Source organism: Coregonus lavaretus (assembly GCF_964263955.1).
Source record: "Coregonus lavaretus genome assembly, chromosome: 10".
NCBI lineage: Eukaryota > Metazoa > Chordata > Actinopteri > Salmoniformes > Salmonidae > Coregonus > Coregonus lavaretus.
Window position 1 is genome coordinate 11,195,893 of NC_139997.1, and position 273,154 is coordinate 11,469,046.

The following is a 273,154-nucleotide window of genomic DNA, read 5'->3' on the forward strand; positions in this document are numbered from 1 at the left end:
AGTTTACATACACTAAATTGACTGTGCCTTTAAACAGCTTGGAAAATTCCAGAAAATGATGTCATGGCTTTAGAAGCTTCTGGTAGGCTTATTGACATCATTTGAGTCAATTGGAGGTGTACCTGTGGATGTATTTCAAGGCCTACCTTCAAACTTAGTGCCTCTTTGCTTGACATCATGGGAAAATCAAAAGAAATCAGCCAAGACCTCAGAAAAATAATTGTAGACCTCCACAAGTCTGGTTCATCCTTGGGAGCAATTTCCAAACACCTGAAGGTACCACATTCATCTGTACAAACAATAGTACACAAGTATAAACACCATGGGACCACGCAGCCGTCATATCGCTCAGGAAGGAGACGCGTTCTGTCTCCTAGAGATGAAAGTACTTTGGTAAGAAAAGTGCAAATCAATCCCAGAACAACAGCAAAGGACCTTGTGAAGATGCTGGAGGAAACAGATACAAAAGTATCTATATCCACAGTAAAACAAGTCCTATATCGACATAACCTGAAAGGCCGCTCAGCAAGGAAGAAGCCACTGCTCCAAAACCGCCATAAAAAAGCCAGGCTACAGTTTGCAACTGCACATGGGGACAAAGATCGTACTTTTTGGAGAAATGTCCTCTGGTCTGATGAAACAAAAATAAAACTGTTTGGCCATAATGACCATCGTTATGTTTGGAGGAAAAAGGGGGTTGCTTGCAAGCCGAAGAACACCATCCCAACCGTGAAGCACGGGGGTGGCAGCATCATGCTGTGGGGGTGCTTTGCTGCAGGAGGGACTGGTGCATTTCACAAAATAGATGGCATCATGAGGAAGGAAAATTATGTGGATATATTGAAGCAACATCTCAAGACATCAGTCAGGAAGTTAAAGCTTGGTCATAAAAGGGTCTTCCAAATGGACAATGACCCCAAGCAAACTTCCAAAGTTGTGGCAAAATGGCTTAAGGACAACAAAGTCAAGGTATTGGAGTGGCCATCACAAAGCCCTGACCTCAATCCTATAGAACATTTGTGGGCAGAACTGAAAAAACGTGTGCGAGCAAGGAGGCCTACAAACCTGATTCAGTTACACCAGCTCTGTCAGGAGGATTGGGCCAAAATGTACCCAACTTATTGTGGGAAGCTTGTGGAAGGCTACCCGAAACGTTTGACCCAAGTTAAACAATTTAAAGGCAATGCTACCAAATACTAATTGAGTGTGTGTAAACTTCTGACCCACTGGGAATGCGATGAAAGAAATAAAAGCTGAAAGAAATCATTTTCTCTACTATTATTCTGACATTTCACATTCTTAAAATAATTGGTGATCCTAACTGACCTAAGACAGGGAATTTTTACTAGGATTAAATGTCAGAAATTATGAAAAACTGAGTTGAAATGTATTTGGCTAAGGTGTATGTAAAGTTCCGACTTCAACTGTACGTCTTACTCCTGTACATTGACTCGGTACCGGTACTCCTTGTATATAGCCTCGTTATTGTTATTTTATTGTGTTACTATTTCCTTTTTTGCAAATGTTTATTTTATTTTTAACTATGCATTGTTGGGGAAGGGCTCATAACTAAGCATTTCACAGTAAAGTCTACGCCTGTTGTATTCGGCGCATGTGAAAAATAACATTTGATTTGATTTTAAATTGTTGTGGTCTGAGGGGCATTGTCCATTCTAGTCTTCCTATTTCTATGCTCCTACATTGTTTAGGAGGGAAGTAACACAGGGACGATACAAGGGAGCTCTAAACTTTAGCCCACCCAATAATCATATTTTGACAGTCATCACATACACACAGCAGGAGATAACTCTGAAAAGTCTGAAACTAAAAATGTAATCTATCAACAAGAGACTGTTCTGATTAGTTTCATTTTCATATGTCAGAACAATCTTTATTCAGTTACACAGTGACAACTTTTCTATCATCATATTGGTGCAATTCAAGGTTAATTTTGGGACTTCTTCTCATTGCTCTCTAGCATGTGGCTATCTGGCGACTCAGAAAACCACCACAAATATAATTTCTCAACTTCTATACCAACCAGCAGCAGTTGATATTTAGATTGGTTCGTTTTTTTAAATGACAGATACAGTATTACAAGAAGGCATAAGATGTGCTGGTATTTCTGGTATGTCTGGATCAGAGTAATCTACAGTTGTGGTACTTCCTTCCTCCACACTCACTAGGCCTATAATTACACACTGATAAGAAGAACACAAATCTCGAAAGCAATGCAAGCAACATTACAATCAGGCATGGACCACACACTTGTTACTTGAAAAAATGCACTAAATGTTTCATACCAACCAGCTCATTCTCATTTAGTGACTCCACAAGTAACAATGTTTTGTTAAAGTACCAGCGAAGTAATTGTTTTATCATTAAGATAAAGAAAAAAAAAGGTTATTGAGTGGTTTCCTGCTACGCCACCAGGTCTGTGGGCATGACCAAGATTGCCCACAGATTTAATGGGAAAAAAATACATTTATGCACTTTGCTAAAACACTTGACATAAAGTATAATGCTTTAGGGATTTGAACTTGCAACCTTTTGGTCAGAAGTGCATTATTGTTTCAGCAGCGCCACCAGGTACATACAGTATATGGCCAAAAGTATGTGGGGACCACTTCAAATTAGTGGATTCAGCTATTTCAGCCACACCCGTTGCTGACAGGTGTATAAAATTGAGAACACAGCCATGCAATCTCCATAGACAAACCTTGGCAGTAGAATGGCCCGTACTGTGACTTTCAACGTGGCACCGTCATAGGATGTCACCTTTCCAATAAATCAGTTTGTCAAATTTCTGCCCTGCTAGAGCTGCCCTGGTCAACTGTAAGTGCTGTTATTGTGAAGTGGCAACATCTAGGAGCAACAACGGCTAAGCCGTGAAGTGGTAGGCCACACAAGCTCACAGAACGGGACCGCTGCGTGTTGAAGCGCGTAGTGCGTAAAAATAATCTGTTTCAACACTCACTACTGAGTTCTAAACTGCCTCTGGAAGTAACTTCAGCACAATAACATTTTGTCGGGAGCGTCATGAAATGGGTTTCCATGGCCGAGCAGCCGCACACAATCCTAAAATCACCATGTGCAATGCCAAGAGTCGGATGGAGTGGTGTAAAGCTCGCCGCCATTGGCCTCTGGAGCAGTGGAAACGCGTTCAATGGAGTGATGAATCACGCTTCACCATCTAGCAGTCCGACGGACAAATCTCAGTTTGACAGATGCCAGGAGAACGCTACCTGCCTGAATTCAACTGTGGAGGAGGAATAATGGTCTGGGGCTGTTTTTCACGGTTCGGGCTAGGCCCCTTAGTTCCAGTGAAGGGAAATCTTAATGCTACAGCATACAATGACATTCTAGATGATGCAAATAGTCGGGGTAGCCATGATTAGCTGTTCAGGAGTCTTATGGCTTGGGGGTAGAAGCTGTTAAGAAGCCTTTTGGACCTAGACTTGGCGCTCCGGTACCGCTTTCCGTGTGGTAGCAGAGAGAACAGTCTATGACAAAGGTGGCTGGAGTCTTTGATAATTTTTAGGGCCTTCCTCTGACAGCGCCTGGTTTAGAGGTCCTGGATGGCAGGAAGCTTGGCCCCAGTGATGTACTGGGCTATGCGCACTACCCTTTGCAGTGCCTTGCGGTCGGAGGCCGAGCAGTTGCCAAACCTGGCGGTGATGCAACCAGTCAGGATTCTCTCGATGGTGCAGCTGTAGAACTTTTTGAGGATCTGAGGACCCATGCCAAATCTTTTCAGTCTCCTGAGGGGAAATAGGCTTTGTCGTGCCCTCTTCATTACAATTGGAATGCCGACTGCGAGCCAGGCCTAATCGCCCAACATCAGTGCCCGACCTCACTAATGCTCTTGTGGCTGAATGGAAGCAAGTCCCAGCAGCAATGCTCCAACCTCTAGTGGAAAGCCTTCCCAGAAGAGTGGAGGCTGTTATAGCAGCAAAGGGGGATCAACTCCATATTAATGCCCATGATTTTGGAATGAGATGTTCGACAAGCAGGTGTAGCGTATGATGTTTGCATCAGAGTTAGCTAAACACAGCTAATTTCCATTCACAGTCCCTAACTAAACATAACTATACTGAACAAAAATATAAACGCAACATGTAAAGTGTTGGTCCAATGTTTCATGAGCTGAACTAAAATATCCCAGAAATGTTTGTTAGAAATTGCGTAATTCAAATCTGGTATTGGAATAAGAATCAAGAGATCTTCAATCCAAGCTTAATTTATTATATGCAAAATGTATGTATGATAAGTATGAAGGTTCGTATATACGGGTCCACTGAAATACCACGCAGGGCACTCAGAGAACTAAACTATTGTTTACAGGTTCTTTCTCAAATACTCTGACAGAGAGTTCCCACCTCTTCTGTTGGCCAATCAGAGTAAAGGACTGAGTGTGGTTTAGACTTTACTCAGCCAATCCGTTGGCGCACGGGTTAGTCCCACCCCTTGGCGCTCCACCGTTCCCAGGCATAAGTTTATCATAACAACCTGTAGAGTCAGCACCCAAAAGACTGTACGTTCCTACATCCAAGGACGGTTCACAGACAACGGTTCACAGACAACAAAGAGGCAGTGTTCGTATCTGTAAGAAATACAAGTCTTATCTGTCCTTCCCCTAACGTTCCACACATGAATCACAGCCTGTTATGTGAAACAATTTATATCAGTATAGTACAAACCTATGCTCCTCATTAATGCATTCCTTCTAAGCTATTCATCACTTCAATCCAATTATTAGAAAACAAATCCCAACATGTTCCATACACACAAAAAGCTTATTTATCTCACATTTTGTGCACACATTTGTTTACATCCCTGTCAGTCAGCATTTCTCATTTGCCAAGATAATCCATCCACCTGAATAGGTGTGGCTTATCAAGAAGCTGATTAAACAGCATTATCATTACACAGGTGCACCTTGTGCTGGGGACAATAAAAGGCCATTCTAAAATGTACAGTTTTGTCACACAACACAATGCCACAGATGTCTCAAGTTTTGAGGGAGAGTGCAATTGGCATGCTGACTGCAGGAATGTCCACCAGAGCTGTTGCCAGAGAATTGAATGTTAATTTCTCTACCAACGTCATTTATAGAGAATTTGGCAGTACGTCCAACCGGCCTCACAACCGCAGACCACGTATAACCACGCCAGCCCAGGACCTCCACATCTGGCTTCTTTACCTATGTAATGATCATGCTGTTTAATCAGCTTCTTGATATGCCACACCTGTCAAGTGGATGGATTATCTTGACAAAGGCTGAAAGGCAGGGTATTGGGTGGAGGCTGGCTAGTGATGGCTATTTAACAGTCTGATGGCCTTGAGATAGAAGCTGTTTTTCAGTCTCTCGGTCACAACTTTGATGCACCTGTACTGACCTCACCTTCTGGATGATAGCAGGGTGAACAGGCCGTGGCTCGGGTGGTTGATGTCCTTGATTCTTTTTTTGGCCTTCCTGTGACATCGGGTGCTGTAGATGTCCTGGAGGGCAGGCACTGTCTCGTCATTGCTGGTAATCAGGCATACTACTGTTGTGTCGTCTGCAAACTTGATGATTGAGTTGGAGGCGTGCGTGGCCATGCAGTCATGGGTGAACAGGGAGCACAGGAGCAGGCTGAGCACGCACCCTTGTGGGGGCCCTGTGTTGAGGATCAGCACAAGTGGATGTGTTGTTTCCTACCTTCACCACATGGGGCGGCATGTCAGGAAGTCCAGGACCCAGTTGCACAGGGCGGGGTTCAGACCCAGGGCCCTGAGCTTAATGATGAGCTTGGAGAGTACTATGGTTTTGTTGACCAGCTGGTGATACAATAGGACAGGTGAGAGAAGATCATTACATTTAAATACATCTTGGCTGCCTGTATAGAGAGTGAGTTCAAAACATTTCAGAGAATATGTCTGATTCTGTGGACATCTTTTTAATGTGTTTTTTAAAGTTCAAAGTCTAGGATAATGACCAGATATTTAAACTCTGTGTCTGTTTTGATTTTTTTGTCTGTGGATGAGTATTTCCGGGTAAGCCTATTTGTTTAGTTTTGTGGAGAAGTACATGCTTTTTTATCAAAGCACTTGATGAGATGTTGAAGTTGGATAGCTTGGAGAGGACGTTGTGGTTAACAGTGTCAAATACTTTTCTGAGGTCGAGGAGAACTGCACCTACAACACCCCGTTTGTCCAGCTTGGCCTTGATCATCTCTAGGAGATAGGAACATACTGTTTCTGTAAAGTGGTTGACCTAAACCCAAACTGCATGGGGTGAAGGGGAAAGCTACCCACATTGGGCTGTTAGCTGTTCCATGACCACTTTCTCTGCAACCTTTGAGATGATAGGGTGGTCTGTAGTTGCTCACATCATATTGGTCTCGTGATTCATATATTGGTGTTATAATAGATGATTTCCATGCCTTAGGAAATGTGTTTTGCCGTATTGAAAGGTTCATTATTTTCGTGATTGGGTGTATCAGGATTTTTTGGTACTGTTTTAGGAGTGTGCTTTGAAATACCACAATATCAATGGATTTAGGGTGCTTTTTACTCCATTAATGTGGGAAGTATGCTATGCATGGGATTCATGCTGTTTTCTTCCTTTCAGTTAGATGTAAGGGAAAAAATGACTGAATTAGAATAACATCATCTCTGGTACACAGCAGTGAAATCATACATTATCAATGACCAAGGACACAGCTACTGATCAAAATATAATTGATTTATTTGATAAAATATGCAACAGATTGTTGGATGGTATAACATTTAAGTGTAATTATTGTCCAAATCAATACACTACAGCATTGACCGGCCAAAGATAGTCATACAGGACATACAAGGCAGATTCCAGGTCTAAGGATAGAAATGGAATTACTAGAACGGACATTCACTTGAGTGTACTGTCACATTGTTCTGGTCTGAGGAGATTTGTCCATTCTAGTCATCCTATTTCTATGGCTCCTACATCCTTTAGGAGGAAAGTAACACAGGGAAGATAAAAGGGAACTCGGGGTCAAACGTACGTTTCAGTTTCCCAGCAGAGGATTAGCTAATAGTTGACTTTACATGAAGGCATAAGATGGGTGGGTGACTAACACTTTTTTCATTTGGTATTTCTGGTATGTCTTTATCAGAGTAATCTACAGTGGTGGTACTTCCTTCCTCCACACCCCATTATAATTACACCGATAAGTACAACATAAGTGTAACAGATTAGTTTTTAGGACACAAGTTTCAAACAAAAACCCAACAGCTTTACACAAAAATCCATGCATGCAACATTTCAATCAGGCATGGACTGAACTTTAAACCATCGTTTGTTTTTGTCAATGTCTAATTTCTTAATTGCTTGTAAAATGTTTTATATATCAGATCATACTCATTTAGTACCTTAGTCAGGAAAGATCAACACATCTACATTTATTGTGTAACTGACACAGGAGCGTTTTCAGACATTTCTGACTCAGACCTGAGCCTCAGATGAGTGAGTGGCCCGTGAGAGCTGTGACTGTCCCTTCGAGTACACAGAGGAACGCAGAGTCACATCCTCGCTGAAGACGTTCTCAAATATTTTACGTAGAGAAATCCTGACCCTCTCCTTGAAGTCCTGACCCATGAACACATACAGGACAGGGTTGAGACAGCTGTTGACGTAAGCCAGAGAGATGGCCAGGGGGTCTAGAGTCCCGGCCATGACCGCCGAGGCTTCCCGGCCATACTCCATCACCAGCCCTATGATGTGATATGGCAGCCAACACACAAAGAACGCCGTCACCACAACCAAAATGATCTGGAAGGCCCTCTGGGATTTAAAGCGGCCGCTGCTCACCCTCCTACCGATCAGCAGGTAGCAGACAGCGATGACCAACAGGGGGATGAGGAAGCCGAGTATAAGCCTGGTGACGTTGGTGGCTTTGATAGCTCTGATGGCCAACTGGTTGCCCTCAGTTTTGTTGTGTAGGTGGTCATAGGTGCACAGTATTATGTTATTATCATCATGGACTACTATTTCTCTGTAGATCATAGAGGGGAGGCTGAGGAGCAGGGCCAGGACCCAGACCAGACCACAGAGCAGCCAGGCCAGGCTGATGCGCCGGTGGTTCTGGGCCCAGACAGGCAGGATGACCAGGGCAAAGCGGTCCAGGCTGATGAGAACCAGTGTGAAGACACTGGCGAACATGTTGAGGACGACCATGGACGGAAGAATCTTACACATAGCCTCTCCATAGGGCCAGTGTCGGTTCAGTATAATGTCAGCTATGGAGAAGGGTATGGAGAAACAGCAGAGGAGGTCTGCTACAGCCAGGTTTACAAACCAGACGGTGTTGACTGTTCTCTTCATCTTTACTCCAGCTATCCAGATGACAAAGGCGTTGCCTGGGATACCGAGGACACAGGCAATGCTGCAGAGAACCATGGACACCACCTGTATGGATGTATGCCCTTGTTCTGACACAAAGGTTTCATTGAACGGGTAATACAAGTCATACTCCCCATAGTCTTCTGTGACATATTTCTCAAGGAAATTCCCATTATCCTCTGAGAAATTCCCATAATAATCTGAGTTATCCATGTTGTCCCTATGGAGAAATTGACACAGAATGTCACTCATATTCTGTCTTAATCATTAAAATGCAATCTATGTTCTAATTTAATGTTTCATGGCATTGAGGATTGTCATTGATGTCAAATAACCATTCATGATTGATGGAAGCTGTCTATATACCATGTGCAACTACAACCTGGTCTCAGAGCATTTTGCATTATTCTATGTGTAAATCTAGACACTATTTAGTAATGTGGATATCCATCACCCATTTCATATGATATGTTACGAATTACAATTTGTATTATATGTTACGAATTTGCAAAATGTGTGATATGTTACGAATTCTAGCTAGGTAGCTAACTTTAGCTAGGTAGCGAACTTTAGCTAGCTTGCTAACGTTAGCTAGGCTAGGGATTAGGGGTTAGGGTTAAGTTTAGGAGTTAGGTTAAAGGGTTAAGGTTAGGCTTAGGGGAAGGATTTGCTAAAATGGTTAGATTTAGGGTTAGGTGAAGGGTTAGCTAAAAGGGTTTTAGCTAAACTCCTTCTTCGCCCGCTTTGAGGATAACACAGTGCCGACGCAGCCAGCTCCCAAGGACTTTGGGCTCTCGTTCTCCGTGGTCGATGTGAGTAAGACATTTAAGCGTGTTAACCCTCGCAAGGCTGCCGGCCCAGACGGCATCCCTAGCAGCGTCCTCAGAGCATGCACAGACCAGCTGGCAGGAGTGTTGACGGACATATTCAATCTCTCCCTATCCCAGTCTGCTGTCCCCACTTGCTTCCAGATGTCCACCATTGTTCCTGTACCCAAGAAAGCAAAGGTAACTGAACTAAATGACTACCGCCCTGTAGCACTCACTTCTGTCATCATGAAGTGCTTTGAGAGGCTAGTTAAGGATCATATCACCTCTACCTTACCTGACACCCTAGACCCACTTCAATTTGCTTACCGCCCCAATAGATCCACAGACGATGCAATCGCCATCGCACTGCACACTGCCCTATCCCATCTGGACAAGAGGAATACCTACAAAAGAATGCTGTTCATTGACTATAGCTCAGCCTTCAACACCATAGTATCCTTCAAGCTCATCATTAAGGTCAGGGCCCTGGGTCTAGGAGCCAATACAGCTCAGCCGCGAAGTGGACAGCCACACAAGCTCACAGAACGGGACCGGTGAGTGCTGAAGCGTGTAAAAACCGTCTGTCCTCGGTTGCAACACCACTACCGAGTTTCAAACTGCCTCTGGAAGCAACGTCAGCACAAGAACTGTTCGTCGGGAGCTTCATGAAATGGGTTTCCATGGCCACGCAGCCGCACACAAGCCTAAGATCACCATGCGCAATGCCAAGCATCGGCTGGAGTGTTGGGAAGCTTGTCGCCATTGGAGCAGTGGAAATGCGTTCTCTGGAGTGATGAATCACGCTTCACCATCTGGTAGTCCGACGGACCAATCTGGGTTTGGTGGATGCCAGGAGAACGCTACCTACCCCAATGCATAGTGCCAACTGTAAAGTTTGGTGGAGGAGGAAAAATGGTCTGGGGCTGTTTTTCATGGTTCGGACTAAGCCCCTTAGTTCCAGTGAAGGGACTCTACAGCAAACAATCACATTCTAGCCGCTTCTGTGCTTCCAATTTTGTGGTAACAGTTTGGGGAAGGTCCTTTCCTGTTTCAGCATGACAAAAATGATGCACTCACTAACTGTAAGTCGCTCTGGATAAGAGCGTCTGCTAAATGACTAAAATGTAAAAATGTAACCATACCAAACGTAACATATCATACTAAAGGAGTGTCTCGGATTTACTTTCAGAATAATACGAAATGCTCTGAGACCAGTCTGGTGACTAAATCAAGCGAATAAAAATTCAAACATAAGTACAATCTGCAATACATTCAGAATGTTGTTTGTTAGTTTGTATATTTAGGAACTGAGGTATAAATTCCTTCTCACAAAGCCACAAAACTTTGCAAAACCTGTGCTGGATAAGGCCTTTACAATTTACTGCTAAGCTATTTTCTAGGAACTAAACTATTGTCTATCACAGTATCTTCCACCCAGAAGTAGATAACCTCCCCTACAATTCTACTGAAAATACAAATCAAACTTACCCCATCTTTGAGCTTTCGTTTTTAAACGTTGTTTCCAGTATTTAACCACAGTAGAGAACTGAGGCAAACCCACAGGAAACTACATCAACAGCTGTTGATACCATCTATCCAACAACATCCGATATCTACAGTAGGCAAATCCTTACTAAAGAAATTCCCCCCAAATCTAACCACAGAGACATCTCTTAGCACATTGGAAACCACAGAGACATCTCTTAGCACATTGGAATTAACTCTGCTGTCATCAAATGAAAACAGAAATAATGGATAGGCTTAGACCTATAGACCTTCATCCCAAGAGTTTGACACGGTTGATCATGAAATAGTACTTTCTAAATTGCATTATTAAGGTTTTCATGATTATACATGTAACTGGTTATATAGTTATGTTAATGATAGAGAACAATTTGTTTATGCAAACGGCTGTGCATCTACCAGGGCCAAGATATCTTGTGGTGTGCCAAAGGGTTTGATAATTGGAACTTCGTTATTCCTAATCTATATCAATGTCCTTGCTGCTGTGTCTACTGCACTTCCCATTCTCTTTGCTGATGATACCAATTTGATTTTAATCACACAATAATTTTGATTCACTAATTAATGAAGACAACTAATTAATGAAGCCAAATGTTCTGAATGGTTCCAGATAAACAAATTATTTTTAAATGTTAAAAAATCCAACTTTGTATTCACTAGTGAGAATAAGAAATATTATTTAAAAATATATATATTTTAAAAAGTGCCATAATCTCAATTGGTGGGAATGAAATGGAACAAGTCACATCCACTAGATTCCTCTGAGTTCTAATTGATGAAAAGTTATCCTGGAAAGATCATATTCAATTTGTCTGTAGCAAAGTGATGAAATCTGTTGATATCATCAGAAAGATGAGTGGTTTGGTTCATCAAGCTTGCTTCTTAACTCTATACTATAGCTAAATTTACCCATATCTCATTTACTGTAATATTGTCTGGGCCAGTACATATGCCTCCTACCTACACAAATTACTCATCATACAAAATACATTTGCAAGACTAGCCACCTCCTCTAATTACCTGGCTCCATCTGCACATTTGTTTAAGAAACTTAATATCTTGTCTATTTATGACATTAAATGTACACCAATTATGTATTTTCATCTACAAATACTCCTACCTCCCAGACAGTTTACCTAAACTTTTTAATTTTACCTTTATTAACTAGGCAAGTCAGTTAAGAACAAATTCTTATTCACAATGACAGCCTACACCGGCCAAACCCGGACGACGCTGGGCCAATTGTGCACCGCCCTATGGGACTCCCAATCACGGCCGGTTGTGATACAGCCTGGAATCGAACCAGGGGGTCTGTAGTGACGCCTCAAGCACTGAGATGCAGTGCCTTAGACCACTGCACCACTCGGGGTAATTCTTCCAGGTTAATTCTGAAATCCATCTCTATATTGTTTTTGGTACTTATATTTGTGGTGTGGTTTTCATATACCCCTTTTGGGCTTCCAACTCACCTGCACACCCTTTTTACCAGTTTTTTTTTTATCTGCACTGTTTTGTCTTTCACTTATTTTCTCAATCTAATCTCCCGAGTGGCGCAGTGGTCTAAGGCACTGCATCACAGTTCTAGCTGTGCCACTAGAGATCCTGGTTCAAATCCAGGCTCTGTCATAGCTGGCCGTGACCGGGAGACCCATGGGGCGGCGCACAATTGGCCCAGGGTAGGGGAGGGAATGGCCGGCAGGGATGTAGCTCAGTTGGTAGAGCATGGCGTTTGCAACGCCAGGGTTGTGGGTTCGATTCCCACAGGGGGCCAGTATGAAAAAAATAATGTATGCACTCACTAACTGTAAGAGCGTCTGCTGTAAATGTAAACAAAATACCCCATAATGACAAAGCAAAAACAGGTTTTTAGACTGTGGTCCCAGCTCTCTTCAGGTCATTGACCAGGTCCTGCCGTGTAGTTCTGGGCTGATCCCTCACCTTCCTCATGATCATTGATGCCCCACGAGGTGAGATAATAATAAATAATAATAATATGCCATTTAGCAGACGCTTTTATCCAAAGCGACTTACAGTCATGCGTGCATAATTTTTTTTTTTTTGTGTGTATGGGTGGTCCCGGGGATCGAACCCACTACCTTTGCGTTACAAGCGCCGTGCTCTACCAGCTGAGCTACAGAGGACCACAGATCTTGCATGGAGCCCCAGACCGAGGGTGATTGACCGTCATCTTGAACTTCTTCCATTTTCTAATAATTGCGCCAACAGTTGTTGCCTTCTCACCAAACTGCTTGCCTATTGTCCTGTAGCCCATCCCAGCCTTGTGCAGGTCTACAATTTTATCCCTGATGTCCTTACACAGCTCTCTGGTCTTGGCCATTGTGGAGAGGTTGGAGTCTGTTTGATTGAGTGTGTGGACAGGTGTCTTTTATACAGGTAACGAGTTCAAACAGGTGCAGTTAATATAGGTAATGAGTGGAGAACAGGAGGGCTTCTTAAAGAAAAACTAACAGGTCTGTGAGAGACGGAATTCTTACTGGTTGGTAGGTGATCAAATACTTATGACATGCAATAAAATGCAAATGAATTACTTAAAAATCATACAATGTGATTTTCTGGATTTTTGTTTTAGATTCCGTCTCTCACAGTTGAAGTGTACCTATGATAAAACATTACAGACCTCTACATGCTTTGTAAGTAGGAAAACCTGCAAAATCGGCAGTGTATCAAAAACTTTATTCTCCCCACTGTATGTAGGCCTATTCAAAATAATGAGCTCACATAAATGTAGTCTTCTCTCTTTCTTTCTGCCACTGTACCAGTTCCTTGCGAGAGACTTCCTTCCTTTGTTGGTTTTGCACAGCAAAAATAATAACAGTAACATGGGGGACTTTGTGTGGCTGAACAGGGCCTCTACTTCCTCTTTTTCGTCCTTTTCCTGCTACCCTCCCCTTGCTGGGAGCCGGAGTCTGCCCCTTCTGGGTTCGGGTCTTCAGTTTGGGGATCATCTCAGCACAGTAGATCATCACGTCTTTACTTTCGGAGACATTCAGACAGGATAATAAAGCCGTAGTAATAAAGTGTGTTATACACAACTGTGTTGCATCCACAAACTGGAATGTGTAACATGTAGGACGAGGGCATTGTTAGAGAAGGACCGTAGTGCAGAAAATTCAAACATGGATCAGAGAGGAGAATCATTCCACATTTTAAATAACCCAAGGCAGTTGATGGTAAAAATGAACTGCATTGCTTCCCGTTTGGCTAACTTCAGCCACAGGTCATTGCTCCTCCCCTTCATAAACAAGCACTCACGTGATGCAAATTTGTCTGAGCAGAGAGTTCCATCCTCCTGCTTGAACTGTACACACACTCTTTCTCTGAACGTCACATCCCACTCTCTAGAGTACATCTTGTTCTGTGGTAGACAAGTAAAATAACAATTAGAGAGACTTATAAATTGGGCAACGCCATACCCTAACCTACTATGATTACATTTGGTCCTGTGTAGCTCAGTTGGTAGAGCATGGGCGCTTGCAACACCAGGGTTGTGGGTTCGATTCCCACGGGGGACCAGTACGAAAATGTATTCACTCACTACTGTAATTCGCTCTGGATAAGAGTGTCTGCTAAATGACTAAAAATATAAAAAAATGTGTTTGACAATGGAAAATGGCTGTTCTGGATTCACCTAGGTGGGAGCTACTGCTACACAATGGTAGTGAATGAGGCGAGTTCCCCTCTTATGTAAAGCATGAAAAAGCACTAGATGTATGCAATCCATTACCTTCATAAGAACATTTGGCCCCCCTGCTGTCAACACATCACGGATCTCAGCACAAGTAGGGTTCTCCACTGCCTGGTTGGAGACACAGAGAGGAAAACCAAGATGTCAGACATGTCCCTCAATACACTCGTGTTGACATAGACCACAAAATAAAATCTGTTTCAGAACCAGTGGTGTGTGTGTGTACATTCACCAGGATAGATCTGCAAAAGCAAGTGGTCCACCATTTATTGACGTGATCAAGACAAGGGAGATGATTGTGGACTACAGGGAAAAAAAGAGGACTGACCACGCCCCCATTCTCATCAACGGGGCTGTAGTGGAACAGGTTGAGAGCTTCAAGTTCCTTGGTGTCCACATCACCAACAAACTATCATGGTCCAAACACATCAAGACAGTCATGAAGAGGGCATGACAAAGCCTATTCCCCCTCAAGAGACTGAAAAGATTTGGCATGGGTCCTCAGATCCTCAAAAAGTTATACAGCTGCACCATCGAGAGAATCCTGACTGGTTGCATCACCGCCTGGTGTGGCAACTGCTTGGCCTCCGACCGCAAGGCACTACAGAGGGTAGTGTGTACGGCCCAGTACATCACTGGGGCCAAGCTTCCTGCCATCCAGGACCTCTATACCAGGCGGTGTCAGAAGAAGGCCCTCAAAATTGTCAAAGACTCCAGCCACCCTAGTCATAGACTGTTCTCTCTACTACCGCACGGCAAGCGGTACCGGAGCGCCAAGTCTAGATCCAAAAGGCTTCTTAACAGCTTCTACCCCCAAGCCATAAGACTCCTGAACAGATAATCATGGCTACCCGGACTATTTGCATTGTCCCCCCCACCCCACCCCCTCTTTTATGCTGCTGCTACTCTTGTTTATTATCTATGCATAGTCACTTTAACTCTACCCACATGTACATATTACCTCAATTACCTCGACTAACCGGTGCCCCCGCACATCGACTCTGTACCGGTACCCCCTGTATATAGCCTCCCTCCTGTTATTTTATTTTACTGCTGCTCTTTAATTATTTGCCATTTTTATATTTTACTTATCTATTTTTCACTTAACACCTTTTTAATTTTATCGTTAATTTTTTATGATTTCATTTGTCTTTTCTTTTTTCTTAAAACTGCATTATTGGTTAAGGGCGCATGTGGCAAATAACATTTGATTTGATTTTAACCAAACAAATTAAAATAATCCTGCAGGTTTGGTTTACCTTTTCAGCGGGTATCAGTCTCCCCTCTGCAAGGGTCTTCTTACTGTTTACATAGGAAGGGTATATGCAGATAAACCTGCAAAAGAGTGATGATTACCTTTCTCATAACAGCAGGATATTATGCTGGCAGCATGATCGCAGATTTCTTTCCTCCAAAATAAGAGTCCCCCTGCAAAGACATGTTAACTTTGGGAATATCCTTTTTTTTTGGCACTCTAGTGCAGTACAACTGTCTTTCACAGCATTGCAACCACCTCTGAAAAAAAAAAAGATAGTTGTACGTATTATTATTATTTTTATCTTGTATTATTTGTACCAGCATTTATTTTGAAAGTTTATCCAAATACTGGTATGTTGAAAGCTATTGTGTAGGCTATATTTAAAGACATATAATTTTAATAAAATACAAATATGTTATTGGAATTACTCAGTCTGCAAAACTTAAATGGGTATCTTGTGCTGGGCAACGGGTTTAATACAGAGTACTGGTGACTCCTTACACCACCTACGCTTTTCACTGCAACACAATACACGGTGTATGGGATACTTATTGGCTTGAAGAGAGAGAAGTTTTCTACTTGTCTCCGCTAAAGTGGGTTGGGAAATACTCAGTAGGGTCTCTACTAACCAAATATGTGTAGTTTTGGAGAGGGACTGTGTTATAGACACATTTAGTCCTGCATGTTATAAATTAGTAATTCCCAAACAAATGAATGTACTGTTGTGTTGAACATCCGTCGTAAAGACAAAACACTAAGACTTTTTGTTGCTTGCCCTGTTTGCTTCCTGTGTGAAATAAAATGTAAACAAAGACAAAATGTAAACAATGATGGACCTGGCATACCTGTTAACAACCCAGATTAACCTAATGGTGATGGTAATGAGTGCTCCTTTAGACGTTTAAAATCAGCCCAAGGCCAGCCTTGACGTGCCAAAAACAATGCAGCAGGTCAATCGCTTGGCCTGACAAATAACATATTTTTGGAGGTAGTATCCTAGTAAAATCATGTTGCTATAGGTTTATATCACCCCAATTATACATAGCCTTACAACACTTTTCTTAAACCCACCTTGGTTGTAATCAATCCAAAAGGTTTGCCTTTTGGACATGGGTTCTGGACCGATTCAAGGATCATAGCCCATCTCTCCAAAATGTAATTTGTGAGATCTATCTACCCATCTATATATTGTATGGACATAATTTCCAAAACAAAACAAAATTGAATTAGTGTTACAAAAACGTTATTTCCTTAGGTTTGTCCTGGTGGTGGGTGATTCAAATCTTCGTGCCTTAGTAGATGATATTGTGCCCATGTCAAACCGAGCTGGTCTCACACGTCATGCTGCCCTCCCTGGCTTTTGGTTTCATGTCCCCTCCTGGAGCCAGAGATTCAATGCTGGAGGCAGATGTTTGTGGACTGTGTTACAACAAGGCCTTGTCCCGGACATGGTCTATTAGCTCCTGGTAACAACCTTATAGACAGTCCATCCATCAACCAGGCCTACTTCTGCTGGGATCCAAAGTGTAAGATATCTTATTTTTAAAATGTTAAACTAGGCCTACTTCTGCTGGGATCCAAAGTGTAAGATATCTTATTTTTTAAATGTTAAACTAGGCCTACTTCTGCTGGGATCCAAAGTGTAAGATATCTTCTTTTTAAAATGTTAAACTAGGCCTACTTCTGCTGGGATCCAAAGTGTAAGATATCTTCTTTTTTAAATGTTAAACTTGTAATTTTTTTCTACTTAGTTTCTCTGCATTTATGCAAAGTCCAGTCCACAAATAAGTGTAAGAATTAAGGCCACCAGTTCTAGCGGATCCCCAGCAAAACCCCTGCCTGCAGCCTCACCTGCTGGCCCACCCTCACCTGCTGGCCCACCCTCACCTGCTGGCCCACCTGCTCCTCAATTGTACGCTTCGGTGTTCCTCAAGGTTCCGTTTTAGGACCAATATTGTATTCACTATATATTTTACCTCTTGGTGATGTCATTCGGAAAAACAATGTTAACTTTCATTGCTATGCGGACAACACACAGCTGTACATTTCGATGAAACATGGTGAAGCCCCAAAATTGCCTACCCTGGAAGCCTGTGTTTCAGACATAAGGAAGTGGACGGCGGCAAATGTTTTATTTTTCAACTCGGACAAAACAGAGATGCTAGCTCTAGGTCCCAAGAAACAAAGATCTTCTGTTGGATCTGACAATTAATCTTGACGGTTGTACAATCATCAAAAAAACTAAAGAGTGAAGGACCTCGGGGTTACTCTGGACCCTGATCTCTCTTTTGATGAACATATCAAGAATATTTCAAGGACTGCTTTTTTTCCATCTTCGTAACATTGCAAAAAAGTTTTGTCCAAAAATGATGCAGAAAAGCTAATCCATGCTTTAGTCACTTCTAGATTAGACTACTGCAATGCTCTACTCTCCGGCTACCCGGATAAAGCACTAAATACATTTCAGTTAGTGCTAAACACGGCTGATAGAATCTTGACTAGAACCAACAAATGTGATAATATTACTCCAGTTCTAGCCTCTGGCTTCCTGTTAAGGCTAGGGCTGATTTCAAGGTTTTACTGCTAACCTTCAAAGCATTACATGGGCTTGCTCCTACCTATTTCTCCGATTTGGTCCTGCCGTACATACCTACACGTACGCTATAGTCACAAGACACAGGCCTCCTTATTGTCCGTAGAATTTCTAAACAAACAGCTGGAGGCAGGGCTTTCTCCTATAGAGCTACATTTTTATGGAATGGTCTGCCTATCCATGTGAGAGACGCAGACTCGGTCTCGACCTTTAGGTCTTTACTGAAGACTCATCTCTTCAGTAGGTCCTATGATTGAGTGTAGTCTGGGCCAGGGGTGTGAAGGTGAACGGAAAGGCACTGGAGCGACAAACCGCACTTGTTGTCTCTGCTTGGCCGGTTCCCATCTCCATTCTCTGCCTCTGACCCTATTACAGGGGCTGAGTCACTGGCTTACTGGTGCTTTCCATGCCGTCCCTAGGAGGGGTGCGTCACTTGAGTGGGTTGAGTCACTGACGTGATCTTCCTGTCCGGTTTGTCGCCCCCTCAGGCTTGTGCAGTGGAGGAGATCTTTGTGGGTTATACTCAGCCTTGTCTCAGGGTAGTAGGTTGGTGGTCTGTTGATATCCCTCTGGTGGCGTGGGGGCTGTGCTTTGGCAAAGTGGGTGGGGTTATATCCTGCCTGGTTGGCCCTGTCCGGGGGTATCGTCGGACGGGGCCACAGTCTCTCGACCCCCCATGTCTCAGCCTCCAGTATCTATGCTGCAATAGTCTATGTGCCGGGAGGCTAGGGTCAGTCTGTTATATCTGGTGTTATTCTCCTGTCTTATCCGGTGTCTTGTGTGAATTTAAGTATGCTCCCTCTAATTCACTCTCTCTCCCTCCCATCCCGGAGGACCTGAGCCCTAGGACCATGCCTCAGGACTACCTGGCCTGATGACTCTTTGCTGTTCCCAGTCCACCTGTTCGTGCTGCTGCTCCAGTTTCAACTCATCTGCCTGTGGCTTTGGAACCCTGACCTGTTCACCGGACGTGCTACCTTGTCCCAGACCTACTGTTTTCAACTCTCTCTCTCTACCGCACCTGCCATTTCAACCTCTAAATGCCCGGCTATGAAAAGCCAAGTGACATTTACTCCTGATGTACTGACCTGTTGCAACCTCTACAACCACTGTGATTATTATTTGACCCTGCTGGTCATCTATGAACATTTGAACATCTTGGAGAAAAATCTGGCCATAATGGCCATGTACTGTTATAATCTCCACCCGGCACAGCCAGAAGAGGACTGGCCACCCCTCAGAGCCTGGTTCCCCTCTAGGTTTCTGCCTTTCTAGGGAGTTTTTCCTAGCCACCGTGCTTCTCCTTCTGCATTGCTTGCTGTTTGGGGTTTTAGGCTGGGTTTCTGTATAGCACTTGTAAAGCTGATGTAAAAAGGGCTTATAAATAAATGTGATTAATTGATTGATTGATACTCGTTGCTTCTCCATCATTTTAGCCATATTCCTATACAAAAGGTGCAGAGAGATTCATTCTATAAGCTGTATCTGTGATATGGGTTATACTTCCTCCCGGGGAAGGACTGCCCGTTCCATGATCTCGCCATCACGGTTGACAACTCCGTTGTGTCCTCCTCCCAGAGTGCGAAGAGCCTTGGCGTGACCCTGGACAACACCCTGTCGTTCTCCGCTAACATCAAGGCGGTGACCCGATCCTGCAGGTTCATGCTCTGCAACATTCGGAGAGTACGACCCTGCCTTACACAGGAAGCGGCACAGGTCCTAATCCAGGCACTTGTCATCTCCCGTCTGGATTACTGCAACTCGCTGTTGGCTGGGCTCCCTGCCTGTGCCATTAAACCCCTACAACTCATCCAGAATGCCGCAGCCCGTCTGGTGTTCAACCTTCCCAAGTTCTCTCACGTCACCCCGCTCCTCCGCACACTCCACTGGCTTCCAGTTGAAGCTCGCATCTGTTACAAGACCATGGTGCTTGCCTATGGAGCTGTGAGGGGAACGGCACCTCCGTACCTTCAGGCTCTGATCAGTCCCTACACCCAAACGAGGGCATTGCGTTCATCCACCTCTGGCCTGCTGGCTCCCCTTCCTCTGCGGAAGCATAGTTCCCGCTCAACCCAGTCAAAACTGTTTGCTGCTCTGGCACCCCAATGGTGGAACAAGCTCCCTCACGACGCCAGGACAGCGGAATCACTCACCACCTTCCGGAGACATTTGAAACCCCACCTCTTTAAGGAATACCTGGGATAGGATAAAGTAATCCTTCTACCCCCCCCCCCCCCCCCCCCTAAAAAAAATAAAAATAAAAATAAAAAAAATTGTGAAGTGGTTATCCCACTGGCTATAGGGTGAATGCACCAATTTGTAAGTCGCTCTGGATAAGAGCGTCTGCTAAATGACGTAAATGTAAATGTAATATGGTAAGAACTGTATGTGCTCTCCTCTCACCTGTGCTCACCCTTCCTGGTCACCTGTGCTAACCCTTCCTGGTCACCTGTGCTAACCCTTCCTGGTCACCTGTGCTAACCCTTCCTGGTCACCTGTGCTAACCCTTCCTGGTCACCTGTGCTAACCCTTCCTGGTCACCTGTGCTAAACCTTCCTGGTCACCTGTGCTAACCCTTCCTGGTCACCTGTGCTACCTACACTACCAGTCAAAGGTTTGGACACACCTACACAATTCTTTACATTGTAGAATAATAGTGAAGACATTAAAACTATGAAATAACACATATGGAATCATGTAGTAATCAAAAAGTGTTAAACAAATCAAAATATATTTTTCAATATATATACTTCAATATATATAGTTCAAATAGCCACCCTTTGCCTTTGCACACTCTTGGCATTCTCTCAACCAGCAAATAATTTTATTATTATTTCCATATCTATAAATTTCTTAAATGTTCTGCGAATATCTTCAGTAATCATTTTATCAGAGTAGTTGTTCTGGGATTGAACGTTGTTCTCCACATCCTTTACAATCCATCTTCAACTCACGCAGCCCATTCACCAGAATGTTTATTCAATGACATGACGTCACTCTTTGCCTTTTCACCAATTGAAATAAATTCATTAGGCCTGGATTTTACATGACTGAGCAGGGGCGCAGCCATGGGTGAGCCAGGCCCAGGAGCCAGGCCCAGCCAAACTGGGGGAGCCAGGCCCAGCCAAATCAGAATGGGTTTCTCCACAAAGGGGCTTTTATTACAGACAGAAATACTCCTCAGTTTCATCAGCTGTCCGGGTGGCTGGTCTCAGACCATCCTGCAGGTGAAGAAGCCGGATGTGGAGGTCCTGGGCTGGCGTGGATACACGTGGTCTGTGGTTGTGAGGCCGGTTGGACGTACTGCCAAATTCTCTAAAACAACATTCGAGGCGGCGTATGGTGGAGAAATTAACATTCAATTCTCTGGCAACAGCTCTGGTGGACATTCCTGAAGTCAGCATGCCAATTGCACACACCCACAAAACTGTGTCATCTGTGGCAGTGTTGTGTGACAAAACTGCCCATTTTAGAGTGTCCTTTTATTGTCCCCAACACAAAGCAAATATACATGCCCGTCTGAAGTGGACATAGTTTATCCTTTATCCGAGCGGCCAGCTCTAGGAGCGGCAGCATTCCTCCTCCTTCAAACACGGCGAGTTGAGTTGATGCCAAAGAGCTCCATTCTGACCACAACACTTTCACCCAGTTCTCGTCTGAATCATTCAGATGTTCATTGGCAAACTTCAGACGGGTTTATCCTTCCTAGAGCTGGCCGCCCGGACAAACTGAGCAAACTGAGCAATCGGGGGAGAAGGGCCTTGGTCAAAGAGGTGATCAAGAACCCGATGGTCACTCTGACAGAGCTCCAGAGTTCCTCTGTGGAGATGGGAGAACCTTCCAGAAGGACAACCATCTCTGCAGCACTCCACCAATCAGGCCTTTATGGTAGAGCGGCCAGACGGATGCCACTCCTCAGTAAAAGGCACATGAAAGCCCGCTTGGAGTTTGCCAAAAGGCACCTAAAGGACTCTCAGACCATGAGAAACAAGATTCTCTGATTAAGCCAAGATGGAACTCTTTGGCCTGACTGCCAAGCGTCACCATCCCTACGGTGAAGCATGGTGGTGGCAAAATCATGCTGTGGGGATGTTTTTCAGCGGCAGGGACTGGGAGACTAGTCAGGATTGAGGCAAAGATGAACAGAACAAAGTACAGGTTCCCCGGGACCACCCATACACAAAAATGTATGCACGCATGACTGTAAGTCGCTTTGGATAAAAGCGTCTGCTAAATGGCATATTATTATATTATTATTATTAAAACCTGCTCCAGAGCTATCAGGACCTCAGACTGGGGTGAAGGTCCACCTTCCAACAGGACAACGACCCTAAGCACACAGCCAAGACAACGCAGGAGTGGCTTCGGGAGGAGTCTCTGAATGTGTGCCAAGCTTGTAGCGTCCCACCCAAGAAGACTCAAGGCTGTAATCGCTGCCAAAGGTGCTTCAATAAAGTACTGAGTAAAGGGTCTGAATACTTATGTAAATGTAATATTTCCGGTTTTTATTTTTTATGAATTAGCAAACATTTCTAAAAACCTGTTTTTGCTTTGTCATTATGGGGTATTGTGTGTAGATTGATGAGGGGGGGAAAGCATTTAAATAAATTTTAGAATAAGGCTGTAACCTAACGAAATGTGGAAAAAGTCAAGGGGTCTGAATACTTTCCGAAGGCACTGTATATGCCCCCTTTATTTATCCTACGGTTCTGACTTGGTGTAGAGGGAGAATACTGTAAGAACGGCCCATGTTCTGAATTCTGTCGCTGTACATTTCAAAAGTGCTTAACAAATAGTTACATTGACTACGTGCATCCTAGCTCACCCATTCATGTCTTAATCGAAATTATGGATTGCCTCTTATCCGCTCGTCGTCCCCTTATGCCGTAGTTTGTACCCACTTGGGCGGCAGGTAGCTTAGTGAGTGAGAGCGTTGTGCCAGTAACCGAAAGGTCGCTGGTTCTAATCCCCGAGCCGACTAGGTGAAAAATCTGTCGATGTGTCCTTAAGCAAGGCACTTAACCCTAATTGCTCCTGTAAGTCGCTCTGGATAAGAGCGTCTGCTAAATGACTAAAATGTAATGTAAATGTACATCTCAATTGTCAGTAGAAACCACATTTTTTAAAAGTAAGTCAGCCATATCAGCTACAGTACCAGTCAAGTTTGGACACACCTACTCATTCAAGGGTTTATTTTTATTTTTACTATTTTCTACATTGTAGAATAATAGTGAAGACATCAGAACTCTGAAATAACACATATGGAATCATGTAGTAACCAAAAGTGTTAAACAAATCAAAATGTATTTTATATTTGAGATTCTTCAAAATCTCCACCCTTTGCGTTGATGACAGCTTTGTACACTCTTGGCATTCTCTCAACCAGCTTCACCTGGAATGCTTTTACATTTACATTTCAGTCATTTAGCAGACGCTCTTATCCAGAGCGACTTACAGTTAGCACATACATTATTTTTATCGAACCCACAACCCTGGCGTTGCAAACGCCATGCTCTACCAACTGAGCTACATCCCCTGCCGGCCATTCCCTCCCCTACCCTGGACGACGCTGGGCCAATTGTGCGCCGCCCCATGGGTCTCCCGGTCGCGTCCGGCTACGACAGAGCCTGGATTCGAACCAGGATCTCTAGTGGCACAGCTAGCACTGCGATGCAGTGCCTTAGACCACTGCGCCACTTTTCCAACAGTCTTGAAGGAGTTCCCACATACAGTGAGGGAAACAAGTATTTGATCCCCTGCTGATTTTGTACGTTTGCCCACTGACAAAGAAATGATCAGTCTATAATTTTAATGGTAGGTTTATTTGAAGAGTGAGAGACAGAATAACAACAAAAAAATCCAGAAGAACGCATGTCAAAAATGTTATAAATTAATTTGCATTTTAATGAGGGAAATAAGTATTTGACCCCTCTGCAAAACATGAAAAAGTACTTGGTGGCAAAACCCTTGTTGGCAATCACAGAGGTCAGACATTTCTTGTAGTTGGCCACCAGGTTTGCACACATCTCAGGAGGGATTTTGTCCCACTCCTCTTTGCAGATCTTCTCCAAGTCATTAAGGTTTCGAGGCTGACGTTTGGCAACTCGAACCTTCAGCTCCCTCCACAGATTTTCTATGGGATTAAGGTCTGGAGACTGGCTAGGCCACTCCAGGACCTTCATGTGCTTCTTCTTGAGCCACTACTTTGTTGCCTTGGCCATGTGTTTTGGGTCATGTCATGCTGGAATACCCATCCACAACCCATTTTCAATGCCCTGGCTGAGGGAAGGATGTTCTCACCCAAGATTTGACGGTACATGGCCCCGTCCATCGTCTCTTTGATGCGGTGAAGTTGTCCTGTCCCCTTAGCAGAAAAACACCCCCAAAGCATAATGTTTCCACCTCCATGTTTGACAGTGGGGATGGTGTTCTTGGGGTCATAGGCAGCATTCCTCCTCCTTCAAACACGGCGAGTTGAGTTGATGCCAAAGAGCTCCATTTTGGTCTCATCTGACCACAACACTTTCACCCAGTTCTCGTCTGAATCATTCAGATGTTCATTGGCAAACTTCAGACGGGCATGTATATGTGCTTTCTTGAGCAGGGGGACCTTGCGGGCGCTGCAGGATTTCAGTCCTTCACGGCGTAGTGTGTTACCAATTGTTTTCTTGGTGACTATGGTCCCAGCTGCCTTGAGATCATTGACAAGATCCTCCCGTGTAGTTCTGGGCTGATTCCTCACCGTTCTCATGATCATTGCAACTCCACGAGGTGAGATCTTGCATGGAGCCCCAGGCCGAGGGAGATTGACAGTTATTTTGTGTTTCTTCCAATTGCGAATAATCGCACCAACTGTTGTCACCTTCTCATCAAGCTGCTTGGCGATGGTCTTGTAGCCCATTCCAGCCTTGTGTAGGTCTACAATCTTGTCCCTGACATCCTTGGAGAGCTCTTTGGTCTTGGCCATGGTGGAGAGTTTGGAATCTGATTGATTGATTGCTTCTGTGGACAGGTGTCTTTTATACAGGTAACAAGCTGAGATTAGGAGCACTCCCTTTAAGAGTGTGCTCCTAATCTCAGCTCGTTACCTGTATAAAAGACACCTGGGAGCCAGAAATCTTTCTGATTGAGAGGTGGTCAAATACTTATTTCCCTCATTAAAATGCAAATCAATTTATAACATTTTTGACATGCGTTTTTCTGGATTTTTTTGTTGTTATTCTGTCTCTCACTGTTCAAATAAACCTACCATTAAAATTATAGACTGATCATTTCTTTGTCAGTGGGCAAACGTACAAAATCAGCAGGGGATCAAATACTTTTTTCCCTCACTGTATGCTGAGCACTTGTTGGATGCTTTTCCTTCACTCTGCGGTCCGACTCATCCCAAACCATCTCAATTGGGTCTTATCCAGTGTCCTGTGTGAATTTAAGTATGCTCTCTCTAATTCTCTCGTTCTCTCTTTCTCTCTGAGAACCTGAGCCCTAGGACCATACGTCAGGACTACCGGGCATGATGACACCTTGCTGTCCCCAGTCCGCCTGGCCTTGCTGCTATTCCAGTTTCAACTGTTCTGCCTGCGGCTACGAAACCCCTACCTGTCCCAGACCTGCTGTTTTCAACTCTTAATGATCGGCTATGAAAAGCCAACTGAGAGACCTGAGCCCTAGGACCATACGTCGGGACTACCGGCCGTGGTGACTCCTTGCTGTCCCCAGTCCGCCTGGCCTTGCTGCTATTCCAGTTTCAACTGTTCTGCCTGCGGTTATGGAACCCCTACCTGTCCCAGACCTGCTGTTTTCAACTCTTAATGATCGGCTATGAAAAGCCAACTGAGATTTATTCCTGATTATTATTTGACCATGCTTGTCACTTATGAACATTTTTGAACATCTTGGCATGGTTCTGTTATAATCTCCACCCGGCACAGCCAGAAGAGGACTGGCCACCCCTCATAGCCTGGTTCCTCTCTAGGTTTCTTCCTAGGTTTTCGCCTTTCTAGGGAGTTTTTCCTAGCCACCGTGCTTCTACACCTGCATTACTAGCTGTTTGGGGTTTTAGGCTGGGTTTCTGTACAGCACTTCGAGATATTAGCTGATGTAAGAAGGGCTATATAAAATAAAATTGATTGATTGATTGAGATAGGGGGATTGTGGAGGCCAGGTCATCTGATGCAGCACTCCATCACTCTCCTCTTGGTAAAATAGCCCTTACACAGCCTGGAGGTGTGTTGGGTCATTGTCCTGTTGAAAAACAAATTATAGTCCCACTAAGCCCAAACCAGATGGGATGGCGTATCGCTGCAGAATGCTGTGGTAGCCATGCTGGTTAAGTGTGCCTTGAATTCTAAATAAATCAGTGTCACCAGCAAAGAACACCCACACCATAACACCTCCTACTCCATGCTTTACGGTGGGAAATACACATGCGGAGATCATTCGTTTACCCACACCGTGTCTCACAACCAAAAAATGTCAATAAGTTAAAGAAGAGTATTATGGCAGAAGGGTTCAATTAACCTCTCATTCTTCATACCAGACCTGAGCAACATTGCCATGGTAGCATGCTACCAACCATACGTCAATTCTTTAATTGAAATCAGAACTGTTGGCTAAATTCAACACTACAATCTTTGCTGCATCTTCAGGTTGTTAAAAATACTTTCGGAAATATAGACCCACACTCCATCACAAAGTGTACTCGCAGAATAGATATCCTTGCTAATTTATTACAGACAGCAGTGCTGCATCCAGGGAGCACTTTCCTTCCCGAAGATTTGAATTGTGTTTTAGGTGAGATACACAAATAATTTCCGTCTTTGTATCCAAATAAACAAAATGATCCACTTGGTTTCATCGACCCCCTTGTCTCTTGATTATATATGCTAGGGATAAAATCTGTGGCTAATGCTAACCATGAAGATAGCTGTGAAACTTGTCAAACCAACAGTATCCACAATGACCCAAACTTCACTTTAGCATTCCACTTTCAAACATAAAAGGCGCGCTTGATATTACAAAGGGAGAAGTACCACGCACATGCAGTAAATGTGCAGCAGTACTCAGTAGACAAACAATTTGGACCAGCATATTCTTGTACTTTGTTTCTCATGTAAGGTCAAAAGTCACCACTGTAATGTGAAACCCTGTATCCCCATCTCGCTTGATTGATCTTCCAGCAGTTGGCAATGAGAGGTTGACCTACCGATTGAGCTCAGTAATCTGTCATTCAGGGATAAACAGCAAAAAAGGACCCTACCAGGCACAGCTTATATTTGACTCTCTTAAGATTAAGGCTGATGACCATCTTATCTCTATAGACTCTACAAACATTGAGGACACAGCAGGATATATATATTTTTATGAATAATGTAATGAGGGCCTTTACAGAATCTCTGATATCAGTGAACAAGTACAGTCCTGTGAGTCAGATTCAGATATTGATGTTATTCAAACATTTCCCCAATCTTGAGGGTAACGCTCTTCCTGTTTTGACATTTCTGAAGAAAATGTCAGCTTTCAAAGAATGTCACAAAAGATTACTTAAAGCAAACAGTATGTGTCCAAATCAGCAACCCTAGACCCACTCCAATTTGCATACCGCTCCAACAGATCCACAGATGATGCAATCTCTATTGCACTCCACACTGCCCTTTCCCACCTGGACAAGAGGAACACCTACGTGAGAATGCTATTCATTGACTACAGCTCAGCATTCAACACCATAGTGCCCTCAAAGCTCATCACTAACCTAAGGATCCTGGGACTAAACACCTCCCTCTGCAACTGGATCCTGGACTTCCTGACGGGCCGCCCCAAGGTGGTAAGGGTAGGTAACAACACATCTGCCACACTGATCCTCAACACGGGGGCCCCTCAGGGGTGCGTGCTCAGTCCCCTCCTGTACTCCCTGTTCACCCATGACTGCATGGCCAGGCACGACTCCAACACCATCATTAAGTTTGCCGACGACACAACAGTGGTAGGCCTGATCACCGACAACGATGAGACAGCCTATAGGGAGGAGGTCAGAGACCTGGCCGTGTGGTGCCAGGATAACAACCTCTCCCTCAACGTGACCAAGGCAAAGGAGATGATTGTGGACTACAGGAAAAAAAAGAGGACTGAGCACGCCCCCATTCTCATCGACGGGGCTGTAGTGGAACAGGTTGAGAGCTTCAAGTTCCTTGGTGTCCACATCACCAACGAACTATCATGGTCCAAACACACCAAGACAGTCGTGAAGAGAGCACGACAAAGCCTATTCCCCCTCAGGAGACTGAAAAGATTTGGCATGGGTCCTCAGATCCTCAAAAAATTCTACAGCTGCACCATCGAGAGCATCCTGACTGGTTGCATCACCGCCTGGTGTGGCAACTGCTTGGCCTCCGACCGCAAGGCACTACAGAGGGTAGTGCGTACGGCCCAGTACATCACTGGGGCCAAGCTTCCTGCCATCCAGGACCTCTATACCAGGCGGTGTCAGAGGAAGGCCCTCAAAATTGTCAAAGACTCCAGCCACCCTAGTCATAGACTGTTCTCTCTGCTACCGCACGGCAAGCGGTACCGGAGTGCCAAGTCTAGGTCCAAAAGACTTCTCAACAGCTTCTACCCCCAAGCCATAAGACTCCTGAACAGCTAATCATGGCTACCCGGACTATTTGCACTGCCCCCCCACCCCATCTTTTTACGCTGCTGCTACTCTGTTAATTATTTATGCATAGTCACTTTAACTCTACCCACATGTACATATTACTTCAACTACCTCAACTAGCCGGTGCCCCCGCACATTGACTCTGCACCGGTACCCCCCTGTATATATAGCCTCCCTACTGTTATTTTATTTTACTTCTGCTCTTTTTTTTCTTTTTATTAAAAATAAATGCACTGTTGGTTAAGGGCTGTAAGTAAGCATTTCACTGTAATGTCTGCACCTGTTGTATTCGGCGCATGTGGCCAATAAAATTTTATTTTATTTTATTTTATTTGAATTCAGCAAAGTAATTTCACAGTTGGATGCAGTGAAAACAGGACAGACTACACAACCATTGCTTCAACAGAGGCTTCAAAACAGCGATGTGTGACATTGTAGAATCTTCTGCGAAGGAAACGCTACCTGCAGATTTTCTTAGCCAATGATCTTCTCCACATTCACAGTTTATGCTCTCAAAATTGCAGTCAGTGCAAGAAAGCCACGTATAGCCAGGGTAAAAAAACGAAATAGTTGAACCATGTCATATTTCATAAAGAGGCATCAAAGAATTCCTTTCACTGCAAGCATCCCAAGAAAACAAGATTTGTAAAACATGAAATACTGCTAACAACTTTCAGCAGTCAAGCTCTAATGTCATCCATGCTCCAAAGACATTACTTGTGAAGGTAGACAGGCTAGCAGAGAGCTGTTTACCCAAGAGCTTGAATCTATCCTGCTGCATATATACAGTGGCAAGAAAAAGTATGTGAACCCTTTGGAATTACCTGGATTTCTGCATAAATTGGTAATGAAATTAGAGCTGATCTAAGTCAATTTTCGCCTAAAATGACATACCCAAATCTAACTGCCTGTAGCTCAGGACCTGAAGCAAGGATATGCATATTCTTGATACCATTTGAAAGAAAACACTTTGAAGTTTGTGGAAATGTGAAATTAATGTAGGAGAATATAACACATTAACTCTGGTAAAAGATAATAGAAACAAAAAAACATGGACTATTTAGTTTCAAGTCTGCCAAAATGTGCTGAAAATGTGCTGAAACATTTTCAAGTACATAACTATAGAGAACATACAAAATTGATATGATAATACAAAATGTAAGTTTACACAATCCCAGGAATGTCATACATGATGGATCATTAGCTTATACACTAACTTTCACACATCTAGATGGCCGAGCGGGGTGGGTTTGGAGCCAGAGACAGCAGGGGTTCAAACTGTAGAACCCAGTTCCTACATTTGAATATAAAAATTGATTTTATTAAACAAAACTATGCTACATTTTATCTCTGGGACCCTTAAGATGGCAAATCAGAGCAAGATTACTGAATGTAAGTACATTATTTACCTTCAGAGGTGAATGTATCAAACCAGTTGCTGTGATAAGTTTGTTGTTGTGCACTCTCCTCAAACAATAGCATGGTATTTCACTGTAATAGCTACTGTAAACTGGACAGTGCAGTTAGATTAACAAGAATTTAAGCTTTCTGCCCATAAGACATGTCTATGTCCTGGAAAGTTTGCTGTTACTTACAACAGTCATGCAAATCACTTTAGCGCACGTTAGCTCAACCGTCCCGTATAATAATAATATAATATGCCATTTAGCAGACGCTTTTATCCAAAGCGACTTACAGTCATGCGTGCATACATTTTTTGTGTATGGGTGGTCCCGGGGTTCGAACCCACTACCCTGGCGTTACAAGCGCCGTGCTCTACCAGTTGAGCTACAGAGAACCCGTATACGGGACACCGATCCCGTAGAGGTTAAACTAATAACACACAAACAATTATACGTTTTCATGTCTTTATTGAACACACCGTGTAAACACTCACAGTGCAGGGTGGGAAAGGTATGTGAACCCTTGGATTTAAAAACTGGTTGACCCTCCTTTGGCAGCAATAACCTCAACCAAACGTTTTCTGTAGTTGCAGATCAGACCTGCACAACGGTCAGAAGGAATTTTGGACCATTCCTCTTTACAAAACTGTTTCAGTTCAGCAATATTCTTGGGATGTCTGGTGTGAACCGCTCAAGGTCATGCCACAGCATCTCAATCAGGTTGAGGTCAGGACTCTGACTGGGCCACTCCAGAAGACATATTTTCTTCTGTTGAAGCCATTCTGTTGTTGATTTACTTCTGTATTTTGGGTCATTGTCCTGTTGCATCACCCAACTTCTGTTGAGCTTCAATTGGCGGACAGATAGCCTTACATTCTCCTGCAAAGCAGCCCCAAACCATGATGCTCCCTCCACCATACTTTACAGTTGGGATGAGGGTTTGATATTGGTGTGCTGTGCCTTTTTTTTCTCCACACAACTCAACTTTAGTTTAATTTGTCAACAGAATATTTGCCAGTAGTGCTGTGGAACATCCAGGTGCTCTTTTGCGAACTTCAGACGTGCAGCAATGTATTTTTTTGGACAGCAGTGGCTTCTTCCGTGGTGTCCTCCCATGAAAACCATTCTTGTTTAGTGTTTTACGTATCGTAGACTCGTCAACAGAGATGTTAGCATGTTCCAGAGATTTCTGTAAGTCTTTAGCTGACACTCTAGGATTCTTCTTAATCTCATTGAGCATTCTGCGCTGTGCTCTTGTTGTAGTCATCTTTGCAGGACGGCCACTCCTCCTAGGGAGAGTAGCAACAGTGCTGAACTTTGACCATTTATTGACAATTCGTCTTACCATGGACTGATGAACATCAAGGCTTTTAGAGATATTTTTGTAACCCTTTCCAGCTTTATGCAAGTCAACAATTCTTATTCTTAAGTCTTCTGAGCTCTCTTTTGTTCGAGGCATGGTTCACCTCAGACAATGCTTCTTGTGAATAGCAAACTCACATTTTGTGAGTGTTTTTTATAGGGCAGGGTAGCTCTAACCAACATCTCCAATCTCGTCTCATTGATTGGAATCCAGGTTAGCTGACTCCAATTAGCTTTTGGAGAAATCATTAGCCTAGGCCATACTTTTCCCAACCCACACTGAATATTTAAATTATGTATTAAATATAGAAAAGAAAAATACAATAATTTGTGTGTTATTAGTTTAAGCACACTGTGTTTGTCTATTGTTGTGACGTAGATGAAGATCAGATCAAATTTTATGACCAGTTTATGCAGAAATCCAGGTAATTCCAAAGGGTTCACATACTTTTTCTTGCCACTGTAACATACACCTCTTTGAATTATGTAGTATTACAGCATTTTCAGATAATTACCCATTTTTGAAATCGTACACACTACATGGCAAGCTCTGGTATATCGACTGCACTCAAGTATGGGCTTTACCTTAGAGAAGGTCCAAGAATTCCTGAAGCAAGCTGTGTTCTATCTGGTATCATACGAAAATAAACAGTGAAAAAGTACTACAATTTCTTCAGAAAGACAAAAGTAATCTGTGCTCTGACAAATGCACAAAGAATGATTCATCTGAGTCTAAACTTCAAATTCCAAAGACAACCAAAACTCTTCCATCTCCACTTACTAAAGAGGAGTATAACATATTAAGCAATGACAACAATGGTTCAATAATTGACGTAACAATAATCTTTTGAATTAACATCTGAAGCAACAAATGTGTCCATGTCCCCTGCGTCTTCTTGCAAGTCAGGAATTACAGAGTCGGTTTTGTGACAGCGAAGAGGTTATGCCAAATGTGCCAAATCAACCCCATAGAAAATCTTTGGAGGGAGTTGAAAGTCCGTGTTGCCCAGCGACAGCCCCAAAACATCACTGCTCTAGAGGAGATCTGCATGGAGGAATGGGCCAAAATACCAGCAACAGTGTGTGAAAACCTTGTGAAGACTTACAGAAAACGTTTTTTCCTGTGTCATTGCCAACAAAGGGTATATAACAAAGTATTGAGAAACTTTTGTTATTGACCAAATACTTATTTTCGACCATAATTTGCAAATAAATTCATTAAAAATCCTACAATGTGATTTTCTGGATTTTTTTTTCTCAATTTGTCTGTCATAGTTGACGTGTACCTATGATGAAAATTACAGGCCTCTCTCATCTTTTTAAGTGGGAGAACTTGCACAATTGGTGGCTGACTAAATACTTTTTTTCCCCACTGTAGTTAGTAGCAGTAATTGCATTACATTAAATCTTACAATGATGGATTCCTTAAACCAGTATGAAAGACAATTAAAGGATAAACTATGTCCACTTCAGAAATACCTGGCATTACAGTATCTGGCAATGCATGGGTTTTTTGTAGATCTGACACTAAACTATGAATTTCCTCATCGGTGCCCCCATTTTAGAAAACAGTCAGATGGTAGTAGTTGTGGTGTTGATATGTGCTGGTCTTGATAATCACCACATCTCTGTATTATCTTTCAATCTTGTCTCTGTTATTGGTTTAGAAAACTAGGTTAATACTGTATACTGGTACCCACGACTGCGTGACTAAGCACGACTCCAACACCATCATTAAGTTTGCTGACGATTCAACAGTGGTAGGCCTGATCACCGATAATGATGAGACAGCCTATAGGGAGGAGGTCAGAGACCTGGCAGTGTGGTGCCATGACAACAACCTCTCCCTCAATGTGAGAAAGAAAAAGGAGATGATCGTGGACTACAGGAAAAGGAGGGCCGAAACAGGCCCCCATTAACATTGACGGGGCTGTAGTGGAGCGGGTCGAGAGTTTCAAGTTCGTTGGTGATGTGACAAACTCTCATGGTCCAAACATACCAAGAAGGTCGTGAAGAGGGCACGACAACACCTTTTCCCCCTCAGGAGACTGAAAAGATTTGGCATGGGTCCCCAGATCCTCAAAAAGTTCTACAGCTGCAACCATCGAGAGCATCCTGACCGGTTGCATCACCGCCTGCTATGGCAACTGCTCGGCATCTGACCGTAAGGCGCTACAGAGTGTAGTGCGTACGGCCCAATACATCACTGGGGCCAAGCTTCCTGCCATCCAGGACCTATATACTAGGCAGTGTCAGAGGAAGGCCCAAAAAATTGTCAAAGACTCCAGTCACCCAAGTCATAGACTGGTCTTACTATGACTGGTAAGCGGTACCGGAACGCCAAGTCTAGGTCCAAAAGGCTCCTTAACAGCTTCTACCAACAAGCCATAAGACTGCTGAACAATTAATCAAATGGCCACCCGGACTGTTTACATTGAATTCCCCCCCCCCCCCCCTTTGTTTTTACACTGCTGCTACACGCTGTTTATTATCTACGCATAGTCACTTTACCCCTACCTACATGTACAAATTACCTCGACTAACCTGTACCCCCGCACATTGACTCGGTATTGGTACCCCCTGTATATAGCCTCGTTATTGTTATGTAATCTTATTGTGTTACTTTTTATTACAATTTTTACTTTATTTAGCAAATATTTTCTTAACTCTATTTCTTGACCTGCATTGTTGGTTAAGAGCTTGTAAGTAAGCATTTCACAGTAAGGTCTACAGTCTACACCTGTTGTATTCAGCACATGTGACAAATAAAATTTGATTTGATACAATACATACACTGATTGTACAAAACATTATGAACACCTGCTCTTTTCATGACAGACTGACCAGGTGAAAGCTATGATTCCCTATTAATGTCACTTGTTAAATCCACTTCAATCAGTGTAGATGAAGGGGAGGAGACAGGTTAAAGAAGGATGTTTAAGCCTTGAAACAATTGAAACAATGGGCAAGACAAAATATTTACAGTACCTTCAGAAAGTATTTACACCCCATGACGTTATACGCATTTAGTTGTGTTACAGCCTGAATAAAAAAAGGATCACATTGAGATTTTTTGTCACTGGCCTACAAACCTATTTTTTTTTATTTTTTTTTTTTTACAAATTACAAAGTCAATAAATAGTCAACCCCTTTGTTATGCCAAGCCTAAATAAATTCAGGATTTTAAAATGTGCTAAACAAGTTGCATGGACTCACTGTGTGCAATAAAAGTGTGTAACATGATTTTTGAATGACTACCTCATCTCTGTACTCCACACATACAGACAATTGTAAGGTCCTTCAGTCAAGCAGTGAATTTCAAACACAGATTCAACCACAAAGACAATAGAGGTTTTCCAATGCCTCACAAAGAAGGGCACCTATTGGTGGATGGGTAAAAAATAAAAAATTAAGCAGACATTGAATATCCCTTTGAGCATGTTGAAGTTATTAATTACACTTGGATGGTGTATCAATACACCCAGTCACTACAAAGATGCAGGCGTCCTTCCTAACTCAGTTGCCGGAGAGGAAGGAAACCGGTCAGGGATTTCACCATGAGGCCAATGGTGACATTAAAACAGTTACAGAGTTTAATGGCTGTGATGGGAGAAAACTGAGGATGGATCAACAACATTGTGGTGGCTGCAACATGTTATGGGTATGCTTGTAATCGTTAAGGACTGGGGAGTTTTTCCAGGATAAAATATTAACAGAATGGAGCTAAGCACAGGCAAAATCCTAGAGGAAAACCTGGTTCAGTCTGCTTTCCACCAGACACTGGGAGATTAATTCACCTTTCAGCAGGAAAATAACCTAAAACACACAGCCAAATCTACACTGGAGTTGCTTACCAAGAAGACAGGGAATGAGTGACAGAGTTACAGTTTTGACTAAAATTGGCTTGAAAATCTATGGCAAGACTTGAAAATGGCTGTTTAGCAAACATCAACAACCAATTTGACAAAGCTTGAAGAATTCTGAAAAAAATAAAATGGGCAAATTTTGCACAATCCAGGTGTGGAAAGCTCTTAAGAGATTTACCCAGACTCACAGCTGTAATCGCTGCCAAAGGTGCTCCTACAAAGTATTGACTCAGGGGTGGGAATACTTATGTAAATGAGACACAGTATTTCATTTTCAATAGATCTGCAGAAATGTCTAAAAACATGTTTTCATTTTGTCATTATGGGGGTATTGTGTGTAGATGGGTGAGGGAAAATCTATTTAATCCATTTTGAATTCAGGCTGTAACACAACAAAATGTGTACTAAGTCAAGGGGTATGAATACTTTCTGAAGACACTGTAAGTGCCTTTGTACAGGGTGTGGTAGTAGGTGCCAGGCACACCGGTTTGAGTGTGTCAAGAACTGCAACGCTGCTGTTTTTTTCCACGCTCAAAAGTTTACTGTGTGTATCAAGAATGGTCCACCACCCAAAGGACATCCAGCCAACTTGACACAACCGTGGGAAGCATTGGAGTCAACATGGGCCAGCATCCCTGTAGAACGTGTTCGACACCTTGTAGAGTCCATGCCCCGACGAATTGAGGCTGTTCTGAGGGCAAAATGGGGTGCACAATAAATCCATTATTTATTTTAGCCAGGTCGAATGAAACATTATGAGATTAAGAAAAATGTATTTCAGAAGAAGAGAATATGAGCTGGCCTACTGTATGTTATCTGGCTACGCAATAGGCTGTAGGCTTCTTATTTAGCTGACAAGATATGCTTATAAGTCCCTTGCCATTATTTCATATTATATGATTTTATAGTAAGAAGAATATAATTGAATTTAGCTGAATAAAATAGAAATGATATTTTTTCCATTACGGAGCAGGTGCGCATATGAAGTGGCTATGTTGAGCGTAAAAGTCATAATTTTTACACTCAACATTTAATACGCTAGATTTAGAGTTATTTGGCAACTTTATTTGAGAATGATACAAACCTTAGAACGTCTGAGAAAGCAATACATATATGGGCCGCATGGTGCGACTATAGGCTATTGATGATTTGAGAAAGTCGCAAAAAAAGCTTGCGCTTTGTTCTTTGCCTCAGGCTGCACAGCTGTTTTCTCATCAAGTGATCATATTTTCACCCGACTATTCTCAATTTAATCTTGTCTTTACTAATATTTAAAATTAGTTTAACTGCCATAAATGTTATTCATGTCATTATTAATGTTATTCATGTCATTATTAATAGGTTTTACATAATATCATTATTATTTGTACAACTTGTATTTTGAATATTGATTTTGCTTGTATTTATGTGATAGGAACTATCTGTACATTATATGTTGTGTTGGGACGCTTTTAGTGGTGACAAGTTCCAGACATCGCGGTAAAGTAGCGGCGGTAAAGTTTAGTACTCTGAAAGATAAGTTAAATTAACGACGTGTTTATTTACAAGTATTCTTGTTTCTAAGTGGACCCATTTCCCTCTCAGTTGTGTGCAGCCAGCGAGTTCGATGGTGGATTGATGACAGTGGAGAATTTAGTAGAAGAATAAATCCATCAGTAACCAGAACAGCGGCGTCGTGTATTTCCTGGAGGGAGTGATAGTCGAACTCGAGTCTGCGTGATCGTTTCCTGACCTGCTCTGCAAGACGGCTCGTCAAGACGGACTCACAGATAAGCCACTGTTCAGTGTTAAAGGACTCACACAAGTTCATCCGGTTTTTTTTTCATGAAGACGTCCGTAAGTCAGACACTTAAGTTTGTGTTCTGAAAAGGTGACACAAGGATTGGAAAATATAAAGGACTTCAAATGGCTGTGTGTAGCCAAGTAACATAAGTGTGTAACAAGATATTAAGAGACATTAATGTACCGTATTTTCCGCAATATAAGGCGCACTTAAAAGCCTTTAATTTTCTCAAAAAACGACAGTGCGCCTTATAATCCGGAGCGCCTTATATATGGATCAATTGGTTAATTGGTTGATCCATACTGGTTGTACACGGCGCTCAAGGTGCTCTGTCAAAATGTTTCAGTATGAAAAACCAATAAAAACAATTTAATAATAATGAAATGTTTCAGTACGACTGGTAAACTACAAAGCCGCACCACTTGCAGCATTACGGTAGCCAGTACACACCGGTACTGTGCTTACTCACAGTCCCACACCACTTGTGTGTGTATAAAGACCCCAAAATGGCACCTTTCAAGAGACACGCTTACGACGCAGAGTTCAAGCTCAAGGCTGTCGGTCATGCAGTAGAATATGGGAATAGAGCAGCAGCGAGAGAATTCAACATGAATGAATCAATGGTACGGAAGTGGAGGAAGCAAGAAGATTGACCTGCGCCAAGTAAAGAAGACTAAACAGAGTTTCCGAGGGAACAAAGCGAGATGGCCACAGTTAGAGGACAAACTCGAACAGTGGGTTGTTGAACAGAGAGCAGCAAGTAGAAGCGTCTCTACAGTCACTATTCGAATGAAGGCAACAGCGCTAGCACGGGACATGACAATCGATGAATTTCGAGGCGGTCCTTCTTGGTGCTTTCGTTTTATGAAAAGACGTAATCTCTCCATCCGCACACGAACTACCGTCTCGCAGCAACTGCCAAAAGATTACCAAGAAAAGCTGGTCACTTTCCGCGCATACTGCAAAAAGAAGATCACTGAAAAGAAGATCCGGCCAGAGCACATCACCAACATGGACGAGGTTCCACTCACCTTTGATATTCCCGTGAACCGCACTGTGGAGAAAACGGGGACCAGTACGGTGTCTGTACGCACCACAGGGAATGAGAAGTCATCCTTCACTGTAGTTCTCGCCTGCCAGGCTAATGGCCAGAAACTTCCACCCATGATTATTTTCAAGAGGAAGACCTTGCCAAAAGAGAACTTTCCAGCCGGCGTCGTCATCAAAGCTAGCCCGAAGGGATGGATGGATGAGGAAAAGATGAGTGAGTGGCTGAGAGAAATTTACGTCAAGAGACCGGGTGGCTTTTTCCACACAGCTCCGTCCCTATTGATCTACGACTCAATGCGCGCCCATATCACCGATGCTGTCAAAAAACAAGTGAAGCAAACTAATTCGGAGCTTGCCGTCATTCCGGGTGGATTAACTAAAGAACTCCAGCCGCTAGATATTGGTGTCAACAGGGCGTTCAAAGCTAGACTGCGAGCTGCGTGGGAGCAGTGGATGACAGAAGGCGAACACACGTTCACCAAGACGGGGAGACAGCGCCGGGCGACTTACGCCACTATCTGCCAATGGATCGTGGATGCCTGGGCTGATATATCGGTCTCAACTGTGGTCAAAGCTTTCACGAAGGCAGGAATAATCTCTGAACTGCCAGGCAACAGCAGCGACACTGACTCGGATAATGACGAGAGGGAGCCGGGCAGGTTGGATGCCGTAGTCGCCCAACTGTTCAATTCGGACACTGAAGAAGAAGAATTCGAGGGGTTCGTGGATGGGGAATGAACTGAAAAAGTGAGCTTTACGTGTTATATGTAACTGAACAATGTTGAGTTATGCACTAACGTTTGATTTAGTGGTATCAGACTGTTTCTTTTACTACGTGTTTACTGAATCAGGGAAAGGTTCCCCTCCACGTTTGGGAGAAGAGTGAGCAAGGCTGGGAGATATTGTTAATATGCACATTAACGTTTGAACAACATTACCATGGGAGTGAACGGAGTTGTCAGAACGCTTAATAAAGTTCGACTTTATCTGAATGTTTTGTTGACATTCCTTTTAGCACAGCTCCATCTAGTGGATGCATAACGCAACCCCAGTCAATTCGTTTGACTACAGTATCTTCTATTCTATGCGCCTTATAATCCGGTGCGCCCTATATATGAAAACAGTTCTAAAATAGGCCATTCATTGAAGGTGCGCCTTATAATCCGGTGCGCCTTATAGTGCGGAAAATACGGTAAGTGATTTAGCGATATTGATAATTCTTTATTTCATTGAATATAAGTCATTGATTTACTTAAGAAGAGGATTTATGTTTGTGCATTTAAGAAAGCTGTTATTTTGAGTGATTCTGCAACATTTCAAAATCTTTATAATGCCTGCCTTTATTCTGAAGGGTTAATTTCAAAGACAATAACTTAACTTGGCATATTCTATTCTCTTGAGTATTTCTTTTTGTAAAATGTTTGTTGTAAACTCTACTGTTTATTTAAGACAACTGTCTTGTGTACAGGTTACTTTCAAATAAGTTAATATGTCACATAGAAGTAAAGAGAGTCAGTGTAAAGGATCACTCGTAGAGCCAGTAGAAGAGACAGAGCAGACAGATGAGTCTAGCGTTGTACAAGAAGCAGTACAGTCTGAAGAGCCTCGACGAAGTGGAAGAGCCCGTACATTAACGGAAAAGGGAAAAGAATTTCAGAAAGAAAAAACAAAAGAACTACTAATTCGCTTTGACAGCATTTATGAACACTGGAAAGTTTAAACTAAGGTGGCTAAGAAATCAGTTACAAAACAAGATCCAAGTAACATCCTACACGAACACAGCAGCACTATTCAAAGAGAGTTATCTGAACTGAATAATGTTTATGAAGAATATCGCAGGATTGACAGCCCAGCTCACGAGATGCGCCGCAAGCTGGATAAATGTATATCAGTCACCAAGATTGTTGTACACAACGCGCAATCTCAAATTCAAGGAACAAAGGAGGAACTGATTTGGCCGGATGCAAGCTCCGTATTCGCATCTACGATTTCCAGTGTGTCATCTCCAGACTTTAAGTCTTCTAAGGCCACTTCCATTCGCTCTAATGTATCCTCAGTTAAACGACAAGAAGCCACTGCTGAGTATGCAGCCACAAAGGCTGTGTTGAAGATTATGGCTGAGCAAGAGTGCCACCAAGAGAAACTCCAAAGACTTGAAGTTGAGGACAAGAAGATAGTTGCAGAGCAAGAAGTAGCTGCAGTAACTCGTCGTCTTCAAGGCGAAAGAGAAGAGACTGAACGTAAGATAGAAAAGGAGAGACAATAAGCTTTGCTCTTAAAGAAACAGCAAGAAGAGAATGCTGCAAGGAAAAGATCTGTAGAAGACTTAAAAAGAGAGCTTGGACGTTTAGAGGAGATAAAAAGACTGAACGCGGCCAGAGCAAGGCTTCAAGTCTATGACGAAAATGAGTTGTATCCAGACCAAAGGCTTACTCCACATAAGTCTGAGCTGCCTACATTTGAGCAACCAATTGATCAGGTGAATCCTGTGTATCAGCACCCACAACCACTAAGGGATGTGGCTCCAAGAAGTGTGCTTCAAAATGACACAAGAGAGCTTGCGAAAGTCCTGGCTGAGGCTATATCAGCAAATAGGCTTCCAATTCCAGAGCCTACAATTTTTAGTGGGGATCCACTCAAGTTTAACCATTGGAAATCTTCCTTTCAGACACTGATTGAGAGAAAAAATATTCCAGCTGCAGAGAAAATCTTCTTCCTTCAGAAATATGTGGGAGGAGCAGCTAAAGAAGCAGTAGAAGGTTATTTTCTGATCGATTCAGAAGATTCATATCATGCAGCATGGGACCTGCTCAAGGAACGTTATGGTGAGCCGTTTGTGATTGCCAAGGCCTTCCGAGACAAATTACATGCTTGGCCAAAACTAGCTCCTAAGGAGAGTGCAGACTTAAGAAAATTTGTAGACTTTCTACGTAGTTGTGAATTCGCTATTGCTCACAATGAGAGTCTAAAGGTTCTTAATGATGATATTGAGAATCAAAAACTAGCTGCCAAACTACCCGACTGGTTAAGTAGCAGATGGAACCGAAGGGCCACACAATACCAACTGGAACACAGAAGGTTCCCAAGCTTTAACTATTTTGTGACATTCCTGTCGATGGAAGCTAGTATTGCGTGCAACCCTATAACATCCTACAACGCATTGCGACAAAGTGAACCTGATAAAGCAAAGATCAAGAACCAAACTGTAGGTGCCAAGATCTTCACAACTAACATCAGTGAGAGAAACATAGTCACATGTGTGTTATGTAAGAAATTAGGACACAGTTTACACAAGTGCTTCAAATTCATTGAAAGGACAGTCGCCGAACGAGTCAAGTTCATTCAGAATGAAAGACTGTGCTTCGGATGTTTAAGTCCTGGCCATCAATCCAAGAGCTGCAGTAGCCGGATGGTCTGTGACACCTGCTCAAAACGTCATCCCACATGCCTACACGAAGATCGCTCAAAACAAGAACCAAAAGGGGAAACATCTAAAGACATAAGTTATGGCAAGGAAAGAAAGCTACTGTCAACACAAGAGGTTATCAAGGAAACCACATCCAACAGAGTTGTGCAAGATGGCAATACTACACAGACTTCAGCGATAGTACCTGTCTATGTGTCAACGCAAAGTGATTCAAGTAAGGAAGTTCTTGTCTATGCTCTGCTAGATTCACAAAGTGATTCTTCCTTCATTCTTGAGGAAGTAGCAAACATTCTAGATACGAACACGGAACAAGTGAAGCTGAAACTATCTACAATGTCGTCAAAAAGGACAATTGTACCCTGTAAAAGACTCAAATACCTACAAATAAGAGGTCTATTCTCCTCTAAGAAGATCACAGTGCCAACAACGTACACTCGTGAATTTATCCCTGCCAATCGGACACACATTCCAACTTCAGAGACCGCTAAAGCATGGCCTCATTTGGAGCATCTTGCAGAACACATTGCACCGCCAAAGGAATGTGAAATTGGTCTGCTAATCGGATACAATTGCCCACAAGCGCTAATGCCCAGAGAAGTCGTATGTGGAGAAGAAAACGAACCCTTTGCTCAGAGAACTGATCTAGGTTGGAGCATAGTGAGTTATGGTGACCCACAAGACCACTACAGTGATGCAATTGGAGTAAGTCACCGCATCATTGTAAGGAAAGTGACACCTGAACCCAAACCAACAATCAAGCTCAAAGGTGAAGTTCACTATGTTTGCAAGACTCAGATCAAGGAAATGATCAGTCCAAATGATGTAATTAAGGTACTAGAATCTGATTTCAGTGAAAGAGTTGAAGAAGATGCAACCGTCTCTCAGGAAGATCTCCACTTCTTGACTAAGCTGAGAGATGAAATCAAACACAAACAAGATGGTCATTATGAAATGCCCTTACCTTTCAAACAAGACAGACCAAATCTACCCAATAATAAGTCATGTTCTGTTCAGCGTCTAAGAGGCTTGGAACGAAGGCTCAAGAGAGACCAGAAATACTGCTCAGACTACATGAACTTCATGAAAGATATCATTGCTCCTGGTGATGCTGAGAAGGTTCCCGAAAAGGAACTCAACAATCATCCAGCCTGGTATATTCCCCACCACGGGGTATACCACCCTCAAAAGCCTGGGAAGATACGCGTCGTCTTCGATTGCTCAGCAAGATTCCAAGACACGTCATTGAATGACCACCTTCTTACTGGGCCAGAGCTCACAAATACCTTGGTGGGAGTTCTCTGCAGGTTTCGCAAGGGCCCAATTGCTATTATGTGTGATTTGGAGCGAATGTTCCATCAGTTCCATGTAAGACCGGAAGACCAAGACTACCTGAGGTTCTTATGGTGGGAGAATGGTGACCTGATGTCTCCGCCATCAACTTTCCGGATGAAAGTCCATCTGTTTAGGGCAGCCTCCTCACCCGGCTGTGCCAATTTTGGTCTCAAACATCTAGCCGCTAAAGGTCAGGATCAATTTAACCAAAACGCTGTTAAATTCATCCAAAGGAATTTTTATGTTGACGATGGACTGGTGAGTGTAACGTCTGATGCTGAGGCAATTCAACATTTAAATTTTTACATTTTTGTCATTTAGCAGACGCTCTTATCCAGAGCGACTTACAGTTAGTGAATACATATCTTTTTATACTGGCCCCCCGTGGGAAACGAACCCACAACCCTGGCGTTGCAAACGCCATGCTCTATCAACTGAGCTACATCCCTGCCGGCCATTCCCTCCCCTACCCTGGACGACGCTGGGCCAATTGTGCAACTCATCAAGGAAGCAAGAGGTCTTTGCAGCACAGGCAAGCTAAGACTACATAAGTTCGTCTCCAACAGCAAGCATGTATTGAAATCAATACCAAAGGAAGAGTGCGCTGAAAGTGTCAAAAACCTTGATATGGCTTTGGGAGAGCCACTCATGGAAAGAGCTCTCGGAGTGCAATGGTGCGTGTCCTCTGATGACTTTCAGCTCAGAGTTACAGTCAAGGAACACCCGTTGACCAGAAGAGGAGTGCTATCAACAGTAGCTTCCATCTACGACCCATTGGGGTTCGTAGCCCCATTCATTCTCCTAGGAAAGCAGATATTGCAACAACTGTGTCGAGACAAGGCCGGTTGGGATGAACCACTCTCAGAGGAGCTCAAGACACAGTGGGAATCTTGGCTACAAGATCTACAAAACTTGTCTAATGTAAGGATCAGAAGGTGCTATATTCCAGCAAACTTCATAGATGTCAAACAGTACGAGCTTCACCACTTCTCAGATGCCAGCGTCACAGGCTATGGGGAGTGTACTTATCTCAGAACAATCAACACCAATGGGGATGTCCATTGTTCGTTAGTCATGGGGAAAGCACGTGTTGCCCCCACCAAAGTGACCACAATACCACGCCTTGAGTTATCTGCAGCTGTGGTAGCAGCAAGGACAAGTGTTGTGCTCAGAAAGGAGCTCGAAATAGATGGTCTTCAAGAACATTTTTGGACAGACTCAAAGGTTGTCCTTGGATATATAAACAATGATGCAAGACGATTCCACGTCTTTGTGGCTAACAGAATCCAAAGAATCAAGTCCACTACAGATTCAAAGCAATGGCGATTTGTACGTTCTGAAGATAATCCTGCGGATCATGCTTCAAGAGGCCTAAAGGCAGATCAGCTTGTAGCTTCAACTTGGTTTAATGGGCCAGATTTTCTGTGGAAAAGAGAGCTGCCCATAGAAGACGTCAAAGTAAGTGAGGTCATTGACAATGATCCAGAACTTCGAAAGGCCCAGGTGCTCAACACAAAAGCAAAAGAGGACAGGACATTGTTAGACCGCCTGACAAGGTTTTCTGACTGGAAAAGAGCCGTCAATGCTATTGCTCGTCTTAAGCGCCATGCTAAGCAAATCAAGGGTCTCAAACTTAAAACAAATGAAGCCACAAGTGTTGAGGAAAGACAGGAAGCAGAGCTTTTCATCATCAAATTGGTTCAAACGGAAGTATTCAGCACTGAAATCAAAGGTATAAAGCAATGCAAGGAAGTAAAACCCAAAGACAAAACAAACAAGCTACACAAACTAAGTCCCTTTGTCGATGAGTACGGTGTGCTCAGGGTTGGAGGACGTTTGACAAGATCTGCCCTTCATCCACATGTAAAGCATCCTGCCATTGTACCTAAGGCAAGTCATGTGTCTTCTTTACTCATCAAGCACTACCATGAAAAGGTGCATCATCAAGGAAGAGGAATAACTGTCAATGAATTGCGATCCAATGGTATATGGGTTACAGGTTGCAGCAGCGCAGTTGCCTCGCACATCTACAAATGCACAACATGCAGAAAGTATAGAAGGAACACACAGGAACCAAAGATGGCAGACTTGCCAGACGAGAGACTGGAAATGACCCCTCCATTCACATATTGTGGTATAGATTGCTTCGGACCATTCTATGTGAAAGAAGCGAGAAAGGAACTGAAAAGATATGGTCTTCTTTTCACTTGTATGTGTTCTAGAGCCATACATGTTGAAATGCTTGATGATCTCACTACAGATGCTTTCATCAATGCACTGCGTGCATTCATTGCAATACGTGGAAATGTAAGACAGTTGAGATGTGATCAAGGCACCAACTTTGTTGGCGCTAAAGGAGAGTTCATGAATGCAATGAAGGACCTGGATCATGAACAGGTAAAGGAACATGGATGTGAGTTTGTTATGAACTTCCCAGCATCAAGTCACATGGGAGGTGTATGGGAGAGACAAATTAGGACCATCAGAAGCGTTCTATTTTTTATTTTATTTTATTTTATTTCACCTTTATTTAACCAGGTAAACCAGTTGAGAACAAGTTCTCATTTACAACTGCGACCTGGCCAAGATAAAGCAAAGCAGTGCGATAAAAACAACAACACAGAATTACATATGGGGTAAAACAAAACAAAGTCAAAAAAAAAATACAACAGAAATACATATATATACAGTGTGTGCAAATTTAGCAAGTTATGGAGGTTCTAACAGCGATCCTTGACCAATCTGCTAAAAGACTTGACAGTGCATCACTTAGAACCTTCCTGTATGAAGTGATGGCTATCGTAAATAGCAGACCTCTGACAACAGAGCACTTAAATGATCCAACAAGTCTTGAACCTCTCACTCCCAACCATATCCTCATGATGAAGTCAAAGATAACAACTCCCCCTCCTGGTCAGTTTGTGAGTCAGGATCTCTACCTCCGCAAGAGATGGCGACAGGTACAGTTATTGGCAAACGAATTCTGGACACGGTGGAAGAAGGAGTACCTCCTTAATCTTCAGCAAAGACAAATATGGCAAAAGGATAAGAGAAATACGAAGGTTAATGACATTGTCATCCTACAAGAGGACTGCTCTCCACGAAATCAATGGAGATTAGCAAGAGTAGCACAGGTGTACCCTAGCACTGATGGAAGAGTCAGAAAGGTAAAACTGTTAATTAGTGACTCAACCTTAGATAACCAGGGAAAACGCACTACAAAGCCAGTCTATCTTGACAGGCCTGTATACAAGACAGTTTTACTGCTTGAAGCATAATGAATGTTATGGTTATTTTGTGAGGTGAAATCCCAAAGGATGTGATTTGGTGGGAGTTTAACTGCCATAAATGTTATTCATGTCATTATTAATAGGTTTTACATAATATCATTATTATTTGTACAACTTGTATTTTGAATATTGATTTTGCTTGTATTTATGTGATAGGAACTATCTGTACATTATATGTTGTGTTGGGACGCTTTTAGTGGTGACAAGTTCCAGACATCGCGGTAAAGTAGCGGCGGTAAAGTTTAGTACTCTGAAAGATAAGTTAAATTAACGACGTGTTTATTTACAAGTATTCTTGTTTCTAAGTGGACCCATTTCCCTCTCAGTTGTGTGCAGCCAGCGAGTTCGATGGTGGATTGATGACGGTGGAGAATTTAGTAGAAGAATAAATCCATCAGTAACCAGAACAGCGGCGTCGTGTATTTCCTGGAGGGAGTGAGAATTAGTTTCGATTTAGAATGGCCCCTTATCAAATGGCTGGAACAGGAGCAGGGGGAAAAAACATGTCATCTGTATGCACTCGAATAGCGAATGGAGGCTGCTCGCTTCCCGCCAGTCTGTTATTTAATGATGCCGGATAGGCTACTTCGGTTTTATAGCAGAGCATGTGCTTAATATATGAGCAGCTGATAAATACATATAAGAACACTTATTTCACTCCACGCATCAACCACTGTTTGAGGAGCATGCTCTCGCTGTGCGACAGGTGATATGCCGCTCAAACTCTGTATGCCATGGGCTCTCCAAAACTGTTCCTGCAGTTACCAGTGCTTAATTTGGGAAAACAAGTGAAATCTGTTCGGGAACTTCGATAGTAAAAGAATTTTACTGCGGTCATAACTCACGGTGTGGCGGTAATATGGTCACCGCAACAGCCCTAGTCCTATGCCTTTACTGTATACTGCAAACCTTGATAGAAGAAGCACATATCAGCCTACAACATGGAAATAATTTTCTCCATTGCTGTTCAGAATGTGGGATTATACTGTGTCTTAATAGCCTGGTTAATATGCATTACATTTATCTTGTAAATAAATTAGATTTCGTTTTGGCAAAAAAGTTTAGCTTTTGTGTTTCTTTTTGTTTGTTGAGTGTGTACTGATTTCAGGACCATGGTCATTTAAAGCTGTGTTACTGGATATGTCCAAAACTAACCATATTTCCCAACCTACTTTAGCTGAGACAGGTAGAAAAGTTCTCTCTTCAAGACAATATGTATCCCATGTACAGTCTATTACAGTATATTGCATTGGGCGCTATAGAGGGGGCAGAGAACAAAGTGCTGCTGGGTATGTATGACACCACCCCCCTCCAAAACGACACATATTTGGTTAGTAGAGACCCTACTGATTATTTCCCACCCCACTTTAGCTGAAAACAGGTAGAACAGTTCTCTCTACAGCCCAATATTCTCAACATACCAGTGTCAACATGGTCTTTTTCATTATTGGTATGAAAATGTATATATATATATATATATATTATTATTATTTTATTTTATTTTTTTTCATAATTTACTCATTGCATTTTCTTGTTGTCACAATAGAAGTGACCACTGATTAAAATGCAATATCTCTTGAATGAGTTATCCACATTGCAATGTTTTGAAATGCGGGCTTTTATTTTGAAGGTTTCCTCATTACCATACAAAAGTGGCGTCATCGTTTGTGCTAGCTATTCATTGTCAACATTGCCTGTCTAGCTTGATGGCTAGCTAACTGGCCAGCTGTTAAACCAACTCATTCAATTTAGATTCAGTGCACTGACACAGTGTTGCACACCGAATCCATCTAGCTAGCAAACTGACAATACCGCGATATCATTTCAACTTTTATTTTTATTTTTATTTCACCTTTATTTAACCAGGTAAGCCAGTTGAGAACAAGTTCTTATTTACAACTGCGACCTGGCCAAGATAAAGCAAAGCAGTGCAATAAAAACAACAACAACAACACAGAGTTACATATGGGATAAACAAAACGTACAGTCAATAACACAATAGAAAATCTATATACAGTGTGTGCAAATGTAGTAAGTTATGAAGGTAAGGCAATAAATAGGCCATAGTGCAAAATAATTACAATTTAGAATGAACACTGGAATGATAGATGTGCAGAAGATGTACTTAACATGTATATGCTTTTATATGCAACAACGAAGAAAGTATCGCTAGCCAAAAATTGTCAAAGACTCCAGACACCCTAGTCATAGACTGTTCTCTCTGCTACTGCAAGCGGTACCGGAGCGCCAAGTCTAGGTCCAAAAGGCTTCTTAACAGCTTCTACCCCCAAGCCCAAGACTCCTGAACAGCTAATCAAATGGCTACCCGGACTATTTACATTGTCTGTCCCCTCCCCTCTCCTCTCCCTCTTTTACGCTGCTGCTACTCTCTGTTTATTATCTATGCATTGTCACTTTAACTATACCTACATATTACCTCGACTAACCGGTGTCCCTGCACATTGACTCTGTACCGGTACCCCCTGTATATAGCCTCCCTACTTATTTTTACTGCTTTTATTTTTTACTTATCTATTGTTTACTTAACACTTATTTTTCTTAAAATTGCATTGTTGGTTAAGGGCTTGTAAGTAAGCATTTCACTGTAAGGTGACCTGTTGTATTCGGCGCATGTGACAAATAAAATTAGATTTGATTACCCAACTGACTTTCATGTTGCCTAGCCATTTTCGCTGGCACGCTAACTTAGCAAACTAGCTAACACAAATATAACTGTCTTCTCTAAGCTTGTTTTTCTGTTCACATGTAGGACTTCTACTCACAAACATTTCATGGGACAACAAGAGATATGCATCTTATATTACCTACCTTTCTTTTTCAGATGGATTATCACTTAGCGGAGACATTTTCTCAGAAAGGCTGGTCATGGCTCACATCAACACCATTATCCCAGAAACCCTAGACCCACTCAAATTTGCATAACGCCCCAACAGATTTACAGATGATGCAATCTCTATTGCACACCACACTGCCCTTTTCCACCTGGACAAGAGGAACACCTACGTGAGAATGCTATTCATTGACTACAGCTCAGCGTTCAACACCATAGTGCCCTCAAAGCTCATCACTAAACTAAGGATCCTGGGATTAAACACCTCCCTCTGCAACTGGATCCTTGACTTCCTGACGGGCCGCCCCCAGGTGGTAAGGGTAGGTAACAACACATCTGCCACGCTGATCCTCAACACGGGGGCCCCTCAGGGGCGGGTGCTCAGTCCCATCCTGTACTCCCTGTTCACCCATGACTGCATGGCCAGGCACGACTCCAACACCATAATTAAATTTGCTGACGACACAACAGTGGTAGGCCTGATCACCGACAACGATGACACAGCCTATAGGGAGGAGGTCAGAGACCTGGCCGTGTGGTGCCAGGATAACAACCTCTCCCTCAACGTGACCAAGACAAAGGAGATGATTGTGGACTACAGGAAAAAAAAGAGCACTGAGCACGCCCCCATTCTCATCGACAGGGCTGTAGTGGAACAGGTTGAGAGCTTCAAGTTCCTTGGTGTCCACATCACCAACAAACTATCATGGTCCAAACACACCAAGACAGTCGTGAAGAAGGCACGACAAAGCCTATTCCCCCTCAGGAGACTGAAAAGATTTGGCATGGGTCCTCAGATCCTCAAAAAGTTATACAGCTGCACCATTGAGAGCATCCTGACTGGTTGCATCAAATCAAATCAAATTTTATTGGCCACATGCACCGAATACAACAGGTGCAGACATTACAGTGAAATGCTTACTTACAGCCCTTAACCAACAGTGCATTTATTTTTAATAAAAAAGTAGATTAAAACAACAAAAAAGTTGAGGAAAAAAAGAGCAGAAGTAAAATAAAATAACAGTAGGGAGGCCATATATATTCACCGCCTGGTATGGCAACTGCTCGACCGCAAGGCACTACAGAGGGTAGTGCGTACGGCCCAATACATCACTGGGGCCAAGCTTCCTGCCATCCAGGACCTCTATACCAGGCAGTGTGAGAGGAAGGCCCTCAAAATTGTCAAAGACTCCAGCCACCCTAGTCATAGACTGTTCTTTCTGCTACCGCACGGCAAGCGGTACCGGAGCGCCAAGTCTAGGTCCAAAAGGCTTCTCAACAGCTTCTATCCCCAAGCCATAAGACTCCTGAATAGCTAATCATGGCTACCCGGACTATTTGCACTGCCCCCACACCCCCACCCCATCTTTTTACGCATTTCACGGTAATGTCTACACCTGTTGTATTCGGCGCATGTGGTAAATAACATTTGATTTGAGAAGGCACCAGGCTCCCTTTGCATTAGCTTCCTAGTTAGCTAGCTGGAGACAGCTTCCTGTTTACAATGGGGTGGGATTTAATTTGCTGATCCATAGTTTTGTGATTGGTCGGCACACCAGAAGTTAGTTTATCCTTGCTGTAATTGGACAATTCCGTTTAAAGAGACAATAGTGATGTATTTCAGATATCCTCAATGAGAATGCTAGTGGCCAGAGTCATATCTGGTAGTGGCCAAAGATTGCAATAACAGATTATAATGATCAAACTAGTAATGCCCTGCTAAACATGAACCAATAACTGAGGTCTCAAAAAAGTGCTTCCTTCTAGGTGACACCTTTATGGGTGATGCAGTGTCCTTCACTTGGTCCTTCATCACAACCTACACATCAATTCATAATTTCTGCAGGGAGAACCTTCCCAAGTTCTCCCATGTCACCCTGCTCCTCCGTACACTCCACTGGCTTACAGTCGAAGCTCACATCTACTACAAGAGCATGGTAGCCTACAGAGCAGCAAGAGGAACTGCCCCTCCCTACCTTCAGGCTATGCTCAAGCCCTACACCCCAATCCGAGTACTCCGTTCAGGCACCTCTGGTCTCTTGGCCCACCCACCCCGCTCAGCCCAGTGAACTCCCCCCCCCAAATACCTTTCGTGAACTAACGCAACTTTTTTTCCTCCTTACTAGCTCAGACGTTGCTGATAGCTACCTTTAGGAAAATGTTACTTATGACTGAGATATGTAGTTGTCCCACCTAGCTATCTAAAATGTAATATGTAATGCCTGCAGAATGTCAACAGAAATAATACTGATGGAAAGTGCTTTGATGGTTGTGATATGATTGAGCTGATTAAAGGGGGATTCGCCAGTTTCTACATCCATTTTTTAATTAATGATATCCCATTGATTCTTGATGAATATAACTTATAAATGCCTCATCAGCTTAGTTCAACTGTCGTACACCATCAGAACCCGAAATAAGCTTTTTCTCCAGTGTTTGTAAACAACATGCATGTAAACAAACACTGTATAGCCTCAAAACTTGGTCAGACCTTGCATCCATTTAAGTGGTTACATTTCTCCAGCTCCATTCCCCAGCTTTTTACCAAAACAGTGGTGAGGTGACCACTACATCGTTTCAACTGCGGATTGCCCCTTTATGTTATTGCACTTGTACAACACTCAATAAATGTGTATGTAGTTGTGTTATGAATTAATGCCTATAGTTATATTCCCTTGGCTTGTATATCAAAACATAGCTGCACTAAGGACACTTGAGTTCATCATTCACTGTAAGCAGATCTTAAGTTCCATTCACTACCAAAATCTCTTCAAGATGATAAATCAAACAAATATTGACACACAGCACTTCCATTGTTCAGTAACACTGGACACCAGTTTTGCACTCCAACATTTTAACGTTTATTATGTTGATTTATTTGGAATTTGACTTTTTTTCTTTGAATATCCAACCACAAATGTAGTATTGCATGAGAAGAAAAAGAACATCAACAGTCTTTCAAACAGTGTAATTTTTGGCCAGAACAAAATAGTACATAATCTCCTCTGATTATGTGCTTTAGCATTACAGTGATTACAGGGGAAACTAAAATTAGCTTTAAAAAAATTTATAAACCAACACCAAAACCCTACAGTAATATTTTTAGAGATAGTCTCTTCGTTAAAAAGCAACCAACTCACCTGATAACAATTAACCAACAAACAGCAGAGCCATGTATCGGTCTACTCTCATATAATCTATTTTCTCATTTGAAAAAGTTGTCAAGGTTAACTTGCGGTTAATTCCTTTACTTTCAGAGCACACATGAAATAGTGTAAAACTTCACACTACAGCTACCAACATGTCATGTGACCACATAAATGTTCATCTTTACCGTCGGGGCATTTTACATGCAAGGGAGGGAAGCTTATAATACATTTGCATTAGTAAAAATGAGAATTACTTTTCTTTCTGACCTAAGTACAGGCATATAATACAAAAAAAAAATCTAATGTAGTATTAAAGTCCATCTTTAAGTGTTTTAACATCCCAAATATGCAACTTTAAGTGATTATCTTTGTCAAGTCAGACAAGATTCAGGATCTTGACAGGGGTTTAAATTAAATACATAATTAAAATCTGTACAGTACAAACTCACATACATTATCCTTCAGAGGTCTCCCCCTCTCCCTGATAACCAGTGTCCCAGCCACATTCCTACCAGCAAAGAAGCAGGGTCCATCAATTAGGCATCAACTACAATAACAGTCTAGTGACTCACTACTATTTACATGTTTGTTTTTTTACACCAAAAATTGTGATGAACCTGTTATCTTTGCTTTGATTGTTTGTTTTAATAATTATTTACAACAGAGGTCACTAGGTATGTTCAATACATTTCCCCTAGATCCTGTGTGTGTGTAATCTAGCCTCAAGTGATTTAAACTGAGGTTACAATGTAGGACCCACTTTCTCCAGCACTTTCTCCTTTAGAGTCTCTCTTTTTTGCACTGTTGGTGACACTGACAGGCGTGGGTATCTGTGATGGTCGTGGTGGTGTGGCATTGTCAGCACTGCTCTTCCTGGAACTAGGGGTGTAGTTGAAAGGGCTGACCCTGGCAGCCACAGCCCCACTCGGTGAGCTGTGTTTGCTAGAGTTGGAGGAGCTAAAAGGGGTGCGTTCAGCAACAGACAGTTCATGGGCCTCTGGGACGATGCTTGGGTTACTCTGAGGAGGGTTGAGGTCTGGCCCTTTCTTATCAATACTCTCACTGCTCCTAAACAAGTTTAAATTAGTCTCTGAGCCTAGCCTAAGAGCATTTACACTTTCATTTGTGGACTGTTTGGGATGGGTTTCACTTGTCAAGAGATCAACAGAGGGCATTTTGACTAGAACACTGTCAATTACCGGAGGTGTGTTTGCTGTTGGGGATTTTCCAGACCTCGGGTTGTTAATGGGACAGTCCTCAATCCTCACCCACACATCCTCAGTCTTGGACACTGCAGGGCTCATTTGGTGCCCCATGGCCATGGTGTCCATTGAGTCCATGGAGGAAGAATCATGGCCTTCTGACTGAGACATTTCACTGTCCTTTATCTTCCTCCATGTTCCTTTTAAAGGGTTTCCATCTTTGCCGTGTGGAGACCTTTGGGATGGACTCAGTGGCTGTCGTTCATCCTCACTTTTGCCCTTTTCACTTGACTCAGAGGAGGCAGAGAGGATGGAAGAGGAGCTGCCGGTTCTCTTCCAGGTGCCAACCCTTGGGAGAGAGGATGAGTGTTTGCTGTTTTCCCTCTTCCATGTCCCTTTCCTGTTAAGATTAGGGAGCCTGGAGGGGCTTTCTGAATGTGACCTGGAGATGTCATGCTTCCCTCCTCTTTGAGGCTTCCCATCCCCATTTTCGGAGGAGTTTGGATTCTGAGGGGACTTTTTCCAGTTGCTTCCTTGACTCCCTTGATAGGGCAGAGTCAACGACATATCTGGCAAAGACGGGCTCGACACAGGCGTTTGAGACTGGCTGGTAGAGGAGGGGGACAGAGACTCGAACGAGGCAGACTCTTCCAATTTCCTCTTCAGTGTTGGACTAGGGGCTTCTTTGATGAACGTTGATTGGCGAACTAGGGCAGGTTTCTCCGACCGGTCTGATTCACTTCCACTAGACTTTGTGGACGACATCCTGGACAAATCCTGCTTCTTAGAAGTGCCAGCAACTCCACACTGGTTCAGACTCTTTGAGGCAGATTCACTCCTAGGGATTCCGCTAGTGCTTCTCGTCAAGCCAGTCTGCTTGGGTGGCGTTTGCTGACCCATCTGTCTCCCAGGGGAGGTGTAGGCCATCCTGCCAGAACCAGAAGACTTAGTTGACAATGTGCTTGGAGAAGCAGTGCGAGGCACTTGGGATAATTTGTTTGAGGGGCTGAGACCATTTCTTCCAGGTGACACAGAGGTGCGACCAGGTGACTGCATGGGTCTGGTGGTCAAGGACTGCTGAGCTGGTCTGGATGGTGTGGAGTCTCTGGATCCTGATCGTGATGAAGCTTTACTTGATCCCGATTGAGATCCAGGCTGATCCCTGGTGGGACTAGGGTCAGATTTAGCAGGTGGTTTGATGCTTCTGGGTGAGTTACTGGAGTTCTGCCCTTGAGTGGGGGGAGTTTTTGAGACAGAGGCTGGACCACGGGCTGGAGGCTTCTTTTGGACTGGGCTAGTGCTTGGAGAACTGCTTCTAACACCAGGGACATGGATCATTGTCCTCCCACGAGAGATTATGGGAACACTAGGGGCCGTCGGCCTCTGCTGTAATGAGGCTGGGGTCTCAGCGCTGGCACGTGGTTTTCCTGTTATGAGACTTTTGTAGACTTTCTTGCCCCCTTTAAGAGCTTTTGCTGCCTCCTCTTCCTTTTCTTTCTTTTTTGCTTCTAAAGTGCTCTTTTCACCAGGTTTCAATATCCGTGGGCGTCCTCCTTTGTCGGATGCAGATTTATTATCCTCTGAATTTAAGGGTAAGTGAAAGGGGGAGCCAAGGGATATTCCAGATTTGAGGGAGAGGATTGAGTCAGAGTCAGATGAGCCTTGTCTAGAGAGGCTAGCAGCTGCCTGGTGCAAACTGCTGACGATGGAATTGGCACCCTCTTGGATGGCCTTCCAATCAAAAGATTCAGAGTCTGGAGATAAGGCTTGTTCAGAAACTGGACTATGTGTATCAGTGAGATCCAATGTGAGATCAGGCTCCTCAGCTAAAATTCCATCCATACTTTTCTCCTCAGTGGCATCTCCTTGGTCATTCCCCCCCTTATTTCTGGCTGTCTGTTTCTTCTTTTTTGGCATGGCTGAACTGATGCACTCTTGTAGAAGGTCATCTTCTGAATCAATGCTTAGTGAGCTGAGTGAACTGTTTCTTGAGAAACACACAGGGGTGTCTTCTACATGAAAGGCTTTTGGTGCGTAACCAGAGGCTTGGGGTTTAGAAGGAGCTTCCACCTGAGTTACATCCTCCTCTTCTTTTGGCTGGAGATCTTTGTTGTTGTTCTCTTGGTCAATGTCACTTAACGAGCTGAGAGATGAGTTTCTAGAGAAACACATCGGTGTGTCCTCAATGGAAAACTTCTGCTTCTCATCTGGCACTGGCCCCATGTTTTCTTTGGATGCTTGTGGAAAGACTGCCTGCTTCTGCTGCAGAGGTTTTGTTGGAGCAGTCGGTGGTACATTTGCCCTGTTTGTCCTTGCGGATAGCTCTCCACGGTTTTTCGTCGACACTTTTCTCTGGTCTTTGTCTTTTCTAAGTTGGGCCTTTTCCTTTGAGAGATCAGGTTCATCATCCTCAAAGTCCAAGGAACTCAGGGAGTCATTGCGTGAAAAGCAATAGGGTGTACCCTCTATTGGTGTGTAATTCTGTGGCGAGTCAAAAGCAAACCCTGGCCGTGGCCTCTCATCTGCATTTGGTGGCTTATCTGTGAAATTTCTGGAGGCCATTTTTGGCTCAAGCATTTTGGTTTCTTTGTTTTTATCAGGGTATGAAGCAAAGTGGAAAGGGGGCTGGGGTTTCTTAATCATCCTAGCTCTGTACTCACTACTCTGTGGCATTGGTTTAACAGGGGATGTGGGCTTCTTCTTTTCAACCTCCTGTTGGACTAGACTAACAGGAGAAGCTGATGATGGGTGCTGTGGTTGATCATTCATTTTCTGTACTCTAAAGGGCTTGTGGATTTTACCTTTTGGCATGGCTGAACTGATACACTCTGCTAAGATGTCATCCCCTTCATTTTCTGCAGCAGCAGCTTGTGTGAAGGAAGAAGTAACACCTGCATCTTTTTCCTCTGTACTTTCCCCTTCTGGAATAGTATCCCTTATTTGGCTGGAGGATACTTCTGCACAAGGAGGAGCACAGCTTTCAGCATTGGTCAGCTCATTTGGGGGTGAATCAATGGTGAGGTCGCTGAGAGATGTGGCCGTTGAGAAATTTATAGGGGTTCCCTCTATGCAGTAAATCCTAGGCATGTCCTCTCCATGGGTGAAGCTTACAGTCTTCTGTTGTCCTCGGGTTTGTGAAGGGAGTAACTTGTACACAGGAAGTTGGCTTGGTTTATGGGCAGTAGGTGGTGGTATTCTAGAATTAGTGTTGGAAGGCGATTGCTTTTTGGGTTTTCTTGATGACTTTGTTGGCATGGCGGAGTTTATGCAAGCCTCCAGTATTTCTATATCGTCATCATCTGAATCATCCAAAATGTATTTTTCTGCCTCACCAGGTGAATGCTTCTCTTGGCTTGGGGGTTCTGTAGTGTCATCATGCTCATGCTCAGCCTCATTTCCCTGGTCGTCTTCGTGAACAGGAGACATTATCTTGAGCTCATTATCTTTCTGAATGTAAGGTTCATCTAAGCTTAAAGCACTGAGGCTGGACGCACAAGAGAATCCATCTGGGGTACTCTCTGTCGCAAAGTGTAGCAGGGTGTCGTTATCCGGAAGCACCTGGACTCTCTGGACAGCAGCGTGTACAGCAGCATGCCTTGGAGCCATATCCGCCCTCGGAGGCGGCGGAGGCGGCAGCTTTTTGTGTTTCATTGGGGGTGGATGTTGATGTTGTGGGGGAGGTGGCGTTTTGCTTCGGCTCGGAGGCATGGTCTGACCAGGGCTGTCGGGCAGATCGCTTGGGCTGATGATTCCACTGGGCATCCCGCTGCACAATTCACTCTGTATAGAGCTAGCGATGGAGTTGCTCTCAAAGCTGTCCAGGGAGCTTACAGACGTGCATCTGCTGAACATGAGGGGTGTCTCCTGCACATAGTGCTCTGGGGGGCTTTTGGGAGTCTGGGCACCACTTTTGGATGGTGATTTGGCTCCTGATGAAAACTCAACGGCTTTGTGATGTCTGGATCCGTCTCCATGAACTTGACTAGTCCTTGGAGGCTTCATTCGGACATACTGCACAGACGACTGGCCCTCGGTTGTGCCTTGTTCTTGGGCGTGACTGCCAGTTGACTCTTTCTCAGAGATGGGAAGAGTTGGGTAGTTCCTAGCAGCATTCACATTCCTCTTGCAGCCTTCCATTTCGTCCTCGTCTGAGGACAAGGATGACAGAGAGCTACCCCTTGAGAAACAGATGGGTGTGTCCTCAACGCAGTACGTCTGTAGGGTCTCTTGATTGACGTTAGGAGGTTTGCATGCTGTGTTCTTCTGGCCTGGTCGAGTTGGCCCTGACCTCGTTTGAGCCGAGGATGGATGTAGCTGCATTTGTCTCCCTGCATTCTTTATGGATGTCACGGATGATGTGGAACCATCTTGGCTCAGATGGTCTTTCACTGAGCTCTGAGTGGAGGATGACTTTGAATGACTAAACATGGATTTTTGGGAGGAGGAGTCGGAGTACTTCAGACTGTAATCAATTGGTTGTTCAGTATGATGCTCCTTGTTGTACTTCATACTGTAATTGGTCGGCTGGTCATCCTGTTGTTCTTCCTCTGAGTATCGCTCACTGTAATTGGTTGGTTTGTCATCACCGTAATCATCCACAGACTGGCACATAGTCTGATTGTTCATCTTTTTGTTCATTCCTTGAGTGGGACCAGCATTGCTTTGATCTTGTAGGTGTTGGTTGGAGTTCCTTGATCTGAATCCTTGTTGCATTTCTGTTTGCACGAACCTGGGCTTGTACTTCAATTTCTCCTCCCCCTCACTGTTGCCCTCTGTGTACATGGGGTAGCCTGGGCTTTGAGATCGCACAGACCTCTGATCTGTCTGTTTCATCTCCTCCTCCATGTGCTTAGACCTCGCCCATCTCTCGTTTTGGCTTGGACTTTGCCGACCAGAGTTCAGTTGCTCGTCAGAATACTTTAGGCTGTAGTTGATAGGTGTGTCAACTTCTCCGTCATCATCTTCCATGTGGTTTGCATTGTGGATCTTATGAGCGAGGTCTGCAGGATATTTTCTATAGACGCAACACTTCCCCTCATCATCCTCAGAGTATGAGTCCACAGACGGCTTCATCTGTCCTCTTTTTCCATAGCCGTCAGTGCTGTTAACGCTGTTGAGACTGTCGTTGGACGCCTTGTATTCCAACTTGGGCATTGGACATGGTCTGCCCGAGTGATCGGGTTTAGTGTAGGGATATACATTTGAATGACCATGTGCTGCAGTTTTACAGTGAGGGTCTTGATTAGGGGTCTCTGGTGACCGGTCATCCAGGCCAGTCAGTAAGTGAATGCTGTTCACTTCCTCCATCACCATGGCGATCTGAGCTGCTGTTGTGGCGGGCATCTGCATTCTCTTAGAGTCATGATCTGGGTGGAAACCACTGGGTGCACCCCTCTGTCTGTCTCTGTCCTGGCTACGATCCCTCTCGGCCCTAACACTGTCTATGTTCCCCCTTGGGTTGTCTCTGGGTGACGGACTCGAAAGAACTGGTGTGTTCACGTAAGGGGAGCGCACAGGCACACTGTTAGGGCTAAACCCGTCTGATCTAGAGACACCATCGTAATCACTGTAGACATTCTGCTTGTGCCTGCTTGGTTTACCCCTGTGGGACGCCTTGGGGCTTAAATTGTCAATATTGTCAAACGTCTCCGAGAGGTGCTGAGAGTCCAGTTCCTCGATCAGGGCTTTCTGTTTCCTGACGTGAAGAGAGGGCAGGCTGGAACCAGGTGACATGATGTTGGCGTCCTTGTATTTGGCGGGCCTGTTGGCCATGAGGTTCCTCAGTGCTGCAGCGCTGCCCATGGCGATCATCTTGTGCTTGGAGTGGATGAGGTTCTTCAGCATGCTCACAGCACCCATTTCCCACAAGGCCTCCTGGTCCTTTGCATTGCGGGCCGAGAGGTTCCACAGAGTGCCACACGCGTTGCTCACAATAGTCAGGCTGTGAGACTTCAGGTGCTGCAGGAGTGTCTGAAGACAGCTGTTCTCTCTCAGGATTTGCCTACAGACAGAGAAAGAAAACCACACATGGTCTTGTAAGCTTTCAAGTGTAAGAATTACTAGAGGGGAGTCAGTATAATAATATCAAACCATTATAAGATTTAACAGCATAATACTATAATGAATTATTTTTTATTTGAATAGACATACCTGTGATCTTCATTTGTAGCGATGAGACTAGACACATTGCGCAAGATGCCTCCTCCACTTTCAATGATGGCGAGGGTGTTTGTTTGGCTTCGGTACATCAAAGTGCTAACCAGGAAGGCCAAAGCCCCCTCTACAGCACAGATATCAGCTTTGTTTTCAGTGCAGTGAGCTGACAGGTTCCACAGGGCACTGAGGACACTCTTCAGAGTAGACTCCTTTGAAGGGAGAAGAGGACATACTTTATCAGCATACATATTTCGGCAAATATTCGGGTAAATCTTTATCGAATTCCTATTGTACATTTCATTCACATACTTATACATGATGTTCTCCTTATCATGTAGTTGTATCAAAGTGAGAGTTGTGGATGTCTCACCTTCTGTACCTCCAAGGCACACTCCATCAGAGCCCTGACGCTGCCCACCTCGCGGAGGGTCTTCTTACTGTTCACATCCGCGCGCCAGGACAGGTTCCTCAACACACTGGCAATCACCTGCTGTAGATCCTCACTCTCAGACTTCAGCTGAGCCACCATGGCCCTCATGCATCCCTTCATGGAACATAGTGTGGCCTGAGGATGGAAGACACAGAAAGATGCTTATTATTAATTTGAAGCCAGACTTTATGAACAAGCACAGAGATTCAGATTATCCTCGAAGACACTACTGCCTTTACTTTCAGGTGTGTGTACACATATTGGCAGGTTTCCCAGACCCAGAATGAACCTACTCCTGGACTACAAAGCGTGCTTAATTGAGATTTAAAGTGTTTTTAAATCCAGGAATAGGCAGAACATTTGCAAAATATTAGGTCAGAATTCCACACACATCAACTACATCTAAGGATAAATCGTCTGGAACCAGAGGCTCACCTTATTGGCCACGTCCCCGAAGGTGAGGTTGGTGAGGGCCATGCCAGCGTATCTCCTCAGAGTGACGCTGTAGTGGTCGCTGGTGAGGCCGTAGATTTCACAGTCCACTTGGAGGAGCTCCCCTATAGCCTGCAGACCCCCTGGGAACACACAGCACAGCAGGAGAAATGTCAATCCATCATTGAATGAGTCTGCCCCATGAATGTTCTACTATATTATGTCCAATGCAAGACATTGCATAAGAGCCTACATCTTTATAGGGATGAATACATCAATTATTTATCTGTAACGTGATGCATTAACCTAGCTCTGTTCTGTTTTGGTTTCTCGGGTGATGACAACGATATGAAACATTAAACCGATCAAATAAAGATTTAGTTTCATGAGTTGTTTTTAGATAACTGCCTGGAAATCAGTGGAAAGTGTCACCAAGTGGACTATCCTGGTTAAATAGCCTAAATAAATAAAAAGGTGCATTTGGTCAGAACAACAGTTTTGGAATGAATGCTTACCGAGCTCATTCATAGCGTGCCTGTGCTCTTCATCAAAGGACAGCTTCATTAGAACACATACCGCTGGGCAGATCTGATGCTCCACGGGAGAGGGCACTGACACACACACACACAATCCATTAGAATAAAAACACATTACCCATCCAAATGTCCATACCCTAACTAAAACACAGTTCATCCATCTGAAAGTTTTTGTCCTGCATTACCCATCCAATTATCCATTTAATACATTAAACAAATCAAGCACAAGTGATCTGAGCAGGACCTACTGGGGGTTTATCCTTCCAAATACACAATGAAAAACCAAACCAACACAATTCATTACAACTGTCGCTGTAGTCCTTACTGGGTTTTTGTCCTGCATTACTCATCCAAATAACAATGCCCTAACCAAAGCATGAAATACATCTGAGCAGGCCTTACTGGGGTTTTTATCCTGGTCCACTCCCCTCTCATGGTTCTCCTGCCACTCCCAGCAGGTCTCACAGTAAACCCTGATCTGCTCCAGGAGGTGCAGTACTCTGATCTCCCTGCGCCCTCTCTTATCGTCAGGCTGGGAGTGGATAATGTTATGGAGGGCGGCGCTGGCCCTCGCCCTCGCCTCCTTGCTGCCTCGGGAGTTCCCCAGCAGCACTGAGTCCTTGAATTGAATAGAATTTTACAAAATAATAAATTAAAAACAGGATATCACTTGAAAGCATTCATTAAAATACTTATTTCCAAAGTGGTCCTCGACTGAATAAATAACATCTAGCCGAATGATAAAGAATAAGACAAAGTTACCAAACAAAAACATTACAAACCTTGTCGTTGCCATGGAGGAGTTGGATGAGTAAGGGAAGACAGCCTGACTGGCGCATGGCGATGCAGCTGTCCTGGGAACTGGACATGGCCAGCAGAGTGCGAGACATGTCATCTTTATCATGGGTCCCCAGCATGGAGAGAAGGGAGTACACCATCTCCACCTATAGGGTTAGAGGGCGACCGTGAGAACAACTACTTTGTTGAAGACACGCCCTGATGATACATAGGTCAATTATTAATATCGAAATGGATCAAATTGTCCCACTTGGGATGCAATCTAATTTATGTGAGCTACCTTCCGTTTAAAAAAGCAATTTCTATTACATTTCTAAACTAGATAACATTTCACATTTCCGGTTTGGGCATGCAGGCAGATCTCATGTGGTTTATTATTAAGGGGGATCGTTTGATGAGAACAGTAGAACTACATCAACCCGAGTGTTGGTAGAATATCTGGTTACCTTGGTGCCCAAGTGACTGGTCAGTCTGCGGGGCACAGAGTAACTACCCCCACCCAAACTCATTTCACTGGCAGAGTCCTGATCCAGGCGAGAGCTCGAACCCTAGATTACAAAATAAATAATTTTGTTAAACAACTTTTTAAAGCATTTTTTAAATTAAAATGTATTAATATTGATGTGTTGCTTGTTAGCAATTTCCTACAGTATAACATTACATTTTAGTCATTTAGCAGACGCTCTTCTCCAGAGCGACTTATAGTTAGTGAGTGCATACATTTTCATACTGGCCACCCGTGGGAAACGAACCCACAACCCTGGCGTTGTAAGCACCATGCTCTACCAACTGAGCTACATCTTTGCCTTTCTCATCAAAGCCATTAGTGTGTCACAGTGTGTGACTGTTTTTTTCCACAGAACATTCCCAGCAACCTCATTCATTCTGCTAAGAATCGAGGGAAGTCAGACTACATTACATTTTAAAAGTCGTCGTTAAAATAAAAATCCAACCATTAACGGTTTAACCGCAAGCCTCAGGGATAAAACCTACTCTGAAGTAAGACACATCATTAGCATTAAATGGAAAGTCAAGGCTCTAAGCACGGCAAAAAAGGCAGCGCACGACAGCTCAGCCAAACTCCCCTAACCAACATCACCAGTCAGTCCAATGGCGGAAGTTATTTTCTGGAGCATTATAGGACCAAAGGAAGCAAAAATGAATCCGTCAAACGTTAACTACAAATCTCTGGGGGTGCAAGCACTGTGTTTGTTTCAGATGGACTACATTGCAGTCAAACTACGTAGAATCACAGTCTACAAATCACATTGCATTCCAATATGCTACTCATAATGATCTAATAATGATCCCCTCAAACATGCTGATTGTCTTGGATCAGGTACGGAAAGAAGGTGAGTCTCACCTGAGAACACCCAGCATTAGGCCCACCACTGTGCCCTGAAGCCTGGGCTCCCTGATCCTGAGCAGCCTGGTCATGCATGCTCTGCACGGGGAAAGAAAGAGGGAAATAAGGTTCAGACCTCCAGAGGAGCGAACCATTCATGTAGCAGGCTAAATGAGGGATGAGAGGAACTAGACAACAGAGAGAGAGAGAGGAAACAGAACCAGTCACCTGGAAGCAGAGGCAGAATCCGTTCAAAAAATAGGAAACAGAAAACAGTCCCCGTAGGGCAGGCGGAGAGACTGAAAGGAAGGAAAGGGAGAGAGCGAGAGCAAGACAGAATGAGGAGGAGTGAGAGAGGAGGAAGACAGGAGATTGAGAGAGAGTGGACGTGTGAGACAGGGAGTGATAGCAATAGAGAGAGATTGAGAGTGGGTGTGAGAGACTACGAGACAAACAGAGTGATGGCGATAGAGGATATAGCTTTCAGTCACTAGGCTAGCTAGAGCAGCAGCATCAGGCTTCCTTATCCCTGACCTACATAAGCTGTAGCTCAGCCTGCAGGATGACAGTCAAAGAGGGGGGAATTAAATGTGTCCAATGATTTATCCACTCATGTAGAGTAAGAGATTGTAGTAGTGTACACACACAATTACCAAACAGCCAAACACACGAGCACCCATACTGTATGGGCCACCAAATAAACACAATCTCACATGATGCAGGCATGAGTGCACTGGCTTGAATACGGTATTCATGCACAGTGACACATGAACACCCACCAAGGCCTTATGGCTTCTTGGCTGTGCATCCAACAGGAGCAGAAGGTAGGTCACCGGTTGATTGACTGCACACATTCTCAGTCACTAGGTCAGCTAATGTGTCTAGTGCTGCAGTCTAACATGTCCTCCTTCATTCAATTAGAATTGGATGGAAGACTAGTATAAACACTACCAGTCAAAAGTTTGGACACACCCACTCAATCAAGGGTTTTTCTTTATTTTCACTATTTTTTACATTGCAGAAGAATAGTGAAGACATCAAAACTATGAAATAAAACATATGGAATCATGTAGTAACCAAATAAAGTGTTTAACAAGTCAAAACATATTTTATATTTGAGATTCTTCAAATAGCCACCCTTTGCCTTGATGACAGCTTTGCACAATCTGAAAAACATCCCCACAGCATGATGCTGCCACCACCATGCTTCACCGTAGGGATGGTGCCAGGTTTCCTCCAGACATGACGTTTGGTATTCAGGCCAAAGAGTTCAATCTTGTTTCTTATTGTCTGAGAGTCTTTAGGTGTCTTTTGGCAAACTCCAAGCGGTGTGTCATGTGCCTTTTACTGAGGAGTGGCTTTCGTCTGGCCACTCTACCATAAAGGCCTGATTGGTGGAGTGCTGCAGAGATGGTTGTCCTTCTCAAAGGTTCTCCCATCTCCACAGAGGAACTCTGGAGCTCTGTCAGAGTGACCATCGGGTTCTTGGTCACCTCCCTGACCAAGGCCCTTCTCCACCGATTGCTGAGTTTGGCCGGGCGGCCAGCTCTAGGAAGAGTCTTGGTGGTTCCAAACTTCTTCCATTTAAGAATGGAGGGCACTGTGTTCTTGGGGACCTTCCATGCTGCAGAAATGTTTTGGTACACTTCCCCAGATCTGTGCCTCGACACAATCCTGTCTCGGAGCTCTACGGACAATTCCGTCGACATCATGGCTTGGTTTTTGCTCTGACATGCACTGTGAACTGTGGGACCTTATATAGACAGGTGTGTGCCTTTCCAAATCATGTCCAATCAATTGAATTTACCACATGTGGACTCCAATCAAGTTGTAGAAACATATCAAGGATGATCAATGCCTGAGCTCAATTTCAAGCCTCATAGCAAAGGGTCTGAATACTTATGTAAATAAGGTATTTCTGTTTTTTATTTTTCATAAATTTGCTAACATTTCTAAAAACCTGTTTTCGCTTTCTCATTATGGGGCATTGTGTGTAGATTGCTGAGGATTTTTATTTATTTAATCCATTTTAGAATAAGGCTGTAATGTAACAAAATGTGGAAAAAGTCTAGGGGTCTGAATACTTTCCAAAGGCACTGTATGTATGTATGCATGTATATTTTTACTGCTCTAAGGATATAATTCTTCTTTGGATTATCTTATTTACTATTATGTATTGATTTTTTCCCCCACTCTGTATGCGATATGCACTGCAGAGAACACCGGAAGAAATTTTATTTATTTATTTATTATAACACCGGAAGAAGAATGATCACTGAATTATGACAGTGAACTATAGTAATGTTTGTGTGTGTGTCAATTAATCCCATAAGGGATGGGTTGCCAACTGGTAATTTGACACGAAAATAAAATGTCATTCATTCACTAGCTCTCTTTTTAATATTTAACACAAGGAGAGAGAACAGGAGAAAGCCTATGGTTCATTTCACCCCCCAGAATCAGGGTCAGAAGTTAGATACAGTGGAATGCTGGAAGGAACTCCGTATTCTAGAGTTGCTTCTAGCATTCTAGTGTCCTTAGGAGCCACTGTAAATAAATGCTGCTCTTGTTTAGATGAGCAGAACACTGCAAAATGATTGGATGAGAGAGGACAGTGTGTGTTCAGTTCAGATAAATCACCATATCGGATCAGTAACAAAGCATTATTGTACACTAGTCAATGTCCATGAGACATTTCTCTGTAAAGCAGGGATGGAGGCTACACATCATTCCCCATTGCATAGAAAGGGGAACGGTACGGTTAGCGCAACCAGTACAACATGGAGGATTAAATGGATATCAGAAAATGGGATGGCTGACTGACATGGTACGACACTCAGATGGAAGCAGCTTCAGGTTCTTTACATGACTAAAAGCCAACAACCTGTGACCACGGAATGTCTGCTGAGACGGAGATGTCCACACAGGCCAGGCATTAGCCAGAATACAGAGACAGGCCAGGCATTAGCCAGAATACAGAGACAGGCCAGGCATTAGCCAGAATACAGAGACAGGCCAGGCATTAGCCAGAATACAGAGACAGGCCAGGCATTAGCCAGAATACAGAGACAGGCCAGGCATTAGCCAGAATACAGAGACAGGCCAGGCATTAGCCAGAATACAGAGACAGGCCAGGCATTAGCCATAATACAGAGACAGGCCAGGCATTAGCCATAATACAGAGACAGGCCAGGCATTAGCCAGAATACAGAGACAGGCCAGGCATTAGCCAGAATACAGAGAAAGTGTTGCCAGAAACAACAGAGGGTCAAAATATCTCAATGTAAATACATTTAGGGCTGGTTTCCCAGACACAGATTATGCTTAGTCCCGGACCCTCTGTATTGTCGAAGGGCATTTTAGTCATTTTGGACAGGAATAATGTGTGTCCGCTAAATGTATTTACAGTGAGATATTCTGTACCTTTATTGTCCTGGCTAGAACAAGGCCTAGATGTACAGTCTAGAGGCTGGGGTGAGTATCACATACCTCTGGTTCTGCAGGTGGAGACTGGACACGCTGTTGGATCTTCAGTATGTCCTTCTCTATCTGCTGAATACGAGTCACCCTCACCTGAAACACGGCAGGACATTTACAGGAAGCAATCACTCAGAGGATGATAACCGGATATTACAATTATGTAACACTTACTGAATAAAAGCATTCGTAGAAGCAGACAGACGTTGTTGAATTATGTCAATTTAAGTCCATTTACTAAATGTCCTACCCCCCAACTGCCTACATAATCTCATCCCACTTAATCAGTATCCTTACTGACCATTCTGTTCTTCCTGTGTGTGTGTGTGTGTTTCCTAATCAATGACTCATTCCATACATTTCTCTACCTCCTCTCTCCTTTTTCACTGTCTCCATTTATCTCATCCATCTTTCCTCACCTGTGCCCTCTTCTCCATATCCTGGCAGGTTCCCAGCTGTTTCTCCATGGCGGCTCTGATCTGCCTCGCCTCGTACTCCAGTTGCCTACGGGTCATATCCGTCTGCAGGGAGAATTGCTGCAACCGCAAACATGATCAACAACACATCAGGCATGACGAAATGTTGAATATTTAATACTGCAGAGAGGATAACTGCGTACTGTCAGTTATGGTACTTTGAGAGCATCTATAAGTCATTATACCCCATCCCAACACACTTACATTCTCAGTCAGCGGTAGGCTGTCGATCCTCTTGGTGAGGTTCTGCAGCTGTGCGTAATACTGGTCCTTCTTCTTCTCCTCTTTCTCCAGCTCCGCCATCAATAAGGACCTGACAGGACAGAGACAATCGCACCAATCAGAGACCCAAGATATAAAAAATGCAATAAACAATTCACCAATCAGAGACCAAAGATACAAAACACTGACCGAAGTCAGACCATATAAACTCCAATCAAGGACCTAAGAGAAAGACACATATACAGCATTGATATGCCAGAATAAAACAGGGTAGGTGTCCTGAATACGACCGCCTAATGCATCCGGTCTGTGACTAATGCCCGGGAATACACTTTGCAACCTAACAATGTTAGCATGACGCACTATGTGATGGAAGCCCTCAGACTGCACCATTGCATTCATAATGTGATTTGGCAGGGAGAGAGGCAAATGTAGGGAATAGGGTGCCGTTTGGGATGGAGACTAAGTATAGCCTTCAACAAAGACAAACTAATGTGAAAATACATCATAATGCAAGCAGGAGCTCACCTCTCCTTCTCCAGCTCCTCCAGGTAGCCAGCGGTGTCTCTGCCGCCATTGGACACCCCTCTCTTTTGGAGGGAGCCCAAGGAACCCATGGGGCTGGGGCTGCTGTCCCCTGAATGCCCAGAGCCTGAACCCTGCATGGAAGATGGCTTAGGTCTCAGCTTTACCCCTGGGTAAGTGTTAGGATCCAGGCTAATTTCTACCGGAGGAAGGAACATCAAATTGAGGTTATTTAATAGAACATGCGTTTCAGTCAGCTAATTCTGTCACCTCATGTGGGATGCATACCTTTCAGTCTTTCTAGGAGATCGATTTGTCCAGATGAATCGGTTGAGTCTTCTTCAATGCTTCCCTGTATGTGTTTCAGCACCTCCTGAAAGACAGGAAAAGCAATCACTTTTAATGTATTGTTTGTAAACACACAACCGCGAATAAGAACACTGAACAACATCTAGTTGATATGTATACGCACAGAGGGACACACTCACACACATTTCAAAAGCAGGAAAGAACAGCAATGTTCTTTTAGTTTAGAAACAGAAAAAAGTAAGGGGGGGGGGGGGGACTCCGGTAATGTTTGCCGGACGGTAGCAGAGTGAACAGTCTATGGCTTGGTTGGCTGGAGTCTTTGGCAATTTTTCGGGCCTTCCTCTGACGCTGTCTGATATAGAGGTCCTGGATGGCAGGGAGATCGGCCCCGGTGTACTGGGCTATCCGCACCATCCTCTGTAGTGCTTTACGGTTCAAGGGCGGTGCATTCGCCATGCCAAGCAGTGACGCAGCCAGTCAAGATGCTCTCGATGGTGCAGCTGTAGATCTTTTTCAGGATCTGAGGGCACATGCAAAATCTTTTCAGCCTCTTGAGGGGGTATGTGTGGAACATGTTAAGTCCTTCGTGATGTGGACGCCAAGGAACTTGCTTCCCACCTCTCCCTCTTTCAGTCTCTCCCTCCCCTTAACTATCCCTCGCTCTTCCTCCCCCCCCCCAACGTCACAACCAGGAGGTTCACAGTCAGAGAGACAGACATCTAATAGGGCTTTGAAGAAGACCTTTCCTCTTTAGAAGAACAAAAGTGCAACAGAAAAGTAGCAGCAAAGAACGGGCTGATTCATTACAGTGGTCGCTAATCAGAAACAAAAAGAAGTCTTCTTGAATAAGGCTAGGTCTAATGAATTGGTCAGGTGCCTTTCTTGGATACAGACAGTATAGTAGGTTGGACCCTAACTAAGTCTCTCTGTTCCTAAAGAGCATGCCACTAATGGCTTTTTAAGAAATGGCCCTTTGATTTCATCAGTGACTTTGCCCTGAAGGGAGGGATGCTATTCTTTAGACTTGATATTGTTCTCAGTGTACTCTACTCTTCAGTCAACCAATGACATCTGCCATCCTCTAGGTCAGCTAGAGCAGTTTTTCTCCTCCTATGGACATTATCTCCCATCCTTTCCGATAAGGTATCTGATGCATCTTCATCTTTAGCCTTTTCACAGGCCAACCAACCCAAAGACATACAGTAGCAATGCATTGTTTGCTGTAGGCCTATATCCACAAATGAAAAAAACTAAATTTAGCCAAAACCCTTGTTAAAGTGGGAAAAGCAGCCTAGTTAATACTTATAAAACCATTAAATGACACATTTCAAAATGGAACTCTGAACCCACTTGACCTAATATACACCACATTATGAAGATCTTACAGATCTTGATCCCGCTACGGGTTTGTTTGACTACGTGTCCTGTCCATAATCAGTTAAACGCTCGGCTCTATAACATCACTGGAAAAAGATCATGAACATAATTAGCCTATTGAAGCTGCCTTGTTACAGGAGGACTAAGACTTACCACAATGAACTTACAACAGTGACAAACTGAAGGGTGGAAAGGCATACTTCCAGAGGAGAATAATAAATCCAGCGTTAAAACAACTAGGCCTACAATCAGAATGATACAGCATAGCGAACGAGAGGCTGGATACGATCATGTCCATATAGCTCAGGAACCCCAGAGTTCAGTACTACAGCTGTAGCAGCAGTGGTAGTCTCCACAGCAGGCAGAATCCTCCAACCAATCTGGACTTTATATTGTATTAACTGCAAATTTGTACTGCAGGTCAATAAATCAAAAGTTAGTAAAAAGGTATTTCCAGATTGAATGGTTCGTTAGCTTATGTAATTTTTCAAGTGGACTAGAAAGAATAGTCTCCCGTCCTCCAGTGAGTCCGAGGGGAGAGGGAAGCATCAGAGCAGAGAAGTGATGTCCGACGACACAATGTCCGGCGACAACACGGCTCCCACTCAGGAAACAGAACAGGGTTTTTCTTCTACCCTGCCTGTCCCAGTCTCAGTCAAAGACCAGGGGCCATCAAGAGGCTATGTCCATACAGCTGCTTCCCATTAGATTGAAGGGTTACTCCCAACGTAACCAAACGCATGACCCGGAGGGTCACAGTGTCCGCTGACCTCCACCCTATGACCTCTGATCCTGGCCCATGCATCGATGAGCGGGCTGAAAGGGGGTCAGACCAGAGGGCTGGATAGCAGGAAACAACACACACACAGCCCTGACTGTGTGATGCGCCCTCTCCCGCTCCCTCTAAAGCATGTGTGACGTCTAGACACACTGCACAACGGCTGCATTATCAGGCTGGGATCATATGATAAAAGAGCCCCTCATTCTATTCACAGCAGCTCCTAGCAGAACCACTCCTCTATTCAACCATCGGGGGTGACGGACATGTTGTTGCTAACATGTGACTAGAATACAGGTCATTTAGAACGCTGATTACTAGCTGACCGTAAATTCAAGACCAAGAGGAGAATCCATATAGATTGATCTGGCCTATAAAAAGACCCATAAAAACAAATAACCATTGGGTCCTTGAGAGTAAATGAAATTTGAGGACAGGCAAGCCACTACTGTAGGAAAGTACAAAAAACACTAATCAAGTCCGACCTTACTTCAATTAGTAGGATAATCAAATACTAGCTGCTAAACCAAATAAAAAAGGAAAGCAAACCTTGAAGCAGCCACATCGATACCAAGTCCAGTTGTCAACTCTTTAAATTATATTTTTAGTCCACTGCTGTCCGAGTCTCAGCATTCTGGATCTGTTTGCTCAATCCGAGACGGGAAAATGGACGCACTCTTCCCCAATAAACAAATCCAACAGAGAGACCGGCTAGAATACCAGGGCATCCCTGCAGTGTTTGAGTGTCCTGCATGCCCTCCACACACACACACACACACACTACAGACAGCCAGGCTTTTAAAAAGGTAATCCAATACTCCTAGTAACTCAAATCAATGCTGTAAAAGTACCCATCTGCAGAGCCAAAACCCACCCAGCACGCCAGGGTCTCATTCTCATCAGACTCTCGTTTCATCTGAACTGGGCTCCCATGAGGCCCTGGGGTTTGGTTGTTGGTTGGCCTGTGAGTCCGGTTGGAGGGACGGGTCCTGTGTGTGAGTGGGGGGGGGCAAAGCAGAACAAGGGGAGAGGGGAAGGGACCACGCCATGTCCGGCTATTGTACTGCACTCTGACTGGAAAAAGGTAGACTGTCATTGAGAATGCTATTTTATTTTATTTTTTATGCATGTGGTGTGTAATAAGGAAAAAACAAGCATTGATGTTGTCATGGGAAGGCAGGCCTGGAGGGTTTAGATTAGGACACTAATGTGTGAAGTAACCTTACTGGCTAGGCTTTACTTAACGAGAGACCCAGAACACCACAGATTCCTGTTAGGTAATTTTAGGATTATAGTACACCAGAAATAAGACTTCTCAAAATAGAAAAAGGCATGGATTTTTTTGGGGGGGAAACGGGAGTTCTGTTTTGTTCAAAAGCTATTCATTGATGATCGGAAAACCTTAATTTCTATGTCTGAAACTCCTTGATTTAACTTTTCTGCTAAACAAAGTGGATTCCTAAAAAGCTTAGGAGATTCAGGGCCCCGTTAAGTAGAAAGCTTAAATCATAAAAACCTGTCTGTTCTGAGAACTAAGCCCATTTCAACTCCCCCAGTAGCAGTATTAGACTATTATGTTGTGGACCCACCCACTGGGAATGAGCCACTAGTATTGATCCCCCCAAAAGGTGATTTCAATTTCACCAGTAACTTCTGAAGAAACTTTCTGCCAGAAACTTAAGAGATATCACATGCAAAATGTCACTTTATATCATCGCTTTCCACATACAGGATGGAATGACTGAGGATTTATAGAGGTTTAGTGCTCATCTAAAGCTGTAGGGTTTATGTTAAAACTGGGTTACATAAGATACAAGTACAATTCGATGTGTGTGTGTCCGTGTGCGCGCGTGTGCGCACGTGCTCGTAAACATAATTATTGAACTAAAATGGAGCTCTTGTTGCGCTGTGTGTCATGGCTTGGTGTGTAGGAAAGAGAGGAAGCCTGCTCAGTGCTCATTGATGGAGATGCCGTTGTTCGTGCTCTCCTCTGGTCTCCCTGCAGCTGTGAGCCTGTGACAGCCTGGATGCGTCCCAAATGGCACCCCATTCCCTATATAGTGCACCCTATGGGCCCTGGTCAAATGTAGTGCACTATAAAAGGGGAAAATGGTGCCATTTGGGATGCAGACCCTGAGCCCCGAGGAGAGAGGAAATGGCTGGATGTCGTAACTGAGAGAGGCGCATTCATCAGATACAATGAGAGGAAGGGAGAGAGACGCTAAAAAAAGACCCTGCCTTCCCCGAGGTGCGGAGGGAAGAGAGCGTCTCAGAATGAGCAGTGTGTGTGTGTGTGTGTCTTTGAAAGAGCAGCTTACATCGATCTAAACGTGCCAGAGGGAGATATGGTTTCTGATTAATACAAGACTGATTACCACAAAGGGAAAAGGCGGACTGTCTTTAATCTCTTCCATTAGTCATTAACAATACCATTATTCACCCCCTGAATAATCTAATTATTTATGATCCATCTTTTATGATCTCACCAGGGGTTCTCCCCAGTAAGAAATACTAACAGGCCATATTTCTACAAGATAGGCCTGATAATTCTCACTTGGTTGGAAATGATAACCCTTCCCCCTAATTAGCCTACATAGAAACATTGCACTACAGTGCTTTAGAGTTTATACTACTTAGGCTACCATTAACCTACAAAACACTCAACTTACGATAAGCATTAAGCTAAACCCTATTTAGTAAGCATTGCAGGATGCAGTAACCTAACCTCCAACACTATAGCTTACAGTCCAGGAAGGATTTCTGAACAATACAGGTCAACACAATGGATGGCGTCGTTGCACCAAGGACAAAAATTATACTTGAATGTATTTTAATTTTTTTACACATTACATCTCCTTAAAAAGAGTTAAGCTAGTGCCAGAGATTGAGAAATCCCTAAGCCAAACCCAGGCTGGTTCTGTATCTGCAGCAGCACAAAGGGGTGTGCCACAGCCACCTCCCTCCAGCGTGAAATAGACTGCAGAGTAGCAGGTAGCCTATCCCTAGGCTTACTAAACTGACTGAGTTGGCAGGTTTTCCATTTGAGCCAAAGCAGACGGAGAGGCAGAGCAGAGCTGATGGGGCGCATTGTTAATAGATAGACTGGCACATTCAGCACTGCTGCTAAGCTAAGGGTAGAGCCGGTAGACCCCGACCAGCCCCCCCCCCCCCCCCCCCCCCAAAGTGAGACTGAGGCAAACCTCAAACCCAGCTCCAAACCTACTGGAAAGTGAACACAGTCTCACATAAAGTATGTGTCATCAGTGTTATTCACATTAAGACTCACCCAGCGTCGACTAATAGCTAATACTGACTAAGCTTGCACCAAACATATACCTCAGCAAGTCCCTACATGCTGTGAGTCCTTCCACGATGTCACTCATTCCCAGGAAATGAATATGTCACAACACACAAAAGCAACTAAGCATTTTAATAGATCAGAGAGAATCAACCCCTAGTTGATTTGTGATTCAGGGAAAGATCTGCGGTCTCTTGTCCTTAGCTCCTGGGCTAATGAGTCGTCCACAAAATGTACTGCCACATGTAAGAAAGTAGTGCTCCCTAATGTGAGGTGGCACCACTCACTACCCAGGGGTGCATTGTGGGGTAGAAGACATTGACAGAGATTGTTGAGAACCCAAATACTCCTGTGAGAACAGAAAAGCCCTAGGAGTTTAAAATCACCTCCTGAAGTCTCAGCCTGCCAGGTCACATCATCCAATTAAAGCAACGGCACCTAGCAGGCTGGTACATCCAACCCCAGTGTGTATGTGTCCAGTGTGTGCGTGTCCAGTGTGTATGTGTGTGTGTGTGTGTGTGACACATTCAGCAGCCAAGCCCAGGATGGCAGCTCTTCTCATGAACAGTCCAAGGCTGTGTCTGAAAATGTTACTAACCTCCAAATCTTTCCATCCTCAGTCTCAATTCCTCTGAAATTGCATTGGAGGAGAGGATCCAAGGGGCCTCCCTCGAAACCCCATCTTCCAATAAGCTTCGAGAGGAATTGAGGAAACAAGGACAGCAGAAACGAGGATGACAGCTAGTAACGTTTTCAGACACAGCCCAACTCTGGGCTGCAGATAGGGAGGGGATAATTCAAGAGAGTGACAATACAGTGGGATGTGTCGAGAGCGAGAGGCCTGTGAAGGGGTGTTGTGAGAATGTGGACAGGATGAGGAGAAAAGGAGGATATATTTATTTCTGTCTCGGATACTAGCTAACATTTTCTGTCCGTGCTACATCATGGTGTCTTCCTCGGTAGCTAGGCCTATATTGAGAGGGGGTGGATTACAGAGTCTATAAATTACTTTCAGCGGAGCACTCAACACTAACATCTTATTTCAGGCATATTGGGTGTTCAAAGCTGGAAGACAGGCTATGTTCTAAGATCTTGCCTAGGGAAATATCCCACTGTTGTGCTTGATGAAGCCTACTGAGTGAAGCAATAACTGGGACAAACACATCAACGACGGTAACGTGAGGCAGCTTGATGTACAAGTACACCCCATGGACAGGACGCCTTACCCCACGATCTATCTCCTTAATGCTGAGTGCCAAGCTGAGTGCCCATTTTTACAGTCTTTGGTATGACTCGGCCAGGGATTGAACTTACACCCTTCCAATCTCAGGGCGGACACTAACCACAAGGCCACTGAGTTGGTACACGCATTTGAGGGAAGAGGAAAAGCTTGGTTGTGTTCAGTAGGCATGAAACAGAAGGAACCGCTTTGAAATTGAGTGTAACGGGGTGAGCGACTGCCATCTGTACTTTGCATTTTATGTAGGAAAATGTTTTGCTACAGTATGCCATAATGAACACGACTGTCGACCCAGTGTGCAATAATGAACACGACCTTCGACACAGGGTTCTTAGTGTATCATAGACGAGGTCTGATTACCTTCATATTGGAGGCTTCCGTCTCCAGTTTGGTCAAGTGGTTGGAGTTGTCCTCAAGCTCTTGTCGAAGGTTGGAGTTCTCCATCTTCAGTGCCTCCACTTGTTTCAGCAGCTGATCATAAGATGCTGCAGCCATCTTGGACTACCTCTTGACCTAAGGACGAGGACAAATTAACAACTGTTAATAAGGTTGGTTCAACTCCTACTACCAGTGGAACATTGCCCATAAAAGACAGACAGACATCGCCTAAATCACAATTAATCTGGAGGCCTACATTTGATTCATGGATTAAATTAAGCTAGGCTACATTACGGTCAGTGGGGACAGTGCCCATGACATGCAATGTCAATCAATATCCAGCTCTTCAAAGACAATAGGCTTTAAAAAGCCTTGACACTAGGGCTGAACGATTAATTGCATTCGCGATAATATCGCGATTTGACTGAACGCGATTTTCTAATCGCAACGTGCGCGATTTGAGGTGGTCACGTGACGCGACTTTTCATGCTGTCCAGCGCAATGGCCTCTTGCTCGACGGAACAGTCAGAAACTGACACAGCTGATACTTTAATATCGAAGAGGAACAGCACGTCGGTGGTGTGGAACTATTTTGGTTTTAAAAAAGAAGATGCTGAGCAGCGTCAGGTGTTGTGCAGAGCATGCCGTGCTCCGATTGCTACTTCACGGGGTAACACTACAAACCTGTTTCAGCACTTAAAAAAATACCACAAATCAATGCATGACAGTTGTATGACCAAAATGCCGAGCATCAGTGCGCGAGACAAGCCAAATACCTCAAGACAGGGATCACTGACAGAAATGTTCGAAAGTGTCACTCCGTATGAACGTAATTCAAAACGGCACGGAGAAATCACTCGGACAATAACCGAGTTCATAGCCAAAGATATGATGCCTCTCAGTCGCAGAGGCAGAGATAAACAATTACCTGATGACTCCTACCATTGATGGAGAAGATGATCCATTGGCTTGGTGGAGGGTGCACAAGATCAGCTACCCACAGTTGTGCACCATGGCACGCAAGTATCTGTGTACCTGCTACAAGCGCTCCCTCAGAGCGTCTTTTTAGCACAGGAGGGAATATTGTGACTTGCACTCGCTCATCCTTGAAGCCAGAAAAAGTCAATATTCTGGTTTTCTTAGCAAAAAACCTGTGAGCCACTGAGAACAGAACTGTTGGATAAGTATGGCTGGCAGTGCCATACTCGTAGTGAACTTTAGTCTGTGTGGTGTGTTATTGTTGTGTACTTGAGATAAGTGAGGCTCATCTATTTTATATTATAATATTCAAATCGTTTATAAAAAATAGTTTGTCTAAATTAAAAGTGCATTTCTCATTTTTTATTTATAACTTTATTTACTTTGATTTTACAAAATATTTTCAAAGCAAATTCCTTGTTTCAGTTGTGTGAAATGTTACTGACTTGGGAGCAGTAAGATACATACAATTTAAAATTATTTTTTTCTTAAGACTGTACCTTTTGCACACAGTGTTTACAAAGTTCATGCCTTTGTTTAAATTATTTAAATGCACAGTGGCAAAGCCACAGATGTTTCTGTAATGAGCAGTTCAATAAAAATGTCATTTATTTCAAGTCATACATGTTTGAATTTAATTCTAACAAATAGACCCAGCCTATGGGAAAGAACATTTCACACTAAATGTATATACTATTGTGTTGGTCATATTTAAATCATTCATTATGTTTTGTAGGGGAAAAAGGATAAATAAATTAAATCGCATATTAAATCGCAATCGCAATATTGGGGGCAAAAAATCGCAATTAGATTATTTTCCAAAATCGTTCAGCCTTACTTGACACATTCATAGCACCATTTCCTCTACCATTACATTGATGTCGCAATGGCAAATTACAGTTCAGCGATGGTTATAAGAATTGAAACCTTTTTCTATCAACTGAGGGATGTAGCTCAGTTGGTAGAGCATGGCGTTTGCAACGCCAGGGTTGTGGGTTCGTTTCCCACGGGGGGCCAGTATGAAAAATAAATAAATAAATAAATAAAGTAAGTCGCTCTGGATAAGAGCGTCTGCTAAATGACTAAAATTTAAATGTATCAGAGAGGCAGGACTTAAGACGAGGCCAGTCGCTCGAGGGCCAAAGCAAGTCACATATTAAAACAAAAAGCAGCACACAAGATTTTATGAAAGATTGTTGAGAAAGTAGGGTAAGATCTAGAGAATAAGAGCCGTAAATGCCTTATATGGCTTTGGGATGAGGGCAATTATCACACACACACAGGTTTTAAAAACATTAGGTTTGTGAATAATTCACGCCCGGGCAGATTTTGCAAGCCGTGTCAGTGGTTGGACTAGCTTTCCTGCATTGAATTTTTGATCAGACTGAAACGGTTGTTGGAAGAAGTGGAAAAAATGTGGATCACCGTAATTACGATAACAGTTCGATAATAGCGTAGTTATTAGGCTACATTTTAGCTAAAAAAATGTTTAGATGCAAGATAAAAAAGACAGAATAAAATAGGATTAAATGCAAGGTCAAAGTCTCCAGCTGACATAGAAGGCCAGTCCAGCACTGTGAAGCTACAGGCGGAGCAGAACGGTGCCATCCCATCTCTTGCCATCCCACCTGTCAAATGGTTCATGGCCAACTACCACTGACATCCATCCACTGAAATCTCAATGCACATGGTATAGCCTAAACACCTGAAAATCCAATAGATTAGAACCTTATATTTTCAATATTAAGCACATCCTACAACCCTGATAATCCATATCACACACGTTCACTAACCACATCTGTACAATTTAAGCCTAGGCCAAATGGGCACGGTTTACACTATACTCCTTGTTAATGCAACTAAACATCTCTGCTATCTACTGCAACCAACACGTGCAAGGACCACACCACAGAGACCGTGCATTGCATCTACTATGAATAGGGCAGGCCGTGGTTTACTAATGTGTTAACCTGGGATTCTCTGAGATCAGCTGAGAAGAGGGGATCTAGAAGACAGAAGATGTAGTTGGGCAGCTAAGGGAACACCATTACTCACTTGCCACAGAGACCCCTATAGCCCTGTGAAGACAACTCTACATGACAGAGGAGGGAGACTCGTTCGTCTTGCTGAGGAAAAGTTAGTATTTTTAGATCATCCATTATGGAGAGGGTAGGAGGCAACCAAGCGGCAATGAGTAGTAACTGGATCACTGAGGTGGAAGATTTATCACTCTTTGGTTAACAAATGATCAGTGAGTGACATGTTAAATATCAGCAAAGACCTTGGCATGAGGGCTTACTCTTTGGAACTCTTCAGCAGTGTTACCACTAGATCAGACTCCGGCACGAGCATACAGACCTAATTAACTAGCCTAAACACTGGCTTACATTATCCACTGGTCGACATTGACTAATCAATCAACTTCACAGTACCCTATTAGTAATTCAGAACCATGGTATTGGTTCATTTGCCACAATGTCCTGGTGACCTAGACTAGAGTAACATTATTTGTTTGATAAAGATCCAATGAAGTGCCAATCGAATTCAGTGAGTCAATTAGGCTGGGTTGATTGGGCAGTGAGTCTGTCCCAGAATTTCAATATTGCCCTCACTAGGCTGGATCCTATACACAGGACAGGTTGAGAAGAACACTCGGCAGCATTCCAGAACCACCAAATATTCAGCATTCCAGAACCACCCTGTGAGTTCTGTCAATGCATTGGCTAATGAGCACATATACAATATATATCAGGGTTCTATATCTATTGATGCAAAGGGGTAACCAAAATAACAATTTTTTTTTTTAGATACACTGCCACTTCGTGCATTTACAATACAGGGGAGAACTGCAGAAGGTGAGCCAAAAGACAAGCCCCTGTTGGCAGATGCAGACTGTGGTAGTTCAATTGGCAGCCATTTTGGAGATTCAATTCTAGCCTACGCCATAAAAGAGAGAGCTTATCATCACCATCATCATTTAAACAGCCAGTGTCTACAACTGCTGACTCTGAAGGGGGATGGGATACAGATTGAGGTTGCAATTCTACAATGATCGTTTTACTGTGCCCCAGTGTCATATCAACATTAAATGCTATAGTATTATAGTGAATATGGCTGTTATAGATAGTCTACCTTCCTGCCAGATACTGTTACACAAATTGTATAAAAAATTACACAAGCCTGTAGGCCTATATCATTTTCATAATTGCATTGTCAATTACGTCAACATCCACATCAGTTCATAATCGTATTATCAATTAGACCCATCTGCATGATCTCCTTGTCATCACCACACCATTTCCTATTAGGCTACTTATCCTGCCCTTACTGTACAGTTTTAACCTATATGTCAAGAACTTAATTTCCTCCAGATATTAGGCTAATGATATTTTAAATTAGGCTAGTAGATAACATTGATCGCTCTTCTCGGTCAGACACTAGTGTGCATTAAATGTAGGCTAGGCCATGGATGAAAACTAAACATTTTACATTTAACCGATACAATGTGCAGGCTGTAACCGCACAATACACAACACTTGCGGGTAAAAAAAAAAGAATCTAGAATCTTACCATGTCCTCTCCCTCTGCATCATGTAGCGATATACCCACAGAACTCAGCCCACTAAAAACCAGTCAGTAATACCTCTAGACAGAGAAAACAAAGCAACACAACATTGAACAAAGCAAACCGCTAATGGCACCATATAGGCTAAACCTGTCAAATTTTGGCTACAAAAGGCTTTGAGGGGGGTGCGAGCGAGAAGAAGCAAAGAGGGGAATTAACAAATGAATGAATGAAAAGAACAACAGAGCAGGGGCTGAGAAAGAAGAGACGAGAGGACAGAGGACTGCATCCTCTTTCTACCTCATGAATATTGCATCAATATTCTCAAAATGCATCCTCCCCTTAAATTGGCAAATTCTGGGTATCCATTTTGCAGGTTTATGCTTGCTGGTGCATTAAAATGTATAATGAAAAAGACAGATCCTCCTTGCGTCAGTCCATCAAATATGGTTTCTGTTTCAGAGCAATTCTCTCTGCATCCTTCCCACTGTGTTAACGTCTTCCCCTCTCCAAAATGAGGATTCCATCTTGACACAATAAAACAACCAGGCAGGCGCTCACATTTACCTTTCGTCTGACACTGGCAGTGAACGTAGCACTGCACTGGATGGATGAGGATTTCTGTGAATCTGTTAAGGGGTGTGTGTGTGTGTGTATGACACTGTATGGATGGATACCACCCCCCCCCCAGCAGATAGCTAAACCAGAAAAACCCTGCAGTCAGCTGCTGAGCGACAATTGCCCTTCCCTTGACACCACAAAGGAAAGGTAGGCAGACACTTAGTTGCGTGAGCTCACACACAACCCAACTAAACCAGCCCTTCACAGCACAATACAACCAGGGATTAACCAATGATGACGTCAACACAGACAAAGAAGACACAGCCACTGTCAGACTGACCCCATAGCAACCCTACAGCGTCCAAAGAAAGACAGCATCGCACAGCCACAATGACACGTCTGCTTTGTTGGAGCATAACCGGTAGCTAGGCTAAGCAGAAGTCTCTCCCTCTCTCTCTCCCTCCAAAAGGCTTAGCGGCTACGCCTCGCTATTCACACAAACACACCATTATTCCCCCAGGAGCTCCCTGCCTGCCCCTAATCCCCATTAACAGAAAGAATTTTTAAAAATGTGTCTCTCCATTTTTGTCCGTTGTAGAAAGGAGAAGCGGGGGCCTTTTCAATAAATGACAAAGAAAAACCCTTACCCCATTTCGATAGCAGTGACAGCCTCCATCCCATCTCCCTCTCAACTGTGTCCGATGCTGAAAGCACATCCAGCCAGCACCTGGTCACATGACCACCCGGTACAGCCAATCGCCTGGCAGCGAGGATCAGGCAGGGACAGCCCTGTTCTGCTGTTTCCGTGGCTGGTTCTGCAGTGACCGATGCTGGCTGGCTTCCAGCTCTGTGGCACAGCTGCTTCTCCCGGCCGACTCAATTCAGGCTTTTATAAAGTGGTGAGGGAGGAGTCTACCGTGTCCGGATGAGAATTCACAATTTTCTGGATTCAGGTTCACTCAAATATCGTTTTAAGCTTTGTTTTACTATTGACAGTTACATTTGATTTCAGGATTGTATGTCGAGTTGCTCTCCTTAAACATAAGTCATCTTATTTGTTTCTGAATTGTTTAAATCAAACTTTTCGCTGCCAGCTCCTCATATCATGGCATAAAAACGACAATCCGTCTACTGAATTAGCGCACATGTGCACTAGGCCGGTGCTCGTTGTCCCTGGCTAAACTAGCTGGCTAGCTGAACTATGCTAGTTTTCGTCCTCATTGACAAACTTCATAAATACTCCACCCTCAACTTCAAAACTCCTTTGTTACTTATTCAATAATGTAACTAAGTAATTTGCTGTAAAGAAACGTAAACGATGTTGAATAGTTATGACTGGTTCGAGATATCTGTCGTAAGATGACAGTGGCGAAGGATATCATCGCTACTTAACTTGGGCTGTCCCCGACAAAAAAATATCTCGGTCGACCGAGAGTTGTCTTTTCTTTCGACCAATCGATTGGTAGACATTTTTAAATGAGTACTTTTTCCATATATAGACACACCCTACATGTTTTAATAAAATCAACTATATGCATTGAGCTTGTCTGATGCTTTAAGTGCACTGTTTGATGAAATAATTAAGACACACAAATGACTAGAGGGAGTCCGACTGCAATTGATTTGATTGTGTCAGGCTGGGCTCAGACTTATTGCGCTGTGTTTTAAAAAATGCCAGTGTGACTAGCACCCGTTGTCCCGCTCTCTCCTCCCTGCTGCAGCGACCACCACAGAACACCAACAGTGTTCATCGCGCTGTCCGTGTTGCTGAAGCTGCAACATAATTACAGCCAAAATCCCTCATTTGTTTAGGAAAAACATTCCCTATTCCCTCAACCCTTGCTCTCTTAACGTGGCACATGTATGCATGTGACCAACGGGGCCTGTCCTATAGTCTATCATAATCGCATCAATAAATTGGTTATAACAAACTCCGAACACCGTAACAGCATAATGGATACAGAGGACGTGTCAAACTCGAAACAGGGGAATGTTTACTGGTTGCTCAGGAGGGAAAGGGGAAGTCAGAAGTGTGGAATACATTTGATTAGTTGTGGAAACTACTGGCGATCAAAGAATGTAAACAATGAATGTAAACACTAATTAAATTATAAGGGTACCAGAGTCTGTTGTAACATTCTTTTTTGTAAAGCCTTTATTACAGCAAAGACTAAAAAACAGTCGCATGCATTTGTGAATGCAATTGCCGACATGGAAAGCTTTATTTATTGTTTATGCTAATTATTAAAGGGTCGCTTTGTTATTTTAAAACTACACTGAACAAAAATAGAAATGCAACATGCAAAGTGTTGGTCCCATGTTTCATGAGCTGAAATAAAAAAAATACTTATATGAACTGTAACTCAGTAAAATCTTTGAAATTGTTGAATGTTGCGTTTATAGTTTTGTTCAGTATAAAATGCTTGATTGCATTTCAAATCATGAATGACTCGTATGAATGATGGATTGATTGATACAGTAGCCTATATAAGTAGCTTATTGAAATATAGGCCTAAGTAAGTCACTTCTTACGCCTACGGCTCGATGGTGGTTATACAAGGCTGCTATACTATGCCTACGAATGATATTACTTACTATTATAATGATCATAATAATAATAATAATACAATAACAATAAAGAGATCAAGAAAAGGAGGGTATAGGAGTGAGAGCTGCGCAGCTGCGTATGTACCCTATTAGGCCTATTTGTACCACAGGTGCATATAGATTACAATATTATACTTTTTCTGACCGTTTGGAAGAGTGTAAACACTAAATAAATTATAAGTAATACCAGAGTAGCACATTTATTACAGCATAGCATAGATTAATTTGTGAAATTGTTTATCCAACATGTTGTGGTTGCGTGAGGCTTGGAGCTCACGGAATCAGTAGGCTATTAAACAAACATTCAAAACAGGCAACAGAAGCAGGATCTGTTTTATTTCTGTAGATATATTGATGATTCATAAAGCCAGGCACATTTAACAGTTTGGCTATTGATTATAGACCTAATTAAGTTGGGCTTTTGTCTCTTCACTTTCTTAGACAATTAAGACAAGGGCTGTTTTCTCGTCTCCTCACTCCGCTGCTGGCTCCTCCACATTGTTCTCAATACCAATATGCTGGTTAACTTTGCTATTATGCGCATAGCAACATGGTCTAGGAATAGGCGCCAATTCAACAGTGCACTGATGTTTCAGAACCGCGGACAGCGACCACTATCCAACACGGGAGAAAGCACATTTGTTATAAAATTATATTATTTTTATTAGTGTCGCACCATTGTTCTTACATAATATAACCATATACAATTTCAGTAGCATGTCTTAGTGATGGAATGTGCCATCCCCACGGCCTCCACAGTGGATTAGTCCACTCAGACAGGCACGAATCAGACAGGTGTCTTGTACACCATGACATTTTTTTATAAATATTTGCGACTGCTCGACTAAAGAAATCTCGGTCTACCAACAGCAGCCTATTGACCAAACAACTGGCCAGTCGACTTAATGGGGTCAGCCCTATACTTAACACGGATCCAGTTCAGTTTTGAGATCCACTGGCATCATTGACATAGGGTTAGGTAGACGTTTCTGTCTGGTCTTGGAACTGTGAAAACGGGCAGCCTTTCCCCGCTTGGCTCCATGGGATATGTAGTGATTCTGCCAACACAGCCAGATATGTACAGAGTCTTGTACCCTTAACCTTTTTTCAACTGACTATCATATTTGTTGCTTAAATCAGACTTTATTAATATAATGAATAATCCAGGAATGTCACAAGTTAAAGAAAACTGGAGAAAATCAGAGCCCTGAAGGTCACACCACTGACCGGGTCGCAGGGGATGGAGGTTAGGGGGTAACCATACACCACTGAAAGCAATACAAAACCAACCCCCAGAGAATCAATAAATGACAAACACAAATATGGGGCAAACACCCAGGACCAAAACCAAACACTGATTTAACAACCTGCACAATTGGGTTAACCCTCCCATAAGCTAATAGGAGATTGAGTATTAGCTTAGACCTGTTAGACAGACAGAAAGGATCTCATCATTTTTTTACATTTTAGTCATTTTAGCAGACGCTCTTATCCAGAGCGACTTACAGTTAGTGAGTGCATACATTATATATATATATATATATATATAATGTATGCACTCACTAACTGTAAGTCGCTCTGGATAAGAGCGTCTGCTAAAATGACTAAAATGTAAAAAAATGACCAGTATGAAAAAAAAAATATATATATATATATATATATATTTTTCATACTGGTCCCCGTGAGAATCGAACCCACAACCCTGGCGTTGCAAACGCCATGCTCTACCAACTGAGCTACATCCCTGCCGGCCATACCCTCCCCTACCCTGGACGACGCTGGGCTAATTGTGCGCCGCCCCATGGGTCTCCCGGACGCGGCCGGCTACGACAGAGCCTGGATTCGAACCAGGATCTCTAGTGGCACAGCTAGTACTGCAATGCAGTGCCTTAGACCACTGCGCCACTCGGGAGACATGAACAGAACAGAAATAAATCCTGTTTAAACAAATTAGCCTAGTGTTCCCCGGAAATAGACAGATAGCTCTGTCTTATTGACGTGGATGTCGATTAAGGCAGCCCCCCGCACCTCTCTGATTCAGAGGGGTTGGGGTAAATTACCTCGACTAACCGGTGCCCCCGCACATTGACTCTGTACCGGTACCCCCTGTATATAGCCTCGCTACTGTTATTTTACTGCTTTTATTTTTTACTTATCTATTGTTTACTTAACACTTATTTTTCTTAAAACCGCATTGTTGGTTAAGGGCTTGTAAGTAAGCATTTCACTGTAAGGTCTACACCTGTTGTATTCGGCATATGTGACAAATACGATTTGATTTGAAATGCGGAAGAAACATTTCAGTTGAATGCATTCAGTTGTAAAACTGACTATGTATCCCCCATTCCCTTATTGACCACCTAACTGCTAGCTAGCCAGTTAATATAAATATATATATAGCTATAAGTTATATATACAAATGTTAGCTAGCTACAGTTGAAGTCGGAAGTACACCTTAGCCAAATACATTTAAACTCAGCTTTTCAAAATTCCTGACATTTAATCCTAGTAAAAATTCCCTGTTTTAGGTCAGTTAGGATGACCACTTTATTTTAAGAATGTGAAATGTCAGAATAATAGTAGAGAGAATTATTTATTTCATCACATTCCAAGTGGGTCAGAAGTTTACATACACTCAATTAATATTTGGTAGCATTGCCTTTAAATTGTTTAACTTGGGTCAAACGTTTCTGGTAGCCTTCCACAAGCTTCCCACAATAAGTTGGGTGAATTATGGCCCATTCCTCCTGACAGAGCTGGTGTAACTTAGTCAGGTTTGTAGGCCTCCTTGCACGCACATGCTTTTTCAGTTCTGCCCACACATTTTCTATAGGAGAGAGGTCAGGGCTTTGTGATGGCCACTCCAATACCTTGACTTTGTTGTCCTTAAGCCATTTTGCCACAACTTTGGAAGTATGCTTGAGGTCATTGTCCATTTGGAATACCCATTTGCGACCAAGCTTTAACTTCCTGACTGATGTCTTGAGATGTTGCTTCAATATATCCACATAATTTTCCTTCCTCATGATGCCATCTATTTTGTGAAGTGCACCAATCCCTCCTGCAGCAAAGCACCCCCACAGCATGATGCTGCCACCCCTGTGCTCCACGGTTGGGATGGTGTTATTCGACTTGCAAGCAACCCCCCCTTTTCCTCCAAACATAACGATGGTCATTATGGCCAAACAGTTCTATTTTTGTTTCATCAGACCAGAGGACATTCCTCCAAAAAGTACGATCTTTGTCCCCATGTGCAGTTGCAAACCATAGTCTGGCCTTTTTATGGCGGTTTTGGAGCAGTGGCTTCTTCCTTGCTGAGCGGCCTTTCAGGTTATGTCGATATAGGACTGGTTTTACTATGGATATAGATACTTTTGTACCCGTTTCCTCCAGCATCTTCACAAGGTCCTTTGCTGTTGTTCTGGAATTGATTTGCACTTTTCGCACCAAAGTACGTTCATCTCTAGGAGATAGAACGCGTCTCCTTCCTGAGCGGTATGACGGCTGCATGGTCCCATGGTGTTTATACTTGCGTACTATTGTTTGTACAGATGAACGTGGTACCTTCAGGCATTTGGAAATTGATCCCAAGGATGAACCAGACTTGTGGAGGTCTAAAATTATTTTTCTGAGATCTTGGCTGATTTCTTTTGATTTTCCCATGATGTCAAGCAAAGAGGCACTGAGTTTGAAGGTAGGCCTTGAAATACATCCACAGGTACACCTCCAATTGAGTCGAATTATGTAAATTAGCCTATCAGAAGCCATGACATCATTTTCTGGAATTTTCCAAGCTGTTTAAAGGCACAGTCAACTTAGTGCATGTAAACGTCTGACCCACTGGAATTGTGATACAGCGAAATATAAGTGAAATAATCTATCTGTAAACAATTGTTGGAAAAATTACTTGTGTCAAGTAGATGTCCTAACCAACTTGCTAAAACTATAGTTTGTTAACAAGAAATTTGTGGAGTGGTTGAAAAACAAGTTTTAATGACTCCAACCTAAGTGTATGTAAACTTCTGACTTCAACTGTAAGTTAGCCATGTTGTGAAGACCACTCATCTGCTGTTGACATCAGGATATGATTTGAGAGCACTAGTTAGTTAGCTCCAAAAAAGTGGTTAGTAACTTTAGCTGCATGCTGACAGGGATTACAGAGACATCCAGGTGGAAGTCAAACCCATTTCCCTGTGAGATCTAAATCCATAACAATAGCAGCCCCATGCTCCACTCAATAGATCCCCATCATGTGAGTGGAGGAGCACTGAGAGAGAACACTGGATGTCCCGGCCTTCACAGCAGGACCTGGGTTCAGGAGGAGCTGATATTCCAACCAAGCAGAAAATAGTACTAAAGTGTTTAGGCTATAGGCTGTTATAGGATTAGGGCTATAGCCAGATGTTCTACAGTGCGACTATATATATATATATATATATATATATATATATATATATTTTTTTTTTTTTCTCTCTCTCTCTCTCTCATGAAAAAGTATTTGTTAATGCAGGTTTTTTTTTTCATGCAAATAAAGACTGTTTGTGAAAGAGCAAGGGGAAGCCAGACATTGGCAGCCAGGGACCCTTGAACTACGTCCCAAATGGAACCCTAGTCCCTATATAGTGCACTACTTTTGACCAGAGCCCTAATGCCCCTGGTCAAAAGTAGCACACTATGCAGGGAATAAAGTGCCATTTGGGACACCGTCTTGTTGGCTGGCCTGGTCCCCTCTCTCTCATTGGTGGTGTTGTTGTCCTTAGTATAATTCTCACACATTCATTCTCCTATTTGTGCGGGAAACATTTTTCATTGACTTTGTTCAATTCCAGGCAACAAGCTAAAGATATCTCAGAGAGAGACGAAACACTGACAGTCCTCCAACCCAGTCAATGCAATAGTTGGGTACCGATGGGAATAACAGTAATTTCAATAAATGGGACCACTTGACAAGATATAGGCATATGGCTTGACACTGCTAAAACTGTTAGGGTTTCCACAAGAGTCAATGTAATACACCAAACACGTCATGGTAATATAAAGGAGTTTTCTATCAACATGGAAAGATGAATGCAATAAAAACACTATCCCAGAATAACTTGTGGGTGTCTGTGTTTACCAAAAAAGGCGAGACAGGAGAAAGTGTGGCTGTATTTGAGGTAACCACAAAGGTTACCAGATGGTGCAGAGAAGTGCAACATTGGAGGGACAGGTGGCATATAATGCTGTCTCGCATAGGCTGCAACTCAATCTTTGGGCCCCCCACACATTTGTTCATTTCCACCACCAGCACACCTGATTCAACTAATCAAGATGAATAATAATAATAATAATAATAATAATAATAATATGCCATTTAGCAGACGCTTTTATCCAAAGCGACTTACAGTCATGCGTGCATACATTTTTGTGTGTGGGTGGTCCCGGGGATCGAACCCACTACCTTGGCGTTACAAGCGCCGTGCTCTACCAGCTGAGCTACAGAGGACCACAGGTGTGTTGGTGGTGGAATTGAACAAATGTGTGGAATGGGCTGGCTGGGGGTTTCCGAAGGCCTCTGTTTGCGAACACTGGGCTACAGAAGGCAAGACAAGCAAGTGTTTGATGTTGAAGACAACAGCAGATGAGGCAACTGAGCAGAAAAACAACAGTATCTGGTTAATTTGAGACATTAAATACTTCCTCTATTAAATCTCTGCATTATTCCATCCTGTGTATAATATACTTTACCACCCTACTCTTCCATTGTAGTTACAGTACTTTTCACGATGTCAAGACAAAGCTGTCCATCCAGCTATTTTTACAGACTTGCCATAGATATCTGAAATCCCAGGTCGACAACATCCTAGCGCCTGATTAATAACAGTGTATGTGGCTAATTTGTCACCCAAAGGGTTTGTTTAGGCAATGCAATACAAGCTAAGTTACCGGATACAAAGTAGCAAGCCAGTCGAACTTTATGGAACGTAAAGTAGCTGTGGCGATTGTAACATTGTAGTTATCAAGTTATTCGTACATTACTCAACTTTGTATCACACGCTCGTGATACATGAAAACGTTCAATTATTTTACAGCTCGGTTATTAAAAATAAAAAAACGTTGACGTCAGTAATTTTTGGTGTAAGAAATTAACTAGCAAAACGTTTCTTCACAAAGTGCTGGCAGCTTGCCAAAAACAGTGTCGTCCTCTTCTTTGCTTCATTCCCGACAGCTAGCAGTAGCCTAGGATAAATGGAGGCTACATATCAGAAACTAGCACGGAAGCTAAGCTGAGAAGTTCATGCCAGCTCATTTCCATAGCCATGCTCAAAATAGTTGACATGAGCTCGTGTCCTACTCGGTTGAAAGGGTCTACCGGAGGTACTTGTATTGCCATATTAATATGTAGTTTTCTTCCAGTCAAAACAACAGGCTGCTTCCTAGCTAAAGTGTAGCAGATTACTCGCTAAAAAGCTAGCTAGCTCGCGAGCTAACATTTAGCTAAGGTAAATTATCTTACCTGTAACGTTATCAACATTCGCTCCTCTTTGCACCAATAGTTTATAGTGTATTCCAGGGTGAAAATGTCATATCAAAACCTTGAATGTAACTTTACACGGGGGTCCATTCCTATACTTTGAAACGTTACATTCTTCAAGACTCGAACTAAACTTTTTTCTATTGTGTCTCCCTCCGCTTTTTTTCTTTGTACGCTTGCTTCCTTCGTTACGCCATGTTGTCTCTACTGTCAGCTTGCGCGCATGCTTGATGATGATGATGCGAAAAGGATAACCGCCCTCAGGCCGTGAGAAAGAAAGGCGGTGCTATCTGGGATCCTTGGGACGTCCCTACCCTGAACCCTATACCAGGGTTTCACAAACTAGGTTCTCGGAACACCAAGGGTTGCACGTTTTGGTTTTTGCCCTAATACTACACAGCTGATTCAAATGATCAAAGCTTGATGATTAGTTGATCGTTTAAATCGGATGTGTACTGCTAGGGCCAAAACGTGCACCCCCTGGGGTGCCGAGGACTGAGTTTAGGAAACCCTGCCATAACCCCTACCGAAGTAGAGGGCGGTGCCTGGAATTCAAACACAGATTGAGTGAGTAGGTGAAGTTATGGAGATTGTACTCCTATTAGAGAGATGGTGAGAGACAGTTCCTCAGTTTAGGGTTCTTTAATGTTGATTAGAGATTAACAATGTTTGCAATTCTGTGCCATGTCACTCAGCTGTGATTATCCAATTTACTGTCCATGTATCCATACAAGATGTGGTCTGGAAATAATAAACATGAATACAATGGCGTCAATACTAAGATAAGGCACACATTAATTTAGCAATAACAAAACAAGATATACAGATCTCATCTATTATAATAATCCAATAACTGAAACGAAAATACAAGTAGCTAGCAACATCAGACTAGCCAGCTAACAATGACAAGGGAAAATGTAGCTAACAATGTTAGAGAGCTATCATAAAAAACGAGATACATAATGCTGTAATGACATAAATATTCTTAAACTATTGACAACTTCGTCGGGAAAACAAATACCTTACTTATTATTTACGCACAGTGACTAAATTGGTTAGTAAGGAATAATGTCAAAAAACTTAAATTTGTATTCACAACAGTTCTGACGAGTTGCACTTGGTAATGAACTGAACACTGCAAGTGTGTGATCGCTGTGATGTCATCCATGAGTTCTTAAAGGGACATGGCTGTTAAAAAAGTGACTCATATTTTGTTTTCTTTCTCTGTCTTTGCTATTCGGAACCCTAGGGACGTCCAATTCTGACGTCACCCCATTGGAGTAGACATTTAAAATGGCTAATGTTAGGGTAGGCGTATATATTTGATTGATTGATTGACAGGAACATTTCAAACAGTGTTGAATTTGTTAAAAAAGTGACTCATATTTTGTTTTCTTTCTCTGTCTTTGCTATTCGGAATCCTAGGGACGTCCAATTCTGACGTCACCCCATTGAAGTAGACATTTAAAATGGCTAATGTTAGGGTAGGATTCCGATGTCAGAATTCCAATGTTAGGGTAGGCTTCACATACATAAATCCATATAGAAATATATTGGGCTACCCTTATCTGAAAACAGAGGAAATAAGGTCATCATGTGCATTCCACACTGACCAACATAACATTACATTTGACATTTTTTACATTTACATTTTAGTCATTTAGCAGACGCTCTTATCCAGAGCGACTTACAGTTAGTGAGTGCATACATTTTTCATACTGGCCCCCCGTGGGAAACGAACCCACAACCCTGGCGTTGCAAGCGCCATGCTCTACCAACTGAGCTACAGGAGGCCCTATATATCACCTACAGTGAGGGGGAAAAGGATCCGACCCCCTGCTCATTCTGCACGCCTGCCCACCGACAAAGAAACGATCAGTCTACAATTCCAATGGTAGGTCCACCTGAACAGTGAGAGACAAAACAACAACAAACAAATTCAGAAAAAACGCATGTCAAAAATGTCACAAATTGATTTGCATTCCAATGAGGGAAACAAGCATTTGACCCCCTCTCAAACAGAAAGGTTTCTGGCTCCCAGGTGTCTTCTATACAGGCAACGAGCTGAGACCAGGAGCACACCCTTAAAGGGAGGACATAAGAACAATAGTTGAGTATTGGTTTAACTGAATTGATTACTGGAATGGAGGGGGAGAATAACTTATTAGTTTCCCACCTCTCTTTGGTTATGGGTAGACATTGGCAAAGACCGACCACCAGATATAATAATAATAATATAATTAAAAATAATAATAATAAAGATATCAGTACAAAGCAAGGTAGCACTTACAGCTCTGAAAATATGTGAGCATAGATAAACAGAACATATCCCAAATAAAGTAGCAAGTTCTCCCTGCAATCTACTGTAGCCTACAGTGGGTTTTAAAATAGGTATTTTGAAATAATGTACAGGCATACCAATGTCCACACATACACAGAAAGAGAAAGAGAGAGAGAGAGAGAGAGAGTCCACTGCAAATCCCCGACAGGTGGCATAATTGTATCATCTATAAATGCATTTTCGCAGCATGGATTCAATTGGTGGAAAGTCCAGAGGGGCGGAGTCATTTGTGCGGGGAGCTTTGTGGTGAGAGATGCGCACTGCTCCTTAGCAACCGGCTGTCTGCAACGCTGAAGAGTGGCGAGGTTTCGGCTAATTTTTCTAAGCGGACAAGTGCAGGCCACGCCTCTACCTTCACTTGTATTATTGCTGGATATAAAACAAATTCAAATGAAAGACTTGGAGATCAAAAGCGGATCACTTTTAAAGGAATTCATATTTGTCTTGGACATCCCTGAACATTGAACCTGGGTGACACTGAAGAGCACATAACCCATGTGCTTATTGGACATACAAGACAAGGAAGGAGCGCTGCGGTTTGGAGTAAGTTATCCACATTTTAATAAAACATAAATAATTGTAAACTACTGCATATAAATAAATAGCCTACACGACTGTCCTCAAAGCTCAAAATTGAAATAAGGCTGATTTGTTGAAAGACCGACCTACAATCCAAAACAAAAGGTTTGGGAATATTTGGGAGAGAGCATAAACGTGTGTAGCCTATTTAGACCCTTATAACTACAATATTATTATAAGCATTTGTTTACAGTATTGTGAGTAGTTTATAACGGCTACTTTAATCCTTATTTTAACAGGTGCAGTTTCGTTTCAGTGCATTAATGTCTTCTGATAATTCATTAATAATTTAAATGGTTCTGTCTTTTTTTTTTGTAGATCAAAAGGACTGGTCAAGGAGTGGTCTATTGAAGAAAAACCCCTCATGAATTGGACTTTTATTTACTCCCAACATTAGTCCATAATTTCATAGGTTCAAACACTCCTTTATAATTGAATTGACAGAAGTCAGCTAAATCAGTGCTCTATCTGTATCCCCTCTAAAGAAAAGACATGAGTTGCTTCTGCACTGCTCAGGAGGAGTTTTATTGTGAAGTTCTACTGTTGGATGAAACCAAATTGACGTTAACCACTCAACAACAAGGAATAAAGGTAAGAGACGATCCCTTTACACGCGCTCATCTGTCTGTCAGGTGGTTGACAGGTAGCCATCCTTTAATGAGGGGTCTGTCATCACCGCTGTCATCACCGCACGTGCGATGAGGCTTGTCAAGAGTCTGTGCTGCTACTTTGACTGATGCATGCAGTTGTTGGAATCTGTATTGTTGACTCACTTCTTCTACTCAACGCTTGAGATGGAGTTCGAAAGCCCAAAGCGACAGGTTGGCCGACCATATAGGCTCTGTATGCTGTCTTTTGAGGCGACATTATTATTAAAGAAAGGTTGTCTTACTGTCCTACAGGAGCCCATAAAGTAGCCTGTAGTCTTACTGTAATTTGCTGTGAACTCTCTAACTCTGTTAAACAAAATACAGGACCCAAGGGCTGTAAAGAAACATGGCTTTGCTATTGAAGTGGCTTTGATAGTGTCCATGACTGATTTCTGGTCGTGAATTACATCTGAAATGATACTATAGGTGATTTTCATCCTAACAAAAGAATGACATCATTGGATGCCTGAAACTGGATGAGAACCAACTAGGGCCAGTTTTCTTGTTTAACTTTGTCACGTGTCTGTACAGTATTTGACTTATAGCAGCCTACTGTATAGGCCACATTTTCTCAGTACAGTAATGCTCCTTTTGATCCTCATAATGTTATTTTAACAGATGGTATGTTAAATCCACAAGCCTGCTACCACACACAGTCAAATACCGCATCGAGAAAAAAACTAAACAGAGCATGCCTTACATTTTTTGTATAAGTGGAAAACAAAGACTTGAATGTATCAATATCAGTATTGTTCTCTGGTTTGTTCACCTTGGAGCTCAGCGTAAACCCAGACTCCATGATGATAGAGACAATACTGATGCAACTTAACTTCAGTTTCACTAAAGTCTGTTAGGAGTGCTAACTGGGGGGGGGGGTTCTAAAAGTCAACCAGAACCACTCCGTGACTGCTATTAAATTACTGTTATGTTGCTATTGGTTTTATGTTCCATTGTTCTCATGACTAGCGAATCCCAACTCACATGGCCAGACTGGGAGTTCATTAGAAGCTGTAAATATGGGTTTAGTTTATGGGTTGGTTATAATCTCTGAAGAAACTCAGATCTGTCTGTATGTTGGAAGGCCTGAGGCAGAGAGTGATGTTGTAATGCATGATGACTGCTAGGGCTGAACAGCATCTGGTTGCATTGCTTTGCCTCACCTTGCCCTCTGACGCTCTATAACTTATTTTCCCTATTATAATGTTCCGAATAGAAGCCCTTCATAGCATATATGCCCTTCATAGCCCTTCATAGCATACAGTGCATTCGGAAAGTATTCAGACCCATTGACCTTTTCCACTTTTTGTTACATTACAGCCTTATTCTAAAATGGATTAAATAAAACATTTTCCTCATCAATATATACACACAATACCCCATAATGACAAAGCAAAAACAGGTTTTTAGATTATTTTGCAAATGTATTAAAAATAAAAAACGGAAATTCCTTATTTACATAAGTATTCAAACCCTTTGCTATGAGACTCAGAATTGAGCTCAGGTGCATACTGTTTCCATTGATCATCCTTGAGATGTTTCTACAACTTGATTGGAGTCCACCTGTGGTAAATTCAATTGATTGGACATGATTTGGAAAGGCACACACCTGTCTATGTAAGGTCCCACAGTTGACAGTGCATGTCAGAGCAAAAACCAAGCCATTAGGGTCGAAGGAATTGTCCGTAGAGCTCCGAGACAGGATTGTGTCGAGGCACAGATCTGGGGAAGGGTACCAAAACATTTCTGCAGCATTGAAGGTCCCCAAGAACACAGTGGCCTCCATCATTCTTAAGTGGAAGGAGTTTGGAACCACCAAGACTCTTCCTAAAGCTGTCCGCCCAGCCAAACTGAGCAATCGGGGGAGAATGGCCTTGGTCAGGGAGGTGACCAAGAACCCGATGGTCATTCTGACAGAGCTCCAGAGTTCCTCTGTGGAGAAGGGTGAACCTTCCAGAAGAACAACCACCTCTGCAGCACTCCACCAATCAGGCCTTCATGGTAGAGTGGCCAGATGGAAGACTCTCCTCAGTAAAAGGCACATGACAGCCCGCTTGGAGTTTGCCAAATGGCACCTAAAGACTCTCAGACCATGAGAAACAAGATTCTCTGGTCTGATGAAACAAGATTGAACTCTTTGGCCTGAATGCCAAGCGTCACGTCTGGAGGAAACCTGGCACCATCGCTACGGTGAAGCATGGTGGTGGTGGCAGCATCATGCTGTGGGGATGTTTTTCAGCGGCAGGGACTGGGAGCCAAGTACAGAGAGATCCTTGATGAAAACCTGCTCCAGAGCGCTCAGGACCTCAGACTGGGGCAAAGGTTCACCTTCCAACAGGACAACGACCCTAAGCACACAGCCAAGACAATGCAAGTGTGGCTTCGGGACAAGTCTCTGAATGTCCTTGAGTGGGTTCAAGCCCGGACTTGAACCCGATGGAACATATCTGGAGAGACCTGAAAATAGCTGTGCAGCAACGCTCCCCATCCAACCTGACAGAGCTTGAGAGGATCTGCAGAGAAGAATGGGAGAAACTCCCCAAATACAGGTGTGCCAAGCTTGTAGCGTCATACCCAAGAAGACTAGAGGCTGTAATCGCTGCCAAAGGTGCTTCAACAAAGTACTTATGTAAATGTATATTTTCAGTTTTTCGTTTTTAATACATTTGCAATGTCTAAAAACCTGTTTTTGCTTTGTCATTATGGGGTATTGTGTGTAGATTGATGAGGGGGAAAAACTATTTAATCCTTTTTAGAATAAGGCTGTAATGTAACAAAATGTGGAAAAAGTAAAGGGGTCTATAGGCCCTTCATGCTATGGGCCTATATGCTATGAAGGGCATATAGGCCCTTCATAGCCCTTCATAGCATATATGCCCTTCATAGCCCTTCATAGCATATATGCCCTTCATAGCATATAGGCCCTTCATAGCCCTTCACAGCATATATGCCCTTCATAGCCCTTCATAGCATATATGCCCTTCATAGCATATAGGCCCTTCATAGCATATATGCCCTTCATAGCCCTTCATAGCATATATTCTCTTCATACCATATAGGCCCTTCATAGCCTTTCATGGCATATAAGTACTTCATAGCCCTTCATAGCTTGATATGCCCTTTATGTATATAGGACAGTAGGTCTACACATGGAGCACCTGTTACTGTGTGTTCCACTAGTCCATTGGAGAGATCAGGTTGCTCATCCTCTTTTAATTGTTAATGTGAGAGGCTGAGCATGAGCGGGTGGGCTCATTGGCAGCCATGGTACAGTATCAGGTCTAATTAAGCAATAAGGCACAAGGGGGTGTGTTGTATGAAAAAAAATATGTATGCACTCACTAACTGTAAGTCGCTCTAGATAAGAGCGTCTGCTAAATGACTAAAATGTAAATGTAATATGGCCAATATACCACGGCTAAGGGCTGTTCTTAGGCACGACGCATCGTGGAGTGCCTGGACACAGCCCTTAGCCGTGGTATATTGGCCATATACTGCAAACCCCAGAGGTGCCTTATTGCTATTATAAACTGGTTACGTAATTAGAGCAGTAAAAATACATGTTTTGTCATACCCGTGGTATACGGTCTGATATACCACAGCTGTCAGCCAATCAGCATTCAGGGCTTGAACCACCCAGTTTATAATTATATGTAAGGCAGAGCCATATGTATAGGCTGCATATTCTCTGTATATGGCTCTGGTGTAAGGTTGCTGTGGTGAGGTTTTGAATGAATTCATTCTCACTGTACTGATCCAGCAGAGTAGGATTATAATCCTGGTATTGTCAGTGGTTAGATTAAAAACACTAGCTCACCGCAGTGGAGCTTACCTTTGGGTTGGTCCTATGGATGTTACTAGCTACATTCAGATAATAATGTATTGGGCTGTAGGATTCACCAGATCCCAGCATAACAATTTATAACAACGTTTTAGTTTGTTGGGGGTGGGTTTGTAGTTGGTTCTCACAAACTTTTTTTTATTACACAAAAATATGTAAACAAGTGACAGAGTGACTCTTGAAATGAAAGTGGCACAAATCCTATTAATACTGCTCTCATTTGCTGTCGAAGCTTAACGTTCAGCAGTGTGGCACGACATATTACTGTTACTGAAAACCACATGAGTGAGAGACCAGACAGAGACAATGAAAGGGTTTGAGTTAAAAGGCTTTGGGCCAAAAGAAAGAGATGGAATGCGGGGCTGAACAAAGCGTGCATTCGGGTGACACATTTCTTTCCGGAGTGTTGATCACAGAGGGAGGCACTTGGTCTGTCAGTCAGATTTCTTCTTCTTCTCTTCCTCTCAGACGACGAGCCCAAGACAGCTGCCAAGGAAATGCTGGTTAGTTGACCTCCACACGTGTGTCCACAAGGGGTTGACCTCCACAAGCGTATCCCCAAGGTGTTGACCTCCACACGCATGTCCCCAAGGGGTTGAGCAGCACCACTCCAGCTTTCACTCTGGTGTCCTGTCACCCACCTCTAGACCTTCATCCATGCTTTTTATTTTATGCTCTGAGCTGTAAATAAAAAAGAAACAAATTGACTTGAAAGGGTTCAAAATATGAACAGAAGTTAGATCCTTACACTTTGGCCCGTGAGTTACTGCTGGTGCTGTGCAATGATATATTTATATTATTAATTATTTATCACATTTGTCAAAGCTTTTATGCTTGGCTGCTGGGAACACATACAGAATGAGTCTGATGAGGTTGGCTGAGATAAACCCAGAGTCTGTGCCATAGCTGTATTACAGTGAGCAGCCCTGAGCCTATTACACAAAGGCTCCATTGATTATGGCCCAGGGGCTGTGTTCGATTTAGTGAGGTACAGAACTGCTCACGTGTTGCTACCACATCAAACCAGAGCAGAACAGTCCCAAAGACAGCGGCCGATGACCCTCAAAACCTGTCTGTTTTCTGTGGCCTTGGCTAGAGAGAGAGGCACTGACCTCAGCTTTCTGGGTAATAATTAACGAAAACAACGCAGCTTTTTGGGAGCAGGCAGCCGCAGCTGCTTCCTTCCTTGTCCTTATTCAGAATGTCTTTGTTCTCCAACTTCCACTAAATACAATGAGCATGGTGTTTTTTTGTACGACGGGTCACCTCCTAAGGCTGTCACAAAGAATAGGCATAATTTCATGTTGGTGTACTTATAAAGTTCTTCCTGATGGGTGTCAGGATAGCAGGGCTCTATACTGCAACCATTTTACTTGAATATGGTCTAAATATTTTGCTGTGCGACCAGGAATTGTAATTTAGGAGCACCAGTGTGTCTAGAAAAGAATCACCCATTGTTGTAATGATTCCGTCACTGTACTGTAACCATGGAGAAGACACTGAGCGCAGATGAATGACTGTCAGGTTTGAACCATTACTACAAAGAAAATGGCTTGTTACTTCAAATATTTTTAATTGTGCTCCTAAATTTCTGTGTGCTCCTACATTTTTCAACTTAGGCGTACATGTGCTCCTTGTAAAAAAGGTCAGCGTAGAGCCCTGGACAGGAGAGGTGGATTGCGTACACCAGGGGAACAATGCATGTGTGGGACAGACATTGATAGGCTTGGCTCAAGGCAAAGGTTTCCCATTTTGTAATTAGGAATACATACAAATTCCTGCTTGTGTCGAATGTGTCAATTCCATTGTGCCTTTAGAGATCTAGATCGGTATTTGGGACTTAGGGAAGTTAAACAAAATACCTTTTGAATCACATTAAGCTATTTAGACATAAAATAATAGTTTTTTGACAGTGTTCAAAATACATTTCTCACCTTTATATCCTCAGACATTAGATTGATATGTAAAATCAGAGAATTCCTGAAAGTGAAAGTCAAGAGCAGGTTGCTATGGAAACTCATGACTTTCTAATGCACCTGATGGCTACTGAAGGATCATGTGGGATCTGCTGCTGACAAGTCACTGGAGGGAAAATAAACGAACACCTCCCTGTTCAATCATTATTGGCTTGCTCTATTTTACTCCACATTGACTCAGGACTGTTTTTGTGTGGTGAAGAGACATTCACATTTCACTTTTTGAAACTGTGAATGTCACGACTCCCTCCGAAGCTGCCACCTCTCCTTGTTCGGGCAGGCTTCGGCGTTCGTCGTCACCGGCCTTCTAGCCACTGCCACTCCTCTTTTCATCATTCCATTGGTTTTGTTGTTTTGTTCATTACACACACCATTACACACACCCCTCATTAGTACCTGTATAAGTGTTCCCTCTGCCCCCTTGTCTTTGTGTGTGATTGTTTATTGTGAGGCTAGTGAAGCTCGGGGAAGCTCCTTGTATTTTGTATCGCCAGGTTATTTTCCCCGTGTGCCTTGTTGGTTCCAGTGCGCCTGTTTTGCGCACTGGACTGTTTTGACGCATTACTGCGTAACTCTGTTTTTCAGAATAAATCCTGTTATTCTGTGATTTACCCTCCTGCGTCTGACTCCTTCAACTCACCCATCACAGTGAAGAATTTCTGCATGATGTGGATGCACTCTCTACCCCAGACTGTGTATGACTGTGTGAAATTGGTGTTTGTTTTTTCCCTAGACACAATCAGTATGTCTTTAGGTAGGTAAATTATAACTAACTCATTTACATTTACATGTTAGTCATTTAACAGACGCTGTTAGTCAAAGCGACTTACAGTTAGTGCATTAATCTTAAGATAGCTGGGCGAGACAACCACATATCACAGTTGTAGTGAGTACATGTTTTTTCCTCTATAAAGAAGTTATCAGCAAAGTCAGTGCTAGTAGGAAAAGAGAAGTTCAGGGTTATTATTATTTATTTTACTTTTTTTATTTTTTTGGGGGGGTGGGGGAAGACTGAGATGTCTTATTTAAGATACTCTTAGAAGAGGTAGGGCTCAGTAGGCAAGCACCATGTTCTTGTAGTGGATTCGAGCTTCGACCGGAAGCCAGTGGAGTGTACGGAGGAGCGAGGTGACATGGGAGAACTTTGGAAGGTTGACATGACACAGCTCAATTCCATCACATACAGTATATTTACTGTAGCAGGTGGGCGGGAAATGCCAAAAGCTTGTTCCTCTGTTAATTGACATCGCACAACAACAAACAACAAACAACAAATGTTCAGAGGCACTACAGTACGGGAAAACCGCTAAAAGGGTTTGTGTTGGTGCCATCTTTTTGACCACCCTCCCTCTCCCTCTCTCTCTTTTGGAGACAAGCACAGACGTCCCCGGGCTTGGCCTCTCAGTAGGGTAGATCACTGGGGAAATAAATAAACACAGACTCCATCTGGATCAAAGACAGAGTGGCAGACGAACACCCCACATCTGTGGTGTATGTAAACACACGCACGCACCAACGTGCGCACACATACACACACACACACACACACACACACACACACACACATATATGTTTGTGACAAGATCAAAAACTGTGTGTATGTAAGGGAGAGAGGACCTAACTCCCGGGAGAGAACATTAAACTTTATAACAGTATATTAGCCTGAGTTCTCTTAAAGAACCTGTCCTGCCTCATACTGTATCTACCTGTTGATCAGCACAGACCAGGTAGCAGCTCATTATGTAATTAGGACAGAGTATTGATCCACATATTATTACCTAAGGCTGGTGTTACAACACAAACACACACAGCCTCTGGTGTGAATGATTTACTAACGTGTTCCTGCTAATGACGCAGGGAGCAATAATAGTCTAATCTGGGATGGTCCGATTCTCGACTCTGGGACTGGCATGTAAGTGTGGATCTAATAAATGGAATTGATCTGTTTATTGATTCAGTAGGATACTCTCACTGTTGTCCTCTCAGATTTGAGATGACCCATTTTAGGCAATAGGCCTGATGAAAAACCATCCACATAATCATATTATGTTAAGTGGTTGGAATGAAAAAATAAAAATGAACTTTCAATGGAGTCTTTGAAGACAGATTTCAAGAATGTGAATGTTCAAAAGCCAGGGTGAGGGTACAGCTTTCCAGGCTAGTCTTTGAGGTTGACAGTGTGTGGCGGTGTTAGCTTATTATTAGCACATAACTAATGAAATAGATATGATAACTACTTAGCAACAGCCGCAGTGTCTACTTACCTTCAACTGCTGTCGGCACAGGTTGAAAGTGATAATGAACGATAGTAGACTCTGGGCCCTGGAGGAATAGAGCACACAAATAAACACACATTTGCTTGTATCTTTAGTTTAATTATCACAAGCCCTCTGACATATCGATTTTTGAAAGGAGCCAAACAAATAGATAAATAGATGTATTGGTTTGCAAGGTTTGCTTGTCACAATAGCAAACCATTCCTTTCTCATTATAACAGGAGAATAAACAGCACGCTGTGCTAAATTAAGATTGCGGTAAATACAAATTCAAATTTTTATGTAGCAGATACCTGCAGACAGTAGTGTAATCTGATCTCTCACCCTGATATGTTACCAGTCGATAAACAAGTGTGAGCAACAGATATCGACAGGGCAGGGGAGGGGAGGGGAGCTGTAGTAGTGAGAACCAGAAGTACTGAGGTGTGAGTGAGCACGTCCTTGCTCAATCAGCCAAACAGGAGGGTGTGAGCTGAGGAGATAGAATGGTAGAGAGAGAGAAGATTTAGTGGGATTTCAGGGGGACTGGAGAAGAACAGTGCGATAATCTCTGCATGGCTGCCTGTCTTTAGTCACCCCGAGCAGCGTAATCTCTCCTCTGACAGGTCGGAATTAAATCAGATTATGTTGTTGTCATACACATACCTTCTTTAAACGCCTACACATGACAGGGTTTTCACTCAGGTTTACAATGGAATTCCATTCTGATTGAGCTATAGCCTTGGGGTGTTTGAGGAGTATTTAATGTGTTATTTGTGAATTTGTAAAATAGGAGGACATTGTTGATGCTTGTTAAAGTTGTTTTCGGCACCATCTGTCCTCTTATTAGGCATGGATCAGCAAATACCATTCAAACTCTCTCGCTCGCTCGCTCACACACATACACACACATCCGCTTGCATCTTTAGTTTAATCATCACAAGCCCTCTGACATCTAGCATAAGAAAGAGTGCTCTATGGATCATGATGTAATGGATATGTCATAATTGTCATGACAAATTATGCTCTAACCCAACTTTGCTAAAGTCATCAACACTGGTCACTTGCTGCAAGTGCTTTCTTCTCCTTAGTAAGAGATTATGAGATACTCTGTATTACAAATGGGAGCACTGAGAGTTGCCTAATTTTTCATCTGATTGAAATTTTCTGAATGCAATATTAAAACGACCAGCGAGACTAGTGTCAGATACATTATTAAAGAACTTTCAACATGAATTATTACTGTTGTTTGAAAATCTAATTTTAAAACTGCTGCACTGCAGACTTCACCCCAGTCAGATAGCTCAGTCTTGTTCTCTCTCTCCCTCTCCCCCCTCTCTATCCCCCCTCGCTTGCTCTCTCTCTATCTATCTCTTTCTCTCTGCCTGTAGGGTAGCAGATAAACTTTCACTTTTCACTTACAGTCTGGCTGTGAGGTCTCACGTTTGGTGCTTCAGATCCAAATACTCACATCTGAGAGCTAAACACACTCTCTGTCCTAATGTGCCATATAATGTGTCTATTCACATTATAACACATTAATTGCTATTAAAGCATCTCAATGATCAACTTAACTTCTTAACACATACTTATTCCCCAGATCATACAATGGTAATGTCTCAGTTGTTATCATGTATTTAGCTTTACTATCTTGCCTGCTGATTAGAGTAGTCGTTTTCATCTTGGTAATGTAGCCTATATCCATTAAACCTCCATTATGTTGTGTTTTCCTGCTCTAGTCTTATCTTTGACTTTAGTCTCCTTGGTGACCAGGCAGGACTCAGCATTCAGGACACGACACAATGTGACCACACAGTACACTTCTCATTTTCCCACAATTCACTTGACGGTCACTGTGTGTGTGTGCGTGTGTGTGCGTGTGTGTGTGTGTGTTTTGGAGCATTTGAAATCTCAACGAGCTGAGGTCACTCCTTATCAGGGGTTGGAACCAAAATTATTTTCGAATAGTTTCGTTCTGAACCTAACCATTTTTTTATTTCCGTTTTACTGTTCTGACCAGCAAAATAAAGTTCTGAACTGGTTAAACCTCTGAAATCATTTTTTTTTTACATTTAGCTTGATATTAAATTACTTCACCAATCAGTGTGGATAGAGCAGCTTGCTATGGAGTGGGCAAGCTATAGATGTTTACACGCATTGGACAGACAAGTGTAGGGCGCGAGATGCCACAGACATTTTGAAGGAGGAGGCTTGGCGTGAAGCACTGGGCATTTTGTTATTCATGCATTATCTGAATTAGGCCCACAGAATTATACCTACGGAGGAGCGTCTTCTATGAAGGAATTTTGAACGTCTTTAAACTTCCAAGAGTTGGCTTAAGGTTGGACAGCTAGTTAACAAGCTTGTGTGTGGAGAGCAGCACCAGAATTAAAATAAAAACACGTTTTACCATTTTGTAGTTAATAAATCCAATGTGAAACGTGATAGCTATATCCTTAACTAGCATTGAAAAAGTAAATCCATTCTTCTCTAATAAAAAATCCCTCTCCCTAATTTCTTAATCATGCTTGTAACATCAGTAGGCTACAGTAGCCTATGCTTAGGAAGGGGAGGGGCAGGTAGCCTACAAACACACACACTGGCAAAGATTTCCAGCTGGCTGGCAGGCACTGGAATACGTTTTTTAGTGACATAGTGAGGGCTTTGCATAGGCACTTTTTTATTTTTTTTGGGGGACTACAAAAAAATGCCTGGAACGTAAAATATAGTTATTAACCGGTTCCCATGCTTTTAAAATAGTGGTTCTATCCGGAACAGTATGGATCACCCCTGAACCTTATTAAACAGAAGATATGCTTTGTTTTTTACCCTGCAGTCAGTAGGCAGATATTTTAGTTATCTCGCTTGGCTTTGGTGAATGTATGTGGCTTGTGATCACAAACCTCTGCTTGTTGTTGTTGTTGTTGTCTTTGTGTTATTTGCGAGTGTGTGCAGCTTTGTGTGTTCTGTGTGTTTGGGTCCAAGGTTCCGTTGTTATTTAGGCTAGACGGTGTCTCTCTGTGTAACAGTCGAGTGGGTTTGTTTGTATATAAATTACTATGCTACCCTTTGGCTGTCTTCAATATGCACCCGGGACGGATTTGAATAGCTATTCTCTGATCTCTCAGTCTCTCAGTTTATCCTGCCCTTATCCATATCCTGAATGCCCAAGAAAACCAAGGTAACCTGCCTAAATGACCATCGCCCCATAGTACTTATATCTGTAGCCATGAAATGTTTAAAAGGCTGGTCATGGCGCATATCAACACCATCATCTCAGACACCCTGGACCCACTCCAATTCGCACACCGCCCCAGCAGATCCACAGATGACGTAATCTCTATTGCACTCCACTCAGCCCTCACCCACCTAGATAAAAGGAATACCTATGTAAAAATGCTGTTCACTGCAACTGGATCCTGGACTTCCTGACAGGCCGCCTCCAGGCGGTGAGGGTAGGCAACAACACATCTGCCATGTGGATCCCTCCTGCACTCCCTGTTTACCCATGACTGCGTGGTCACACACGACTCCAACACCATCATCAAGTTTGCTGATCACACAACGGTGGTAGGACTGATCACTGACAACGATGAAACAGCCTCCAGGGAGGAGGTCAGGGACCTGCAGTGTGGTGCCAGGACAACAATTTCTACCTCAACGTCAGCAAGACAAAGGAGCTGAACATGGACTACAGGAAACAGAGGGGCGAGCAGACCCCTATCCACATTGATGGGGCTGTAGTGGAGCGGGTCGAGAGCTTCGAGTTCCTCATTGTACACATCACTAAGGAATTAACATGGTCAACACACACCCACACAGTTGTGAAGAGGGCACGACAACGCCTCTTCCCCCTCAGGAGGCTGAAATATTTGGTATGGACCCTCAGATCCTTAAAAAGTTATACAGCTGCACCATTGAGAGCATCTTGACTGGCTGCTTCACTGCTTGGTACGGCAACTACTTGGCCTCCGACCGCAAGGTGCTACAGAGGATAGTGTGTATGGCCCAGTACATCACTGGGGCCTAGCTCCCTGCCATCCAGGACCTCTATACCAGGCGGTGTCAGAGGAAGGCCCACATTCTTTTCAAATACTCAGCCACCCAAGCCACAGACTGTTCTCTCTGATTCCGCATGGCAAGTGGTACCAGTGCACCAAGTCTGAAACCAGCAGGACGCTGAACAGCTTCTACCCCCAAGCCATAAGACTGATAAACAAAGCTGCTAAATAGCTAATCAAATGGCTACCCGGACTACCTGCGTTTACCTTTTTTTAAAACTAAGTCTCTTGCACTGACTCTCTGCACACACGCTGGACTCTACCCACACTCTCACACATACTTACACTGACACCCTAACATACACACACACACACACTTTCACACTCACCACATACGCTGCTGCTACTGCTTCACATGCTGCTGATACAGCTCCGTCTATTATCTATCCTGTTGCCTAGTCACTTTACCCCTACCTGTATGTACGCACAGTAGCTACCTCAATGACCTCGTACCCCTGCACATCGACTCGCTACTGGTATTCCCTGTATATAGCCATGTTATTTTTACTCGTTATTGTTATTAGTTATTCACTGTGTATTTATTCCTCCTGTCAATGTTTTAATTTTAATTGTATCTTTATCTTTAACTCTGCATCGTTGGAAAAAGTAATTAAGCATTTCACTGTTAGTCTACACCGGTTGTTTACGAAGCATGTGACAAATACAATTTCATTAGATAAAATTTGATTCCATCCTTTTGTATTGATCAGTTTGAATTGAGTTTTCAGAGGAGTCTGTGTCTTTAGTCTGGTAGATGAATACCCTACACCAGTGGGTCCCATCTTTCTCTAGAGCCATACATCTAGATTGTTTAAATGGTGTCCGCAATTGGTTGTCTAAACATATTTTGGTAATATCTTTCACACTTTCATAGAAACATACCGAACATAGAAACTGGTATAATCTGTGGCCGACTCACATCACGGCAACAACAGCTTGTGTTTACAGCAGGGTAGCCATGGCAATGGAGAGGGGTCTGCTCTGGCATCTGACCGATAGGATGGCACAGGCATAGAATTAGAAATTAATAGGATCTCTATTGGCACAAGCATCTAGATGGTTTCCAATGGCAACTAGACAGGAATAGGAACTAGGAAGAAGGAGGGGGAGGAGGAGGAGGAAGTAGAGGAAGAGGAGGAGGAAGAGGAGGAAGAGTATGAAAAATGTATGCACTCACTAATTGTAAGTCGCTCTGGATAAGAGCGTCTGCTAAATGACTAAAATGTAAATTGGATCACTAAAGAAATGAGGAGGAGGAACTAAGGAGTGTGTCTGTGTGGCTTCAAGGCAGTTACAGGCAGTAGGCCACTGTTCCAGTCCCAGAGCCACAGCTAGAGGAGACACCCTGACAGCTATAGGGGTAGAGACAGAGACACCCTGCCAGCTATAGGGGTAGAGACAGAGACACCCTGCCAGCTATAGGGGTAGAGACAGAGACACCCTGCCAGCTATAGGGGTAGAGACAGAGACACCCTGCCAGCTATAGGGGTAGAGACAGAGACACCCTGCCAGCTATAGGGGTAGAGACAGAGACACCCTGCCAGCTATAGGGGTAGAGACAGAGACACCCTGACAGCTATAGGGGTAGAGACAGAGACACCCTGCCAGCTATAGGGGTAGAGACAGAGACACCCTGACAGCTATAGGGGTAGAGACAGAGACACCCTGACAGCTATAGGGGTAGAGACAGAGACACCCTGACAGCTATAGGGGTAGAGACAGAGACACCCTGACAGCTATAGGGGTAGAGACAGAGACACCCTGACAGCTATAGGGGTAGAGACAGAGACACCCTGCCAGCTATAGGGGTAGAGACAGAGACACCCTGCCAGCTATAGGGGTAGAGACAGAGACACCCTGCCAGCTATAGGGGTAGAGACAGAGACACCCTGCCAGCTATAGGGGTAGAGACAGAGACACCCTGACAGCTATAGGGGTAGAGACAGAGACACCCTGACAGCTATAGGGGTAGAGACAGAGACACCCTGCCAGCTATAGGGGTAGAGACAGAGACACCCTGCCAGCTATAGGGGTAGAGACAGAGACACCCTGCCAGCTATAGGGGTAGAGACAGAGACACCCTGACAGCTATAGGGGTAGAGACAGAGACACCCTGACAGCTATAGGGGTAGAGATAGAGACACCCTGACAGCTATAGGGGTAGAGACAGAGACACCCTGACAGCTATAGGGGTAGAGACAGAGACACCCTGACAGCTATAGGGGTAGAGACAGAGACACCCTGACAGCTATAGGGGTAGAGACAGAGACACCCTGACAGCTATAGGGGTAGAGACAGAGACACCCTGACAGCTATAGGGGTAGAGACAGAGACACCCTGCCAGCTATAGGGGTAGAGACAGAGACACCCTGCCAGCTATAGGGGTAGAGACAGAGACACCCTGCCAGCTATAGGGGTAGAGACAGAGACACCCTGACAGCTATAGGGGTAGAGACAGAGACACCCTGCCAGCTATAGGGGTAGAGACAGAGACACCCTGCCAGCTATAGGGGTAGAGACAGAGACACCCTGACATCTATAGGGGTAGAGACAGAGACACCCTGCCAGCTATAGGGGTAGAGACAGAGACACCCTGCCAGCTATAGGGGTAGAGACAGAGTCACCCTGACAGCTATAGGGGTAGAGACAGAGACACCCTGCCAGCTATAGGGGTAGAGACAGAGACACCCTGCCAGCTATAGGGGTAGAGACATAGACACCCTGACAGCTATAGGGGTAGAGACAGAGACACCCTGACAGCTATAGGGGTAGAGACAGAGACACCCTGCCAGCTATAGGGGTAGAGACAGAGACACCCTGCCAGCTATAGGGGTAGAGACAGAGACACCCTGACAGCTATAGGGGTAGAGACAGAGTCACCCTGACAGCTATAGGGGTAGAGACAGAGACACCCTGACAGCTATAGGGGTAGAGACAGAGACACCCTGCCAGCTATAGGGGTAGAGACATAGACACCCTGACAGCTATAGGGGTAGAGACAGAGACACCCTGACAGCTATAGGGGTAGAGACAGAGACACCCTGCCAGCTATAGGGGTAGAGACAGAGACACCCTGCCAGCTATAGGGGTAGAGACAGAGACACCCTGACAGCTATAGGGGTAGAGACAGAGTCACCCTGACAGCTATAGGGGTAGAGACAGAGACACCCTGACAGCTATAGGGGTAGAGACAGACACCCTGACAGCTAGGCAACATGTTTTGCTGTAACAGCCCCATATGCTCTCTCTCTCTCGCTACCAGAGCAGTGAGTACGCTCCTCTCATTTACAGAGAATTGAGAGGGAAAGTGGTTCTACAGCAGAGTATGTAAGCAGAGCGAGGTGCGGAGCGAGGAGCGTGCCCAATTTTACTGGAGCGCGGAGCGAGATTCCCAAAGGCTGGAGTATCAGCCTTCTCGCCGGCTCCAATTTCACTCCAGTAGCGCTCACTTCCTGAGCTCAGGGCATGCCCGACCCAGCATGCATTTGTAGTCTACTTGTGTGCTTCTATAGCCCCTTGTTTTAGCTACTGTCATGGAGTTCGCTAAATATTTTCATAAAGAAACTGATAAAACACACAGGTGAAAAATCAAGGTGACTTACAAAGATGAGGACCAAGAGCAAGAGAGGGAGTGCGGTGATGTAGTGTCCACAACTAAAGAATCATTGTGGAATCTGAAAAGACACGTATCCTGATGCATGATGGTGTACTTACTACATGCACATGCTAAAAGAAAGGAACGAGGTGGGTAGATAACTAAGTGTGTCATTGTAGCAAAGTATTTATAAACTAAAAATCAGATCTCTTAAAAGTTTTATTCATTTTTGTTCTATTATCTATACAATAGGCCATCATTGATTTTGGCCCAATAGGCCTGGCATATTCCCACTTTCAAGGAGCTTTCCGTTTTGATTGGATTATTTTGCCTAAAAACCTTTAGGCCTACCTATAGAAAATATGCCAGGCCTATTGCGCCAAATCAATTATGGCCTATTGTATAGATAATACACTGCTCAAAAAAATAAAGGGAACACTTAAACAACACAATGTAACTCCAAGTCAATCACACTTCTGTGAAATCAAACTGTCCACTTAGAAAGCAACACTGATTGACAATACATTTCACATGCTGTTGTGCAAATGGAATAGACAACAGGTGGAAATTATAGGCAATTAGCAAGACACCCCCCAATAAAGGACTGGTTTTGCAGGTGGTGACCACAGACCACTTCTCAGTTCCTATGCTTCCTGGCTGATGTTTTGGTCACTTTTGAATGCTGGCGGTGCTTTCACTCTAGTGGTAGCATGAGACGGAGTCTACAACCCACACAAGTGGCTCAGGTAGTGCAGCTCATCCAGGATGGCACATCAATGCGAGCTGTGGCAAGAAGGTTTGCTGTGTCTGTCAGCGTAGTGTCCAGAGCATGGAGGCGCTACCAGGAGACAGGCCAGTACATCAGGAGACGTGGAGGGCAACAAATCAGCAGCAGGACTGCTACCTCCGCCTTTGTGCAAGGAGGTGCAGGAGGAGCACTGCCAGAGCCCTGCAAAATGACCTCCAGCAGGCCACAAATGTGCATGTGTCTGCTCAAACAGTCAGAAACAGACTCCATGAGGGTGGTATGAGGGCCCGACGTCCACAGGTGGGGGTTGTGCTTACAGCCCAACACCGTGCAGGACGTTTGGCATTTGCCAGAGAACACCAAGATTGGCAAATTCGCCACTGGCGCCCTGTGCTCTTCACAGATGAAAGCAGGTTCACACTGAGCACATGTGACAGACGTGACAGAGTCTGGAGACGCTGTGGAGAACGTTCTGCTGCCTGCAACATCCTCCAGTATGACCGGTTTGGCGGTGGGTCAGTCATGGTGTGGGGTGGCATTTCTTTGGGGGGCCGCACAGCCCTCCATGTGCTCGCCAGAGGTAGCCTGACTGCCATTAGGTACCGAGATGAGATCCTCAGACCCCTTGTGAGACCATATGCTGGTGCGGTTGGCCCTGGGTTCCTCCTAATGCAAGACAATGCTAGACCTCATGTGGCTGGAGTGTGTCAGCAGTTCCTGCAAGAGGAAGGCATTGATGCTATGGACTGGCCCGCCCGTTCCCCAGACCTGAATCCAATTGAGCACATCTGGGACATCATGTCTCGCTCCATCCACCAACGCCACGTTGCACCACGGACTGTCCAGGAGTTGGCGGATGCTTTAGTCCAGGTCTGGGAGGAGATCCCTCAGGAGACCATCTGCCACCTCATCAGGAGCATGCCCAGGCGTTGTAGGGAGGTCATACAGGCACGTGGAGGCCACACACACTACTGAGCCTCATTTTGACTTGTTTTAAGGACATTACATAAAAGTTGGATCAGCCTGTAGTGTGGTTTTCCACTTTAATTTTGAGGGTGACTCCAAATCCAGACATCCATGGGTTGATAAATTTGATTTCCATTGATCATTTTTGTGTGATTTTGTTGTCAGCACATTCAACTATGTAAAGAAAAAAGAATTTAATAAGATTATTTCACTCATTCAGATCTAGGATGTGTTATGTTAGTGTTCCCTTTATTTTTTTGAGCAGTATATAATAAATATGAAACGGTCTATAATGATTTAATACAACCCTAACCCTAACCCTATTTAGTGTTTATATGCTGTTTAATATGACATGTAGCCTATTTGAAATGATGAGCGCTTCTTACATTCACCTTTTCATGTTTATTAAAATAGTTTTCATTCAAATTATATGGTTTGGTTTCAATACTTCAAAACCAAATGGTAGGTCCAGTTAGTCACAAAAAATAGATGGGTGTTGGTTAAATTGGGATTTTAATGAATGGAGCAAATTTGGAGCCACTGTTTTTTTTTACATAACACGCACACACATTCATACAGACTTTACACACATGCACAGACAATCACATACAATTATAATATACGCTGCTGCTACTCTGTTTATCATACAGTGAAGGAAAAAAGTATTTGATCCCCTGCTGATTTTGTACGTTTACCCACTGACAAAGACATGATCAGTCTATAATTTTAATGGTAGGTTTATTTGAACAGTGAGAGACAAAATAACAACAAAAAAATCCAGAAAAACGAATGTCAGAAATGTTATAAATTGATTTGCATTTTAATGAGGGAAATAAGTATTTGACCCCTCAGCAAAACATGACTTAGTACTTGGTGGAAAAACCCTTTTTGGCAATCACAGAGGTCAGACGTTTCTTGTAGTTGGCCGCCAGGTTTGCACACATCTCAGGAGGGATTTTGTTCCACTCCTCTTTGCAGATCTTCTCCAAGTCATTAAGGTTTCGAGGCTGACGTTTGGCAACTCGAACCTTCAGCTCCCGCCACAGATATTCTATGGGATTACGGTCTGGAGACTGGCTAGGCCACTCCAGGACCTTAATGTGCTTCTTCTTGAGCCACTCCTTTGTTGCCTTGGCCGTGTGTTTTGGGTCATTGTCATGCTGGAATACCCATCCACGACCCATTTTCAATGCCCTGGCTGAGGGAAGGAGGTTCTCACCCAAGATTTGACGGTACATGGCCCTGTCCATCGTCCCTTTGATGCGGTGAAGTTGTCCTGTCCCCTTAGCAGAAAAACACCCCCAAAGGTTAATGTTTCCACCTCCATGTTTGACGGTGGGGATGGGGTTCTTGGGGTCATAGGCAGCATTCCTCCTCCTCCAAACACGGCGAGTTGAGTTGATGCCAAAGAGCTCCATTTTGGTCTCATCTGACCACAACACTTTCACCCAGTTCTCCTCTGAATCATTCAGATGTTCATTGGCAAACTTCAGACGGCCCTGTATATGTGCTTTCTTGAGCAGGGGGACCTTGCGGGCGCTGCAGGATTTCAGTCCTTTACGGCGTAGTGTGTTACCAATTGTTTTCTTGGTGACTATGGTCCCACCTGCCTTGAGATCATAGACAAGATCCTCCCGTGTAGTTCTGGGCTGATTCCTCACCGTTCTAATAATAATAATATGCCATTTAGCAGACGCTTTTATCCAAAGCGACTTACAGTCATGCGTGCATACATTTTTGTGTATGGGTGGTCCCGGGGATCGAACCCACTACCTTGGCGTTACAAGCGCCATGCTCTACCAGCTGAGCTACAGAGGACCACAGTTCTCATGATCATTGCAACTCCACGAGGTGAGAACTTGCATGGAGCCTCAGGCCGAGGGAGATTGACAGTTATTTTGTGTTTCTTCCATTTGCGAATAATCGCACCAACTGTTGTCACCTTCTCACCAAGCTGCTTGGCGATGGTCTTGTAGCCCATTTCAGCCTTGTGTAGGTCTACAATCTTGTCCCTGACAGCCTTGGAGAGCTCTTTGGTCTTGGCCATGGTGGAGAGTTTGGAATCTGATTGATTGATTGCTTCTGTGGACAGGTGTCTTTTATACAGGTAACAAGCTGAGATTAGGAGCACTCCCTAATCTCAGCTCGTTACCTGTATAAAAGACACCTGGGAGCCAGAAATCTTTCTGATTGAGAGGTGGTCAAATACTTATTTCCCTCATTAAAATGCAAATCAATTTATAACATTTTTGACATGCGTTTTTCTGGATTTTGTTGTTGTTATTCTGTCTCTCTCTGTTCAAATAAACCTACCATTAAAATTATAGACTGATCATTTCTTTGTCAGTGGGCAAACGTACAAAATCAGCAGGGGATCAAATACTTTTTTCCCTCACTGTATATCATGATGCCTAGTCACCTTATCCCTATACATATCTACCTCTATTACTCCAGTATCCCTGCACATTTTAAATATGGTATTTGCACTGACCCTGGAACTGACTCTGTATAAAGCTACTGACCCTGGAACTGACTCTGTATAAAGCTACTGACCCTGGAACTGACTCTGTATAAAGTTACTGACCCTGGAACTGACTCTGTATAAAGCTACTGACCCTAGAACTGACTCTGTATAAAGCTACTGACCCTGGAACTGACTCTGTATAAAGTTACTGACCCTGGAACTGACTCTGTATAAAGCTACTGACCCTAGAACTGACTCTGTATAAAGCTGCTGACCCTGGAACTGACTCTGTATAAATCTACTGACCCTGGAACCGACTCTGTATAGTTTACTTACTTTCTCATGTTCTTCTTATTTCTATTTCTTGTGTGTTTTTGTACTACTTGACTTTTTTTTTTTTATGTTATAGTACTACTGATATTGATTACTGCATTGTTGGGAAAGAGCAAGAAAGGCATTTCACTGTACTAGTGCACGTGACAATAAAACACACCCACACACACACACATTTCTCGCCCTGTTAATATAAGACTTCCTCTTCCTCTAAAGGTAATCATCATGTTATATCATACCCCTGTCCATGGTCTTAATAGATACCAGTTGAATATGAATATGACAGGTGTATTGATTAGTATGGTCTATCTCGGTGCTGCCACTTAAAGACTTAAGGAGACTAATCCATCCTTCTGTGTTCTATTGATGGGCCTGATCTAAACCCAGCCTCCTGCATCAACAATATTCATCCTTCACCAATATATAGACCTCTCTCTCTCTCTCTTAATTAAATTCAATAAATGCTTTATTGAATAAATAATAAATATTAATAAATAATATAAATATTTAGTCTTCAACATTATATAGACCTCTCTCTCTCGCTCTCTCGCTCTCTCTCTCTCTCTCTCTCTCTCTCTCTCTCTCTCTCTCTCTCTCTCAATTAAATTCAATAAATGCTTTATTGGCATGAATGGGTGGTTGTCATTGTTGCCAAAGCAATGTATATGAAGTATTACATAAATGAACAATATATTTGAGCAACAATAATAATATTTATCAACAAAAACAATTATATATGGAAAATAATACACAAAAAAAGAAAACAAACAGCAACAATTGAGAAATGAAATTAACAAGGGCTAATGTGTATGACATGGTGGGAGCTAGTGTCTCTTATGTTATGACAGGCCAGGACGTAATCTGCTGCAGGATCTACTGTCTCTACGTTTTCTGTTAAGAAAATGCTGATCTTCTCCTCAACAGGCAGTTCAAGAAATCCTGCAATTCTTTCTATAAATTTCAGGAGATAAATACCTCTGATTGAGTCCTATTTGGAGCAGCGGAGTAGGACATTCTGCTCATCCTCTACTCCACCTGACCAACAGTGCTTACGTAGTCTTTCTTCTCTGACCTTCCATGTATGTATTTTTATTTTTACATTATTATTATTATTTTAATTTTACCCCCTTTTTCGTGATATCCAATTGCAATACAATTACGATCTTGTCTCATCGCTGCAACTCCCCAACAGGCTTGGGAGAGGCGAAGGTCGAGTCATGCGTCCCCCGAAACATGACCCGCCAAACCGCGCTTCTTAACACCCGCTCGCTTAACCTGGAAGCCAGCCGCGCCAATGTGCCAGAGGAAACACCGTTCAACTGACGACCAAAGTCAGCTTGCAGGCACCCGGCCTGCCACAAGGAGTCGCTAGAGCGTGATGAACTAAGACTGGGCCAATTGTGCGCCGCCCTATGGGACTCCAGGTCACGGTCCTCTGAAACATCCTGGGATCGAACTACAGGCTGTAGTGACACCGCAACACTGTGATGCAGTGCCTTAGACCGCTGTGCCACTCGGGAGGCCTTCCATGTTTTTCTATGCCGTCCTGTCTCTATTGCCAGGCTATGGTCACTGAGTCTGTGCATTGTTAATGTCTTCCTTTGTTTGAATTATTTTATTTTGACAAGGTGTTGTGCTAATTTGATAACTCTATTTAGAATTTGGTAACATTGAAGTTTGTGATTAAAAATTGAATTTCATTTTTGTACTCCAGTTGCTCTAAAGGGCCACTCTCTGGCTTGCAGTGTTTGCATAAGAAAACCTTGTGATGATAATATTCTGAATCACAGTGTGTTAGCTGAGTCCAGAATTTGGTGGCTCTTTTCTCAATTTGGAGTGCTAGGGGGAATCTCCCAAGTTCTGTCCTACAGGCTAGGTTTGGGGCATTTCTGTGCACACCTAGAATATTTGTACAAAATTCCAGGGATATAATTAGTTATTAATTAGGAGTTACGACAGAGTCAAATAATTTAAGCCACATTCTAATTGGTGGGTTAAATTTATACAGAATATGCTCTGTGTGCCTTATTACATTTACATTTTAGTACTCTTATCCAGAGCGACTTACAGTTAGTGCATACATTATTATTTATATTTTTTTCATACTGGCCCCCCATGGGAATCAAACCCACAACCCTGGCGTTGCAAACGCCATGCTCTACCAACTGAGCTACATCCCTGCCGGCCATTCCCTCCCCTACCCTGGACGACGCAGGGCCAATTGTGCGCCGCCCCATGGGTCTCCCGGTCGCGGCCAGCTACGACAGAGCCTGGATTCGAACCAGGATCTCTAGTGGCACAGCTAGCACTGCGATGCAGTGCCTTAGACCACTGCGCCATTCGGGAGGTATCTTATCTGTTAGAGACTTTATGTCAAAACTCCCAGATGAATTTATAGTCTGACCAAGGTGTGATATCCAATTGCAATAGTTGGTGGTGTGTTTCAGGGAAGATTACTTAAGCGTTGGCATATATAATAAACTTTATTTATTTGTCTTTTAGGGTGAGTCCCAGATATGTAGGTTGTTCTAATATGGTAGCCAGTTCATTTATATAAATATTGAATAACGTTGGGCTCATATTACAACCTTGTCTTACTCCTCTCTCCTAACTAAATAAAAAATGTTTTGTCAACTTTTACACAACATGTTTCCCTTATACATCACGTTAATAATATCACAGACCTTTCCTCCTCGCCACCTTGCCTCCTCGCCACCTTGCCTCCTTGCCACCTTGAATACGCTTTAACAACATACCTTCATGCCATATGGAATCAAAGGCTTTTTCAAAGTCTATGGAACAGTAAATATTTTTCCTTTGTGAGTTTGGTGCACACGCTTTTTGACAAAGGTGTGGAGGGTATATATGTGATCTGTTGTTCGGTGTTTAGGGAGGAATCCAATTGGACTTTTACTTTAAATGTTGTGTTCACTTAGGAAGGTCTGAATTCTGGAATGCATTATGCTACAGAAAACCTTTCCTAAGTTACTAGTAACAGAGATGCCTCTATAGTTATTAGGGTCAAACTTGTCACCATTTTTTTATATAGGTGTGATAAAGCCTTGGCTCCAGATCTCAGGAAATTAGCCAACCCTCATCACTAGGTTGAACAGCTGGAGAATAGCCTCTCTCAGCTCAGGACTGCTGTGTTTCAGCATATCTTTTCCAATGCTGTCTGGCCCACAGGCTTTACCACTCTTGAGGGTCTTTATTTTAAAATCATTGACAATGTAATAGGATTGACCAGAAGGTTTTGTTGTTCTTTTACTGCTAATTCTAATTATTTTAGTTGTTATATTACTGATGTTTGTGAAGTTATTTTTCTTGGAATTTATAGAGGTTTTCAAAATGCTGTTTAAAATATTCCAATCTTTGATTGGGAGGTCTTTCTTTTTAACAGTGGTATCTAATTTCCTCCATAATTCCCTAAATGAATTTTGATTGATTGCCTCCTCTATTTTGTCAAGTTCATTGGTCATATAGAGGGATTTCTCTCTCTCTCTCCCTCACCCTCTCCCTAGGGTGTAACCTTCGTTCAGGCACACTGTGTGTGTAGCCCATTTGTCTCATTGATTGGACTTCATTACCCAGAAGGTCAGGGGGGCACCTGCAATACTTCTTTGTCTCCGTCTGTAATGTTTGACACACACACACACACACACACACACACACACACACACACCACAATAGAACTAATGAGTTCTGGATTGAGAATAATCTGTTAAATGACACTGGTGATTGCTTGTGTCCTCCCTGTAGCTTTAAATCTGGTCAAAGCCCCTCCCCCTCATACTTATGTAAATCTAAATGACATTGATACTGTAGGTCTGTGGTGTATTGGCTGGCCTGTACTGGTGTTTCTCTCATTATCAAATAATAGACAATGTGCTGCACTCAGGTTATACTTCAAAATCGGTTGGGTGCTGGATCCTTGTTAGTAGGGTAATAAATCAATTACAGAAGATTATATTTTAAAGTGCTTTTCTATCTATATGTCTATCTCATTATGTAGATGGTGATGTGTTTGTGTTCGTAAGGCTTTAATGGCTGGTCAGTGATAGTGTTTCTGTCACGAGGGTCGATGTCGTCTAAGTAAGACCAAGGCGCAGCGTGTCCAAGAAACATGACTTTAATAGAGTAAAGCACGTAATACAAAACAAAAGACGACTCAACCTGAAGTCCACGGTACACAGACCGAAACGGAACAAAAACCCACAATTCCCACAAGAAAACATACAGAATAAATATGGCTCCCAATCAGAGATAACGAGCCGACAGCTGACACTCGTTACCTCCGATTGGGAGTCAATGACCAAACCTAGAAAAGAAGCCAACAGAAATGCAAACATAGAAATACAACCAAAACCCAACAAAACAAAATACACCCTGGCTCAAATACAAAAGTCCCAGAGCCAGAGTGTCACAGTACCCCCCCCTAAAGGTGCGCACTCCGGGCGCACCAGCATACAGTCTAGGGGAGGGTCTGGGTGGGCGTCTGTCCACGGTGGCGGTTCTGGCCCTGGTCGTGGTCCCCACCCCACCTTAGTCACCACCCGCTTCCCTAGCCTCCTCCACATGATCACCCTCCAACTTACCCCACCTGGATCTAGGGGCAGCATCGGGCTAAGGGACAGCACCTGGCTAAGGGGCAGCACCGGACTAAGAGGCAGCACCAGGATAAGGGGCAGCACCGGGCTACGGGACAGCACCTGGCTAAGGGGCAGCACCGGACTCCATGGCAGATCCTGGCTGGCTGGCTCTGGCGGGTCCTGGCTGGACGGCTCTGGCGGATCCTGGCTGGACGGCTCTGGCGGATCCTGGCTGGACGGCTCATGGCTGGCTGAAGGATCTGGCTGCTCATGGCTGGCTGACGGATCTGGCTGCTCATGGCTGGCTGACGGATCTGGCTGCTCATGGCTGGCTGACGGATCTGGCTGCTCATGGCTGGCCGACGGATCTGGCTGCTCATGGCTGGCTGACGGATCTGGCTGCTCATGGCTGGCTGACGGATCTGGCTGCTCATGGCTGGCTGAAGGCTCAGACCGATCCTGTCTGGAGGAAGGCTCTGGCTGATCCTGTCTGGCGGAAGGCTCTGGCTGATCCTGTCTGGAGGAAGGCTCTAGCGGCTCCGGTCTGGCGGACGGCTCCGGCTCATGGCAGACGGGCGGCTTAAGCGCCTTAGGGCAGACGGGCAGTTCAGGCCCCGTAGGGCAGACGGCAGACTCTGGCCGTCTGAGGCGCACCGTAGGCCTGATGCGTGGTGCCGGAACTGGAGGTACCGGGCTGAGGACACGCATCTCAGGGCTAGTGCGGGGAGAAGCAACAGGGTATGCTGGACCCTGGGGACGCACATAAGGGCTAGTGCGGAGAGCCGGAACAGGGCATGCTGGACCCTGGGGACTCTCATAACGCCTAGTGCGGAGAGCAGCAACAGGACGCACAGGACTCGGGGGACACACAGGAGACTTGGTGCGTGGTGTAGGCACTGGTGGGAAAAGGCTGGAGACACGCACCATACAGCTAGTGCGTGGAGGAGACACAGGGCTCTGCAGACTTACAGGAAGCCTAGTGCGTGGTGTAGGCACCGGTGGTACTGGGCTGGAGCGGGGAGGTGGCGCCGGAAATACCGGACCGTGCAGGCTTACTGGCCCCCTTGAGCACTGAGCCTGCCCAACCTTACCCGGGTTGATGCTCCCCGTCGCCCGACCAGTACGGGGAGGTGGAATAACCCGCACCGGCCTATGAGGGCGAACCGGGAACACCATGCGTAAGGCTGGTGCCATGTACGCCGGCCCGAGAAGACGCACTGGTGGACTGATGCGTTGGGCCGGCTTCATGACATCCGGCTCAATGCTCAATCTAGCCCGGCCGATACGTGGAGCTGGAATGTGTCGAACCGGGCTATGCCTGCGTACAGGAGACACCATGCGCTCTACTGCGTAACACGGTGTCTGCCCGTACTCTCGCTCTCCACGGTAAGTCCAGGGAGTAGGCGCAAGTCTCCTACCTGACTTCGCCACACTCCCTTTTAGCCCCCCCCCAAGACATTTTTGGGTAGTACCCACGGGCTTCCAGCCTCGACTCCGTGCTGCCTCCTCATACCACCTCCTCTCGGCTTTAGCTGCCTCCAGCTCTTCACGAGGGCGGCGATACTCTCCCGGTTGTGCCCAAGGACCCTTTCCATCCAGAATCTCCTCCCAAGTCCAAGAATCCTTTATAGGCGTCCATGAATCCTGTTGCCGCTTGACACGCTGCTTGGTCCTGTTACGGTGGGTTTTTCTGTCACGAGGGTCGATGTCGTCTAAGTAAGACCAAGGCGCAGCGTGTCCAAGAAACATGACTTTAATAGAGTAAAGCACGTAATACAAAACAAAAGACGACTCAACCTGAAGTCCACGGTACACAGACCGAAACGGAACAAAAACCCACAATTCCCACAAGAAAACATACAGAATAAATATGGCTCCCAATCAGAGATAACGAGCCGACAGCTGACACTCGTTACCTCCGATTGGGAGTCAATGACCAAACCTAGAAAAGAAGCCAACAGAAATGCAAACATAGAAATACAACCAAAACCCAACAAAACAAAATACACCCTGGCTCAAATACAAAAGTCCCAGAGCCAGAGTGTCACAGTTTCTGTCATGATCAAACGCATGTTTTTTTGTTTGTATTATCTTTTTACCTCTAGAGGACATTTACATCACGTCTGCATAATGACTCACACTGGGCTCATTTAACACTCTCTGATTGGATGTAACCACTGTAACCTCTGACCTCTGATACATGATAGCATCACAATATTTTTTTAAACGATATTATATCGATTCTATGAAGAAGAAAAAACTTGTTTTCTCATGGCTCATGTCCCTCTGCAACAGACATGGTGAGCAATATGTTTGGAACAGAGCGACCCACAGAAGCACCCAGGGTCAAATCAAATCAAATCAAATGTGATTGGTCACATACACATATTTAGCAGATGTTATTGCGGGTGTAGCGAAATGCTTGTGTTTCTAGCTCCAACAGTGCAGTAGTATCTAACAATTCAACACAATACACACACATCTAAAAGTAGAAGAATGGAATTAAGAAATATATAAATATTTTAAAATACAGTAGAATAGAATACAGTATATACATATGAGAGTAAAGCAAAAATATGTAAACATGATTAAAGTGGCTATTGTTCCATTATTAAAGTGGCCAGTGGGTCAATGCCCTGCACAAGGTCAAAAACCCGAACCAGCGCCTATCAGCCACCAGCCCAAGCTCCCAACCGCCAGCCCTCCAAGATCCCCCCACATTTCCCCGAGAGCTGCCCCTCAACCATCATCACCCCAAGCCACCATCCTCCAATGCACCAACAACCAACAAAATGAACAAAAGAGAAAAAAGAGAAAAACAGGAAAACAGAAAACAACAACGCAAAAACAAAATACATCAAGGACAACGAAAATCATAACAGCAAGGCCAACTGTATATGTTTCAGTGCATGTATGGCACTATTTACGTGTGTGTATGTGCACGTGTGTGCATTTGAATGCGAGTGAGTGTATATGGATGTGTACACGCGTACAAGCACCTGCGCGGCATCAGCCTCAGGCAAACAGGCATTAGATGGAACAACGTTGCCCCTCAGTGTCATTCAAATGTACTTTTTTATTTGATCTTTGACCGTCATTCTATCCCCCGCCCAGTAACTCCACTCCCACTTGTCTCCAATTCCACATCCCAACCCTCAGCTTCCCTCAGCCCATCCCACCTATCTCTGCTGGCCACCCTCTTCGGATTTCTACACGCCATATATCTTTCAACTATGCTGTGATGTTTAACATACAATTTGAATCTATCTAATCGAATAGAATCCACAGATTGCGAGTTGAAGATAAATACTTTTAAAAAGAGTATTAGTATATTATTAATTGACTGACCAGGTCTCTCTAGATCTCCCAACAATGCTATTTCTAGGGTCAATTTTAGATTAATGTTATGCTTTTTCAGCCATTCCTGAATCTGAGACCAGAAACAGGCTACCTGATTATGTATCCTCACAACAAAATCTGCAGAGCTGCGATGATTGTATGCCCCAAATATTTTGTTGGTGGCAAGAATTCTGTACAATAAGTTTAGCTGAAAAGGACGAAGTCTTGAATCTTGCATTGCTTTATATATCAACTCATAAACCCTGTTACATATAGAATTTTGATAATCGCAAGAATCGAAATACATGTCGTATCAGCACCTAAGAATAATACATGATAACACATGACCTCTGACCTGGAAGTAAATCACGCCAAAGGCGTTTGGTCAATGTAAATAGTCCGGGTGGCCATTTGATTAATTGTTCAGCAGTCTTATGGCTTGGGGGTAGAAGCCTTTTGGACCTAGACTTGGCACTCCGGTACCGCTTGCCGTGCAGTAGCAGAGAGAACAGTCTATAACTTGGGTGACTGGAGTCTTTGACTATTTTTGGGGCCTTCCTCTGACACCGCCTGGTATAGAGGTTATAACACAGTTATAATGAGTGTGGTTAGACGAGGAAGAGAAATGTAGTCATGAAGGAATGACAAATTAAAAAGAAAACAGATGAGATGGAATCAGATTCTTGTAATGAATACTCAGGGAGAAAAAGGTGTAGATTCACGCACAGAGCGCGGAAGGTGTTTTATTACGCCTTCGCAGAAGGCAGGAATCGTGGTCACAGGCAGGCAATGGTCATACACAGGTAGGCAAACAGGCAGGTGATACAAAACTAGGACTGAAGGCTAAAACTGCTTCTCACAAACGAGCTAGGAAAAGGCTTAGTAGAGTCAACAGAACTTTTTGCAGGGGAGGTGGAGCCGGATGTCTCTGGTAGAGAGCCACACACGCTGTCCGGGGTGAAAGCATGGCATAGGTCGGCGGCGTCTGTCGGCAAAATGTTTCTGGATATTAGAGGCTTCCTGCAGATGCCGGTGAGCGGTCTTCCATACCCGCTCACTATGTTGAAACCAGTCGTCGACAGCTGGGACAGTACCAGGCTCCGCCTCCCAGGGAAACATGGCGGGTTGGTAACCAAGTACACACTGAAACGGAGTAAGGCGGAGGGATGAAGGCCTGAGCATATTCGGCCCAGGCCATATACCGGTCGTGTGGAGAGGCAGAACATTATTGGCGGATGTACTTCCCTATTTCTTGGTTCAGTCGTTCCGTCTGCCTGTTGGTCTGGGGATGGTACCCGGAGGAGAGGCAGAGGGCGACACCCAGTCGGTCACAGAAGGCTCGCCATACCCGGGAGACAAACTGGGGCCCGCAGTCAGAGACGATGTCCTCCGGAATCCCATACAGACGGAACATATACTCAGCCAATTCCATGGAGTTAGGTAAATGAGGAAGAGGAACGAGACGACACATTTTTGAAAAACGGTTTACTATGACAAGGATGGTGGTGTTACCAGAGGATTCAGGAAGGTCTGTGATGAAGTCAACAGCTATGTGGCACCAGGGTCTGTGAGGGATTGGCAAAGGTTGAAGCTTAACGGAAGGGAGATGACGAGGGCTTTTGGTTTGGGCGCAGACTGGAAAGGAGAGTACGTAATCCCTGACGTCGGATGCCAGTGAGGACCACCAGAACTTATGGGCTAGAAGTTCGGTGGTTCGTGTAATACCCGGATGTCCTGACCCCAAGGACATGTGACACCATTGCATCAGTTGGTGTCTAACAGCTGCTGGTACGTAACTCTTCCCAGTTGGTGTCTCAGGAGGAGTCGGGTCTGAGGTTAGGGCTTCCTGTATGGCAGAGTGAACCTCCCACTGTACCGGTCCCATAATGCAAGAGGAAGGAAGAATGGGTGTAGGATCTGAGTTGCTGGTCGGATGGTCAAACTGGCGGGAGAGAGCATCAGCTTTTACGTTTTTCTTTCCAGGGATGTAAGTAACATGAAAATGGAAGCGTGTGAAGAAAAGAGCCCAGCGGGCTTGTCTGGAGTTTAACCTCTTGGTGCCTCTGATATATTCCAGATGATGATGATCTGTTAGGACTCCAACCAGTGGCGCCACTCCTCGAGGGCCAGCTTGATGGCGAGGAGTTCTGTTCCCCACATCGTAATTCCTCTCAGCAGGGAATAACTTCCTGGAGAAGAAGGCACAAGGATGTGATTTTGTAGGTGTTCCCACCCGCTGAGAGAGTATGGCTCCTACTCCTACTTCTGAGGCATCCACCTCCAGGGTGAAAGGAAGGGTCGGATCAGGTTGGCGAAGGACAGGAGCTCAGGTGAAGAGGCGTTTCAAGGTGTTGAAAGCAGTCAGTCCATTGAAGGGTTCTTTTGGCTGGTAAGGGCAGTGAGGGGAGCGGCAGTAGAACTGAAGTTCCAAATGAACCGGCGATAGAAGTTGGAGAACCCAATGAAACGTTGGAGTTCCTTAACAGTGGTAGGTTTGGGCCAGTTACTGACGGCGGTGACTTTGTTCTTATCCATGCTGACCCCTCCAGGTGTCAGTACGAAACCGAGGAAGTTTACTGAGGTTACATGGAAGGTGCTCTTTTCAGTCTTCACATAAAGGTTATGGTCAAGGAGCCGTTGAAGAACCCTTTGTACATGCTGTATGTGTTCCTTCAGGGAGTGGGAGTAAATCAGGATGTCATCAATGTAGACGATGAGAAAGCGGTTGATCATATCCTGGAAAACCTTGTTCATAAAGGATTGGAAGACAGCAGGGGCGTTAGTAAGGCCGTAGGGCATGACCAGGAATTCGTAGTCCCCTGGGCGATGTGGTGGCAGAGTGGAGGCCTTGATTTTGCTGAAGACATTGCTGTACTGGGCGTATTCAGATGGTATGGTGGGTGGTACTGCAGAGGCAGAGTCCTCAATGGTGGTGGCTCTGCAGGGTAGGCTGAGACAACTGGTGAAGCAGGTAGAAGACCAGGACAGTAGTTCACCCTGTCGCCACGAGATGGCAGGGTCGTGACGACAAAGCCAGGGGTGTCCGAGGATGAGTGGCTGTTTGGGGGATGAGAGTTCCATGAGTTGAATGGTTTTGGTGTGGAAGACTCCAATCTGGAGGGTAACGCTCTGTGTCAGGTGCGTAATGAAGCCCGTGCCCAATGGCTGTCCGTCCAGGGTGTTAATCCTTAAGGGAGGGATGACAGGTGTAGCTCTTGTACTAGCTGGAGATCGATAAAACTACCTGCTGCTCCCGAATCTATCAAGCCCACTACGTACTTCGTAACCCCCTTCACGGTTATCAATACTGGGATGGAGAATTGTTTCTAGGAGATATTTAGAAATACAGACCGCCTATCTGCATGGTAGCGGAGGGACCCTTCTCATCTCTACGTGGGGGGCGAACAGGGCAATGGCTGAGTAGATGATCTTTCTCACCACAGTATAGGCGGAGCCCTTCTTGGATCTGCCTTTGACGTTCGATACACGGGAGAGGAGCATGACCCAACTGCATGGGATCTGGAAGACTCGGACGGGATGACGGAATAATGGAAAGAGAAGGTTTCGGGTTCCTGGGCGGCAGAGTTCTTTGGCGGTCGGCGATGAGGTGGTCGATGGAGATGGACATACGAATGTATTGATTTAAATCCTGAAGGTCACCTCTACAGGCCAGCTCTGCCTGAAGTTCCCTGTTGAGCCCTCTTCGGTAGAAGGTAAGTAAAGCAGCCTCACTCCATCCACTCCCTGCAGCCATGGTGCAGAACTCGAGGGCATACTCGGTAGCTGAATTGCGTCCTTGTTGAAGGTCTATGAGGAAGTCCCCTATAGGACGACCGGAAGGAGAGTGATCGAATACCTCTTTGAAGAGGGTGTGGAAGTGGGTCTCAGATCCGAGTTCTTTGCTGTTGGCAGTCCATATGTCGGTGGCCCAATCCAGGGCTTTGCCTGTGAGTAGAGACACAACAAAATCCACCCTGCTCTTGTCGGTGGTGAAGTTAGTGGGGTTGTGCTCAATGTATTTGCTGCATTGCATCAGAAATCATCATATTTTCCAGGCATGGATATGACTGAAGGAGTAGGGATAGGCTGGCGGAGAACATGGCCGATTACCTCCATACGCTCCTCTTGCCGGGTAAGGCGCCACTGTAGCTCTGCTGAATCCATTCCGCTTTTGGGTGAGGTATTCTGTAATTAATAATCAGGGAGAAAAAGGTGTAGATTCACGCGCAGAGCGCGGCAGGTGTTTATTACGCCTTCGCAGAAGGCAGGAATCGTAGTCACAGGCAGGGAATGGTCATACACAGGTAGGCAAACAGGCAGGTGATACAAAACTAGGACTGAAGGCTAAAACTGGTTCTCACAAATGAGCTATGAAAAGGCTTAGTAGAGTCAAAACGAACAATACCTCACAAGGCACAAACAGAAAGAACTGAACTAAAGAAGGAGCTGATAAGACCAGGTGAGTAACTAACACAGGTGAAATCAATGAACAAAAATGAAAGACAAGGCTACATTCAAGAACACAAAGAAACAGGGCTAGGTTCAAGAACACAAGGTGAACTAAGAAAATAAATACAGAACCATACAATTCTAAAGTATATACTGGCCCTTAGATTCTGTAGTAGTATCAGTCAGTTGTTCATAGGATACAGAGGAACATAAGAACAAACTGAAATAGTAACAACATCCATGTTGTGTGGACTGGATTTCATGTCAGGCTGGCGTTAATTTGCTTCTGGCATGACTATATACAAAGATAACCCTGAGGCAAAGATTCTGTCCAAAACAAAACTAGTCTACTCTCTTAGAAAAAAAGGTGCTATCTAGAACCTAAAAGGGTTCTTCGGCTGTCCCCATAGGATAATCCTTTGAAGAACCCTTGTTGGTTCCAGGTAGAACCCTTTTGGTTCCATAGTGGAACTGTTTTAGGCTCCATGTAGAACCCTTTCCACAGAGGTTTCTACCTGGAACCAAAAAGGGTTCTACCTGGAACCAAAAAGGGTTTTCCTATGGGGACAGCCAAAGAACCCTTTTGGAACCCTTTTTTCTAAGAGTGTAAGACTGTATTTTCTCTCCATTCCTCTTTTTCCTGGTAGATGTTATTTTAGCAATCCCACCCTGACCACCAGAGCTACCTTATCAGTAGTTGGGGAGCTAGAGGAGGAATGCAGGCAGGGAGAAGGTATGGGAGGGGAGGGATGGAGGCTACAAAGGGTTTATGGGAGGGTTGGAAGGGAGGGGATGGAGGGCAGTGTGTATGAGGGAGGGAGGGAGGGAGGGAGGGAGGGTGGGTGGGTAGGTAGGTAGGGAGGGTTGGGAGGGAGGGTTGGGAGGGAGGGAGGGAGGGTTGGGAGGGAGGGAGGGTTGGTAGGGAAGGGCCCCTATGGGAAAACATGTCAGTGCTAGCTGCTGCCTGGTCCTGGGTCCTCTGCAGACCCTGGGGGTGTTGGTCCGGTTGGCCCTGGATGATGTCGTAGTATAGTCAGTCACACCTCAGTTCTTTCCTGCCGGGGGTCATGGTTTTCAGTTACTGTTAGTTACTGTAGTCAGGAGGAGCTCTGCAACAATGTCTGTTCCTCTGCTCTGGGAGGCACTGTGACCGGTAATATAGCAGCTTTGGATTCCCTTCCTGGTTGAAGTGCTGAGACCCACTGAGACCAACAATACATACTGTACTGAGACCATGTACTTAGCATGTAGTGTACATACAGTGCCTTGCAAAAGTATTCATCCCCCTTGGCGTTTTTCCTATTTTGTTGCATTACAACCTGTAATTTAAATGGATTTTTATTTGGATTTCATGTAATGGACATACACAAAATAGTCCAAATTGGTGAAGTGAAATGTAAAAAAGAACTTGTTTAAAAGAATTCTCGAAAATAAATAACGGAAAAGTGGTGCGTGCTATGAAGCCCCTAAATAAGATCTGGTACAACCAATTACCTTCAGAAGTCACGTAATTAGTTAAATAACGTCCACCTGTGTGCAATCTAAGTGTCACATGATCTGTCACATGATCTCAGTATATATACACCTGTTCTGAAAGGCCCCAGAGTCTGCAACACCACTAAGCAAGGGGCACCATGAAGACCAAGGAGCTCTCCAAACAGGTCAGGGACAAAGTTGTGGAGAAGTACAGATCAGGGTTGGGTTATAAAAAAAATATCAGAAACTTTGAACATCCCACGGAGCACCATTTAAATCCATTATTAAAAAATTGAAAGAATATGGCACCACAACAAACCTGCCAAGAGAGGGCCACCCACCAAAACTCACGGACCAGGCAAGGAGGGCATTAATCAGAGAGGCAACAAAGAGACCAAAGATAACCCTGAAGGAGCTGCAAAGCTCCACAGCGGAGATTGGAGTATCTGTCCATAGGACCACTTTAAGCCGTACACTCCACAGAGCTGGGCTTTACGGAGTGGCCAGAAAAAAGCCATTGCTTAAAGAAAAAAATAAGCAAACACGTTTGGTGTTCGCCAAATGCATGTGGGAGACTCCCCAAACATATGGAAGAAGGTATTCTGGTCAGATGAGACTAAAATTAAGTTTTTTGGCCATCAATGAAAATGCTATGTCTGGCGCAAACCCAACACCTCTCATCACCCCTAGAACACCATCCCTACAGTGAAGCATGGTGGTGGCAGCATCATGCTGTGGGGATGTTTTTCATCAGCAGGGACTGGGAAACTGGTCAGAATTGAAGGAATGGCGGATGGCGTTAAATACAGGGAAATTCTGTTTCAGTCTTCCAGAGATTTGAGACGGGGACAGAGGTTCACCTTCCAGCAGGACAATGACCCTAAGCATACTGCTAAAGCAACTCTTGAGTGGTTTAAGGGGAAACATTTAAATGTCTTGGAATGGCCTAGTCAAAGCCCAGACTTCAAACCAATTGAGAATCTGTGGTATGACTTAAAGATTGCTGTACGCCGCCGGAACCCATCCAACTTGAAGGAGCTGGAGCAGTTTTGCCTTGAATAATGGGCAAAAATCCCAGTGGCTAGATGTGCCAAGCTTATAGAGACATACCCAAGAGACTTGCAGCTGTAATTGCTGCAAAAGGTGGCTCTACAAAGTATTGACTTTGGGGGGGGTGAATATTTATGCACTATCAAGTTTTCTGTTTTTTAGTCTTATTTCTTGTTTGTTTCACAAAAAAATTTATTTTGCATCTTCAAAGTGGTAGGCATGTTGTGTAAATCAAATGACACAAACCCCCCCAAAAAAATATATTTTAATTCCAGGTTGTAAGGCAACAAAATAGGAAGAATGCCAAGGGGGGTGAATACTTTCGCAAGCCACTGTGCATTCACTGAGACCATGTACTAGTAAGTTCCTAATGGAAAGATATGTTGTAAGTTGTTACAGCCACTCACTAACTTCCTTATTTCCAGCCATTGGTCTTAAAACAGAAAATGTGATTCTTAGTGATTCTGGAGTTGGACTCCTTATATGGGCTGACAGCTGGGGGCTGCCTAGTCTAGCCCAACACAGAAAAACAGAGTGGCGTGTTTCAATGTGATTCCCAAACTGACCAGAGAGAGGTCAAGTCAACAAGCAGGAAGTAAAATGTCAAACGAGGATAAAATATTGCAGTAAAAATGAACTGAAATGGATGATAAATGTGTGGTTGTCCCCTTTGGGTACTCAGGGGCAGAGAAAGCAGCAGCAATCTCAATTATTTGATTGGCCAGTCCAAAAAGGAGTTAGATGCATTTTTCTCCACTGCTACTCACGCAATAGTAGGGTTGGAAAAGGAGGGTTTATTACTGGAAACTTTCAAAGTTTACCAGTAAACTACCAGAATTTTGGTAACTTTCAAGGATTTTATCTAGTGGTCCTTTTGGGTAATTCAGATTATCACAGGTGTCTGTAATTATTTATGGCACTCTGTGTGGCCTTATCACATGTAAAATATATAAAATAATCAAATAAGACGATAACCCAAAAAAATTATGACAAAGTTGTGAAACATCCTAAATATAAACCATTAACTTCGTCAATACCATTGGTGTTTGATATGAGGGCTTCAGCATGAAATATCCTTTATCATTTTTTTTAATCAACCTTTATTTATTTTACTATGTCAGTATGTCTTTGTTGTCAGTGTTTTGCCACCAAACTGGTGGCAGTTTGTCAAGTGTTGCTGTAGGTAGGTGTGGTGTGGAATCAGTTAATGAGACATAACACAAAACAGGTGTGACAAACAGACAAAACCAATCAAACAAGAAACATAGAACGGTGGCAGCTAGTACTCCGGAGACGACGACCGCTGAAACCTGCCCGAACAAGGAGGAGGGGCCGCCTCGGCCGAAACCGTGACACAGTTGTGAAAAAAGTTAATAGTTGGAAGAGTTGCAGAGTTCATTTAAAATAATGCCATTGTTGATTAGATGTTTTTTTATTTATTAATTAAGCTATTTTCTCTTGAACCATATGGTCTATCCACTAGAAACTAATGAACAATATGGACACAGATATAACATGTTTGTATGATATATTAATACATTTTTTTTACTTTTATTGAATTATAAATTACCAAAGTTACCATAGATTGCCATAGATTACCTGTTCATTACCACAATTACAGAAGTTTCCGGTAACTTTTGTAAATTACCGGTAGCTTTGCAATCCTACGCAATGGTAACTGAGTGAAAAAATGATGTTAACGTGGGTTGTGTAATAGCTGTGAATGAACATAAGCACTACAAATGTGTGGCTGTGATCATGCCACGATCCTGCTGAGACTGTTCTCACACAGACATTGAGGCGTTCTCTCCTCCAAAGTAATCAGACTCAGTATATTGTATTATTATAGTAGACTGATACGCGTACGTTTGAAATGCTACTACTCTGCTGTTCCTTCTGCTTCCTAATTCACCGTAGCAGAGAGTAGTGCTGGGAGAAGGTTGTCAAAAGCAGTCATAATCACAGAACTCATGTCATGTCGAATCACAGCACTCGTATTCATAATGTCTCATGATAAATGTGGTGTGGAGAGACAAGTGAAATCGACATGTGGCGTCTTTGAAATGAAAACAAGTTGAGTACAGCAATTACTAGTTATCAAAATACTATAGCTGAGGTTTAGTTGTTATGTTTGTGGTGTCGGTCAGTCGGTTGGGGAAGAAGGAAGGAGGGAGGGAGGGAGGGAGGGAGGGAAGGAAGGAAGGAAGGAAGGAAGGAAGGAAGGAAGGAAGGAAGGAAGGAAGGAAGGAAGGAAGGAAGGAAGGAAGGAAGGAAGGAAGGAAGGAAGACACGATGAGACAATGTTGGATTCATGCTTTGAGAATAATTAACAGAACTGTTCTACAGTCACTCAGCTCAGTCTTGTCAGAACTGTGAATACCAGGAAAGACACAGTAGGCCTTCACAGGTGGTAATTAACCACACAGGAGTTTATAGGATGGCCCCGTGTAGCTCAGTTGGTAGAGCATGGCACTTGCAACGCCAGGGTTGTGGGTTCGTTTCCCACGGGGGGCCAGTATGAAAAAAAACAAATGTATGCACTCACTAACTGTAAAGTCGCTCTGGATAAGAGCGTCTGCTAAATGACTAAAATGTAAAAAATGATGTTGGAGTTTATATGATATTGGATTTTCAGTTTCACCGCTTGTGTATGTTGTTGCCAAAGGTTTGTCAGGATGTGGGGATGCCAGGACGTATCAGAGGCAGGAATTGTAGAGGATGTTCCCACAGGGAGTCAGAGAGAGAAGGAATCACAGAGCCAGTGTGAAACAGCTGTCTTTCTGTCTAGCAGGTGACAGGCATATGCATCATGTGGTTTAATCAGAGAGATGAGTCAACAGCAAAGAGAAAAGAGAGGAGAGAGAGAGAGAAGAAGAGAGACAGAGAGGGACAGAGAGAGAGAGCCTGTCTCCTGTGTCAGACACAGGCAGCCCACTTGTGATTCCCTTGGAGTGCACCTGCAGATTGGAGTAGATAATGAAAACATGCAGATGAGCCCTGAATCACACAGGAGGAAGTCATGAACTGTTAACATGAGGAAGTGTACTACTTTAAATGCCATGGGAATGAACTTGGACCCACTCATCTCATCCTATGTGATCCTTTGGTCTTCTAGGACTTGATCTTCTTGAATTCTTAATAGGAGTGTAAGTCATGAGACAACATATAGATTCACTAGGTGTCCCACACTGCTGCTTGTTGTTCTACTGCTGAAAGATGGCATAGTCTGCTCTAAGCAGTCACGTTTGGTCTCTAGCCAGCTGAGCGTGGTCTGTTTGTCTGTGGTGTGGTTACATGCTTTGATGGCATAAATCATACTGACTGTTTGTCAGTGTACACCTTGTGATTCGTCAAACATGTGCTTTGTGGTTCAGAAGAGCAGTCAGAGAGAAACATACACACACGCACGCACACACACACATACAAGCACGCGCACACACGCACACACACACACACACAGTTTCCTCCTCTGTGTCAAGAGCAAACAGAGATAATTAGGTAAAGAGAGAGATGTCTTCCAGCCAAGACTGATGCTGGTGTCCTGTTAAAGAACAAAAACCCAATGCAGATACACCGCTGGTCTGTCAATGATCCACCCGATATGACCTCTCCATCATACCCCAGGGAATTGAGCGTGTGTCCGTGTGTGTTGACTTTCAGATGGAAAGTAAAGAGAGGACGGTAGGAAACCCTGGGTTGGTTTGGAATGTGAGTGTGGTCGGTGTTTGTGTTTCAGACTCACCTTGAGATGATGTTAGCTGTGAGTAAAGCCCCATCTTTCATTACAGGCATCGATGCCTCCACACTAGATATTAATTTCCTCTCTTGGGATGTAGCCAATCAGATTGCCCTCAGGATAAATGTAAAGAAACATTTTAAATGCAGGTGAGAGAGAGGATGGTTTGGTTGGGTTGTGCTCCGCGCTGAGGCCAATGGGGATTGCTTGGTGTGATCCATGATTGGTTTTCCATCGGAATAAATACTTATATTGTCAGTGGATACATTTGGATTGATGCTGTACCTACAAGAGAAAGCTAAAATGCTGACTGAGCTAAGATACAGTCAACGATTTTTCTTCACCCTACAAAGGAGATATAGATTTTATTATCTTGCAACAGTGGTGTAGGTGTTCTGGAAATTCTCCTGTAACCAGGGTTTGTCTGGTTCATACTTAAATCAGAGTCCTAATATTCTTTCTTTTAGCAGATTGCTTTTGTAAGCCTCAGAAATGGTAATGAGAGGCACTATGAGGTGTGTGAATTGCAGTGGAAGGCAGTTTTCGCTGCTTAGCAAAGTAATAATTTATATCTAATTCATATTTTCCTGGAGACATAGGTCTACTCTCTTACAGAGTCTCTTTATGCTATTTCTAAATCCAGACACAGAGAACTGAAAGAGAGACTATCTCTCTCCTCAGAATAAAATAAGAACTATACTGTATACGCCATATATTGTTGAAGCTATTTGTTCTTCAAAACATGACTGTCAGTACAGAAGCCCACCATGGTATTTCAGAATACTTTGCCTGTTGCCTCAGAATGCATTAATAGCTATAATTTGACATCCACCCAGTTTTTATTCCATAAGTAAAAACACTGACATCAACTTGATGTCTTTGCATGGCAACATGTTTGCCTCTGACTCAGACACTGATTCCAAAACTCTTTGTGTTCCACAGAAGTCTACTAAGGCTTCGGTGGTGCTGGACTTTGTGTTCAACCATGTGAAGCTGGCAGAGACAGACTACTTCGGGCTGCGCTACTGTGACCACAGCCACCAGACGGTGAGTCACCAGTGATTTATATGAACATAGTTATATGTATAATATATACATTAATAAATGAATGTGTATATGAATGTGTGTTCATGTGAGTGACAGTATCTCAGCACACCACTGATAATCTCACAGTAGACCAGGGAACGCTTTATGCATTATGACATGCTTATGACATTACATTATGAATGGCTATGACATGCTTATGACATTACATTATGAATGGCTATGACATTCTTATGACATTACATTATGAATGGCTATGACATGCTTATGACATTACATTATGAATGGCTATGACATGCTTATGACATTACATTATGGATGGCTATGATATGCTTATGACATTACATTATGAATGGCTATGACATGCTTATGACATTACATTATGAATGGCTATGATATGCTTATGACATTACATTATGAATGGCTATGACATGCTTATGACATTACATTATCAATGGCTATGACATGCTTATGACATTACATTATGAATGGCTATGACATGCTTATGACATTACATTATGAATGGCTATGACATGCTTATGACATTACATTATGAATGGCTATGATATGCTTATGACATTACATTATGAATGTCTATGACATGGTTATGACATTACATTATGAATGGCTATGACATGCTTATGACATTACATTATCAATGGCTATGACATGCTTATGACATTACATTATGAATGGCTATGACATGCTTATGACATTACATTATGAATGGCTATGACATGCTTATGACATTACATTATGAATGGCTATGACATGCTTATGACATTACATTATGAATGGCGCAGAGATTATTTTGTTCCTTCATATACACTCATCAAAGTGTTAGGAAGGTTATTTCCCCTCAAGTCTGGTTTAGATATCTGAAGAGGGTAGAGCTTCAGCTTGCCCCAGTCAAAGTGAAAATAGAAGGAATTATTATTCTGTAAAGACAACAGCTCTGTGAATATTGGCCAGGGGTCATCCTCTGTCATGTCGTTCCTACAGAAGGTGCCATCACAGAGCGTCCCACGCAGGCCCAGCCCATGATAGGGTAGAGTAGGGCTGGGGAGGAGTAGTAATAACCCATGCAGGGCCCCAGGGCTACACACACACTCAGGGTTAGTCAGAGTACAGAGCCATAAAAGAACACAATCATATCTGTGTCCTAAATGGTGCCCTACTCCCTATGTAGTGCACTACATTTGACCGGGGCCCATAGGGCTCTGGTCAAAAGTAGTGGACTATTAAGGAAATAGTGTGCCATTTAGGACGCATACATACTCTCCCAACGTCCCCATCTCTCTCTCACATGGATGGGCGGTATCCTGTGCAATGCCTTCTGGGGGCTGTCGGCCAAGCCCTGATTTATCGTCAGACTAGCGCAGGATGAAAGAAAAACTGTGAAAGGAGACTGAAAATGTTGGAACGCCAGCATCACTGTCTGTTTGGCTTGTTGTATGTAGCCTATGCCCTAACATGTACTATCCACTATTAGCACACACCCAGAACAAGAGAGGATTCTTACATTGTTTACTCACGTCCCTGTAACCTACAAAGCTCAATTTGTTTTCTTCTTTCTTTCTCTTTCTTTCTTTCTTTCTTTCTTTCTTTCTTTCTTTCTTTCTTTCTTTCTTTCTTTCTTTCTTTCTTTCTTTCTTTCTTTCTTTCTTTCTTTCTTTCTTTCTTTCTTTCTCCATTTCTCTCTCTCCGTCTCTCTCTCCATCTCTCTCTCTCCGTCTTTCTATCCTTCTCCCCCTCTCCCCACCTCCCTCTATATATATATTTCTTTCTTTCTTTCTTTCTTTCTTTCTTTCTTTCTTTCTTTCTTTCTTTCTTTCTTTCTTTCTTTCTTTCTTTCTTTCTTTCTCTCTCTCCGTCTCTCTCTCCATCTCCATCTCTCTCTCTCCGTCTTTCTATCCTTCTCCCTCTCTCCCCACCTCCCACTATATATCGCCGTCTCTCTATCTCTCTCTTTCTTTTTTGTTGTTATTTAATTTTAATTTTAAAACTGTTACGGAGTTTGATGGCTGTGAAAGAAGAAAACTGAGTATGGATCAACAACATTGTAGTAAATCCACAATATTAACCTAAATGACAGAGTGAAATAAAGGAAACCGGTACAGACTAAAAATATTTCAAAACATGCATTCTGTTTGCAACAAGGCACTACAGTAACACAGCAAGAAATGTGGCAAAGGAATTAACTTTTTGGCCTGAATACAAAGTGTTATGTTTGGGGCAAATCCAACACAACACATCACTGAGTACCACTCTTTGTATTTTCAAGAATGGTGGTGGCTGCATCATGTTATAGGGTATGCTTGTCATCTGCAAGAACTGGGGAGTTTTTCAGGATAAAAATTAATGGAATGCAGCTCAGCACAGGTTAAATCTTAGAGAAAAAACCTGGTTCAGTCTGCTTTTCACCAGACACTGGGAGACAAATTCACCTTTCAGTAGGACAATAACCTAAAACACAAGGCCAAATCTACACTGGAGTTGCTTAGCAAGAAGACAGTGAATGTTCCTGAGTGGCCTAGTAACAGTTTTGACTGAAATCTGCTTGAAAATCTATGGCAATACTTGAAAATGGCTGTCTAGCAATGATCAACAGAGCTTGAAGAATTTTGAAAAGAATAATGGGAAAATATTGCACAATCCAGGTGTGCAAAGCTCTTAGAGACTTACCCCAAAATACTCACATGTACATTATCCATTTCAAATTATACGTTTATAAAACGTACCTGTAGGCTGCCACTCAAAAGAAAGACAAATAAATCAGTAAGAAATACATACAGAGTTTGTTATAAACAGGAAAAGAAAAGAAAAATAAGTGGGCCTTCACCCCCAACCTCCCATCCCGTTCCCCCAACCCCACCCAGCCACCATGTCTCCACCCCCAACCTCCCATCCCGTTCCCCCAACCCCACCCAGCCACCATGTCTCCACCCCCATCCTCTTATCCCGTTCTCCCCAACCACCATGTCTCCACCCCAACCTCACATCCCATTCCCCCCAACCCCACCCAGCCACCGTGTCTCCACCCCCAACCTCCTATCCCGTTCCCCCAACCCCACCCAGCCACCATGTCTCCACCCCCAACCTCCTATCCCGTTCCCCCAACCCCACCCAGCCACCATGTCTCCATCCCCAACCTCCTATCCCATTCCCCCCAAACCCCACCACCATGTCTCCATCCCCAACCTCCCATCCTGTTCCCCCAACCCCACCCAGCCACCATGTCTCCATTCAACCTCCCATCCCGTTCCCCCAACCCCACCCAGCCACCATGTCTCCATTCAACCTCCCATCCCGTTCCCCCAACTCCACCCAGCCCCCATGTCTCCATCCAACCCCCCACCCAGTGGTGGAAAAAGTACCCAATTGTCATACTTGAGTAAAAGTAAAGATACCTTAATAGAAAATTACTCAAGTAAAAGTGAAAGTCACCCAGTAAAATACTACATGAGTAAAAGTCTAAACGTATTTGGTTTGAAATATACTTAAGTATCAAAAGTAAATGTAATTGCTCAAATATACTTAAGTATTGAAAGTAAAAGTAAAAGTATAAATCATTTAAAATTCCTTATATTAAACAAACCAGACGGCACCTTTTTCTTGTTTTTAAAATGTACGGATAGCCAGGGGCACACTCCAACACATAATTTCCAAACAAAGCATTTATGTTCAGTGAGTCCGCCAGACCAGAGGCAATAAGGATGGCCAGGGATGTTCTCTTGATAAGTGCGTGAATTGGACCATTTTCCTGTCCTGCTAGCCATGCAAAATGTAGCAAGAACTTTTGAGTGTCAGGGAAAATGTATGAAGTAAAAAGTATATTATTTTCTTTAGGAATGTAGTGAAGGAAAAGTAAAAGTTGTCAGAAAATAAATAGTAAAGTAAAGTACAGATACCCCAAAAAACGACTTAAGTACTTTTAACCAGTACTTAACACCACTGCCCCCCCCCCCCCCCCCCCCCCCCCCCACTCCCAGAGACCGTTTCCCACCCACCTATCAACTAGGGTTGCTCGTCAGTCACCCACCACCCCCCCCACTGCCCCACCCTCCTCCCGGCCACCAGAGAAAACCCTGCCCATACCACCCCTTCCCCGTGGGCCTGAAAGCAAAGATAGTTTAGCTTTAGCTGAGATTGGGATCCTTAGTGGCGCAGGTCTGTAGTGACAGGTGTCACTACAGACCCGGGTTCGATCCCGGGCTGTATCACAACCGGCCGTGATCGGGAGTCCCATAGGGCGGCGCACAATTGGCCCAGCGTCGTCCGGGTTAGGGGAGGGTTTGGCCGGGGTAGGCCGCCATTGTAAATAAGAATTTGGTCTTAACGGACATGCCTAGTTAAATAAAGGTTAAATAAATAAAATAAAGATGATTCTTTACAGAGTCAAGTATATTTGTCCAGGCCTCAATTGTTCCTTGACTGGCACCATTCAATCTCGCTGTCGATAATTCTAATGGTATAACTTCTAATATTAACTGTATCCATGGCGAATGTCTTTCTCTTGTTTTCCACCTTCACTCTTGTTTTTCTCAATGGTGTGTTGTTCCAGTTTATCTCCAAAAGATTGAGTTTATCTCCATGCTGTAGGTATGCCTGACAACCAGTATCCTGTTAGGATAGAGGTGATAAATCGCTGGAACACTGATTTGATGTTGAACTATGTTTGACTGAGGGATGTGATTTAGAAGGTTAGCCAACCTTGTTTTTTTGGAGATAAGCACAGAGAATGCATCTAAGCTACTGAATCCTTCTGGAGAAAATAGTCTTATTAGATTTAAAAATAAATGCCTTTACACTTTCAGGTTTTGCATAAAAGTTTTGGGAATCATTCTATCATACCAATGTATACACATAGCTATGTTGTTTATGGCAGGTTATCCTCCCTGTGCTTGGGTACTATTAGACCCAAGAGCTTGCAAGCATCAGCATGCACATTCACATCATTCCTACCCTCTGGAGTCGTAAACGACATACCAACATATTGGAGCTGTTTCGCTGTTATTGTGTGTCAGAGAGCAGAGAGACTTTTAGTGTCTGTGCATGGAGCAGCAGGCCCATAATCAAAACCTATCCATTTAGAGAGACGTCTCTGTCATTTATATGGGGCTGCCTGCCTGCTAGCTATACCCTTCATTACAATATCAATGCCCTCTCCTGGTGTAACCCTCCATAATATTGAGGCTGAAGTGTAGTAAGATCACTGAGGTTACAGAATGCTCCAATATCTACACTAGCACACCACTTAGAATGCATTCCCAATACATTGCTTAGTTCATTCTAGTGGATCATTCTTCATTCTAGAACTAAAGTAGAGATATTAGAACAGAGCCTGGGCCTCTCAGTCCGGCCTGCCAATCAAACTGTCATAACTCAGTTTCCTGTTGAAATGGTGCATCATGGTCTGGGCAGTCTGCCTCATGATGACAGAGCCTTTTAATGTATTTATTATCTATCATTCTATTATTTATCAGTTTTAGTCACTTGGCGCACTGAGCGGTGCTGGAGGTCAGAAAGACATGCCTTTCTCATACTGATAGATAGAACACCCATGTAATAAAAATCCTTGAGGTGTTCAATAAATCTTGCAGTTGAACAGATATAAAAATATAAATAGATCTGGAAGGGCTTTGTGCAGGTGCCATGAATGCACATAGATGTAGCCCATTGACTGTCTGTACTATACACAGTACCTGCTGTAATGTATACACTCTTAGAAAAAAGGTGTTATCTAGAACCCAAAAGGGTTCTTCGGTTATCCCCATAGTAGAACCATTTGAAGAACCCTTTTTGGTTCCAGGTAGAACTCTTTTGGGTTCCTTGTAGAACCCTTACCAAAGAGGGTTCTACATGGAACCCAAAAGGGTTCTACCTAGAACCAAAAAGGGTTCTCCTATGGGGACAGCAAAATAACCCTTTTGGAACCCTTTTTTCTAAGAGTGTAAGGTTATTTGCTAAGTAATGTGTTACCAAATGGTTTCTTACTCTGTTCTCTTCCAGTCAGTCGCTGTTCATTGGAAGATGACTGCCAGTTAGAGAAATAAGAAGTAGATTGTTGCTCAGGCTGTCTTTCTGAGTGAAACCCCTCTGTCTTTGTCTGGTTGTCCATGGCGATGGCTGACGGCCTGTCACTGTCAGCCAGTGTTCTAATTCTCAACCCCCTCATTTGCATAAATTAGCATACACTGGAACACAACAGCTGCACTGATGTGATTATTGCAAATTAGATAAGATTTACTAATTCAATTAACTTATTCTAATTCAGTCACACAGACATAGCTTTAATCACGTTCCCCTGGTCACCAATATCTGTTCTGGTGTGTTCTGGGTCGTATTCATTATTCACAAAACAAAAGAAAATGGACTGAAACAGGGAGGGACTACTTGAACAATAAGAAACACTCGTTTTAGATTTTCCATTAAAAACGTTTTGCTACACTTTGCTACGATGTGCCCTAATGAATACAGCCCTGGTGCCCATCTGTAGTGTGGTGTGGTGTGGTGAGGGTTTAGGTGGGAGGGAATGGCGAGGGTGCGCCACACAGCATCTTTCAGTGACATACTTTAGTTTGAAATAGGTTATCCTAGTCTAGCCTACCTCATTGCGCTAACATTTATTCATCTCCATCCCCCATAATGCCCCAGAATCAAAAGATTCCATCCTCCCCTCCTCTAACAATTTCCATCTTCAGCTTGGCTAGTAGCAACATCTCCAGAAATTCGCATACAAATAAATGGAATGCATATAAAACAGGACTTGAAGCTGTTTCTTCATGCAAGGGGTGCGGTGCTATTAATTTATAGTAGAAATGTAAGCAGTTTCCGTAACGCGATATCAACTACCATGCCCTACAGTCAAGCTAAAGCAGAAAACATTGAGTGAATAATAATATTTATTTCAGTCTCATTTTTAAAAGAGCTAAATCCTTATGCTGTTTTGTGTAACTGTGTGAAAAAAGGCACTCACGTTTGTTTTGAATGTTTGCTGCCGGTGTCTGATGTTGATGGGAAGTGAACAGACTGTTGTTTATCACTGTGTTTATCACCGGAGAGGCATGAGATGCAATGACATTGTGAGCTCTGACACAATATCACAGCAAAGCAAGGCCTCACTGTGACAACACTGCAAATAAAGATTTGAAAATAGCCGTTAGCATTCACAACGAGCTCCACAACAATGATTTGAAAATTGCAGTTTGCATTCACAATGACCTCCACAACAATTATTTGAAAATAGCAGTTTGCATTCATGATCATAAGAAGCTCGACAACATCCCACAAATAGACACCACTGCACAGTAGCTGCTATAACCAGTGATAAACACATGAATATACAGTATGTACAGTATGTGTCTATGGCTATAACCAGTGATAAACACTGTGAAATTGTTAGATATTACTTGTTAGATATTACTGCACTGTCGGAGATAGAAACACAAGCATTTCGCTACACCCGCAATAACATCTGCTAAACACGTGTATGTGACCAATAAAATTTGATTTGATTTGATATCTGATATGTCTTCAGAGCAGCATTGAACATTCTCACTGATTAGGCGCTGAAGAGGCTGTTAAAAGCAGTAAACAGAATAGCGGTTTAATACATCCAATAACGGAATAACAAGAGTAGTATAAAAGAAAGATCCAAAACAGGATGTTCTAATCTAAACCTACAGCTGAGGTTTGGTGGGACTGACCTAAGTGTACTCTGCTTTTCTCTCAACCACTTTATGTTATGTCATATTATTAAGTATCATGCATAATCGGTGTGACATAAACATGGTAACAAGCTGTCTTGCAGGAAGTACTGTGCATTGCTTTTCATTCAAGCACTTATGTCACATTATTAAGTATTATGCATAAAAACTTGATGGTCTTCAGAGATAGATGGGAGGGGTTGACGGTAGCTGAAAGATGGGACTAAAAACAAACAAAAGATAACTATTATATATACAGTGGGGAGAACAAGTATTTGATACACTGCCGATTTTGCAGGTTTTCCTACTTACAAAGCAGGTAGAGGTCTGTAATTTATATCATAGGTACACTTCAAAAATCCAGAAAATCACATTGTATGATTTTTAAGTAATTAATTTGCATTTTATTGCATGACATAAGTATTTGATCACCTACCAACCAGTAAGAATTCCGGCTCTCACAGACCTGTTAGTTTTTCTTTAAGAAGCCCTCCTGTTCTCCACTCATTACCTGTATTAACTGCAATTGTTTGAACTCGTTACCTGTATAAAAGACACCTGTCCACACACTCAATCAAACAGACTCCAACCTCTCCACAATGGTCAAGACCAGAGAGCTGTGTAAGGACATCAGGGATAAAATTGTAGACCTGCACAAGGCTGGGATGGGCTACAGGACAATAGGCAAGCAGCTTGGTGAGAACGCAACAACTGTTGGCGCAATTATTAGAAAATGGAAGAAGTTCAAGATGACGGTCAATCACCCTCGGTCTGGGGCTCCATGCAAGATCTCACCTCGTGGGGCATCAATGATCATGAGGAAGGTGAGGGATCAACCCAGAACTACACGGCAGGACCTGGTCAATGACCTGAAGAGAGCTGGGACCACAGTCTCAAAGAAAACCATTAGTAACACACTACGCCGTCGTGGATTAAAATCCTGCAGCGCACGCAAGGTCCCCCTGCTCAGTCCAGCGCATGTCCAGGCCCGTCTGAAGTTTGCCAATGACCATCTGGATGATCCAGAGGAGGAATGGGAGAAGGTCATGTGGTCTGATGAGACAAAAATAAAGCTTTTTGGTCTAAACTCCACTCGCCGTGTTTGGAGGAAGAAGAAGGATGAGTACAACCCCAAGAACACCATCCCAACCGTGAAGCATGGAGGTGGAAACATCATTCTTTGGGGATGCTTTTCTGCAAAGGGGACAGGACGACTGCACCGTATTGAGGGGAGGATGGATGGGGCCATGTTTCGCGAGATCTTGGCCAACAACCTCCTTCCCTCAGTAAGAGCATTGAAGATGGGTCGTGGCTGGGTCTTCCAGCATGACAACGACCCGAAACACACAGCCAGGGCAACTAAGGAGTGGCTCCGTAAGAACCATCTCAAGGTCCTGGAGTGGCCTAGCCAGTCTCCAGACCTGAACCCAATAGAACATCTTTGGAGGGAGCTGAAAGCCCGTATTGCCCAGCGACAGCCCCGAAACCTGAAGGATCTGGAGAAGGTATGTATGGAGGAGTGGGCCAAAATCCCTGCTGCAGTGTGTGCAAACCTGGTCAAGACCTACAGGAAACGTATGATCTCTGTAATTGCAAACAAAGGTTTCTGTACCAAATATTAAGTTCTGCTTTTCTGATGTATCAAATACTTATGTCATGCAATAAAATGCAAATCAATTACTTAAAAATCATACAATGTGATTTTCTGGATTTTTGTTTTAGATTCCGTCTCTCACAGTTGAAGTGTACCTATGATAAAAATTACAGACCTCTACATGCTTTGTAAGTAGGAAAACCTGCAAAATCGGCAGTGTATCAAATACTTGTTCTCCCCACTGTATATACAACCGTTCAAAAGTTTGGGGTCACTTAGAAATGTCCTTGTTATCCATGAAAACATACATTAAATGAGTTTGAATAGGAAATATAGCAAAATGAATAGGAAATGTAGTCATTGATAAGGTTAGAAATAATGATTATTAATTGAAATAATAATTGTGTCCTTCAAACTTTGCTTTCGTCAAAGAATCCTCCATTTGCAGCAATTACAGCCTTGCAGACCTTTGGCATTCTAGTTGTCAATTTGTTGAGCTAATCTGAAGAGATTTCACCCCATGCTTCCTGAAGCATCTCCTACAAGTTGGATTGGCTTGATGGGCACTTCTTATGTACCATACGGTCAAGCTACTCCCACAACAGCTCAATAGGGTTGAGATCTAGTGACTGTGCTGGCCACTCCATTATAGACAGAATACCAGCTGACTGCTTCTTCCCTTAATAGTTATTGCATAGTTTGGAGCTGTGCTTTGGGTCATTGTCCTGTTGTAGGAAGAAATTGGCTCCAATCAAGCGCCGTCCACAGCGTATGGCATGGCGTTGCAAAATGGAGTGATAGCCTTCCTTCTTCAATATCCTTTTTACCCTGTACAAATCTCCCACTTTACCACAACCAAAGCACCCCCAGACCATCACTGCCTCCACCATGCTTGACAGATGGCATCAAGCACTCCTCCAGCATATTTTCATTTGGTCTGCGTCTCACAAATGTTCTTCTTTGTGATCCGAACACCTCAAACTTCGATTTGTCTGTCCATAACACTTTTTTCCAATCTTCCTCTGTCCAGTGTCTGTGTTCTTTTGCACATCTTAATCATTTCTTGTTATTGGCCAGTCTGAGATATGGCTTTTTCTTTGCAACTCTGCCTAGAAGGTCAGCATACGGGAGTCGCCTCTTCACTGTTGACGTTGAGACTGGTGTTTTGTGGGTACTATTTAATGAAGCTGCCAGTTGAGGAACTGTGAGGCGTCTGTTTCTCAAACTAGACACTCTAATGTATTTGTCTTCTTGCTCAGTTGTGCACCGGGGCCTCCCACTCCTCTTTCTATTCTGGTTAGAGCCAGTTTGCGCTGTTCTGTGAAGGGAGTAGTACACAGCGTTGAGCGAGATCTTCAGTTTCTTGGCAATTTCTCACATGGAATAGCCTTCATTTCTCAGAACAAAAATAGACTGACGAGTTTCAGAAGAAAGTTATTTGTTTTTGGCCAATTTGAGCCTGTAATCGAACCCACAATTGCTGATGCTCCAGATACTCAACTAGTCTCAAGAAGGCCAGTTTTATTGCTTCTTTAATCAGCACAACATTTTTCAGCTGTGCTAACATAATTGCAAAAGGGTTTTCTAATGATCAATTAGCCTTTTAAAATGATAAACTCGGATTAGCAAACACAACGTGCCATTGGAACACATTTCTAAGTGAACCCAAACTTTTGAACGGTAGTATATATAACGGGCCTCTGTACGCCTATGTAGATATTCCATTAAAAATCAGCAGTTTCCAGCTACAATAGCCATTTACAACATTAACAATGTCTACACTGGATTTCTGAGCAATTTGATGTTATTTTAATGGACAAAAAAAATGCTTTTCTTTCGAAAACAAGGACATTTCTAAGTGACCCTAAACTTTTGAACGGTAGTGTATATATATAATAGTTATACATATATATATTTACAAAAATATATATAATGGGGGATTGGAAATGATGCAGACAATTACATTGATTGAAGCCACAATCTATCTGCAATATTAAAGCTGATCTACCCTCTAATATAAAAATATATAAAAATAATAATTTAATGTGCACCATCAACGTGGCATAAGGACATTGTGCACAGTAAGCCAGGCAGTCTTGCAGGAAGCTTCCCAAATCAGATGTTCATTGATGTGAGAGCCAGAGGTCCAACAAGATAAAAAATATCTTGCAAATCCAAAATGCCAGTACAGTATTTAGATCATTAATAAAAGCCAATGGAAAATAAGCTTGATGTGTTTTATTTTTGCCTCTGTGGCAGCATGCTGTGACCTGTTCTAAATCCATGTTTTATTGATGCAGATTTTAATGACTCACACTCCTTTTTAACGAGACAGTTTATTAAAGTTGGTTTTAATGCAGCTTCACTATTATGCCAGAGTTAGCATGACTAAACGTCCCTCTCTGGAGCTGCCTGAGTCCCATCCAATACACTGACTGCACACTATACTACACACACTGCATAGACCGCTCAGCCATGATTTTACATAACAAAGTGCATTTCTTCATTTCTTCCAGCCAATTTCTGAATACTTAATCAATCGTGGACAGACTACGAAAATATAAAGGGTACCGTAGATCTTTCATGATACAACGGGATGCGTAAGATCAGCAGCATTTAGTTCCGGTGCTTGGGTTTTTCCATCACTGGTTATTTGGACAAATCACGATTTTCACAGGTGTTAGCATCTTTTGAATTTTGGAAGGGGAGGGGACATTTGTTTCATAGACTCGCCCGTAACTTGCAAAGAGAGAGGGTGGAGCTCTTCGTTCCGGTTCCGATCATCATTCTATCTCTTCTCTTAACACTTATGGACCCAGAACTTAATTGAGCATCTGACCCATTACGCAACACTTTAGTTCTGGGTTAACCGAGATGACTGAATACTCATGCTCCAGGTAGTTTGTTACAGTGTATTCTGTATTTGTTACTGTACACATAGACTACTAGTTACATATCGTATATTACGTATGGTACTACTTATGTAAACAAATAATCATTATGACAGTCATTTATGTATGTAATTTGAATGTCTTCTCTGTGTTTTTTGTTTGCAGTATTGGCTAGACCCCTCAAAAACCCTTTCAGAACACAAAGATTTAATAACAAGTAAGTATCTCTTCCTTTCTCTGCATTCAGTTGAGTTGAATGCCTCTCAGCTGTTTGGATACAGACAGTGACTTGAAGTAGAAGTTTGCAACTGCTGCTGAAATCTCTCTCTCTCTCTCTCTCTCTCTCTCTCTCTTTCAGCAGGGCCTCCATACACACTCTATTTTGGGGTCAAGTTTTACGCTGAGAATCCCTGCAAGCTAAAAGAAGAAATAACAAGGTATGACTTATTGGTAAAGTACTAGATTTCTCCACATAATATCATGGTGGCTGCTATGCTATATATCAGAGGTAGGCAACCATGTTCCTGGAGTGACGCAGGTACTGCAGGATTTTGTTCCAACTAGGCACCACACCTGACCAACTGAGCTAATTGATCAGTTCAGGGATTGCCTAAATTCAACACACCTGGTCTTCCAGGTCAGTTAAACCAAAAACATGAAGTGCCTGTGGCACTCCAGGACCGGTGTTGCCTACCCCTGCTATACTGTATATCATTGAACAATCATCCAGTCACACATACAGTATAAAAGCTTACAAGCAGAGTACAGGTGGACCGTATCTGTCTGCTTGTTGTGTCCTTATCTATGGCAATATGAAATAGCTTGTACTGTATTTCATGTGCTATATGGATGTGTGTCTGTGTGTGTCTCTGGGTACTGTAGGTACCAGTTCTTCCTGCAGGTGAAGCAGGACGTACTACAGGGTAGAATCCCCTGTCCCCTCGACATCAGCGCCCAGCTGGCTGCTCTGGCCATACAGTGTGAGTACACACAGAGAGGCAGAGAGAGAGGCAGAAAGAGAGAGAGAGGCAGAGAGAGAAGAGACAGAGAGAGAGACAGAGAGACAGTGAGAGAGACAAAGAGAGAGAAGAGACAGAGACAGAGAGAGAGAGACAGACAGAGAGAGAAGAGACCGATAGAGAGACCGAGAAGAGAGAGAGCGAGAGAGAAGAGAGAGAGCTAGAGAGAGAAGAGACAGAGAGAGAGAGAGAGAGAGAGACAGAGAGAGAGACAGTCAATTTGGCATGAGGGTCTGCTATACAAATTGAAGGAAAGTGGTGTTGGGGGAAAAACATACGACATTATAAAATCCATGTACACAAACAACAAGTGTGCGGTTAAAATTTGCAAAAAGCACTCACATTTCTTTCCACAGGGCCGTGGGGTGAGACAGGGATGCAGCTTAAGCCCCACCCTCTTCAACATATATATCAACGAATTGGCGAGGGCACTAGAACAGTCTGCAGCACCCGGCCTCACCCTACTAGAGTCTGAAGTCAAATGTCTACTGATTGCTGATGATCTGGTGCTTCTGTCCCCAACCAAGGAGGGCCTACAGCAGCACCTAGATCTTCTAAACAGATTCTGTCAAACCTGGGCCCTGACAGTACATCTCAGTAAGACAAAGATAATGGTGTTCCAAAAAGGTCCAGTTGCCAGGACCACAAATACAAATTCCATCTAGACACCATTGCCCTAGAGCACACAAAAAAACTATACATACCTCGGCCTAAACATCAGCGCCACAGGTAACTTCCACAAAGCTGTGAACGATCTGAGAGAGAGGCAAGGCAAGAAGGGCCTTTTATGCCATCAAAAGGAACATAAAATTCCACATACCAATTAGGATCTGGCAAAAAATACTTGAATCAGTTATAGAACCCATTGCCCTTTATGGTTGTGAGGTCTGGGGTCCACTCACCAACCAATAATTCACAAAATGGGACAAACACCAAATTGAGATTCTGCATGCAGAATTCAGCAAAAAAATATCCTCAGTGTACAACGTAAAACACCAAATAATGCATGCAGAGCAGAATTAGGCCAATACCCGCTAATGAGCAAAATCCAGAAAAGAGCCATTAAATTCTACAACCACCTAAAAGGAAGTGATTCCCAAACCTTCCAGAACAAAGCCATCACCTACAGAGAGATGAACATGGAGAGGAGTCCCCTAAGCAAGCTGGTCCTGGGGCTCTGTTCACAAACACAAACAGACCCCACAGAGCCCCAGGAGAGCAACACAATTAGACCCAACCAAATCATGAGAAAACAAAAAGAGAATTACTTGACACATTGGAAAGAATTTACAAATAAATGGAGCAAACTAGAATGCTATTTGGCCCTAAACAGAGAGTACACAGTGGCAGAATACCTGACCACTGTGACTGACCGAAAATGAAGGAAAGCTTTGACTATGTACAGACTCAGTGAGCATAGCCTTGCTATTGAGAAAGGCCGCCGTAGGCAGACCTGGCTCTCAAGAGAAGACAGGCTATATGCACACTGCCCACAAAATGAGGTGGAAACTGTGCTGCACTTCCTAACTTCCTGCCAAATGTATAACCATATTGGAGACAGAGACATCCCTCAGATTACACAGACCCACAAAGAATTCAAAAAACAAATCCAATTTGGATAAACTCCCATGTCTATTTGGTGAAATACCACAGTGTGCAATCACAGCAGCAAGATTTGTGACCTGTTGCCACAAGAAAATGGCAACCGGTGAAGAACAAACGCCATTGTAAATACAACCTAGAGTTGAAGTCGGAAGTTTACATACACCTTAGCCAAATACATTTAAACTCAGTTTTTCACAATTCCTGACATTTAATCCTAGTAAAAATTCCCTGTCTTAGGTCAGTTAGGATCACCACTTTATTTTAAGAATGTGAAATGTCAGAATAATAGTAGAGAAAATGATTTATTTCAGCTTTTATTTCTTTCATCACATTTGCAGTGGGTCAGAAGTTTACATACACTCAATTAGCATTTGGTAGCATTGCCTTTAAATTGTTTAACTTGGGTCAAACATTTCAGGTAGACTTCCACAAGCTTCCCACAATAAGTTGGTTGAATTTTGGCCCATTCCTCCTGACAGAGCTGGTGTAACTGAGTCAGGTTTGTAGGCCTCCTTGCTCGCACACACTTTTTCAGTTCTGCCCACAAATTTTCTATAGGATTGAGGTCAGGGATTTCTGATGGCCACTCCAATACCTTGACTTTGATGTCCTTAAGCCATTTTGCCACAACTTTGGAAGTATGCTTGGGGTCATTGTTCATTTGGAAGACCCATTTGCGACCAAGCATTAACTTCCTGACTGATGTCTTGAGATGTTGCTTCAATATATCCACCTATTTTTCCTTCCTCATGATACCATCTATTTTGTGAAGTGCACCAGTCCCTACTGCAGCAAAGCACCCCCACAGCATGATGCTTCCACCCCCGTGCTTCACGGTTGGGATGGTGTTCTTCGGCTTGCAAAGAACCCCCTTTTTCCTCCAAACGTAACAATGGCCAAACATTATGGCCAAACAGTTCTATTTTTGTTTCATCAGACCAGAGGACATTTCTTCAAAAAGTACAATCTTTGTCCCCATGTGCAGTTCCAAACCGTAGTCTGGCTTTTTTTATGGCGGTTTTGGAGCAGTGGCTTCTTCCTTGGTGAGCGGCCTTTCAGGTTATGTCAATATAGGTGTCACGGATTCTGCCGAGGCTGCTCCTCCTCCTTGCTCGGGCAGGCTTCGGCGTTCGTCATCCCCGGAGTACTAGCTACTGCCGTTCGATGTTATCGGTGGTTGTTTAGTTTTGTCTGTATTGTTTACACCTGTTCGTCATTATGTTTAATTGTTTCCCTTATATTACCCCTGTCTCTCATCAGGACATTGTGTGTGATTGTTTTTCCCTTCACGGTTGTCATTTTAGTGAGCGGGTTATTTCCTCCCTGCGTGGAGTTATTTCTGTGTCCTTTTGGATCCTTATCGGATTAAAGTACGTGTCCGAGAGTTCTGTGTCCTGCGCCTGACTTCTTTTACCGCATCTCACCGACAGTCGTGACAATAGGACTCGTTTTACTGTGGAAATAGATACTTTTTTACCTGTTTCCTCCATCATCTTCACAAGGTCCTTTGCTGTTGTTCTGGGATTGATTTGCACCAAAGTACATTCATCTCTAGGAGACAGAACGAGTCTCCTTCCTGAGCGGTATGACGGCTGCGTGGTCCCATGGTGTTTATACTTGCATACTATTGTTTGTACAGATGAACCTGGTACCTTCAGGCGTTTGGAAATTGCTCCCAAGGATGAACCAGACTTGTAGAGGTGTACAATGTTTTTTCTGAGGTCTTGGCTGATTTCTTTTGATTTTCCCATGATGTCAAGCAAAGAGGCACTGAGTTTGAAGGTAGGCCTTGAAATACATCCACAGGTACTCCTCTAATTGACTCAAATGATGTCAATTAGCCTATCAGAAGCTTCTAAAGCCATGACATAATTTTCTGGAATTTTCCAAGCTGTTTAAAGGCACAGTCAACTTAGTGTATGTAAACTTCTGACCCACTGGAATTGTGAAACATTGAATTATAAGTGAAATAATCTGTTTGTAAACAATTGTTGGAAAAATTACTTGTGTCATGCACAAAGTAGATGTCCTAACCGACTTGCCAAAACTATAGTTTGTTAACAAGAAATTTGTGGAGTGGTTGAAAAACGAGTTTTAATGACTCCAACCTAAGTGTGTGTAAAGTTCCGACTTCAACTGTATGTTTATTTATTTATATTTTTGTACTTTAACTATTTGCACATCATTATAACACTGTATATAGACATAATATGACATTTGAAATGCCTTTATTCTTTTGGAACGTTTGTGAGTGTAATGTTTACTGTTAATTTGTTATCGTTTATTTCACTTTTGTTGAATATCTATTTCACTTGCTTTGGCAATGTAAATATATGTTTCCCATGCCAATAAAGCCCTTAAATTGAATTGAATTGACAGAGAAGAGAGAGAGAGAGAGAGAAAGAGGCAGAGAGAGAGACACAGAGAGAGAGAGAGACAGAGAGAGAGAGACAGAGAGAGAGAGACAGAGAGAGAGAGAGACAGAGAGACAGAGAAGAGAGAGAGAGAGAGAGAGAGACAGAGAGAGAAGAGACAGAGAGAGAGAGAGAGAGAGAGAGAGAAGAGAGAGAGAGACAGAGAGAAGAGAGAGAGATAGAAGATAGACAGAGAGACAGAGAGAGAAGAGAGAGAGAGAAGAGAGAGATAGAAGATAGGTAGACAGAGAGACAGAGAGAGAGAGACAGAGGTATATAGTGCATTCGGAAAGTATTCAGACCCCTTGACTTTTTCCACATTTTGTTACGTTACAGACTTATTCTAAAATGGATTAAATAAATGTTTTTCCTCATTACTGTCACGCCCTGACACTCGTATATGTTGAGTCAGGGTGTGTATGTTCTATGTTGTGTATTTCTATGTTGGTTTTCTAGTATGTCTAGATCTAGGTTGGCCGGTGTGGTTCCCAATCAGAGGCAGCTGTCGCTCGTTGTCTCTGATTGGGGAAAATACTTAGGCACTAGGCAGCCTATTGGCACTAGTGGGTTGTGGGATCTTGTTCCGTGTGAGGTTTGTTGTGTGTACCTTAGGACGTCACGTATCGTTAGTTTATTGTTTTGTCGTTGTGTTTATTCGTTAAATAAACATGTTGGCATATCACGCTGCGCCTTGGTCCTTCTCGTTCATCAACGATCGTGACAGAAGATCCCACCTGACCTGGACCAAGCAATGTGCCGAGGAGGAGCAGAGAGGATGGACTTGGCAGGAGATGAGAGAGGAGCTGGCAAGAAAGAGGGAGGCCCTGATCAGGGTGTAGAGGCAATCCCAAAAAAATGTTTTGGGGGGGCACACGGTGTGGACGACGAGGCAGCAGGAGGCCGCGACAGGGCGGATCCGCTGGTTAGTAGAGGAGGCCACCAGATTAGGGGGGCCATTGGTTCAGAGGGAGCAGAAGGAAAGTGTAGAGGCACGGTGAGAGGAGCTGGTTAGGCAGCAGAAGGAGCGGGGGTTAATGAAGGATCCCAGTCCCGCTCCTCGCACCAATCAAGTGGTGCGTGTCGCCAGTCCGGTCCGGCCCGTTCCTGCTCCCCGCACTAAGCCAGTGGTGCGTGTTCCCAGTACGGCCCGACCAGTTCCTGCCCCTCGCACCAAGCCAGTGGTGCGCGTCGCCAGCCCGGCCTGTTCCTGCCCCTCGCACCAAGCCAGTGGTGCGCGTCGCCAGCCCGGCCCGGCCTGTTCCTGCCCCTCGCACCAAGCCAGTGGTGCGCGTCGCCAGCCCGGCCCGGCCTGTTCCTGCTCCCCGCACTAGGCCAGTGGTGCGCGTCGCCAGTCCGGTACGGCCCGTTCCTGCTCCCCGCACCAAGCCAGTGGTGCGCGTCGCCAGCCCGGTCCGGTCCGTTCCTGCTCCCCGCACCAAGCCAGTGGTGCGTGTGTCCAGTCCAGCACGGCCCGTGCCTGTTCCACCGGTGCCTGGTCCGGCACCGGTCAGCTTGCCCACTCCGGAGCCAGAGCAGTCCGCTCCACCGGTGCCCAGTCCAGCTCCGATCAGCGGCTCCAGTCCGGAGCCTGTGCAGTTCGCTCCACCGTCGTCGGGTCCAGCTCCAGTCAGCGGTTCCAGTCCAGACCCAGACGTCCGCCCCTCTCCAGGTTCGGGGTCTCCCACACCAGGGTCCAGACAGGGCTTGGTACTTCGTGGGAGGAAGAAGAGGGGAAGCAGCGCGCCGAGGTCCAGACCAGACCAGGGGCGCAACAGGGAGGCGGAGAGTAAGAGGTCGTCACGCCCGGAGCCGGATCCGCCTCCGAGGCGGAATGCCCACCCGGCCTCTACCCTGTTATGTTTATGTTGCGCGGTCGGAGTCCGCACCTTTGAGGGGGGGTACTGTCACGCCCTGACTCAGGGGACTCGTATATGTTGAGTCAGGGTGTGTATGTTCTATGTTGTGTATTTCTATGTTGGTTTTCTAGTATGTCTAGATCTAGGTTGGCCGGTGTGGTTCCCAATCAGAGGCAGCTGTCGCTCGTTGTCTCTGATTGGGGACAATACATAGGCAGCCTATTGGCACTAGTGGGTTGTGGGATCTTGTTCCGTGTGAGGTTTGTTGTGTGTACCTTAGGACGTCACGTATCGTTAGTTTATTGTTTTGTCGTTGTGTTTATTCGTTAAATAAACATGTTGGCATATCACGCTGCGCCTTGGTCCTTCTCGTTCATCAACGATCGTGACAATTACCCCATAATGACACAGTGAAAACAGGTTTTTAGAAATTTTTGCAAATGTATAAAAAAACAAAACAGAAATACCTTATTTGCGTAAGTATTCAGACATGAAATTGAGCTCAGGTGCATCCTGTTTCCATTGATCATCCTTGAGATTTGGAAAGGCACACACCTGTCTATATAAGGTCCCACAGTTGACAGTGCATGTCAGAGCAAAACCAAGCCATGAGGTCGAAGGAATTGTCCGTAGAGCTCCGAGACGGGATTGTGTCGAGGCACAGATCTGGTGAAGGGTACCAAACATTTCTGCAGCATTGAAGGTCCCCAAGAACACAGTGGCCTCCATCATTCTTAAATGGAAGAAGTTTGGAACCACCAAGACTCTTCCTAGAGCAGGCTGCCCGGCCAAACTGAGCAATCGGGGGACAAATGTCAAAAAACATGTTTTTGCTTTGTCATTGTGGGGTATTGTGTGTAGATTGATGATGGGGAAGAAACAATTTAATACTTTTTAGAATAAGGCTGTAACGTAACATAATGTGGAAAAAGTCAAGGGGTCTGAATACTTTCTGAATGCACTGCAAATAGTGAATAAATAGAGATTAGTATTATGTGATGCCACTATTCTTAGTAGTATGTGATCTCTCACACAGTCAAAATGTGTGCATGCGTATGTGTGTGTGTTTGTGTGTGTATGCTTATGCTCATTCGTCTGTCTTTCACTATTTCTCTCCAGCCGAGCTTGGCGATTACGACCCGTACAAACATGTGTCGGGATACGTGTCAGAGTACCGCTTCGTCCCGGACCAGAAAGAGGAACTGGAGGACGCAATTGAGACAATCCACAAAACTGTAATGTAAGAAAGCCCTCTCCTCTCCTCTCTCCTCTCCTCTCCCGCCTTCTCTCCTCTCCTATCCTATCCTCTTCTCGCTCCTCTCTCCTCCTCTGCTCTCTCCTCTCCCCTCCCTTCTCCCCTGTCCTTTCTCCTCTTCTCCTCTCTCCTCTCCTCTCTTCGACCTCTATGACAGCCAGCCTAATCCCTAATCCCAGTCTGATTCCCTCATAGCAGGTTCCCCTCTCTCTCCACTGTACTATACGTCAGATATAATCCAACTGTGATTGTTACTGTACAGTGTTAAAGTGTTAAAGTGTCTGGGTTGTGCAGTCAGTCTCTGATGGTGTATTAATAACTTAGTCAATCTCTGATGGTGTATTAATAACTTAGTCAGTCTCTGGTGGTTTATTAATAACTGAGTCAGTCTCTGGTGGTGTATTAATAACTTAGTCAGTCTCTGGTGGTGTATTAATAATTTAGTCAGTCTGGTGGTATATTTTTTAATAACTTAGCCAGTCTGGTGGTGTATTAATAACTTAGTCAGTATCTGGTGGTGTATTAATAACTTAGTCAGTATCTGGTGGTGTATTAATAACTTAGTCAGTATCTGGTGGTGTATTAATAACTTAGTCAGTCTCTGGTAGTGTATTAATAACTTAGTCAGTATCTGGTGGTGTATTAATAACTTAGTCAGTATCTGGTGGTGTATTAATAACTTAGTCAGTATCTGGTGGTGTATTAATAACTTAGTCAGTCTCTGGTAGTGTATTAATAACTTAGTCAGTATCTGGTGGTGTATTAATAACTTAGTCAGTCTCTGGTGGTGTATTAATAACTTAGTCAGTCTGGTGGTGTATTAATAACTTAGTCAGTATCTGGTGGTGTATTAATAACTTAGTCAGTCTCTGATGGTGTATTAATAACTTAGTCAGTCTCTGATGGTGTATTAATAACTTAGTCAGTCTCTGATGGTGTATTAATAACTTACCTAATGGAACATCTGTCTCATAATACACAAAACTGTAATGTAAATAATCCCTCTCCTCTCTGGTGGTGTATTAATAACTTAGTCAGTCTCTGATGGTGTATTAATAACTTAGTCAGTCTGGTGGTGTATTAATAACCTACGTAATTGAACATCTGTCTCATAAGGGATTATCTGCAGTATCTGATCTAATCATTTCTCAGAAAGCAAGGGAATCGTTTAACTCTGTTGTGACTTTTAACTTGCTGAGATATAACATGTAACTACAGAGATGACTTCATCTGTAACTGTTTACTAGTTCTGGTACTGTAATACTGAACCCTAGTTGAGTCCTTCTTTTTTCTTTTCTGAAGGGGTTTTTCCCTCTCAAAACAAGACTGTTGACAAAGGCATACTGTTATCTCTTTGATATATTAATAATTTATTTGCTTAGGGAAATGAGGTTGGAGACATCTGAGAATTTCTCCACTATCGTTCAATTTCATCTTAAAGTGGTCCACTACGGTGGTAATCCCATGGTTCCTTGGCTGGGTGGGATATCAGTTCCCGGGAATACCATTGGGAATCCTGCACTGTGGGATGTTGTGTGTGATAATAAGGATTCCTGGCTCTGCTCCCTACTCTTTGAAATAGGAGCTAAGAGCCCTACAGTCCTAACAGGCCAGAGGTGACCTATGGACAGCTCAATCACCTGCCTGGTATGTTGAAGTGGCTTGGAGGGAGTGTGTGTGTCAGTATGTGTCTGTGTGGGTGTGTGGTGTGTTTCACTACCTCTCCTGCTGTAGGGGTATAGGATAGGGGTGACCAACAGAGCTGTAGGGGTATAGGATAGGGGTGACCAACAGAGCTGTAGGGGTATAGGGGTATAGGATAGGGGTGACCAACAGAGCTGTCACAGAGAAGAAAAGACCAGAGTCGTGATCATGAGAGCTAGAGCCATGAATGACTGACTTCTCCCACACTAAAATGATAATTAACCCCAGGTCTATCAAGGCTAAAGGACGGCAGCCCCCAATCTGCATTAGGTCAGATTACACAGTGCTGCCAGGACCCCGACCCTATTTGTGAGGATTATGGATTACAGCTGTGACGGCTGGTCTGCTCTGACGAACACACTCCTCATTGTCTCATAGACACACAGAGGATAGGCTGAAAGCAGGGCTAAGGTGAGAGGAGGCATGCAGGGAGAGAGAGGGGGGATAGAGATATTTTTGTATTGTTTGTTTCACTTTTGTTTATTATCTATTTCATGCCAATAAAGCCCCTTAAATTGAAATTGAGAGAGAGAGAGAGAGAGAGAGAGAGAGAGAGAGAGAGAGAGAGAGAGAGAGAGAGAGAGAGAGAGAGAGAGAGAGAGAGAGAGAGAGAGAGAGAGAGAGAGAGAGAGAGAGAGAGAGAGAGAGAGAGAGAGAGAGAGAGAGAGAGAGAGAGAGAGAGAGAGAGAGAGAGAGAGAGAGAGAGAGAGAGAGAGAGAGAGAGAGAGAGAGAGAGAGAGAGAGAGAGAGAGAGAGAGAGAGAGAGAGAGGTGAATTACATGGTAATATAACAAAAAGACAGACTGACATAGACAGACAGACAGACAGACAGGATTGAAAAGAGAGAAATATCCATTTGATATAATATATAATTATCCAAAGCGACTTACAGTCATGTGTGCATAAATTTTTACGTATGGGTGGTCCCGGGGATCGAACCCACTACCCTGGCGTTACAAGCGCCATGCTCTACCAATTGAGCTACAGAGGACTTTGTTTGATAATCTCATATTGAAATGTGATTATATGAATCTGGTCAGTTCAGTGACAGTGGCCATTAAACCAATGTTGACAGTATGAAAGTGTTAAATATTTGATATTATGGATTTTACCATCATATGATTATGGTTATCCATCCATTCCCTGGTGTTGTTTGTGTATTCCAGACAGTGGCATGGACTACAGTATCGTGACAGTGAAGTGATTATGTGGTTTAATCTCAGTGTGAAGCAGGATAAAGAGCCAGCTCCTCTCCACTAATGTCCTCTCCATTACACCAACACAATCTCCCCATGCAGCCCCCGGCGGCCTGACACACAATCACACACACACACACACACACACACACACACACACACACACACACACACACACACACACACACACACACACACACACACACACACACACACACACACACACACACACACACACACACACACACACACACTATAATGACCCAGCCCCACTATACCCTCGCTGCAGCCAATCCTGGGCCTTTCTCTGTGGATAACAACATTCTCCTCGCAGTCAGACAGAAACTGATACAAATGTATCCAGTTTATTATTTTATAACAGAAACCTATAGGGTTGGGCCTCCCGAGTGGCGCAGCGGTCTAAGGCACTGCATCGCAGTGCTACAGACGTCACTACAGACCCGGGTTCGATCCCAGGCTGTTTCGCAGCCGGCTGCGACTGGGAGACCCATGAGGCGGCGCGCAATTACCCCTCCCCTGGGTTAGGGGAGGGTTTGGCCGGACGGGATGTCCTTGTCCCATCGTGCTCTAGCGACTCCTTGTGGAGGGCCGGGCGCATGCACACTGACTTCGGTCGCCAGTTGTACGGTGTTTCCTCCGACACATTAGTGTGGCTGGCTTCCGGGTTAAGCGAGCAGTGTGTCAAGAAGCTGTGCGGCTTGGCAGGGTCGTGTTTTGGAGGATGGCTCTCGACCTTCACCTCTCCCGAGTCCGTACAGGAGTTGCAGCAATGGGACAAGACTGTAACTCCCAATTGGATATCACGAAAATCAAAATTCTCAGACTGAGACACATCATATACCTTTATACATTACATTTCTTCTTACAGTGTCAACCCCATAAGTCCTGAAAGTTGTTAGTCTATGACCATACATCCCCTTAATGTTGTTGAGAAAGACAACAGGCAGCTATCAATGACTAAGAGACAGTGATCATCATTTGGTTTTGCTCTATTCCCTCTGGGGCCTCTTAGCTCCTCTTAGCTTCTCTCTCTCGCTCTCGCTCTCTCTCTCTCTCTCTCTCTCTCTCTCTCTCTCTCTCTCTCGCTCTCTCGCTCTCGCTCTCTCTCTCTCTGTGTGTCTCTGTCTCTGTCTCTGTCAGTGCTGCTGTGACTGAGTGTAACACTGGAGGGTTATGCTCAGCCCTCAGCTCCGTGGCCTGCTGATGAGACTCGAGCCTGGGTCATTATTTACCCAGTGAGCTAAGCGTCCTGTGGAAAGAGGAGAGTGGAGCAGGCTGGTCTGATTGGTGATCAGTCACTAGGGGGTTCATCCAGGCATCCTCCTTTCCTCCCACCGCTGTCTGACTGATGATCAGAGAGAGGCTGGGGTATGGGACAGAGGAGAGGAAGAGGGGAGGAAGAGAGACAGAAGTAGCGGGAGGAAGAGAGTAATAGAGAGAGAGAAGGAGTGGGAGAAGATGCAGATAGATATAGAGAGAGGTTGTTATATGAGGAAAAAAGGGGAGGCAGTGGGAAGGAAGAGAGAGAGGAAGAGATAGACGGAGGGACTCAGAAGGAGAGAGAGACCTGGGCCCTGACAGTAAATCTCAATAAGACAAAATTCTATGCCTTCTATGCCATCAAAAATAACATAAAATTCCACATACCAATTAGGATATGGCTAAAAATACTTCAATCAGTTATAGAACCCATTGCCCTTTATGGTTGTGAGGTCTGGGGTCCGCTCACCAACCAAGAATTCACAAATTGGGACAAACAACAAATTTAGAATTCTGCAAAAATATCCTCAGTGTACAACGTACAACACCAAATAATGCATGCAGAGCAGAATTAGGCCGATACCCGCTAATGATCAAAATCCAGAAAAGAGCCATTAAATTCTACAACCACCTAAAAGGAAGTGATTCCCAAACCTTCCATAACAAAGCCATCACCTACAGAGAGATTAACCTGGATAAGAGTCCCCTAAGCAAGCTGGTCCTGGGGCTCTGTTCACAAACACAAACAGACCCCACAGAGCCCCAGGAGAGCAACACAATTAGACCCAACCAAATCATGAAAAAACAAAAAGATAATTACTTGACACATTGGAAAGAATTAACAAAAAAACGGAGCAAACTAGAATGCTATTTCAAAGAGTACACAGTGGCAGACTACCTGACCACTGTGACTGACCCAAAATTAAGGAAAGCTTTGACTATGTACAGACTCAGTGAGCATAGCCTTGCTATTGAGAAAGGTCGCCGTAGGCAGACCTGGCTCTCAAGAGAAGACAGGCTATGTGCACACTGCCCACAAAATGAGGTGGAAACTGAGCTGCACTTCCTAACCTCCTGCTAAATGTATGACCATATTAGAGACACATATTTCCCTCAGATTACACTGACAATAAATGCCAATAAAGCCCCTTAAATTGAATTGAATTGAGATACAGTGGAAGAGAGAGAGAGAGAGAGAGAGGGAAAGAGAGAGAGAGAGATGCTGCAGTGTGAAAACAAGGGGAGACAAGAGGACAGGCAGAGGAAGGAAAAGAGAGGTAGAAGGTGCTGTGGGGGGGGGGGGGTGATAGATACAGAGAGATAGACATAGTTCTCTCAAAAGCCTGTGGATGTCAACCTCACTGTGATCTGCTATGTAGAACACCCAGCACCACACCCCTTGTCATATATCTGCTGCTCTCTGACTCTCTTCCACTTCCTATTCCTGTCTCGTCCGTCCAGGCGGCCTCGGTCCCACAGGCAGCAGGCAGGCAGGCCAGGCGGGAAGAAATGAGGCCAACCAAACACACTAACGACACACACACACACAGCCAGGCAGGCAGACGTGGGGCCAAACGGAGGGATGAGTGTCCCTGTCCCCGCCCGTTGTGTCACGGCTCCATGGAGCCCCTGCCTCCACCCCGGAGCGTCCGTTAATAACTCCCCGTTCCAAGCCACTCAACCACCTAACTGCATTTATACCGACAATCATCTCAGCCCTGGCCCGGCTACCTACAAAGAACATGTGAACAGAATCCATAATGGACTGGGAAAGAAGGATGAGATTGTGTCTTCAGGGTATGGAGGGAGAAGGGAGGTGGGAGGAGCTCTAGGGGTCACACTTCAACAGGCTGAATGAGTCTGAGTCTCTGTGTTACTAATGTGTGTGATCAGGAGATCAATGATACGGCTCGAGAGCAGAGAGGGAGGAGAGGATGCATCACTCCTCTAACCTCTAACATGAGGAGGGAGATGTGGGCACAGTATATGGAGTTTACCAAAGCCAGAGTTTACACTGCAGACACACAGCTTATAGTCCAGAGATTACAGTGTGGGTTGCACGATACATACAATAATACCTTTGTGACAGAGGTATTCCATCACCCTTTATCCACATTCATAGATATTTTCACCATATTGTAGACTTAGTTGACAGTTGGTACACGATTCACTCTCGATAAACATATCGTATGTACACAGCAAAGCACAGGCAGTTGCTCCATACCTGTGTTCTCCTAGACTGCATACTTTTGGTTTTTAAACATGACTCTCTCTGTATGACATTGTAGTTAATGAGTAATAGGAGATACATAACCCAGTCCCCAACCTAGTTGTTAACATGGAATGTTAGTAAATAGGAATGTAGAAAAAGCATTACTGATTAGATGAGGAGGGGGGAAAGTATGTTATGTTACGTTTTTGAAAAGTGTATTAGTTTCATTTGAGTTTATTTAATTGTCGTCTCGTGGGACCAGACAAGTCTGTCTCTGAACATTTAAGTCTGGCATGTAAGATTACTTGTATTGTAGTTCCTTATTATTATTAATATTATTATTATTATGATATATAACCTATTTATCTCAGTGTTGCCACTTCAGAGTGAATCCATTGTATTGTATCTGTCCACACTGCATACAGTACTCTAAAACACTCTAGCTATAATCTCTCTACCTATAATTACCTCTGTTGTTGACCAGGTATGTCATCATGTTAGATTTACTGTTATTAGACTGGGCGATTCATGACAGTTAAACAACTCTCCATCCCTGCTGTAATACTGTCATCAGGGGTGAAGTACAACACAATAAATATCAACTTTCCATTTATTTTGGGTGTTCTCTTGTTGCACTGCATTCCACCAACAGTCACTTAGTGATTTGTTACATGGCTGTTTCTAAACACTTAGCTTTAGATGTTTCTAAACCCTTAGCTTTAGAATAGATAAAGGTATCTAGATGTACTAAGTAGACTGTACAATATAATGTTAGACTACGGTATGTATACTTGTAGGTGTATACTAGCTCATGTTATACCATGTATACAGTAAGATGTATACTTGATAATGTTAGACTACGGTATGTATACTTGTAGGTGTATACTAGCTCATGTTATACCATGTATACAGTAAGATGTATACTGGATAATGTCACACTATGTATACTTGTAGATACACACTAGATAAGATTTCCTTCTATGTGTTTGTCTATGGGCTTGAAAGCCTTTCCTGATGCTTCACCAACAAGATACCATCTCTGTGTTTCAGGGAACAGGTTCCCTCCAAGGCTGAACTCAATTATCTAGGAATCGCCAAAACACTGGATATGTACGGAGTCGACCTTCACCCTGTCTTCGTAAGTAGGAGCTGGACTCGCTGACTGTGGAGAAGACTGGGATGCTTGTTAGAGCTGTATTCTGTGGTTTATCACAATCACCTTAACCTTGATCATATTCCTTCTTATTTTCCTAGTCTCTCTGTGTGGAGAGATGACTGTTTTACTATGTTCTTACCCTTTGACACATACGTTAATATCCTGACTCTGTGTTATTGCTGGTTGGCACTTAGTATGTAAATTGTGTTTGGAATAATACCTGTTATTGTGGTGTGTTTCAGGGAGAGAATCAATCTGAATACTTCCTGGGGTTAACACCTATTGGAGTTGTTGTCTACAAGAACAAAACACAAGTTGGGAAGTATTTCTGGTAGCTATTGTTTTTGGATGATTTGTATACCCTGTAGGAGTAAATAATGACTATGATGGTTTGACCTATAACTCCCATTTCGGGCTCTATTTTAACAAACCTAACACAATGGTAAATCTAATTTCAGGCGGTAGTGCTATAGGTTCAGGGATGTGTTAGAAATACTTTTGCTATTTTCACTATCACAATTATCGGCTCACTTGCTGGCGTTGGTGCGAAAGGGCGGGGTTTTGATGAATAAACAAGTTGTGGTTGTGCTGAGGCTTGGCCCCTCACTGGCCAATCAGAACGTGCTCCTTGGTGAAATATGTGGTTGCTTCAAGTTGTGTATTTACGGTATTTTATGTATTGCCTTGGAATCAACTCCAATTCCAATGTTAGTCCTTTATAGTTTGTTAAATGGCTTACAGAAACAAAATAGCAAAATGTAGACCTATCTTTGCTAAAGACGTTACTTTCAACCCATTTGCAGTCCACATTGTTCTAAGTAATTGTATGGCTTCAATAGCATTCACACTGATCTAGGGGCTAGGCCTACTGTAAATTGCATTGTGGCTGAGCATGGACATGCCAAACATTGTCAATAAGCAAGACTAAATTAATTATTGTTAAGGCCTAAAAAGAGAAGGAATAATTTGAATCAAATTCTAAACAAAACAACAACTTCTTTTAAATAGGCTATGTCACACTTACAGGCACCATCATTTCTTCCTGTGGGAATACAGTGAGGGGAAAAAGTATTTGATCCCCTGCTGATTTTGTACGTTTGCCCACTGACAAAGAAATGATCAGTCTATAATTTTAATGGTAGGTTTATTTGAACAGAGAGAGACAGAATAACAACAAAATCCAGAAAAATGCATGTCAAAAATGTTATAAATTGATTTGCCTTTGAATGAGGGAAATACGTATTTGACCCCCTCTCAATCAGAAAGATTTCTGGCTCCAAGGTGTCTTTTATACAGGTAACGAGCTGAGATTAGGAGCACACTCTTAAAGGGAGTGCTCCTAATCTCAGCTTGTTACCTGTATAAAAGACACCTGTCCACAGAAGCATTCAATCAATCAGATTCCAAACTCTCCACCATGGCCAAGACCAAAGAGCTCTCCAAGGATGTCAGGGACAAGATTGTAGACCTACACAAGGCTGGAATGGGCTACAAGACCATCGCCAAGCAGCTTGCTGAGAAGGTGACAACAGTTGGTGCGATTATTCGCAAATGGAAGAAACACAAAAGAACTGTCAATCTCCCTCGGCCTGGGGCTCCATGCAAGATCTCACCTTGTGGAGTTGCAATGATCATGAGAACGGTGAGGAATCAGCCCAGAACTACACGGGAGGATCTTGTCAATGATCTCAAGGCAGGTGGGACCATAGTTACCAAGAAAACAATTGGTAACACACTACGCCGTGAAGGACTGAAATCCTGCAGCGAACGCAAGGTCCTCCTGCTCAAGAAAGCACATATACAGGGCCGTCTGAAGTTTGCCAATGAACATCTGAATGATTCAGAGGAGAACAGGGTGAAAGTGTTGTGGTCAGATGAGACCAAAATCGAGCTCTTTGGCATCAACTCAACTCGCCGTGTTTGGAGGAGGAGGAATGCTGCCAATGACCCCAAGAACACCATCCCCACCGTCAAACATGGAGGTGGAAACATTATGCTTTGGGGGTGTTTTTCTGCTAAGGGGACAGGACAACTTCACTGCATCAAAGGGACAATGGACGGGGCCATGTACCGTCAAATCTTGGGTGAGAATCTCCTTCCCTCAGCCAGGGCATTGAAAATGGGTCGTGGATGGGCATTCCAGCATGACAATGACCCAAAACATACGGCCAAGGCAACAAAGGAGTGGCTCAAGAAGAAGCACATTAAGGTCCTGGAGTGGCCTAGCCAGTCTCCAGACCTTAATCCCATAGAAAATCTGTGGAGGGAGCTGAAGGTTCGAGTTGCCAAACGTCAGCCTCGAAACCTTAATGACTTGGAGAACATCTGCAAAGAGGAGTGGAACAAAATCCCTCCTGAGATGTGTGCAAACCTGGTGGCCAACTACAAGAAACGTCTGACCTCTGTGATTGGCAACAAGGGTTTTGCCACCAAGTACTAAGTCATGTTTTGCAGAGGGGTCAAATACTTATTTCCCTCATTAAAATGCAAATCAATTTATAACATTTTTGACATGCGTTTTTCTGGATTTTTTTGTTGTTATTCTGTCTCTCACTGTTCAAATAAACCTACCATTAAAATGATAGACTGAAATATATGTATTTCTGTTGTATTTCTGACTTTGTTTTGTTTTACCCCATATGTAACTCTGTGTTGTTGTTTTTATCGCACTGCTTTGCTTTATCTTGGCCAGGTCGCAGTTGTAAATGAGAACTTGTTCTCAACTGGTTTACCTGGTTAAATAAAGGTGAAATAAAAAATAAAAAATCATGTCTTTGTCAGTGGGCAAACGTACAAAATCAGCAGGGGATCAAATACTTTTTTCCCTCACTGTATAATATTAAAACAACGCAGACTATGGAGGGTTTTACTCACATCTCAACTTTTCACAGTAGCTGGACAAAGATCCAATATAACGAGAAAGGGACAATGTCCACTCACTGTTATACTGGGAGATCCAAGATGGCGTAGCAGTGCGGTCGCTTTTATTTCATCGTCCTTGTGTAAATATCCCGTTTCTTGTTTTTTTTGTCTATTTTGTATATATCTCTCAATTTTTACTTTTCATTCTTTAACTAAATATACTTTCCTGCAACCCGCCTCACCCAACGTGGAAAGGATTCTATTATTTCTTTATAACTTTCATCAAGAACCGTAAGCTGATACTAGTGTAGCCGCAACTAAATGGCTACCTGCTATTAGTCACCGTTAGCGTCTTCACCACTGTCCGTGGCCTACACTATCCACCAGCCAGCTCTAGCTCTAGCCTGGACAATTCGTCGGCCAGTCTGCACAGCGTGCTATCGACCCAGCGTGCTATCGACCCAGAGCTTATTGGACTTTCTGCCGGAATCACTGGACCCTAGTGCCGGATCATCACAACCAGCTAGCTAGCTGCAACCTGTTGTTGGCTGATTATCATTGCCCTATAGCAAGCACCAGTTAGCCTTGAGCTAGCCTCAGGCCCATCTCCCGGCTATCTACCTCTCTGTCAACCGGACGGGACCTCCTAGTGTTGACACTGAGCCCCGCCGATCCAACACGACTGGTTTGCCGACGAAATAGTCTGATGTGGTTTCATCAGGCTTCCAGTTGCGACGACCACGAAGATCCATCTGCCAGCCCCGGCCCGCTAGCACACGCAAACTACAACTGTGCTCCCTGCTAGCTGTGCTGAAGCACCAATTTGAACTGCTCTCGGACTCACATATTGCTGTTCACTGGACCTTATGATCACTCAGCTGCACAGCGGATGCCTGCTGGACTGTTCCTTTACACGGTACACTGTCCTGTTTATTCTGTTTAGTCTTAGCCCAAACGTTATCGCTATTTCCAGTTGTTGTCTTAGCTCTCTCTAATAACACCTGTGACTGCTTTATGCCTCTCTCCCATGTCAATTATGCCTTGCCTATTGCTGTTTGGGTTAGTTCTTATTATACAATTTCACTGTAGAACCCCTAGTCCCTCTCAAACTGCCTCATATAGTTCCTTAGTTCCACCCCCCATACACGCCGAGACCGGCTCAATCGATGCCTCCAATGACGCTATCTCTTTCATTGTTACCCAACGCTTAGGGTTACCTGAACTGTACTCATATCCTTCCATATCCTTTTCTGTACATAATGCCCTGAATCTTTTCTACAACGCCCGGAGAACTGCCCCCTTTATTCTATGTACCCAACGCACTAGAAGACCAGTTCTTAAAGCCTTTAGTCGTATCCTTATTCTAGTCCTCCTCTGTTCCTCTGGTGATGTAGAGGCTAACCCAGGCCCTGCAGCCCCCAGTATCACTCCTACTCCCCAGGAGCTATCATTTGTTGACTTCTGTAACCGTAAAAGTCTTGGTTTTCTGCACATAAATATCAGAAGCCTCCTTCCTAAGTTTGAGTTATTCACTGCGTTAGCCACTGCGTCCGCCAACCCTGATGTTCTAGCAGTGTCTGAATCCTGGCTTAGGAAGGCCACCAAAAATTCTGAAATTTCCATCCCCAACTATAACATTTTCCGTCTAGATAGAACTGCCAAAGGGGGTGGAGTTGCAATCTACTGTAGAGATAGCCTGCAGAGCTCTATCATACTATCCAGGTCTGTGCCCAAACAGTTTGAGCTTCTACTTCTAAAAATCCACCTTTCCAGAAATAAATCTCTCACTGTTGCCGCTTGCTACAGACCCCCCTCAGCCCCCAGCTGTGCCCTGGACACCATATGTGAATTGATTGTCCCCCATCTATCCTCAGAGTTCGTACTGCTTGGTGACCTAAATTGGGATATGCTTAACACCCCGGCCATCCTACAATCTAAACTAGATGCCCTCAATCTCACACAAATTATCAACGAACCTACCAGGTACAACCCTAAATCCGTAAACATGGGTACCCTCATAGAAATCATCCTGACTAACTTACCCTCTAAATACACCTCCGCTGTCTTCAACCAGGATCTCAGCGATCACTGCCTTATTGCCTGCGTCCGTAACGGGTCCGCGGTCTAACGACCACCCCTCATCACTGTCAAACGCTCCCTAAAACACTTCAGCGAGCAGGCCTTTCTAATTGACCTGGCCCAGGTATCCTGGATGGATATAGATCTCATTCCGTCAGTAGAGGATGCCTGGTTGTTCTTTAAAAGTAATTTCCTCTCAATCTTAAATAGACATGCCCCATTCAAAAAATACAGAACTAAGAACAGATATAGCCCCTGGTTCTCCTCAGACTTGACTGCCCTTGACCAGCACAAAAACATCCTGTGGCGTACTGCATTAGCATCAAATAGCCCCCGCGATATGCAACTTTTCAGGGAAGTTAGGAACCAATATACACAAGCAGTTAGGAAAGCAAAGGCTAACTTTTTCAAACAGAAATTTGCATCCTGTAGCACTAACTCCAAAAAGTTTTGGGACACTGTAAAGTATTTGGAAAATAAGAGCACTTCCTCCCAGCTGCCCACTGCACTGAGGCTAGAAAACACTATCACCACCGATAAATCTACAATAATCGAGAATTTCAACAAGCATTTTGCTACGGCTGGCCATGCTTTCCACCTGGCTACCACTACCCCGGCCACCAGCTCTGCACCCTCCACTGCAACTTGCCCATGCCCCCCCCGCTTCTCCTTCACACAAATCCAGACAGCTGATGTTCTAAAAGAGCTGCAAAATCTGGACCCCTACAAATCATCTGGGCTAGACAATCTGGACCCTTTCTTTCTAAAACTAGCCGCCGAAATTGTCGCAACCCCTATTACTAGCCTGTTCAACCTCTCTTTCGTAACGTCTGAGATCCCCAGAGATTGGAAAGCTGCCGCGGTCATCCCCCTCTTCAAAGGGGGTGACACTCTAGATCCAAACTGTTACAGACCCATATCCATCCTGCCTTGCCTTTCAAAAGTTTTTGAAAGCCAAGTCAACAAACAGATCACCGACCATTTCGAATCCCACCGTACCTTCTCCGCTATGCAATCCGGTTTCCGAGCTGGTCATGGGTGCACTTCAGCCACGCTCAAGGTCCTAAACGATATTATAACCGCGATCGATAATAGACAGTACTGTGCAGCCGTTTTCATTGACCTGGCCAAGGCTTTCGACTCTGTCAACCACCGCATTCTTATTGGCAGACTAAATAGCCTTGGTTTCTCAAATGACTGCCTCGCCTGGTTCACCAACTACTTCTCAGATAGAGTTCAATGTGTCAAATCGGAGGGCCTGTTGTCTGGACCTATGGCAGTCTCTATGGGGGTGCCACAGGGTTCAATTCTTGGGCCGACTCTTTTCTCTGTGTATATCAATGACGTCGCTCTTGCTGCTGGTGACTCTCAGATCCACCTCTACGCAGACGACACCATTTTGTATACATCTGGCCCTTCATTGGACGCTGTGTTAACAAACCTCCAAACGAGCTTCAATTCCATACAACACTCCTTCAGTAGCCTCCAACTGCTCTTAAACACTAGTAAAACTAAATGCATGCTCTTCAACCGAACGCTGCTTGCACCCGCCCACCCGACTAGAATCACTACTCTCGACGGGTCTGACCTAGAGTATGTGGACAACTACAAATATCTAGGTGTCTGGTTAGACTGTAAACTCTCCTTCCAGACTCACATTAAGAATCTCCAATCCAAAGTTAAATCTAGAATCGGTTTCCTATTTCGCAACAAAGCCTCCTTCACTCATGCTGCCAAACATGCCCTCGTAAAACTGACTATCCTACCGATCCTTGACTTCGGCGATGTCATTTACAAAATAGCCTCCAACACTCTACTCAGCAAATTGGATGTAGTCTATCACAGTGCCATCCGTTTTGTCTCCAAAGCCCCATATAATACCCACCACTGTGACCTGTACGCTCTTGTTGGCTGGTCCTCACTACATATTCGTCGCCAAACCCACTGGCTCCAGGCCATCTATAAATCACTGCTAGGCAAATCCCCGCCTTATCTTAGCTCATTGGTCACTATAGCAACACCCACCCGTAGTCTGCGCTCCAGCGGGTATATCTCACTGGTCATCCCCAAAGCCAACACCTCCTTTGGCCGCAATTCCTTCCAGTTCTCTGCTGCCAATGACTGGAACAAATTGCAAAAATCTCTGAAGCTGGAGACACTTATCTCCCTCACTAACTTTAAGCATCAGTTGTCAGAGCACCTTACCGATCACTGCACCTGTACACGGCCCATCTGAAATTAGCCCGCCCAACTACCTCATCCCTATATTGTTATTTATTTTGCTCATTTGTACCCCAGTATCTCTATTTGCACATCATCTCTTGCACATCTATCATTCCAGTGTTAATACTAATTGTAATTATTTTGCACTATAGCCTATTTTATTGCCTTACCTCCATAACTTGCTAAATTTGCACACACTGTATATATATGTATTTCTGTTGTATTTTTTTGACTTTGTTTTGTTTTACCCCATATGTAACTCTGTGTTGTTGTTTTTATCGCACTGCTTTGCTTTATCTTGGCCAGGTCGCAGTTGTAAATGAGAACTTGTTCTCAACTGGTTTACCTGGTTAAATAAAGGTGAAATAAAAAAATTAAAAAAATTAAAAAAATACTACTCCCAAATATTAATATAATCAGAACCATCTTACAGATCAGATCACATTCACACATCTCCAGCAGTTGCATTGCAAGCGTGCTACGGATGTTGGAAAGGTGAATCATTCTAATAAGTTTGGTTGTAATAAAATGTAAAGATAAACAAGCAATCCGTTTTTTAAAAAGAAATACATGTGAAATGTAATGATGTCATAAAACCACCAGGATAAAAAAGATAGTCATTGTTGTTGAACCAGCCTTCCTTATATTAGGCCTGAGGGAGGGCTTGTTGTTGAACCAGCCTTCCTTATAGTAGGCCTGAGGGAGGGCTTGGGTTGCTGTTGAACCAACCTTCCTTATAGTAGGCCTGAGGGAGGGCTTGGGTTGCTGTTGAACCAACCTTCCTTATAGTAGGCCTGAGGGAGGGCTTGGGTTGCTGTTGAACCAACCTTCCTTATAGTAGGCCTGAGGGAGGGCTTGTTGTTGAACCAGCCTTCCTTATATTAGGCCTGAGGGAGGGCTTGGGTTGCTGTTGAACCAACCTTCCTTATAGTAGGCCTGAGGGAGGGCTTGGGTTGCTGTTGAACCAACCTTCCTTATAGTAGGCCTGAGGGAGGGCTTGGGTTGCTGTTGAACCAACCTTCCTTATAGTAGGCCTGAGGGAGGGCTTGTTGTTGAACCAGCCTTCCTTATAGTAGGCCTGAGGGAGGGCTTGTTGTTGAACCAGCCTTCCTTATATTAGGCCTGAGGGAGGGCTTGGGTTGCTGTTGAACCAACCTTCCTTATAGTAGGCCTGAGGGAGGGCTTGTTGTTGAACCAGCCTTCCTTATAGTAGGCCTGAGGGAGGGCTTGTTGTTGAACCAGCCTTCCTTATATTAGGCCTGAGGGAGGGCTTGGGTTGCTGTTGAACCAACCTTCCTTATAGTAGGCCTGAGGGAGGGCTTGGGTTGCTGTTGAACCAACCTTCCTTATAGTAGGCCTGAGGGAGGGCTTGTTGTTGAACCAGCCTTCCTTATAGTAGGCCTGAGGGAGGGCTTGTTGTTGAACCAGCCTTCCTTATAGTAGGCCTGAGGGAGGGCTTGTTGTTGAACCAGCCTTCCTTATAGTAGGCCTGAGGGAGGGCTTGTTGTTGAACCAGCCTTCCTTATAGTAGGCCTGAGAGAGGGCTTGTTGTTGAACCAGCCTTCCTTATAGTAGGCCTGAGGGATGGTTTGTTGTTGAACCAGCCTTCCTTATAGTAGGCCTGAGGGAGGGCTTGTTGTTGAACCAGCCTTCCTTATAGTAGGCCTGAGGGAGGGCTTGCTGTTGAACCAGCCTTCCTTATAGTAGGCCTGAGGGAGGGCTTGTTGTTGAACCAGCCTTCGTTATAGTAGGCCTAAGGGAGGGCTTGTTGTTGAACCATCCTTCCTTATAGTAGGCCTGAGGAAGGGCTTGTTGTTGAACCAGCCTTCCTTATAGTTGGCCTGAGGGAGGGCTTGGGTTTTCAACATATGAAATGGAAAACAAGCAATTTTTACAAGTTATAAAAACTTCTAAATACTAGGTTCACCGGTGCTGGCTGGGATGGCTGGGTGACCTGGCTTGGTATTCACCGAGGTTCTCATCTCTCGTTTCAGGATGGGCATGGACACGTAGCCTACACCATGGAGGGGGATTTACGCACGTCCAAAATGGGACCTGCATGGCTAAAATAATGTGGGATTGACTACAATGCATAGATCAAAAGGGAATGTCAGCTCACTGTTTTACTCCTCTCAAACGTAATATTTTAATAAATATTTGGTGATTAAGATTTATTTCCAAGCGGTGTCAGGAGCCAATGCAAATAGTCCGGGTGGCCATTTCATTAATTGTTCAGCAGTCTAATGGCTTGGGGGTAGAAGCTGTTAAGGAGCCTTTTGGACCAAGACTTGGTGCTCCGGTACCGCTTGCCGTGCGGTAGCAGAGAGAACAGTCTATGACTAGGGTGGCTGGAGTCTTTGACAATTTTTAGGGCCTTCCTCTGACACCGCCTGGTATAGAGGTCCTGGATGGCAGGAAGCTTGGCCCCAGTGATGTACTGTGCCGTACGCACTAACCTCTGTAGTGCCAATCTGAGCGCAAGCAAGCAAGCTGATATAAGACAGGTAAATTGCCGAACTTGGCGTTACGGCTGGAAAATGCCAGTGCGACAGTTTTTACATGACGAAATTGCAAACTAACGCCAGCCGGAAATAGAGCCCTTCATGTTAGTTAGATAACTTACTGCAGTATTTATGAAAAAAATTAACTGTGACTGATAAGCTATCATACCTGTTTACTTTAATATTTCAGGCCAAGGATAACAAAAGTGCATTTTAAGGAAACACAATTTGAGCTTCGAGTCGTTGGAAAAGATGTAAGTTATCAGTTATTATCTTTCAGTAATATCTGCATAAGGAATGTTTTGTGAAGTTATGTACTGAATTTTTGACCTTGACTTTGTTTGTTTGTGATTATTCTGTTTATTTTAGCATGTTTCATAAACTCAATAATTTGAGATCATTCACACTAGCTAACTTGTTATGACTGAATCAAAACCAATTTGTTTGGATATCACAGGTGTGGAAAACAAGGCATAAAATGAAACTGACTGAATGTTCTCAGGAGTATCTGCAGTACTCCCATTTGAAACCTTGAAAGGTCAATCGTGTGTTTTATCTTGAAGGATTTTGACATCTTCCTAATGTTTAAGGAGAGAAATTAAAGAAACATGACAGAGCAGGACTACGGGACGTGGCTGCAGCCTTGAAAGCTCTCTCCCATCTTCACTGATGTTTACTTCATGGGTGCAAATGGGGAGAGAGACGCGTCACACAAACTTAACTTCCTCAAAACACATCCAGCTTAATGATGACCTTTTGGGTCTTTGGGGAATTTTCAAACGTACACTTTTTGGGGCTTTTGGGGAGGATTTCTTGATCGTTTTCAAAGTGATATCACTGATGCAGAACCACATTTCTCTTCTCTCTGTTGAGATAGTGTGACTCATTGAGACCTGTGAGTCTTGCTGAATTAAATATAGAATTTGGTTTATGCAGACGATTCATTTTCACTGGGGTGTGTGTGTGTCTGTGTGTGTATGTGCGTGCGTGCGTGAGCGTGTGCCAACTAGCGACCTGAGAGTCTCATTAAGCTGTGAATACCGAGGCAGTTGAGCAGCCAGGGACCTATGAGAAACCCATTATTGGCAATACACTATCCGAGCAGCTCAGAAGATCAGAGCATTTAAATAAAATAGAGAGCTATGGATCTACAGTAGCTACCTCCTCTTTGAGACTAGCTGTAGAGGTTAGAGACTGAGTCATCCTCTCTCTAAAGTCTTATATCTATTATCCTAATGACCAAACACAGACATCCCATATGGGGTGAAAGATTACACACTACCTGTTCATTTACAGATCATTTAATGGTAACTTTGTCAGGAGGGAGATGCAGTGGCCTATCCACACCACCTAATTATGTAGCCGGTTGTTTTCACAATGAATGATGAAGTAAATGTCCTTTGTTATGGTATAGTTAGAATTATAAACTGTGTAGTTTGGGTCCTGGATGCTGATTGGCTGAAACAGCATTCCAGCCTTGGGCCTTATTGCTTAAATATATCTAATTGATTTAGCTGCTGAATGTGATTTGTATTGTTTTTTTAGTTTTTTGTTTTTAGGGGGTAGATCAGCTTAATATTGCAGATAGATTGTAACTTCCATCAATGTAATTGTCTGCATCACTTCCAATCCCCCATGATTTTAAATATATATATATATATATATATATATATATATATATATATATATATATATATATATATATATACAGTGGGGAGAACAAGTATTTGATACACTGCCAATTTTGCAGGTTTTCCTACTTACAAAGCATGTAGAGGTCTGTAATTTTTTATCATAGGTACACTTCAACTGTGAGAGACGGAATCTAAAACAAAAATCCAGAAAATTACATTGTATGATTTTTAAGTAATTAATTTGCATTTTATTGCATGACATAAGTATTTGATACATCAGAAAAGCAGAACTTAATATTTGGTACAGAAACCTTTGTTTGCAATTACAGAGATCATACGTTTCCTGTAGGTCTTGACCAGGTTTGCACACACTGCAGCAGGGATTTTGGCCCACTCCTCCATACAGACCTTCTCCAGATCCTTCAGGTTTCGGGGCTGTCGCTGGGCAAAACGGACTTTCAGCTCCCTCCAAAGATTTTCTATTGGGTTCAGGTCTGGAGACTGGCTAGGCCACTCCAGGACCTTGAGATGCTTCTTACGGAGCCACTCCTTAGTTGCCCTGGCTGTGGGTTTCGGGTCGTTGTCATGCTGGAAGACCCAGCCACGACCCATCTTCAATGCTTTTACTGAGGGAAGGAGGTTGTTGGCCAAGATCTCGCGATACATGGCCCCATCCATCCTCCCCTCAATACGGTGCAGTCGTCCTGTCCCCTTTGCAGAAAAGCATCCCCAAAGAATGATGTTTCCACCTCCATGCTTCACGGTTGGGATGGTGTTCTTGGGGTTGTACTCATCCTTCTTCTTCCTCCAAACACGGCGAGTGGAGTTTAGACCAAAAAGCTATATTTTTGTCTCATCAGACCACATGACCTTCTCCCATTCCTCCTCTGGATCATCCAGATGGTCATTGGCAAACTTCAGACGGGCCTGGACATGCGCTGGCTTGAGCAGGGGGACCTTGCGTGCGCTGCAGGATTTTAATCCATGACGGCGTAGTGTGTTACTAATGGTTTTCTTTGAGACTGTGGTCCCAGCTCTCTTCAGGTCATTGACCAGGTCCTGCCGTGTAGTTCTGGGCTGACCCTCACCTTCCTCATGATCATTGATGCCCCACGAGGTGAGATCTTGCATGGAGCCCCAGACCAAGGGTGATTGACCGTCATCTTGAACTTCTTCCATTTTCTAATAATTGCGCCAACAGTTTTTGCCTTCTCACCAAGCTGCTTGCCTATTGTCCTGTAGCCCATCCCAGCCTTGTGCAGGTCTACAATTTTATCCCTGATGTCCTTACACAGCTCTCTGGTCTTGGCCATTGTGGAGAGGTTGGAGTCTGTTTGATTGAGTGTGTGGACAGGTGTCTTTTATACAGGTAACGAGTTCAAACAGGTGCAGTTAATACAGGTAATGAGTGGAGAACAGGAGGGCTTCTTAAAGAAAAACTAACAGGTCTGTGAGAGCCGGAATTCTTACTGGTTGGTAGGTGATCAAATACTTATTTCCTGCAATAAAATGTAAATTAATTACTTAAAAATCATACAATGTGATTTTCTGGATTTTTAGATTTTAGATTCCGTCTCTCACAGTTGAAGTGTACCTATGATAAAAATTACAGACCTCTACATGCTTTGTAAGTAGGAAAACCTGCAAAATCGGCAGTGTATCAAATACTTGTTCTCCCCACTGTATACATATATATATATATATATATATATATATATATATATATATATATATATATATACACTGCTCAAAAAAATAAAGGGAACACTTAAACAACACAATGTAACTCCAAGTCAATCACACTTCTGTGAAATCAAACTGTCCACTTAGGAAGCAACACTGATTGACAATAAATTTCACATGCTGTTGTGCAAATGGAATAGACAACAGGTGGAAATTATAGGCAGTTAGCAAGACATCCCCAATAAAGGACTGGTTTTGCAGGTGGTGACCACAGACCACTTCTCAGTTCCTATGCTTCCTGGCTGATGTTTTGGTCACTTTTGAATGCTGGCGGTGCTTTCACTCTAGTGGTAGCATGAGACGGAGTCTACAACCCACACAAGTGGCTCAGGTAGTGCAGCTCATCCAGGATGGCACATCAATGCGAGCTGTGGCAAGAAGGTTTGCTGTGTCTGTCAGCGTAGTGTCCAGAGCATGGAGGCGCTACCAGGAGACAGGCCAGTACATCAGGAGACGTGGAGGAGGCCGTAGGAGGGCAACAACAGGAGGACTGCTACCTCCGCCTTTGTGCAAGGAGGAGCAGGAGGAGCACTGCCAGAGCCCTGCAAAATGACCTTGTAGTGTCGAGTCAATGTTGCTAATTATGCTGTAACAAAGGAGTCCGCTTATACTGAGCTTTGATCATAAGTTTTATTCATATCACAAGATTTCAGCATAAGTTTACAGATGTCTAGAGCATCCGCAGAGCAGAGTCCCAAAAGAATATGTCTGCTCTAATGCTCTTTGTTTAAACCCAGTACTTATAATATTCCCCAAAATATGGGTGGCTCCCTCTACTGTCCAATCCCCTGTCTACAACACACACTCCCTCTCTTCTATGGGGTGTCACCCTAAAACAACTCCCTCTGAAACTGAATAAACATCCTCTCAGGTTCCACTTGAAAACATTAGCAAAGTCATAATTCTTAATACACTACAACCTCCAGCAGGCCACAAATGTGCATGTGTCTGCTCAAACGGTCAGAAACAGACTCCATGAGGGTGGTATGAGGGCCCGACGTCCACAGGTGGGGGTTGTGCTTACAGCCCAACACCGTGCAGGACGTTTGGCATTTGCCAGAGAACACCAAGATTGGCAAATTCGCCACTGGCGCCCTGTGCTCTTCACAGATGAAAGCAGGTTCACACTGAGCACATGTGACAGACGTGACAGAGTCTGGAGACGCCGTGGAGAACGTTCTGCTGCCTGCAACATCCTCCAGCATGACCGGTTTGGCGGTGGGTCAGTCATGGTGTGGGGTGGCATTTCTTTGGGGGGCCGCACAGCCCTCCATGTGCTCGCCAGAGGTAGCCTGACTGCCATTAGGTACCGAGATGAGATCCTCAGACCCCTTGTGAGACCATATGCTGGTGCGGTTGGCCCTGGGTTCCTCCTAATGCAAGACAATGCTAGACCTCATGTGGCTGGAGTGTGTCAGCAGTTCCTGCAAGAGGAAGGCATTGATGCCCGCCTGTTCCCCAGACCTGAATCCAATTGAGCACATCTGGGACATCATGTCTCGCTCCATCCACCAACGCCACGTTGCACCACGGACTGTCCAGGAGTTGGCGGATGCTTTAGTCCAGGTCTGGGAGGAGATCCCTCAGGAGACCATCTGCCACCTCATCAGGAGCATGCCCAGGCGTTGTAGGGAGGTCATACATGCACGTGGAGGCCACACACACTACTGAGCCTCATTTTGACTTGTTTTAAGGACATTACATCAAAGTTGGATCAGCCTGTAGTGTGGTTTTCCACTTTAATTTTGAGGGTGACTCCAAATCCAGACCTCCATGGGTTGATACATTTGATTTCCATTGATCATTTTTGTGTGATTTTGTTGTCAGCACATTCAACTATGTAAAGAAAAAAGTATTTAATAAGATTATTTCATTCATTCAGATCTAGGATGTGTTATTTTAGTGTTCCCTTTATTTTTATGAGCAGTGTATATATACATACATACATATATACATACATACATACATACATACATATATACATACATACATACATACATACATACATACATACATACATACATACATACATACATACATACACATATGTATTGTTTTGTTTGTTTGTTGTTGGTATAAGAGATGACGTTGTTGTTTATTTACAGTGCACAGAGACTTCGTTCTTCTTCAAGGCACCCAATAAGACAGCATGTAAACATCTGTGGAAGTGCTGCATAGAACACCACACTTTCTTCAGGTAAAAAACGACACACACACACACACACACACACACACACACACACACACACACTGTCATAGGCAAATATTACTATACCAACACTATTATAACTTCTCAGTTAGAATCTCTACCACCTTCCACAGGTAAGAACCCAAACTATCTCTATCTATCTCTATCTATCTATATCTATATATATCTATATATATATATCTCTAGCTATATCTATCTATCTCTATCTATATCATAGTTTTGATGTCTTCACTATTATTCTACAATGTAGAAAATAGTAAAAATAAAGAACAACCCTTGAATGAGTAGGTGTTCTAAAACTTTTGAACGGTAGTGTAGATAGAGATAGATAGATATAGATAAATATATATGGAACACATTTGGAATCGTGTAGTAACCAAAAAAGTGTTAAACAAATCTAAATATATTTTATATTTGAGATTCCTCAAACAGCCACCCTTTGCCTTGATGACAGCTTTGCACACTCTTGGCATTCTCTCAACCTTGTCTGTGATCCCCTCTTCTGTCAACCCCCCCCCCCCTCAGTCATCATCTCTCTGTCATCCCCTCAGGTAGAAACCTAACACATACCTCTTAACATAAAGATCCCAGAAAAGCTCCATTCCTCACAAGTCCCTCAGTCCTTAATCAAAATGAACAAGGCCCCTGTCTGACAGCGCAGTGCAGTGCGGTCTCTGGTGTGTGTGTGTGTGTGTGTGTGTGTGTGTGTGTGTGTGTGTGCGTGCTAAATGTGATGAGTTTGTGGCATATTTCAGAGATAAGATAACCAACATTAGGCTGGGTATCAGTCAAGCAAGACCTGATGAGAAGCTTGATGATATGTGCCCTAGCCTACCATACAAAGGCACTATGGATTTATTTTCCCTAGTTGACACAGACATGCTCAGGAAAGTAATATCACAACTTAAGCCTTCTACCTGCCTTCTCAATCCTATCCCCACCACCTTCTTCAAAACAGTTTTTAATTGCATATCTGAAGAACTGCAAGCGATTGTTAATCACTCCCTGTTCACAGGCACTTTCCCCACTGCACTAAGAACTGCTATGGTGAAACCCCTTCTGAATGAAAGTAATTTTTGGCCAATATCCAACCTTCCATTCTTAAGCAAAATTCTGGAGAAAGTGGTTTTCAAACAGCTAAATTATTTAAGTGCCAACTGTATTTTTGAAAAATTCCAATCTGGTTTTCGTGCCCACCACAGCACAGAGATGGCCTTAGTTAAAGTGGTAAATTATCTTAGAGCCAACACAGATGCCAAACAGCTCTCTGTCCTTGTACTCTTGGATTTAAGTGCTGCAGTCGACACTGTTGACCATGATGTCCTTCTGGACAGACTGGAGAGGTGGGTTGGCCTCTCTGGTCCAATTCGAAATTGGTTTAGGACCTATTTAACCGGTCAAGAGTTTATTGTCACCATTGGTGAACATAACTTAAAGAAAATACATATAACATGTAGCATTCGACAAGGTTCGATTTTGGGTCTAGTACTGTTCAGTTTATATATGTTACCCCTTGGTAGCGTTATCAGAAAGCACAGCATTGATTTCCACTGCTATGCAGACGATACACAACTTTACATTTCTGTCACCAGAGGATTTTAGCTCCACAGATAAATTATTTGACTGTATTTGTGATTTAAATACTTGGATGGCTCACAACTTCCTCCAGCTAAATCAAGACAAGACCGAGGTACTTATTGTTGGAGCCAAAGCCCTTCGAGAGAATCTGGCCGCACATTTTAATTCACAGGCTATAAAGATAAAACACCAGGTAAAAATTGTCACGATCGTCTTGACGAAAAGTAGACCAAAGCGCAGCGCGTTGAGCGAACATGACTTTATTTGTAAAGTGCACACACGAAAAACAATAAACGAAACGTAACGTCCTTAGCACATAGACTGACAAGGAACAAAAACCCACAAATACAAGGTGAACACAGACAGTTTAAATATGGCTCCCAATCAGAGATAACGAGCCGACAGCTGACACTCGTTACCTCCGATTGGGAGTCATTGACCAAACAAGGAAACACAACCAAAAGACAACCCAACCAAACACAACACAACGAAACAAACACACCCTGGCTCAACATACAAAGTCCCGGAGCCAGAGCGTGACAGTACCCCCCCCTAAAGGCGCGGACTGCGACCGCGCCTCAAAAACCCCAAACAGGGGAGGGCTGGGTGGGCATTACTCCTCGGAGGCGGCTCCGGCTCCGGGCTTGTCCACCACCCTAATTCAATCCCCCCGTAGCGCCCCCGGTCCGATCTGACCCAGCTGGTAGGACCTGGACTGACGACGCGCACCCCTGGCTTGGCGCGTGAGGCAGGAACGGACCGGACCTGGCTGACGATACGCACCCTAGGCTTGATGCGTGGAGCCGGAACGGGCCTCACCAGGCTGACGACTCGCCTCCCTGGCTTGGTGCGAGTAGCAGGAATGGGCTGGACCAGGCTGACGACTCGCACCCTTGGCTTGGTGCGAGTAGCAGGAACGGGCTGGACCTGGCCGATGACTCGCACCCCTGGCTTGGTGCGAGTAGCAGGAACGGGCTGGACCAGGCTGACGACTCGCACCCTTGGCTTGGTGCGAGTAGCAGGAATGGGCTGAATCCGGCTGACGACTCGCACCCTTGGCTTGGTGCGAGTAGCAGGAATGGGCTGAATCCGGCTGACGACTCGCACCCTTGGCTTGTTGCGAGTAGCAGGAATGGGCCGGACTGGGCTGGCGACGTGCACCACAGACCTGGTGCGGAGAGCAGGAACGGGCAGAGCCGGGCTGACGAGACGCACCACAGGCTTGATGCGGAGAGCAGGCACGGGCCGTGCCGGACTGACGACGCACACCACTGGCTTGGTGCGGGAAGCTTGGATGGGCCGGACTGTACTGGGGACACACACCACTGGTCCTACACCGGGATCTGGAACGGGCCGGACCGGACTGGCAACACACGCCAGTACCTCTCGCCGTGCCTCTACTTCCTCCATCCCCTCTTCGACCAGTGGCCCCCGTAACCCGGCGGCCTTCTCCGGCAACCCACTGGGCCGCTCTATCGCGGCCTCCTGCTGGTCCGACGTCGTGAGCCCCCCCCTAAAAATTTTCGGGCCGTCTCTCCTACCCGTGGACCAGGTCTCCATATCCTTCGCCAGCCTCTCGCCCTTCTGCCATAGTGTCAAGCCCTTCTCCTCCTCACTCGGCTTGACCCAGTCCAGGAGGCGAAGGAGATCTGTGAGGGATCTCCCTGGCGACGGCTCCTGGACACGCTGCTTGGTCCCATCTTGGTGGGTTTTTCTGTCACGATCGTCTTGACGAAAAGTAGACCAAAGCGCAGCGCGTTGAGCGAACATGACTTTATTTGTAAAGTGCACACACGAAAAACAATAAACGAAACGTAACGTCCTTAGCACATAGACTGACAAGGAACAAAAACCCACAAATACAAGGTGAACACAGACAGTTTAAATATGGCTCCCAATCAGAGATAACGGGCCGACAGCTGACACTCGTTACCTCCGATTGGGAGTCATTGACCAAACAAGGAAACACAACCAAAAGACAACCCAACCAAACACAACACAACGAAACAAACACACCCTGGCTCAACATACAAAGTCCCGGAGCCAGAGCGTGACAAAAATAGCTTTTTACCACCTGAGGAACATTGCCAAGGTGGCTTGACTACTGTAATGCTCTCCTGTCTGGTCTACCCAAGAAAGCCATTGGTCAACTGCAAAACATACAGAATGCTGCAGCACGGATACTGACCAAGTCAGACAGAGAGCACACATTACACCGCTTTTAAGGTCTCTGCACTGGCTGCCTGTGAGTTTTAGAATTAATTTTAAGATTCTTCTATTTGTTTTTAAATCAATCCACGATTGTGCACCCCAATACATGTCAGACATGCTTTTAAGTTATGTACCCAGTAAGTCCCTCAGGTCCTCTGGCACTGGCCTTTTAACTATCCCAAAGCCTGGGACCAAGAGGCATGGAGAGGCAGCATTTAGTTATTATGCCCCCAGCCTCTGGAATAGCCTGCCAGAGAACCTGAGGGAGGCAAAAACTGTGGACATTTTTAAAAGAGATCTTAAAACACACCTTTGTAGCTTTGCTTTTCCTTAGGATGCTTTTTAATCGTTCAGTTTTTATTGTTATTCTTTAGTTTTTTATCCTCTTATGTTTGTTGTGTAGTAAATATTTCAGTTTTTATTTTCATTGTTTTTATTATTTTTTTCCTGTGAAGCACATTGTGTTGCATTCCATGTCTGAAATGTGCTGTATAAATAAAGCTGGATTTGATTTGATCCGTGCGTGTGTCCGTGTGTTGGCCTAATGAGAGCATTCTAAAGAGCCTGAGAGGAAGCAGGACGCGTGAGACGCTGGATTTACACTGTTTAATCCGCGTGTGAGCCCTGCAGTCTGCACAGTCTCTATACCACAGACAGACCTGGAGCTGGCAGGCAGGCAGAGAGGAGGGGGCTTGACAGGTTATACCCACCCCAGGCTTATAGGCCTCTCTCTCTCTCTCTGTCTCTTGCTCTATCTTTCACACTCACATTCCCTCCTCTCTCTATTGTTCACACACACACGCACCGACACACACTGACACACACACACCAGTCTTGCCCTCTCTCAGACTCAGAGCTTAGAATTTGAAGGAAGCTCCTAGTGGTGTTCCAGCAGTAATTATGTCATTAAAGCAGAGCTCAGAACAAGAGACCTGCTCCTGTGTAGACGGGAGAGAAATCCAACTAGGGCAGCGATTCAGTTCTCTTCTCTCCCTATAAATGAATAAAAACTACAAAGTGAATTCAGAATTCAAACACGCATCGGCGGTTACCTTTGTGAAAGACGCAATTTTTCCAATTTCATTTCAGCCTAAGCGTTTAATCCTCCTTAACATGGGTTAGGTCACATTGGAAATTCATGAACAGAAAAATAATGCATGTATTACTTGTGGAATAATGTACTGTAGAAACTTGCCCACAATATTCTGTGAGATTTTAGTGGAAGTACAGTATTTTCGCATTCTTCATCTAGGCTTTTTCTCCATGGTTGTTGCTTTTTCTAGAATGCCAGAAAATGATGGCAACACACTGACAAGAAAACTATCCAAATTGGGTTCTCTGGGATCTAAGCATCGATACAGGTGAGCAAACCTCAATTCTATATCCGCTTTAAAGCTAGCATCCTTAATTGAAACAATACCAAAACGAACACCCCGCCTCTACTTTGGTAAAAAGCTGAGGGATGGGCCTGGAAAAATGTAACCACTCTCAAATTCATATAGAGAGCCATGGATGCAAAGAATAACCATCCATGATATAAATTTTTTAGTTGAAACCATGTTTTGAGGCTATACAGCGTTTGTTTACATTTACATTGTTTACAAACTTTGGAGTAAAATAAGTTTGTTTTTAAGGTTCTGATGTGGTACGACAGTTGAACTAAACTCATGAGGCATTTATAAGTTATATTCTTCAAGAATCAATGGGTATATATAATTCATTTATAACTCCCAAAAATGTAGCAACTAAGGATTCTAGCTTTAAATGTCGTTATGTATTAAAAAATATTGTAGAAACTGTGTAGAATATTTAGAATATAATGCATTTCTATCATCTATAAGATGGAACGCCACATACATAATACATAGAGAAATAGTATAGCATTATTCTCTGCCTATTATCTGATCCCCTTCTCTGTCATCCTTAACACTATCCCATGTCCTGAGATAAAGAAGGTCAATCCATGAGGAAGTCTCCCAGCATGTATTCATGCTAAAATCCACAACCATGAATAATGCAGTCTGTTTTACTAAAGGAGCTATAAGGGTGGTTCCGTGTTGGACAGAAAGACAGACAGACAGGCAGGCAGAGAGACACTGTGTGTGTGTATGTGTGTGTGTGTGTGTGTGTGTGTGTGTGTGTGTGTGTGTGTGTGTGGCACCAGATAGAAGAGGAAGAACTGAATATTTCAGGGTTCACACAACATCCGTCTCTCCTTTGTCTTCATTCTGTTGTCTACTTCCTGTATCTATTCTGAGAAGAATAGTTGCAGTTTTCTTCTGCAATATTTATACATCTAGTGACCTCTACTAGTTGTAGGGTCAATGTAGTCACAACTGTGACTGTGCTTTCCATGTTCATGTTGCTCTTCAACACCTCGTTGATGCATCAGACTAGCTACCCGCTGATGCACAACAATGTACATGTATGTCATATGTATGTCATTGTCAATGCATGTCACTGTCACTGTGTATCACAGTCGCTGTGTATCACTATCACTATGTATCACTGTCACTGTGTATCACTGTCACTGTGTATCACTATCACTGTGTATCACTGTCGCTGTGTATCACTGTCGCTGTGTATCACTGTCACTGTGTATCACTGTCACTGTGTATCACTGTCACTGTGTATCACTATCACTGTGTATCACTGTCGCTGTGTATCACTGTCGCTGTGTATCACTGTCGCTGTGTATCACTGTCGCTGTGTATCACTGTCGCTGTGTATCACTGTCGCTGTGTATCACTGTCACTGTGTATCACTGTCACTGTGTATCACTGTCACTGTGTATCACTGTCACTGTGTATCACTGTCGCTGTGTATCACTGTCACTGTGTATCACTGTCACTGTGTATCACTGTCACTGTGTATCACTATCACTGTGTATCACTGTCACTGTGTATCACTATCACTGTCACTGTGTATCACTGTCGCTGTGTATCACTGTCACTGTGTATCACTGTCACTGTGTATCACTGTCACTGTGTATCACTATCACTGTGTATCACTGTCACTGTGTATCACTATCAATGTGTATCACTATCACTGTGTATCACTGTCACTGTGTGCGTGACAAAAGGGTTTGACATATGAAAGGTCAAGAGCAGATCATCTCCATATCTCATAAGAACCTGACAGACCAGAAACATCTGCCCCCTGAATCCCTGAAAAAATAAGATGATTAAACAATGTGTGTGTGTGTGTATGAATGTGTCTCTCTCTTTCCCTACAGTGGAAAGACTGCTATGCAGATGGGCAGGGATCCGTCTGTCAGTCTGCCTCGACCAGACCTGCAGGTGGTCAGGACCCGCAGCAAGACCTACCCCAAGAGACCATCACAGTCCACAGGTCAGATGGACATACAGCATACATAAAGTCTACCTAAGACCTACATAACATCCACAGACACACTACACAACACCTGACAAACACAATGTCACTAAGGGTAACGTATCAATGGTAACTAATGCATACCCAAAAACCTTTTCTCACCTTTCACCTTTACCGTTTCCCAGTAGAACCTCTCAGGTTGCTAATGACAACACTATGTCAGGTGTAAAGCAGCTTAGTTGAGTCTCAGTAAGTTTAGTATTCACTTCCTCCTCCTGTTCCCCCATCAGGAACAACACAGGGTTTCAATTAGCTAATCATATTATATTCACTTCGACAGTTCACACCGACAGACATACAGTACAAAAGAGTTCTTCGGCTGTCCCCATAGGAGAACCCTTTTTGGTTCCAGGTAGAACCATTTTTGGTTTCAGGTAACCCTTTTGGATTCCATGTAGAACCCTCTGTGGAAAGGGTTCTACATGGAACCCAAAAAGGTTTTACCTGAAACCAAAAGGGTTCTACCTAGGGTGACCACATTTAAAATACTCAAATGTGGGACAAAGGGATGATTTTGCAGGACATTCACGGGACAGTGTAGCCTGCAAATGTGGCCTCCCGCTGTACCGAACAAGCTAATTGAAGCGTGCCTATAGGCTACTCTTTTGCCTCGCGCTAAATTTGTTGATGCAGAAACGAGACCAAATGTGCTGTTTTATGAAAATCAGAGAATATTTGGCCAAGGAAACATTTCTGGTTGGTCTCAGGGAATGTAAACCAGTTAGGAAGGGATACTTTTAAAACCAGATTGCATGAACCCACTGGGCACAGACATCAGTTCAACATCTAGTCTTTACATTTGGTTGAGTTTTCAACTAAATTCAACGTGAAATCAACAAAAAAGGTCACCATTTCATTGGATTTAGGTTAAAAGTTGGGTGAAAAAAATACGAAATGCCTCTACGTTGATAACTTTATGCAAATCCAATCAGTTTCCATGTTGATTCAACGTCTTCACATAGATTTTTTGGGTTGAAATAATGTGGAAACAATGTTAATTCAATCAGTTTTTGCCCGGTGGGAAGTAACAGCAAACATGTTTAATGAGCATGGAAAGCCTCAAGTTTGACGAAATCACCTTTGAGTCTAATACAGCTATTTACTTACTTTTGTAGCTCTTCGTCAGAAGCGACTGTCCTCTCCATGTTTAGCTGGAATTTAGACTGAAAGTATTTGACAAATGTGATTGGTTCATGATATGACATTGGCATACGTCTCATCTTGCACTGCGCAGAATATCAGATCTCAACAATGATTGGAAAAGTTTTTAACACTACCAGCACCACATCCTTATGATAAATATCTGGTCAAAAGCGCAAAATGTCTGACTGAAATAGGGGACAAAACTACCTTGGAAAAGAATTTGTGATGTTTGAAATTGTAGATAAAATGCGGGACATGATTGTTTAGTTGTGGGACGTGGGACACAGGGCCAAAATGCGGGACTGTCCCGCACAATCCGGGACCCTAGTTCTACCTGGAACCAAAAATGTTTTTTCAAAGGTTTCTCCTATAGGGACAGCCGAAGAACCCTTTTAGGTTCTTAAAGCCACCATTATACTTAACATTTCCTCACCTAGTTTACGGACATAGACTGTTCTACCATTGAAACAATGGAAAGAGGCAGGTTGGTTCAGTATTTAACCTTACAGAACATATTTTTTCCTTATAGGACTGAACAATGCGAATCGGTCCAACACCAAGACGGAGAATGCAGAAAAAGAGGGAACGGCTAAGATTACAGCACAGTCAGCTGTGAAGAGGTATCAGACATGGGCAAGTGATGTGAGAGGAAAATGTAGAAAATAGTGTACGAATGAGAGAGGTGTTCAGTTTGAAACAAATTGAAAAGGGGACAAAGACAGAAGGAATTAATAAAGAAGGAAATAGAAAGAAGAGAGAATGTTTTTCCAATATCAGATAATATCCTTCACAGCTCTTCGTACAACTGCTTAGCCCAGACCAAATACAGTCATGGTTGTGTTTTTTTACCTGTTGTTTATTTGTTTGTTGACCTTTAGCTCCAACGTAACCAAGACAGAGAATGGCGGTCCAGAGAAACAGCGAGGGAAGCCCAGTGCACCATGGGATGAGAACGCCCCACAAAGGTACAATTTGTTCTGGGATGGATTGTATTGGTCATGGCTGACATATACCAATTACAATAGTTATTTTTGGTATGTGTTTGCATCGGTTACAATATTTATATTTGGTGGATTAAACGTCTGCACACACACACACACACACACACACATCTGGAGAAAATAGCGAGACAGCCAGGAGAGGGATTGCAGCCAGGGTTAAGTAGATTTCCTTGTTGACCTTAATCACGACAACAACTGAGGAACAAAGAAAAGTCCTCCATCAGTGTAGGAGGCTAAACATTGAAACCCTCCAACGGCTTCATCAAATACACTGCTGGAAGCTATATGTGTGAGAGCACAGTGACAGTCAGTTTGTTTCTATACGTCTCCCTGGTTCACAGTAGCCTGGTCCCAGATCGGTTAATACTGTCATGCCAAACAATGGCCATAGGAGTTGGCAACACATTACAAACAGATCTGGGACCAGGCTAAGTTCACAGTGTTTGCACAGTAGCATAGAGACACAGAGAGATGGGAACGTGTGGCTCAGTTGGTAGAGCATGGCACTTCCAACGCCAGGGTTGTGGGTTAGATTCCCATGGGGGACCAGTACTAACAAAAATGTATGCCCTCACTACTGGAAGTTGCTCTGTGTATGTAACAGAACTTCATATTCATCTGAATATTGTTGAACCTGCAGAGCCTGTCTTTCTCCAAAATGGCTGCCTACATAGTGTACTGCTTTTGACCAGAGCCCTTGTGAAAACTAGTGCACTACATAGGGAATAGGGTGCCATTTCAGACACAGTCACTGTCTTCTGATGATAATTTAGTTTTATCCAAGGCCATTTGCATTTCAATGAGCTGGTTTCAACATTATTTCATCTCCATATTGATTTGTGTTGTTATCTTGGGGCTGCTATGTGCTCCCTCTTTTCCTCTCAGTGGGCTGTGAGTGTGTGTGTGTGTGTTTGTGAGTGTGTGTGTGTGTGTGTGTGTGTGTGTGTGTGTGTGTGTGTGTGTGTGTGTGTGTGTGTGTGTGTGTGTGTGTGTGTGTGTGTGTGTGTGAGTGTGTGTGTGTGAGTGTGTGTGTCAGAGGGGCCTAATAGGGGCCTTATGTGAAGCCAATGAATGCAGACAGACAGGATGTGTGTGTGAGGCCTGGTGTCACTGACCTGTTGCCCTTGGCATTTAGATGTATCCTCTGAGACTATGATGTCATCATCCTGCCATTTACTGACATATCTGTGCTAATGTGCTTGTGGCTAGGTGGAGAGGAATGTTGTTGTTTGTATCAGCATGATGTCTAAGGACTATACTTAGGAGTTCGTTTTTGCCAACAGATCATTCACTATACAGATCAATGTATGTATTACTGACAGTTAGCTGCCTGTCCTGATGGTAATTCTGATCAAGTTTCCTTGTTTTTCTCCCCAGTGGACTGTACAACACGGCCAACCAGCGAACCAAGTCTCCCAAATTCCCCATGGCACGTGGTCGCACCCCTTCAGGAGGCAGCGAGAACGAAACATCCCAGAACAGACGCTGGTGTGTAGCCTTCACCTATGACCTTTCACCTATGACATGTCAACCCATCTCACCTCTCTTCCCAATATCGCAGGCTGACACTGGTACTGTCCATCAACTGTCCAGGTGTATCCTGTGCTCAGGGGGGTCATACACCCCAAAAATCAGAGGGAGCCCAAAGTACGTGAGGATGCCTGGGGGGTGGTCTGGAGGGTAGATTCTTGCATTTTTAAAACACCTGAAACAGCTTTTTCTTGCAATCTAGAGCCATAATCATTATGCTTAATTCTATGTAAAAAAATATGTTCATTTTTCTGCATATCTAAGCATACCTCTTGAGCTGTCTGTATCCTCCTGACTGGTGGTAATTGTTTTAAATAAACTAAATATGCTTCTCTGCATCTCTTCTAAAATCTGAGTAAAAGATAGAAAGGAATGTGAGTCTTATTCAGTACATTTAGTTATTGCTTGCTTTTCTAAAGTCTACCAACCTTGCATGCAGGCATGCCAGTTAAGATAGTTAGACAAGCTAACTACTCTAACTTGATTGATAGCCTGAAATGGCTTCTTGGTAGCTAGTTATGAGGTTGGGAGATTGGGAACCTATCTGGGCTAGCTAAAGCCAACTTCATAAAATTCCTAGGTGGCTAGTAGTATTACAGAGAAACACCAACAGGACAAATCTGAGGGGGCACGTGCCCATGTGCCCTCTATGGGCATGACGCCTCTGCCTGTGCTGGAAGAGGTGTGTCCCCTTCACCTAACTAACCTATAACATTTCACCTGTCAACCCACCTCCGCTGCCAATAACTGACAGTTATATGGACTGTCCATAGTCTGACCAGCTGTGCCTCTTGTGCAGGTAGAAAGTGAACCTCAGGTAGTGGCAGAAGAGGAGGGGACATGACTCAGGTAGTGGCAGAAGAGGAGGGGACAGGACTAAGGTAGTGGCAGAAGAGGAGGGGACAGGACTAAGGTAGTAGCAGAAGAGGAGGGGACAGGACTCGGGTAGTGGCAGAAGAGGAGGGGACAGGACTAAGGTAGTAGCAGAAGAGGAGGGGACAGGACTCGGGTAGTGGCAGAAGAGGAGGGGACAGGACTCAGGTAGTGGCAGAAGAGGTGGGGACAGGACTCAGGTAGTGGCAGAAGAGGAGGGGACAGGACTCGGGTAGTGGCAGAAGAGGAGGGGACAGGACTCAGGTAGTGGCAGAAGAGGTGGGGACAGGACTCAGGTAGTGGCAGAAGAGGAGGGGACAGGACTCATGTAGTGGCAGAAGAGGAGGGGACAGGACTCAAGTAGTGGCAGAAGAGGAGGGGACAGGACTCAGGTAGTGGCAGAAGAGGAGGGGACAGGACTCAGGTAGTGGCAGAAGAGGTGGGGACAGGACTCATGTAGTGGCAGAAGAGGAGGGGACAGGACTCGGGTAGTGGCAGAAGAGGAGGGGACAGGACTCGGGTAGTGGCAGAAGAGGAGGGGACAGGACTCAAGTAGTGGCAGAAGAGGAGGGGACAGGACTCGGGTAGTGGCAGAAGAGGAGGGGACAGGACTCGGGTAGTGGCAGAAGGGGAGGGGACTGGACTCGGATAGTGGCAGAAGAGGAGGGGACAGGACTCGGGTAGTAACAGAAGAGGAGGGGACAGGACTCAGGTAGTGGCATAAGAGGAGGGGACAGGACTCGGGTAGTGGCAGAAGAGGAGGGGACAGGACTCGGATAGGGGCAGAAGAGGAGGGGACAGGACTCGGATAGGGGCAGAAGAGGAGGGGACAGGACTCGGGTAGTGGCAGAAGAGGAGGGGACAGGACTCGGGTAGTGGCAGAAGAGGAGGGGACAGGACTCGGGTAGTGGCAGAAGAGGAGGGGACAGGACTCGGGTAGTGGCAGAAGAGGAGGGGACAGGACTCGGGTAGTGGCAGAAGAGGAGGGGACAGGACTCGGGTAGTGGCAGAAGAGGAGGGACAGGACTCGGGTAGTGGCAGAAGAGGAGGGGACAGGACTCGGGTAGTGGCAGAAGAGGAGGGGACAGGACTTGGGTAGTGGCAGAAGAGGAGGGGACAGGACTCGGGTAGTGGCAGAAGAGGAGGGGACAGGACTTGGGTAGTGGCAGAAGAGGAGGGGACAGGACTCGGGTAGTGGCAGAAGAGGAGGGGACAGGACTCGGGTAGTGGCAGAAGAGGAGGGGACAGGACTCGGGTAGTGGCAGAAGAGGAGGAGACATGACTCAGGTAGTGGCAGAAGAGGAGGGGACAGGACTCAGGTAGTGGCAGAAGAGGTGGGGACAGGACTCGGGTAGTGGCAGAAGAGGAGGGGACAGGACTCAGGTAGTGGCAGAAGAGGAGGGGACAGGACTCGGGTAGTGGCAGAAGAGGAGGGGACAGGACTCGGGTAGTGGCAGAAGAGGAGGGGACAGGACTCAGGTAGTGGCAGAAGAGGAGGGGACAGGACTCAGGTAGTGGCAGAAGACGAGGGGACAGGACTCGGGTAGTGGCAGAAGAGGAGGGGACAGGACTCAGGTAGTGGCAGAAGAGGAGGGGACAGGACTCGGGTAGTGGCAGAAGAGGAGGGGACAGGACTCAGGTAGCGGCAGAAGAGGAGGGGACAGGACTCGGGTAGTGGCAGAAGAGGAGGGGACAGGACTCAGGTAGTGGCAGAAGAGGAGGGGACAGGACTCGGGTAGTGGCAGAAGAGGAGGGGACTGGACTCAGGTAGTGGCAGAAGAGGAGGGGACAGGACTCAGGTAGTGGCAGAAGAGGAGGGGACAGGACTCAGGTAGTGGCAGAAGAGGAGGGGACAGGACTCAGGTAGTGGCAGAAGAGGAGGAGAGGGGACAGGACTCGGGTAGTGGTACTGGCAGAAGAGGAGGGGACAGGACTCAGGTAGTGGCAGAAGAGGAGGGGACAGGACTCAGGTAGTGGCAGAAGAGGAGGGGACAGGACTCAGGTAGTGGCAGAAGAGGAGGGGACAGGACTCAGGTAGTGGCAGAAGAGGAGGGGAGGGGACAGGACTCGGGTAGTGGTACTGGCAGAAGAGGAGAGGACAGGAGAATACATCCACTGCTGTTGCTCCTTCAGTCATTTCCCAGTTGAAAAGTACATCTATGGAATAATGTTGCCTTCTAGTGGTGTCATGTGGAACTAACTGTTGAGCCTGTACAGTTCTAGCTCCTCCGTTAGCATTACGCACAATATATTGTATAACATGTTTACCTTGTAATAGCTGGTAATTGTTCCTAACAAGCAGTTAATTACCAAAAATGTATTTTGAAGACACCCCTGTTTAAATTGCCTTATAAAGATGCCTATACTGTACTGAAGCTACTGCAAAGGTCACATAGTAGTATGTTTATATGAAGTAGGCCATTGTAGTAATCAAATACAAGATATGTACTTTCATATTATTTTAATATGAATGACTCATAAAGGTTAGTCTGGGCTGTGTCTGTTGTGGGGCAGAGATACAGAATTTCAGATTGCCCCTAGGGTTTGTGGCCAATGAAGCACTCTCTTTGAATAGATACCGATTAGCATAAATCATGGTTGGATAGATGCTCTCACTTTTAAGTCAGAGTCATGAATGTTTATGTTGATGGTTAAAGCATGTCAAACTCATCAACCCTCCCTGTTTAATAGTAGTTGTAACAGTAACCTGACAGTGACTCTCTGATATCTAATAGTAACAACATGACAGTGACTCTCTGATAATAACATGACAGAAATAACTTCTGTGATATGATCCCTCAGGAAAGGCCATGCCAGTGATCCAACAGATCCCCCAAACCAGAACGATCAGCAGAAGAGGAGGTAATTTTAGCTTACAGTACTACATACTAAATTCTTCAGTTCTGAACCTCTGTCCTCTCTGCAACTAAAGGGTCACGTCTTTACATCCATACGTTCCACACTGACTTAGACAAGTCAGATAAACCCAGTGACTTGCCCAGATTGTCATTTATGTGCTGTGTTGTAATGTGGCAGCACCACAAATCCACCGTTGGAGCTCTACAGAGATAATGATATACTCAGTGTGTGGTTCTGTTTGTCAGTAGTTGCATTAGCTAAGTCCTGGAGTCATTTCTCTAAAAGTAAAAGTTAACATTTGTCCTCTCTCTCTGACAGGTCATACACAAACAACATTCCATCTCATTTATTTTCCCCTCGTCAACTTTTAACCCCATTTTATTCACCGCTGCCCACCCGCAGGTCACGCTCCCGTGGCAACACCAGTAGTGGCAGCGAGTCCGAGAACTCCACCCGGGAGCATCGTAAAAAGAGGAACCGGTGAGTGATGTCACTCTGCTTTCCCTACAAGGAAACATACCTGTACATACAGCCATTAAATATACAGAATAAAGGTATATAGTAAAACACTACTACTACCTCATATTTAGCACATAGTAGTATCGCTACAAGTACATAGTAATATTGCTCAAAGGAGACAGCCATTCTATAGTAAACTACTAAGCTACAACTGTTTCATATGGGGGTATTGCTCCCAAGACTACTATTTTCCTAAGCCAGTGTCTGTAGGGGACGCATGTATTGAAGAAATAAAGCATATCATCAGGGTGCTATTGTCCTCTGAATGAAACTATATCTTATTGAGACCCACAATGGTTCCCTAGCTGGGTCATATGATACACTATAGACAGCCTCAAATGTCTGAATGTCTCACCACATGATGGAGCAAAGGAATGAGGAAGGAAATGGGAGACTATATTTCCTGGAAATCCTGTTGCTATCTGTTGTGACAGTGAAAATGGTGATGTACTACTGTATGTACAATATCGTTTTTCCAAGTTTTAATATCACATGCACAAGGACAGTGAAATGCCTTTTTTGCAAGCTCTAATCCCAACAATTCAGTAATCAATAACAATGTTATACTAAAAATAACAAGGTAGAACAAAAACACACAAGAAATAAAAATAAGAAAAACACGAGAAAGTAAGTAAGCATACTATATACACTGAGTATACCAAACATTAGGAACACCTTTTGCCCTCAGAACAGCCTCAATTCATCGGGGCATGGACTGTACAAGGTTTTGAAAGTGTTCCACAGGGATGCTGGCACATGTTTACTCCAATGCTTCCCACAGTTGTGTCAAGTTGGCTGGATGTCCTTTGGGTGGTGGACCATTCTTGATACACACGGTTGCCAGTATAATATTTTATTTATTTTTTAATAAAACATTTATGCACTCACTATCTGGATAAGAGCGTCTGCTAAATTACTAAAATGTAAATGAAAAACCCAGCAGCAGTTCTTGACACAAACCGGTGCGCCTGGCATTTACTACCATACCCCGTTCAAAGGCACTTACATTTTTTTGTCTTGCCCATTCACCCTCTGAAATGGCACACACAAAATCCAAGTCTCAATTGTCTCAAGGCTTAAAAATCCTTCTTTAACCTGTCTCCTCCCCTTCATCTACATTGATGGAACTGGATTTAACAAGTGACATCAATAAGGGATCATAGCTTTCACCTGGATTCACCTGGTCAGTCTATGTCATGGAAAAAGCAGGCGTTCTTAATGTTTTGTATACTCAGTGTACAGGTCAGTCAGTTCTAGTACCATATTTACAATGTGCAGGGATACTGGAGTGATAGAGGTAGATATGTATAGGGGTAAGGTGACTAGGCATCAGGATATATGATAAACAGAGTAGCAGCAGCGTATATGAAGATTGAATGTGAGTGGGTGTGTAGAGTCAGTATAAATGTATGTGCATATTATGTTAGTGTGAGCAAATTATGGAGTGAGTGTTTGTGTGTGTGTGTGTGTTGGAGTGACAGTTTGCGTGAGTGTGTAGGGCCCTGTGAGTGTGTAGGGTCCTGTGAGTGTGTAGGGCCCTGTGAATGTGTAGGGTCCTGTGAGTGTGTAGGTCCTGTGAATGTGTAGGGCCCTGTGAGTATGTAGGGCCCTGTGAATGTGTAGGGCCCTGGGAGTGTGTAGGGTCCTGTGAATGTGTAGGGCCCTGGGAGTGTGTAGGGTCCTGTGAATGTGTAGGGCCCTGGGAGTGTGTAGGGCCCGGGGAGTGTGCATAGAGACAATAATCTGCATAGAGACAATAATCAGATAATCTGTGTAGCTATTTAGTTAGCTATTTAATTATGGTGATCAGGCCTACCACTGTTGTGTCGTCAGCAAACCTGATGATGGTGTTGGACTCGTGCGTGGCCACGCAGTCGTGGGTGAACAGGGAGTACAGGACGGGACTAAGCACGCACCCCTGTGGGGCCCCCGTGTTGAGGGTCAGCGTGGCGGAGGTGATAGTGCCTACCGTCAACACCTAGGGTCGGCCCGTCAAGGTGTCCAGGATCCAGTTGCAGAGGGAGGTGTTCAGTCCCAGGGTCTTAAGCTTGGTGACGAGCTTGGAAGGGACAATGGTTTGGAACGCTGAGCTGTAGTGAATGAACAGCATTCTCGTATAGGTATTCCTCTTATCTAGGTGGGTGAGGGCAGTGTGGAGTGCAATTGAAATTGCGTCGTCTATGGATCTGTTGGGGCGGTATGCAAATTGGAGTTGGTCTAGGGTGGCTGGGATGGTGGAGGTAATGTGTGCCATAACCAGCCTCTCAAAGCACTTCATGATTACAGATGTGAGTGCTACAGGGCGGTAGTCATTCAGTCATGAATCCTTAGAGTTAGAGGAACAGGAATGACAGTGCTCATTTTAAAACATGTGGGGATTACAGACTGGGACAAGGAGAGGTTGAAAATGACCGTGAATATGCCTGCCAGCTGTTCTGCGTATGCTCTGAGAACACAAGGTCCTTTGAGTGTGAATCTATCATGTGTCAGTTAGTTGCAAGCTGCAACCATACTGTCATCTCTGTACCTGTCTGTGTAGATGTAACATGGTTGGACTGTATGTTCCAGCCTTCCAGGTCTTTTATGTAGAAGTAATATGGTTATGCTGTATATTTATAATATACTGGCATATAATACTTCTATATGATATTACAATACAAAAATAATATTATATTATATTCCAGATCTCGTCAGGAGAATGAGATGGTGGACTCTGGTCCTCAGTGGGAAGCCGTGCTCTGCCGTCAGAAAGAGAGGTCTCAGAAAGACCCAAACCACCGCCGCTCACGACACCGTTCTCGATCGTAAGACAACCACAACCACACTCACACACGTCACACACACCCTCCTTCCCTCTCCTCCCTGTGCTAGAGACCCCCACCTCCGACCTGGAACAATGCCTTAAGCTTGGGTCAATTTCATCTCCTCAATTTCCAGACACACAGAGGGAAGCATTTCCATTCATTTCCATAACTCTCCTTATCAGATGGTCCATCTTATAAATAACCCTTCAACTATTAACCCCGGTAATTCTGTGATTTGTTCCAGGCGGAGTCCAGATGTGCAGGCTAAAGAGCAGCTGTGGAGGCACATCCAGTAAGTGATAGACTCCATTTATGAGGTTTAACAGTGCTCTTCTAGAAATAAGCAGTTACCACTTTATAGGGCCCCGTGTAGCTCAGTTGGTAGAGCATGGCACTCACGGGGGGCCAGTATGAAAAATGAAAAATGTATGCACTCACTAACTGTAAGTCGCTCTGGATAAGAGCGTCTGCTAAATGACTAAAATGTAAAATTTGGGTAAGGTGACTAGGCATCAGGATATATGATAAACAGAGTAGCAGCAGCGTATATGATAATTGTGGGTGCGTGGGTGTGTAGAGTCAGTATAAATGTACAGTGCATTCAGAAAGTATTCAGAACCCACAACGTTTTCTAAATTTTGTTACATTACAGCCTTATTCTAAAATGGATTCAATTAAATGTTTTCCTCATCAATCTACACACAATACCCCATAATGACAAAGCGAAAACAGGTTGTTAGAAATGTTTGCACATTTATTAAAAATAAAAAACAGAAATACCTTATTTACATAAGTATTCAGACCCTTTGCTATGACACTCGAAATTGAGCTCAGGTGCATCATGTTTCCATTGATCATCCTTGAGATGTTTTTACAACTTGATTGGAGTCCACCTGTGGTAAATTCAATTGATTGGACATGATTTGGAAAGGCACACACCTGTCTATATAAGGTCCCACAGTTGACAGTGCATGTCAGAACAAAAACCAAGCCATGAGGTCGAAGGAATTGTCCGTAGAGCTCCGAGGCAGGATTGTGTCGAGGCACAGATCTGGGGAAGGGTATCAAAAAATGTCTGCAGCTTTGACGGTCCCCAACAACAAAGGGTCTGAATACTTATGTAAATGTGATATTTAAGTTTTTTATTTTTAATACATTTGAAAAGTTTCTAGAAACATGTTTTTGCTTTGTCATTATGGGGTATTGTGTGTACAGTCGTGGTCAAAAGTTTTGAGAATGACACAAATATTAATTTTCACAGTCTTCTGCCTCAGTTTTTATGATGGCAATTTGCATATACTCCAGAATGTTATGAAGAATGATCAGATGAATTGCAATTAATTGCAAAGTCCCTCTTTGCCATGAAAAAAAACATTTCCACTGCATTTCAGCCCTGCCACAAAAGGACCAGCTGACATCATGTCAGTGATTCTCTCGTTAACACAGGTGAGAGTGTTGACGAGGACAAGGTTGAAGATCACTCTACCATGCTGATTGAGTTAGAATAACAGACTGGAAGCTTTAAAAGGGGGTGGTGCTTGAAATGATTGTTCTTCCTCTGTTAACCATGGTTACCTGCAAGGAAACACGTGCCGTCATCATTGCTTTGCACAAAAAGGGCTTCACAGGCAAGGATATTGCTGCTAGTAAGATTGCACCTAAATCAACAATTTATCGGATCATCAAGAACTTCAAGGAGAGAGGTTCAATTGTTGTGAAGAAGGCTTCAGGGCGCCCAAGAAAGTCCAGCAAGCGCCAGGACCGTCTCCTAAAGTTGATTCAGCTGCGGGATCGGGGAACCACCAGTGCAGAGCTTGCTCAGGAATGGCAGCAGGCAGGTGTGAGTATCTGCACGCACAGTGAGGCGAAGACTTTTGGAGGATGGCCTGGCGTCAAGAAGGGCAGCGAGGAAGCCACTTCTCTCCAGGAAAAACATCAGGGACAGACTGATATTCTGCAAAAGGTACAGGGATTGGACTGCTGAGGACTGGGGTAAAGTCATTTTCTCTGATGATTGTTTGGGGCATCCGGAAAAAAGCTTGTCCGGAGAAGACAAGGTGAGCGCTACCAGGGAGCTTGGCCCCAGTGATATACTGCACCACCCTCTGTAGCGCCATGGAATCGAGGGCGGTGCTATTGTCATACCAAGCAGTGATGCAGCCAGTCAAGATGCTCTCACTGGTACAGCTGTAGAACCTTTTGAAGATTTGAGGGCCCATGCCAAACCTTTTCAACCTCCTGAGGGGGAAGGGGCACTGTCACGCCTTCTTCATGGCTGTGCAGGTGTGTGTGGACCATTTTAAGTCCTTAGTGATGTGGACACCAAGGAACTTGAAGCTCTCGACCCGCTCCATGGTTGGACTGTACAGTTGAATTCGGAAGTTTACATACACTTACGTTGGAGTCATTAAAACTATTTTTTCAACCACTACACACATTTCTTGTTAACAAACTATCGTTTTGGCAAGTCGGTTAGGACATCTACTTTGTGCATGACACAAGTAATTTTTCCAACAATTGTTTACAGACAGATTATTTCACTTATAATTCACTGTATCACAATTCCAGTGGGTCAGAAGTTTACATACACCAAGTTGACGGTGCCTTTAAACAACTTGGAAAATTCCAGAAAATGACTTTAGAAGCTTCTGATAGGCTAATTGGAGGTGTACCTGTGGATGTATTTCAAGGCCTACCTTCAATCTCAGTGCCTCTTTGCTTGACATCATGGGAAAATAAAAAAAAATCAGCCAAGACCTCAGGAAAAAAAATGGTAGACCTCCACAAGTCTGGTTCATTCTTGGGAGCAATTTCCAAACGCCTGAAGGTACCACATTCATCTGTACAAACAATAGTATGCAAGTATAAACACCATGGGACCACGCAGCCGTCATACCGCTCAGGAAGGAGACTCGTTCTGTCTCCTAGAGATGAACGTACTGTGGTGCGAAAAGTGCAAATCAATCCCAGAACAACAGCAAAGGACCTTGTGAAGATGCTGGAAAAAAATGGCTTAAGGACAACAAAGTCAAGGTATTGGAGTGGCCATCACAAAGCCCTGACCTCAATCCTATAGAACATTTGTGGGCAGAACTGAAAAAGCGTGTGCGAGCAAGGAGGCCTAGAAACCCGACTCAGTTAAACCAACTCTGTCAGGAGGAATGGGCCAAAATTCACCCAACTTATTGTGGGAAGCTTGTGGAAGGCTAGCCGAAACGTTTGACCCAAGTTAAACAATTTTAAAGGCAATGCTACCAAATACTAATTGAGTGTATGTAAACTTCTGACCCACTGGGAATGTGATGAAAGAAATAAAAGCTTAAATAAATCATTCTCTCTACTATTATTCTGACATTTCACATTCTTAAAATAAAGTGGTCATCCTAACTGACCTAAAACAGGGAATTTTTACTAGGATTAAATGTCAGGAATTGTGAAAAACTGAGTTTAAATGTATTTGGCTGAGGTGTATGTAAACTTCAGAGTTCAACTGTATGTTCCAGCCTTCCAGGTGTTTTATGTAGATGTAATATGGTTTATTCTAACCCTAAACATAACCCTTAACCTACTGTAGCCCTAACCCTAACCCTAACCAAACCTTATTCTAAACCTTACCCTCACCCTAACCTTAGCAAGCAGTTGCTTATCAACAGATAGTTTGTTGATAGTATGACCTACAGATGGACTCTCCAAATAAAATGTGACCAATAGGCCTTTTTTCCTGTGTTATGGAAAGTTAAAGGTGTAAAACTATAATAACTTGACTAACCATGACTAATAGTTGATAACTATTCATAAAGAGTGTATACTATTGAAAAGTATGTACTAACACAGCCTTCAAAGGTTGTTGAAACCAGTATGCACAGCCTTTTCTCCAGTGATATGGGAAGATAATTGTAACATACCCTGGTGGTTGTGTTCCTACAGGAAGGAGCTGGTGGACCCTGCTCCTGATCTAACAGAGGAACAGCTGAAGGAGATCCCCTACAAGAAAGTGGAGTGAGTGACTGCTCCTCCCTTCCTCATTAGATTAGATAGTCTGTACATTTTAAGGATGAACATTTTTATATATGATAATCAGACAGGTCAAAATCATAATCAGACAGGACAATATGATGATCAGACAGTTAAGATAATATCATAATCAGACAGGTATATATTATAATCAGACAGTTATGATAATATGATAATCAGACAGGAATATTTTTTATTTAACCTTTATTTAACCAGGTAAGCCAGTTGAGAACAAGTTCTCATTTACAACTGCGACCTGGCCAAGATAAAGCAAAGCAGTGCGATTTAAAAACAACAACAACACAGAGATACAGAGTGGGTTACAGAGTGGGTTTCCCGAGTGGCGCAGTGGTCTAAGGCACTGCATCGCAGTGCTAGCTGTGCCACTAGAGATCCTGGTTCAAATCCGGGCTCTGTCGTAGCCGGCCGCGACCGGGAGACCCATGGGGCGGCGCGCAATTGGCCCAGCGTCGTCCAGGGTAGGGGAGGGAATGTATGCACTCACTAACTGTAAGTCACTCTGGATAAGAGCGTCTGCTAAATGACTAAAATGTAAATAAACAAAACGTACAGTCAAATGTTGTAAGTTATGGAGGTAAGGCAATAAATAGGCCATAGTGCACTGGAGTGATAGATGTGCAGAAGATGATGTGCAAATAGAGATACTGGAGTGCAAATGAGCAAAATAAATAACAATATGGGGATGAGGTAGTTGGATGGGCTGTGTACAGGTGCAGTGATCGGTAAGCTGCTCTGACAACTGATGCTTAAAGTTAGTGAGGGAGATAAGAGTCTCCAGCTTCAGAGATTTTTGCAGTTCGTTCCAGTCATTGGCAGCAGAGAACTGGAAGGAATGGCGGCCAAAGGAGGTGTTGGCTTTGGGGATGACCAGTGAGATATACCTGCTGGAGCGCATAATACTGGTGGGTGTTGCTATGGTGACCAATGAGCTAAGATAAGATAATTTGCCTAGCAGTGATTTATAGATGACCTGGAGCCAGTGGGTTTGGCGACTAATATGTAGTGAGGGCCAGCCAACAAGAGCGTACAGGTCACAATGGTGGGTAGTATATGGGGCTAAGGTGACAAAACGGATGGCACTGTGATAGACTACATGCAATTTGCTGAGTAGAGTGTTGGAGGCTATTTTGTAAATGACATCGCCGAAGTCAAGGATCGGTAGGATAGTCCGTTTTACGAGGGCATGTTTGGCAGCATGAGTGAAGGAGGCTTTGTTGCAAAATAGGAAGCCGATTCTAGATTTAACTTTGGATTGGAGATGCTTAATATGAGTCTGGAAGGAGAGTTTACGGTCTAACCAGACACCTAGGTATTTGTAGTTGTCCACATATTCTAAGTCAGACCCGCCGAGAGTAGTGATTCTAGTCGGGCGGGCGGGTGCAAGCAGCGTTCGATTGAAGAGCATGCATTTAGTTTTACTAGCGTTTAAGAGCAGTTGGAGGCTACGGAAGGAGTGTTGTATGGCATTGAAGCTCGTTTGGTGGTTTGTTAACACAGTGTCCAATGAAGGGCCAGATGTATACAAAATGGTGTCGTCTGCGTAGAGGTGGATCTGAGAGTCACCAGCAGCAAGAGCGACATCATTGATATACACAGAGAATAGAGTCGGCCCGAGAATTGAACCCTGTGGCACCCCCATAGAGACTGCCAGAGGTCCAGACAACAGGCCCTCCGATTTTACACATTGAACTCTATCTGAGAAGTAGTTGGTGAACCAGGCGAGACAGTCATTTGAGGCTATTTACCAAGGCTATTTAGTCTGCCAATAACTGATAATCAGAAAGTTATGATAATATGATAATCAGACAGGTCAATATGATAATCAGACAGTTATGATAATATGATAATCAGACAGGTATATATGATAATCAGACAGGTCAATATGATAATCAGACAGGTCAATATGATAATCAGACAGTTATGATAATATGATAATCAGACAGGTATATATGATAATCAGACAGGTCAATATGATAATCAGACAGGTCAATATGGTAATCAGACAGTTATGATAATATGATAATCAGACAGGTATATATGATAATCAGACTGGTCAATATGATAATCAGACCGTTATGATAATCAGACAGCACTATATGATAATCAGACCAGTCAATATGGTAATCAGACAGGTCTATATGATAATAAGACAGTTATGATAATATGATAATCAGACAGGTCTATATTATAATCAGACAGGTCTATAATGAATGGAGCATGCTCAGTCAGTACATTGGGGTAGGGTCTGTTGATCTGCACTTGGATAAGAAGATAAGAGATTCACAGCCAGACTGAAATGTTTCCCTTACATAACTTGAATGACTGAGTCTGGCATTTTCATAGTCGTCCCTGTAGGGTCACATGTAAATCTACTGCTCCCTGTAGAGATACATTATGCTCTATTTAATTATATCTCACCGCCTCTGAAGCTGATGGATTCAGTATGGAGTGGGCTTATATTCCACTGGGCTAAATGAAAGGTAGGCCTACTGTCCTACACATGAGATGAAGTGAAGGATTCTATGTTCATCCTTCCTTCCAGAACCCAAGGAGACCCAATCAAAATCCGGCACTCTCATTCCCCCCGGAGTTTCCGTCAGTACCGACGCTCCCAGTGCTCCGAAGGGGAGAGGTCCGTGCTCTCGGAGGTCAAGTGAGTCTAAACTGGTCTCAGGACAGATCTTATGGTTTTTCACTCTTCAGAGTCTCACCAGAAACTTTACATTTACATAGTGACAGTAGTGTGGTGGAGCTCTTATTAATGTCTCTAGGCTGGGATATAATCTGAGGCGCATCGTAGAATGCTGCCGACAATGTGTAAAGGCAATGTTCCCGACGTTCGCAGAGATCACATTCACGGTAAACGCTGCAAATGTCTGCCCAATCGCATACTACCTTTAAATGTCAAGGGCACTGCAACGTTCGTCAAATGAAATCCCGTCTCTAGTCTAGTTATTGTATGGTTGCTTGATGCTGATGGTTCTTTCCTGTATTGTTCAGCACCTTGAGACATGATAATGGAAGCGACTGTATGCTTCATAAATAATATAGTATGATTAAAGTGTAACCCTGCTTATGTCTTCCGACATCTAACACATCTCTACCCTCTCCCCAGCGCCCGGACAGACCTGGTTCCCCCCTTACCTGTGACACGCACAGCAGACATCCCAGGTTCCAGCTCCACCCCCTCTCAGGTCAGTGACAGACCCTTTTTTCTGCCACTTTTTGGTCAATGCCACACGTACAAGCTCTGACGAAGGCTGTGAGGCAGAAATCTTCGCAATTAATAAAAGTGATACTTTGCAAGCGTGTAGTGGGGTGATTATTTCCTTTGAATGGCAGTGCTACATGTATTAAATACAATACTAGCTTTTATTACCACAAACTCTGGTTAATTCATCTCCCAGCATTGATATTCAAAACGATGTGTTTGTTGTCATGTGTTGTTTTCCAGAAGAAGTACGGATCTAAAGACACCCTGCTGTCAGAGATCATAGAGCGTGACGTAAGGAGCAGCGCCAAGGTGGTGAAGACGGTCCACACTCCCCGGACCAAGGTCGAGACGTGACCTGACAGAAACGCAACCACCACCGCAGAAACAACGCCACAATCTCAAGCATGTCAAAAGACGCCTGGTTTCTTGAAAGAAAGAAAAAAGGAACTTGTGAAATACAATAGAGAAGGCTGTATAGAGTACACCGGCTGTGCTGTACACCAGTAACCAACCCCACCTTGCAGTACTCCTGTGTGTATGTACAGTAGGTGTTAGATAATGCATGGAAACCCCTTTAAGAGGGCAAAAAGGACACTTTTCACAGTTTTGTGCCAGTGTTCTCTGCTGTCTTTTGCACCACACCGACACCGGTAATCCTGTACATTATCTTAATTTAAACAAGAGCATTTAAGCTTTAAGGCCCCTTTTGAGTAAGCCTGGTCCCAGATCTGTTTGTTCTGTATAGCCAACTCCACAACGACCATAGGCTATACAGCACAAGGGTGCTGGGTACTCCTGAGTGGGGGAGATATACTGTAGCTACTGAGTACAATTGGTCTAGGTCTAGAGGTGATAATTAAGTGTCATAAAACACCTTTTCAGTGTATTAATGATCACATTGATTCTGGTCCAATCAGACTATGGATTGAAGAATGACATTATGAATTGTGTAGCGAACACTGCACAGTGATGTCATAGATCAGGGCTGCCCAACCCTCTTCCTGGAGATCTACCGTCCTGTGGGTTTTCAGTCCAACCCTAATTTAACACACCTGATTCTACTTATTAGCTGCTCAACAAGACCTTAACTAGCTGAATCAGATATGCTAAATTAGGGATGGACTGAGAACCTACAGGACAGTAGATCTCTAGGAAGAGGGTTGGGCAGCCCTGTCTTAGATCAATCATGTTTTACTATGCATTTGCCTCCAAATTGATTTGACTTGCGTTATTATTATACAATATTCAGTATTAAAACATAGTGTTTCACTCATACATGTTGAGCTCCATGTGGACACTACTTTTTTTGCGTCTGAAATGGCACCCTATTCCCTGCATAGTGCACTACTTTTAAACAGACCCTTATGGACCCTGTTCAAAAGTATTACACTGTATAGGGGATAGGGTGTCATTTGTGATGCAGACTGGGTTATTATGTTACTGTAAGCACTTCTGTACTGTAGGAAACTTTGCTGCTGGACCCCAATTTGTTTTTGCACATACATTTACATTTACATTTTAGTCATTTAGCAGACGCTCTTATCCAGAGCGACTTACAGTTAGTGAATGCATTTTTTTTTTTTATACTGGCCCCCCGTGGGAATCGAACCCACAACCCTGGCGTTGCAAACGCCATGCTCTATCAACTGAGCTACATCCCTGCCGGCCATTCCCTCCCCTACCCTGGACGACGCTGGGCCAATTGTGCGCCGCCCATGAGTCTCCCGGTCGCGGCCGGCGGTAACAGAGCCTGGATTCGAACCAGGATCTCTAGTGGCACAGTTAGCACTGCGATGCAGTGCCTTAGACCACTGCGCCACTCAGGAGTACTGAGTGGCGCAGTGGTCTAAGGCAGTGGCGCAGTGGTCTAAGGCAGTGGCGCAGTGGTCTAAGGCAGTGGCGCAGTGGTCTATTTATACTGGCGCATAAATACTGAATACTTCTCTGCTGTTTAGGAGGGGGGGGGGGGGGTTAATCACTTAAAATAATGAGTAGCCCACACTGTACAGTAGTTGAACTGGAATTTCATCCTTGTCAATAAAAACATTCAATATGTCTAAAATGTTGTCAATGTTTCATGGTATTGATTTTATATTGTTTCTGTAGTACCACTTGTCACCACCAGGTGGAGTCAGATGGCCCGAGTGTGCTCTCTGATGGTTGCTTCTTGTAAGAGAGGAGGACACTGGCTGGCTGCACTGTACACCCCTAACCTGAAGAGTGTAAAACCCAAGGACAAGATGACTATGTGTAATAATTTATTCCGGGTTTTTAGTTGGTCTAAAATCATTCAATTCTTACTTATTTGACCCTGTTCTTTCTGGAGACAGTGTGGAACCACTGATGGACAAAACCAAGACAAAATGTAGGCCTAATGTCTTTATGTCAGTGGAGGCTGCTGAGGGGAGAACGGCTCATAATAATGGAATGATAAGACAAGAAAGTCAGAAGTGAAAGAAGTAGCTCAGCAGCTGCTACAATATAGTCCTACAGGGACTAAACTACTAACGTTGGATGTAGAAACACAACAGTCCCTAATCTAATCTACAATCCTTGCATATATTTCATCCAAAATCCATATATGCAACGTTTTAGTGAGTGAATGATTTGAAAACAGACAAATGGAGAATTGAAAGTGATAACTACTAAGAACATATTTTAGGATGGGCAATTAATCATGAATGCTGACCATAATTCTTTATACACCCATGTGAAATATCCCAACAGCAACAACGATGACTCATTGTTATAGCAAGCAAACTGCTCAGCAATTTGAGTTGGCACTGAGTGTGTGTTGACTACTGCATGATGAATGGCAAGGCAGTTGAGCTCAGGCTGTGTCCTGACTTTAACTCAACTGAATAACTCAGACTTTGTCCTAGAAATCCTGATATGATTATTGGTTTATTGGGATCCCCATTAACTTTTGCCAAAGCAGCAGCTATTCTTCCTGGGGTCCACACAAAAACATCAAACACGACAAGTAACAAAACACTGATAGACAAGTACAGTCACACAAATGTAAAATATGATATACAGTTGAAGTCGGAAGTTCACATACACTTACAGTGAGGGAACAAAGTATTTGATCCCCTGCTGATTTTGTACGTTTGCCCACTGACAATGAAATGATCAGTCTATAATTTTAATGGTAGGTTTATTTGAACAGTGAGAGACAGAATAACAACAAAAAAATCCAGAAAAACGCATGTCAAAGATGTTATAAATTGATTAGCATTTTAATGAGGGAAATAAGTATTTGACCCCCTCTCAATCAGAAAGATTTCTGGCTCCCAAGTGTCTTTTATACAGGTAACGAGCTGAGATTAGGAGCACACTCTTAAAGGGAGTGCTCCTAATCTCAGTTTGTTACCTGTATAAAAGACACCTGTCCACTGAATCAATCAATCAATCAGATTCCAAACTCTCCACCATGGCCAAGACCAAAGAGCTCTCCAAGGATGTCAGGGACAAGATTGTAGACCTACACCAGGCTGGAATGGGCTACAAGACCATCGCCAAGCAGCTTGGTGATAAGGTGACAACAGTTGGTGCGATTATTCACAAATGGAAGATACACAAAATAACTGTCAATCTCCCTCGGCCTGGGGCTCCATGCAAGATCTCACCTCGAGGAGTTGCAATGATCATGAGAACGGTGAGGAATCAGCCCAGAACTACACAGGAGGCTCTTGTCAATGATCTCAAGGCAGCTGGGACCATAGTCACCAAGAAAACAATTGGTAACACACTACGCCGTGAAGGACTGAAATCCTGCAGCACCCGCAAGGTCCCCCTGCTCAAGAAAGCACATATACATGCCCGTCTGAAGTTTGCCAATGAAAATCTGAATGATTCAGAGGAGAACTGGGTGAAAGTGTTGTGGTCAGATGAGAACAAAATGGAGCTCTTTGGCATCAACTCAAATCGCCGTGTTTGGAGGAGGAGGAATGCTGCCTATGACCCCAAGAACACCATCCCCACCGTCAAACATGGAGGTGGAAACGTTATGCTTTGGGGGTGTTTTTCTGCTAAGGGGCAACTTCACCGCATCAAAGGGACGATGGACGGGGCCATGTACCGTCAAATCTTGGGTGAGAACCTCCTTCCCTCAGCCAGGGCATTGAAAATGGGTCCTGGATGGGTTTTCCAGCATGACAATGACCCAAAACACACGGCCAAGGCAACAAAGGAGTGGCTCAAGAAGAAGCACATTAAGGTCCTGGAGTGGCCTAGCCAGTCTCCAGACCTTAATCCCATAGAAAATCTGTGGAGGGAGCTGAAGGATCAAGTTGCCAAACGTCAGCCTCAAAACCTTAATGACTTGGAGAAGATCTGCAAAGGGGAGTGGGACAAAATCCCTCCTGAGATGTGTGCAAACCTGGTGGCCAACTACAAGAAACGTCTGACCTCTGTGACTGCCAACAAGGTTTTTGCCACCAAGTACTAAGTCATGTTTTGCAGATGGGTCAAATACTTATTTCCCTCATTAAAATGCAAATCAATTTATAACATTTTTGACATGCGTTTTTCTGGATTTCTTTGTTGTTATTCTGTCTCTCACTGTTCAAATAAACCTACCATTGAAATTATAGACTGATCATTTCTTTGTCAGTGGGCAAACGTACAAAATCAGCAGGGGATCGAATACTTTTTTCCCCTCACTGTACGTTGGAGTCATTAAAACTCGTTTTTCAACCACTACACAAATTTCTTGTTAACAAACTATAGTTTTGGCAAGTCTACTTTGTGCATGACACAAGTAATTTTTCCAACAATTGTTTACAGACAGATTATTTCACTTATAATTCACTGTATCACAATACCAGTGGGTCAGAAGTTTACATACACTAAGTGTGCCTTTAAACAACTTGGAAAATTCCAGAAAATGATGTCATGGCTTTAGAAGCTTCTGATAGGCTAATTGACATCATTTGAGTCAATTGGAGGTGTACCTGTGGATGTATTTCAAGGCCTACCTTCAAACTCAGTGCCTCTTTGCTTGACATCATGGGAAAATCAAAAGAAATCAGCCAAGACCTCAGAAAAAACATTGTAGACCTCCACAAGTCTGATTCATCCTTGGGAGCAATTTCCAAACGCCTGAAGGTACCACGTTCATCTGTACAAACAATAGTACGCAAGTATAAACACCATGGGACCACGCAGCCATCATACCGCTCAGGAAGGAGACTCGTTCTGTCTCCTAGAGATGAACGTACTTTGGTGCGAAAAGTGCAAATCAATCCCAGAACAACAGCAAAGGACCTTGTGAAGATGCTGGAGGAAACAGGTATATCCACAGTAAAACAAGTCCTATATCGACATAACCTGAAAGGCCGCTCAGCAAGGAAGAAGCCACTGCTCCAAAACCGCCATAGAAAAGCCAGACTACGGTTTGCAACTGCACATGGGGACAAAGATCATACTTTTTGAAGAAATGTCCTCTAGTCTGATGAAACAAAAATAGAACTGTTTGCCCATAATGACCATCGTTATGTTTGGAGGAAAAAGGGGGACAATTGCAAGCCGAAGAACACCATCCCAACCGTCAAACATGGGGGTGGCAGCATCCTGCTGTGAGGGTGCTTTGCTGCAGGAGGGACTGGTGCACTTCACAAAATAGATGGCATCATGAGGAAGGAAAATTATGTGGATATATTGAAGCAACATCTCAAGACATCAGTCAGGAAGTTAAAGCTTGGTTGCAAATGGGTCTTCCAAATGGACAATGACCCCAAGCATACTTCCAAAGTTGTGGCAAAATGGCTTAAGGACAACAAAGTCAAGGTATTGGAGTAGCCATTACAAAGCCCTGACCTCAATCCTATAGAACATTTGTGGGCAGAACTGAAAAAGCGTGTGCGAGCAAGGAGGCCTACAAACCCGACTCCGTTACACCAGCTCTGTCAGGAGGAATGGGCCAAAATTTACCCAACTTATTGTGGGAAGCTTGTGGAAGGCTAGCCAAAACGTTTGACCCAAGTTAAACAATTTTAAAGGCAATGCTACCAAATACTAATTGAGTGTATGTAAACTTCTGACCCACTGGGAATGTGATGAAAGAAATAAAAGCTGAAATAAATCATTCTCTCTACTATTATTTGATTAAATGTCAGGAATTGTGAAAAACTGAGTTTAAATGGATTTGGCTAAGGTGTATGTAAACTTCAGAGTCCAACTGTACACTGAGTATACAAAACATTAGGAACACCTTCCTAATATTGAGTTGCACCCCTTTTAGCCCTCAGAACAGCCTAAATTCATCAGGGCATGGACTTTACAAGGTGTCGAATGCATTCCACAGGGATGCTGGCCCATACTGACTCCAATGCTTCTCACAGTTGTGTCAAGTTGGCTGGATGTCCTTTGGGTGGTGGACCATTCTTGATACACACAGGAAACTGTTGAGTGTGAAAAACCCAGCAGCTTTGCAGTTCTTGACACACTCAAACTGGTGCGTGTGGCACCTACTACCATACCCTGTTCAAAGGTATTTAAATATTTTGTCTTGCCCATTCACCCTTCGAATGGCACACATACACAATCCATGTCTCAATTGTCTCAAGGCTTAAAAATCCTTTCTTAACCTGTCTCCTCCCCTTCATCTACACTGATTGAAGTGGATTTAACAAGTGACATTAATAAGGGATCACAGCTTTCACCTGGATTCACCTGGTCAGTCTGTCATGGAAAGAGCAGGTGTTCCTAGTGTTTTGTACACTCAGTGTACAAAAAATACAACTATTCTGACAGCATTCTTCCATCCATACATTTCCATTGAGCTTATATAGCCTTCCTACCTTCCCCCTTCTATGGTCTGAGATGTAGCCTATGGTATGATTTTCTCTCACTGCTTACATACATACATTTCCACTGATCTGATATAGCCTGCCTCCCCATTCCTCTGACTCAGTTCATCTCCTCATTTCTGCACCGGAGCTAGTCACGATTTTAATGTGTTATGGCAGCATACCAGCAGGCTGTGCCAAATGCACTCATTCACCTCTTTCAAAGAAAGGATATGAGCTGGGCCCAGTGGTAGAAGATTATACCGTGCTAAAGCATGAACGAAGAGCGCCTGTACTTTGGAATATTTCATGGATTAGGAGAGGGTTTATGTTTATTTGTGAGAGACATCTTTCATTGTTTAGCCTTTTCAAATAATGTAAACACAGAGAAATAGTGTAATAATTTCTTCATCATAGCATACCGTTATAGCACACCAAAGGTCTTCAACCAACCAATTGAATCCTGTAGGGACTATATTATAATAATAGGCCTATCCATGTCTTATGCCCTCTAAACATCCTGTTTTCCTAGAGGACAAGAGCCAGCAGCCAGAAGCACTGAACTTGATGTAAACAGGAAACTGTAACATCCTCCTATTCCTTCCCGGTTTATGACAGACCTATCTATCCAGTGAATGTGAAGACATCTGTGTTATCCAGACTAAACAGCTGGGACTCAAGGATGTTTCAGTATTAAGGCAATTTCTATGGAAAGTCCCCATACAAATATCAGATTTGAATGAAGTACAGTACCAGTAGTTGATAGCTATGACTCAAAACATATTAGTAAATGCAAACTACCCATAAAGTTTAAATACCAGATTTTGATGGGATATATAGTACATTAGCTGTACTTGCTAGTGGGATATTGCTACATTACATCAATAAAAGCTGCATGACCTCAAGACCTGTTCCATATCTGATGCCTAAACAGATCCAGAGCCTGTCATGGGAGGACAGAGTCCCCTTTGTGGAAATCTTCTGGTACAGACAAACCTCCAGCACCGAGGTTGTTGTGTAGTTAGTGCACAGACATCTGTTCCTGCTGGGGCATGTCTGCTGCAGGCCAATGGAAATGAATCCAGTAAATGAGATTGATGGACAGCCAGATGCAAGTTGCCTAACAAAGAGGTAACTTCTGAAGTAATCGTATGCCACTCCTCAAGAGTGTAATACAGTCAACCATCCTAGCCAAATATGCTCCACACTCTCAATGCTCCATCTCTCAACTTGTTCTCTGAGAAATTGAAAGAGGGATTTAATTCTTAAAAGTCTAAACTGTTGGGGGGGAGGGGGCTTCTAAGCTGACATATGGAATTGTTTTAAGATGGTCATACTATGGATCATTTAGCTATTTGATTTTGAATTTTAGGATCCCTTTAGGTATTCAAGAAATATATACACAAATTATTTAATAAAATATTAAATTTGGCCTTTACTACTATAACCCAGAGAAATGCATTGAATAACACATTCATCAGTTGCAAAAAATACATCATAAGAAACAAGGTGTTGAAGTATCTGTCCTATATCTAGGAGATATAAGAAACACAGGAAATATTGTTTGTTGTTTTTTTAAACACATATTTAACCCCTTTTTTGGTAGTCCTTTTTTTTTTTTTTTTTACCGGTACTGGCTCCTTCATACAAGTCCGGTGTCATTTCCAGGGGGTTGTAGAGCAGAATGGAGAACACCATCGTGATCGTGAGAATCTCCCCTTTCCACCGTGGGGTCTCGTTAGTTTGTAGTTGGTTCGGACGGCGCCAATTGAGCGCCGCTTCATGGGTCTCCCGGTCGCGGCCAGCTGCGACAGTCTGGGATCGAACTCGGGTCTGTACTGACACCTCTAGTACTGCCTTAGACCGCTGCGCCACTCGGGAGGCCCTGTAGGGTGTTTTTAAGGAGAGAAATCACCTTTGGTTTCATTGCGACTCTACAGACTGCTCCTGAGGTATTTCCTGTCCCTGTCCTCTCACTCTAAAATAACAGTAAGTGATTAAGATCATGTGTTGCCATAGACACTCATGCACTGCAGGAGCCTGAAAAAGCTGAAAGCTCATGTATTACTGATGTTATACTGTAGGTTAGGAAATGGATGTCATAAGTGTGTGTGTGTACAGCATCAAAGTCTAAGGGAGCATAACTGGAATCCACATTGTTCAAATGCAGTACCTGAATTGCTGATGACCCTTATACAATTTGCACTAAAATAACATCACAAATCGCAAAACAGCAGCATTTGTGTGTGCGTGCGTGTCTGGAATGCATGTTTTCCTTAGGAAAGCTAAAATGTCCTGGGTCTCAGGGGTAGCCAGCTGATAAAAGTATTCTATGAAAGAGCTGGTCACAGACTCCCAGTGGCCCATAACTTTCCCTGCTACAGTACACAGTGCCATGAAGTATACAACACAGTGCTTTAGCCTTCACCGCCCCAATGCCCGAGTATGATTTAAAGACTGGCTTGGAAGGCACCACCCTAACACAGTAATTACAGAGAAAAGAGGTTGAACACACAACTATAAATTGAACGTTATTATAACACAACTGTCTGATGGAAAATTGAATGCAAACTTTCCTGTGTCTGTGTTTTGTTCTTTCTGCAGTGCAGTGCAGACAAAAAAAAATTCCCACTTAGAATCCTTGGTATTGTTTTGAAAAAGAGAGAGGGGTCCGGAGCGAGAGAGGCGTTTGAAAGCTGGAGCTGCTGATGAGATTAGAATGAGCTGGTAACAGAAACAGACAGTACTAGGGAGTCAGGGAGGAAAGGGGGGAGTGAGGATTCAGCAGTGGCTCTGCTCTGTCTGACCAGACCCTCCTGCCTGCACAGATGTCAGGGAATAATGGGCTTTGCATGCATGAACCCAACTTTATCACAACAGCAGTGGAAGACAGTATCTCCGCCCACAAAATGCACACACCAGTCACACACACACGCAAGTGTGCACGCTCATTTGCACACACACAAAGAGGAGGTATTGAGGGAAGTTTCTCAAAATCTAGCTGCATAGTCCTGAGATCACATCTCTGCAGTTTGGGTATGCAATTGTTTGCCAAACGTTAGCTAGATTCCGATTCCCCTTGACTGCATTTTCCATGTGATGCGCCAAAACGTTCCCAGAATCGAACTCTATAGAGGCTAACTTCAATCTCACAGAACTGATAAGGTATTTCTATGTGTAAAACTGACCTCAGTATTGAATGAAAGAGGGATTTTATGTTCTTGTGTGGGTAAGCATTACCGCTTTGCCATCATATCAATGCACAATTCTCCAATGTATCTTGATTTATCCCTGAACAGCAATCATCTCTGTGTGAGTTTGCACTGATAACGGACAGTTTTTGCACTTAAAATGTGTCCTAAAGCATAGTATTTGCCTGTGTATGTGGAAAAGTGGTTTGGGGTAGGAGAGATTCATCCAACTATGTTGTAAGTAATATCCTCTTGGACGCCACAGGTTTATACAACCACGCTTTGGATCTGCTCTGAACTGTCGTCAGAACCGTTGTCTGTTGTCAGAACCGTTGTCTGTTGTCAGAACTGTTGCCTGTTGTCAGAACTGTTGCTGAGAACTGTCTGCTGATGGCTATAAACCACTGTTTGAAAATGACTTGACTTTTTGCAACTCCATATTCCATGACGAGGCAGGCTCAAGTTCTCAAACAAAGCACAATCGCACAAGTTTCCTACAACACTGGAAAAACTCCAGACACATGAACAGATTCAAATAAAAAACACAAATTTACGAGCTTGCATATTTATTGCACTACTTTTAAAATTGCCAAAAAAAAGTACATGGGGATACTGTAAGTTAAGTGCATCGTTGTAATAATTTTGCAAAGCTGGCATATCTTGTTTTGTTTTTTTTCCAACCATATACAGTGGTAATTACTGAATACCTGACTCAACACACTACAGCACATCCTGCATATGCTATTCACTTTGCTATGTACAAAACAGCTTTCATATTAACTAGTCTGAAAGGAAAGAAATGCAAGAGGAAAAATGTGTAACAAATCAACGAGGAAAAGAGAGCAAGCGATTAATAAGACTAGAACATGCTGGTACAAAAGGTCCCCAAAATCGAGGGAGAATGGAAGACAAAATAAAAAAAAACGTGGGCTTTCCAGTTGGTTATTATCATATTAATATTAGAATCTTTAACAATATAAATTAACAGGGAAGCAAAGACAAAACTGCAAATACTGACATTACTTTGATGTTTTAAATCTATAGCTAAAAACAATAAAAATATTTTTGGTTTTAGTTTGTCTGTTTTATAACAAAGTAAGCTTCTCATCAACATTAATTTACAAAATCATTCAAAAAATACATAAATTAAAAAGATTGTTCTAGTCTAACTTTATGCTACATGTGCACCGTTTGGAAAATGCTTATTTTTTTAAAACAAGATTATATGCATCATGTGATTCCAGTCTCACGTTACCCAACATTAAATCACACATGACTCGCTATAGGATTAAGTCATATCCAGCTGGTGAAGGAGGAGATGAGGAAAAGTTGAAACCCTGAACCCAAACCCTAACAGGCTGGGCCTTAAAACACATTGAGTGTGTTCATTCCTTTTAGCATTTAACTCTATCAAGTTCTCTCAAGTGCCATTTTTGAAGAGCATGACTTTTGAAAAAATAACCTTCACCTCACGTTTTACTGTTTACTTATGCTAATCAACTTGAAGCAGATATCAGACATTAACATTCCGTTATGCTGTGGCGTCTTCTATATGCGTTTCCATGTGACAAATTCATTACTCACTTGTAAGTGTGCAAAATCTCTTAGGAGATCTCCGCTACACACAAACATGCTTGGGGCGGAACTGCACTCTTGGTTTCGAGATTGTCTGTCAATCAAAACACACCAACTCAAAAAAGCTTAACATTTTCTAAGTGACCAGTGCTGGGTACTATTAGATACATTGTATCCCTTTGATTGCACATGTCAGTGTTAAAGGGTAACTAGTGTTTTTAACGATTGCAGTTTTGTGATTGCTCCTATCAACATGGTGTATCCTCAAATCTTCTCACATGAATCTTCCTTTCCTTTAGTAAAACATATACCATGATAAAAGTTTATATTTTCTCAAATCTTAAATCCAATGAGAAAGCCACACAGAAAACGACAGTGAAAAACAAAGCCAATCCAGACCAAGTTACAACAACCAGACAACAAAGAACCAACACCTTCTTTACTCAGAACGTGAAAGTAAAACAAGAAAACCCATCTCGGCTACCTTTCCAAGGAGCAGATTAAAGTCCAAAATAGCACCAATCATCAGTGTCTCAGTTCCGTGGCAGCATCTCACTCACTTACCACAAGGGAACAATGCATTTCTACTATAGCTACTTCTATAGGCTACATCACAGCGTACATAACTGTCTACACATGGTTTTATACTAGCTAGCAACAAACATTCTAAAACTTTAAAAAGCAAACCTACTTAAAACCATAAACGTTTAACAAAAAAATAACACTCTACCAAGCATTTAGTAGCTAACATGGAAAAAGTGGGGACTCTTAGCCTCAGTAAATACAGTAGTGTGTAAATATTAAGAGTTTTGAGAATGAGGGGAATTTGAGAGCTGAAGGGCGTGAATCACCTACAGAGCAGAGGGATTAGGACTGTTGAGACGTAAAATACTGAACCCAACGTTTGAATGGTTACGCTTCGAGGTGGAACCACTCCCTTCCAAGATGTTGAAGAGTGTGTTTTGTCGAGATAATGATAGAGGTCTAGGCCTAGCTTGATACTGTGTTAAGGAGAGATCACATACTGCAGTTGAATGTGTGAACAGTGCAGATAGAACTGAGTGAGTGTTAAAACATAAATAGGAGGTTAATGCTGCTGTTTGAACTGTGTTTTGTTCTGTGGAAGAGTGGATGACATGCTGCTGCCTGTCAGTTACTGTACTCAGCCCAAAAGGGGCCACCTGTAGAATTTGTAAATGCAGACATTGGTCTCTGCCAGCCTGGTCCCAGATATGTTTGTGCGGTCACCAATGCCATGGAATACAGCACAAACAGAACTGGGATCAGGCTAGGACTATGCTGTTGGAGACTGTGTTATTACATTGCTTTGTGTCATTCGGCTTTTCCTCTCATTCCTGAAAACAAACATATCATCAAGGCTTAGAGTCCCTAACAGGCTACTGTACATCTATCTAACGTGTTAATAAATCACAAAGATAGACAGAGAAGGTATGAAACTTCATAGTCATCATGATGTCATCTATAACCCCCCAAAAAAAGGTTAGACATGATTACAAAAAATCAGAAATTAAAATATACCGATTTTTTTTCTCCCATTTGTTATTTAAGGTGACAGTGTTTTGTTTCTCCCAGGAAGGAGGGAGGGGAAGGACTGGTGAGTTGTTGTTGCTGCTCCGACCGGCAGTGACCTGCAGTCTTTTCTGTGAAAGAAATTAAAAAGTTATTTCAACATTTTAGACATGATAATATATTGACATAACGACTGCTCGTGTGGATACTCTATGTTGAGACTTGCCAAAAGGCTTTCCAATTACATCATATTGAAGAAGCTTCTGTAAATTCAGCTATATGTAGAGATTTGGGGTCTGACAACATAATCCTAGGAAACCTTTTTAACAATAATTTAGCCTAGAGCAGGTTTCTCAGGATGTATATCAGCTGTTTGAATTAAATAATGACACCTTTACAGCCCATTAAATAATACAGTAGTACTGTACTGTCATTCATTAACAGACTTGGCTGTTCTTACCTCAGGGGAGCCATCATAGCCTGTGTTTATTTCAGTCTGAGGGTTAAACTGGTACCTAAGACCAAGAGAGACAAGCATGAAATACAACTGTTTGATTAATGAACAACAGTGAGTCAGTAATCCCTAGCTGCAATTCATGACCCTAGAACTCACAACAAGAGAGACAAGCCAATAGGAAAACAGAAAAGACAATGAGGGATCTGAGCAAATGCATCTATAACTGTTAGGCCTACTCCTGGGCAATCCATGATCTGAATCCAAATGGTCAAAGACTCAAGGGGATCTTCATGACCAAACAGTTCAACTCAGCTCTTGCAATATTGAACTAGAATCCAGGACACACAAACATTGGAAACCCTTTTCAAGGTCAGAGAAAAATGTTATGTAAAAACTACCGATCTAGCCCTTCCTAGAATTTTCACATAATACTTTAACTCAATTATCCTGGAGAGAATGTGCCCTCCTAACTCCTTCCTTCCTTCTTTACCACGACTTAGGAGTTTAACATGACTTAGCTGTTTAAGTAAATGCACATGTGATATTTACAGTACAGTAAAGTAGAGGCAGTAGGGAAGGCCACCTGTTTAAAACAGACTGTCCTTTACTTCCCAGTCTGCAGCTTGGAGCACCTCCAGGCAACACCAGTCAAACGAGGTCACATTTTCCCCCCAGCGGCAGTCCACTGCACTTGCACTGAGGCTGTCTCGAACCCACTGAACCCACAGGCAGCCTTGAGCTAGCATAGACAGTGCTGCGTCGGAGCCATGGATTTATATAACTGGTCAGAGCCCTGTTCAATGCTGAGCAGTAGTGATGATACTGTACCAGCTAAAGCTGTGATTGGGTCATAAATACCGGTATACTGCTGCTGCTTACTCTGATTGGACAAGGGAAGGCACGCTGGTATCATTACAGCATCTGATTGGTGCTGGATTAGTGTGATGCTCTGATTTGGTTATAGGTTCCTTCCACCATTGGTTAGATTCTGTGACAGTCATAATACTTGGCATACATTGTTTAAACTGCATATTATATTGCCAATCGCAATACTGTTCCCCTTTAGTCTTGAATACACAGACAATACATATTGAGCAAATTATGATAAAACAATATAGCAACACGTCAAAGCAATAGCCTATAGCTCCATGTGACAATATGTTGATTTTAATTAGCCTATCTGTGGTTAGGTTGTGATCTGTGAATTTTAACAGGGCAGCATCAAATCTTACCTTGATTATCTGCAAGAGCCGCATTTCTACTGCATAGTCAGTCTGGCATCAGGGCAAGTGTGGGACTGCGAGATAAATATATATACATATTTTTTATCATAAGTGCACTACAGACATAATTGAAGAAGCATCAAGCACTCAGTGACAGTCACTATACATACAATAAGCCGCATCTCAATGCATAGTAATGCGCCATGCAGTAAGAGCTTATGATCACATTCATGTGTGCAGAAGGCCGACAAAAAAAAAAGGACTTCATCTTTTTCATTTTGGGTCTAAATACAGATTAATGCAGTCCCTGAATGAGCACCTGCTGGTGCTTCACACATGTATCATTCAACAGCAATACACCTCGCTATATTGTGATTGTTACAGTTAATATCGTAATGTGTCAAGTAATATAATATCCAAAATATAGCTAACTACCAAATTAAAATACCGATTAAGCTGCATAAGCGTGCAACTTGCTGGTCTGCATCTATATTGAAAGCAATAATCTACCGTTTGCGTCAAGCAATCTGTACTTGCCGTCTTGCTTGCTAGCCTCTCAAACAAAGAAAGTGGTTTGCATTCAGTCTACGGCTGAAACTGCTAGCTAGGGGTGGCTCGCGCTGTATGACAGTGCAACACCAAAATGCCATGCCAGCTTGGCAGCTCGCTAGTTAGTGAGCTAGCTAGATAACCCACATAGCTAGCTAACTAGCTAGCTAGACCGGCAAAATAAAACAAACGTCTGCTAACACACAATTAAGTTGCTACTGGCTAGCTAACTAACTAGATTTGCAAAGTAACATCGAACAGCTCATTGTTATTTAATGTACTTACAGATTGAAGCCCCGTTATACTAAAGTAGTTTCAATTAGTTCGCTAGCCAGCTAGCGGTGGCGAGGCTAGCTGGCGCTGCTGAAATTTTACTGCAACAATGTTGCAAACGTGTAGCTAGTAAAAACGGCAAGCAGCCCTGCGGGGAGAGAACCCCATACACGGCTGCGTTGACCCGACTGCCACGGTCTTTAACTAGCTAGCTAGCTGTTGGTTCGGGGCCAGGCCCCCCATTACAGATGCAGTACTGTACAGCCAGACTGCTCCGTGCTTATTCGGCAGTCTGCGGTAACTCAAGGTCCCCCTCTGTCTGGGAGAGACAGTTTCTCCAATCAGAGCGAAGGCCAGTTGAGCCAACCTCTAAACATTTAGGGGATTTGATTAATCTTGCCCGGGCGCCAGTGTAAGCGTGTTTAGCACCGGCTGAAAGTTGATTCCATTGAGTTTGAAACCGGGTTGCTTCCAGGGCGTGAACTTGGTGCCCCGCTCTGTCCGACAGCGAAATCGACTTAAAACAAAAGTGACGTAATTAAGCACGTGTAGTAGTGAGTAGGATTCTGTGTTCACGTTTCAAAATGAAAACGATTTAGAAAATTCAAACATTAATTATATGGAAAAGAGGTATTGCATGTTTCTGAACGATGTACCATGCTGCCTTGTTGACAACATGACGGAGCGGCGCAGATTACTGTTCGATTTGACATTGCCGCTCCCCCCTCACCGCGTTTGCTCGGTCACGTCACGGGCCATAGACCGGTGCCCCGCAGCTCAGCATAATCGAATTCGCCCATTAGGTGCACTCGATTTAGTTTGCAGTGTACGACACCGGTATGCAATGGTGGTGGCGGTGCAGATAGGCCTACCACTGAATGACTACTAGTATGAGGATATCTGAATGTACTAAAACCCTAGAGATGTAAATGTAGCCCAGGGTTGCCAAACCTGTTCCTGGAGAGCTACCCTCCTGTAGGTTTTCGCTCCATCCCCAGGTGTTACTAACCTAATTCATTTTATCAACCTGCTAATTATTATAATTAGGTGTGCTAGATTAGGGTTGGAGCAAAAACCTACAGGACGGTAGCTCGCCAGGAACAGGGTTGGGCAGTCCCAATTATCTATCCTTCTCAAACTGTGTGCACTTGTTCACTTCCCTTCACTGATTTGAAAAGAAACGACTGGTATATAGTGGAAACTCCCACTAGTCCATGCCATGCCTCCACCAATCCAATGCTTTTAGATTTGTGGTAAGTAGTGAACGAGGGTACACTTCAGGAAAAATGAGATATTATTGGGATGCACAAGTAGATTCCATTGTCTGTTTCTTGTAGTGAATAACGGAAGTCGACGTACCAAATTCATGACCGTGCACATGGTATGCAGGACCCAGGAGTACAAATCAAATACACCTGTGTAATTCACCCAGACTGGACCCTGGATGTGGATTCCCTTGAACATCCACTACCAAGGGAAGCTCTACCACTTCTTCCCTGGAGGATAATACACTTCAATTATTCCCTATATTTTGACTTAATTGGCTCCCGATTACACTGTGCACTTAATTACAGTATTTAGTTTATCGCCACAATTAGTGGTTCGGTGTTATCCACACAATTTTTCATGACAATTTACCATTGCATGCATGTTCATAATCAGAGACAGACATTATTAGTGATGAGTTCATACTGGCTTAAAACATTGATTGGCAAGTAATGCAGTGTTTATTTCACATCTTTAAGGCAGAACAGAAACAGTTGGATAACCTCTGATGAATTCAATAGCAGGGGGTCTATAAAAGTGCATTCCTTTACATCCCTACTCAACATGGACCAAAAGTAGAGTGGCACTACATAAGGGCTGCCTGTGAGAAGGCAAAATATTTATGTAGTGAGGTCACCTAGTAACATGCAGCCTCGTCTCTTCGATCTCCCTGCTTCTCTATGCTGCTTGGAAATTAAACATCTGCACATTCCTCCTCCACCCCCCCTACACACGCACGCACACAGCAAAAAAAGACTACACTCAAATGCTGAAGTTTTCTTTGCACTTTTAAGGCTTTTGAGATCATGTGCTCTCTTCATTTCTGTTGAGCCTAACTAAGGAGATATCAATGCTATCCTCTTCAGAATAACGGCACAATGTTTTTTGAAAAACGTTGTAACAGATTTCTTATGAGGACATAAGGTTCTTAATAGGTTGCATTGGTGGTCTGCAAAAATCAGTGTTTAGTGTGCAGCAGGACTGCCTCCTGGTGGTCAACTGACAGAAGATTAATGTCAAAACTGTTCTACACTTGTCCAGTTTCAAGTACCCTCTGATCGTTCTTATCACATTTTTTACTTTTCTATACTCCGTTTTCTACAATGTCGCAAGACATTACACTAAAGGAGACATTAACATTTAAAACTTTATTCACATATTTTACATGCGCTACGTAACAGCTACATTAGTTTGAACAGTGGCTGCAGAACATAATACATCATTGAGAACTGAAATTGGACTCATGATCTGTGCACGGTTTCTGTGAGTTTGTCACTTGTACATGTATTAAATGAGAGGTTTCTGTACAGAGCCATTTGAAAATATATTTCCTGTATGAAAATGTATGCACTCCCTAACTGTAAGTCGCTCTGGATAAGAGCGTCTGCTAAATGACTAAAATGTAAAATGTCTGTATCTTCAGGTAGCATGAAATAAAGAAACAAGTGTTGATATCACTGTGCTGTCCCTCAAACTGGGTCTTGTTCTGTAACTGCTCAGGGAATACAACCCCTCCAGTATATCTGATCTACATTAAAATAAACATATATACACAATGCTCATTTTAAGACAATGGTTTCCGATTTAAAAGTAAACAATGCTTCAAATAAGAACACAAATCTGAATGTGAAAGTCCCTGAGCAAACTGCCAAACTGTACGATGTAGAAGAGTGAGTTAACACTGATTTCAAGTATTCTGCTGTATGCAGACAGAGAAAAATGACCATTAATGTCTAGCTTAGTGAGGTTTGAAAAAATATAACCAAATAAATATGAATTAGAATATATAGATTACCCAAAAGGCTAGAAGATATGATTTGGGTGAAAGGGCCCAAAATGTAATCGTCCAATATGGGAAATTGGCAAAGCTTCTAGGTGCCAGTTTGGACCAAAAATTATTGATTTGAAGAGAAATGTTCACTTGTTTGGTTTCCCTGTTGCCATCTTGTGGCCCAATCTATTCACTGCAAGCATGAAACAAGCATAACCACAAGCAGAGACCATTTTAGTGCTACATACACAAACATATGTTAAAATAAACCATTTTTTTCTCAAGTGCAATCTTTCTAGGATAAAAAAATAAATAAAAAATCCAGTTTGATTCAAACCGAGCGTGCCTTCCTGTTCTCCTTTCACTTACTCCTCCTTTCTCCTTCTCTCATCCCTCACTTTCCTCAACCTCAGTGAAGATGTCACTGAAGAAGTACTGGGACACGTTGATGGGTTCCTCGTCTGCTGAACATCTGTCTACACAGGGAGACACACATGGCTGGGTGGCTGGCACCTGAGAAGGCTGGTGGAGAGAGACATGGCGAGGGAGAGAGAGAAAGAGAGAGAGAGATGGGGAGGGAGAGAAAGAGAGAGTGGGAGAGAGAGAGATGGGGAGGGAGAGAGAGGGAGAGAGAGAGAGTAGGACAGAGGCACAATAACAGTTCTGTGTCTGATCGTACAAGATTATTCCCACAACGGTAGGTCGATGTTTTTTGTGGAGTTCAGTGCAATTTTGCAAAGGAAAAATATCACCACATGTTGTCCATCTCTTTACCTTCTTAGTTGTAGTACATTGGGAGGTACTGGGCTCTGGGTCTGAATGGAAGGCCTGGACATCAGAGGGCTGTTCCCAGGTCACCCTGGGGGAACTGTCTGGCCCAGTGACGGTTCTGGTGGATCTAGTGGTGGTGTTTCTGGTTGAGAGGGCAGGCATGGTTCTGGTGGTGGAGGGGGCTGGCGCCGCCCGTTTCCCCCCTGGCTGGGTGGTGTTGACCTGGGGCCTCTGAGGGGCTGCTCTGTGCCCTCGAGGAGGGGCAGAGGGGGCAGCTGCAGGGGTGCTGGTCTTATTGAACATGAAAGAAAGAAATCCTCTGGGTCTTCTACCAGGCCTATAGAGGGAAGGATTATTAAAGGAATTAAATCAATATTTATTCCTAATCAATCAATCTAATCAATGGAAGACAATCGAATGTGTCCTGTCAATCAACAACTATAATTCAACATGAGGTCCTTTAAGCTACTTTTATTGAGATGTTTACAACTAATAGATAGTACAAACTGGGACAGATGGAGAGATTGACAGGTATTAGAATCCTCACCTGCTCAAGGGGCCACTTGTAGCCAGCGGTGTCATTTGACGGGCAGCCCGAGACTCCGCCCCTGACCTACTGTCCTCCATCTCGTCCCCTCCAGTGGGTGTGTCCTCCTCTGTCTCTGGGAGGTCTAAACGGCCCACAATCTCCTGCTGTGGCTCCTCAGCCGCCACCTCTCCTGATGCTGTTCCTGTGACGGAGGGACCTTGCTGGGCTGGGGGGCTGGGGGCTGTGGGGTGGTCCGTCTCTGGGATGGTGGTGGTATGGTCTGGGGTGGAGGATGTGGAGTGGTCCGTTTCTGGGGTGGTGGTATGGTCTGGGGTGGAGGCTGACACAGACTCCTTGGCTGGGGCCAAACGACTGGGCTGTTTCCTTACTGCTGTGTTAGCTCTCACCTGCAGTTTGTCTAGTTCACACAGACAGACAGAACTATATGAAGAAAATATTACCCAATACAATAGATGGATGGATGAATAGAAGGATGGATGGATGGATAGAAGGATGGATAGATAGATAGATGGAAGGATGGGTGGATGGATAGAAGGATGGATGATGGATGGATGGTTGGATAGAAGGATGGATAGATTGATGGATAGATAGAAGAAGGATGGATGGATGGATGGATAGAAGGATGGATGGATGGATGGATGGATAGAAGGATGGATGGATGGATGGATAGAGGTATGGATGAATGAAGGGAATTGAATGAATGAACAAACGATGGAAAAACGTGTCTGTTAAACATTGTATTAGATGTACAACTACTGTGTATTCTGTGCCCACCTCTCCTGGCTCTCTCTGGCAATTTCCTCTTCTTACAAGGAGGATCTGTGTCCTCCCTAGTCTCCGCATCAGCCATGGAGGCACACACATCTACTGGGCCTGCTGTGGAGCCAGACTCCACTTCCTTGATACTGGGGTATGTGGGTTGAGAGAGGACCTCATCCACTGACATGGGCTCAGGGACTTTACAGAGGATACCAGCACACCCTTCCTCCATACCACCTCCAGGAGCAACAATATCAGTGCTGAAGGAGAAGAGAGGGACATGTCAGGTGACGAGAGAGACCGAGAGCAGAAAAGAGAGAGACGGCTAGAGAAAGAGAGAGGGGGGGGGGAGAGAGAAAGAGAGAGAGAGAGAGGGGGGAGAGAGAGAGAGAAAGAGAGGGGGGAGAGAGGGTGGGAGAGAGAGAGGGGGGGAAAGAGAGGGGGGGGAGAGAAAGAGAGGGGGGAGAGAGAGAAAGCGAGAGAGAGAGAGAGCGAGAGAGAGAGAGAGAGAGAGAGAGAGAGAGAGAAAAAGGGTGGGAGAGAGAGAGAAAGAGAGAGAGAGAGAGAGAGAAAAAGGGTGGGAGGAAGAGAGAGAGAAAGAGAGAGAGAGAGAGAGAGAGAGAGAGAGAGAGAGAGAGAGAGGGGGGGGGGGGGAGAGAGAGAGAGAGAGAGAGATAAAGATAAAATGTACATTCATATGGGAGATACAGTGCTTTGCAAAAGTATTCATCCCCCTTGGCGTTATTCCTATTTTGTTGCATTACAACCTGTAATTTAAATAGATTTTTATTTGAATTTCATGTAATGGACATGCACAAAATAGTCCAAATTGGTGAAGTGAAATGCAAAAAATTACTTGTTTAAAAAAATGCAAAAAAGTAAATAATGGAAAAGTGGTGCGTGCATATGTATTCACCCCCTTTGCTATGAAGCCCCTAAATAAGATCTGGTGCAACCAATTACCTTCAGAAGTCACATAATTAGTTAAATAAAGTTAACCTGGGTGCAATCTAAGTGCCACATGATCTCAGTATTATTACACCTGTTCTGAAAGGCCCCAGAATCTGCAACACCACTAAGCAAGGGGCACCACCAAGCAAGCGGCACCATGAAGACCAAGGAGCTCTCCAAACAGGTCAAGGACAAAGTTGTGGAGACGTACAGATCAGTGTTGGGTTATACACAAATATCCGAAACCTTGAACATCCCACGGAGCACCAATAAATCCATTATTTAAAAAATGGAAAGAATATGGCACCACAACATACCTGCCAAGAGAGGGCCGCCCACCAAAACTCATGGACCAGGCAAGGAGGGCATTAATCAGAGGCAACAAAGAGACCAAAGATAACCCTGAAGATGTTGCAAAGCTCCACAGCTGAGATTGGAGTTTCTGTCCATAGGACTACTTTAAGCCATACACTCCACAGAGCTGGGCTTTACGGAAGAGTGGCCAGAATAAAGCCATTGCTTAAAGAAAATAATAAGCAAACACGTTTGGTGTTCGCCAAAAGGCATGTGGGAGACTCCCCAAACATATGGAAGAAGGTACTCTGGTCAGATGAGACTCAAATTGAGCTTTTTGGCCATCAAGGAAAACGCTATGTCTGGCGTAAACCCAACACCTCTCATCACCCCGAGAACACCATCCCCACAGTGACGCATGGTGGTGGCAGCATCATGCTGTGGCGATGTTTTTCATCGGCAGGGACTGGGAAACTGGTCAGAATTGAAGGAATGGCGCTAAATACAGGGAAATTCTTGACGGAAACCTGTTTCAGTCTTCCAGAGATTTGAGACTGGGACGGAGGTCCACCTTCCAGCAGGACAATGACCCTAAGCATACTGCTAAAGCAACACTCGAGTGGTTTAAGGGGAAACATTTAAATGTCTTGGAATGGCCTAGTCAAAGTCCAGACCTCAATCCAATTGAGAATCTGTGGTATGACTTAAAGATTGCTGTACACCAGCGGAACCCATCCAACTTGAAGGAGCATGAGCAATTTTGCCTTGAAGAATGGGCAAAGATCCCAGTGGCTAGATGTGCCAAGCTTATAGAGAAATACCCCAAGAGACTTGCAGCTGTAATTGCTGCAAAAGGTGTCTCTACAAAGTATTGACTTTGGGGGGGTGAATAGTTACAGTGAGGGAAAAAAGTATTTGATCCCCTGCTGATTTTGTACGTTTGTCCACTGACAAAGAAATAATCAGTCTATAATTTTAATGGTAGGTTTATTTGAACAGTGAGAGACAGAATAACAACAAAAAAATCCAGAAAAACGCATGTCAAAAATGTTATAAATTGATTTGCATTTTAATGAGGGAAATAAGTATTTGACCCCCTCTCAATCAGAAAGATTTCTGGCTCCCAGGTGTCTTTTATGCAGGTAACGAGCTGAGATTAGGAGCATTCTCTTAAAGGGAGTGCTCCTAATCTCAGCTTGTTACCTATATAAAAGACACCTGTCCACAGAAGCAATCAATCAATCAGATTCCAAACTCTCCACCATGGCCAAGACCAAAGAGCTCTCCAAGGACGTCAGGGACATGATTGTAGACCTACACAAGGCTGGAATGGGCTACAAGACCATCGCCAAGCAGCTTGGTGAGAAGGTGACAACAGTTGGTGCGATTATTCGCAAATGGAAGAAACACAAAATCTCCCTCGGCCTGGGGCTCCATGCAAGATCTCACCTCGTGGAGTTGCAATGATCATGAGAACGGTGAGGAATCAGCCCAGAACTACACGGGAGGATCTTGTCAATGATCTCAAGGCAGCTGGGACCATAGTCACCAAGAAAACAATTGGTAACACACTACGCCGTGAATGACTGAAATCCTGCAGCGCCCGCAAGGTCCCCCTGCTCAAGAAAGCACATATACAGGCCCGTCTGAACTTTGCCAATGAACATGAACATGAATGATTCAGAGGAGAACTGGGTGAAAGTGTTGTGGTCAGATGAGACCAAAATCGAGCTCTTTGGCATCAACTCAACTCGCCGTGTTTGGAGGAGGAGGAATGCTGCCTATGACCCCAAGAACACCATCCCCACCGTCAAACATGGAGGTGGAAACATTATGCTTTGGGGGTGTTTTTCTGCTAAGGGGACAGGACAACTTCACCGTATCAAAGGGACGATGGACGGGGCCATGTACTGTCAAATCTTGGGTGACAACCTCCTTCCCTCAGCCAGGGCATTGAAAATGGGTCGTGGATGGGTATTCCAGCATGACAATGACCCAAAACACACGGCCAAGGCAACAAAGGAGTGGCTCAAGAAGAAGCACATTAAGGTCCTGGAGTGGCCTAGCCAGTCTCCAGACCTTAATCCCATAGAAAATCTGTGGAGGGAGCTGAAGCTTCGAGTTGCCAAACGTCAGCCTCGAAACCTTAATGACTTGGAGAAGATCTGCAAAGAGGAGTGGGACAAAATCCCTCCTGAGATGTGTGCAAACCTGGTGGCCAACTACAAGAAACGTCTGACCTCTGTGATTGCCAACAAGGGTTTTGCCACCAAGTACTAAGTCATGTTTTGCATAGGGGTCAAATACTTATTTCCCTCATTAAAATGCAAATCAATTTATAACATTTTTGACATGCGTTTTTCTGGATTTTTTTGTTGTTATTCTGTCTCTCACTGTTCAAATAAACCTACCATTAAAATTATAGACTGATCATGTCTTTGTCAGTGGGCAAATGTACAAAATCAGCAGGGGATCAAATACTTTTTCCCCTCACTGTATGCACGCTCAAGTTCTGTTTTTTTGTCTTATTTGTTGTTTGTTTCACAAGAAAAAATATTTTGCATCTTCAAAGTGGTAGGCATGTTGTGTAAATCAAACGATACAAACCCCCAAAAAATCAAGTTGTAAGGCAACAAAATAGGAAAAATGCCAAGGGGAGTGAATACTTTCGCAAGCCACTGTAAATTGCATCTGGGTGGAGGGGAACTAAGTGTACAGGGTTTGTGAAGACTGACAGACAGGCACTAACCTCTGCTGCAGTTGAGAGCATGTGTCTGCGACCGGTAGAAAAGAGAGAGGCTCGGAGAGGGTCTGGGACGTACAGCCATACTCCTCCCCCGTGGGGAAGAAAGGGATTTCAGTCAGGGAGAGGATGAAGATGGGCTCATCAGGGTCTGGCTGGGCCGGGTCCAACAGAACAGTTGATCCAGAACTTTCTGAATGCTGTGTGATGAGAGCATCACTTTGTTGAGAGAAGAAGATTCCCTCCGTTAGAAGAGATGTATCCTCCTGTCAATACAAACATCAGACACACATTTCCACACGCAACCAGACATCTGTGGTAGGATTAATTAACATCTGTGGTAGGATGAATTAATTACCTGGGTAGCATCAATGATGTCAGTAAGGGGGATGACTTGGTGAATCGGTTGTATTTCCTCCTATGAATACAAACATCAAAGGCACACAGATCAGACACTCATTACTTAGAACCTTCCTTTTTATTCTTCTGCAGTGACACCATAGTCTGAATATTGATATTGGTCATTCCTATGTTGAGGACGTTACCTTTATCACCGTAATGCAACCGGAAGAAAATCAGACATTTTTCTTGGAACACGTTGAATTGTAAAATAGCACTTATGGCTAAACTAATAGCTGATATTTATAATAACTTTACCTGGGTAACATCAATGATGTCAGTAAGGGGGATGACTTGGTGAATCTGTTGTATTTCCATGGGAACCTCATCAGCCTCCCCTGGTGTTTGGACTTCAGCGCAGGGTCCAGTAACTGGTCTCTGGACTTCAGAGCTGGGCCTGGTAGCCACATCTGGTATCTGGGCTACAGGGCAGTTTCTGCTTTCTGGTACCTGGGATGCAGTGCGTGTGGTGGCTCTGGCGGTGCGTCCCAGGTTGGGTTTGGGTTTAGGTAAACGGGCCCTGCGGGTTGGAGGACCAGTCTGTTTGGACTGAGACCCTACAGCACTGAGGGAGGAGGAAGTATATTCCTTTGGGCCATCGCAACCTTTCTCCTTTTCTGATGACCTCAGAGGTGACTCTGGGACCGGGGCTCTGGGTCTGCGTGTACCTGGGCCTGGCTGCTCAAGACTTGGGCCGGACTGTGGTTCTGAGAGTGTGTTTGTGATGGTATTTAGTGAGGGCTGGGGTGGTTCTGACTGTGTGGTGGTATCTACTGTGGGCTGGGGTGGTTCTGACTGTGTGGTGGTATCTAGTGTGGGCTGGGGTGGTTCTGACTGTGTGGTGGTATCTAGTGTGGGCTGGGGTGGTTCTGACTGTGTGGTGGTACCTACTGTGGGCTGGGGTGGTTCTGACTGTGTGGTGGTACCTACTGTGGGCTGGGGTGGTTCTGACTGTGTGGTGGTATCTAGTGTGGGCTGGGGTGGTTCTGACTGTGTGGTGGTACCTACTGTGGGCTGGGGTGGTTCTGACTGTGTGGTGGTACCTACTGTGGGCTGGGGTGGTTCTGACTGTGTGGTGGTATCTACTGTGGGCTGGGGTGGTTCTGACTGTGTGGTGGTATCTAGTGTGGGCTGGGGTGGTTCTGACTGTGTGGTGGTATCTAGTGTGGGCTGGGGTGGTTCTGTGTGCGTAGTAATATTTTGTGTACACTGTGGCTTTGAATGGGCTACTCTGGTCCTCTGAATGGTCTGTGGTTCTCTGTGTGTGATGATATTTGCAGTGGGCTGTGGCTTGGCATGTGTGGTACTTCTCTGTTTGGGCTGTGGTTCTGACTCTGTGGTAATACTCTCGGTAGGCAGTGGTGGTTCTGTTGTGATATTCTTGGTAGGCTGTGGTTCTGAGGTTGCAGTGATATTCAGCATAGGCTGTGGTGGTGGTTCTGATTGTGTGATGGTATACTGTGGTGGTTTGGCCTGTGTGGCAGTATTTTCTATAGGACGTGTTGGTTTGGGTTGTGTGGTAGTATTTTCTATAGGACGTGTTGGTTTGGGTTGTGTGGTAGTATTTTCTATAGGACGTGTTGGTTTGGGTTGTGTGGTAGTATTTTCTATAGGACGTGTTGGTTTGGGTTGTGTGGTAGTATTTTCTATAGGATGTGTTGGTTTGGGTTGTGTGGTAGTATTTTCTATAGGACGTGTTGGTTTGGGTTGTGTGGTAGTATTTTCTATAGGACGTGTTGGTTTGGGTTGTGTGGTAGTATTTTCTATAGGACATGTTGGTTTGGGTTGTGTGGTAGTATTTTCTATAGGACGTGTTGGTTTGGGTTGTGTGGTAGTATTTTCTATAGGACGTGTTGGTTTGGGTTGTGTGGTCCTGGCAGCCCGGCCCAGGTTGGGTTTGACCTTAGGGAAGTGGCTCCTCCTGGTCTGTGAGGTCGTCTGCTGCTTGGACACCTCTGAACATGATTCCACATGAGAGGCGTGTCCAATAACCATTCCCTCCCACTGTCTAAGGGACTCCTCCTCTGTGGGTGTGGTTTCCTGAGTTGCCTCACTGCTCTGAGGCACTTGGGCAGAGGCTGTGTTCGTGGTGACTCGGACAGAGGCTGTTGTCGTGGTGACTGGGACAGAGGCTGTTGTCAAGGTGACTGGGACAGAGGATGTTGTCGTGGTGACTGGGACAGAGGATGTTGTCGTGGTGACTGGGACAGGGGATGTTGTCGTGGTGACTGGGACAAAGGATGTTGTCGTGGTGACTGGGACAGAGGCAGTTGTCGTGGTGACTGGAATACAAGCGGTTGTCGTGGTGACTGGGACAGAGGCTGTCGTCGTGGTGACAGGGACAGAGGCTGTTGTCGTGGTGACTAGGACAGAGTCTGTTGTCATGGTAATTGGGACAGAGGCTGTTTTTGTCGTCGTGGTGATTGGGACAGATGTGGTTGTTGTCATAGTGACTGCAACATAGGCTGATATCTTGGAGACTGGGAGAGAGGCTGTTGACGTGGCAACAGGGACAGAATCCTCAGCGGTCTGTGATGCCTCAGTGACCCAAAGGTCAGGGGTCAGAGATTCAGAAGGAGTGGTGCTAGTTTGTGATTGGTCAGTGGGCTGTGGTGACATTTGGTACGGTTGTTCCTCATTGGAACATTCTTCAGTGATGAAATAATCTGCTCCTGCAGTAAAGGCCTCAGCAGCCTGAGACAGGTGGGTGAGGTTGCTGATGGCCAGTAAGGTTCTAGCTGCCTCGTTGTAGCTCTCCTCAGATACTAGAACACAGAGGAGAGAGACTGTTTAACGTTCTATAGTTAGTGGTGAGAGGTAGATCAGATACTAGAACACAGAGGAGAGAGACTGTTTAACGTTCTATAGTTAGTGGTGAGAGGTAGATCAGATACTAGAACACAGAGGAGAGAGACTGTTTAACGTTCTATAGTTAGTGGTGAGAGGTAGATCAGATACTAGAACACAGAGGAGAGAGACTGTTTAACGTTCTATAGTTAGTGGTGAGAGGTAGATCAGATACTAGAACACAGAGGAGAGACTGTTTAACCTTCTATAGTTAGTGGTGAGAGGTAGATCAGATACTAGAACACAGAGGAGAGAGACTGTTTAACCTTCTATAGTTAGTGGTGAGAGGTAGATCAGATACTAGAACACAGAGGAGAGAGACTGTTTAACGTTCTATAGTTAGTGGTGAGAGGTAGATCAGATACTAGAACACAGAGGAGAGAGACTGTTTAACGTTCTATAGTTAGTGGTGAGAGATAGATCAGATACTAGAACACAGACAGAGGAGAGAGACTGTTTAACGTTCTATAGTTAGTGGTGAGAGGTAGATCAGATACTAGAACACAGACAGAGGAGAGGAGAAGAGAGAGACTGTTTAACACTCTATAGTTAGTGGTGAGAGGTAGATCAGATACTAGAACACAGAGGAGAGAGACTGTTTAACCTTCTATAGTTAGTGGTGAGAGGGAGAATGGTTTTTGAATGTTTTACTTAAGAGGATGCAATAGATATCAGCTCTTGAAATGACCAACCAACCTTCCATGTTATCTGGAGACAGGAAGTCGTTCACATCCTAGAATGAAGAAAACAAAAAAACATTTGTCCTCATAACAGCCACAATCTGGAGCAAAATAGCTGATAACACTGAGACCTTGTGAAAAGTGCTTAAAAAATCAAATGTGATACTATGGTGACAAAAAATTGTATAACAACATGAATGAAGCAGGGATGGTTGTGATGTACAGTGCATTCATAAAGTATTCAGACCCCCTTCCCCTTTTCCACATTTTGTTACGTTACAGCCTTATTCTAAAATGGATTAAATAAAAAAATGTTCCTCATAAATCTACACAAAATACCCCATAATGACAAAGCGAAAACAGGTTTTTCCATTTTATTTCACATTTATAAAAAGAAATACCTTATTTACATAAGTATTCAGACCCTTTGCTATGAGACTCGAAATTGAGCTCAGGTGCATCCTGTTAACATTTATCATCCTTGAGATGTTTCTATAACTTCATTGGAGTACACCTGGTAAATTAAATTGATTGGAAAAGATTTGGAAAGGCACACACCTGTCTATATAAGGTCCCACAATTGACAGTGCATGTCAGAGCAAAGACCAAGCCATGATGTCGAAGGAATTGTCCGTAGAGCTCTGAGACAGGATTGTGTTGCGGCACAGATCTGGGGAAGGGTACCAAAACATTTATGCAGCATTGAAGGTCCCCAAGAACACAGTGGCCTTCATAATTCTTAAATGGAAGAAGTTTGGAACCACCAAGACTCTTTCTAGAGCTGTCCGCCTGCCAAACTGAGCAATCGGGGGAGAAGGGCCTTGGTCAGGGAGGTGACCAAGAATCCGATGGTCACTCTGACAGAGATCCAGAGTTCCTCTGTGGAGATGGGAGAACCTTCCAGAAGGACAACCATCTCTGCAGCACTCCACCAATCAGGCCACTATCGTAGAGTGGCCAGAAGGAAACCACTCCTCAGTAAAAGGCACATGACAGCTCGCTTGCAGTTTGCCAAAAAGCCCCTAAAGGACTCTCAGACCATGAGAAACAAAATTCTTTGGTCTGATGAGACCAAGATTGAACTCTTTGGCCTGAATGCCAAGCGTCATGTTTGGAGGAAACCTGGCACCATCCCTATGGTGAAGCATGGTGGTGGCAGCATGCTGTGGGATGTTTTTCAGGGGCAGGTACTGGGAGACTAGTTAGGATCGAGTGAAAGTACAGAGAGATCCTTGATGAAAACCTGCTCCAGAGCGCTCAGGACCTCAGACTGGGGCGAAGGTTCACCTTCCAACAGGACAACGACCCTAAGCACACAGCCAAGACAATGCAGGAGTGGCTTTGGGACAAGTCTCCGAATGTCCTTGAGTGGCCCAGCCAGAGCCCCGACTTGAACCCGATCGAACATCTCTGGGGAGACCTGAAAATAGCTGTGCAGCGACGCTCCCCATCCAACCTGACAGAGCTTGAGAGGATCTGCAGAGAAGAATGGGAGAAACTCCCCAAATACAGGTGTGCCAAGCTTGTAGCGTCATACCCAATAAGACTCAAGGCTGTAAACGCTGCCAAAGGTGCTTCAACAATGTACTGAGTAAAGGGTCTGAATACTTATGTAAATGTGATATGTCCGTTTTTTATTTTTAATACATTTACAAAAAAATTCTAAAAACCTGTTTTTGCTTTGTCATTATGGGGTATTGTGTGTAGATTGATGAAAAAAATAATTTAATCAATTTTAGAATAAGGCTGTAACGTAACAAAATGTGGAAAAAGTCAAGGGGTCTGAATTCTTTCCTAAGGCACTGTATAGGAAGGGTCTTCAACCTTTTCTTGCCCAGGGACCCCTATCATACGTTACCAAAAGCATATTTTTTCACGTCTTGTCTTATCATTAGCTGAATGATAATGGCAAGGAGAAGTAATCAACATTTTAAAATGAATAGATTTGGTAGATAGTTTGTCATTATTTTGACCTCCCCACATAATAATTGGAAGAGGAAGTGTAGGTCCAAACTCTAGCCTATTAGCTAGAAAAGTAACTCCAAACACATTTTCGCTAAGAGCAGCTGTTTAGCTGGTTAAACAGAGGTTAGCAATGCGCAAATAAAAACACACCAGCAGCACTTGTCGCACTGGTAGCCAATTCACGTTTTTTTTCAAAGCATGTCAGATACTCCAATGAGTGTAATCGGCTCCAATGAGTGTAATTTGCTCAACATTAGGAGTTGAGAAATAAAGGTGGCATCATTAAAAAATATATATTCATAAAAACATTCCCAAAATATATTTAAAAAATCCACTTTATAATATTTTCGTGGACCCCTGCAGTTCCCCCGGTTGAATACTCCTGATGTATAGGGAAATAGATTTTAGACACTCGAGACAGACAGGACAGGGCACATGATGACTTACTACTAACAGGTCTAACTGATGTTCACATGGCACCGTGCCCATTTCACCCTGCGCCTGATCGCATGACAAGTCAGGACAGAATGCATCCTGGGAAATAGCCAGGACATCAGGCAGGTTAACGGAGATATCAAGCTGTGAGTGGAGGAGAGGAGGACAGGGAGGAAGGTTACAGGATGGAAAAACCATGCATGATAAAACTGAAAATAAACTAATAAAAATACATAAAGAGGGAAGGTTGTGCTGCGTTTAAAAGTTTAGGAATAACTAAAGCAGCTTTGTGAATAGCAAGTCAGTGAGTGAATGAATGTGTAAACCAATGGGATGGAACTAACTGCAAAAAATAATACAGTGCATTCGGAAAGTATTCAGACCCCTTGACTTTTCCCACATTTTGTTAAGTTACAGCCTTATTCTAAAATTGATAAAATTATTTTTTTCATCAATCTACACACAATACCCCATAATGACAAAGCGGAAACCATTTTTGGGAAATTTTTGCTAAAAGAATTACAATAATTAGAAGAAAAACATTATTTACATAAATATTCAGAACACAGTGGCCTCCATCATTCTTAAATGGAAGAAGTTTGGAACCACCAAGACATCTCCTAGAGCTGGCCGCCCGGCTAAACTGAGCAATCGGGGGAGAAGGGCCTTGGTCAGGGAGATGACCAAGAACCCGATGGTCACTCTGACAGAGCTCCAGAGTTCCTCTGTGGAGATGGGAGAACCTTCCAGAAGGACAACCATCTCTGCAGCACTCCACCAATCAGGTCTTTATGGTAGAGTGGCCAGACGAATGCCACTCCTCAGTAAAAGGCACATGACAGCTCGCTTGGTTTGCCAAAAGGCACCTAAAGGACACTCAGACCATGAGAAACAAGATTCTCTGGTCTAATGAAACCAAGATTGAACTCTTTGGCCTGAATGCCAAGCTCACGTCTGGAGGAAACCTGCCACCATCCCTACAGTGAAGCATGGTGGTGGCAGCTTCATGCTGTGGGGATGTTTTTCAGCGGCAGGGACTGGGAGACTAGTCAGGATCGAGGGAAAGATGAAAGGAGCAAAGTACAGAGAGATCCTTGATGAAAACCTGTTCCAGAGCGCTCAGGACCTCAGACAGGTTCACCTTCCAACAGGACAACGACCCTAAGCACACAGCCAAGACAACACAGGAGTGGCTTTGGGACAAGTCTCTGAGAGTCCTTGAGTGGCCCAGCCAGAGCCCGGACTTGAACACGATCCAACATCTCTGGGGAGACCTGAAAATAGCTGTGCAGCGACGCTCCCCATCCAACTTGACAGAGCTTGAGAGGATCTGCAGAGAAGAATGGGAGAAACTCCCCAAATACAGGTGTGCCAAGCTTGTAGCGTCATACCCAAGAAGACTCAAGGCTGTAATCACTGCCAAAGGTGCTTCAACAAAGTACAGCGTAAAGAGTCTGAATACTTATGTAAATGTGATATTTTTGGGTTTTTTAAAACCCGTTTTTGCTTTGTCATTATGTGGTATTGTGAGTTGATTGATCAGGAGAAAAAAAACGATTTAATCAATTTTAGAATAAGGCTGTAACGCAACAAAATGTGGAAAAAGTCAAGGGGTCTGAATACTTTCCAAATACACTGTAAATTAACCAAAAAATAAATACAAATAGATATGTGAATCCATTATGAGAAGATCTAGATCCCCAGGACTGTAGATTCTGTTACCCTTTTCACACCATTGAGCCAATCCATATCGCACTGTGCTGGCTCTGACATTTTATTTTCACATTGCCCTTTCTAGTACGGTTCCAGCAATTTTGGTGGATGCGTAACCAGGCCAACTCAAGTCGGCTCAGTAGTGTGAAAATGGTAGCTGTGTCACCCCTCTCACCTCCTCCATGGTCTCCTCAACCTCTGTGGCGACGGGTTGTGGCAAGCGAAGGCTCATAGGAACAAACGCTGGCGCCTGGTTCTCCTCCCCGGGACTTGTGGGATTGTGGTGGTCCTCCTCGGCCTGCGCCTCCTCTCTCTGTTCTCTGACTCCCTCCTCATCATCATCATCACCTTCATCTTCAAACTGGGATGCCCTCAGGGTTATCAGCTTGGGTTTCCGGGCCGCTGATTGGCCCTTCCTACCTGGCAGGGCGGGGCCAGGTTTGATTCTGGCCCTTCTGGTTGGTGGTTTGGCTTTCGGCTTGGTGGAGGAGGAGAAAGTGGATGGGGATCCGTCTGAGGCAGGAGCGGGGGCAGAGTCAGAGGGCGAGTCCCCCTCCTCCTTTGCAGGGTAATTCAGGAGCTGTGTCTTTTGGGGTATTCTACAAACACACAGTTAGATTACAATCCATGGCTGTGACCTTCTTCAATGTGTGTGTGTGTGTATATGCCTACCTGGTGGGTTTAATGGGTTCATCGTTGGCTTCTTTCTCCTCTCCCTCAGATGAAAAGACATCACCAGCTTTCTTCTTGTTTTTGCTGACTTTAGACGAAGCATCTTTATCAACCTGAAAGTGAGTTAAAATAGAGGTTGGACCAAACAGACGGGCTCACAGAACAATCTTAGAGTTTATAGAATGTTACAAATGTTAAAGATTAATATGGAAAATAAACAATTCTGTGTGATTGGTGTGCATTATGCAGGTTGCCGTTTATTGGGATGAGGCAGAACTGAGCAATTTCTGCTAGATGGGCCAGCTGCAAAGTCAAAATTGGCTATATAGCAAAAATTCATGAAAACAAACCTTAATTTAAGGTTAGGGTTAGGCATTAAGGTTAGCAGTGTGTTTAAGGTTAGGTTTCAAATCAGATTTTATGACTGTGGCTCTGCCAGCTAGTGACGACTCTGCAGAGCTGTCTCCATGACAGACTGACCAGGTGAATCCAAGTGAAAGCTATGATCCCTTATTGATGTCACTTGTTAAATCCACTTCAATCAGTGTAGATGAAGAGGAGGAGACAGGTTAAAGTAGGATTTTTAAGCCTTGAGACAATTGAGACTTGGATTGTGTGTGTGTCATTTCAGAGGGTGAATGGGCAAGACAAAATATTTAAGTGCCTTTGAACAGGGTATGGTAGAAGGTGCCAGGCGCACCGGTTTGAGTGTGTCAAGAAATCAAATCAAATTTTTGCAACACTGCTGGGTTTTTCACACTCAACAGTTTCCTGTGTGTATCAAGAATGGTCCACCACCCAAAGGACATCCAGCCAACTTGACACAACTGTGGGAAGCATTGGAGTCAACATGGGCCAGCATCCCTGTGGAACGCTTTTGACCATCCCACGATGATTTGAGGCTGTTCTAAGGGCAAAAAGGGTACAACTCAATATTAGGAAGGTGTTCCTAATGTTTTGTACACTCAGTTTATATGTTTTATTGTCACATACACCGGATAGGTATAGTGAAATGTGTTTTTTACAGGGTCAGCCATAGTAGTACGGCACCGCTAAGTGTCTTGCTCAAAGGTTACTGGCCCAATGCTCTAACCGCTAGGCTCCCTGCCGCCCTCATACATTATATGACCACAGGAAGATTTTTGTCCACGATGATGTTGACGAGAATATAAGCTCTATTTGCTGTTTTAAATGAAGTTTTCCACCCATGACAAAGACCAACCTGTTCCTTAGAAACCCCTTCTTCAGTGTTCTCCTTCTCCTTCTCTTTAGGCTTGGCTTGGCCCCACTTCCTCCCCAGGATAGGGAGGGGTCTCTGGGGTCGACCATGGGACAGCTGGGCTGGTTTGATCTCCACATGACCCTTGGCTCCTTCCACTGGCCCTTCTGCTCGCTTTGAACTAATAAAAAAATACATAATAGCGATATCTCAGCACTTAACACTTTTCCCCTCCTATATAGTGAAATAGTGAAGGTAACTGCACGTGTTACCTTTCAGCAGGTGACTGGTCCTCAGGTACTTCACCTTCAGGAGCCCCAGCCTCACAGTCTTCAGGCACTCCAGCCTCTTCTGAGGAAGCAGAGGACACAACAACGTCAGTAAGTAAGACAGATCATTAGTTACTAGATATTGTGTATTTTAATTGAGTTATATGGCTACTGTGAAAAGCACCGTTGAAGTCATGGAAGTTCTATTGCACCTTGATCACTCTTCTTTTTCTTTCCATCCTTTGCTTTTTCAGGGGAGGACTCTCCTCCTCCATCCTTCCTTTTGCGTTTTCTCTTGGGGGTGGTGGCGTCAGCGGCAGGTGTGGTCCCTTCGTTAGAGACGTTCTCCTTCTCTCCCTCCACCTCGTCTCTGTCCATCTCCGCATCTGACCCCTCCTCCTCCACGTCACTCAGCTGATTCGCTGCTTTATTTTCTGATGGACAGAGAGCAGAGAGATATTGAGACCCATACAGAATGCAAGGATGGCTAGTGTATGAGGCTGAAGACATTACTACCTTCTTAATATGAATTATGACCAAGAAATCACATCACTTTCACCAGATTACATGGGTGAGAGATGCCATATGAGATGCAACACATAGAAAATCCACTCTGAGAAATTCAGGCATTGACTAATTCAGGCATTGACTACACGACCAATAGGAAGTAGACAAGGAAATGTATCTTAGTTACCTTTTGGTTTCATCTTCTTTTTCTTGATCACTTTCTTCTCCGTGGGGGACTTGTTCTTCTTGTTCCTCTTCGCCTCGATGGCCAAGATCTTCTCCAGGAGGCTAGTGAAGAACTCCAGATCCAGCCTACGCTTCTCCTCTGAACAGAGAAAATACCATCATGAGTTTGATTCCCGAATCCCATCTATAATGACTCAATATAGTAATTTGCTTCTGATAAAATTGTTTTCCAAAATTACTGAAGGCCTTGTCTATCCTCCAGCTGTTTGCTCTCTCCTCTTTCTTGAACTTGTTCTGAAAGATAAAAAACCAGGAGACCAAATTATGAACCTGCAGTAACACAACCATGCCTAGTACAGTTTTACAGTGATACAGCCCAATCTACAATATTAGATGAGTAAAGCAAATATCTTAAGATTATCAGTGATTTCTTATGCGGCTAATAATTAGAATATTCTATGGTATACAGGTAATATTGAGACTATCATAGCGTATACAGGCAATTTTGAGAATATCATAGCGTATACAGGTAACACATACCTTGATCTCAGTGCGACCGCGGTGAGGAAACAGCTGTCCAATGATAGAGAAGTCTGTTCCCACCATATTGATGGCCAGGAAGAACATGTCAGTCTCTGATGAAACACACACACGTTTGGTTTAAGCAAGACTTGCAGATATTGCCTAGCTCTGCATGTCTCTGCATGGGAGTACACATCAGATTGGTTGTCATACTGTACCTTTGTTGGACCAGGGTTTGATGTGTGTCCCTTTCCTAAAGCTAGAGTAGGTGGTTGTGGAGCCACGCTCAAAGATTGGGTCCCCATCATCAGCTGGATTGGGCCCTTTCTGCCTCAGGACCTCCACCGTCAAACTGGGACACACACACCCACACCAAGTCAGGTAACATGGCTCACACTGACAAGTCATGAAAAACGGGCAAGTGGCTACTGACGTCAAAAGGAACCGTAGAGAGCTTCTTTAAACCCTGACCTCTCCTCATCGATGATCAGAGACCCGTCCTCTGCCACCTTCACCCGTGGCACAATCACCCCATCGTCAGCGTCCTCATCATCCTCTTCATCATCCTCTTCATCCCTCTGGCTTGCTGTCTCAGCCGGAGCCTCTGGCGTTGGGGGCCTCTCAGGGGACCTGTGGGGGACAGAGATGGTAGTTGAAGTTGGGTTAAACAGCATAGCACACCTCGTTATATTGTGTGATCCATTCCTCTTCCATTGTAATCTACCTACTTACTCTTCTCTTGGTGGGGTGAGTGGCAGAACAATCTCCTTCTCCCTTGGTTCCTCTTCCAGATAGGACCTGGTAGGAACACACAACACAGGGATCTTAGGGCTCAGAAAAACCCTCTTAACACAGATTATACAGAAGGTAGCCTATAACCTTACGTCATGGGGTTGGTATCAGGCAGGTAGTATAGGAGGTCTCTCATGGTCATTTTAGAGGGATCCAGTGTGTATTCACTCAAACACACCTTGGCTTTCCTCAGTTTCTGCACATTGAAAACATCACACACGGTTATATTCAGTGGAGCAGTAAAGAGATATCCGTAAAATGTATCCACGCATGACTAAATCGCTTTGGATAAAAGCGTCTGCTAAATGGCATATATTATTATAATCCTGGCAGTGTACTTTGCTGCCATCTAGCATCTGGACATAGTGACAGCAACCACTGAATTAACTGAGATAACCTCTAGGCTACTATCTAGACCAGGGATGGGCAACACTGAAAAAAAATATCAACGCAACATGTAAAGTGTTGGTCCCATGTTTCATGAGCTGTAATAAAAGATCCCAGAAATGTGCCATACGCATAAAAACGTATTTCTCTCAACTTTTGTGCACAAATTTGTTTACATAAAAGATGTCCAAAAGCTGAAGAACAGAGGCACATCCAGGTACTTTCCACAGGTGCTGGAGTTGTAGACGAACTCAACCCTTAGGTCTTCACCAGGCATCCAGGGTGATGGATGCCTGCTAAGGGTCAAAACGCTGTTCCAATAAAATCACCTTGGAGCATGAGCAGCTGTGTTTAGCGTTTTCCTTTCTGTTTTCCTGTAATACTGTAAAGCTTATGTGTACACAATTCCTGGAAGCTGAAAATGTCCCAGTTCTTTCATGGCCTGCATACTCACCAGACATGTCACCCATTGAGCATGTTTGGGATGCTCTGGATCAACGTGTACAACAGCGTGTTCCAGTTCCCACCAATATCCAGCAACTAGGGGTGGATGTGGGTACGCAGACCCATGAGCCACTGCGGCCCCTCATGATGAGTTCCGTTTTTTGTGGCCCCCACCCCCATCAAAATTGCCCATCCCTGATCTAGACATACAGTTGAAGTCGGAAGTTTACATACAGTGGGGGAAAAAAGTATTTAGTCAGCCACCAATTGTGCAAGTTCTCCCACTTAAAAAGATGAGAGAGGCCTGTAATTTTCATCATAGGTACACGTCAACTATGACAGACAAACTGAGAATTTTTTTTACAGAAAATCACATTGTAGGATTTTTAATGAATTTATTTGCAAATTATGGTGGAAAATAAGTATTTGGTCACCTACAAACAAGCAAGATTTCTGGCTCTCACAGACCTGTAACTTCTTCTTTAAGAGGCTCCTCTGTCCTCCACTCGTTACCTGTATTAATGGCAGCTGTTTGAACTTGTTATTAGTATAAAAGACACCTGTCCACAACCTCAAACAGTCACACTCCAAACTCCACTATGGCCAAGACCAAAGAACTGTCAAAGGACACCAGAAACAAAATTGTAGACCTGCAACAGGCTGGGAAGACTGAATCTGCAATAGGTAAGCAGCTTGGTTTGAAGAAATCAACTGTGGGAGCAATTATTAGGAAATGGAAGACATACAAGACCACTGATAATCTCCCTCGATCTGGGGCTCCACATAAGATCTCACCCCGTGGGGTCAAAATGATCACAAGAACGGTGAGCAAAAATCCCAGAACCACACGGGGGGACCTAGTGAATGACCTGCAGAGAGCTGGGACCAAAGTAACAAAGCCTACCATCAGTAACACACTACGCCGCCAGGGACTCAAATCCTGCAGTGCCAGACTTGTCCCCCTGCTTAAGCCAGTACATGTCCAGGCCTGTCTGAAGTTTGCTAGAGTGCATTTGGATGATCCAGAAGAGGATTGGGAGAATGTCATATGGTCAGATGAAACCAAAATAGAACTTTTTGGTAAAAACTCAACTCGTCGTGTTTGGAGGACAAAGAATGCTGAGTTGCATCCAAAGAACACCATACCTACTGTGAAGCATAGGGGTGGAAACATCATACACAAAAAAAAAAAATGTATGCACGCATGACTGTAAGTCGCTTTGGATAAAAGCGTCTGCTAAATGGCATATTATTATTATTATTATTATTTATCATGCTTTGGGGCTGTTTTTCTGCAAAGGGACCAGGACGACTGATCCGTGTAAAGGAAAGAATGAATGGGGCCATGTATCGTGAGATTTTGAGTGAAGACCTCCTTCCATCAGCAAGGGCATTGAAGATGAAACGTGGCTGGGTCTTTCAGCATGACAATGATCCCAAACACACCACCCGGGCAAAGAAGGAGTGGCTTCGTAAAAAGCATTTCAAGGTCCTGGAGTGGCCTGGCCAGTCTCCAGATCTCAACCCCATAGAAAATCTTTGGAGGGAGTTGAAAGTCTGTGTTGCCCAGTGACAGCCCCAAAACATCACTGCTCTAGAGGAGATCTGCATGGAGGAATGGGCCAAAATACCAGCAACAGTGTGTGAAAACCTTGTGAACACTTACAGATAACGTTTGACCTGTGTCATTGCCAACAAAGGGTATATAACAAAATATTGAGAAACTTTTGTTATTGACATAATACTTATTTTCCACCATAATTTGCAAATAAATTCATAAAAAATCCTAAAATGTGATTTTCTGGAAAAAAAATTCTCATTTTGTCTGTCGTAGTTGACGTGTACCTATGATGAAAATTACAGGCCTCTCTCATCTTTTTAAGTGGGAGAACTTGCACAATTGGTGGCTGACTAAATACTTTTTTCCCCCACTGTACACCTTAGCCAAATATATTTCAACTCAGTTTTTCACAATTCCTGACATTTAATCCTAGTAAAAATTCCCTGTTTTAGGTCAGTTAGGATCACCACTTTACTTTATTTGAAATGTCAGAATAAGAGTAGAGAGAATTATTTACTTCACCTTTTATTTATTTTATCACATTCCCAGTGGGTAAGAAGTTTACATACACTCAATTAGTATTTGGTAGCATTGCCTTTAAATTGTTTAACTTGGGTCAAACGTTTCAGGTAGCCTTCCACAAGCTTCCCACAATAAGTTGGGTGAATTTTGGCCCATTCCTCCTGACAGAGCTGGTGTAACTGAGTCAGGTTTGTAGGCCTCCTTGCTCGCACACGGTTTTTCAGTTCTGCCCACACATTTTCTATAGGATTGAGGTCAGGGCTTTGTGATGGCCACTCCAATACCTTGACTTTGTTGTCCTTAAGCCATTTTGCCACAACTTTGGAAGTATGCTTGGGGTCATTGTCCATTTGGAAGACCCATTTGCGACCAAGCTTTAACCTCCTGACTGATGTCTTGAGATGTTGCTTCAATATATCCACATGATGCCATCTATTTTGTGAAGTGCACTAGTCCCTCCTGCAGCAAAGCACCCCCACAGCATGATTCTGCCACCCCCATGCTTCATGGTTGGGATGGTGTTCTTCGGCTTGCAAGCAACCCCCTTTTTCCTCCAAACATAACGATGGTCATTATGGCCAAACAGTTCTATTTTTGTTTCATCAGACCAGAGGACATTTCTCCAAAAAGTACAATCTTTGTCCCCATGTGCAGTTGCAAACCGTAGTCTGGCTTTTTTATGGCGGTTTTGGAGCAGTGGCTTCTTCCTTGCTGAGCGTCCTTTCAGGTTATGTCGATATAGGACTCGTTTTACTGTGGATATAGATACTTTTGTACCTGTTTCCTCCAGCATCTTCACAAGGTCCTTTGCTGTTGTTCTGGGATTGATTTGCACTTTTCGCACCAAAGTACGTTCATCTCTAGGAGACAGAACGCGTCTCCTTCCTGAGCGGTATGATGGCTGCGTGGTCCCATGGTGTTTATACTTGCATACTATTGTTTGTACAGATGAACGTGGTACCTTCAGGCATTTGGAAATTGCTTCCAAGGATGAACCAGACTTGTGGAGGTCTACAATTTTTTTCTGAGGTCTTGGCTGATTTATTTTAATTTTCCCATGATGTCAAGCAAAAAGGCACTGAGTTTGAAGGTAGGCCTTGAAATACATCCACAGGTACACCTCCAATTGACTCAAATGATGTCAATTAGCCTATCAGAAGCTTCTAAAGCCATGACATCATTTTCTGTAATTTTCCAAGCTGTTTAAAGGTACCGTCAACTTAGTGTATGTAAACTTCTGACCCACTGGAATTGTGATACAGTGAATTATAAGTGAAATAATCTGTCTGTAAACAATTGTTGGAAAAATGACTTGTGTCATGCACAAAGTAGATGTCCTAACCGACTTGCCAAAACTATAGTTTGTTAACAAGAAATGTGTGTAGTGGCTGAAAAACTAGTTTTATTGACTCCAACCTAAGTGTATGTAAACTTCCGACTTCAACTGTAGTGTGAATGTTGGAGGTGCAGAGATCAACAGATCTCCACAGTGCCTGGAGCTAAGTGCTTCATTTAACCTATCAATCTGCAATAATAATCCTACATTCTGTGCAGAGTCTGTGTTATCAAACATGCATAATGTGTTAGCTTCACAAGATTACATTATCAAGCCTTAATCTCTGAACTAAAGAAAATCAGTGAGACTGAAACCAATCTCACCTTCTCCTTGTTCATCTCTTGTCTCAGCAGTTCTCTGAGCTTCCGGGCCTTGGCCAGCCTCTGCAGGTCCGTTGGGTCATTCAGGAACCTGCTAAGCCTGGACTTCCCTGGTGCCAACCCGGTGAGCCAAACAGACATAGACCTGGCGGCCAGAATCTTAGCTCTCTCCGATACTGAGATACCCTCTTTGCGTGGAAGGGAGGATGATGGGAAATTCTCTGATGGATTGGATAGAGCTTTAGTGGCTGGTGTTTTTTTTGAGAGATCTGATTGGATGCTGCCTTTGTCTTGTTTGGTGACCTGTGAGGATGTTTCCTCCTTGTCTGCTGCCTGCAGGGTCTGTTGCGACAGGGATGAGTCCTCCACTGCCTGCTTCCCCAGAGAGGGGGTTGTTGTCTCAGGGGCTGGGGAAGATGGGGACAGGGGGCTGGGTTTGGGTTGTACTTTGGCCTGCCTACTACCTCCAGAGGGCCTCCGCCTTGGGGATCTCATGCCCTGTGAGGGTCCAGCATCTGTCTGGCTTGGGGCCTTTGGAGCCTCAGGGGCTGGGGTCTCAGTGCCCGCTCTCACAGGGGACTTGGAGGTCCGGGGGGAGGAGCGGGTGAGGGACAGATTTGCGGCCGCCCGGGGTTTGGCAAGGTTTGGCATGACAGAGAACCTCTTCCTCCTTTGAATACTGGCTGAGGGGGTGCCACTGGAAGCCTCGCCACTTGGGTCTTTTTCATTCCTATAGCAAAAGACAAAATGGTCAACAATGCTGACAATCAAGCAATACGTGAGCAACCACACAGTCAGTGGATGGTTGTTCGGAAAAAGCAAGCTTACTCATGTGTATAACCCATGTTACATTGAACAGTTCTCAATTCTACAACAATTATAAATCCTATGAGAGGTTACGAACCTCCAGAACCAGCTCTGACAGCTGGCCAGCAGCAACTAATCATTGACAAATGTTGCTGTAAAAGGGACTACAGTACATTTGATTTAATGATAGATTGATTTTCCCTCACTCTCTGGGTGTGGTGGACTCTGTGGAGGTTTCTAGCACTGCAGTAGTGGCGGTGTCCACCTCCTGACCCCCTGCCTGGGAAGGGGCCTCGGAGGCCTGGGTCGATGGAGGAGTGTCCTGGGAGGAGGCTGGGGCTGCTGGGCCTCTGCCTGCTGGCCTGACGTTGGGCCGAACACTGATCCTGGATCTGCGGAGCATTCTGTCCTACTGCAGAGAGAGACTGTGACACAGATGATGACATGAAAAGAAACGTCAGAGCATATACAGAGATCTGATAAAGTAATTGCATTATCTTGCTAACGTTAGCTAGCTAGCATTTGTTATAACAGAGTAGTAACAGCGAAAGAGCATTATTCTTAGCGTGCTAAAAGTGATACACCTAGAAAGTAATGTAGCAAGCTAGTATCATGGTCAATACAAATACAAACCTCGTGATTAAATTCCGTTTTTAGAGATATATTCCATATGGTTGACGTTCTATTCTAAGTTTAGCACCCATGCACACATTAGCCCACCATGATGTTTTCGGTGACGTCAAATTTAATTCGTGATGGGGATTATGGGAATAGTAGTTTTGGAGTAATAGATGTAATAGATACATTTTTTCAGATTCATTCACAATGATTTCAATTTTCGTAAAATTCTTCTCCGCTTGTGCTGTACAGTTTATGACCATTGCAATAAATAATACAAAGTCCACCTTTTTAACATGTAGCATTTCACTATCCCTCGGTTGATGAGAAACCTTTACTGGTCAAGGTGGCGCTACTACCATTGTTTCTTCCCCGCCAGTCGTTCCTTCCAATCTTCTCACCACCTCCAGATAGGAGACACGCTGGACACTCCTTACCCGTGCCACCTCATTCTTCTTCACCCTAAAAGGGCACTCCAGGAATTCAGGCGCATGTTCACCTCCACAGTTGCAGCATTTCACTTCATCTGGCATACGATACTCTTCCCTTCTGCACACACTTGACACATGACCAGATATTTTACATTTATGACACTGAAGGGATTTGTGCACAAAAGCTCTTACAGGGTATCTCATGAATCCTAACTTTATATGAGAAGGGAGAGACTCTTCATCAAAGAACAGTAGCATGGATGAAGTGAATTTATTTTCTCCATCCACCATACAGGTCAGTCGACGTGCACCAACCACTCCATCGATGTCTTTAGTTATATCCTCTGCATTTATTTCTTGCGCCACCCGAGAAATAACCAGCTTGATAGGAGCCCTGCTACGAAAATCCATGCAGGAAACATTCCACTCCGATATAATAATATGCCATTTAGCAGACGCTTTTATCCAAAGCGACTTACAGTCATGTGTGCATACATTTTTACGTATGGGTGGTCCAGGGGATCGAACCCACTACCCTGGCGTTTCAAGCGCCATGCTCTACCAATTGAGCTACAGAGGACCACAGAGGATATATTTTTTAGTCTTAAAACACGCTTCTTCTGCTCCACAGACACACACAAAATCTAAATAAGACCACTTCTTGTGACTCTCACTGACTCCACACTTTCCTCCAACACATTCCAGATTTTCCTTGAGATGTTAAACGAATTTACCAAACAGACCAGGCCGGGGTTTGGGGTTTAAGAAGTCAATGAGAGAAGTGAAAAATTATTTGAGGTTAATTTTCTCAAAATCTAAAGGCACAACCTAGATTCGAGCTAATGTCTTAAGTAGCTGAATATGTTATTACCCCAGCCTTGTGAAAGTGACAAACTGACATGTTTTATTTTTCGTCAAAACCAACTTTAAATCGAAGCAGTGCCTTTGATTTGACGCCCTGCACATGCGCAGTTCAGTGCGAGATGACCATTAGACCAGATGACATGTTTCTGCGCATGAGCTTAGCTAGCCAACGTCGCCATGACCTCGCCTACAAGTGTGATATGGGATTTCTATTGGAGAAGCAGTTTCTGCCCATCTTCATACTGTACTGTCTTTGATAAACTCCAAAATATGCAATAGTGTGCAACTGCAGACCCCCCCCCCACCCCACCCCACCCACCCACCCACAGCTTTCACCTTGTCAATCTGTCATGAAAGAGGTGTTCTTATGTTTTGTTTACTCAGTGTATGTACATATGAGCATCATCCTATATAAATGAACATAAATGTAAATGTAAATTATGTACAAAACTGCAACTGAAAGAGATCGAGGCATAATATTATTTGGAAGTACACTGGATGTATTTTATTTAGAACATGATTGTAAAGTAGGTTTATCAAACATAACGGGAACCTTAAGTCAAATTCACCCTCTAATCTTTATCAGGGGCACGAAACTAAAACACAAAAGTACAATGTGATTTTCAATACACAAACATGTATTTTAATTTTTTTAAAGTCTCCAATAATTTCCATCAGTGATTCTGGCAAAATAAAAAATACTAATGATTCAGATACATATTATAACCCAGTTGTATGATCAAAGTGCAATTAGCGGAATGGTAAACAATTATGATTATTCTTTTTTTTTTGGGGGGGGGGGGGGGGGGGGGGGGTTCATGTGTTTGATACCATTCCATTCACTCCATTCCAGCCACTACACTCCATTTCCGCCAGTATTATGAGCCGTCCTCCCCTCAGCAGCCTCCACTGGCTAGGATGGTCTAAAACATTTAGCCAGGTGCTTTACAGTCATCCCAAAATAGGTGCATCAATGGCAAAGTATCTATGCGCTGACTCGGATAAGCCAAGTAAGAATATAGTAGGAATTAAAATTGTGTTCAGTCTTTCTCCAGTTTCAGATTTTTTGAAGAGCTGACTCCACTTCACTCATTTCATAGGTGGATTAAAACATTGCACCCCACAATTTCTATGAAAACGTATTTCAGTGGCCTATACTAAAAAGCACATGGGATACTAAAACAGGGTTACATTCATGAGGTGAGTCTAGTCTAGGGATGCAGTAATAACCCCCTTCCTAAACCTGAACAATATTTCCCTGAGCAGAACAATATCGAAAACACAACTTTTATAGGCAGAGACACCTAAAAGACCACACTGAAAGGAATTCATTTTTCTGTGTTTAATATAGAGCATTTCCAGGGCCTTCCCTTCCAACAATCCCTCCCACATTCATCCCTTCTTTTTTATATCCCTTTTTCTAATAATCACTTTATTACAATTCATTTTTTTACATTTAATTCAGTGGTACTGAAAAGCTATGCGAGATGGGAACCGAAACAAAACTACTACTGATTGGGCAAGACATTAAAGTTAAGGTGTTTTGGGGGAAAAAGAGGGGCTATGTAACGGACATCAAGAAAGGCAGTTGAGGAGTTAGTCAGTGTGGGCAAGGGGTTAGAAGTTGTAATCATGTAGATTGTCTGGCGCTTGTAGTTATAGCAGCTGGTTCTGAAGACATTATTTGGTCGTTGAGCGTCGCTGCTTATTCTCTGGACCACTGCAAACCTGACTGGAAGAAGAGAAAGCACAGGTTGAATACAAAAATGATTTAAAGTTATATCTAAATTCACAGTCTAAGGTTCAGAATGCTTTATCCATCTCTGTCACTCACGTGTCACTCAGGCAAAGGGGTTTCCAAAGGGGTCTCCGAAGGGATCCGAGCCACCAGTGGTCTGGGCAACAGGAGTGTCCCGTCATAACAATAAGGGAAAATATGAAGGTTTTATAATGATACAAAGCATTACGTCACAATCAATTGATTGAACGTTGATAGGATGAATTCCCTTATGTTTGTATATGCGTGTACATCCATACCGTAGCTAGAAGTGGTGCTCCAAAGGCATTAGGAGTTGCAGCGCCAAATGCGTCATCAAATAGGTTCTGGTTGAGACCTGCTGCTGCTGCTGGAGCAAGGCCTGTGGCTGGAGTAGGGGCAAATGCATACAGGAGCCCTGGCCCGGGGGCCGCTGCAGGAAACATGATGGGTGCAGAGTGCCGTGGGGCTGGTTTGGGTAGGTCTAGAAACAGACAGGGAAGAAAGGGGGTAATCAGGTGGATTAAAATGCATGTATACTCTCCAAATCAATTGATGGGAATTTAAAATTCAAAATAACTGCCATTACCATTGCCAACCGCTGAAATCCGACTCTGAATTTCAAAGTCGTCGTGATCCGCAACCTCCTGGGGCACGCCCACTTTGCTGGAGAAGTACTGTGCAAACGCCCCATCTCCATTGGTGCTTGGTGCGGCGGAACCGGGTGCCTGCTCTCCTTTCCTGGCCGGGATGGCTGGAGGCTTGGCGATCTGGAAGTCCTTGAACATGTCCTTCCCACTCTTCTTCTCCTTCTCCCCTCCCAGGGGGTCCAGAGCCATGAAGGCACTGGGTTCCACCTTAGCTGGGGTCTCCTTTACTGGCGGCCGGGGTGGGGGCCGCGGTGGACCCTGCGGAGGGCCTCCCATCATGACGTAAGGCCCGGGCTGGAAGGGGTTAGCCATGGGAGGCTGGCCCCAACCTGGTGCACCCATGGGCCCTGCAGGGGCAGGCTGTCCCCAAGCCTGGGTGACCGGCGGGGCCCCATACGGGGATGGCGCCTGCTGGCCCCAGGGGGCAGGGGGTATGGGCAGGGCACCGAAGGCAGATGGCTGGGGGAAGGTGGGCTGGGGGTTGGGGAGTGTGACCCCTCCTGGCATGGTGAACATGGAAGAGGCTGGGGCTCCCCATGGTGACGGGGCGGTCCGAGGGATGGTGACTGAAGGGGGACCCAACTGCAACGCTCCTGGAGGGAGAACAGGGTAGAGATGTCTTTAGGTTTGGGTGCAGTAGGTAGCCTACTGGCTACAAATCAACAGAATCTAACACACTAGCTAGTATGCACTCTACTGAGCTGAGTCCAGCTGAGCCATGCCGTAGGGCCTACTGCTCTAGCCTGATTACACATTAAACATAGTTGCTGGAGCCACACAGCTACAGATGCAGATTTTAACCACAGAACTAACATGCATGGGTAACATACTTTTGAGCCAATGGCAACACTAGTCTTACCCAGAGCTGCTATGGAGGAGGTGGGACTGAAGAGGTCATCGGAGGCAGACGAGCTGTCAGGCTGACTGGAGGCAGCAAACACGTCAGCCCCAAATAGGTCATCAGTAGGAGGAGACTGGCAGTGAAATGTCAGATTATTCAACCAAATAATGAACAATGATTGACTTTTAATTGAGGGCCAGTAAACACAGAGAAAACTGTGGTAAGCACAGAATTAATGAAAAGGTTTATTGTATGGATGCTTACGGAAAAAAAACTAAATTATCTGACATATACTGTATTCACAATTATTTAAAAAAACTATTTCTAACAATACTTAAAGACACAAATACCAACACTTACCTCCACACCTCACTGAAGCATGAATGTTAGGACAAGGAACATATGAATAGATAGTGTTTACGGTCTAGCAGAGAGAGGTTGTTAATCTGCCCTGGGACACAAGCCATGTGAGCACCACCATGCAGTTAGCCATGTTAGAAACCCAGAGACAAAACCAACACACCACCAACCCTAATATGCTTATACGAAAACCATGTTGGTAGAGACAAAACCAAGTGCAATGCAACCTGTTACCCTTGAGGAATAGAGTATAGTGGTATGGTATCCCAGTGCTGTGAAAGGGGGTTGTTGTTAGAAAACCAATTATGATTTGGGGAGGTGGTGTGCAGACAGAGACTCATTCTCAGACATGCAGCAACATCAGAGCTTCATTATGGAGCTTCACCTTGGCACTCCTCCGACCTCGTCCAGCCTTAGTGTTCTTTGGAGGGAGGCTTATCACTACCGAACCGTCCTTGCTATGACCCATGGGTGCGGGGGGATCGAACAGCACACCGTTACAGAGGGGCGGGCTTTTCCCAGATATGTCGAGAAAGGGGTTCTGTGGTGAGGACACAGGTCCCAAACCGTTCTGGAGAGGAACAGGGACCCTGCACTCGGACATCACACCCCCTAGTGGCCACAGGCCATTACTGAGAGCCAGGATCATGTTCTTATTGGACAACCCATTCAACTGCTGACTGAAGTAGTCAGAGTCTCCATTAAGACTACTGCCGTTCATGATTGGCCTGCCCAAGATGTCAACAGAGCTCTCTTGGCTGTGATTGGTGGAGGGTGCTGAGATCAGAGAATTGGGGGGTGCCGATTGGGCAAGGGGGTCGTCACTGAAAGGGTCAGTGTCTGGGGTTGGAAAGAAGCCAAATGTGGAGGAGAAGGGGTTCTCTGTTTGGGGGGTGCCCCAAGGGTTAGAGGCATAGGAAGTGAAGGGATTTCCTTTTATACAGTTCTGATTGCTGTCAACCTCAGTGGACAGATCCAGCAATAGCATTTCATTAGTCTCCTGGTTATCAAGGGAGGAAAACAAATAAATAAATAAATAAAAAGAGCGAGAGAGAGAGAGAAATCAGTTGTGCTGGAAGAGAGAAGCAACTGTTAACACAGCTAAATTAATCACATAATGACATGACAAGACAGTTTATGATTGTTGAAGCAAGTGTTGACGACGGACCAATAAACATTTAAACAGGAATCAGAAACTCAACTCTAGGAATGTGCTTTGTAATGGCAGTGCTTTTTTGTCCGTCTGATGATTTACAACCATATTTGACGTGTTGACATTTGAGATATATCCAGGAGACAATAAGCATACAGATTACAGACCTTTACAGAGTTGAGTTTGAGAGCCCTGTATGATGTGTGGGATAATACACTGCTCAAAAAAATAAAGGGAACACTTAAACAACACAATGTAACTCCAAGTCAATCACACTTCTGTGAAATCAAACTGTCCACTTAGGAAGCAACACTGATTGACAATACATTTCACATGCTGTTGTGCAAATGGAATAGACAACAGGTGGAAATTATAGGCAATTAGCAAGACACCCCCAATAAAGGACTGGTTTTGCAGGTGGTGACCACAGACCACTTCTCAGTTCCTATGCTTCCTGGCTGATGTTTTGGTCACTTTTGAATGCTGGCGGTGCTTTCACTCTAGTGGTAGCATGAGACGGAGTCTACAACCCACACAAGTGGCTCAGGTAGTGTAGCTCATCCAGGATGGCACATCAATGCGAGCTGTGGCAAGAAGGTTTGCTGTGTCTGTCAGCGTAGTGTCCAGAGCATGGAGGCGCTACCAGGAGACAGGCCAGTTCACCAGGAGACGTGGAGGAGGCCGTAGAAGGGCAACAACCCAGCAGCAGGACTGCTACCTCCGCCTTTGTGCATGGAGGAGCAGGAGGAGCACTGCCAGAGCCCTGCAAAATGACCTCCAGCAGGCCACAAATGTGCATGTGTCTGCTCAAACGGTCAGAAACAGACTCCATGAGGGTGGTATGAGGGCCCGACGTCCACAGGTGGGGGTTGTGCTTACAGCCCAACACCGTGCAGGACGTTTGGCATTTGCCAGAGAACACCAAGATTGGCAAATTCGCCACTGGCGCCCTGTGCTCTTCACAGATGAAAGCAGGTTCACACTGAGCACGTGACAGAATCTGGAGACGCCGGCCTGCAACATCATGCATGATCGGTTTGGTCATGCACACCAGCATGACCGGTTTGGTGATGGGTCAGTCATGGTGTGGGGTGGCATTTCTTTTGGGGGCCGCACAGCCCTCCATGTGCTCGCCAGAGGTAGCCTGACTGCCATTAGGTACCGAGATGAGATCCTCAGACCCCTTGTGAGACCATATGCTGGTGCGGTTGGCCCTGGGTTCCTCCTAATGCAAGACAATGCTAGACCTCATGTGGCTGGAGTGTGTCAGCAGTTCCTGCAAGAGGAAGGCATTGATGCTATGGACTGGCCCGCCCGTTCCCCAGACCTGAATCCAATTGAGCACATCTGGGACATCATGTCTCGCTCCATCCACCAACGCCACATTGCACCACAGACTGTCCAGGAGTTGGCGGATGCTTTAGTCCAGGTCTGGGAGGAGATCCCTCAGGAGACCATCCGCCACCTCATCAGGAGCATGCCCAGACGTTGTAGGGAGGTCATACAGGCACGTGGAGGCCACACACACTACTGAGCCTCATTTTGACTTGTTTTAAGGACATTACATCAATGTTGGATCAGCCTGTAGTGTGGTTTTCCACTTTAATTTTGAGGGTGACTCCAAATCCAGACCTCCATGGGTTGATAAATTTGATTTCCATTGATCATTTTTGTGTGATTTTGTTGTCAGCACATTCAACTATGTAAAGAAAAAAGTATTTAATAAGATTATTTAATTCATTCAGATCTAGGAGGTGTTATTTTAGTGTTCCCTTTATTTTTTTGAGCAGTGTATGATTGGTGGAAACTGAAGTTATGCAGTAAAGCTATGTTTTGGGGCGAGAGACTGAGACACTGCCACAATGCAGAACGAAACAGACATCTTTGACAACGGGCAAGACTGAGCTAGCTAGAGCCTGAGAGGAACTTTACCAGAGCTTGAGTTGTCAAAGCCCCCTGATTATAAATTGGGGAAAAGATCCTTGTTAGGAATAAGAATGGGCAAAAAGCCTCCAAAAATAAAATAGAAGCAAGGTCATGTGTTCATGTTGTCCGTACTGTCCAAAAATGGAATTACAAATGTATGAGCATATCAACCGTCAACCACTGCCTTATTATACCCATTTCTAAAGTGTGTTTGTGTTATTAACATTTCCCCAGTGCCATCATTTGGTAATCTCCTTATGAATGCAGTATGAAATGTTTCCAGAAACCTTGACGAGGGGTTCTATATTATATGTGTGCACTGTGCACATCCAGTGAGCCCCACCTCACAGCAACAGGCCAACTTACTGTAGGAGAATGCATGTCTGGAGGGGTGGACATGTCTCCAAACAGATCCAGCTGTTGCACCTCCTGAACAAATACACAAATATCCAGCATCAGCATCATAAAGATACATCCTCATAAAGATATATTACAGCATCATAAAGATATATTCAGTATCATAAAGATATATCCAGAATCATAAAGATACAGTGCCTTGCAAAAGTATTCATCCCCCTTGGCATTTTTCCTATTTTGTTGCATTGCAACCTGTCATTTAAATTGATTTTTATTTGGATTTCAAGTAATGGACATACACAAAATACTCCAAATTGGTGAAGTGAAAAAAATTACTTAAACGGAAAAGGGGTGCGTGCATATGTATTTGCTTTGAAGCCCCTAAATAAGATCTGGTGCAACCAATTACCTTCAGAAGTCACATAATTAGTTAAATAAAGTCCACCTGTGTGCAATCTAAGTGTCACATGATCTCAGGATATATACACACACACACCTGTTCTGAAAGGGCCCAGAGTCTGCAACACCACTAAGGAAGGGGCACCACCAAGCAAGCGGCACCATGAAGACCAAGGAGCTCTCCAAACAGGTCAGGGACAAAGTTGTGGAGATGTACAGATCAGGGTTGGATTATAAATAAATATCCTAAACTTTGAACATCCCACGGAGCACCATTAAATCCATTATAAAAAAATTGAAAGAATATGGCACCACAACAAACCTGCCAAGAGAGGGCCGCCCACCAAAACTCACGGACCAGGCAAGGAGGGCATTAATCAGAGAGGCAACAAAGACACCAAAGATAACCCTGAAGGAGCTGCAAAGCTCCACAGCGGAGATTGGAGTATCTGTCCATAGGACCACTTTAAGCCGTACACTCCACAGAGCTGGGCTTTACACAAGAGTGGCCAGAAAAAAGCCATTGCTTGAAGAAAAAAATAAGCAAACAGATTTGGTGTTCGCCAAAAGCCATGTGGGAGACTCCCCAAACATATGGAAGAAGGTACTCTGGTCAGATGAGACTAAAATTGAGCTTTTTGGCCATCAAGGAGAATGTTATGTCTGGCGCAAACCAAACACCTCATCACCCCGAGAACACCATCCCCACAGTGAAGCATGGTGGTGGCAGCATCATGCTGTGGGGATGTTTTTCCATCGGCAGGGACTGGGAAACTAGTCAGAATTGAAGGATGGCGCTAAATACAGGGAAATTATTGAGGGAAACCTGTTTCAGTCTTCCAGAGATTTGAGACTGGGACGGAGGTTCACCTTCCAGCAGGACAATTGTTTAAGGGGAAACATTTAAAATGGCATGGAATGGCCTTGTCAAAGCCCAGACCTCAATCCAATTGAGAACCTGTGGTATGACTTAAAGATTGCTGTACACCAGCGGAAACCATCTAACCTGAAGGAGATGGAGCAGTTTTTCCTTGAAGGATGGGCAAAAATCCCAGTGGCTAGATGTGCCAAGCTTATAGAGACATACCCCAAGAGACTTGCAGCTGTAATTGCTGCAAAAGGTGGCTCTACAAAGTAAATTTTTTATTGACTTTGGGGGGGGGTGAATAGTTATGCACACTCAAGTTATTTTATTTGGTCTTATTTCTTGTATGTTTCAGAAGAAAACATATTTTGCATCTTCAAAGTGGTAGCCATGTTGTGTAAATCAAATGATACAACCCCCCCCCCAAAAAAAATCCATTTTAATTCCAGGTTGTAAGGCAACAAAATAGGAAAAATGCCAAAGGTGGTGAATAATTTCACAAGCCACAGTATATCCAGTATCAGCATCAAAGATCTATCCAGCATCATAAAGATATATCCAGTATCAGCTTCAAAAAGATATATATGGCATCATAAAGATATACAGTGAGGGAAAAAAGTATTTGATCCCCTGCTGATTTTGTACGTTTGCCCACTGACAAAGAAATGATCAGTCTATAATTTTAATGGTAGGTTTATTTGAACAGTGAGAGACAGAATAACAACAAAAAAATCCAGAAAAACGCATGTCAAAAACGTTATCAATTGATTTGCATTTTAATGAGGGAAATAAGTATTTGACCCCTCTCAATCAGAAACATCTGTCTCCCAGGTGTTTTTTTATACAGGTAACAAGCTGATTAGGAGCACACTCTTAAAGGGAGTCTCAGCTTGTTACCTGTATAAAAGACACCTGTCCACAGAAGCAATCAATCAGATTCCAAACTCTCCACATGGCCAAGACCAAAGAGCTCTCCAAGGATGTCAGGGACAAGATTGTAGACCTACACAAGGTTGGAATGGGCTACAAGACCATCGCCAAGCAGCTTGGTGAGAAGGTGACAGTTGGTGCGATTATTTGCAAATGGAAGAAACACAAAAGGACTGTCAATCTCCCTCGGCCTGGGGCTCCATGCAAGATCTCACCTCGTGGAGTTGCAATGATCATGAGAACGGTGAAGAATCAGCCCAGAACTACACGGGAGGATCTTGTCAATGATCTCAAGGCAGCTGGGACCATAGTCACCAAGAAAACAATTGGTAACACACTACGCCGTGAAGGACTGAAATCCTGCAGCGGCCGCAAGGTCCCCCTGCTCAAGAAAGCACATATACATGCCCGTCTGAAGTTTGCCAATGAACATCTGAATGATTCAGAGGAGAACTGGGTGAAAGTGTTGTGGTCAGATGAGACCAAAATTGAGCTCTTTGGCATCAACTCAACTCGCTGTGTTTGGAGGAGGAGGAATGCTGCCTATGACCCCAAGAACACCATCCCCACCGTCAAACATGGAGGTGGAAACATTATGCTTTGGGGGTGTTTTTCTGCTAAGGGGACAGGACAACTTCACCGCATCAAAGGGACGATAGACAGGGCCATGTACTGTCAAATCTTGGGTGACAACCTCCTTCCCTCAGCCTTAGCATTGAAAATGGGTCGTGGATGGGTATTCCAGCATGACAATGACCCAAAACACACAGCCAAGGCAACAAAGGAGTGGCTCAAGAAGAAGCACATTAAGGTCCTGGAGTGGCCTAGCCAGTCTCCAGACCTTAATCCCATAGAAAATCTGTGGAGGGAGCTGAAGGTTCGAGTTGCCAAACATCAGGCTCGAAACCTTAATGACTTGGAGAAGATCTGCAAAGAGGAGTGGAACAAAATCCCTCCTGAGATGTGTGCAAACCTGGTGGCCAACTACAAGAAACGTCTGACCTCTGATTGCCAACAAGGGTTTTGCCACCAAGTCATGTTTTGCAGAGGGGTCAAATACTTATTTCCCTCATTAAAAAGCAAATCAATGTAACATTTTTGACATGCGTTTTTCTGGATTTTTTTGTTGTTATTCTGTCTCTCACTGTTCAAATAAACCTACCATTAAAATTATAGACTGATCATGTCTTTGTCATTGGGCAAACGTACAAAATCAGCAGGGGATCAAATACTTTTTCCCCCCTCACTGTATACAGTATCAGCGTCATAAAGAAAGAGATGTGACAAAACAGTCTTGATCAACACAACACCACAGAACGTCTACTAGTAGACAGGTGGTCTTGGAGAATGCTCTTTTGCATCCACTTGGCACCCCTTTGAATGTATGATTCCATGATCTGAAACACTTACTTTGGCAGTGCCCACCTGGCCATCGATACTGAGCAAGGAATCGCTGCCATTCTATAAATGAAACACAGCAATAAGGGGTCAAGTATGCACTACTACAGCCTACATCTCAGATCAAGCTTATATTATTCAACATACACAGGCACTTAAAAAAGAAAAATTCACAAATAGGTGATTAGTGGAATGACAAATACACAGGCACTTACCTCAACTGTTGTGTTATTGCACTGACCCTGAACAGATAGACGAAGAGGAAAAACAAGATGATTCCATTGGAGGAATGTCATATGTTCTCCATTTACTTATTGGATGAGATTTGTGATATATTTGTGCCATAATGAGTCATCTCATTGCAATACAATGAATGCATGGTTTGTGGTGCAGGACTGTAATACAGCGCTAGTGGGCAGTGTCGACCTCGCACAACTTCAGTCACATGACCTCCATCCAGTCAGCAAACCCTAAATAATACCTCCCCAAAAACAACACTTAAAAAAAAAAAAAGGGTTATGTTCAGTAGGGAGAAAACAAGTTTTGCAACTGATTGAAGCAGGGAAGAACTATTAGCACATAGAACAGTTTGTTTTCTGTTGCAAAATGTTTTGCTACGGTGTGTCCTACTGAACACAACCCGGATCCCACCATAGTCATTTACCTTCTGTGAGGACTCAGACTCTTTCTTCTTCATGTTGAAGATGACCTGGAACAGATCCTTCAAGTCAATGACCAGGGGCTCTGCCTATATGGAGAGGAAATTAATGGAAAAACACAGTCAATAGATACAATCAAAGACTTGCAACAGTCTGCGTGTGTGTCCCTGTGTGTCTGTTACCTGCTGGCCAGTCTTTATGGCGAAGAACTGGTGCTGTCCCTCGGCCCCACACACGTAGCCAAAGGCCCTGTTATCTGTTACGTCTCTGGCGATGAACGAGATCCTATTCACTATGTGCTCGTGTTCTATTACCTGAGAGAGAGGAAATGAGAAAACAGCTTTTAAAACAGTTTAAATCAAATACAATTTTATTTGCCACATGCGACGAATACAACAGGTGTAGACCTTACCGTGAAATGCTTACTTACAAGCCCCTTAACCAACAACGCAGTTCAAGAAATAGAGTTAAGAAAATATTTATTAAATAAACAAAAGTAAAATACAATAAAAAAGTAACACAAAATAACAATAACGAGGCTATATACAGGGGGCACCGGTACCGAGTCAATGTGCGGGGGTACAGGTTAGTCAAGGTAATTTGTACATGTGGGTAGGGGTAAAGTGACTATGCATAGATAATAAACAGCGAGTAGCAGCAGTGTAAAAACAAAGGGGGGGAGGTCAATGTAAATAGTCCGGGTGGCCATTTGATTAATTGTTCAGCAGTCTTATGGCTTGGGGGTAGAAGCTGTTAAAGAGCCTTTTGGTTCTAGACTTGGCGCTCTGGTACCGCTTGCCGTGCAGTAGCAGAGAGAACAGTCTGTTTAGTCTAGATTAGCATAATAATATAAACATGAACTGAGGCCTACATGGCATCTACTCTTGATTGAGATCATCTGCTGTGTTCATATTATTCTGAAAATGTTCCTCTATGATGTCTACAATAGATCATTCTATTTTAGGTTGGTACTCCCCAGCCACTGAGACATGGTCTAGAAAGAGGAACAGAGGAATTAACTATGGTTTAGAAAGCATTTTACATTACTTTTTAGTCATTTAGCAGACACTCTTATCCAGAGCGACTTACAGTTAGTGAGTGCATACATTATCTTTCTATTTTCATACCCCCGTGGGAATCGAACCCACAACGCCATGCTCTACCAACTGAGCTACATCCCTGCCGGCCATTCCCTCCCCTACCCTAGACGACGCTGGGCCAATTGTGCGCCGCCCCATGGGTCTCCCGGTCACGGCCGGCTACGAAAGAGCCTGGATTCGAACCAGGATCTCTAGTGGCACTTAGACCACTGCGCCACTCGGGAGAAAGCCATAGAAGGGTTGTTCTCACCCCTGTTTTCTCATTGATGATCTTGATGCCCGACATGGATATGTTGACCCAGATCCTCTGCTTGTGTTTGCCCTGGGACCGAAAGGCTATTGCCATGCCCTGCAAAAAAACAAGAATTACTGCCACAACAGCAAAACACAGTTACATTACAAACACCACACACAAAAAAATGACATACTAACACAAAGACCAGGGAGGTTTTCCAATGTCTCGCAAAGAAGGGCACCTATTGGTAGATGTGTAAAAATAAAAAAGCAGACATTGAATAAGCCCTTTGAGCATGGAGACGTTATTAATTACACTTTGGATGGTGTATCAATACACCCAATCACTACAAAGATACAGTGCATTCGGAAAGAATTCAGACTCCCTTCCTTTTTCCACTTTGTTACGTTACAGCCTTATTCTAAAATGGATTAAATAAATAAAAAATCCTCAGCAATCCACACACAATACCCCATAATGACAAAGCGAAAACAGGTTTTTAGATTTCTTTGCAAATGTATAAAAAAATTAAAACACAGAAATAACTTATTTACATAAGTATTCAGACCCTTTGCTATGAGACTCGAAATTAAGCTCAGATGCATCCAGTTTCCATTGATGATCCTTGAGATGTTTCTACAACTTGATTGGAGTCCCCCTGTGGTAAATTCAATTGATTTGACATGATTTGGAAAGGCACACATCTGTCCATATACAGTCCCACAGTTGACAGTGGATGTCAGAGCAAAAACGAGCCATGAGGTCGAGGAATTATCCTTAGAGCTCCGAGACAGGATTGTGCAGAGGCACAGATCTGGGGAAGGGTACCAAAAATGTCTGCAGCATTGAAGGTCCCCAAGAACACAGTGGCCTCCATCATTCTTAAATGGAAGAAGTTTGGAACCACCAAGACTCTTCCTAGAGCTGGCCGCCCAGCCAAACTGAGCAATCGGGGGAGAAGGGCCTTGGTCAGGGAGGTGACCAAGAACCCGATGGTCACTCTGACAGAGCTCCAGAGTTCCTCTGTGGAGATGGGAGAACCTTCCAGAAGGACAACCATCTCTGCAGCACTCCACCAATCAGGCCTTTACGGTAGAGTGGCCAGACTGAAGTCACTCCTCAGTAAAAAGGCACCTGACAGCCTGCTTGGCATTTGCCAAAAGGCACCTAAAGGACTCAGACCATGAGAAACAAGATTATCTGGTATGATGAAACCAAGATTGAACTCTTTGGCCTTAATGCCAAGCGTCACGTCTTGAGGAAACCTGGCACCATCCCTACTGCGAAGCATGGTGGTGGCAGCATCATGCTGTGGGGATGTTATTTAGCGGCAGGGACTGGGAGACTAGTCAGGATGGAGGGAAAGATGAATGGAGCAAAGTACAGAGAGATCCTAGATGAAAACCTGCTCCAGAGCGCTCATGGCCTCAGACTGGGGCGAAGGTTCACCTTCCAACAGGACAACGACCCTAAGCACACAGCCAAGAGTACGCAGGACTAGCTTCGTGACGAGTCTCTGAATGTCCTTGAGTGGCCCAACCAGAGCCCGAACTTGAACCTGATCCAACATCTCTGGAGAGACCTGAAAACAGCTGTGCAGCGACACTCCCTATCCAACCTGACAGAGCTTGAGAGGATCTGCAGAGAAGAATGGGAGAAACTCCCCAAATACAAGTGTGCCAAGCTTGTAGCATCATACCCAAGAAGACTCAAGGCTGTAATCGCTGCCAAAGGGACTTCAACAAAGTACTGAGTAAAGGATCTGAATACTTATGTAATGTGATTTCAGTTTTTATTTGTAATACATTTGCAAAAATGTCTAAACCTGTTTTTGCTTTGTCATTATGGGGTATTGTGTAGATTGATGAGAATAAAAAAATAAATCTGTTTTAGAATATGGCCGTAACGTAACAAAATGTGGAAAAGGTCAAGGGGACTGAATACTTTCCGAATGCACTGTACAGGCATCTTTCCCGGAGAGGAAGGAAACCACTCAGGGATTTCAACATGAGGACAATGGTGACTTTAAAACAGTTACAGAGTTTAATGGCTGTGATAGGAGAAAACTGAGAATGGATCAACAACATTGTAGTTACTCCACAATACTGATGTAATTGACAGAGTGAAAAGAAGGGAGCCTGTACATAATAAGAATATTCCAAAACATGCATCATGTTGCAACAAGGCACTAAAGTAATACTGCAAATAATATGGCAACGCAATTCACTTTTTGTCCTGAATGCAAAGTGTTAGGTTAGGGGCAAATCCAATACAACACATTACTCAGTACCACTCTCCATGGTGGTGGCTGCATCATGTTATGGGTATGCTTGTAATTGTTAAGGACTGAGGAGTTTTTCAGGATAAAAATGGAATGGAGCTAAGCACAGGCAAAATCCTAGAGGAAAACATGGTTCAGTCTGGGCGTTGGGCGATGCATTCACCTTTCAGCAGGACAATAACCTAAAACACGGCCAAATCTACACTGGAGTTGCTTACAAAGAAGACAGTGAATGTTCCTGAGTGGCCGAGTTACAGTTTTGACTTAAATCTGCTTGATAATCTATGGAAAGACTTGAAAATGGTTGTGGGGCAATGATCAACAACCTATTTGACAGAGCTTGAAGAATTTTGAAAAGCATAAATGGGCAAATGTTGCACAATCCAGGTGTGGAAAGCTCTTAGAGACTTACCCAGAAATATTCACAGCTGTAATTGCTGCCAAAGGTGATTCTAACATACTTACACTACCAGTGAAATGTTTGGACACGCCTACTCATTCAAGGGTTTTTCTTTATTTGTATTATATTTGACATTGTAGAGTAATAGTGAAGATTTCAAAACTATGAAATGACACATATGGAATCATGTAGTAACCAAAAAAGATGTTAAACAAATCAAATGCAAAGAGTGTGCAAAGCTGTCATCAAGGCAAAGGGCGGCTATTTGAAGAATCTCAAATATATTTTGATTTGTTTAACACTTTTTTGGTTACTACATGATTCCATATGCGTCATTTCATAGTTTAAGTCTTCACTATTATTTTACAATGTAGAAAATATTAAAAATAAAGAAAAACCCTTGAATGAGTAGGTGTCCAAACTTTTGACTGGTATTGTATGTAAATGAGATATTTCTCAATTTCATTTTCAATACATTTGCAAAGAATTCTAAAAACATGTTTTCGCTGTCATTACGGGGAATTGTGTGTAGATGGGTGAGGAAGGCAAGTTGGCCAGTTTGTGGCCAGTTTATTAGGTACACTACCCCATTCACGAAAATGGGTCGCTCCTACAGACAGTGAGTCACGTGGCCTTGGCTTGTTATATCAGTTACTGTTCGATTGAACGTTAGAATGGGCAAAATGAGTGACCTAAGCGACTGAGCGTGGCATGATCGTCGGTGCCAGGCGCGCCGGTTCCAGTATCTCAGAAACAGCCAACCTCCTGGGCTTTTCATGCACGACAATGTCTAGGGTTTACTGAGAATGATGCGACAAACAAAAAACATCCAGTCAGCGGCAGTCCTGTGGCCAAAAACAGCTTGTTGATGAGAGGTTGGAGGAGATTGGCAAGAATCGTGCAAGCTAACAGGCAGGCCACAAACTCAGCTCAGCTAACAGGCGGGCCACAAACTCAGCTCAGTACAACAGTGGTGTGCAGAAGGGCATTTCGGAATGCACAACTCGTCAGTCTGTCACAGATAGGCTATTGCAGCAGACGACCACACCGGGTTCCACTCCTATCAGCTAAAAACAAGAAGCAGCTCCAGTGGGCACGCGATCACCAACACTGGACAATTGAGGAGTGGAAAAACGTTGCCTGGTCCGACAAATCCCGGTTCCTGTTGCGTCATGCCGATGGCAGAGTCAGATTTGGCATAAGCAGCCATGGCCCAACCCTGCCTGGTGTCAATGGTACAGGCAGGTGGCGGTGGTGTAATGGTGTGGGGAATGTTTTCTTGGCACACGTTAGGTCCCTTGATACCAACTGAGCAACGTTTCCATGTCCCGAAGAATTCAGACTGTTCTGGAGGCAAACAGGACTCCGACCCGGCACTGGATGGGTGTACCTAATAAACTGGCCCCTGAGTGTATATGCATACCAGTACGTGTACTGTAGCATTTGCATCAGACGTGGTACCTTGAGTTTCATCATGGAATCCTGGCTCATCTTGTCCCCTCGGGCCTCTGGGACATCATCAATGCCAATCAGCTTGGCCCTGTACCTCACACCGTCACCCTGGAACCGGGACAACAGGTACTCATCAGTCTTCTCTGGAGCTGGACGGAGGGATGAGAGCAGGAGAGAAAACAGATTGATTTTCACTTTCTGTCCGGTTGAGCATGCCCTCTACAATTCTTCTGTATTTATTTTATTACATAGCCTCGACCATCACACCACAAGACGCATGGAAATCAAAATATGTAAAACTAGACCAAAGGTCAAGTCTGACGTCACAGAAAAAGGCAGTTCAGCCTATAACACCAAATCCCTCACATGTGGGGAGAGAGGGAGTGGCCCTTACATACAGTACCTTTCTTCTTCTCTTTCTTGAAGGGGGTCTTGGCTGGTGCTGTGGAAGGGGTGGTGGGGAGGCTGGTTGTGGAGGATGTGGGGGGGGCAGGAGGGCTGGAGTGGTCGGCCGGGACGACAGGTACACTGCTTTCCACTTCTGTAGACATGGTGGGTTGGGGGACCAGCCTTACGGGAGTCGGGACAGGCAGACAGGACAGGGGGGGTAAACCTGACGAGGCAGCAGCTCCGGTCGCTCCTCGTTCAGGCCGGGGGAGGGGGTGGGGTCAACTCAGCAAAGAGCCTCAGCACTTGCACATGCTCAGTTATGTGCCTGGAGGAGGGAGAGAGGAAGGAGTGTGACAGAAATATAATGCAATGACACTCCAATGTTAAGCTTTCTGAAAATTAAAGGTGAAATACCAAAACATTTTGGTGATAAATGCAGAATGATAACAGAACAAAGACATTACAGCTCTAAACATTTTTAAAGACCAACAGCTTTTGCTGGCTTGCGCTACCTGAAATTGTCCCTTAAGGGTTTTGTGAGCATCGTAAAAAGTAATATTACTTTAATGATCAACAACCAGGAGCCATGACCCCACTACCTCGTTCCTACTAACCAGGCACAAGGAGCACACACCATTTTGACCCACGTTGTAGCCTTGCTGTGAAACGTGGATAGCCATGATGGTTGATCGCAGGTGAGGAAACTGCCATTGAACTCAGTGGGCTCTTTAATTAATACTGAGTGTGTGAGAGAGAGGAACACCTGGAGGGCATCAGAAACAGCTGTGCAACTGGCCAGACACACACTTCCTGTTTCGAACAGTGCGTCCCATCAGTAATCTGATTCCCACAGTCACAGAGGCCCTGTCCTGAACACCACCAGTCCAGGTCTGAGACGAGCATAGACAAGAGGCTGGGAGTTCAAAAGCTGAATAAGCCACGACTCACTCTGGCAGAGCAGAGCAAAGATTGGGAGCGACCAAAGGTTGAGCTATTAAAAGTTAATCTTACGCTAGCTGGTTGGTGTTAAAACTGACAGACCCCATGATGACCATATACATTTTTACATTTTAGTAATTTAGCAGACGCGCTTATCCAGAGTGACTTACAGTTAGTGAGTGCATACATTTTTTTTTTTTTCCATACTGGCCTCCCGTGGGAATCGAACCCACAACCCTGGCGTTGCAAACACCATGCTCTACCAACTGAGCTACACGCTCCAGTAATCTCTTAATAACACACAGCTAAGATCAACATGACAGTACAGCTCGCAATTCACCCTCAGCAACTGCAGTGCTACCCTATAAAACCTCAGATGGGAATCATCATAATAGACCAACGTGCAAACAACTTATTGACAATGTCACTGAGTATACAAAACATTAAGAACAAGTGCTCTTTCCATGACAGACTGACAAGGTGAATCCAGGTGAAAGCTACGATCCCTTATTGAGGTCACTTGTTAAAGCCACTTCAAATCAGTGTAGATGAAGGGGAGGAGACAGGTTAAAGAATCATTTTTCAGCCTTGAGACAATTGAGACATGGATTGTGTATATGTGTCATTTAGAGGCTGAATGGGCACAACAAAATATTTAAATGCCTTTGAACAGGGTATGGTAGTAGGTACCAGGAGCACCAGTTTGTGTCAAGAACTTCAACGCTGCTGGGTTTTTCACACTCAACAGTTTCCCATGTGTATCAAGAATGGTCCACCACCCAAAGGACATCCAGCAAACTTGACAACTGTGGGAAGCATTGGAGTCAACATGGGCCAGCATCCCCGTGGAACGCTTGCCTCGACGAATGAAGGCCGTTCTGAGGGCAAATATTAAGAAGTTGTTCCTAATGTTTGGTACACTCAGTGTATGTCTAATGTCCAAGAATGTGACGGAGGCAGGAGCCCATAGGCCGGCTAAACTCTTTCTTTCAACAAACGTCACTCTGGAATAGGGAGACATTAAAGGCCAAGAACCTCCTGTTTGACACAGCTCAAGTTGAATTCCCTTCCCTTTACATAGAGGCCTCTTGTAGTTCTCTCTCTCACTCACTCACTCACTGTGCCAGTCTAGTGGGTTACTCATAAAAACAGTCCATTTCCTGAAAACAAGTAGAAAGCTGACAGTCTAGAGGCACTTGTAAAACCCAAAGCACAGTTAGTGACTGCTGAAGAGTAGTTAACATTAACCCAACTCTCATCAGGTAAAGTCCATCCTGAGCTCTACCCTGATGACGGTTAATCACAATAACATTAAAACTACAGTGATAGAGACTGGAAGCTGTCAAAGAGATTGACCTGTTTAAACGATAGTGACTATAGGCTTTTCCTTTAGTACCATCTTTCACACTACTTTGCCGACCCTAACCGCACTGGCTCAGATATTCTCTTTTCACATTGTCCTTCAGTACGGTTCCTGCAACTATGGTGGATACATAACCAGTCCAGTACACGTTGCTTTGGCTACGCTCAGTTTGGCTCAGTAGGGTGAAAAGCTCTAGGTTGTGCCATTAATAAAGCGATTATCTAATGACTCTCCTCAGTCTCGGTTGTCCTCAAGCTGTTGAAAGTGACTGGGCTAGTCCATATTCTATTCCACCCCAAGAGGGAAACCATAGAGATAAAACACATCTATCAGTGTGTGTGTGTGTGTGTGTGTGTGTGTGTGTGTGTGTGTGTGTGTGTGTGTACACGTGCATATTATATTACATCCCTAGAGGGGAAACAGTGTCAGGAACAAGATAAGAGAAGAGCTTGGGGCCATTTAGTGCATCAGAGCTGTGTGTCAGCAATATCACCTTTAACCGTGATAACACTTAAACTTCCACTATGAGAAGTATGCAGCTCTTCCAAAGCAATTTGAGTTTCAAAGTCAGATGACATGCTTTGCAGAGCTACCGTTTTTAAGGTCTACAACAGCAGCGTCCAGAAGAGTTTTCCGGTCATGTCATGATAGCTGAAGCATTCGGTGATAGCAGGGTTTGATTGAATCACTGCTTAAAGACTTACGTAATCTTTGGTCCCATCTGTTACTGAGTGCAAGTATTCTCACTCTTTACATGGGTGTTTAGGAGGCCTCTATCACAGAGAAGACAATTAGGCCTAGGTTCCTAATAAATGATGAGTTATTTGATAACATGAAGCAATAAGGGTTACACTACCAATCACATTCCAGATGGCGCCGCATGACTGATTGGATCATCTGTGGTGACCCCTAAGATTTTATTCAGCAGTGGTGGCAAAGTTAGTGTGGTGGTGTGATAGGATCCGTGGTCTCAGACTGAACATTTTAGAGGCAATCCTCTTGGCCGCAGAGACAATTATGCTGTTTTAAAGCCAATTTCCTGCAATTCTACACATTTTGGAAAGGGGCGGAGAGAAAAATGTACAGTTTTAAAAAGCTAATTTCCTGCAATTCTACACATACCATCGCTTATGCCGTGCTCTTATGCGATCTGAGTGACTCAAACATTATAATAATAATAATAATAATAATAAGCCATTTAGCAGACGCTTTTATCCAAAGCGACTTACAGTCATGTGCGCATAAATGTTTACGTATGGGTGGTCCCGGGGATCGAACCCACTACCCTGGCGTTACAAGCACCATGCTCTACCAATTGAGCTACAGAGGAACATAACAAAATCTTCAACAACGATAATAAATAAAAGTAATTATAAGGCGGCCTGCTGCTGTTAAATGAATATAGGGAAAACACTGGTGTCTCTCTGTGTGTGTCTCTTTCTCTATCTGTGTGTCTCTCTCTCTCTCTCTGTGTGTGTGTGTGTGTGAGACAAGTCAAAGGACCTCCAGTAATGGGTGAGAAGAGGACGATTTGGGATACTGTCAGCCAGGAAGGGTTAAAACGGAAATAGCTTAGGGGTGGTGACGTGACCCACATGACCTTAGCTGTTCAGTAACTACCATGGAGTGACAGTCCAGGTGACTTTGCCCCAGTAAGTGGTGGTGTCAGCGACTATAGAAAACGCTAATAAAAAAACAACTTCAGTGTCAGCATGTTAACTAACCTGGCTGACACACTGCATTAAAAGACTGGCCCCTGTCTAAGAACAGACAAAAACCATTGGCATTTCCACAGCTTTAGAAGTGAGAGAAGGACCCGACGCATTACAAATAGCTATAAGACATTTGAAAGCTGACAGTGGATCAACTTTCCAAAAACAGGATGGTCACCTTATAACCATTGGCCATCTTGCTCAAATGCATAGACTGAATCTGAATCCATAGTGTTTTTTCACTAAGTCAGCAGAATTGATGCAGAGAGCGAGAGAGAGGTGAAGTTCTATTCAGCACATCTGGAGAAGATCAGGGGATTAAATCACACAGACTCAATAGGATGGTGAAATACCACTACAGCCTATAGGCCCACTGTAGGTACAGGCAGTGGCCTTGACTACAGACAAAGACTACAGGCAAACAATTACCATCTACTAGGGATAAAGATAGCTATATGTATTGTATATGTATTTTATAAACTCAAAGATGCAGTCATGAATAGCAGTAAACTATTGGAATACATCTGGTTGCGCAAGAGGACAATTATTCTCTTCGTAGGCCTACAAAGGAGGGTTAACCATGATGGATTAACATCCAAGGTGGCCAAAGTATGATTTGAACGTCGTTCTAGCCTTATATTCAACAAGTAAGACAACAGGGGGATCCGTTACTCAGCCGAGGTACATTTTCAGCAAGCAAAATAGCGACTTCCCACAATTACGTGCGCACAGCTGGAACTAATGGAAAAACCAGGGGGCTTCTTGAGTTTGTTTGGTTCAGTATGTAAAATATCTCACGAATATCATTCCAAATGTATCATATCATATATAGGATTCCGTGATATGACAACACAAATAGCTTTCCCTGCCTGGTAACTTAGTTGAATTTGTGGCTGCGAAATAATGTGGATGTCACGTACCGTTAACAAGCGCTCCAGACAGAATTCTTCATATTCGAGTTGTCTTTCAGCGTTCTGACTGTCATGCGAATGCTACCTTCCCCGTCGACACGTCTCCTGTCCGCTATGAGGTTTAAATCAAACGCAGCTTTTCAGAGACGTGTTGGAATCAGATGTTACCGCTGAGATGTGCCCCGGAACGCGCCGCTATGCGGTGAATTGGATACTCCCCCACAGCACCCGGCTCCTGCGACTTCCCAATTTAACCCCTTGCACGCCAGAACGTCGGGAGTCACTGTTGTGCCTGTAGAGGCCCCAAATCTACACCAAACAATGATGAGACCAATAGGATGATTGACATGTAACCACTATATCATTCTTACACCACATTGCAACCAGAGAGGTATACTACAAAGCAGAATCAAGGAGTTAGCCAGCTAACTTGCCTAAATATTTTGAAATAACTTTACAATTGTTTTAGAAAGGTAAGCTTGAAATAGGAATGGTCTAATTGAGTCAACAACCAAAAACACATATCTAAGTTTAGCTTTCTTAATGAACCAGAAAATCTAGTTATTTCTGTCTGTTTATCAATGTTAGCTGGCTAACTCATTAAACCTACTGTGTACTAGTATACCCCTCTGATGTTGCCTTTAGTTTTATGCAAATCAATGAAATTGCTCTCTAAATGTACATTCTAATATTTGGGCCACATTACTTGATCTGTGTAGCCTAAGCCTATAAGAACATATCAAATATTTTCAGATGTTTTGCAGATGAAAAAATTAAATAATTGCCCACTGCACTGCCCCAGGTTATTTTAACCCAAATTTAGTAGGCCTGTTAGGCCAAAGACAAATATTTGAAATTTCTAGTAAGTGAACCTATTTCAGTAAGACCTGCTGCTTAGGGCAGCATTTTGTCAGAACCTCCGTCAGAGAAAAAGGAAGAGGAGGATATCAGTTTATATATTTTTAACCTTACGCTTCTATTGTTCACACTGGGCATGATGACAGTAGAATGGAAAGTGGTTGTTAAAGGGACGCTTCACAGCCTCCATGGTGTGTGTATGTGTGTGTGTGTGCGTGCATGGAATGTGTGTTTGTGTGTGTGTATGCATGCATGTGTGTGTGGTGCCTGTGTGTGTGTGTGTGTGTGTGTGTGTGTGTGTGTGTGTGGTGCCTGTGTGTGTGCGGTGCCTGTGTGTGTGCATGCATGCATAGAATGTGTGAATGTGTTGTGTGTGTGTGTGTGTGTGTGTGTCTGTCCATGCGTGTGTGCATGTACACTACCAGTCAAAAGTTTGGACACACCTACTCATCCCAGGGTTTTTCTTTATTTTTACTATTTTCTACCTTGTAGAATAATAGTGAAGACATCAAAACTATGAAATAACACATATGGAATCATGTAGTAACCAAAAAAGTGTTAAACAAAACAAAATATATTTTATAATTGAGATTCTTAAAAGTTGCCACCCCTTGCCTTGATGACAGCTTTGCACACTCTTGGGATTCTCTCAACCAGCTTCATGAGGTAGTCACCTGGAATGCATTTCAATTAACAGGTGTGCCTTAAAAAAACTTAATTGTGGAATTTCTTTCCTTCTTAATGCGTTTGAGTCAATCAGTTGTGTTGTGACAAGGTAGGGGGGGGGGTGGTATACAGAAGATAGCCCTATTTGATAAAAGACCAAGTCCATATTATGGCAAGAACAGCTCAAATAAACAAAGAGAAATGACAGTCCATCATTACTTTAAGACATGAAGGTCAGTCAATACGGAACATTTCAAGAACTTGGAAAGTTTCTTCAAGTGCAGTCGCAAAAACCATCAAGCGCTATGATGAAACTGGCTCTCATGAGGACACAGGAAAGGAAGACCCAGAGTTACCTCTGGTGCAGAGGATAAGTTCATTAGAGTTAACTGCACCTCAGATTGCAGCCCAAATAAATGCTTCCCAGAGTTCAAGTAACAGACACATCTCAACATCAACTGTTCAGAGGAGACTGCGTGAATCAGGCCTTCATGGTGGAATTGCTGCAAAGAAACCACTAGTAAAGGACACCAATTAGAAGAAGAGACTTGCTTGGGCTAAGACACACGAGCAATGGACATTAGACCAGTGGAAATTTGTCCTTTGGTCTGGAGTCCAAATTGGAGATTTTTGGTTCCAACCGCCGTGTCTTTTTGTGAGACACGGTGTGGGTGAATGGATGATCTCTGCATGTGTATTTCCCACTGTAAAGCATGGAGGAGGAGGTGTTATGGTGTTGGGGTGCTTTGCTGGTGACACTGTCTGTGATTTATTTAGAATTCAAGGCACACTTAACCAGCATGGCTACCACAGCATTCTGCAGCGATACGCCATCCCATCTGGTTTGGGCTTAGTGGGACTATCATTTGTTTTTCAACAAGACAATGACCCAACACACCTCCAGGCTGTGTAAGGGCTATTTTACCAAGAAGGAGAGTGATGGAGTGCTGCATCAGAGGACCTGGCCTCCACAATCACCCAACCTCAACCAAATTGAGATGGTTTGGGATGAGTCGGACGGCAGAGTGAAGGAAAAGCAGCCAACAAGTGCTCAGTATATGTGGGAACTCCTTCAAGACTGTTGGAAAAGCATTCCAGGTGGAGCTGGTTGAGAGAATGCCAAGAGTGCAAAGCTGTCATCAAGGCAAAGGGTGGCTACTTTGAAGAATCTAAAATCCAAAATATATTTTGATTTGTTTAACACTTTTTTGGTTACTACATGATTCAATATGTGTTATTTCATAGTTTTGATGTCTTCACTATTATTCAATAATGTAGAAAATAGTAAAAATAAAGAAAAACCCTTGAATGAGTAGGTGTGTCCAAACTTTTGACTGGTACTGTATGTGTCCGTGTGTGTGATTCCAGAATAGGCTCAGGGGACCGAGCAGGGGAGAGAATAGGACAGAGGAAAGCTTTCCTTCCTGGCTAGGTTTCCTGTGTAGATCTGCTGACAGAGGATGTTATTTAGGAGGAGATAGGGAGAAGAGCCTCTATGAACCAGATCACTGACAAGCCGAGGAAGAACCTCTTGTCCCTTTTTCCCATTCCTGTGAACTCTGGAATGCATAGCCAGTGGCTACGTCCCAAATGGCACCTTATTCCCTATATACTAAATTGCACTACTTTTGACCAGAGCCCTATGGGCCCCTTATGGTTAATGGGCAAAATGCTTTAAGACCAACCTGGACTCAGGGGTAGACGTAACATTTACATTACATTTACATCATTTAGCAGACGCTCTTTACCAGAGCGACTTACAAATTGGTGCATTCACCTTATAGTCAGTGGGATAACCACTTTACAATGTTATTTTTTTTTTTTTTCTTTGGGGTGGGGTAAGGGGGGGTAGAAGGATGACTTTATCCTATCCCAGGTATTCATTAAAGAGGTGGGGTTTCAAGTGTCTCCGGAAGGTGGTGAGTGACTCCGCTGTCCTGGCGTCGTGAGGGAGCTTGTTCCACCATTGGGGTGCTGAGCGGGAACTGTGCTTCCGCAGAGGTAGGGGGGCCAGCAGGCCAGAGGTGGATGAACGCAATGCCCTCGTTTGGGTGTAGGGACTGATCAGAGCCTAGTAAATGTAAATCTGTCTCCCTCCATTTAGTATGATATGTTACGTTTCGTAATTTGTGGATGTCCATCAGCCATTTCGCATGATATGTTACGAATTACAATTCGTATGATATGTTACTAATTGCAATTCGTACAATATATTATTAATTTGCAATACATATGACATCTTATGAATTCCAATTTGTTGTGACAAACATTAGCTAGGTGACAAAAGTTAGCTAGGCCAGGTGTTAGGGGTTAAGGTCAGGGTTTAAGGTTTAGAGTTAAGGTTAGGCTTAGGGGTTAAGGTTAGAGTTAAGGTTAGGCTTAGGGGAAGGGTTAGCTAACATGTAGTGTAGTTGTGGCCCTCTGTAGCTCAGCTGGTAGAGCACGGCGCTTGTAACGCCAAGGTAGTGGGTTCGATCCCCGGGACCACCCATACACAAAAATGTATGCACGCATGACTGTAAGTCGCTTTGGATAAAAGCGTCTGCTAAATGGCATATATATATAGTTGCAAAGTATCTCAAAAGTAGTAAGTAAACGCAAATGAGCTAAAATGCTAAAGTTGTCCCTGATGTGATTCACGCAACCTTTTGGTTGCTAGACGTTTGCGTTATACGCCCACCCATCCTCCATGTTTGCGTTATATGCCCACCCATCCACGTTCAAGGTTATACACCCACCCATCCTCCACGTTCGAGGTTATACGCACAACCATCCTCCACGTTCGAGGTTATACACCCACCCATCCTCCACGTTCGAGGTTATACACCCTCCCATCCTCCACGTTCGAGGTTATACGCCCACTCATCCTCCACGTTCGAGGTTATACGCCCAACCATCCTCCACGTTCGAGGTTATACGCCCACCCATCCTCCACGTTCGAGGTTATACGCCCAACCATCCTCCACGTTCGAGGTTATACAAATCAAATAAAATCAAATTTTATTGGTCACATGCACCGAATACAACAGGTGCAGACATTACAGTGAAATGCTTACTTACAGCCCTTAACCAACAGTGCATTTATTTTAAACAAAAAAAGTAAGAATAAAACAACAACAAAAAAAGTGTTGAGAAAAAAAGAGCAGAAGTAAAATAAAGTGACAGTAGGGAGGCTATATATACAGTAAAATAAAGTGACAGTAGGGAGGCTATATATACAGGGGGGTACCGTTGCAGAGTCAATGTGCGGGGGCACCGGCTAGTTGAGGTAGTTGAGGTAATATGTACATGTGGGTAGAGTTAAAGTGACTATGCATAAATACTTAACAGAGTAGCAGCAGCGTAAAAAGGATGGGGTGGGGGGGCAGTGCAAATAGTCCGGGTAGCCATGATTAGCTGTTCAGGAGTCTTATGGCTTGGGGGTAGAAGCTGTTGAGAAGTCTTTTGGACCTAGACTTGGCACTCCGGTACCGCTTGCCGTGCGGTAGCAAAGAGAACAGTCTATGACTAGGGTGGCTGGAGTCTTTGACAATTTTGAGGGCCTTCCTCTGACACCGCCTGGTATAGAGGTCCTGGATGGCAGGGAGCTTTGCCCCAGTGATGTACTGGGCCGTACGCACTACCCTCTGTAGTGCCTTGCGGTCAGAGGCCAAGCAGTTGCCATACCAGGCGGTGATGCAACCAGTCAGGATGCCCTCGATGGTGCAGCTGTAGAATTTTTTGAGGATCTGAGGACCCATGCCAAATCTTTTTAGTCTCCTGAGGGGGAATAGGCTTTGTCGTGCCCTCTTCACGACTGTCTTGGTGTGTTTGGACCATGATAGTTCGTTGGTGATGTGGACACCAAGGAACTTGAAGCTCTCAACCTGTTCCACTACAGCCCCGTCGATGAGAATGGGGGCGTGCTCAGTCCTCTTTTTTTTCCTGTAGTCCACAATCATCTCC

The 273,154-nt window shown here is 43.8% G+C and overlaps 5 protein-coding genes, 1 long non-coding RNA gene and 1 pseudogene across 11 annotated transcripts; 1 reads left to right on the top strand and 6 right to left on the bottom strand.

Moving 5' to 3' along the window:
* Positions 1-6,712: 6,712 nt before the first annotated feature.
* On the bottom strand, positions 6,713-10,750 carry LOC311135528 (C3a anaphylatoxin chemotactic receptor). The gene is made up of 2 exons (XM_084169540.1): positions 10,663-10,750; positions 6,713-8,585 (listed from the first exon to the last, which is right to left on the bottom strand). Exons 1-2 carry the CDS (start codon positions 10,665-10,667, stop codon positions 7,469-7,471), a joined length of 1,122 nt encoding a protein of 373 aa, XP_084025666.1. The 5' UTR covers positions 10,668-10,750; the 3' UTR covers positions 6,713-7,468.
* Positions 10,751-13,569: 2,819 nt separating this feature from the next.
* LOC311135631 (signal recognition particle 19 kDa protein-like) lies at positions 13,570-49,305 on the bottom strand (annotated as a pseudogene). The gene is made up of 5 exons: positions 49,252-49,305; positions 15,664-15,739; positions 14,444-14,515; positions 13,968-14,074; positions 13,570-13,692 (listed from the first exon to the last, which is right to left on the bottom strand). The product of its transcript is annotated as a signal recognition particle 19 kDa protein-like (transcript).
* Positions 49,306-52,086: 2,781 nt separating this feature from the next.
* Positions 52,087-89,832, bottom strand: LOC311136637 (adenomatous polyposis coli protein-like). The gene is made up of 16 exons (XM_084170835.1): positions 89,609-89,832; positions 75,384-75,536; positions 68,310-68,394; positions 68,025-68,220; positions 67,479-67,587; positions 67,218-67,334; positions 66,811-66,894; positions 63,340-63,420; positions 62,423-62,524; positions 61,961-62,122; positions 61,581-61,797; positions 61,158-61,253; positions 60,646-60,785; positions 60,151-60,345; positions 59,775-59,989; positions 52,087-59,625 (listed from the first exon to the last, which is right to left on the bottom strand). Exons 2-16 carry the CDS (start codon positions 75,516-75,518, stop codon positions 53,154-53,156), a joined length of 8,406 nt encoding a protein of 2,801 aa, XP_084026961.1. The 5' UTR covers positions 75,519-75,536; positions 89,609-89,832; the 3' UTR covers positions 52,087-53,153.
* Positions 89,833-92,236: 2,404 nt separating this feature from the next.
* Positions 92,237-203,484, top strand: LOC311135712 (band 4.1-like protein 4). Of its 3 annotated transcripts, none has more exons than XM_084169734.1 (24): positions 92,237-92,510; positions 92,865-93,137; positions 133,014-133,118; positions 145,475-145,526; positions 145,671-145,746; positions 146,192-146,289; positions 153,323-153,443; positions 160,902-160,989; positions 161,250-161,338; positions 170,863-170,926; positions 176,155-176,246; positions 181,331-181,408; positions 183,283-183,398; positions 185,113-185,203; positions 185,462-185,548; positions 186,962-187,072; positions 190,790-190,849; positions 191,249-191,326; positions 194,050-194,169; positions 194,414-194,461; positions 198,097-198,168; positions 200,747-200,857; positions 201,320-201,398; positions 201,659-203,484. In XM_084169734.1, the coding sequence occupies exons 2-24, from the start codon at positions 93,039-93,041 to the stop codon at positions 201,770-201,772; spliced, it is 2,049 nt and encodes a 682-aa protein (XP_084025860.1). In that variant the 5' UTR covers positions 92,237-92,510; positions 92,865-93,038; the 3' UTR covers positions 201,773-203,484. The 3 variants fall into 3 exon arrangements, with proteins under 3 accessions (XP_084025860.1, XP_084025859.1, XP_084025861.1); XM_084169733.1 differs by having other exon boundaries at positions 92,250-92,510; positions 145,668-145,746; XM_084169735.1 differs by lacking the exons at positions 201,320-201,398; positions 201,659-203,484 and adding an exon at positions 187,146-187,231 and having other exon boundaries at positions 92,250-92,510; positions 145,668-145,746; positions 200,747-200,834.
* An 8,465-nt stretch (positions 203,485-211,949) lies between these two features.
* LOC311135714 lies at positions 211,950-217,328 on the bottom strand. Its single transcript, XR_014613811.1, has 4 exons — positions 217,020-217,328; positions 216,195-216,259; positions 214,966-215,020; positions 211,950-214,636 (listed from the first exon to the last, which is right to left on the bottom strand). It is a non-coding gene; the product is annotated as an uncharacterized lncRNA (long non-coding RNA).
* A 1,387-nt stretch (positions 217,329-218,715) lies between these two features.
* LOC311136203 (uncharacterized protein) lies at positions 218,716-244,431 on the bottom strand. Its single transcript, XM_084170306.1, has 24 exons — positions 244,329-244,431; positions 243,902-244,120; positions 242,892-243,618; positions 238,411-238,514; positions 238,259-238,324; positions 237,998-238,156; positions 237,745-237,878; positions 237,545-237,639; positions 237,244-237,298; positions 237,006-237,143; positions 236,524-236,745; positions 236,315-236,393; positions 236,046-236,223; positions 234,824-234,936; positions 234,327-234,750; positions 232,451-232,582; positions 230,055-230,091; positions 226,770-229,276; positions 226,471-226,530; positions 226,119-226,378; positions 222,140-222,384; positions 221,363-221,762; positions 220,819-221,152; positions 218,716-220,566 (listed from the first exon to the last, which is right to left on the bottom strand). The coding sequence occupies exons 2-24, from the start codon at positions 244,096-244,098 to the stop codon at positions 220,432-220,434; spliced, it is 6,801 nt and encodes a 2,266-aa protein (XP_084026432.1). The 5' UTR covers positions 244,099-244,120; positions 244,329-244,431; the 3' UTR covers positions 218,716-220,431.
* A 2,504-nt stretch (positions 244,432-246,935) lies between these two features.
* On the bottom strand, positions 246,936-267,867 carry LOC311136636 (disabled homolog 2-like). Of its 3 annotated transcripts, none has more exons than XM_084170832.1 (15): positions 267,695-267,867; positions 262,774-263,085; positions 262,380-262,519; positions 258,253-258,351; positions 257,085-257,216; positions 256,908-256,991; positions 256,459-256,485; positions 256,256-256,306; positions 252,661-252,723; positions 249,601-250,215; positions 248,874-248,988; positions 247,954-248,607; positions 247,646-247,848; positions 247,443-247,503; positions 246,936-247,340 (listed from the first exon to the last, which is right to left on the bottom strand). In XM_084170832.1, exons 2-14 carry the CDS (start codon positions 262,919-262,921, stop codon positions 247,450-247,452), a joined length of 2,385 nt encoding a protein of 794 aa, XP_084026958.1. In that variant the 5' UTR covers positions 262,922-263,085; positions 267,695-267,867; the 3' UTR covers positions 246,936-247,340; positions 247,443-247,449. The 3 variants fall into 3 exon arrangements, with proteins under 3 accessions (XP_084026958.1, XP_084026959.1, XP_084026960.1); XM_084170833.1 differs by lacking the exon at positions 249,601-250,215 and adding an exon at positions 252,301-252,324; XM_084170834.1 differs by lacking the exon at positions 249,601-250,215.
* Between the last annotated feature and the right edge of the window lie 5,287 nt (positions 267,868-273,154).

Excerpts from the sequence above, each read along its gene's own strand:
- LOC311136637 (XM_084170835.1), bottom strand. The coding sequence starts at position 75,518 with ATGGCTGCAGCATCTTATGATCAGCTGCTGAAACAAGTGGAGGCACTG. Across the intron at positions 63,421-66,810 it reads CTCCACCTGCAGAACCAGAG|AGCATGCATGACCAGGCTGC; the intron begins GTATGTGATACT and ends TTCCCCGTGCAG. Across the intron at positions 61,254-61,580 it reads GGACCAGGATAAAAACCCCA|TGCCCTCTCCCGTGGAGCAT; the intron begins GTAAGGCCTGCT and ends TGTGTGTGTCAG.
- LOC311135712 (XM_084169733.1), top strand. The coding sequence starts at position 93,039 with ATGAGTTGCTTCTGCACTGCTCAGGAGGAGTTTTATTGTGAAGTTCTA. Across the intron at positions 190,850-191,248 it reads AACGATCAGCAGAAGAGGAG|GTCACGCTCCCGTGGCAACA; the intron begins GTAATTTTAGCT and ends GCCCACCCGCAG. Across the intron at positions 194,170-194,413 it reads TCACGACACCGTTCTCGATC|GCGGAGTCCAGATGTGCAGG; the intron begins GTAAGACAACCA and ends GATTTGTTCCAG.
- LOC311136203 (XM_084170306.1), bottom strand. The coding sequence starts at position 244,098 with ATGCTCCGCAGATCCAGGATCAGTGTTCGGCCCAACGTCAGGCCAGCA. Across the intron at positions 243,619-243,901 it reads GAGTCCACCACACCCAGAGA|GAATGAAAAAGACCCAAGTG; the intron begins GTGAGGGAAAAT and ends CTTTTGCTATAG. Across the intron at positions 237,144-237,243 it reads GAGGATAGACAAGGCCTTCA|AGGAGAAGCGTAGGCTGGAT; the intron begins GTAATTTTGGAA and ends TTCTCTGTTCAG.
- LOC311136636 (XM_084170832.1), bottom strand. The coding sequence starts at position 262,921 with ATGTCTACAGAAGTGGAAAGCAGTGTACCTGTCGTCCCGGCCGACCAC. Across the intron at positions 258,352-262,379 it reads ATTCCATGATGAAACTCAAG|GGCATGGCAATAGCCTTTCG; the intron begins GTACCACGTCTG and ends GTTTTTTTGCAG. Across the intron at positions 248,608-248,873 it reads CTCCTCCATAGCAGCTCTGG|GAGCGTTGCAGTTGGGTCCC; the intron begins GTAAGACTAGTG and ends TTCTCCCTCCAG.